Source organism: Hippocampus zosterae, chromosome 15 (genome assembly GCF_025434085.1).
Source record: "Hippocampus zosterae strain Florida chromosome 15, ASM2543408v3, whole genome shotgun sequence".
In the NCBI taxonomy this organism is placed as follows: domain Eukaryota; kingdom Metazoa; phylum Chordata; class Actinopteri; order Syngnathiformes; family Syngnathidae; genus Hippocampus; species Hippocampus zosterae.
This window is the reverse complement of record NC_067465.1, coordinates 9,011,290-9,238,293: the sequence shown is the minus strand read 5'-3', so window position 1 is coordinate 9,238,293 and position 227,004 is coordinate 9,011,290. Positions and strand designations below refer to the sequence as shown.

Below are 227,004 nucleotides of genomic sequence, written 5' to 3'. Positions count from 1 at the left end.
ACACGCGGAGGTAAATCCTCTTTAATAGGCTGGCCTCGCAGCTTGCATTTTTCTTATCAGACACTTTTATTAGCTAAGTGAGTTTTAGTTCATTGGATTTGTTCTTAGGAGAAGGATTGCGACCCGGCCTGACTTTTTTGTTCCGTTGTGTGTGAAGGACCGCTTGAAATTGCTTGTAAATCATCAGTTGAAGGGCTTGCGCATCCTCGAAAACGGGCCCACGGGCCATCAAGACCCGACCTACATTTACAAGCTAAATTATAAATATTTGTTCCATTCATTTATTCATTTATTCCCAATAGTTATCGGTTTCTTTTGCCCTTCCCGTATTTTATTTTATTTTTTTGGTCCAATCAGATTTAAGCCTCCACGTGTTGCCATGTCAACATAATCTGCCCTGGGCCTTCACAATGCTCGCCGATGTTAGGAACAGGACGGTTGAAGCAATCGCATTCAAAATGCGTCCTCACAGGGCCAGAGTGCCGGTCCCCGATGACCTCGGCATTTTCCTGTCTTCTGATTGGTTGCTCGGAGCAGCCCAAATTGGATCAGAAAACACTTTGTGTCGGCATCCGCGCACGTGATTGCAGGGATGCCCAAACACGTTTTTTTCTATTCACAGCCACATCAGAGTAACATACAAGGAAGCAGAGGGTTATCGTTTTGGAAGCATCCACCAAACGCAGGCCCGCCACCGCCTGCAATGATTCGCTTGTTCCCGTGGAAGCTCCTTCGCTTGCCTTCTAACCTGCCTCTCTTGTTTTTTGATGAATAATTTAAGGGATGAGAGTATCACCCAGCAACCCCCCACCCCCTCTCCCAATCCCGACATCCACAAGTCACCACCCCCCCCCACCTCTGCCTGCCTGCGTTCTTCGCTCTTGCTCACTCTAAACCGCAGCCAAAGGCAAAAAAAGAAGCCTGATTATTTTTTTTTCCTCCAGTGGAGCCTGCACGTCGCTTAACGCTCAAAACCGTGACATCACTCGAAGATTTCTTGGATTCCTTGAGTTTTGACCCCCTAAAAAAAAAAAGATGTTGATAAGAGCAAGGGGTTAGCAGACCCTGAAGGTCCCTTGTGGGAATTGTGAGCCCATCACGGCCCACGGAGAGCTCGTTGTTGTGTAACAGGAAGCAGGAGAAGAAGATGTCCAGTGGAAAAGACGCCAAGCTCAGCGATTTTTTTTTTTTCCTCGTGCTCAGCTAGAAACACAAGCTCACCTCCTACTCTTCATCGTCCTCCTCCTCTTATTCCTCCATTTCCTTGTCATGATCTGATTGCTAATCTTTACGTTTGCGTCCTTATCAGGCCAGCTCCTCGTGTCAACCAATCAGCTTTCTCCAGCCATTCATATTTCATCAGTCTTTTGTTTTGTTTTTTTAATTTTCCGATACTGCTCATTCTGTTTTGTCAAATGTGAGTGAGGTCTTCTCTCTCTCTTTTTTTATTTTTTTTGGTGGGTTGGGGGTCATTTGGTAGCATTTCTCTTTGCTGCACTGGTATGTGGATTTGATTTGGGTCTTTTTTTTGTGCAATCACATTTCTTCTTTCACAATCAAACTATGCTGGTTCACGTAATTTACATTTTTGAGCAAAGGGATTTTTCTTGAACGGATCACATTTGAATTTAAACCTGACAGGGCCAGCACACTTGATGTCGTCGGCATGTTTTTGGTCCTCTGTTTGGTTAGTCAGAGCAAAATGAGTTCCAGTCAATTTTGCACTGACACTCGTGTTGATTGGATCTTAGGGAAATAAATTGAATAAATACAGCAACCACAACAATTTCAAAGACTAATTTAAGATACCTTAAATATTCAAAGGCAAAAAAAAACATTTATCACCCACTTCCTTTTATTTTCTTTCCATATTCGTATTTCACCTTTTTGGAACTATCGTTTTAACTTCATTTTCTCTTCCATGTAATCAATCCAGCACCAAAATTAAACAACCCCCCCACCCCCCAACTTGACTGCGATGGGCCAATCAACATTTTGAGTTCTCAGATTTACAAAATGACAAAAAGCAGAAATTGAAGTTAATTTTGCACGCGTGACAAGGCCCTGGCGGCAATTTGCGGTTATTTGAATTTCTTTGGCCTCCGTGACCTCATCTCTCGTTTAAGACCACACTTCCATGGCGCTAATTAGCCGCACGTGGTGACAATTAAGTGGACTAAGCAGACATCCAATCAATCTATTTTCGGAACATAGTGTGTGGCCCGTAATCCTGTTAAAGCGGACGAGGGGGCAGGCTGATGATGTCACGGATGTCAGCTGATCCACGTCAGGATCAAGAGTTAGCGCGCGGCGGACGTTGGCCTCGATGAGACATCGTCCGCCACCTTGCTGTCGTTTTCTTTCTCGCCTGCTGGTTGTCCTGCCTCAGTCACACTCGCTGTCGATCGATCCCGAAAAGATTTATTGACAGTGTTTATGGATGAAACACTCCCACGTTGCAAGTCGTTTGTCTTTAACTTTACGAGCTTTAATTGTTGGGGAGCGTTAATAAGTTCTTCCACACCTAATTTTCTTTGTACGATATTACTCTGCTGATTTTTGCCGTTGAACCTTCCAACACGTTGCAGAAATTCACCACGACTAATTTCACATACCAAAAATTCCCATATTTTCCACCCATTCCGCATCTTTCACCACATTTCACCCCCCCCCTCAGCCCCCCCAAAATACCCAATCTGACACATTCAATCAAAAATAAATAAAATTGCTTATCCTTCTCATTCCCGCTTCAAAGCCTTCAGAAAGTTCAGTACATCTTGCGAATTTTAGGAATGTGAAAAATCGCTAGTAAAATTCAACAATGAAAAGTTTATTATTATTATTATTTAATCAACATCAACCTTCCACGTTTTTTGGACCGATTCAAACCATTCCACAAAGAAACGTTTCGACTTTTTCGGAACATTTTCGGTTTTTATTTTTTATTTATTTTTATTTATTTAAGTTTTTATTGCTAAAATTTTCCCATTTCCACACTAAAAATATTTCCCATAACTTTTTTTTTTAACCACAAATAATTGTCAAATTTTGTTGTACGCGTGTGTTGTGTGCACTTGTTTGAGCTGCATCAATGTGTGTGTTCTGTACAAGTGCACGTGAATGCGTGTTGCGTTTACGTACAGTATGCTGCGCACGTGTATAAATCCAGCTCCGTATTTACTTAAACCCCCCTCCCCCACCCCACCCAATTGACTGCCAATCAATTCAACAATCAATCACTCAATAATGAGCTGACGTGATTGACGAGTGATGGATGTCCAGACATTTTTCTTTTGCCCACCTGTGCTGTGTTTTCCTTCGGGCCAGGCGCGTGCTCGCGCGCGGGTTCGCCCCCCTCGGTGAACAAGGTGTACCTGCTCGTTTTGCTCCCGCGCGCGCACGCTCCCCCACCGTGTTGCCGCGTGCACGCTCCCGCCGCGTCCACGCCGCGGCTGCTGCTCGTCTCTTGTTTTCTGCTTCACTTCCAGTATCGACCTCCTTCCTTCCTCTTCTTTCCTTCCTTCCTTCTTTCCTCACTCCTTTCTCCCTTGTCCTCGTCCTACTCTCCAGCCTACGTCTCCACCCTGCTCCTCTTCCTCCGGTTCTTGTTCATTTTGTTGTTGGCGATCGGTCATCGCTGCGGCGCTTCCTTCCTTCCTTCGTGCGCGGGCTCCATGGAGGCAGGAAGCCAGGGAGACCCGAGCCATGCACGCCGGTGAGCTTGCTTTCTTTTTATTTCTCTTTTCTCCCCTGCCCCCCCCCCCTCCCCAAATGACAACAACAAAAATGTTTGTAATCATTTGGTGCGCGTGCGTTAGCGACCACGCATGCGTGCACGCGCGCTTCCAGGTCTTTTGTGTGCCGTGCGTTTTGAGGTGTTGCTTTCGTCTCGTGAATTCTACTACAAATATGACAGCGGACCCTCGCATATTCGCGGTTTGGCAATCGTCGATTCCCGTATTTTCTTTTTTTTTTTCTCCAACAACTGCTTTTTTTGTGGAAAATGCTTATTTGAAGCATGTCCCCACGAGCTCAAGATTTTTTTTTGGGGGGGGGGGCGGGGGAATTCAAGGAAAAATAAATAAATTATGTTTTATAATTGACATTGCCTGTTGTAATTTTCAATGTGATTCTAATTGTCATTATTAACATGCAGATTTTTATTATTCATAGACTGGTCACCTACAAATAGCGGGACTCCACTGTCCATTTTGTTTTACCAAATGCCTTTCACGCCCCTCCAGAGCAAATGATTACAATAGAAAAATAATAGGAACAGAGTGCTCCTAAGGCGAAATCAAAGAATTGAAGGATTTGATTGACGGCAACGCTCCTCCTCTGTGACTTGATGCCACTTTTGTCTCGTGTTATGTCTGGTGCATCCCTTCGTAACAGCCTCGCCTCCCGCCGACGCCGCCTCCTCCCCCGGCATCCCTAAATGACCCCAGGCTGAGGGCACGGGGCGGGGCGGGGGCACCCGGACCGGATCGGACCATGGCATGCGGCCCGACCCGGGCAAGCAGCACTGACCATGGGACTGCGGTCCAGGAGCGCAGCGAGTGGCTCAGAGGACCACAAGAAGGATCCCCCGGACCAGCAGGGTGGAGTGGGGGTGGACAAGGATGGCGCTCTGTTGGCGGTGGCGACGGCGGTGGTGGCGGACTACAAGCGGGGGTCGCAAGGCACGGCCATCGGGCTCCTGGCCAAGACCCCCCTGAACTACAGCCGGCCCGCCAAGAGGAATAACGCCCGCAAGAGGAGGATTCAAAACCTGATCTACGATGCGCTGGAGAGACCCCGAGGATGGGCGCTCCTCTACCACGCCTTCGTGTGAGTAATGCGATCATAACCTCACCTGTCCTAAAAATAATTCTCACACCTTTTTTTGGGAGGGGGGGGACTCTAGTTTGCTTAGTCTTTGGGTCACGTTTGAACACAACTTGCCCGTCACGCTTCCATGTCACTCTTTATTTCTTGGCCTCCTGTCATGTGATGATGATTGACAGCTACTTTGGGTGTTTGTGTCATGCTCTTTAGAGGTTTGTTTAAGATTTGCTGTGTTTGAAACTCGGTGCAACAGGCCCGGTTTTCTCTCGCAGGACCTCCACTGTCTGCGGGGTGGGGGGGCTCAGGAGCCAGGCACAAGCGCAAATTGTGAAAATGTGCTCGTCCTTGCCACTTGTTATCATTGCAATGGTAAAAAAACAAACAAACAAAAAATCTGTGAAAGAAAAAAATGCAAATAAGGTTGTGCAGTGGGTAGAAAAAAAAATGAGCGACAGATCCCACCGCCCAAAAATTTATAGTCGCGACCCTGCCAACTTCCCGCTATGATGAAAAAAAGTGTCATTTTTCTTCAAAAGGGATATAAAATATTATTAAGAGCAAAATAAAGAAATTTAGATCAACTTACGACAAATAAAAAATGAGTTAACATTGCTTTTTAGACTAACATAAAACTTGAAGTGCCTCCATTTGCCAGAACGTGTTTATTTCATGTGAGCAAATTGAGAAAAAAAAATTAGAGATTTGATGAGATGTCAAACTTGAAATAAATAAATAAACAACAATTCCTTTGGAAAGTTAGTACATGTTACTTAACTTGACCGGAAGTTGAGGTGTTTTTTTTAATTTTTTAATTTTTATTTTTTTTACTTTATTCAGCAGCAAAGTATTGCGTGCTAGTCCTCGGTGACATCGGCAATCTCAGGCTCTGTGGTGTTGCGCACCACCTTGGCCCTATCTGTTGCATTGAACAAGTGCTATCACATCACTCATCAGAGAACACCGTTTTACTCTGCATCAACTCGATACTATTTATCCAGATATGCATATATTTAAAATTATTTTTATTTTACTCTTATTTTTTTTGGCCGGTGGTTTATTTATTTTTTTTGTCTTGACGGAACATAAGGTGGTGACTGAAATGTGATTGACCGGAACGAGAGGCCATTTTTCATACTGCAGGTGGCGTTTTGCTCTTTATTTTACCGTGCTTGTGTTTTGCATGAAAGAGATTTTGTTCTGGGATGCAGTAATGAACCAACTCAGCTGTTGGACAGCTTTGGGACCGTCTAATCCACTGGTGTCAAACTCAAGGCCCGGGGGCCAGATTCGGTCCGTCATGTCATTTTATGTGGTCCGCTAAAGCAAATCGTGGGTGCTGACTTCCATGATGCTTGGTAAAATCTGTCCCGAAATGCCAAATTGTCATGTGTAATACATAATGTTGAGATTTTGTAATAATTTTGCCACGCTGTTGACACTCACTCGAACAAAAATTGAACAAACAACAAATAGTTGACTCATTTCAAATCTAGTAAGCCATCAGTTTTTTCTTTTGTGTACAAGTAATAATACAATGTGATGATTAAACGTTTATTTTTTTTTTTTTTTGTCATCACGGCCCCCCCCGAGGGAAGACGTAACTCCAAAGTGGCCCGCGACAAAAATGATTTTGACACCCCTGTGATCTAAGCCACCGAAAAGATTTTTGTCTCTGTGTGAATGGAGCTTTCGTGTCAAGTTGAACAACCCGCCGCTCTTTCGTCCCACCGTGCCGCGTCGAAAGTAATTGTCGCCCTCAAACGGGCACAATGTCAAAGGCGAGCGAGGAATGCCGCCACGGTGACACTCAATGAGTCAGCCGTCAGCACGCGTCTGGCTTCCGAGCCTTCCAATATGGCCGCCCCATATGTTTAGCTGTCGCTATCTTTTGTCAGCCAATGTCTGACATCGTCATCATCATCAGAGCGGCGCCGCAACAGCTGACAGTCACCGAGCATCAACATTACCGATTGCATCTTTACGGTTCGTACGGCGCGTCAGGAAAATTTGCTGCAAAATGCGCGTGAAAGGCGCATGCGTTGCCAATCGGCGAACATTTCAACGACCAACACGACAGACGCTTTCCGGTAGTTGCCACGATGACGCTTGTCCATTTTGTTCCGTGCCTCGATTATGATTGGTTCCTGCATCTCATTACAAACTTCTTACATGGCGCAAAAATGACATCAGACGATGACCTCACACCATCAGGATGTTTCATGGCCCGACCGGCCAAAGTGAAATTCTAATGAGTGGTTGCTTGAATTTAGTTGATTATAAATGTTCTCTGATTTTTTTTTTTGTTTAAAGAGTTACATTAGTATATTACATTAGATTAGTCAATGCGGCTGATTGACAAGTCGGATGGGCGGGTTCATTGGTATGAGCCAATGGCCCGCCTGCTGGCTGGCGTTCAATCGCTCTTGAGTGGAAAGAAATCAGCTGACGCCAGGCCTTGATCTTTCTTGCCCTCCAGAAGTTTTTCATCCTGCTTCAAACACATTTTTGTGCACTCAAAAGAGCTTTGTGGCCAAAACGGACGCCTTTCGGGATTGCCGGGGCCACTTACTTGAACCTGCGCTTGACCAACATGACCACTTTTTTTTGAGCGTGCGCCCATCACGTGTATTTAAGACTCCCTGATCAATGCGAGGGTATCAGGAAGTGCCGCGAGTGTTTAAGAGCATTCTTCGCGGTCACTCTGCGGTCGCGGTCACTTTGCATAACCTGACAGTCGTTAGCGTCGGCTAATCAAACGTACAGAAATGAAATGACCAGCTGCTATCTGGCTGTCACGTTTGACACTTCCGGATCGATGGAGGCGATTAGCTGGTTTTTACGCATTCGATTTATATCTATATTTTTTCTCATGTTCCCATCGGGACTTGTCTTCGAAGCGGTGACGTGCAGGATGCCAGCGGCGGTTGAAAGGCACTTACGTGCGAACAGGAAGTGTCTTGGGAAGGTCAGCTGCCACATTAGCGACTTGTGTGCTAATGTGGTAGGAATTAGAAAGCTGGAGAGATGATTAGCACAATAACAACGACAAATTAACTTTTGTAATACCAGCGCGCAAGAACACTTGCTATTTAACATGTGGCATCAGCGTTGACTGCTTGACACTTCTAATGAACTTTGACGATGATGAGAAATAAGCAAATAAACACCTAGCCATAAGGTTGAACTCGCTAATGTTTGCTAATTTGATGCCAAGAGATGCTAATAAGCACGCTCATTGATGTACGACACTCGAAACTGCTCGCTTCCAATCGACTGGGTCATGTCTCTCACTTTAAAGAGTCGAGTGATTCTTTTAAATTGACTAACTGGACCCTCTCGGAAACAAATGAGTCACTCGACTCTTTCAATCAACAGTCTTGTGCGCTTTAAACTGACGACTCTAAATCAACCAGCTAATAAACATGTCAATAACTATGCGAGGGGAGGGGCTTCCTGAAAGTACTAATTGAATTGTGATGTACAAGTTTATTTTGGTGCGGTGGACGGGCTGCCGCAGGAGGCCAACGGCGATGCCTTCCCTCGCCGGGCGGCCGCGACGGCGACGCGAAATGATGGATTAGGGCGAATTCGAGTCAAAAGACGGTGACTCGAGAGTCTCGTTAAAGGTGAATCATGAGTACGCTTTTAACGTGATCGAGGACCTCTGCTGCGACATCCCACGCTAACATTCCCGCGCAAACGTCCCAGCATGCGTAAATCAGCACCGCGCTAAGCTCATTAACGTGTGTGCAGAACACGATTCTTGTTTGTAATGAGGGTTACTTGCCAGAAGACGTACTTTAGGGTTATTACTACTCGGCTCAAGACATACTTTATTTGTACAGTATTGCTATTAAGAGGACATACTTAATTAGTATTACTCATCCGAGGATGCAGTGCTTTGACACCCAATTGACGTCAAACTCTTTTATGGAAAATCTCTTCAGGCATTCATTCATTTTAATATTTTGTGAACTCGGCTTACATCGTTATTGTTATTTTTTGTTGTTGTCATTTTAACATCAAATCGTTGTATGCCAAATCCTTATTTGTGAAATTATTGTACATCAAATTAAATTAGTAAGTTTAAAAAAAATATATATATATAAAACTAATACTAAAACAAATGAAAACTAAAAAAAAACATTAAAAAATCAATTATGAAGCTACAAGCCTACTTTTAAAATAAATTAAAGTGAATCTATAAAATTCCAAACCAAATCTGAGACATTTTTTTAAACAAAAAATATATTTAAAACAATAAAATGAAATTAAAAAAAACGTTTAAAAACGTCATTTTATGTCAAGTTTTTTTTAATTGTCGAATTTTATGTCAACTTGCCACACATGAAATTATTTTATTTTAAATGAGCATGATATGTTTTTGCACCGAATGATTGTGCATGACCTCATTTTACGGCAAACTCTTTTTCAAGCCAAGTCATCACGTTGCAAATAAAATTAACCCTTTCTGTCATGGGACCAACAGGTGGCACTGTAGGGCTCCCCCGGCAGCTGCACACCTATTGGTCATTTGGTAATTAGTTGTAATAAATAATAAGGACTCCTGTCCGAACACTCAGTGTCGGGTCATTGTTGTTTCTCGCTACTGTCATGTGTCTTGCTGTTTGCTCTTGTTTTCTGTCATGTTTAGTTCATTGTTATGTTTTAGATTTAGTCATGGTTTTTGTTTGATACTTTGGACTTTGTGTGTTTTGGATTTAGTTTTTCTTTGTTTTAAATACAATTCTTCAAATACACCGCGCTCCTCCCTCCTGCCTGCTTTTTGGGGTCCCCCACCACCTTGCTACGTGACACTTTCAGGGACAGCGATTATTCCAGTGGACAGTTTATCATGTTATCGTCATCCGTCAAATCTTTTTGCATCAAATTATTTTTGGAGCAACTCTTTTATCGTCAAATTCTTTTTACTCTAAATAATTTTTTGTCGCATAAAAATCTTATCTATTATTTTTTTGCGGGGGGGAATAATTATAATTATTTTACATCAAATCATTTTGATCTCAAACTGTATATCAACTCATTTTACATTAAATCGTTTTACGATAAATCGTTTCACATCCAATCTTTTTGCGCCAAATTTGACTTCCAAACTTTTGAACCTAAATAATTTTGTCAGTTCTCGGGATGTCACAAAAAAAAAAGATTAGAGCCTGAAAATATATTTTTTTTATTTCAAAAGATGCGGTTCACTTTCCAATCGAACTACCCTTGAATCGCTTCGCACCCCATATATTGAAAATACCCCCCGCCCCCGAGTGAACAGTAACAATATAAGTAGCAGTAATAGTAGTGCTGCTGTCGTAGTAGTAGAAGGATGTTTTTATGGAGTGATGAGGGATCATATACATGTACATGTAACGTGTACTTAATCACTACCATCAATGCAAGAATATTTGATACTCACATGCGTGCACACACACAGAGGGCGATCAATGGGTGAGGCTTGGGCCATGAGGGCAGAGCAGGGGTGGGGGCGGGGGGTAGCGTCGGGCTTCGGTAGGACTCTAAGGAGGATGATCTTACTGGCTTCAGAAAGGATATCTGCTCTTTGTAAAAGACCCCCCCCCCCAGGGCAGCTGACATTAACTCGCCAGCCTTTCATTCATTTTGGGGGTTTCATGAGAGATGTCTCATATTTGGTTTGGAATTTTGTAGATTCACTTTAATTTATTTTAAAAGTAGGCTTGTAGCTTCTTAATTGATTTTAATGCTTTTTTGGGGGTTTAGTTTTCATTTGTTTTAGTATTAGTTTTTGTTTTTTTCAGGAACCGATCATTTTTGTGTGCAAAATGTTTTAAAAAGTCAACTTTTTACATACAGAACAATCATTTTCCATAAAATCTTTTCATGTCGACTTTATTTTATGTATGAAAGTTTTTTATGTCGACTCTCCAATAATTTACTTTCTTTGATATATTTATTTTTGGGGGGAATTTTATTTTTATGTCAGCCTATTTTTTACGACATCCTGCAATATTAATTTCTAAACATGGATTACAATGAAAGATTCATTTTCATTAAGTGAAGCTATCAACTGAATCATAAAATTAAAAAAACCAAACAAATTCATCTCAAAGATGATTTGAAAACGATGGGCATGCCGTCATTATTGGCAGCAGTGGACATGCCTTCGGATTTCTGTGCCGATTATTGTTTTTTTTATGTATGAATAAAAACACTGCTCATAATCATATTGAAAAAAGACGTGTGAAGCGGTAGAGGAATGGGCCGCTTGCGTCTTCTCAAAGGTCCTCAGCGAGCGTGAGCGGCATCGAATTTCCTGGCTCCCCACCCCGGTGAAGTTGCCGGCCGCTGACTGTGCACTCCCGCGTGAACGATACTCATCATTTATTCATCCCCGAACCTCAGCCCCCCACCCCCTAAAAAAAAGAAGAAAAAAAAAACCCTTCCTAATGGAGCCTCGCCTCCTCTTCCTGCCCTCGCGGAACACTTCCTGCTTTCTGGACACAGGCGAATCTCTGATTGGCTGTCAGAGGAGGCGGATGGATTGCTTTCTACTTACTTAGTTGAGAGGCGACAGTCCTCGCCCCACCAAAAACTTCATGGCGTAATCAATCAAGCTCCCCTAAGAGATTCAAATCTATCAAATCATTCAATGTCAAATCCGAATGATTTGATTTCAAATTTCACATGATCTTCAAATGATTTTGTATCAAACTCATTTGATCTCAAATCATTTTACGTGAAATATTTTAGCGTCATGTTCATTTAAGGGGGTGCTTATGTTAATTGGCTCCACTGTGACATCACTGTGGGGTAAGAAGGGCACAAGGGAGCGATGTCGATCACAAAAGTTGACTTACTCGATTGTTTCACTCTAGATCCAGAAACATTTGTAGACAGCATTTTGGATATTAGAAAAATCAACTTTTTAGCATTTGGCAACGATACTTTAGTAGCTTGGTGCAGAAAGGCTGCACGCGCCAGCGATAGCCCGAATTAACGTCTCATGTACATTGAAAAGTCACTTTTCCGTTGTGAATGTTTTCTTGGATTCCCAAATATGGTCGTTGCCCAACGAGGGCTTCCTGTAATGTCTGCAACCCGGTGGGGGGCACAGCAGAGAAGAAATTTTGCTTCCTGTGAGAGGCCAAAGTCACCGTGGATGATATTTAACGCACTTGTTTAGTTTTTTAACGCCAAATCGACGTCTGGGCTGCAGGGGGGGTCTGAAGGGCGACAGAGGACACAGTTGTGGCGGTTGGGGGGGGGGGGGGGGGGCGGGCAGCATGGGGGAGGTATCAGGGAATGCTGACACTACAAGTTGGATTTATTTGCAAAGGCACCAATGTCCCCGTTTTTGACGGGACAAGCACTTTTTTTTCTGTGCCTCAGTGACTGTGATGATGTCACTTTCACTTTAACTTCCTGTTAAAACGAACAATTAAAGATAAATTGTGACGCTCCAATTGGAATCTTTCTTTGCCAAGCCCTCTCGTTTGTCATCGTTATTATTCCTAAATTGAAAGAGCTTTCACAGTCTAAGAAAAACTCACCGAATTTTACAGTCGTGTTCCTGAGGAATTTGAACTTGGAACAAAGTTCACACCCGCTGGCTATTTTTTTTTTTAATTGCCTCAGAAGGCAATTTGACTTTGCAAAATGAAATTTGGTTGGCATGTCTATTATGAGTAGAACCACCAAAAAGTCTCAACAAGCCATTCGTGAAAAAAATCCAGGAAGACGACCATTTTGGTTCAAGGCGGCCATTTTCGGCTTATTTTTGGTCTTTTTCACCGGTTCTTTTGAGTTTTGTGAAAATTCAGCCCCTGACGCCAGTTTGACTTCACGTCATGAAATTTGGCAGAAATTTGTCCATTATGAACCACGTAAAAAAAGTCTCAAGAACCCCTGCCTAAAAAGAAAAAGGAAGATGGCTACCTAAATAAAAAGCGGAGACTTGGAGCTCATTTTCATCATTTCCAGACATCCTTTGAATTTTGTAATGAAACTCATCCCCCGAAGCTTGTTTGACTTCACAACATGAGATTTCTTAGAAACGTCGATTCTGAGTACTAAGACAAGAAAAGTCATGACGGCAACGTTTCCAATTCTTTGCTACCCTTAACCTTCCATTTTCCATTTAATGTCCCCTAAAAAAGACAAACGACACCCGAATGAGTTCAGACGAGAAAAAAAAAACTGTATATATATAAATATATATTTCCAATCCGTTTGTGATGAATTGGAATGGCGTAAGGACATGAGCCGTGCAGGAGAGCTAGCCGCCTGAATGATGGATGGCGCGCTTTGTGCCATCCTGCCTTTTGAGGGGATAATTACATCTGGAGAACACGCAGCGCCGTCGTCCAACCACAACAAAATACACAACGCGCAACGTCGCGTGCGAAACGGGAGCTCGTCAGTTTTTATATCATGCCAGTTGTCGGTTGATTTACTTTATGGGTTTAGCACATCCGCCTCACGGTTTGCATGCGGAGTTTGCACTTTCGATTCATTGTGTGGAAAGTCATTTTTTTTGTCACGGGCCATATTGGAGTTTGTGCTTTCCTCGAGGGCTGTTATGACTGTGAAACCGTCAAAATGTCTCATCTAGGGCTGAGCACGACGTGGTGACTCACATTGAGGTGCAAATTGGCCATGAAAAAAAAAAGAACGTTGTGTCAGAGGGTTACGCAGATTTCTGACGGTGCTCTGATCACCCCTGTGTAGCGCCATCCCTTAATCCTGGAAGTTGAAGGAAGTTTCGTTCAACTAAAAAGGAAAAGCTTTCCGTAGGTTGACGCGCGCGTTGCACTCGCACTTGTGTTGCGTCGTTAGCGTGTGGCTTTTCCGCGTTATCTTTTCCGCCAGACGCGCTTCCCCGCTTCCTTTTCGCTGTGACGGCCACTTTGCACCTGATGCGCTCCCCGCTGGCATCTGTAGCACATCGTCGCCACAGCAACCACCGGAATCATTGCCATGGTAACCGCCCAGGACGGGCTAGCGGGTGCGTGCCGAGCGGGTGGGGAGCATCTGCTCCCCCTTTGGATCTCCTCTTATTGCGTTGAATCCTGTGCACACGCACGCATTGCGCCGTGTCACAGATTGCCTTGTCATGTGACACCAGCACATGTGACAAGCTCATACATGGAACACGCTAACATCAATTTAACATGTCAGCCATATTGTGTGTGTATGTGTGTGTGTGTGTACAGCAGGCAAGATGACACAGTGGTGTACACCAAAGAGTCTCAGTTGCCAGGCAACCACTTCTAAAAATGCCCACTAACCAAAAATGTGGAAGCAGCAGCATCTTCACCATCTTCACCCTTATCAGCATCGTCAACGTCATCATCTTCAACAGCATCATAAAAGCCATCATCATGTTCCTCAACTCGATTCATCATCATCGTCATCAGCATCACCTTCATCAGCAGCCTAACTTCATGGCTGTGACATCATCACCCTCATTTTTATCAGCTTCGTCATCGCCTTCATCTTCATCGGCCTCATCATCAACTTCATCAACGCTCCACTTCATCGTTGAAACTTCATCTTCATCATCATCGTGATCATCTTCTTTATCCTCACCAGCAGCAGTCGCGACATCGACATCATCATCATCGTCTTATAGGCCTCATCATCGTCTTTATCAAATTTACCATCTTTACGATCCTCGTCATCTTATGACCATGAACATCATCATCATCATCATCATCATCACATCTTCATCTTAATGTTCTGCAGTGTTCTCACTGATCACCATCTTCATCATCAAATAATCATTATAATGTTCATGACTGTCATCATCATCATCATCTCAACTCTCAACCCAACTCGACTGTACTTAGAGAGCACTTTGAAACAACCACCGCTGTATATCACCATCATCATCTTCATCATCATCATGTGTGGAGGGTGACATGTTTGTTCGAGTTTGTAGTTGGCGTGTATGTGACTTAAAGAAGTGCGATGTCACTCCCGGAAGTTGGTGAGCCACTCAGGTGACATCTGAGTGTTCTCTCGCTCGTTAGCTTTGTCGGGTTGGACGCGCTGACTTGCAAAGTGGCAATGAAGTCTCCTCTGATCTCAGCGAGGTCAGTCCCATTCCCGGCCGGCCGCCTTTGGCCAGCTGACTAATTAAACGCGGGCCAGCTCGTTAATGAGGCTCGGGCGGCAGCGGTTGATTGGCTGTCACGACTTGTGCCGTCCTTCACCTCGGTTTCAGCTTTTACCGCAAAGACGTTGAGGACGTGTCAAATAACGGCACGCCGGACGAGCGGTCGGCACCTCTGCCTCACGGTTCACAGGTTGCAGGTTCCAGTCTGGGTTCAACATGCTTCTTCATCTTTTCCTTCCCTCGAGAGAATTCAACAGGTGACCTGTCCGACATGTTCTTTGGCATCGGCTGACAACATGCTCACTTTTTTGTCTATTGGCGTACTGACTATGGCGACCAATCAATTGTTTGACAGTATGTGCCCCTACGTTGGCTGGGTCATTCAAAGTTTTTTTTTTTCCGTTGTCACTGAACTTGTTTGGCTTCCTGCTTAGACAGCTTAAAAGCTTCCAGAGACTGTGATGCTAGCCCACTCGGGAGGACACACACACACACACACACACACCCCATAGGCAACCTTTTGGACCTTTGCTGCAGCGGGTAAACGTCATTGTGAAAAGTGCAAAAGTGTGCATGTGATTTTTTTTCACCATGGCATTAGTTTATTTGTTCTTATGTAACGTCTATGTAATAACTAAAACTCAAATGAAAATAACATTTTTGCTCACTAAATAAATTATTTTTTTTAATTAAAATACTTTTCTAAAAACCACAAGTAACTACGGCTTCCAGTTAAAAAAAACTCGGTGAACTAACTAACCTTTGTTTTCATCTTTGTCAATGAATATCTTAGATTGAGGCTTCAGGGTTGATGTGAAATGGCTTTCTTACGGTTTTGCCTCATGTCCGTTTCGAAGACAGTCGTTTGACAATCGTAGCTTAATTTTATGACACAATACCTGGTGACCTTTTTTTTTTTAAATCGTGCACCCGACAAATGCAAACCCCCCCACCCCTAAAACTAATACTAAAACTAATCCAAAAATAAAAATTCTTAAAAATGAAGAAAGCTGCTTTGAAAATGAACTAAAACAAACATTAAAAAAAAAAAATTCCAAACGATATAAAAACGAACTCGAATGAAAAATCACAACTCGCTTCCCCTGCTGTGACAAAAACGTTCATTTGGCGAAATGGATCACAGGACTCGTCGTCGTGCAGCTGACAGAACTTGCCTGATTCATTCCCCTTTTTTTCCCCCAATGTCTGTGGAATGTAAGATTCAGAAACATAGCCCCTCTACATCCTCCCTTTCCTTTCTCTTCTTCTTCTTCTTCCTCCTCTTCGCCCTCTTCACCAAGATGGATCATCACCGTGCGTCTCCTCTTGGGAAATAAAATGTTGAGACATAAATCTTGAGTTGAGGTGCTGGCGGGGCTCAGCTCGCTCTTATTTACATCAAATGCAACATACATTATACGAAGGCTTAATTCTGTGTCTTATGCATAGCAGAAGCTTTTACTCCTCCCATGATGACCTCATCATCATCATGAGATGTACCGCAAAGTTTCCTTCTACTTTCAGGCTCTTCACCCTCACAAAAAGACAATTTATCGCACTAGTAAAAGCTTTCAAAGGTCGCATTTTTTTTCCATGGCTAGTTGACATAGTGGTTGAGTGGTTAGCGCGTCGACCTCACAGTGCAGAGCTGCGGGATTCGATTCCGGCTGTGGCTTTCCCGTGTGGAGTTCTCCCCATCTTTGTGTGGGTTTTCTCCGGGTACTCCGGTTTCCTCCCCCATTCCAAAAACCCACTTGGCAGGATAATGGACCACTCTAAATTCTCCCTAGGCGTGAGTGTGAGCGCGAATGGTTGTATGTGTGCCCTGCGATTGGCTGGCAACCGGTTCAGGGTGTCCCCCGCCTACTTCCCGAAGACGGGCTGGGATAGGCTACAGCACGCCCCGCGACCCTTATAAGGATAAAGCGGATCAGAAAATGGATGGATGGATTTGCAGCTACTATTGTATTGGAATTGAAAAGGCATTTGAGGATTAGGCCAAAGCATTTTTCTCAATTCTTCCATTCGTGTGCAGAATTTTCTTACTCGTGAGGACAAAGATCGTACGAGTTCAAAGATGTCAACCCTATGCAAAAAAAAAAAATCCAAAAATTGCTCAAACGCCCTCGCGACGAGACGGCTTCATTGTGGTGGCAGACATGTTTGTTTGTTTACTCCACACCGGCGCAGGCATCCAATGGCGGCCCGCCGTTGCACGTCACCATGGAAACGAGCTCAGACGAGGCACGACTGGTGATTCCTCAAGGGAGGCGAAAGGGGAAGCGAGCGGGTGTCGCCATGGCGACCGGGGGATCTTCCTGGGAGAGTGGTGAGAGCGGCTGTTGCCATGGAAGTGGGATGCGTGTCAGCCAATGTATTTAATCGGGGGAGGGGGGGGGAGGGATTTAAATGAGTGGGGAGGGGAATTTACACTTGGCGTGAAAAGAGAGAGGAGATAACGTGAGGAATCACCATCCAATCATCTATTTGCGTGAGTCTGTCGAAGGGCAAATGACATCCCGGTTAGGTCCCCAATCAATCACCGACATGTGTTCAGCCTCACATTCGCACGCGGCGGTAACTAAACGCACGCGGCCCGTATGCGAGTCAGCCCGATGTATCCGCTACACTGACGCGAGTCTCCTCGTTTTTTTAATAAGGCTCGTCATTTCCCACAAGAGTCGCCACTTTCTTGCCCGCACAAAATGTTCCTTCCGTAATGAACCTCTTTGTCAGGTGAGACAGAGTCGTGACGAGCATAGCAAGAGCCGCCGAGGAGGAGGATGCAACGAGAAGTAACGGGGAGCGGGCCTTGACCTCGCTCCCGAGGTCAAGGCCCGAAGGTCGAAGGTCGAAGCTCGCACACACGAGTCGGTTCCGGGCCAGTCCCGACTCGGGTGAAAGTGACTTGCTCCTCACTCGCTCTCACCGACTTGCATCCAAATTGCTCCTGACTCTCTGCCAACGCGTTCCCGACGACTCACTCCCGATGAGTCACTCGCAACTGGCTCTGTACCTCTTCCCTCTTACCTCCTCGCTCCCTATTCACACCCGCTTTGATCTTCATTCATTTCGATCATCAGGGGGGCCGCTTTAACCTCATTGCCCTTGTTCCAGATCCACTACTGACTCCCCCTCCCACAAACGACATTTTGATCCAGACTTCCACCCGACTCGCTACTCTGAGATGGTCGTCAGTCAGAGTCGAGTCACAGGGAGCAAGTCAGCGGGAGTACCGGTAAGTCGGTACCAGGTTGGGAGCGAGCTGGGACCGATTCGCTCTTGACTAGCTCCAACTGATTCATGACTCTCGCCACCCTGATTCACACTCGTGACTACTCGCTCTGATTCTGATTCGCTCCGGATTCCTTCCCAACTCGCTCCTGATTCTCTGCATGCTCACCCCTGACTTGCTCTTTACTCGCTCGACACTCGTTTACATCTGACTCACGTCTAACTCGCTCACACCAACTCTCTGCAGATTGACTCTCGATACTCTCCGTTACTCGCTCGCTTCTTACTCACTCCAAACCCATTCCCGACTTGCTCGCACCAACTCGATCGCATTAAGTGGCTGAAGACTCATTCCCAACTCACTCCTTACGGGTGGTTGCTCCATTCTCCTTCAATTCGATCTCACGAATCGCTCGTGCCAACTGGCTCCTGCACTCATTGCCACAGTCAGAGTCATCAAGCACAAATATGGAATCAGATTCTGTAGCAGCCCGGGCTACTACATAAAATCAGATCGTCATGTCTTGGTGAAGGAGCATTTGGCTCATGATTGTTCTTTTTTGTTTTGTTGCTTTTTGTTTTTGTTTTTGTTTTGGTCGCATGTCTATATTTAGTTGCGGGGTTCTTGCCGTGTTGCTTCATCTCACGGTAACCCCGGCGCGGCATCTGTTAGCACTCGGAAGCTAACCAGCGCTAACAACACCGATTATCCCGTGTGCATGTTGGCACGCTAAAAGATGGCGATGGAAGCGGGCCAGTTGACTGTCATCCATCACTTTGATAGACGATCGGCGGCAAATTTGATCGATGTGAGATGGATGACCTTCATCAACGTCACGCTTCACACCGGTCAATTCAGGTCCATTTATCTTCTCTTCCGCTTCTTTCTCATCATCTCTTTGATTCATTGTGTGACATCCTGACTTCTCCAATGTGCCGAGAGGTGTTCTTATGGCTCGTTTTCTTTCCGTTGACTCTACGCTAATTAAGCGAGCGGGAAATCGAATGTAATTAAAGTCCGGCTTTCCTGAAGATGAGGTTACACCAGAGCGTCGCTTCTCCCACAGCATCACCTGGAAATATGCTGAGTCAGCGACAAGAATAGGAACACCTCGTCCTCATCTGAAAAAAAAAACAACACTTCTCCATGACAACATGCATGAGTTGATGTAACTTGGGAGCATGGCCTTAAGTTAAAGATGAGCATTGTGGACTTTTAAGTCAGATTTTTGTCATAAAAATACGATTTGGATACATTTTCCATCTCCTACATCTACACAGAAGGCAAATGACCATGAATTATTTACAGCGAGTGTTGCTTTCGTTTTAATTCTCCTCCTGGGATCTTATTGCTCTTTCTACCAAACAAGCCTTGAAAAAGTTGCCTTTGAAAGGGCCCCTTATAGCTTATTGCTAACAAAAAATGAAAAATGCCATTGGCATGCTAGCTGTTGACATATACTTGTCGTTGTTTTGCAGCTCTTTAAGAAATGGATATTTGAACACAAATGGTAGAAAAAAAAACAACCAGACAGATAATATAATGATACTCACTGTCACATATTCTTTATCCTCTTTGAAAAAATGACGAATAATACAGTTGAATATTCCGATATTTCTATTACTACTTAGTAGTCCCAGAACAGTGATGGGCAAATTAAATGTTCGAAGGGGCCACCATTTTTCATCAGCGCCACAGGGTGGACACACAGGACCATGCACTTCCGAACCAGTGATGTCTGCCATCTACTGGCGAATGGTGATATTACATTTCAAAACGGACCCCCACATTTCATAGGGGATAGGGACCAGGCCAGCTCCAAAATCATCTCAATAAATGTCATGTAATGATATATAATAAGAATTATGGATAAAAAATGTACTATAGCGCTGATGAACGCTAATTAATCCACTCAGCGGATTACTTGCCTAACTTTAAAATCCACGTGAAACTTCCCACATCATAATCGACGTAATGATAAAAATCAAAGTTTTCTCAATTGGTCGTACCGCCGCTCCTCCCCTCTCTGGGGACCTTTGGGACAACCTGGTGAGGAAACTCATTATACTCCGCCAGGCCCGATTAACTGCCGTCTCCCTAACGTGCACTAATGGAGCCAATTAGCGCCGCTAATCACGCTCGTTTGTTTGACATCAGTCGGACCGCAAAAGCAGAAAGCGCTCCCGTTAGAATTCCGCCGCTGGCTGGGCCAATCTTCCTCTCAGCAACTTTCCACCTGTCAGCAGAAGAAGAAGAGACAGCGATCAGATGCGCCGGATAAAAATTGACGTCAGCACAGTTCTCCGCTTGAATGTGATGCATGGAAAAGTTACTGTGAGATGAGTGCTGGGTTGCGAAGGGGTGGGAAATTTCCGGTGTATCGGAAGGCCCAAACGGCCCCCTTTTTTGTTGGTTCCAGGATTGTGGTGCTACTATTTCGCAGAATGGAATCTTGGTTGAATTAGACCACCTGCGCCTCAACTTAGACCAGTTTTTTTCACTAAAAAAAGTATTTAAAAAAATCTGTATGTCGGTAAATCTGCGGGTGCCACACTGCAAGTTTGAAAATCAATGAATCATCTTGCTTATTCATAATTCATTGTCCAGCAAAATAATCGGGATTTAAATATTTTTTCCCCATCGTCACCAAGCGCTACTGTTGATTGCATTTTTATGATGTTTCCAGAAACATCTTTTTTCGTTTTACTTTAACCAATAACATTTAGCACATACTTAAAATTTTTCAAGGATTTTTTTTTTAAACACGCTTTGACATAGACGCTTTGATCTACTTTTCAAGTTTGTGAAGGTTCCCCTTTTCTCGCGCTTTCCCACACAAAGGACACGTCCCGACCTGCTGCCTTTGCAATCTGTTTATTGGATCTCGAAAGTAAGTTGCTCGTTAGGAATCCTCAGGGGGTGCGGCCCGGAAGGGGGGGTGGGCGCCAAAGCTTCCCGCGGGCTCCGCGGATCGGAGCGGATTAATGGCAGCGGCGCAAAGAACTTTCTTTCGTCTCCTTTGTGAGCCGAGCGACCTTCGGAAAACGTGAGCGACTCGCTCGCAGCTGAAGCAGCAGAAGTCAGACGACCTTCCCGTTGTATATTCAGCGAGGAGGATTACGGAGTGTGGGAGCAAGAGCACCAAATTTAACACATCTCTAACAAGAGGGAAGGAAAATCACTAATTGGGTGCAATAAGGGCACATTTTCACTCAGGGGTGTACTCACTTTTGTTGCCTATATACCGGTATATATATATACTGTATATAAATATAGATATAGATCTATCGATATAGGCGGCCCGGTAGTCCAGTGGTTAGCACGTGGGCTTCACAGTGCAGAGGTACCGGGTTCGATTCCAGCTCCGGCCTCCCTGTGTGGAGTTTGCATGTTCTCCCCGGGCCGGCGTGGGTTTTCTCCGGGTGCTCCGGTTTCCTCCCACATTCCAAAAACATGCGTGGCAGGCTGATTGAACACTCTAAATTGTCCCTAGGTGTGAGTGTGAGCGCGGATGGTTGTTCGTCTCTGTGTGCCCTGCGATTGGCTGGCAACCAGTTCAGGGTGTCCCCCGCCTACTGCCCGGAGATGGCTGGCATGGGCTCCAGCACCCCCCGCAACCCTAGTGAGGATCAAGCGGATATATAGATCGATAGCTAGATCGTACTTGAAGGCATACGGAAAATAGCATCGTTTGTCTTCCATGTGATCTTGACGTTGAGAGGCGTCAAGGACATGTTGGTCACCAACGTCAATACACGTGTAGTAGTGTCTCCTGAAAAGTTACATATTTTTAAAATTACCGGTAACATGAAATTTGGTAGACATGTCAATCGTAAGAAAAATTGAACAGTTGAAAAGTCGGCCATCTTGATTTGAAGCAGCCATTTTGAATTCAGTCACGTCATGTGGAAAGTTCAACAAAATTAAGCTCCAGTCACGAGTTTTACTAAGTGACATGAAATTTGGTGGACATTTCGATTCATAGCGGGACAAATGAAAAAGTCTCAGTAACCCCCGTGCATGAAATTGAACTTTCAGTGCCTTTTATTTTCACTTCTTTGGTCTGTACCAAAACTTGTAGCCTAAATATTTGTTAGTGTTTCAAATCTGCCATTGACAGAACATGTAACAAAATCCAGAATGTTGAATAAATGAATGAACACGTTCATTCGTTCATTAACTTATTCCAAATTCACTTAAATAGCTTGTGTTGCATTTTTCCCCTTGGAAATGTGAAGTGTGTTATATCTACTCTGCTGATTCAGCAAAAAAAGGGTTTGCCCGGCCACCTGCAGTTACATTTTCAAGTGAACGTGTGCTGCCCCCTAGTGCTCAAAATTTAGCCCTACACATCTTTGTTCAACTGGAATGTTTTTGTTGTTGTTGTTGTTGTTTTTTTAATGAAGTCACCTATGCGCGTTTGCAGATTTCTGATCGTCCTTGGCTGTTTAATTTTGGCTGTGTTGACAACCTTCAAAGAGCATGAGAAGACGTCAGCTCATTGGCTAGTGGTTCTGGTGAGCTTTCGCACACACACACACGTGCACATCCCCACGCACACAAACCTGACGGTGTGTTTTTACCGTTTCCCAGGAGACGTTTGCCATCTTCATCTTCGGCGCGGAGTTTGCGTTGCGCATTTGGGCTGCAGGATGTTGCTGTCGTTACAAAGGATGGAGAGGGAGGCTCAAATTTGCCCGCAAGCCGCTTTGCATGCTGGGTAAGGACACGCCCACCACACGCTCCTTCTTGGCACCCTAAACACTACATGGGGATTTTTATACAATGGACTCACATGATGAAATGAGTGAAAGACTGCGAAAACAGCCACACGATGTAAAGTTTGTGACATTATGGGATGGTGCAGACATCTTCGTTCTGATGGCGTCGGTGCCGGTGGTGGCGGTGCGTAACCAAGGCAACGTGCTGGCCACGTCCCTGCGCAGCTTACGCTTCCTGCAGATCCTGCGCATGTTGCGCATGGACCGGCGAGGAGGAACCTGGAAGCTGCTGGGCTCGGCCATCTACGCGCACAGCAAGGTAGGATGCCACGCCCCCTGGGGGACTGGAGCCAAATGACAGCAGGGCACGCCGGCGCTTTTTCTCACATTTCCCGCCCAATTTTATTTTTTTTTGCTCATGTTTGCTGCTGAAATGTCCTCTCGTACTTTACTGAGCTTTTTATAGTTCCCATGTACTCCTCACATATAATTACGCATGGGAGCGTGTCAACACATGCAAACGAGAGTTGTGCGTGCGCCGCGGCACGTAGGAGCTGATCACCGCCTGGTACATCGGCTTCCTGTCGCTGATCCTGGCGTCCTTCCTGGTCTACCTGGTGGAGAAGGACGACGTGTCGCTGGACGTGTCCGACCAGGACGACACCGCCGCCCCGCCCAAAGCTCAGGATTTCGACACGTACGCCGACGCGCTGTGGTGGGGGCTGGTACGTAACGCCACGCAAGGTAAAGCCGGCCCCTGCGGCGTGCAGATATCACAAGTTGCTTGGCGGTGTGCTGGCGTAGATCACGCTGACCACCATCGGCTACGGCGACAAGACGCCAAAGACGTGGGCGGGGAGACTTTTAGCCGGAACCTTTGCGCTGATCGGGGTCTCCTTCTTCGCTCTGCCTGCTGTACGTAACTGCGGCTATTGATCCATGATGTTGTCCATGTGATTTTGTTCCGTTGATGATGTCACGTTCATGATATCACTCTAGTGATGTCACAATTTTTTATTTTACGATGATGATGATGCAATGATGTCATGTTGATGATGTCACATTGATGACATCACAGTGACAATGTGATCATTACATTGAGGACACATGCGATGATGTCACAGTGATGGTGTTACATTGACGTTAATGACGTCCTGATGATGATCATTCCTGTGACATCACGTCACATTGATGACATCACATGGATGATGTCACATTGGTGATGCAGGGTATCCTGGGTTCTGGTCTGGCCCTGAAGGTCCAGGAGCAGCACAGACAGAAACACTTTGAGAAGAGACGCCATCCGGCCGCCGGGCTCATCCAGGTGAGAGGAGAGGAGACCCCGTCGGCCTGCTCTCGGCCAGCCGATCGGACAACTGCGCGTGTGCGTGTGTCTATTGCAGTCGGCGTGGCGCTATTATTCCACCAATCCAATCAGGGAAGACCTCATCGCTACGTGGAGGTTCTACGAGACCATTATCTCGCTCCCGTGCTTCAGGTGAGTTGCGTGAACGCAGGCCCGCACACACACACACATAACACAGTTGTCAACTGTGTTATTGAGTTTTTTTTTGTTTTTTTTACACGTTTGTCTTTGTCTTTATGATGTCCACGCAGGAAGGATCACCTTGATGTCATCACGAGGTAGGGACAATCCATGACAGGTTGTAAGACAACAGTCCTTTCAGACAAACAATAGACTGGTCGCCAGTCGATGGCGCTGCTTAAATGCTTAAATGCGCTGGCTTAAAAAAAAAGACAAACATAATCTTCATGGGGCTCCCACAGGAAGCAATTCACTTCGTTTTGGTTTGCCAAATGCCAGTTCATTTTTTAACATATTAATCGTTAAATTGTGAAATGAATTATACATCATAACGTGAAACTTACCACATTAAAACGTGAAACTTCAATTCATTTGTCAAAATGTGAAAGTTGTCACTTGATGATGGTAAAGCATGAAACTCATCACATTAAAACATAGAACTTAACACATCACAATGTGAAATTAATTTCCACCCCATACTAGTCCCCAGCATAATTATAGTTTTATTTTTAATTCGTTTTTTTTATTCAAGATTTTTTTTTTTAACATTCAGTTAGTTTTCATTAGTTTTTAGAGCGGGTTTGTCAGTTGTGTTTTCACAATGGCTTTGTTTTCGGGTTTTTTTTTAGTTAATTTTCCTTAGTTTTAGTTTTTTTGTGTTAGTTTTAATAAATGTATATATATGTATAAAATGCAATATCAAACAAGTAAGTATTGTGGGATAAAGTTAAATAATTACAATTCTTCAAAGGCTTCCGTTAGAACGTACAGCATTATAGAAATGAGAATATTTCAATATATTATATAATAATAATATATATAATATATTGATGATATCATGATAAAAACAAAAACGATGGACATGTACACTGTAATTATAGATATGTTTTCATTAGTTTCATAAATTAAATTGTAGTTTAATGTAATCATTTTTGTGTTTATTTTATTTTATTTTGTTAACACTTTTTTTTTCCAATTGTAGTTATTTCATGAGTTACCTCAACTATAATAACCTTGGTCCCCAGCAGTGTCGCTTGTAAGCATGACAACCGTGTGGTCCATCAGCCAGAAGATGACGCTGCTGGAGCGCGTGCGCCTTCCTAACGCGCGTCCAACCATGGCGGCGGTGGCAGTGGCGGCGAATAGGAAGATGGCGGCCAATGCCGAAGCTCTGGAGGAAAGTCCCTCCAAGGAGCCCAAGCCTGCCGGGTTCAGCAATCGCGAACGCTTCCGCACCGCCTTCCGCATGAGGTCGTCCACGCTGCGCCACAGCTCCGAAGGTACGGCGAAAAAAAACTGCCGGCGGGCTTTCGTGTCCGTATGATGGCTAATACGGTTGCTAATTCCATTCGGACCGACTACGAATGAATGCCAGCAAGTCAAAAATGAAGTCATCATCGTTGCGGTTGATAACCGCAATGAAATGTTGCGGCAGATGCAGCGGCACTTGCAGAGGCGGTGACGGAGGAGCGTGGTTTCCCACCCGACATCCTGTTGGAGGAGATGATCCCCACGCTCAAGTTAGCCATCAGGGCCGTCAGGTTTGCCCAGCCTGCCGCTTGCCCGTCGTGTGTTCTCGGCCAACAAAGGTGAGACGTGCCCGAATTTTTTTTTGGGGGCGTGCGTCAGGATCATGACCTTCCTGCTCAACAAGAAGCGCTTCAAGGAGACGCTGAGGCCTTATGATGTCAAGGACGTGATCGAGCAGTACTCGGCCGGACATCTGGACATGCTCTGCAGGATCAAGTACCTTCAGACCAGGTGAGCCATGGCTTTGAAATTTGTTAGTCTTTATTAGTTTTCTTTATTTTTTTTAAAGGTTTTGTTTCAGTTTGGTTTTTATTAGTTTTAGTATTAGCTTTTTCAAAAATGATATGAAGTGTTTGTTGTAAGAAAAGAAAAAAAGAATACAGTAAATCACAATTCTCAAATATCTGACCTTCCTTCTTCTGTATCGTCATACAGCAATATCGAAATAAAAACATTTTTGCATGATATTAATGAACAAAGACAGAAACAAAGGACAATATTCACAAATTTCAGAAGCATCAGAGCAAAACAATACGCGGAGTCTTTACGAGTTTTAGCAACCCTCTTCTTTCAGAATCGACATGATTCTGGCACCTGGAGCCCCCCTGACCCCCAAACAGAAGAAACCTGTCAAGCCGCCCTTTAATTACCCCAACAGCCAGTCGCCCAGGTGGGCCCCAACCTCAACTTTGGCATCTGAACACGAGCACAAGGTCCAAGGTGATCAACAACTGTGTTTGCGCGCGCGCGTGTGTGTGTGTGTGTGTGTGTGTAGGCACGAGTCCTTCTTGTCCAAAGCCCACTCCATGGCAGAAGCTGAGGACCAAAGCATGATGGGAAGATTTGTGCGTGTGGAGAGGCAGGTGAGCAAATGCGCCCACAAATAAAGAAATGATCAATTCCGCTGCATCTCCTTCTGTGGAGCTCAGCGCTGCCAAGCATCTTGTGTGGCAGAATGTGGTACTACACTAACATTTTCTGCCCTGTGACAAGAGTCTCCCCCCCAAAAAATTCTCTGACTTGACAGCACAGACTCATGGGCGGCATTTGGTATTTCTCATCCTGGCTCGGAAAGCTCCTCTTTGTATTTGGAGAGATTTCATGATCAATATTTTTATCGAATTTCTCCACCTGCTTCAGGTAGAGGACATGGAGAAGAAGTTGGACTTCCTGGTGGACATGCACATTCAGCACAGCGAGCACCTGCAGGTGGACTCAGCGGGCGCCGCCCATATGACCCTGGAGCCCTGCCACCCCCCAGCAGACGGAGACACCCGTCGACTCTTTCTGAACTACGGCGAGGGTTTCCGGCAAACATCATACCGGCCGCCCACCGTCGAGGCAGGACCGGCCGGCGGAGGAAGCGGCCGCTCTCAGGGCCAACCGCGCCCGCCGTCCTCCGTGCCCACGTACACGGCGCGCCCCACCGTGCTGCCAATCAGCTCCCTGCAGGACATGTCCGGGGGCTGCGGCAGGACCACGGGGGGACACGCTGGGGGTCACGAGGGCGACTCGCCGCTGTCGCTGCTGTCGGTGAACCACGAGGAGCTGGAGCGTTCGCCCAGCGGCTTCAGCTTCTCCGGCGGCGAGCGCGACGGCGAGGAGGAGGCGGCGGCGGCGGCGGCTGGGGACGGCGGCTCTGCGGCCGACGACCAGACAGGGGCCAAGGAGGAAGGCAGCCGGACCCGGCACAGACCCAGACCTGTCTATTTGGCGGAAGGCGAGACAGACACAGACACGGACCCCTTCACACCCAGTGGGGGGCCGCTGCCCCTCTCCTCCACGGGGGAGGGGCTGGGTGAGGCCGTGTGGAGTACGCCTCCCTGAGTTGCCCAACCTTGGTCCATCCCCGACTCGAAACCTTTAATCCAACCCTGCGAGGATGTCCGCCACCACGAAACCGGTGATGTCGTCAGTAGGGTTGCAAAAAGGTGGAACATTTTGTGAACATTTGGAAAAGTCCCATGGGAAGTTCTGGGAATTGCTCAAAAGTTCCCTATTAAGATTGAACCTTTAGTTTTGTAAATCCCTGGTTTGTTCATTCCCATGAAGAAGTCTCCCTCAAATCCCCCCCCACCCCTCAAAAGATTTTGCAACTCTAGTACTCAGTGATGTCATCAGTGATGTCAAGGCAGTGCGGGTGGGACTGTAGAGAAGGAAGCTTTACGCCGCTGCATGTGACGCATGCTCACTAGTGTAGACGCCGGCCTGCAGCAGGGCGGGAAGTGCTGGATGACGCTCACAACTGCTATGCCATTCGAAAAAAAAAAATCTTTCATACACATCACACATATGTACACTACATGTACAGTATAGGCAATGCATTTGGAAAGTATCCACAGCACTCCATCCATTTTGGATTCAATTATTTTCTCTGAACATTTTAAATGTCTGTAAAATTAAGCAATGCAAAAAAAATTGAGACTTTTAAATTGACCACATGCAAAAATTCTGATAGCTGATTCATTTCAGAAATACATCATGAATAAAATCACTTGGTCCCTGATATGCGCACAGCAAAGATTTTAATTACAGGCAGAACATTTGACATTTTTACAAGACCTTTGTTTAACTTTGTTATAAAGATCGGAATTTCTAATTCAAAAAAAGAAAAAAAAGCATTAACTAATGAAAGAGCTTGAGTGAATGTCTGCGGTATGGAAGCAAGATCATGAGTGGCTTTCCCAGCAAAACATGATTTCTGCATGGAATCTCATTTCTTCACTGCCATTCGTTTCTTGGAGTTGACCACTTTAAAATAAAAAGCAGAGATTAGTTTTGCAAAAGTTGGCTTTTTTTTTCTTGACCTTCTGACTAAAGTTACGAGTGCTTACAAGTGCTGTGTGGTGACGGTGAACTCAAGTCGATTCAAAAACTAATCGCAAACGAAAGACACTTACACTACATTTAAAACAGCCAAACATCCCGCTAGCTTAATGCTAATGCTATCAAATATGGTAAGGTATTTACACCCTTTAAGAAACCGACCCAATGCAAACAAGATACATCATGTAAAAGTACTCACTGTCATATTTTCTTTATCCTCCGCATAGAACTACTAATGTTAGTGCTGTACCGATGAGCTCAATGAAGAGTTGAAACGTTATTATGAATACCACTTGCATTCGTTTTTGAATAAGGCTGTGACAAAGTGTGAAAAAAGGGAAACGCTGTGAAAACTTACAGGATGCACACAACACGTATGTACACGGCACGCATGTACATAACACATATGTACACGACGTACATGTATGTACATTTTAAGTTTGCATGCATGCATGCTAGAACGCCATCTAGTGGCCACACTCAACCAAATGATTCACGTTATGAGCGTGTTTTGTTGTCTTTGTCATGCCGTCAAGTGAGCGGGTGCTACATTGTCACATGACTTTGTGATTGACAGCCTCTAAGTGTCAATCAGCGTGATGTCCAATGTGCCAAAACAGTTTTTTTGGATTTTGATTCTTTTTTTTCTTTTCCGATTTATTTATTTATTTATTACAACTTTTGATTGGTCCTGACTGGGCGTCACTATAACGACAAGCCATCATCTTACTCTTTCCAGAAGCCACAAACAAACTTTGGAAAATCAGTGAAATAAATTCAATATTTTGTGGAGATTTTCTAGTATCAAAAGTATTTTCTTAGACTTTCAAGCCTTTCTAGTCTGTCGCCTTGTTGTCATGTGATCTGCTGGGCGCGTCCTCATTGGCTCCGACCTTTGACGCGCTCTCGTTTTCCAAGGCAACCGGCGACAAGCTCTGAGCGCTAACGACATTGACAGGAAGTCAGAGGCAGTAGCCTTTGTTATCATCATCATCATCAAAATAATGGTCAATTAATTCATATACTGCAAGTAATAAAAAGTTACCACGCCTTTTATTCATGGAGCAAAAATCCATGGATCCTAATGTATTCATCATGCAGCTTTGCAGCGCACACTCATTTATGAGGATTATTACTGACATTTACTTACGACTCCTGATTGACAAGTATTACCGTAGAAGAACTGCGACATTGTGTTTGTGGCTCCATGGGGCCAAACCACTCGACGACTTTCAACTAAACATCACAATATATATATCACGTCAATAATCGTCATTTTCACGGCTGTCACATGACAACACACATCACAGGCTTCAGCTCGCCGGCCACTTGATTAGGAACACTATCGGCAAGACAGGAGAGGGTCAGAATATTAGGAACAGATAAAACACTCTCTTGTTGTTCTGATATGAGGTGACATCAGATTGTGTACCTAATGAAGTGCCTGGCGAGTATTGATCGAGTTTGGAATGACATCTCAATCATACTGTCTAATGACGGAGCATTGACAGCTAGCAGCATGACTCGCCTGTATTCTTATGCAATCACATGTACTCTTTTTATACTTAAGCGTAGATTTAAGAGTTGAACATGAAAGACGTTATTTTCAGCATTCATTGTTGATTGTGCCACAGGGATTGTTTGAGGCACGACATGTTTTACAACATCGTGTATGAAAATGCATCGGACGACGTGTAATGGCGCGTTCGAGGAGACGTTTGATGACACGTTCAATGACATGTTTGAGGATGAGTTTGATGATGTGACACGTTGGACAACATTTAAAGAAATGCTCAACGGCATGTTGAATGACATGTCATGTTTGAGGACTAGTTTAATGTGATGACGTGTTTGACAACATGTTTAACAACATGCTTGTGAACATGTTTGATGACGCCGATTACATTTTTATTGACGTGCTTAATGTCATCTTTGATGACAGACGATATTTACAAGGGACAAACAGCGCGTATTGTATTATCAAACATGTACGTGAAGATGAGCAGTGGTTCTAAATATGAGCCCTGTGGAGCCATCTGCATTGTCAACTACTTTGTATGTTTGTTTTTCATACATCATCATCATCAGCTGATCAGTTACCATGAGCTGCCATGTCACATGATCAACTAAATGAGACGATGAACAAACTTTAAAACCGTTAGAATTAATATGGAGAAAAAAAAGCTGCCGAAACAACATTTTTACTTTATGACACTCTGGAATGATTGTCTTCTTCATCTGCTAATGGAGCCGCCACATTTTAGTTGTATTTTCGTGAGATCTTAAAATCAACTTTAATTTTTATTTTATTTTTTTAACCAGTCTTGATATTTTGAGTACGCGGAAACAGTGAACACATGAATGTTTGTTGACACTCCACCGAAGGGATATGATCATTTTGTCGTATTCATCAGTGAAGTGTATTTTGTCACCATACAGTGTTCTCTCGACGTTTCTTCTGTTTCACAAAGAGGATGAAATTGGTCATCCTCATTTGAATATTGATGAGGTGCTTTTGCGTATTCACACGTGCGCTAAGTGATTGTCACTCCCAGAAGGTCCTGTACCGGCCCGCTCAATGATTGGTTCCCTGCCGATTGACACTTCCTGTTCTTGTCGTTTGGACGTGCAGAAACAAGTTTAGCTGGTCAACAGCAGTCCAAATCGCCCAATTCACACACACAAAAAAAGCCATAAAATACTGAAAATGTGTATGTGTATGCGTGGCATGTGTTGATCCGTCATGATGGTGTTTTGTTGGTTCTGATCCAACCGTGAGCTGAATCTTTTTGGACCTTTTGATTGCTACCAATAATTTGTGCCTTGGCCTTTACACATTCATTGTTTTCTTCTTTTCGAGTTTTTTTTAAAATGTGCGTTAGTCTTCGGCCGCAGCTGCCAAGTCGCATCACAACGTAGTCGTGTGACGAGGAACAAAAAATGTTAAACCACTTTAACGACAACATATAACCTGCTGTGTGTATCTTTATATCTACTCTGACAGCCAGTAAACAATGCTAAGCTAAGCTAACAACCATGATATACTATTTAAGCTTCTAGTGTGCATGTGAACATGCACGACGATAAGATATGAGGAAACTTTGTGCCAAACGAAACAATGACATTTCCTAGCTAGCGTGAGTGCTGACGTGTTGCAGCTAGTCACGCTACATGCTAGTACGCACTTTGAATGCCAGAAGGACGTCTGTGAGCGACTTGGCGGCGGGCGGCTCATTTTCTTTCCACGTTAAGACAAAAAGTGACCTTCACGTGTCCTCGCAAACATGTTCATCAGATGCAAATATGCAAATTGTCGTCGTTACTGTTACGATCATGTGTTTTTTATGAACCCTTCTCTTTTCAAGTGCACCACTTATTAACAATAAAAATCTCTCAAGTGACAACAAGGTTGCGTCCTGTTCTTGTTGGGTCACACGCACGCACAGGGGACACCACTCCCCCTGCCCTAAAAGGTCCAGTTAGCTCGTGGTTGTCGACTCAGGTGACAGTGACTCAGCGAGGCAATGCGGAACTGGTCCCCTTCGATGTGAGCCCACTTTGGATTACTTCTACAGAACGTGAGTCTAGTTTGTTGTTTTTTTTTGGTTCTGGTTCTAAGGGACTAAGAGAGTCTACATTGGTTCTGTATTGTGAGCTCAACCAAATTCTACTTTAGTTCTGCTTTTGGCCAGTCCAATTTGGTATTGGTTGGACAATATGTGAGTTCTACTTTTGTTTCTGTTCTGTTGGTCTGCTTCTTTGTAAATGGACTTTGGTTCTGATTTCATGCAAGTCAATTCTATGTGCCTCTTACTGGTATTGTTGTTTTGTGTCTTTGAGTGCTGCTCTCGTTTAACGCTGGGGTGATGTTCCAGAAACTCCCACATTAGATGACATTCTTGAAAGTGGCGACCAAATATATATATAAATATTTAATATGTGTGTATATAGTATATATATTTCACACAAAGTGACGCTGCTCGTCTACAACAGCGCAACTAATCATCTTGTTATTATTATATTTAATAAATGATTTGTTCATTTATGCATGTATTTACCGGTACTGTGAAAAAAATGTGCAGTTTCTGGCAGTGAAAAAGTGGACCTGCGTGTGTTGAGGAGACATTTGTGACGCAGTAACACAAATGTCTCCTCAACACACGCACAAATGATTTGACAGGTCTGGCTGCGACAGTAGCGATGATACTCAAAAATATATATAGACTGTATACTCAAATGTGTTTTCGAAGGAATGACCTACTTGTGTTTTTGTGTTTACAGACTTTACAGTTCTTCTTTTAGATGTCATGAAAAACTCAAGTTCTTTGCATGAAGTCTTCAAGTCCTCATCCATACTGTCAGGTGTGTGTGTGTGTGTGTGTTACCAACAACGACCGCGTTGTTGGCATGCTAATATGTGTGTCGGTATATTTGTGTCAGTATATTTGTGTAAGAGGAACAAGAAAGACATTGGGAACAGGAACAAGAACCACAAAAGAAACAAGAACAGGAACAGTATAAAGAATGGGGGCAAGGACAAGAATATGAATATGAAGAACAACAAGAGCAACTACATGAACCTCAGGAACAAGTTCATGGACAAAAACATGAACAAGAAGAAAAACAACAGGAACAAGATGGGAAAATGAACAAGAACAGGAAGACAAAAAGGAAAAAGAACAATACCGTGAACTGGTAACTGAACAGGAACAGGGACAAGAACAATATCAAAACAGGGAACAAAAAGAAAAACAAGAGTTGGATCAAGAACAATGTCCAAGAACGGAACAGGAACAAGGACGAAGAGAGAGAGAGAGAGAGAGAGGCAGATAGACACACTGGTAACCATGGTAACAGACAGCACTATGGCTGGGCAGCTTCAAGATGAAAAAAACATTGGCATCATTTTTTAACTTGTCTGTATGAACTAATGTAATTTTGACAACTAATTCCGTTTTTATTAGCGACAAAACGTAAAAAAGGATCGCTCCAAATATTGTTTTTATCTATGTATTTGCATTTTATTTCTCATCAGTTCATAAATTGGCCAACAGATGGCAGTAACGTCACGTGAGACAGACAGCTGGACACCACTTCTCCCTAGCAACACTCAAGTGGCTTCACGTGCGATTTGTCACTCGCTCATTGTTGTGCACCACACACGCACGCGCACACTTTTGTAAAGCAAATGACTTTCGAATGTAATTAAATGGACGCTTGAGTGCGCTTAGTAATAATGAATATTTCAACTGAATTCAGGCCTACTCACTTTTACCCCGAAAACAATTTGTATTAATCGAGTATTGGTTTTGAGTCAATGGGCGGCCCGGTAGTCCAGTGGTTAGCACGTCGACTTCACACTGCAGAGTTACCGGTTTCGATTCCAGCTCTGGCCTCCCTGTGTGGAGTTTGCATGTTCTGTGTGGGTTTTCTCCGGGTGCTCCGGTTTCCTCCCACATTCCAAAAACATAAATGGCAGGCTGATTGGACGCTCTAAATTGTCCCTAGGTGTGAGTGTGAGCGCGGATGGTTGTTCGTCTCTGTGTGCCCTGCGATTGGCTGGCAACCGATTCAGGGTGTGCCCCGCCTACTGCCCGGAGACAGCTGGGATAGGCTCCAGCACCCCCCCGTGACCCTAGTGAGGATCAAGCGGTTAGGAAGATGAATGAATGATTTTGAGTCATTGTTGAACAGAGAATTGTCCAAATGGTCAGATTTGAGCTTCTCGAAAGCAATTATTTTCGGGATTCCGTAATTGTCCATGAAAGCAGACAAGAAGTGATTCTCTTTTGTGTTGGATCGAGATAAGGTTTCTGCAAAGGATTGCACTGACTTTACAAAACAACAACCATTTAACTGAATCTGTTTCAAAGAGCTCAATTCCTCTCGTGTAAAATTTAGCAAACTTCAATCAGCAAGATTTTAATTAAAAAAAAATTATTTGCTCATAAACACTAATAAGGCAGATATTTTTAAACACACTTAAATGCAAAATTACAATAATTTCTGATTGTTCGATTAATGGATCAATAGAATACTCGCCGCTAAAAATGTCTGCTGGTGACAACCCTCATTTTTTTTCTACCGACGTCCAATGTTTGATTGGTGGTCAATAATAATTTTTGTGGCGATTGAAGATGGATGGATGATGGTTGTCCGAGGATGAGGTCCGTGGACGTGGTGGCGGTTGCCGTGCCGATCGTCGGCATTGACAGGCTTCAGGCGTGCCTTCTGGAACCAGTGTTGTGTCCAAGGACCAGCAAGGACCAGGCGTTTTTAGCCGAAATAATGATCATGTATAGTAAGGTGTTTTTAGCCAAAAAAAAACCGACCATGTATAGTAAGGCATTTGAGCCCCCAAAAAACAACCATGTATAGTAAGACGTTTTTAGCCGAAAAAAATGACCATGTATATTAAGGCGTTTTTTGGCCGAAAAAAAGGACCATGAAAAGTAAGGCATTTGGGGCCGAAAAAAACCACCATGTATAGTAAGGCATTTTGGGCCGAAAAAACGACCATAAGGCGTTTTTAGCCGAAAAAAACCCCGACCATGTATAGTAAGGCATTTTGGCCGAAAAAAATGAGCATGTATAGTAAGGCGCTTTGGGCTGAAAAAAAGGACCATGTATAGTAAGGCGTTTTGGGCCGAAAAAAAAGGACCATGTATAGTAAGGCATTTTGGGCTGAAAAAAACGACCATGTATAGTAAGGCATTTTTGGCCGAAAAAAACGGTCATGTATTGTAAGGAGTTTTTGGTCAGAAAAAAACGACCATGTATAGTAAGGCGTTTTGGGCCGAAAAAAAACCACCATGTATATAGTAAGGTGTTTTGCGCTCAAGTCTAACACACTATTCATTGCGCCACAGAGCCTGATGACAAGCTACTAGAGATTTTACCATGCCACAACGTAAAATACCAAGATTGCAGTTGAAAAAGGTTACATGCAAGAAGTACAAATCATGGTGAAATCGACTCTGGTGGGACTCCAACCCACAACCTTTGAATTGCCTCTTTCTCAGCAACCTAGAAGTCCAACGCGCTATCCATTGCGCCACAGAGCCAGATGATATCCTACTAGAAATTTTGCCATGCCACAACTTAAAATACCAAGATTGCAGTTGAAAAAGGTTACATGCAAAAAGTACAAATCATGGTGAAATCGACTCTGGTGGGACTCGAACCCACAACCTTTGAATTGCCTCTTTCTCAGCAACCTAGAAGTCCAACGCGCTATCCATTGCGCCACAGAGCCAGATGATATCCTACTAGAAATTTTGCCATGCCACAACTTAAAATACCAAGATTGCAGTTGAAAAAGGTTACATGCAAAAAGTACAAATCATGGTGAAATCGATTCTGGTGGGACTCGAACCCACAACCTTTGAATTGCCTCTTTCTCAGCAACCTAGAAGTCCAACGCGCTATCCATTGCGCCACAGAGCCTGATGAAATGCTACTAAAATGTTACCATGCCACAACTTAAAATACCAAGATTGCAGTTGGAAAAAGGTTACATGCAAGAAGTACAAATCATCGTGAAATCGACTCTGGTGGGACTCGAACCCACACGACCATGTATAGTAAGGCGTTTTTTGGCCGAAAAAAGGACCATGAAAAGTAAGGCGTTTTGGGTCGAAAAAAATGACCAGTATAGTAAGGTGTTTTTCGCAGAAAAAAAAAACGACCATGTATATAGTAAGGCGTTTTGGGCCGTAAAAAAAAGACCATGTATTGTAAGGCGTTTTGGGCTGAAAAAAACGACCATGTATAGTAAGGCATTTTTGGCGGAAAAAACGGTCATGTATTGTAAGGCGTTTTTGGTCAGAAAAAAACGACCATGTATAGTAAGGCGTTTTGCGCCGAAAAAAACGACTATGTATAGTAAGGCGTCTTTGGCCGAAAAAAAACGACCATGTATAGTAAGGCGTTTTTGGCCGAAAAAAACCGACCATGTAAGGCGTTTTTGGCCGAAAAAAACGACCATGAAAAGTAAGGCATTTTGGGCCGAAAAAAACGACCATGTATCGAAAGGCGTTTTTTGGCCGAAAAAAAGGACCATGAAAAGTAAGTCGTTTTGGGTCGAAAAAAATGACCAGTATAGTAAGGTGTTTTTCGCAGAAAAAAAAACGACCATGTATATAGTGAGGCGTTTTGGGCCGTAAAAAAAAGACCATGTATTGTAAGGCGTTTTGGGCTGAAAAAAACGACTATGTATAGTAAGGAATTTTGGGCCGAAAAAAACCACTATGTATATAGTAAGGCGTTTTGCGCTCAAGTCTAACACACTATTCATTGCGCCACAGAGCCTGATGACATGCTACTAGAGATTTTACCATGCCACAACGTAAAATACCAAGATTGCAGTTGGAAAAAGGTTACATGCAAAAAGTACAAATCATCGTGAAATCGACTCTGGTGGGACTCGAACCCACACGACCATGTATAGTAAGGCGTTTTTGGCCGAAAAAAAGGACCTTGTATAGTAAGGCGTTTTTTGGCTGAAAAAAAGGACCATGAAAAGTAAGGCATTTGGGGCCGAAAAAAACGACCATGTATAGTATGGCGTTTTTGGCCGAAAAAAACGACCATGTATAGTAAGGCGTTTTTGGTCGAAAAAAAAAACGACAATAAAAAGTAAGGCGTTTTGGGACGAAAAAAAGGACCATGTATAGTAAGGCGTTTTGGGACGAAAAAACCCCACCATGTATAGTAAGGCGTTTTGGGTCGAAAAAAAGGACCATGTATAGTAAGGCGTTTTTTGGCCGAAAAAAAGGACCATGAAAAGTAAGGCATTTGGGGCCGAAAAAAACGACCATGTATAGTAAGGCGTTTTGGGACGAAAAAAAGGACCATGTATAGTAAGGCGTTTTTGGTAAAAAAAACGACAATAAAAAGTAAGGCGTTTTGGGACGAAAAAAGGGACCATGTATAGTAAGGCGTTTTGGGACGAAAAAACCCCACCATGTATAGTAAGGCGTTTTTGGTCGAAAAAAAAACGACAATAAAAAGTAAGGCGTTTTTTGGCCGAAAAAAAGGACCATGAAAAGTAAGGCGTTTGGGGCCGAAAAAAACGACCATGTATTGTAAGGCGTTTTGGGACGAAAAAAACAACCATGTATAGTAAGGCGTTTTGAGCCGTAAAAAAACGACCATGTATTGTAAGGCGTTTTGGGCCGAAAAATAAACGACCATGTATAGTAAGGCGTTTTGGGCCGAAAAAAATGAACATGTATAGTAAGGCATTTTGGGCCGAAAAAAACAACCATAAGGCGTTTTTGGCCGAAAAAAACCCCGACCATGTATAGTAAGGCATTTTGGCCGAAAAAAATGAGCATGTATAGTAAGGCGCTTTGGGTTGAAAAAAACGACCATGTATAGTAAGGCGTTTTGGGCCGAAAAAACCCACCATGTATAGTAAGGCATTTTGGGCCGAAAAAAACGACCATAAGGCGTTTTTGGCCGAAAAAAACCCCGACCATGTATTGTAAGGCATTTTGGCCGAAAAAAATGAGCATGTATAGTAAGGCGCTTTGGGTTGAAAAAAACGACCATGTATAGTAAGGCGTTTTGGGCCGAAAAAAAACACCATGTATAGTAAGGCATTTTGGGCCGAAAAAAACGACCATAAGGCGTTTTTGGCCGAAAAAAACCCCGACCATGTATAGTAAGGCATTTTGGCCGAAAAAAATGAGCATGTATAGTAAGGCGCTTTGGGTTGAAAAAAACGACCATGTATAGTAAGGCGTTTTGGGCCGAAAAAAAACACCATGTTTAGTAAGGCATTTTGGGCCGAAAAAAACGACCATGTATAGTAAGGCGTTTTTGGCCGAAAAAAACCCAGACCATGTATAGTAAGGCATTTTGGCCGAAAAAAATGAGCATGTATAGTAAGGCGCTTTGGGTTGAAAAAAAACGACCATGTATAGTAAGGCGTTTTGGGCCGAAAAAAAACACCATGTATAGTAAGGCATTTGGGCCGAAAAAAACGACCATAAGGCGTTTTTGGCCGAAAAAAACCCCGACCATGTATAGTAAGGCATTTTGGCCGAAAAAAATTAGCATGTACAGTAAGGCGCTTTGGGTTGAAAAAAACGACCATGTATAGTAAGGCGTTTTGGGCCGAAAAAAACCCACCATGTATAGTAAGGCATTTTGGGCCGAAAAAAACGACCATAAGGCGTTTTTAGCCGAAAAAAACCCCGACCATGTATAGTAAGGCATTTTGGCCGAAAAAATGAGCATGTATAGTAAGGCGCTTTGGGCTGAAAAAAAGGACCATGTATAGTAAGGCGTTTTGGGCCGAAAAAAAAAGGACCATGTATAGTAAGGCATTTTGGGCTGAAAAAAACGACCATGTATAGTAAGGCATTTTTGGCCGAAAAAAACGTTCATGTATTGTAAGGCATTTTTGGTCAGAAAAAAACGACCATGTATAGTAAGGCGTTTTGGGCCGAAAAAAAAACACCATGTTTAGTAAGGCATTTTGGGCCGAAAAAAACGACCATGTATAGTAAGGCGTTTTTGGCCGAAAAAAACCCAGACCATGTATAGTAAGGCATTTTGGCCGAAAAAAATGAGCATGTATAGTAAGGCGCTTTGGGTTGAAAAAAACGACCATGTATAGTAAGGCGTTTTGGGCCGAAAAAAACCACCATGTATTGTAAGGCATTTTGGGCCGAAAAAAACGACTATGTATAGTAAGGCATTTTGGGCTGAAAAAACCCACCATGTATATAGTAAGGTGTTTTGCGCTCAAGTCTAACACACTATTCATTGCGCCACAGAGCCTGATGACATGCTACTAGAGATTTTACCATGCCACAACGTAAAATACCAAGATTGCAGTTGAAAAAGGTTACATGCAAGAAGTACAAATCATGGTGAAATCGACTCTGGTGGGACTCGAACCCACAACCTTTGAATTGCCTCTTTCTCAGCAACCTAGAAGTCCAACGCGCTATCCATTGCGCCACAGAGCCAGATGATATCCTACTAGAAATTTTACCATGCCACAACTTAAAATACCAAGATTGCAGTTGAAAAAGGTTACATGCAAAAAGTACAAATTATGGTGAAATCGACTCTGGTGGGACTCGAACCCACAACCTTTGAATTGCCACTTTCTCAGCAACCTAGAAGTCCAACGCGCTATCCATTGCACCACAGAGCCTGATGAAATGCTACTAAAATGTTACCATGCCACAACTTAAAATACCAAGATTGCAGTTGGAAAAAGGTTACATGCAAGAAGTACAAATCATGGTGAAATTGACTCTGGAGGGACTCGAACCCACAACCTTTGAATTGCCTCTTTCTTAGCAACCTAGAAGTCCAACGCACTATCCATTGCGCCACAGAGCCAGATGATATCCTACTAGAAATTTTACCATGCCAGAACTTAAAATACCAAGATTGCAGTTGAAAAAGGTTACATACAAAAAGTACAAATCATGGTGAAATCAACTCTGGTGGGACTCGAACCCACAAACTTTGAATTGCCTCTTTCTCAGCAACCTAGAAGTCCAACGCGCTATCCATTGCGCCACAGAGTCTGATGAAGTGCTACTAAAATGTTACCATTCCACAACTTAAAATACCAAGATTGCAGTTGGAAAAAGGTTACATGCAAGAAGTACAAATCATCGTGAAATCGACTCTGGTGGGACTCGAACCCACACGACCATGTATAGTAAGGTGTTTTTTGGCCGAAAAAAAGGACCATGAAAGGTAAGGCGTTTTGGGCCGAAAAAAACGACCATGTATAGTAAGGCATTTTGATTCGAAAAAAACGACCATGTATTGTAAGGCGTTTTTGGCCGAAAAAAAACGACCATGTAAGGCGTTTTTGGCCGAAAAAAACGACCATGAAAAGTAAGGCATTTTGGGCCGAAAAAAAACACCATGTATAGTAAGGCATTTTGGGCCGAAAAAAATGACCATAAGGCGTTTTTGGCCGAAAAAAACCCCGACCATGTATAGTAAGGCATTTTGGCCGAAAAAAATTAGCATGTACAGTAAGGCGCTTTGGGTTGAAAAAAACGACCATGTATAGTAAGGCGTTTTGGGCCGAAAAAAACCCACCATGTATAGTAAGGCATTTTGGGCCGAAAAAAACGACCATAAGGCGTTTTTAGCCGAAAAAAACCCCGACCATGTATAGTAAGGCATTTTGGCCGAAAAAATGAGCATGTATAGTAAGGCGCTTTGGGCTGAAAAAAAGGACCATGTATAGTAAGGCGTTTTGGGCCGAAAAAAAAAGGACCATGTATAGTAAGGCATTTTGGGCTGAAAAAAACGACCATGTATAGTAAGGCATTTTTGGCCGAAAAAAACGTTCATGTATTGTAAGGCATTTTTGGTCAGAAAAAAACGACCATGTATAGTAAGGCGTTTTGGGCCGAAAAAAAAACACCATGTTTAGTAAGGCATTTTGGGCCGAAAAAAACGACCATGTATAGTAAGGCGTTTTTGGCCGAAAAAAACCCAGACCATGTATAGTAAGGCATTTTGGCCGAAAAAAATGAGCATGTATAGTAAGGCGCTTTGGGTTGAAAAAAACGACCATGTATAGTAAGGCGTTTTGGGCCGAAAAAAAACACCATGTATTGTAAGGCATTTTGGGCCGAAAAAAACGACTATGTATAGTAAGGCATTTTGGGCTGAAAAAACCCACCATGTATATAGTAAGGTGTTTTGCGCTCAAGTCTAACACACTATTCATTGCGCCACAGAGCCTGATGACATGCTACTAGAGATTTTACCATGCCACAACGTAAAATACCAAGATTGCAGTTGAAAAAGGTTACATGCAAGAAGTACAAATCATGGTGAAATCGACTCTGGTGGGACTCGAACCCACAATCTTTGAATTGCCTCTTTCTCAGCAACCTAGAAGTCCAACGCGCTATCCATTGCGCCACAGAGCCAGATGATATCCTACTAGAAATTTTACCATGCCACAACTTAAAATACCAAGATTGCAGTTGAAAAAGGTTACATGCAAAAAGTACAAATTATGGTGAAATCGACTCTGGTGGGACTCGAACCCACAACCTTTGAATTGCCACTTTCTCAGCAACCTAGAAGTCCAACGCGCTATCCATTGCACCACAGAGCCTGATGAAATGCTACTAAAATGTTACCATGCCACAACTTAAAATACCAAGATTGCAGTTGGAAAAAGGTTACATGCAAGAAGTACAAATCATGGTGAAATTGACTCTGGAGGGACTCGAACCCACAACCTTTGAATTGCCTCTTTCTCAGCAACCTAGAAGTCCAACGCGCTATCCATTGCGCCACAGAGCCAGATGATATCCTACTAGAAATTTTACCATGCCAGAACTTAAAATACCAAGATTGCAGTTGAAAAAGGTTACATACAAAAAGTACAAATCATGGTGAAATCGACTCTGGTGGGACTCGAACCCACAACCTTTGAATTGCCTCTTTCTCAGCAACCTAGAAGTCCAACGCACTATCCATTGCGCCACAGAGTCTGATGAAGTGCTACTAAAATGTTACCATTCCACAACTTAAAATACCAAGATTGCAGTTGGAAAAAGGTTACATGCAAGAAGTACAAATCATCGTGAAATCGACTCTGGTGGGACTCGAACCCACACGACCATGTATAGTAAGGCGTTTTTTGGCCGAAAAAAAGGACCATGAAAGGTAAGGCGTTTTGGGCCGAAAAAAACGACCATGTATAGTAAGGCATTTTGGGTCGAAAAAAACGACCATGTATTGTAAGGCGTTTTTGGCCAAAAAAAAACGACCATGTAAGGCGTTTTTGGCCGAAAAAAACGACCATGAAAAGTAAGGCATTTTGGGCCGAAAAAAACGACCATGAAAAGTAAGGCATTTTGGGCCGAAAAAAACGACCATGTATAGAAAGGCGTTTTTTGGCCGAAAAAAGGACCATGAAAAGTAAGGCGTTTTGGGTCGAAAAAAATGACCAGTATAGTAAGGTGTTTTTCGCAGAAAAAAAAAAACGACCATGTATTGTAAAGCGTTTTGGGCTGAAAAAAAACGACCATGTATAGTAAGGCATTTTTGGCCGAAAAAAACGGTCATGTATTGTAAAGCGTTTTGGGCTGAAAAAACCGACCATGTATAGTAAGGCATTTTGGGCCGAAAAAAACCACCATGTATATAGTAAGGCGTTTTGCGCTCAAGTCTAACACACTATTCATTGCGCCACAGAGCCTGATGACATGCTACTAGAGATTTTACCATGCCACAACTTAAAATACCAAGATTGCAGTTGAAAAAGTTCTTTTAATCTGAAATTTCCGACTCTTTTTCTGACTCCCCATTTCGGACTTGTCCTTTCTAACTTTTTCTTCATACCCGAAAAGACATCCTGCGTATTAAAATATGACAGGGAAGTTGCAGGTTGTGTCATTGGAGGTGTTAAAAGACACTTTTAGTTGACGGCGACAATAAAAGGCATGATGGAGGAGGTGTGTTTCCATGGGAACAGCCGGCGGCACGCCGCAGCATCCGGTAAAAATAGAACAAAACTCGTTCTTGCTCTTACAGTCATGACGCCGAGCGGATGTCTTTTCAAACATGTCTGTCATCTCTACACGCCTATCCGTTTCCTTCTGAAAATGACGATTCACGAAGGCGATCGTGTTTGTGTTCAGGTTGCGCGAGGACAGCACCGTGTGGTACCGCAAACACACCAACTAATTGTGTAGACGAGTCCAAAGAATCTCCTTCTCTGCTAGTAAGTTACAAACGGGCGATACGTGTATGCGGTATCAACTTTATTCTTATCCAATCACGTTTTCCAAAAACCTTGCGATGACGTCACGCTGCTGCGTGTGTGTGTGCGTGTTCATGTAGCAGTGAAGCAGACGTGTTTGATGAAGATGTGCGTACGGCCGTGAACGGAGACGATGCAACTCTTCATCATCATCATCGTCGTCATATGACTGATGATATCAATTTTTTAAAACAACTCTTCAGTTCTCCTTGTTCTTAAATAAGCATTTAAAAAAAAGCTCCGTTTCATCATGTGCTTTTTGGAACACACACACACATGCGCAATTCAGGATTACTCAGTTTTTTCCTCCAACATCCTACTTTTTGCAGTTTGGCATGATACGTGAGAGGATTTCATGATTTCCTCTCACACTCCAGTGAAACCATTTTTTTTTTTTTTTGCTCACACACTAGTGACATTCTTTAGCATTCACACGCTGCTTAAACAATCCCATGCATGTGAAACTCAGTCACACTTACTACTTAACATTCTGGAACAGGAAGAAGAGGAAGCGAACAACCGGGAGCAGACGACCCCCGTATTGTGGGTCGTCTGCTCACACCACACAAACTCAAAAAAATGGCTGTTTTTGATGACCGGTGTGCAAAAATGCCAACACTCAATGAGACTAAAGAAGACCTGGAGACTCGGGAGGACTTGATGGCGATTGGTGAAGAATTGGGGACTCACAAAGACCTGGCAGAGACTCTTGAGGACGTAAATCACCCTGGGAACCAGCGCCCGATGATAATGACTGAAAAGTATGATGCCACGAGGAGGAACAGGAAGGAGGAGGAGGACGAAGAGGAAGAAGCAAAGTGAAAGCCAACAAGTGACTTTTGTTCCGTTCTGAGTGAAATTGCCACTTGAATAAAACCAATGACTCGATTGTTGCTCCACTGAAGACGCCAAAGAAGATGCGCTTTGTCAAGCCAGAGTGTCATGTGAACTTTATTACCGGAACTTTGTGATGATTGAACAACAACAAAGCACAGAGTAAATTCCTTAAAGCGCAGACGCTCTATAGTCACATACACAAAAAATATATATATATATAATAATAATTTGTGTCTATGATTGTTCTACTTGATCAGAAAAAAAAATGTGACCAAAACGAGAACGTTTGAGTCAATAAGGCGGCTGTCGAACATCGCCGATGAATTGTGGTTAAAATCATCTGACATTTGGTATTCTTGAATCGGGGAAGTGCGGTCAGGTGCATGGCTGGTCAGGCGCCGACAGTCAGATTTACAATAAAAAAAATTTTGTTTTTTTAATCTTGCGCACATGCAGTACTTGTGAAACTCAGCGATTTAGAGAGAAGGTATCGCCCATCGCTATCGTCTTACTCATTCAATAGGCTAATCATTAGATCACTTTGTGGTGCGCATAAAAAAAAAAAAAAGTGATTCTAATAAGCCAGCGTGCGTACCACCACGTTTGAAAAAAGTTGGTTATTTTCAGACCTGATGTGTGAAGCAGATTTTTAAGTTTGGTCTCCAGCGCATGTTTGCATTTTTTCAGGGGGCCGTTGCATCAATAGGAAAGCGGCCGCCTCCATCGTTTCGACAGCTCGCTCATCAGTTTAATTAATCCGGTGTGGTGTGCCCATTTAGAACATTTGATGTTGATTACATGTGCGTGAGGGTGGGCTGCTTTGTCTGTTTTGTTACATTAAATGGATTCGTCAATAAGTTGTTGGCAGAAAACGAACACAATGACATCTTTCTTGAGCGGCACTATACGCTCCTCGCACACCGACGCAAACTCTGAAACCAGGCCTGACAGGGGGACTTTATTTGACACAGTGTGTGAAATACCTTTAACCCGTTGCTCCCAAGTTGCCTGCTGTTGAGCAGGAAATAAGCAAATCCAGCAATTTTTGATTCCAAAATAAAATCAATATGAAGCACAGAACGGAGAACCTACCATGAAAAAGATTTTATTGGTACATTCGTAGCGCAATCCGTCTCCTGACTGCACGTCCCTGACTTGAGCGGTTCAACTGATTCACAAAGCCGCCGCGTGGCGAAGTATCGGCTAGAAATCTGTGCACATAACATTTGCTGCTAGCAGACTAAGCTCAGCACATTTATCGGCAAATACAAACATAGTTATACATTCACTAAGTTACTTTTTAAGTCCACGCTGAAGCGACATTACGATGTTAGCGTACGTTCGGTACGACAACAGACTTCCTGTCTTCTGCAATCATATCGAGTGGGAACGGTGCAGGCCGTGATAGAAAAATAGATGATCTAGTGCTAAAATGACACATTCGCAAACTAAGACAATTGCTTAGAAAAATCAACTCCTATGTCGGTGCATTTTCGACTGCGCTTGATAAAATAAATTTGTGTGCATCATGCGTGCGGAGCGCCCTCGTCACCTTAAAAGCGACATTAACATTCATATAGAGGCCAGCTTTTATTCTGAAATCCTCGAGCTGAACCAGGAGTTAAACCAGGAGTGCCCAAGTCCGGTCCTCGAAAGCCCTTAGCTAGCCTATTTTTGATGTCTCGTTCTTCTATTTACTAAAACATGGTGAATAGAGACTCTCAAAGACGAGACTTGGGCACCCCGGGGTGAAACGATCAACGTCCCACTCGCGCGTTGCGCAGCGACAAAAATGAAAGTCAATCAATGTTTGTGAGATCACAACAACGGCAGAGACGGTTTCTTACGACGACAGCTTCACTGAAACTTCCGCAAACACGTTCTTCAAACCTGTTCTTTAAAGACCCTTGAAAGAGTTCAACAAAGCTTAGAAAACCTGTTCGGACTTGTTAGAACTTCTTTTAAAGTCTGAGGAAGAGCGTTAAGGTTGACTAAAGTTCACAAAACAAATGTTATCGTTGTGTAAAGTTCTTTTCGTTTCTTGAACGTTAATCCAAAACCGTGAAACGTCTTCCTTTTTAAAAAAAAATTCTGAAAACCGATATTAAAAGTTGTTCAAACTTTTCCATAGTTCTTATAGCAAACTTCTGTGATTTTGTTGCATCCTTCGGGTTCTGAAATTTCTTTCAAGTTCATTAAATCCCAAACTTTTTGAGTGCTCTTTCAAGGTTCTTAACACTTGTTCAAAAATAATCAGCGCTTCCGAAACTTCTTCCAAGTTTCTTTCAAGTTCCTCCAGACATTTTTTTTCCCTCTGCTTGTGCCACGTGTGAATCAAAGGCGCAAAACAGCAAAGTGTTTTGCTTTCTTTTGGTAGCTGCCACTGAACACTTTCATACCGAGTGCCAAGCTAGTGATCAGCACACATGATAAATGCCCCAACTTTGGAACTCGACGCTTTTAAGCCGAACGCAGAGTTGCGAGCGGGCATATCAAGTCGAAGCGCAGCCCGAGATGGTGACAGGATGTGATTGCTGATGATTATTTCGATATGTTGTGATATTAGTGACAAATGAACATTTTGGCTCACAAAATCAACAATGAGGTGTTTTTTTTTTAAAATCAAGTTTTACTGCCGCCTAGTGACTCGCCTAGTGGCAAAAGCCTTTTTCGTGCATTTCCAAGATCATGACGAGGATTTGGCGAGTGTACGCATGATGTGTGTGGACACGCACTCAGTAGACGCACAGGTCGGGGAACTTCATCTCGTAGATTGGTACCGACTGGTGCTGGGCGTGACCCGAAGACACCGACACCACGCCAGATGGACTCGGTGGTGGTCTTGGGGGGCGGAGGGGGAATGGGCATTTCATGGGATTAGCTCATTGCGATGCTAGCGTGGAGTGTTTATGTCATTTGGTACTCACCTGATGGTGAGTTCGAAGATGTGCGCCAGACGCTCATGTAGCATGTTGGCCTAGACGGACACACACACACACACACACACATACGCAGATTAGGTGAGCGAAGACATGAGTATTGAATCGATAGTCAACAGTTTCTGCTCAATGCGAGTACCTTGGACTCGCAGTGCGCCGCAATCTCCTCAAAAGGACCTTTCTGGAATTTCTCCATCACCTGACGGCGACGCTCACGCTCTTGATCCTCCAGGACGCTCGTGTCTGACCGGCACCCAATGGCAATGAGCTGTTTTCAGTCTGTATACATTTGTTTTTTTTTTTTTTACGTATTCATTTTTGGAATCTGTTCGTGTCTTACCAATGGCTTTCTTCAGGGTCTCAAAGGTGATTTCCTCGGCAAGCTGCGACTGAACACACACACAAAGTTTTATTCCACAATAATCACGTTAACGGAATGTGGACAGCACAGTGGACTAAAGTCTACTTTATTTAGGGAGCAGACACACATGACTGTGAGTACAGTCCAAAGTACAGAACTTACATGTCGGGTCAATTGTATCTCAAGGCACCACTAACACGATCATAAAATAGCCAAAAGTAGAAATTAATGTGACAGGCTAACATAATCTCTATACATCCTGACTATCACCCCCTGGTGGTAAAAAGTGGTCAGAGGGCAAAGCTAGCTGTTAGCATGCTAATTTGTGGCATTGGAGCATCTCTGGCATACCGACCTTGTCCGGCAGGCTGCTGGCCAGGATGTCCACCTGCAACGAGATGGTGTCCACGAAGCTCTTCCTCCTTGTCAGCCGCTCTTCATCTGCAAGACGGCACATGGTTAACGGCTCAGCGGGACCACAAGCGCTAATGGCTCGCATCTTGACACTGTGATTTTTCCCCCCCAATGCGGCGTGGCTGGAGCCCAGCAGTTGGCCCAAAACACAGTGCTCATTTGGACACGTTACGTAAAAACAGATACACGATGGGCATTTTTTGACCTAAGCCATGTGCAGCCCAGCCGCAATTATTCAGCCGATACGGTACAACTTTGCAGCGAGAGAGAGCTGGCAATTGACTCCACCAATAACCAGGGTCCATTCATCGATTAAAGGTGACTTTTGCGGGAAAAAGGAAAAAAACCCAAAACTGAAAACCCATTGCCCAGCCCTCGGTTGCATGCTAAACATCAAGAGGTTACGTTTTCACAAAAGCCATTTGTGAAAAACAAACACAATATTCTGAGAAGTCCACGAGCACTTCCTGGTGTCGCTACTTTTTGTGATAACGCTAGCACAAATGTTCATCAGCTAAAGGACATCCTCCAATTACAACATGAAAGAAACAGGAAGTCAAATACTCACCATGAGTCCATGTGAGCCGCGGCCGGGCACAAGCCATTGCGGCATTAGCGTTGTAAACAGGAAGTGACTCAACAACACTCCAAAGCACAGGTTCTCAAACTGGGGCCCCTGGGCGTCCATGAGCCGCATAAATTGTGCAAGAAATTATGTCGTGTAGGTCAAAAAGGGCTCAGCTAAATACTGTCCTTGTCGGCTGGAAACCTTGTATATCAATTTGCGTGTTTTAATTCTCCATGCAACAATGAGGATTGTAAGATGCTTTCAGCAAAGGCGCAAAAGTCTTTTAAAGGCAACTCACTGTCTTGCTACTGGAATAAAAACAACAATTCCAATTGTGCAAATATTTACTCATTTGTATGTTGGTAAAATGTTGACAAGTGTTTTTGTAGAAGACAGAGGCGTTGCAGTTCATAAATCAGTCAACGTAAGTGACTGATGTAAAATTAGGATTGTTAGGTGGTTCTTGACAGACTATCTCCTTGGAACCCAAAAGTTTGAGAACCCATGGTCTAAGGGTGAGGTGGGTGGTCTGTTGCTAAGGTTACTACAGTTGCTATCGTTACCTCTCGACTTCTGTTTGCACTTGTGCAGAATTTTTCCCACTGTGTAAAGCACTGACAGAAGAGGGGAAACATCCAAGTCACATGACACTTCTCAATCAGAAGCTTCCAGGAATTCGGGATCTCAACCACGAGTTTGAGCAGACATTCAGAAGTAAAATAACTAAACGGGTTTGTCATTAGAGCTTTGATTGGGCGAACTGGAGTGGAAAATGTGAGCAATTGGTCAACGGGAGAACTAAATTGCACTGCGAATGGAAGCAAAAGAGCGGAAGAAGGAAAAGGGTGATGGGGGGGGGAAAAGTGAAACTGAAAAAAAGGGTGCAAGTGATGGAAAAGAACACTAGCGTCTGTTTTAAGGCACAGCATCAGTCTCAGTCTATCAAGCAGACCCGTCATCGAAGTCACACGACGGCATTTGCAGATTTTGGAGCTCGGTGTAGACGCAAGGCAACCCGCATTATGAGGCGCCCGGGCCATTATGGAAAAAAAAAATTACGAATTTTATGCGAGTCTTACGGTGGTGAAAATATGGGAGGAACAGAGAAGAGGGAAGAAAAAAAATGGAAGCAGAAAAAGGTGAAAAGAGACAAGGTTTACCTGTGACCTGCGGCACGTACGGAACGTTGAGTCTGTCGGCGTTGTATCCGGCTCCCGTCAGACTGTCGGCCATGTCGGCGCTCTGGAAGAAGAGCGCCGCGTCGTCCCTGTCCAGACTGTCGGGAAGCCTGCACATGCCACATGAAGAAAGATTGACGTTATCACAACGGAGAGACAAGTTGAAGGAGGTGATGATGACGATGGAAGAAGTTTGAAAGACCAAGAAAAGTTTGACATACGAGCACTTGTCGCGGAAGACGTGCTCGGGGAGAAGGTAGGGAGCGTCCAGGTTGCGCAGCTCGATCACCTGAAAGTCGACAATGCAGAGTTGGGAACCGTTTACGACCGAGATAAATCCCTTTGTGGCGGACCAAGGAGTCGGGAATGATGAATTGAGCGGAAGAAATGCCTTCCTCAAATGCTACATGCACTCAAATGCTACATGCAAAAGGTGTTGAAACACTACTCAGGTGGAGGCTTAGGCATTGGTGGAGTTGGCTTAGACCAGGTGTCACCAACATTTTTGAGGGTGAGAGCAACTTCATGTGTACCGATTGTGTGAAGGGCTACCAAATTGATACACGTCTGAAATAACATATTTGTCCAAAATACCTTCAATAATATGAGGATGTGTTATTTTTAATACTTGATGATTTAAATTGTCAGACTTTGATCGTGTTTCGAAATGTCTCACAGTACTGCCAATGTTTGCATTTTTAAATCATAATTTCTACTAGCAAATCACAATGTCCAGGCACTGGCGGGCTACTCAAGTGGTCTTCACGGGCTACCTGGTGCCCGCGGGCACCATGTTGGTGACCACTGGCTTAGACAGAGGTTGATATGGGGTGAGGTGGTGTAGGTAGAGATACGTGTAGGGGTAAGCAGTGTTTGTAGTGTCGGTCAAGTTGGTGTTGGCATAGGTCGGCGTAGGGATGGGTATTGATCAATCAAGTCCAACTGTAGGCAGAGGTGTTGGTTGTGCTCAGTGCAGGCATAGGTGTCGTAGGCATGATGACCTTGCTGACGTGCTGGCAGAAGGTGGTGTTGGCGATCATCTGACTGAGGAAGTTGAGGTACGCCGCCACCAAGGCCAACACGCCGCAACGCAGCCACATGGACAAATTCTCCTCTGTCGACAGAGCCATGTCCTACACAGACACACACATGCACACACGTAAAAACACTTGAAACCTTAACCTTGAGATGAAAGCGGAATGCCTAGCTCGAAACCTCAATGTGAAACTCTAACCATGACTTCGATTCCTAATTGTGGCTTGCAATGCTGGATTGAAACTTGAATTTGAAGCCCGACCTGGAGCTTCCCTGGTAGTGTCAAACACTAATGCTGGTTTGAGAGCCACATTTCAAACCACAAACTGTGTTGAAAGCTTGATACCCCAATTCTAATTTGAATTGCAGCTTTTGCGTAAAACCCCAATTTGGAACCATAACCAAAGATCAAAATCTTAAACCCCCATCACTCACTTGAAATTGTCATTTGAAACAATTTTAATTTGAGACCATATTTTAAAACACTAACTCTAGTTTGACGCCCTAATTTGGAACCAAAACCCTCGTTTAAAACATTCATCATTGCTTGAGACCCCAACACTGTCTTGGAATCTGAACTCTTGCTTAAAAGCCTAATTTGAAACCCTATCATGAACCTGAAACCCCACGACGAAACCTTAACCCTAGTTTGAAAACCTTGTTGCAAACCCCAAACTCTTAAGTGGCGCAGACCTGCAGAGCGACAGAGAGGCGCACAAGCTCGACGACAACGTCCTCATTGGCCAGCTCGATGGTGAGGACGGCGAGTGTGGTGAAGAGCAGCTCGAAGTTCTTGTGCACATTGTCATCCTCCTTGCAGCCCAGGTAAATGTGGCGGTACAGCTGCTGGCCGTGCTGCCACACACAACCCCGCCAAAACTGAGCCACACGACTGGTTTCTGTACAACCGCATCCAAATACCGCACGTGCAGCCTAACTGCAATGTTGGTGGCGGGCGTTAATGAGTGATTTTTTTTTTTTCTGTGGCGATGGAGAGAACAGGCCATAATGACCAACCTTCTTCATGAAAGCCACATCCTGCTTGGAAATCTTCTCCCGCTTGATCTTCAGAGCTGCCACGTTGGGGATAATCCTTCGGCACACACAAAGTCGACATTAGCATTTGCATCCAGAAATTAGTAATTAGCACTGGACATTATTTAGTATTGAGCAACCAGCATTGTTTACTATCTAGCATTAAGTACGTTGCGATATTTAGCAGTACTTGTATTAGGCAATTTACATGTCGCATTATTTAGCAGCAAATATTCAGCATTATTTGGCATTGTGATAGCAGTAACCAGTACATAGCATTAGTTAGTGCTGAATATTTAACATTATTCAACAGCTTTGGCTTCGTGTTAATTAGCATTATCGTTGAGCAATTAGCACCTGATTCCTCGGAGTTTGGCACGGTTGTCGTGTCTGTCGATGATGTTGTGCAGGATCTCAAGCACCAGCTGACGCAGCTCGCTGTCCTCCATCAACGAGATGGAGAAGAGTGGGTCCAAGAAGGGGGATGGCAGAGCGCCCGACATCGACTTGGACTTGAAACCTGACGTCACCTGGAAGCACCAACCGGGAAGTGACGACACTCAAATCAAGACATGGAAGAGAACCTTAATTTTAGACTAGTGCCTTCTCTGGGAACTAGAAATTACTCTTGGGAACAAAACATTTCTTCTGACTAGACCCAAGTCTTGGGACTACAGCCCCTTCCCCTTGACCAGAAAATTCTCACTGGATGTTACGTTGAGTTCACTATGGATGAAGAGCTTAGTTTAGGACAAGAATGTTCTCTCAAAACTAGAGCATTTGGGGATTAGACTAGTCTCTTGGGATTGGTGCTGACACACTCTGGTCAGAAACCTTCTATCAGGACTAGCCCTTCACTTGGGAGAAGAAAGGAATGTTGGGATAAGGTGTAAGTTCAAAGAGTAAGTCCATGTTGTGAGGACTGACCATGATGAGGGAGCTGAGCAGCATGGTCTGGATCCGCTTGGTCCCCTGATGCCTGAAACCGTCAGCCCCGCAGGTCCCGGAAGTTGAGAGGCAAACCGAACACAACAACATCGTTAGCAGCTGTTGTCTCAAAAGACAAGCATCAGCGTTTTTGATGGGGGTGGGGCTATTGTGGGAAAGGGATGGTTGGGGGTGGGGGGGGGGTCTAATCTTGTCGCAGAAGGAGGAGGATTTGTTTGCTCGATAAGCTTCCTTCCTTTTGGCCAGGATGCCGATACAGCAAGATGTCCGTGAAGACAAGCCAGAACACCAATAACAGAGCGTGCACGTGACGATGGAGCACATGCAAGTGTGTGAATACTTGTCATGTATTAGTTATTATTATTTATTTTTTAAGTATGGGGATTGTATTTATTTCGAATTTTGAGGGAAAAAAAATTAATAGTTTCCATTTTGGTTGTTAGGTGACGTACAGTATGCATTGTAGAAAAGTAGGGGGAGCAGCTGGGCTGGCGGAGCGTTGGCTTGCTTGCAACTCACCCGATCTTGACAGTGTCCAGCGTGTGGCACGGCGTCCCGTAGACGGGCACCTTGCCCATGATGAACATCATAACCTCGGCCCTCTGGTAGTCGGGTAGGTTTCCGCCGAAGAATCCTGCCAAGGAGCAAGAAAGGTGTGTCAGCTTAGAGCGTGGGGAGACGGGAAGACGGCCAAATGCGTACCAATGGTCTGAATGATGGCATTCTGCACGATGCGCTCATCACTCTCCTTGCCGCGGCCCGACGAGGCGCTGCTGGCCGAGTTCCTGCGGGAGCTCTCGCCCAGCTCTAGGTCCACGCTCATGCGCAAATGCTTGAGCAGCGTGTTAAACACTTCCAGCACCGTGGGACCTAAAAACCGCCACAAAGTGGCAAATGAGATGCATGATAAGATGACACGGGCGGCAATGTCCGACTCACGGTCATCACGCTGACAAAGAAGCTCAGGCTATGACGGCACGCCTCCGAGCTACGCTAGTACACGCTAGCATATGCTACATCAGGGCCGGGCAAAATGTTTGTGCTTTGGGGCCATATTTCAGTTTAAAAATGGACAATGTAGGAAAGCCAAAGCAAAAAGAAAAAAAAACTCTAATTATGCATGAAGTTTGTTAAAATAAAATACATTGTGCGCATTTATTATCAATGATTCAACTTAATTTCTCAAGTTAAAAAACCCCAAACAAATTCAGAGGGAAATGTGTTTATTTTACTACCATTGTTTTGCTTTCCATTAATCCATGAAGCAATAGATGGATGAAAATAAAAGAAGTGATTATCTATTTATGAAGACATTTGGGGGAAAAAAATAGTCTAAGCGTAGGCGAAGATGCAAATTTGCCCAGCCCTGCTCGACAACACGCTGCTCTACATCCTGATGATGACGTTTGATGGCGTTACCGAGCCACAAGTTGGGAGGTGTGGCGTACTCCCTATCCGGCAGGTCGCCTGCTTTGCCCTCTTGGATGCTTCCTGGCCAGCAGACATTTTGTTTGTTTTCCCAACACGCAGGCGGTGGAACACACACACAAACACACACGAAACCAGGAGTGTGTTGGTCAGCATGAACCGGGTTGCACGCTGAATAGCGACTTGACCAATTTGTAGGCACTGTTGGAAAGTTGTGTGATGTGGCGGGGGTTATCTCCTATTTAGTGCCCTCACTGTATCCCACGATGCGACTGGAAAAGTAGCAATACTCGAAAAATACTTTTGGCCAATTGAAACCAATTTCAACTACATTGGACCACAAGGAATAGTAATCAGGCTGGCTCGCAAATCGCAAAAGTCAACGTATAATTGACGCCCATTACAAAGAGAATGAAAAACATGCTGCTTCAAGCCCAATCAACCCAAATCACTGCAAAGAAATTTTCAGTGGACTCTCTCGTATTTATCAGGATCCACTCGATAAAATTGTCTAGATTAGTGATTAAGGGCAGACGGCCGCGTTTTCCCGTGAAACATTATGAAACAAATGGTGCGGCAAGACTCACCCACAGAGCCTTTGGCGGCGATGGCTACCGTCTCCAGCAGCACTTGTACGATGCCGGCGCGCACCCTGGGGGTGCTCTTGTTATGGGTGTCCAAGTGGCCCAGGACCTGCTGGATGACGTGGTGAGAGTGCTGTGCCTGCGGCACCGCCAGGAGAAGAATGCATTCATTTTTGTGGAAGTGATTTCTGTTAAACGTTCATAGTTGCTAATAATGCGTTTTCTCATTGTTAGTTTGTATTTCCTCACAGTGTACTGGTAATTGCTGTGCATTTGCGGTACCCCAAGTTGGTGTTTGATTTCATGAGGACCCCGTTAATTTCTTTGTCTGACAAATTGTTGAGCTCTTTGTGAGCTTGTCACACCTTGACGTAGAGCGGTGCCATATAATGGTAGATATCTCTTTCTCCTTTCTTCTTTCTACATACATTCTTGCTGCTGGAGGCTGTAAATTTCCCCAGTGTGGGACAAATGAAGGATATCTTATCTTATCTTATATCGTACATACCATCTGTCATGCAATATAATCCTTTTTCGTTTAAATTGTTTGATTTACTTAGCCTGATAAATACTTGTTTGGACTGCTGAATATTCTTATTTGTTTTAGAGGCCAGTAACTGAAATGCATTGATGATGACAACATTTTCTGTATATTTTCATCATCCATCTATCCATCCATCCATCGGGGACAGCGATTGTTTTTTCATGGACATATTCACTTTTATATATTTGCCTACTAATTATGTATATGTATGTGAAGATATCTGGTGGTGGTTTTTGTTGCAGTTTCACACAAACCAGTCAGTAAGTGTGCTCTACGGACAGGTAGTGAGATGTCCCTGTGGAGGTGGTGGGGGGCCCAAAAAAGTCCGGGAATTGTGGCTTCCAGATGGTCCATCTGCCTCAGAGGGCAAGCCGGGAGACATATTTTAAAGCGTGGAGGGAAAAACATATCTCGAAGGGCCCTGTCACTTGGGGAATTTTTATGGAGCCACTCGACGCCCCTATATTCTGGCAACTACCAATCAGAGAAAAGCTGTTTTTTGATTATTTATGAGAAAGCCGACTGACTTGTCTTCCATGCCAGGCATTTAAAAACGATTTAAGTACCGGTAGCTTGAAGAATGTCTGTAAACATTTGCGTACCAAATTATATTGAAAACCTGAAATGTTGAAAATCAAATGAAATAGTGGCATGGGATATTCAATCTTTTAGTCATTTATTTGTGTGGCCTATATAAAATATGCAATTCATAAACAAAGGGAGAAAATATGAAAATATCACAGTCATTCATTTAATAGAATTTAAAAAATCCTTATTGGGAAATCAAATTTTGTCCATAGTGGCACATCTCTACTTTGATATTCGCTAACGATGTCATAAACAAATCCAGAGAGCAGCAAATATTTTCATGAGTCTATTTGCAAAACCACTGACACCTTTTATAAATTGAAGTGTTTGTCTCTAATGTGTCTCTAAACTGATTAAGCCTCAAGTAATTAACTCAACAATCAAATTGTCATCATAAAAGGAAGGCATGAGGCCGTGATATCATTTCTGCAAGAAGATTCTCCTGAGGGGTTTTTTTTTTATTTGTGCATTGCGCAGTTTGTGCCTTTGCACGCTTTCTTGTCTTCATATGAATTAGAATGTAGTAACAGCAAAATCTAATTTGTAATGAATAAATAATTCATAATGTATTTGGGGGGTAATACTGCTTTAAAGTCCACTATTGCAAGTGTGATTTCATTAGTGTGTGTGTGTGTGTGTGTGTATGTATGGGTTTGTTGACGGCAGGAGGCGTCAAAGCGGGGGTCTCGCACAGGGTGCCACTAAAACCACCTCCGATGAAATACGTTGTTGGGTATGTAAGTCAATAGGTACACTAAGAAAGCAAGCGGGGAGGCAGGTAAAACAGGTCAACAGATTAGATTGTTGACGAGATTAGCAAAATACAGTAGAGATAAAATAGAAAGGTACATTGTATTGGTTGGTAGGTAGGTGAGATATGGAGGCAAGTCGTTTAGATGTGTAGGTAAGCAGTATAGGTAGGTAGCTAGTTAGACTAGATATATAGGAACGTAGACCATACAGGTTGATTAGATGGGTAGGCAGGTAGGTCGAGGTAGTACACTGGTAGTTTAGACGGGTAGGAAGGAAGGTAGGGCAAAATGGAAATGCAAATTGCATTTTGGTGACAAAATTGGATGACTTTTGTTCAGGTGCGCATCGCATCATATGGGTGAGCTCAATGAAGACGCTGACCTGGATGGAGTACATGATGATCCTGAAGCAGGAAACGGCAAACTCGTTGGGTTCCCACAGGTGATGGTTGTCCAGGTGACTACAGATGCAAAAACGGAATGTCGTCAAGTCACGCGTGCTCACAGGAAGGCGATGCAAGGTCACTCTGCAACATATGGCGGCCGACAGACTGGCCCACCAACCCCCGTCCCCGGATGGCGACCGAATACACCCCGGAGGCTGGCGCATCTGCGAGCCACAGCTGCCACTCGACTTTCGATGAGGAAGGCGGCAACTGGCGGGACTCCTTTTACTCTCCGAGGTCTGCTGGTGTTATGTGGGCCTTTGGGGGTGAATTTACCTGTCAATCACATGGTCGTGCCGTACCCTGATTGTCATGATGAGCTAGGAATGCTAAATGAGGTTTACCTTTCCCCGGCCAAGCCTTGCCTTTGCCCTACCACTAACTGTAATTGTCTGTAGGTGCCACTAGGTGGCAGCAAAGCACTACTTATGTGAACATCAAGCTCCTCAAATCACCTCAACATAGTGCCTGGATAACGAGATACTCCAAGATGGCGCCAAACAGATGAGTGAGCTTTTCAGGTTGTAATAGAGAACAGGCTGAAAAAAACCCGCCCCAAAACAGCTGGGTTAGGCTCCAGCATGCCCCTCGCACCAAAACGTTAGTGAAGAGGTGGCATATTTGAAGCTTGTGCATGTATATTGAGAGAGTGAAAGCAAGATTGAGAGAGTGAAAGCAAGATGCCAAATCGGTGTCCCTGTGTGCATGTGTGTGAGTGACACGTTCATTTGAGACAATTCCAAAACTGCCAGTCTTCCTCTACTCTCTGACCTCACTCTCAGTCCATACACACTTTATCCAATCAAAGGCCTCCACTGAACAGACGCCACACCGACCACGCTGACCTCAACCTAGATTTTATTTTTGTGCGGGAGAAGGGGTCGGAGGTCTTCGAAGCAAATATCTTCGCTGCTCCTCAGCCGAAACTTCAGCCCCCAAGGGAGGTTAACTTAGCACCTCGAGATTCAGTAGATAAATCTATCTTGAGTAGACCCACAAAAAGATCTCAAGACTTGCCTGAAAAGACTTAGGAGGTCTGATGTTTTGGTTAGAACCTGCCACTTTAGGCTAATTTGAGCCATTTCTAGAGGACTTATTTTTTCCAGAGCATTGCGGCTAGTAGGATGAAATTTTGCACCCCAGTACTCTAAAGAAAAGTATCCTTTGTTTTTTGGGGAAAATTCAGCCCCTAAAGTAAAGCTTGTTTGACCAATTGGGTATGTGGGCATGTCTATTATGAGCAGCAACACAGAAATGTAAAAAAAAACATCCCTGAAACACTCTGACATTTTAGTTTGAAGTGGCCATTTTAAGATAATTTTAGGGGCCCCTCAAAGATGAATTTGCCTTAAACAGATATTGGAAAATTCAGCCCTGGAAGGCGGATCAACTTTGCAAAGTGACATTTGATCAGCATGAAATATCATGAGTGCCGGTAGATACACAAAAAAGTTTCAAGAAGACGAGAGGACATTTTTGGCTTGTTATGTCCACTTCTTGAAGTACTTTAAAGATTAACTTGTCCAAGAGAGATTTTGAGAATTCAGCCTCGTTGAGCAGTCTGACTTCCCAGCATGAAATTTGGGAGACACATCTCAGGAAGTCAGGCATTAAAAAAAATAATAATAATAATTAAAAACGCAGTCGTGACAGCCTGCCAACACTGGGTAAAAAACATGAACATGAAAAATAATCCACATGGACATCTTGACGGTCTGATGTTGTCAAGTATTACTTATAGCGCGTACAAAAGGCAGAGCATCCATTTTAAGAGAAAGACGAAGATCCTCAGTCAAGCTGCAGTCCAACGTGACGTCAATGTGAAGCCCCCCAAATCCTCCTCCTCATCCTCCTCCTTCCCCCCACGATGAACCCCGGTGCGACTATTTATAGCAACGATCCTCCCCCTGCGGGAGGAGATGACGCCCGGCCAGTGACACCACAAGAAAGAAATGAAAGAAAAGAGAGAAGCTGTGCAATCATTAAAAGATTTGGAGCCGCCAACAACCCCAAGGCCTCATTAGGTTGACCACTGGAGGAAACAAGACCCTCCCCAAAGACCAAACCACCACGTCAACTCGAGGGAGACTACAGAGTCGACCTTGAGATCTGCATGCGATTAACGTGTGATCATTAATAACGAGGCGAGGCGTTCACTTGATTGACTGAAAATGAATGAACAGGAAACTAATCACTCATTTGTTCTCACTTAACATGACACATAATACGACGCAAACTAATGGCTACAAAGGAAGTTACATATGCGTCTAGTTTATATGCACAGTTTATGTGTGTGTAGTTCAAGTGCGTGTGCCATTGATGCACCTGTATTTCATGTGTGTGTAGTTTGTGTCTGCCGTGCATGCGTGTGAGTAAACTGTGCATGTAATTTACCTCTGTGTGATTTGTGTATGTACTGTAGCTTGCTTGTGTACTGCTTACACATGTAGGTATGTCTCAAATGTGACCGCCACGAGTGTTACTTCTAATGACGGCAAAGCATGATGGGAATGCTGCTCTTCAACTGTGATCTCATTTTCAATCAACAACAACTGGCAAAATGGCCGCCACCAGAGATGGCCAAAAACAGGTGGATTTTACTGCTAAATAATATGCCACAAACGCAATATTAAAGAGAATGCCGTGTTTAGAATACTAGCAGTAGTAGTAGCTGCCTACATATTACTAAACTATTTTAGATTGGTGCAAGAAAAAGGGAAAAATTATACAACTTCATTAGAAGGTTGTGAGCTAAAGTGAGTCGGTCAGAGCCATGAAACTCAGCGGCTGGAAATGAAACCTAATCCGGACGTGGTGTGATGTTTAAGTGTGCGTAGTCGTTACTCACACGAGCACGGGTCTGACGGCATTGTTCATGTTTCCGTAGGCAGCGCGTCCCAACAGTTCTCTGAAGCAGCTCTCAGCCAGCGTGGACGGATTCTCTTCGCCGTCTTGACTGGACACGCACGGGGTGCTTGGATGCCCCGCCCCCACCCTGACACACACAACAAAAACATCAAACTTTAGTTGGACTGCAACTCACGACTATTTTATAAATTGATTATTCAAGGGTGTCCAAAATTTCATGGATAACATGTACCAATGTTATTGGTAATCAGGATAGGTGTACTTTGAGTTTAGCGTCAAGTCGTGAAAAGTATTTCACAAGGCTGTCCATGAAGCAAAAAGTGCGCATGATGTCATGAGGCTACAAGCATCTGCTCGGATAGTGCACCATTAAAGATGGCAGACAGTGGTGGTGCCGGGCCAATCCGAGCCGGATAATTGGACACCGTCGACATGTGGAGCGCTCTGGTAGGAACAGAACTCCGAGCGCAGAGAAATAATCACCCCTACCCTGGCAAAAGCTGCCAAAGGAGGAAGACAGAAAGAAAGGAAAATGTCTGTCCAGGTCTAAAAATAGATTTCTGTTGACATGGAATCTACTTCAGCAAGATGGCAACAACAAATTCACTAAAAACCATGCATCTAGACCTTAAATCAGCTTTCCCCATTTGAAATGACCGGAAAAGCCATTAATGTGGTCCAGACTTAACCATCAAAAACACAAAAATGGGTTTTCCAATGAGTGACAATAGCAGCACTCCACAAAATTGGACTTTATGAAAACATAAAGCAAAGGCATCATTTAATACAATTAAAATAAATTAAACAGTTGTTCAAGGCAGAGCATAAACAATGTACCATGGTGAGCACCGTTAGATCAGTGTTCATGCTTCTATCTAAAATTTGAGCTTGTAAGTCAAAGCAAAAAAATAAATAAAAGAAAAAAAGAAGAAAAAAAACATCCGACAAACGTCTTGCACCTTGAAAAACCCGTAAGTTGTGTCGCTCGTATCTGGAAACGCCGGTCTATTGTGTCTACACGAGAAACGTTGTGTTACCTGTCCATGTCGTCGGCGTCCTGCATGTTGAAGAGCATGGACGGGATGAGTTTGTCCATGTGCTGCGGCTCCCAGATGATGGCCTGCAGCTCGTCGTTGACCGTCTTTCGGACCACCCCTTGCAGACCCTTGATGCCAGCCACGCGGATCCTGATGCCATCATACAAAAAAAAACAAAACAATTGGGCGCAACATTATCTAGCACATGAAAAACATTATTTCATACACTCAGCTCTACAAACCTACATTTTTGCATTTGGGTCATCACAGATGATGCATATTTTGTCCATAAAAAAAGACATTGATACATCTGTCAACAAATTGATATTTACAGTCAATGTCTACACATTTACATGTTATCATCAACGCATGTATCAAACCGTCTTTTATTGGAGAGAAGCACACCGCAAAAATGTATACAGTACATATCTATATTTGATTTTAATATTTAAAGTCTGTATGTATACATCTCTCTCTCTTTCTGTATCCAACTATAATAGAGATTAAAATCTATAATCTAAATGTACATTAACTGTATTATCTATGCAGTATATCCCGAAACGACCAATGATTTCAGGAAGACCACTGAAGGCATCAGCCGATTTATGTACACAGCGGTGAAGCTAAGGTAACACAAGTGGTTGCTAAGCGAGCGGTCTCCTGCGAGCCAAGGTACCAACCTGGTCCTTGTGTCCGGGTCTTCGTGGGTGGAGTGGCACATGGCGCTGAACTGCGACACAAAAAAGTCGTAGCGGCGGTGGTAGGATGGAGTGTCCTCTTCGATGTTGGCAAACTTCACAAACTGGGTGCAGGGGGGGGAAATAAAAAATCATCATCAACAACTTAAAAATACCGCTAACATGACCAAAAGCACTACTCTTATCAACATAATGGGAATTAGCAATTATGAGAGGTCTCTAGTGGTTGGTAGTGGCTTTCAATATTTTAAGCTCTTGTCAGCGGTTATTAGCAGTCATTAGCAGTTTCTAGTGGTGGTTAGCTGTCAATGGTGGTCATGAAGTGTAGTTAGCACTCATTAGCTGTTAGTGAGCCCTCGTTGTCGTTAGCGGACTGTAGAGGTTGTTAGCTGTTATAAGTCATTAGTGGTGGTTAGCGACCATTAGCTGTTGCTGGCGGGCTCTCAAGGTTATTAGCATTTTTTTTTTCATGAACCGTCATTCCTGATTGTTTCCTTCAGCTGACATGAGCTATTGTTAGTATAAATATGAACACATATTTTTCTATATATAAGTTAGAAATCACTCATCGGGGCCCGAAGAGGAGCCGCGGGGAAGGCAATATTTAAATGGCTACTTTGGCTTTGTGCCTAATGAGCAGCTTTCAAGCCGCCGTCTTTTTCTTTTTCTTGCGCCGTGACGCATCACCAAGCCCACACACACTAGGGGCACACAAACACACGCGGACACACCGGCTACACAACAGATGTGGCAGCTTTGTGAGGAAAATGTCATTAACCCGAGAGTGAACCCCGAGGCGCCACCCTGCCTCCAAGCTGCCCACTCCTCCATCAGCCTTCAAATACCACCGACAAAAAAATTAAATAAAGACCGCTCGCCAAAGAAAAGACCACTCATAAATAAAATAAAAATCACACTGGTAAATAATGCAGCACAGCCTCTTGTTGAGATGAACTGCCCATAATGGAGCAGCCCCCAAAAAATAAATTAAAAATTGGAATGAGATTTTGGGCAGACGTCTGCCTCGCAGTCACAAGATTCGGGGTTGAATCTCTGTTGGAACATCTGTGTGTATTTGTGCGGCAACTTCCCGACCTGAAATTGACTGGCGACTAGTCCACTGATTTCTCCATGTGGCCTGGTAATTACTTGTGTGCAATTTACCGTCTGTCTGTTGTGCCTTAACTTGACTCACGACCAGTCCATTAGGGCTCCATCTAGCTTACAGGGGACCAACCTATTATTTGTCTGTATGCTCTCTGAAATTTAATGGCAACCTGTCCATTGTTTGTCTGTGTGTTTTCACAGTGACTGATGGCCATTCAATACTTTGTCATTATGTGGTCTGACACTGACTGGCAACCAGCGTGCACTTGAGTCACGACCAGTTGATTGTTTCTTAAATGTGGCTAACTCGTGAATAAAATATCTGTCAATCTGTCTATTTTCCCTCTTTCGCACTGACCTTGAACGGTGTATGAAGGTCTGACATTTGCTGGCGGCTCTTGCAGTCTCATAATAATCCCAATAATTAGGCGCGTGATATGACAAAAGCCATTTTCAGAGCCAGCGTTGCGTTCAATTAGCTGTTTAAGCGTTAACGTGCACCTGCGGGCTGACTGGTCGCCTCCGTTATATTGTAAAAAGGCCCCAAAAGAAGAAACTAAAAAGCTATTTTGCATTTGAGTGCTGATATTAACTCGGGGTGAGTAAGATATAAATTGTCGTCACAATCATCGTCATCGTTGCTTTCACAATGTGCAATTTTACATTATCGGGTTTTAATACTGTTGCAAAAGAAAACACAAACAGGTCCACTGATTGGGTGCAAAGTTAGGGGAGTGACAAATGTCCTCATTCGGTGTACGCAGATGGCAAAGGGCTAGGAAATAATAAGCTTTCCTTCTGACAATCAGTAAGCAGGCTGCAATCACGTGACACGGTGGCCCCATCCGAGACACAACATGAGGTTGTTTCAAATCGAGGATGCATAAATAAAATCGGCAAATTATCATTATCGAGTTTGTTTTTGCAGTACCACCCTCGCTAATATAAACACGTGAACACAAATTCCCTGTTGAGATACAGTGTGTAGAATTCAGTGCCATTTCGCGGTAGACGTTTGTGCATTATGAAGGACGCTTACTACGGTGTCACAGAGAAACCATACTTCTTACATACGTTTGTTATTTTGACTTCAAAATGGCGCCGCGAGAGTGGCTGCCTTTCCAGCAGCTCCTATATTTTGTTGTTGTACTTCTTACTTTCATAACTTTGCTGCTGTGAATTGGGAATTTCTCCATTGTGAGACTAATAAAGGTTTTCTTATCTTATCTTATCTTCAGTAGCCTACCAATAATTTCTTCAAGCAGATGTTTATCAGCTAATTTCGTATCGACGTTTGGATATCGTTACATTCCTAGCTCGTAAGTTGGGTCACTCATTGATCAAGGTTTCCTTTCTAACATACAGTATAAACAGAGCAGCCTCACCGAGTTGGTCCCCAGAACTTGCAGGTCCGGTTCCTTGGACTCCAGTAGCTTTGCCACCATGTGCAGGAAGCTTTCCACAAAGGGTTTGATGCTCTGCGAGTGGCAGGCCATCAGCAGCTGGTCCAGAGCCTCCATGGCAATCACCACGTTGCTGAGCACACACGCACGCACATTGGTTTTAGCTCGCTAACCTTCTCGAGGGAGGAGAAAATGCAGTGCAGAGGCTAGCAAGCTAATCAGATAACACAAAACACCTAAAAAAAAATGTACCAATGTCACGAATGGCAACAATATGACACGAACATAATGCTAACACGGTGCAACATGGTGCTAACAAGACTAACATGGCCGCTAACATACCAAAAGCAAGGCAGTTCCATTATGCTAACGTGAGACTAACACAATGCCAACGGGCAGGAAAGGTTTTTATTTCCCCATTCTTGTGGTGTACGCCAACTGCTTCTTAATTGGCTGCATTCCCGTGTTTCGGAGTCTTCGGCCATTGGTGCGAAATATTGAACATGTTTTTACTATTTTAAATCGTCTGTTCGGCAGTAGCCACAATGCTAATGCCTGAGAAGGTTAGCTGCCTTTTGCTCAGGTGTACTGTGATTGAACATTCTTCTTTCACCGTGACCCTTTGGCAGGTCAATCGGGAGCCGAGGCAAACGCACAGCATTGCCGACGCAACTCACCCGTAGCGATGACGCACCACATCGCGGCTGAGGCGCTCGGCCAGGTACGCTCCGATGCGGTCCAGCTTCTCTGGAGCCGACACGGCATAAAACGTCAGCTTCTCCATGTCCGACTTGCTCAGACCATCCTGAGCACGCCACAAGAACACATATAAGGATGCTAGCAATGCTACATGTATAGTAGGGGGAATATCAAGTTGCAAGTACAACTTATGATTGAATGAAATAATGTGGAACCAGAGGAGAGATCATTTTGACTCTGGTTAGACAACTATTAACACATATTAAGACCCGTGAGCTTCCTTGAAAGGAAAAGTCCTCCCATTTTGTAATTCACTTGTCATTTATTTGGACTTTGGACAGACTTCTGAAGGTCTCAAGCTAGCTACAGTGTTAGCTTCATGGCAATGTGTGTGTGTGTGTGTGTATAAATATGACATTTTAAAAATAATTGTAACCTCACCTTGGGGTCCTCAGGGAAGATGTTGTCCACCAGACGTTTGTAGCGAGGCCTCAGCGGCCCGCAGCAGCCGCAAACTCCTGCAACCCAACAAAGACAGCGCGTCAGCGCTCATGCTGCCTAGCTTCCGAAGTCCATTTGACTGATTTCTATCACACTTTGTTCTCAATTGCATCTTGTATGCAACTTGTGAGACACTTTGCATCAAAGATCCCAAAATGGAGACGTTCGCAGCTCGTCGGGAAGAATTGAACATTAATTCGGCTTGTTGATGTTCATCAAGGGTGCCAGTGAAAGACTCGAGGCTGACTGATATTTTTGTCGGCCTGTTTCCAAAACAACTCTTATTTCCTGGAAGTTGATGACACCTGAAGCCCCCCTTATGTCGCTACCTCCTTAGTGGCTTAGACAGAGGACACAAGGACACACACACACACACACACACACAGGTTTTTGTTCCCACAATCCATACTGTGCTCACTTTAGAGGACCTTAGTCTGAGGTTGTTTGTTTTATTTCCCCCCCCTCACCACCTTATGTTTTGTCGTTTTTATTTGTGAAAAGGATGCGCTGTAAAAGGCGACCCGGCAGACACTCTCTCCCTATCTCACTGTTAGTCCCTAATCGGATTCCATCCATCCATCCATTCATCATCTACCGCTTATCCGGGGCCGGGTCGCGGGGGCAACAGCTTTAGCAGGGAAGCCCAGACTTCCCTCTCCCTAGCTACTTCTTCCAGCTCTCCCCGGGGGATCCCGAGTCGTTCCCAGGCAAGCTGGGTGACATAGTCTCTCCAGCGTGTCCTGGGTCTTCCTCGGGGTCTCCTCCCGGTGGGACATGACCGGAACACCTCACCGGGGAGGCGCTCAGGAGGCATCCGAATCAGATGCCCAAGCCACCTCATCTGGCTCCTCTCGATGTGGAGGAGAAGCGGCTCGACTCCGGATTCCGATTCCAGTAAAGATGCGCGACCGCAGCCGACTTCATGCAAGAGGTCGCGTATACTCTGGAATGGTCGCCAGTCAACGTCAGGGCATATAGACAATTGTTGTTCATTGTTATTCTAATGGCCAGTCCACCGTTTGCCTAAGCCCTGACACACTCCACCCTCATCCAAATTTAGCAGCGATAGACGCCAGCTCACCTCAACAAGACACACGCTGGAGAAAAACGATGGCTGTATTGTGTCATATTATTTGTGCTCATGCCGACAGCATGAACGCTCTCTTGTGGGGCGATCTGCGGCTGTGACTTCTGCATGAACCCCTCATCCATCATGGTGTAGTGAAGTTACCACCTACACGTCGCACGTAGGTCAACAGGGGATCGGAGGATTTCATTACCGAGAAGCCTTTGGACTCGCTCGCCCGGCGGGTCGTCACCCGGGCGCCGACTAGAAGAGGCTAATTGGCTGCCTTTGGTCGTCACAACAACAGTGCCGGCATTTAAACAATGATTAGGATGCTCCTTGTTACTTATGGCACGGCTGATTTGCATGTCACCTGCTATTTTCATTTACCTCTGCTGGCACGAATCCTCATTATTGCAATTATTATTCTCATACGCGGTATTGACCCCGCCGGCGAGGTTAGCCGCCTTTTGATGAGGAGGAGAATGACGATGAAAAGACGTGCTGCTTAAAGTTGATGTGACATGCGGTGAACTCACTGCGTGTCATCTTCCCGTAGTGCCGCTTGATTTTGTTTGCGACTGCTGAAACATCATCTAAAAATCAATCACTCAATAAATAACACCTTACGTGTATAACAACCAGTAAAGACAAAGAAGCAGCAGAGGTGTGGGCAGAAGTCGACACTTTTGTTGACCAATAGAACATCATTTCATTTGACCTACGAGATCTCAGCAGCACTTGGTCATGTGTGAAGGTCCGGTCGGCCTCACCACGAGAAACCCGTCCGTACGCCCGACACGCACCTCCACGCAACCGGGCACAGAAGGACGACATAGCGGCGAGCGATCACAGGCGACGTCGGCTATGCGAGTGACGGAGGAGCGGTCGCAACAGCCGCACGCCATCGTGATGACATCACCCGCGTGGGTCAACTTTCAGGCTTTTGAAAAGGCAACGTCGCAGGCTGCAAGGCGAGCCGCAGCGCCAAGGTTCAGGTTGCATACGCACAAGTAAGACGAGACGAGGTATGCACGGTTTATGTGCTACAGACATACATATAAATATATATACTTGGAAAAATTTTTTCGTAAAAATCCTTCCTTAAGGAATATCTTGAACATGATATAAATGCCAGAAAATTTCAAATGTTAAATATTTGGTTTGATCTTTACACTGCAAAAAACTGTCATGGAGGGTCAATTTCCAAGTATGTCTTTCAAATATGTGTCACCCACCATGTAAGTATGTTGCGTGTCAAACTGACATATTGAAAAAAAATGTAAATAAAAGAAAAATATTTCTTTACATGCAAAAAAAAAACTGGCTTCATTTTTATGAACTTTTTTTCTCGAAATAACTTGGATTCTTTATGAAAGTAAGCTAAATGAAAATGTCAAACTGCAACAAAGAAACAATGTGGGTTAAATGGCTGATTGAAACAGTAAATCATTCCATTTTTAAAATAAATAATCAAGGCCTTTATTTTGGATTTCCAAAACTGAAGAAATTACTTTCAGGCAAGTAAGGTCTTCGGAACAGACGCCAGTACTGTGTGACGCTGCATGCTTGTGCAAACACAAAAACAAACAAATCATATCTTCTCTTATTTTTGTGTGTGTGTGTGTGTGTGTGTGTGTGTGTGTTTTTTTTAACTGGATGTCATGTACAAAATGTGCCGCATGTGTATCATGATCTCGACAGTTTGCATCGACTTTGATGGGCGACTCCTGAGGTGCTTCCCTGCCGTGGGAAATCATTTCAAAATCGATAAGACTCCACTTCTGACATATGGAAATTATCTTTCAACAGCACACACACACACACACACACACACAAAATAAATCAGCATGTGTGAGATTAGAGAAGCTTCACTGTGAATCCCTTCACCTTTGACGAGGAAGACAACGCAGACGCAATGTTTCGTACACGAATTGGATGATGCACGTGCACGTGACCGCCACAGTGTGAGGCGGGATGTCTCATCTGGAGATGATAATGTGTCAAGATGATGTCGTTTGCTCGAGGAGGAAGGCTCCCGTGGTAATTCAGATCAAGAGAGCTGAGGGTGGCCGTGTTTCATTCAAAGATTGAAAAAAGTGGAACGCGAGACGTTGGCTGCTCCTGGAGGAATGAGGAGGAGGAGGAGGAAGAAAAAGGAAGATACCTGCAGACACCGCAGTGGGAGCTCACAAGATGTCCCAATGATGACGAGGAGGTAGCAGACAGGTGAGCAAGGATGAAATTAAAGGTAGGAAGGGGGGTAAGGAAGGAAAGAGGAGGAACAAAGAAAAGGATGCAATGAAAGGATGGAGGAAGCAAAGGAAGCAAAACAGCAGGAAAAGAAAAAAGGAAATTAGGTCATGAAAGGAGGCAAGTATGTAACAATGAAAGTGACGCCTGCAAGGAATGACAGGAGGAAGGGAGGGAAGGAAAGGAAATGAGGATGAAGGAAAGGAAGCACGATAGGACATAAAGGAAACGAGTTCATGAACAGGCAAGGAAAGGATGAGCGAAGAGTATGCACGGAAGGAAAGAGAAGATAAAAAGTAAAAGGGCTCAAAAGGATGAAAGAAATTGGACGGACTCAATGCGGAGGATGCAATGTGAGAAAGAAGGGATGCAATGATGGGGTCCCATAGGACACGGGACAAGGATGAACGGAGGAAACGAGGGACGTGTGAAAAGTGACGGAAGGCGGAATGGCCGGACAGAACAAAGGAGAGGAGTCGATGAAGGGAGACACCAATGAAAGCCGAGTGCGCAAGGAGGAAAAGTAGGGAAAGGATGGAAAGGCAAAACAAAGGAAAGGAGTTGAGAAAAGGATGGAAGAAAAGAGCAAAGGAAAGAAATGAATGAAAGGAAAGCTTGGCGGAAAAGACAAGACGGGCACGAGGAAAGCAACTGAGGGCGGCGTGCACAGAAAAGATGCGCGTGGACAAGACAGACGCAAGCCATTATTCTTCTTGTCGTCCATCTTGCGTCCGCCTCCTGTATTAGACTGTCAGCCTGCTTACTCAAAAGTGCGCGGCTAATCATCGGCTGCATGGTGTGTGTGTGTGTGTGTGTGTGTGTGTGTGTGTGTGTGTGTGTGTGTGTGTGTGTGTGTGTGTGTGTGTGTGTACACGTTCACTTCCTCAAAAGACCGAGTATGGACATTCGACTACAAGCTCGTGTGTGTGTGTGTGGCACAACAGCAGCGGGCGGGACTTAATGAGGCATGAAAGACAAGCTCAATGTCCTCCGACGCTTCAAGCTTTCTGCCAATCAAACATCTGCTGTCCTGCAGAAGCAGCATGAGTGGCCAACACGTGTGCGTCTGTGGCTGCACATACACTTGTGCACTCGAGCGCACACACTAATTAACTCACGCTAAACCAGTGCGCCACGCGGACACCAAAACACACCAATCCACATGCACGCCAACAATGCACGCACGCACACACACCAAGGCTTAAACTAACTAATGCATGCAGTATATGCAGACATAAACACACACGAAAGAGCAACAAACACACAAAAGATGCGCGCACGCACGCACACACACAAACACACACACACACGCACACTCACCAAGCAAAGCAAACGCGCACGCACGGCAAATGCTGTGACCTCATCAGTCTGCGCCCTCACTTCCTCCGGTTGGAGCACCCGTCTCCCACCTGGATGCGGATTTGATTGGACGTTGAGTGAGAGCTGTTCGAAGGCTTGCGATGAAACAGCAGATGAATGGCTGTCAGCCACCATGCTGGGAAGCTTCCACACTGAGACACACACACGAGCTTCTAGTTGAATGTCCATACTCGGTCTTTTGAGGAAGTGAAGGTGCGCACACACACATACACACACAGCTGGTAGCGAAGCAGCTTCCTACCTGACTCGTTGTTCTCAGAGTCCATCTTGCAGATGATGAAGGACCGCAGGGCCTGTCAAGCGGACATTGATCTCTCCCTCTCTCTCTCGGCCTCTGCCTCTCTCTTACACACTCTGTCACTCTCTCTTTCTCTCTCCATCGAGCACTCACTTTCTCTCTGACCTTGCAGTGTTTTCTCTCAGCATATTGCAGGTGAAGCCGCAGTGCTACACAAGGCAAAAGCGCACTACTGGCTCATCAACAACACACGGCACACACTCATATACTCACACACCCATGCATGCACAAAAACAAGTCAACACACACACACACACACACACACACACACACACACACACACACACGGACGCACTGAGCACATGTTGTTTTAATCATTCTAATGGAGTGCAATTATGCCGACTGAGCGAGCTCAGCGCGCTCGCACGTTCTGGAGCCATTATTGCAGCAAAACCATTTCCAAATATGGGTAAAGAAACGTTATCCCTAACCGTAGTCGCCAATGTGGAACATGAATAGACAAATGTGGACTAAAGTCACAAATATGTAACGTTTGCAAATGCTTACATTGATTTGTATGCGTAAACACATGATGAAATATGTCTATAAATCAGTAAGTGTGTGTGAACGGTAAACAACGATCCCCTTCATTGGCTGCGTTCACACATGTGACTTTTGCTACAGTCGAGCTGTAAACGACTCACCAATGCGTGCGGCGTTTTGCGAATGCCTATCTGGCGAATTCGTATGGCTCCGAAGCTTGACATTCAGACCATATTTTTATTGCAAAATTCCACCATCATTTAGATGTTTAAAAAACAAATTCCCACATCGCCTTAACCCAGCAATTTTCAACAAGGTTTCATTCCAGTCCAACGCCAAAGTATTAGCCATACTCGCAACCCCCCCCCCCAAAAAAAAACATCTTTCAATTTCAAATCCCACATTTTTCTACATTAAATTTCCAACAAGAAGCCATATTCTCCATCATTCCCTACTGGTTCTTGACTGATTCAAAAATTCCTATTAAAATTCTGACGTCCCAAAAATTCCCCCATTCCGTAATTTCAGTCATTTTTTTAAATCGTGCCACATAAATACAACTGTTAGATGATTCCCACCTCCTTTAAAACTTCTTGACCAATTCAAAGCATTCCAAAAACCAAATATTTTCCCCATATTTCCAAAATTGGCCTCAAAATATAATTTCACAGCATTTCAATTCATTAGCTTTACCATTTTAATGCAAACACTGCATCAACAAGTTACAAAATTATAAATATCCATTTTGTTTGCTTAAAAACATATCTGCAATGGGGTTTTTTTTCTTTGCTGGATTGGATAAGATGGCATTAGAATTCATTCCAATAGGGAAACACGACCACCCGCATCTCAAGGCAATTTCCCAGCAGGCCTCACTCGTTCCTTGCGTGAAGCCATTTCCATTGGCGGCTGCGGGTATGTGATTTAATTGAGGTGCTTAACACATTGAGGATAAGCAGCGCCTCGAGACGGCAGGCGACACGTGTTGCGCTTATTAATAGCAGCCATCAACTACTTCTAGTCTCGGAGGCTCAAAGAAACAGGCGCGTGGAGGCCGCCCGCTTCAGGCGCATGGAGGCCGCCCGCTTCAATCATTGTAATAAGGCTCAACAACTCCTAATATGCGACATGAACTAAAGCAGGGGGGTCGCCAACAACCGGCTGTAATTTGGCTAACCCGTTAGCCAGTCTGCATGTGTGTGACGGGGTCAGTTTTCCCCCGAGCAGGTTGTTTATAAACACGAACGTGACAAGCGGCCACCATTTTAGTTGACTTTGTCTCAAAAACGTGAAAATCCTGCAGAGCAAATACATTTAGGGAAAAAACAATTGATGACACAAATAATTCACTGCCTTTCTCACCAATAATCTTCCATTTGAGCTTTTTACATGAAGGCAATTCTTAAAGTCAAGTGACGGCGGGTTTTTATTTTTTTCTTGACTCGTCAACTTTGGAATTTAAGATAAGATAGCCTTTATTTGTCCCACAATGGGGAAATTTACAGTCTACAGCAGCAAGATTGTGGGTAGAAAGAAGAAAGAAGAATTTCAGCTCATACGTGCTTATTGTTGGACATTTTGAACTGAAACTTGCCAGCCAATCAGAGAAGGGCTCCCCAAGTAACATATGGTATGAAAGGTTTGAGGAGATCTGTTGAGAAATAATCTTTTTTTTTTACTCTAATTTGAAGTATTTTTCAACCACATTTTCTATATGTGATATCCCAAAAACAAACAAGGCTACAGGAAGCCAACGTGTGAAACTCGTCACCTTACAGATCATAGTAAAAAAAGTTTCACTTCCTCAAAGCAAAAATGAGGCATCACTATTTTAGAATGAGGCGACCCAGTGGGCCAGTGGTTAGTGCGTCGACCTCACAGTGAAGAGTTTTTGGCTTCGATCCCAGCCCTGGGATCTGTGTGGACTTTGCATGTTCTCCCCGTGCTGCGGGGGTTTCCCCCGGGTACTCCGGTTTCCTCCCACATTCCAAAAACATGCATGGCAGGTTAATGGAACTCTAAAATGTCTCTCGGTGTATGTGAGCATGGATGGTTGTTCGTCTCCATGTCCCCTGCGATTGGCTGTCAACCGGTTCAGGGTGTCCCCCCCACCTACTGAAGACAGCTGGGATAGGCTCCAGCACGCCCCGCAGGCGCAATTTGAGAACCAGTGCACTACTCCGTATCAGTGTCGCTCCACAATGATGAATACATTTTCCAGAAAACAATCCCTCTAAAGAATATTTGTTTGAGAATTAAACAGTGGCTGAAGAACACTGTGACCCTTGCCAAGTTTCTGCTCACACCGCTGCTGTGCATCTTTCCCAGACACTTATCCGTCTTCCCGGATGGGCAAACACAGCCTCTAAATCATTCCCGACAGCTTTGTCGCTCGCAGGTCACACAGGTGTGCTCCCGGGGTGTGTTCACCGCCAGACACTCAAACGGCTGTCGGAGTTTAACAAGGTGTCAATCAACCGCCGTCACACCGTCAATCCTTGACCGTGTGACCGGCACGGGCAGCGAAGTCCAAAGTCCGCTTGCATGGCCTGGCTTGTCAATCAACTCCACTGAACTAAGGTTTGTGTTGCACTTACAAGTTGTTGGAGTGGACAACAAACTGTGTCAACACTTGTGTAGATTTTTTAGTGAATTTTCTTTTTACTGTATACAAACAAGTTTGAATTTTGAGCTCTGTGCCTTCAATGTAGAATCATTTGTGCCACAAAATGCGTAATTAACAGCAAGAAAAATAGGTGAAATTCCTTAACTAGAGATGTGACAAAGAATGATTTGAATCAGAAAAAAACCTGTTTGGATTTAAAAAATGTGACTGCATCGGCTCGACGCCTTTAAAAGATACGCATCTTATCGTCCTTAGTGGAAGGTTATATGTTTGAAGGAAATACCGCATTTACAGTGGCATAATACCTCATTTACAGTGGAAATACCACATTTACAGTGACACAGAGCTTAAAGAAAGCACGCTTCACCTCTTATTCGAAAAACTGACAGAATCAAAGAGTGAGAACAAGTGCAAGCAAATATTTTTGAAAGTGTGTCTCAATAAGATGAAGTGTTTTTAATGAACATAAATATGTTTAAAGCATCATATAGACAACGCTCACCAAATTATTTTTAATATGGTCTCTATTTATATTTTTACTGGAACTCACTATGCTTTAGAACATGTCTTTTAATAAGCTTGGATCCGTTTAAAGCGTGTTGTACAGGCTAACCCATTTGGAAAAAAATGTTCACATAGTCTGTAGATTGCGGATCTTTTCTAATCACGGCTGTGTCCGCGATAAACGAGGGTCGTTTGTCGTTCCAAACAGCCTACCCAGCCGCCGGGTACCAAAACGCACCACTAAAATTTGATCTTGGAAATATAAACATTGGCGTTCACGCCTCGCGTATTTGTGCCTCACCTATATTCAATATATATTCAATTTATAAATCTTTTTTGGTCTTACCTGTTGGCATGCTGGCGACGTCCAGGTGCCGCAGTGGCTAGTTAGTTAGCCTCCATGTTCCCTCCTGCCACCTGGCATCGGAATGGCTATAGCGACCACTTCCGCGTCCTGACGGCACCCGAACGACTGTCGCAGTCAGCACAGCGTGCAAAAGTCGGCGTCGTCAGCGACACGAGCCGATCCGGCTCGGCGAACGAGTAGCCTCCCGAGCGGCCGGTGGACGACTAGCCGCTCGAGCTAACGTCTGAGCACCACCGCTCAATTCCGACTCGTTGGGGTATGGACAAAAAGACCTTCACCGGGCGAGGACGCCTGTGGACGGTCACAAGACAGACGCACGCCCCCACGTCGGACTCGCTTCAGACTTCCTTCTCGTGGGAGCACAACACGGAAGTGTTTCAACTACAAGCGGAATTACACCCCCACCCCCGCAAAAAAAAAAGAAAAACAAAAAGGAAGGAAAAGACATGAAAACAACTCCGCGCTCTTGGCGTGCACGTCCCCCGGGTGACACTCAAACAACCGAGGGTCCGTAAATGCACTCTGATGGAACGCTGACACGCGCAGGTGTGGAGGGCGCGCGTGCACGAGAAATAACGGTAAGGTGACGTCAACGCACTACCCCATGCATGGCCGCGTATGCTCTTGGCTATTCGTTTGTTTTATCACAGTATCGGTTTATTTATTGATAGCTCAGTTGACTTTGATCCTTTTACAACCAATAAAATCAAGAAGAAGATTGATCTTTTTAGGGAAGATGACAAATAAAAGGTTTTGGCATATCAGAGCCACTGTTTATTTTGGATGATCCAAGAAAAACACAATTTTGCCCCCTCAACCCTAAACGTTCAGTTTTTGTCATAAACGTGCTCAATTTTACATTATGACGAGATCAATTTCACATTTCAATATGATGAACTTCACACTTTTACTTTAAGATTAAGATATCCTTTATTTGTCCCACAATGGGGAAATTTACAGTCTACAGCAGCAAGATTGTGGGTATAAGTTTCCCTTTCAACTTCATAAGTTATCACGCTAAACCCTGATAGGTTTGACAGCCGCAAGAGAAGTAACTGACTTTAGTATGATTTTTTCCCCTTGTATCCTTTAATACTGAATCAGGACAGTGAAGTAGAATGCACAAAAATGGGCTGTCTCAGATCTGCTGAAGACCGATCGGGAAAAATGGAAGAGGTGTGCAACCAGTCCTTGCAGATACTCGGTGTCGATTTGTCTCAAAGAAAGGGTGTGAGTAGCTTTATCCTCAAATATTTCTATCAGGAATATACATGCGTTGCCCCACAACAGCGTAGAGGCTTATTAGCAAGCATGCTACCACTAAAAATAAGAGCAGGCCAGCTAGTTGAGTGTAAAAGTCAGTTGTGCTTTTTAAGCTCTTAAAGGCCTTTTGGATTTAGGGCCGATTATAGGATCAGACGTGTCTCTTCAAGGCAAATGACTGACATCTGCAAGTAGGGCTGACTACTGTCAATACACATTTCACTTTTCAAAACAAGGTGGTAGTAGCAGCAGCATGTTATCACATGGCTCTAGTCCCATTAAAAAAATGTTGCAAATCGAAGACCTGTCTGAAGCAAAAAGAAAAGAAATGGGGAAAAAAGTGATTGCAAAGTGAATGAAGTGTCCAATTACACTGAGGTGGAACAAACACTGGGCCTGCACGCTATAAGCTTTTGGAACGGAAAAAAAAAGTCGTCCGAAAAAGGACGAGTCTGATCATTTTTTCAAATATTATCAGTTATAAAAACATTTTTGTTAATGAAATAATAGAAAAATGAAAATGCTTCGAGAAAAACGAAAGCTAACTGAAAGTACATCCAGTGTGTAGACCCCACTCAGCCAAAGCCAGCCTGGCTTGGCCCCAGCTCCCCATCAGCTATGCTATTGCGAATGGTCGTCCCAACTAACATTATCACACTGAAATCTTGTTGCTATTTATGTCACAAAGCAGCCGTTCGCTTGTCATGGTTGCCATGGTAACAGCTCCTGAACGGCACAGCATGGATGGTTTATTTTTCTTTCTTTTCATCGAGTCGCTGTTGCCATCGAGCGGAAAGTCGCCGGTCGTTGGAAGATGACCGACATGACAAAAATAGGCGCAAATTTCAGTCCGGGTGAAGCCATGGTGACCGATCCGAGTCTCTCGCCGTTCACCACCGAGCAGGACAATGCGCCCGAGTCAATGCCGCCTGTCCGTGAAAGTGCCAATCAAAAGAAAATCTTTTAGCTGTGACGTCATGTCGCACTTTAGCCAAAAACAGCGTATCCCTCGTTTTGCTATCTTTCAGTCACATTTACCACTATTGATGTTTTGACATTTGAAAAATGACATTGCGCCACTCAGGGCACACAGTAGCTTGGTTTTCAAATGACCTCAGCGAGAGTACTCACTGAGTGTGTCACACGTTTCTTATTTGGGTCCCTTCTTATTTGCAATTGCCAGTGGACAACCACATACTCTCTACATAAACATATATAATGGCCAACAATTTTTTTTGTAAGTGAGAATACAATAGCATGGTTCAATAAAATAGAATGGGTGTGCTGAAGCCTATCCCAGCTGTCTTCAGGCAGTATAAGGTCGACAAATATGATATCTGCTTTCAATTCGCATTGGTGGTACTCTTATCACACATGTGGAATGCTTGTTGACACCTCAAAACCACCTAAATTCAGGCGGTGTCAGAATTCCCGGTTAGCGCAGCAAGACAGGCGCTAACATGCTAACAAAGTGTTAGCCTTCACGCTTCACATTCTATTTGTGTTTCAGTTCAAGTTTCAGTTCATTAGCACTTTGCCGCCGCCGCCAGAGAATTCGCATGAAATTCGATGCGTTTGGAACGCACATGTGCAATATTCAGATGTGTTACTACTGTGCGGTATTTCATGTAGTGGTCAATGCTACAACTCAGACCACCATTCTATTGTTTACCTTCTTGCGTTACTATTCATGACTTTACTATTACTTATCTTTTGTTGTAAGTAGTCAGAAGGTACATGCCTTCTTCCTCTCAAAAACCCACCCCAAAAATCCCCACATGCTGTTAAATGAGTCAGTAATGAATGAATGATTGTGAACAGAGCCCAATGACATCGCCGGTGCAAAGTTGAGCCGGTGGCCCAAACAAAGTGTCGGTGTCAGGCACGCGCACGGGAAGGCCGCGGGTTTCGATGGCTTCCACTGGCTTCCGTTTGCTCTTCTCGTGACATCCTCGCCATCACTGGGGTCCGCCAGCGCAACAAACATGATGATGAAGTGACATCTCATATCACGTCAGCTGAGGAAACGCTAAGGCGAGAGCGGGATCGCGGGGAGGAGAACCAGGACGTTGTGGAGGTTGAGGTTGGTCTGGGAAGTGAGTTAAAACATACTTTTCCACCGGGGGGAAAAAAATAACTTCTCGAGTCATCCGTTCTTCTTGCTTGTCAGCCTATCAGAAGCCAGGATTGGGTCTACCTCCGTGAAAGTTTGAATATTCATGAGCTTGTTATTTAAGAAGCTCTTGTGATCAGATTGGCGATGGGTTAAACATAATCACTTTTTTTTTTATCTCATGATCCGCACGCTTCCGAAAAGTGGACAGATGATACGTAAGCTTCTTATGTCGTCGCAGTTTACAAGCGCCAGCAACAGATTTGACTTTTTTTTTCCTTCTTCATTTAAAATGAATATCATCTCTTTCGGACTCATGGCCAACATTTGAAAATCTGCCTGACTTTTTGGTGGGGTTCACTTTTTTTTACTTTGCCCCAAAAATAAGTTTACCGGTAATTGAATTTCATTTAATCTATTATGCGCATAATTACTCATCGGAAATTCAATATAACCAGGTTCGAATATTAGTATTATATTGTTTAAGTAGCATTGAACATTGTTGCTCGATCATGCCACTTCAAAAATGAGAAAAAATACGTTTTTTTTAAAAATCCTTATTTACGGCATTGAATGATATTATTTGGGTAAAGTGGTTGCATTCTTCACTCAACATGTGAACATATAAGTCATTTGTGATTTCTATACGCAGCACAAATTCATTTGTTACACCTTAAATTTCCCCAGTGTGGGACAAATAAAGGATATCTTATCTTGAAGCAATTGAATGTCTGACTTGGCCACCTGAGGGCAATAGAAAACGGACGGACGGATGAGTGAATATACTGCATGAGGATGTTGCAGCGGAATGGCTCCACTCCTTGCAGAGGATAAAGAATATATCGCACCCTTTGGCCAACCTGTCGAAACATGCTCCACTTCACTTTTTTTCACAAATTGATGCTTCCCCACGTGGGTTTGTTATTCTTGTCAAACGATGACGCGACAGAAAGTGTTGAAAAGAGCTTGCGCTCGTTGAACATTTTGATTTTGGAGGGAACTGCTTTTCTTCTTGTCGTCATTGTGAAGAGAGAGATGCTAACCTTTAGTGAGCTTTCCGCATCTGTTCAACTCGTCAATCAAGCAATAAAGCATTTTGGGCTTCTTGTTGTATCAATACAAGTATTTGTCAACACAGCTCGCGCATGCTCATTTTTCTCATCTTCATCCTCATCCGCTGCATCTTCCTCATTATCATCATTTTCTACTTCTTCATCTTTATTCTCTTCCTTCTCTTCATTCTACTTCTCTTCATCATCCTCCTCATCCTACTCTTCTTCCTCATTTTTATATTCCTCATCCTCCTAATCCTTCTTGTCTTCACCCTCATCTTAATCTTCCCCCTTGCCCTCCTCTTCTTTATCTTCCTTCTCCTCTTCATGCCCCTTCCTAGTCGTCCTCTTTATCTTCCGCCTCGCCCTCTTAATCCTCCCGATCCTCTTCTTTTTCTTGTGGTCCCGTTGTGCGTGACGTCATGCTGCAGCACATGACGACACGTGTCCCGCACGTGGACGTCCATGCGGTTGCCGTGACGTCAATGGCTCGTAAGTGCAGTGGACTGCACAAATGTTTCAGCATAAAATGTGCTGGGCGGCACGGTGGTCGACTGGTTTGCACGTTGGATTCACAGTCCAGAGGTACAGGGTTCGATTCCGGCCCCGGTCTTCCTGTGTGGAGTTTGAATGTTCTCCCCGTGCCTGTGTGGTTTTTTTCCGGGTACTCCGGTTTCTTCCCACATTTTAAAAACATGCATGGCAGGTTAATAGAACACACTAAATTGCCCCTCGGTATGATTGTGAGCACGGTTGGTTGTTCGTCTATGTGTGCCCTGCGATTGGCTGGCCATCAGTTCAGGGTGTCCCCCGCCTACTGCCTGAAGACAGCTGGGTTAGGCCCCAGCAACCCCTGCGACCCTTGTGAAGAAAAGCGGATGAAAAAATAGATTAATGGATGAAATATCTTTTGCTCAGATTTGCCACTTTTTCATCAGGGAGACTGAGGGAAATTATTTTATTTTATTTTTATTTTTTTTGTCAAGAGGGAACAGCAAAATGGAGTGCTTGCAAAGTCTACCTGGCGGTTCCAAGGTTTGGCTTGGAATATGGGCTCCACCTTCACATGTGTTCAGCGGGGATTTGACCTCCCATGTCAGAATGTTAGCTGGCAGAGCTACGACCAGTCAATCGTTTGTTTACATACTGTATGCCCTGGCATGAATCGACAACCAATCCTTTGCCCTGACATTTCTTTTCAATCATGATCAGCCAAGTTGAATTTCCGCTCAGTTTTAAATTGCTGTGCGTGCGTGTGCGTGTGAGTCCTACCCTCCTCCATCCATTTGCTTCCTCACGGCCTTCCTCATCGTCATCCTCACTTTGGCTAATTGTTCTAAAAGCATCCCAAAAGCTTGCTCGCCTCAATTGTTTCCTGGCCTGAAATTATTTTTGTTCGGATTACTCTTCTGATAAGTGCATAATTCATCAGCCATCTATCAACGTTGTCGTCAAGGCCAGCACTGGGAAAAGGGACACACAACATTTTTCAACTCCTTACAATGTGTGTGCATGTGCGTGTGTGTGTGCTTTCTTTGTTTGTTTTCAATTCTTTCTCATATTTTATTTGGATGATTTGTGATTCATAAATTTATGATGAATAAACCAGTTTAAACCTGTTTTTAGAATGAGGAAGCTGGTCTACCCCGAGAAAACCTTTTTTCTTCAGGTACTTTGACTAACACGCGAGCTCAGCGGTGTCAAAATCAGGTCCTGGAGGGCCGCTGCCCTGCATGTCTTCCAAGTCTCCCTGTTGCAACACATGATCAGATCACCAGCAAGCTCTGCGCAAGCCTGACATTGAAACTGTTCATTTGAATCAGGTGTGTTGCAATAGGGAGACTTGGAAAACATGCAAACAAAACGATTTGCCTTTGTGGACTATAAATGAAACAGCAAATTCCACCTCCATCATCTCAGGGGCCACCATTTTGCCACTTGCTATCGACTGAAAATGACATTACAGTGCCCAAGGGCTCAGCTTGCAAACATCATTTGACCAAACCCAGACAACAGGTGAGCCTTGACGTAAAACGAGGAAGTCCTTCCCAGCAGTGGGTGTTGTACTTCTTAGTTTGACTCATCGGGTTCGTCACATTACGGTTTTGCAAAATCTTCATCATTCTCTCATTTATCCTGCTTTTATTTGGGGGTTTTATTTTGATTTGATTTCTCTAGGTCTTGTTTTTAAACCCTAATGTATTTGTTTCTTGTGTGTGAACGCTGCTAGAAAAAAAGCTCGCCTCCCTCACCGGCCTTAATCTATGCTATGCTAATGTTAGCATGTAGCATGTGTGGGGGTTTTTTGTTTTGTTTTTTTACATACTGTATAAAGATGCGATGAGCTTTTATATCTTTGCAAAGGAAACAAAACAACAAAACAAAACAAAACAAAGTAAACCGGCAGCGAGACAAGCATCAGTGCTGTTAGCTAACCGACTGCCGCTGCCACAATGAGATGCGGGCATCCTCACGGCATCGCTAACGTATCCAGTGACATTTGAACGCGGCCCGAGGACGTGGACCGCTCCCTCTTTCCTCGCCAATGTCGTCATTGTCATCGTCTTATTTCCCTCGCAACTGTGGTGATATGTGATGTCACGTGCTGTGCTCAGGATCTGTCATTGTTGGTGCGGAGTCGAGGCGATGCTAACGGATCACTGACGGACTGGTGTAGCACTCACATTTGTTGAATGGCTGCTGCCAAGTCGAATGACATTCACATCTACACGATGAAATCGCAGTCCACGTGGTAGCGTTACCTTTACTTTGGAGTCAGCCAGTCCTCCATTAAGCGCCTTCAGCTGGTCCAGAATGCCGCTGCTCGCCTCTTGACTGGTACTCGTAAGAGGGAGCACATAACTCCTACTCTGGCATCCCTTCACTGGCTCCCCATTCATTTTAGAGTTATTTTCAAGATCCTCCTCTTTGTTTTCAAATCTCTGAACAATCTCACGCCACCTTACCTCTCTGAGCTCATCCGCCCCTACACACCTGCCCGGCGCCTCAGGTCTGTGGACCAGTCTTTGTTAGAAGTACCAAGAACTAAACTGAGGCTCAGAGGGGATCGAGCCTTTTCTGTTGCTGGTCCCTCTCTCTGGAATGACCTCCCAATGAAGACTCGGCAAGCCTCCTCGCTGCCCATCTTCAAAACCCTCCTCAAAACTCACTTGTATTCTTTGGCATTCGACTCAGCATGACTTTGATTTGTTCTTGGTGTTCTACCGCCTTTATTACCGATTTGTCTTACTGTTTATTGTGCATGTTAAATTGCTCCATGTACAGCGCTTTGTTTGCAGCGATGGCTGTTTGAAAGTGCTCTATAAATACTGTTGACTTGACTTGACTTGACTTGACTTGCATACAGTGGCAGCATTACAAAAAAACGTTACCGTCTGTGCTACATGGTTTAGCTGTTCTACACAAGAATGGGTGTTGGTCAGTGTGTAACATGCCGTAGCCGCATTACAGAGCGTCACAATGTGTCTTATTGTTCCAATCGTGTGTTGCACAACAAGCTGACAGCGCGTTCTGCACACTTGAGTCATTTGGCTCCGTGTGCGTGACTATGCGCGAGGAGAAAGACGAGCGCTCACCCATCGGTGGTCTTCCTTGCGTTTGTGTGCCACGGAGCCTGAGCTAGCACAAAAGCCCCCGATTGAGTCATCGCTTCCACCGCCGTGTCACTTTGGGTCACGTTAGACAGCTTTGCGAGCCGCCGCAAACGCGGACTACGCCGCGACGCGCGACCAAATGCAACATGGGGAATCCGGCTGCACCGCATCGGGAACAGCCTCAAACACTAAATGCAAAGAAACTAGGTCTCAATCATTGCCAAAATTTAATGCCGACGTTTCTTATCATGCTGCAAAGACTACAATAATCACCACAATATTTCGGATTTAATGGACCTTAAGCCAGGCGGCCTGGTGGTTGACTGGTTAGCGCATTGGCCTCACAGTGCAGAGGTGCAGGGTTCGATTCCGTCTCCGGCCTCCCTGTGTGGAGTTTGCATGTTCTCCCCGTGCCTGCATATTCTCCCGGATACTCCGGCTTCCTCCCACATTCCAAAAACATGCTTGGCAGATTAATGGAACCCTCCAAATTGTCCCTAGGTGTGATTGGAAGTGTGAACGCTTGTTCGTGTGTACCCTGCGATTGGTTGGCAACCGGTTCAGGGTGTCCCCCGCCTACTGCCTGAAAACAGCTGGGGTAGGCGACCCTCGTGAGGATAAGCGGATCAGAAAATGGATGGATGGATGGAAGCATGGACCTTAAGCCTTTTCCTCTTCCCAGGCGCTCACTACAGAAGCTTTATGTGGCTTAATGGTGGAATCTCGCTGAACTTTTAATTAACTCAATCTTCATTCCCAAAACACAAAATAAAGACCGCATCCCTGAGAGATACCTCATAAGAGAACATTTAAAATTGCATTTTTACCAATGAAATGAGCATGACGTGCTTCTTCTCCTAGACCAAGTGATACAAGCGTACACACTCTGGTATTTCACTGAAGAGACGGATAATTATACGAAACATCGCAGAGAAATCAATGTATTCAAGTTTGGCGGGCTTAGCGAATGGCGACGTAAGATGGCCGCCAGTGGCTTCAATTCTTCCGGGTAAGCGGTATTTTTAGTCCATCCATCCATTTTCCGAACCGCTTGGTCCTCACTAGGGTCACGGGGGGTGCTGGAGCCTATCCCAGCCGTCTTCGGGTGGGGGACACCCTGAATCAGTTGCCAGCCAATCGCAGGGCACACAGAGACGAACAACCATCCACGCTCACACTCACACCTAGGGACAATTTAGAGCGTCCAATTAGCCTGCCATGCATGTTTTTTGGAATGTGGGAGGAAACCGGAGCACCCGGAGAAAACCCACGCAGGCCCGGGGAGAACATGCAAACTCCACACAGGGCCGGAGCTGGAATCGAACCCGGTACCTCTGCACTGTGAAGCCGACGTGCTAACCACTGGACTACCCATTCGTATATATGTCCGTGGCCTCAGCCTGCAAGGTACTAGCGACGGGTAATAATTTTTGCTGATCGACATATGGCGATTGCATACTTTTCATAGATTGGAGCACCACTCCATATTTCTCCCCCAAACTGTTCTAAACTTTCAAAATAAAGCCTTTTATCAGCAATGAGACAATATTTCTTTAGAATGCTAGCTTATGGAAATGTCTGAGTCCAGTTGGCATGGCCACTTCAACGTCGGTACGATCGGCTCCACAGAAATTGACTTTGCGCTGCCGTCAGCTGCTGCGACACTTTTGCTTTCTCCGCCCACCAGCGACGTTCATGATGCCGACATTTTGGCGACAGACGCTGTGCTGTCGCGCTCTTTTCGCTGCCAAGGAAATCTGCCCGCGCTGTAAAACTGACGAGAAAACAAAAGACAACCCAACGTTGTACCTTCAAACACCATCGGAGCAACGTATCATTTTAGTGACGGAAAGTCTTCCATCTTAATGCAAACTCGTACTGTGGAACATAACAGATCCGAATTGGCATCAATGTTGCACTCCCCTCCAAACAACGCATATAAACAGAGCGTACAATGACAGGCACATATTCACTCTGCTCTGTGGGAATGATTACTGCAGCTTAGTAGGGGACCTTCCTTGCCTCTTCCTTTTGCTCTTAAATATTGATTATAAAAATCTCTAACCCCACCCAATTTTTTTTTCGTCTTTTTTTTTTTTTTTGTGCTTGCCCGGTTCCCGCCCCTCACAAAGAGCGGTGGTCCACTATTTTGCTGTATGTTCATCTGCGGGGGTCGGCAACAAGCGGCTCCAGAGTCACATGCGGCTCTATGTCGCCATCTGGTGGCTGCCTGCCATAGAGAATCTGGAGGGCAGTGAAAAGCATTTTCAGCTACGAAAGTCGAGAAGGTTGCAAAAGTGCGTGCCATGCATCCGCGTTAGATCTCGACGAAAGTAGGTAGGCATGGGAAACCCCACAGGCCCTATGGGGTTTCCCATGATGCCTTGGCATGAAGCTAACGCAGGCTCTTCCCATTGTTGCAACCTGACGGCTGTGTAGCTGAAAATGCCCTCCAGCCCAAACTTGAACGTGTGGATTAGTGTGGGAGTGTGAGAATGTGTGCGTTTGAGTGCCAAACGGTCGTCAGGCATTCGCCTGTACTTTCCTTGTCGCAAGGGGATTTTGAGTGTGTTGAAAATTTCCGACAAGAAAAAAAAATCATTGAAACTGTTAGCAAAGAACTTCGGGGTAGTATACGTGTGCGCGTGTATGTATGCACCGCGTGTGCGTGCGTGGTGTTATTGACGGTGCGGTAGGTGCGCATCAGGACATCTGGAACAAACAAAGCGGCGGTAAATCAGCGAGAGGGCTTGCGCGTGCTTTCCGCTCAGCCGCGGCGCTTTGGCAAATTTTTCCGGTATCTCGTTGACCTTGAGAGCGGGAAGCTGCTGCCGATGGAGAGCAAGCGCACGCGGCCGCCAATGCAAGTCACCCACAACAAAACCTTGATAACCTCGGAGCACTTGATGTCTTTATGATTGCGATTCATATTTTGAACGGCGGGCAGCCAGCTCGCATCATGTGAGCGACCGTCAAGCAAGAGACGAAGGCTGTAAAGTGCAGGCGTGTGCAGAAGGAGGGAACAAAGGAAGGAAACGGGAATGGGGGGAAAGGTGGGGATGAAGGAAGGAGGAAATGAAGAGAGGAAGAAAAAGGAAGGAAGGAAGGAAGGAAGAAGGGACATTAGCCATTGGAGGGGCTGACAGAAGGAAAGAAGTCGGAAGGATGGAAAAGAAGGATGAGGAATGTCAGGAGGAAGCAATTAACGAATGAAGGATGGGGGAAGGAAGCGAGTAAAGATGATAAAGGAAGGAAAGGGGACGAAGGAATAAAAGGGTGGATCGAAAGAAGGATCAAGGAAGGGAATATCGGCGGCAAGGAATGAAAGAAGGACAGATGCACGAAAGAAGGAAAGGAATGATGGAGGCGAGAATGGAGAAAAGGAAGCGAGGGAGGAAGGAAGGAAGGAAGGAAGGAAGGAAGGAAGGAAGGAAGGAAGGAAGGAAGGAAGGAAGGAAGGAAGGAAAAAAGATGGAAGGAAGGGAGGAACATTTTGAACACGACAGCGAGTCGGGGCTCTAGTGCAGCACTTGGTGACGTTTGAGGAGGTGACGCGTCAGGCTTGTGGCTTACCTGACGCACATTGTCTGATCTGATGGCCTACTTGGAACCGATCAGAGCGGCGCTTTTTAGGGTGGGGGGGGGTGCGGTGGGGGAGGAAGCATTTGTCGACGTCTCCTCGGCAGCGGCGGCACAAAGCGGCGCAGACCAAAGGAAGGCGAATAAAAATAGACGGAATAGCAATGAGGCAACTTTGCTCCCCTATGCCTTCCGGGCATGCGTGAGTCAAAGTGGGTGGGGGTGGGGGTGGGAGGGGGAGGCTCCTCAAGGTTTACAAGAGAATCATCGCTGTTCATCGAATCGCTGACGGGCCTTGGCTCCATTTTGCTCTGTTTCTTCGATAAGGAGAAAAAAAGTGGGACAGGAATGTGTTCTGATGACGACGGAGACCCCAAAATGTCGACTAAATACACAAAGAGCCGTTTGGAACGCCACAAAAACATTAAATTTTCTATTTACCTGGATGTATTAAAAATGAATCTCAGGCGTTGCATCGCTAAAATCATTGAACATGTGCCAAAAGATTTTGAAATAAAAAAAACAAGATTTTCCATCCATCCATCCATTTTCCGAACCGCTTGATCCTCACTAGGGTCGCAGGGGGTGCTGGAGCCTATCCCAGCTGTCTTCGGGCAGTAGGCGGGGGACACCCTGAATCGTTTGCCAGCCAATCGCAGGGCACACAGAGACGAACAACCATCCACGCTCACACCTAGGGACAAATTAGAGTGTTCAATCAGCCTGCCACGCATGTTTTTGGAATGTGGGAGGAAACCGGAACACCCGGAGAAAACCCACACAGGCCCGGGGAGAACATGCAAACTCCACACAGGGAAGCTGCAGCTGGAATCGAACCCGGTACCTCTGCACTGTGAAGCCGACGCGCTAACCACTGCACTACCGGGCCGCCTAAAAATAAGATATAATAAGATAAGATATAAATAAGATTAAGATATCCCACATAAAGGATATCTTAATCTTAATTTTTTTTTCAAAATGTTTTAGCGATGCAACGCCTGAGATCTATACGTTAGGCGTATATTTAATAGATGCAGGTAAATAGAAAATTTAGGAGTTTAGATGTCAAATCTAGGATGAACTTTCAAACCAGTAGTCAACATCCATGTGAGTCTAAATGATAACCAAACTTAAATTTAGCACCCTTTTGAGTCACCCAAAACAACTTCACGTTTTTGCTCAAAAGAAGACCACAATCTTCACCTTTGAAACGACCATCCCATCCATCCATTTTCTGATCCGTTTCTCCTCGCAACGGTCACGCGGTGTGCTGGAGCCTATCCCGGGTGTCTTTGGGCAGTGTAGGGAGGACACCCTGAACTGGTTGCCAGCCAATCGCAGCGTAGAAATTACATTTTAGAAAGAAAAAAATATATATTTATTTTCTGGGAATATTCAGCGATGATGATTTGGAATCACTTTCAGAACGCCTAACGCTTTTATATATTGATATATATATATATATATATATATATATATATATATATATATATATATATATATATATATATATATTTTATTTTATATATTTTATTTGTATTTATTTTTTATTTTATTTTTTAAATTGTATATATTTATATGTGTATCCCTCTGTAATGCAACTACAAGTTGGCGCACTGGTCCTCAAGGTCAAAAAGCAAGTCATGACATGAAGGTCCGTCAAAGCACGTGTTTTTTTTTTGTGGGGGGGGGGGGGGGGGGGGTCATTGTGAATAACTGCTATTTGAAATGTCAATCATACCAGAACGAGGTGTGTTTTGAATCCTCCTTTGGCGGAGGCAAAAAGAAAGGCATCGCGCTGGATTCTTCTCCGCCCCCCCACCCCACCCCCCTCCCCGCCCCGCGCCAGCAAGCAGGTGTTGCGTCCGCCGCGTGGACCGAGGAATAGGAGGAGGAGGAAGGCTTTGCGCGCACTCGCCGTAGTGTGTCAGTCGGTGGCGTGCGTGGAGCCGACCAGACGCCAATAAATCCAGAGGACGAACGTGAACGAACGAACGGGTTGTTTTTGTCAGAGGCTCCAGCTGTGCGTTTTTTGGTTTTTTTTTTTAGGGCACCGCGCGGATGCATCCGCGCGCGGAGCTAATCCGTGCGCCTAATCCACGTATCTCGCCATCGCGTGGATTTCCGAGCCGTCTCCTCGCGTGACGACGACGACGAGGAGGATGGTGGTGCGAATGAGGATGAGGATGTTGACGACGATCTCCCCCCGCGACGCCGCAGCCGCCTCGCGCCGCGCCCGCCACCACCAGCAGCAGCAGCAGCAGCGAAGCCCCGCGCCTCCGCTTCCACGCGCACACCAGGACGTGTTCCCCGCCGAGGCGCTCAGGTAACTGGCATGGAGCTGTCCGAGGTTCGCTGTTCGAGCGCCAGCGAGGAGCTGTACACCATCAACCGGACGCCGAGCAGCAGCAGCGGCGGCGGCAAGCGGCTGCTGTGGCAGAACGCGGTCCGCCACATCACCGAGCAGCGCTTCATCCACGAGCAGGGCGGGGGGGGCGAGCCCGAGCGGCCGGACGCGCGCAAGCAGTCGGCCGGCCACGCGTCGTCGGTGGGCGGCTCTGGCGGCGAGCGGCAGCACAACAACGGGGGCACTAAGGTGTTCCCCGAGCGGGCCAGCAGCGACCTGGGCTTCCTGCAGATCGACTGCGCGCCCACCAACTCGGACTTCTTCCTCAACTGGGGCTACACGTACCGCGGCGTGATCTTCCCCACGCTGCGCAACGCCTTCAAGTCGCGCGACCTGGAGCGCCTGTACCAGCGCTACTTCCTGGGCCAGCGGCGCAAGTCGCTGGTGGTCATGAACATCCTGGACGTGGTGACCAAGCTGACGCTGCTGGCGCTGCACCTGGCCTTGGCCTCGGCGCCGGTGGACCCGGTCAAGGGCGCGCTCTTGGGCTTCTTCGCCGGCGTGGAGGTGGTGGTCTGCGCCCTGGTGGCCGTGCGCAAGGACGCCACCTCGCACGGCTACCTGCAGTACAGCGGCGCCGTCACGTGGGTGGCCATGGCCACGCAGATCCTGGCCGCCGGCTTGGGCTACGGCCTGCTGGGCGACGGCGTGGGCTACGTGCTCTTCGCGCTCTTCGCCACCTACGGGATGCTGCCGCTGCCCCTGGCCTGGGCCATCCTGGCCGGGCTCTTCGCGTCCGCCCTGCACCTGGTCGTCAGGCTGCTGCTGTCCCGCGATGCGCCACTTTCCGACAACCAGGTCTGTGCCGCTGATCCGGCGCCGTTTATTTTATTTTATTTTTTTGTTGCGCGTGTCCGGTATCGCGGCATTCCATCGACTGCCTTGTTCGTTCCAAGCTTTCCTTTCATTTCTTCACTCCTCTCTTCTTGTCTTCTTTGCCTCATTTCCCTCGCCACGGGGTTCCTCCAGTCCTACTTTCATTTGTCCGTTCCTTCACTCGTTCACTCCCAAAGACGTCTTTAAACATCTTTTCAGACTTGGTACTGAATGAGTTAATTATTTGTTCTGCCTTCACTCCACTCCCTTCATTTGTTGACTCCTCCCACTTTCTGTACGTCTCATCACTTCTTCACTCTTTCATTTCATGACTTCATATTTTCACACCTTCAGTCTTCTTTCCTTCCATCGTTTTATTTGCTCTCTTCCTACTTTGATTCACCCTTTCATCATCAATTCACGTCTTCTCTTTGTTCTCGCCTCTCATTTCTGTTCTCCATCCGTTCATCACGTCACTTTGTTCCTTCCATCATGATCTTTTTAACTCATTCAGTACCAGCCAATTCTGGACCAAGTCCTGAAAAGACGTTTAAATACGTCTTTGGGAGTGAATGAGTTAAAAGCTTTTTCTTCACGACTTCATTTTTTTTCATTCCTACGTCCTTTCATTGTCCATTCATGTCTTCATTCTTTGCTCCATTCTTTTCTTCCTTCTTCACTCGTTCATTCTTCATCCACGGTTTTCCTCCATTCATTAATTGGTCGTGCCATTCTTTCCTTTTATTTATTCGCTCCGTCCTGCTTTCCAACTCCACATAGCGCCTCCTCCTGGCCACTCTTCTGTTTGACTCATCGTCGCAAGTGTGCGCAGAAGATGAGTCGGTTTGAACTTGGAAGAACGACTGAACTTTTTGCAGGCCGTCGGCTCTTTAGGAAAACACGTCAGCAAATTGCGACCGTTCGTATGAGCGCAGTTAGCCTCTTGAATTAGCATTAGCATATGGGATGAGTGCTCAGCACGTCTGTCTCACATGTTTCAGTTGCGGGGTCAGGTCTGGGCTCAACCAGTCCCTTGTTTGTCTACAATTGCCCTGCTATTTATTGGCTGGCGACCAGTCCAGTGTCTGTCTCCACAGTAGAGGTGCAGTGCAGGGCACTTTTTTGGGGGGGGCTAAAAGGTGGACACTGACGCCAGTGGATTACCTGATTGGATGCTCGCAGATGTGTCACGTGCTGATTTTGAAAATTCAGCCCCCTCCCCGTGGGCAATTTGACTCAGCAATAAAGAAATTTGGTAGAACAGTCTTTTCGGAGTAGACCCACAAAAAAGTCTCAGTAAGCCTTTGCCAAAAAGACACAGGAAGTCAGTTCTTTCGGTTCGAAGCGGCCTTTTTTTTCTCATTTGAGTCAATTCCAGGGATCCTTCCATTTTTTTGTTGTTGTTTAATTCAAACCCCGAAGCCAGTTTGACTTGAAATTTGGTCTTTAACAAGCCATGCCCGAAAAGATACAGCAAGTTCAAGTCAGACGCTTTAGCCTATTTTTGGCCATTTCCAAGAGTCCCTCAAAGATAAATTTGTTGGAGAGATTTTGTGAAGTTTCCACTTCACATCCGGTCTGAGTTGCTCAACATTCTTTGGAGTGTTCTTGAGATGCCCTTTGACCACTTGCACCTGGCATGGGTGCAGTCAAATGGCGAGCGTGTGCATTTAGCTACCCGATTTAGTTGAAGGATCCCAAGTGGGCCTTGTTCCTCTCATCCCGTCAGGCCAGGAATATCCTGCATTGATCCGAAGCTGTCATCTCGGAGCTTCCCGGGGGAGGCGGGCTGGGGGGGGGAGCATTGCGCCGCCTCTATCCACACGGCCTTTGTCTGCGGCCTGTAGTATCGAACGCCGTCTTTCCCTCAGAGCCGCCGCACGCTGATGTTCTTTGGTAAAAATAAAAAGCCAGACCTGCCCCCAACCTGCATCAGCAGCACAAAAGCCAACACGCTGATGAGATTCTGCTTTTGAAATCGTTTTTTTTTTTTTTTTTACGCACGCGTATCTTTTTGTTGATTGGTTTGTTTGTTTCTGATTCGATTCCTTTCAACTTTGTCATTACATGTCATAAGGACAAGATAACAAAATGCAGATTGGACCTAACCACAAGTGCATGAGTGTTCATTGAATAGCAGATAAATGGACCCCCGTTTTTATGGGAGTGGGGGTTGTGGGGGAAACATTCGAAAGTTATTTGTGAAAGCTAAAAATCTGCATAATTATATTTATACACTTCACATGCACTTCTGCCACATTTAAAATGGTTGAAACCCAATCAATCTTGTTAAAATACACTTTTTTTTCCAAGTAGTCTTTCGCAAAATGTTTTCACTCTTGCTGTCAAAAAAAAAATGGAAGACTATCACGTCACCAAACTTGGAGAAACTGAAAAAATAAGAGGCCGAGCGTGCTTCATGCTGTTTACAGGTTTACTCAACGTTGAAGTCGACGGTAGAACTGACAGAAAACAAATTGAATGAAACATTTTACAGTGGTGCCTTGACTTATGAGATTTTTGAAATACGGGGCGTCACTTATCAGTTTTTGTTTTGTTTTTCGGGCCCCGCTGCTAGATGGCCGCAGCAGACGGCTCAACATCTGCACAAAGATTATTGAAAAAATGTGCAATCAAACTGTATACAGAATGAAAGCTAACATATGATGACAAATTCACATAATGCCTGTCTAAATTCGTCACGGTTTATGTGGCCCGCGGAGGCAACATGAGGAGGAGACTTTTAAGGCGTCGAATGACCCAGCCCGTGAATTGTCTTTTTAAAATTTGTAAGAGACCGAAAATGCGACCTTTGAAGAACGTCAGCCTGTGAGTTTGGACACAACCCGCAACGACCCTCAGGCATTTAGTGTCTCCCGCCAATCACGTTGCACGTTTTCTCAATGAGCTCGGTGCTGCCGCGTGGCTTGTTGTGGCCAAACGTTGCACGAAACTCAAGTTGTGCAATTCTGCTTTTTGCTAGGAGTTGAAAACGCTATTAAGAGCGCTGGCTTAAAAATCTGGGATGTAGCGTGGGTGTTTATTGTGTCAACACGAGCGTGTCTTTTTGTGGGGGGGTATTGGTGTGTGTGAACGATGGCTTGTGTGAAGCCGGAGCCATTATGAAGTCAATAGCAGTGTATATCGCTCTCACACGCACGCACATTTTCCACACAAATCCCGAGCTCCGCGCCCGTCGATTAGCCGCCGCAGCTTCCTTTTTTCAAGGTCAAACTCGGCTTACCTGAAGCGGTGGCTGCAGCACCGAGATAAAAGCGGAAAATGATAGGAAAGGGAGCGGGGTGCAAGTGGGGTTTACATCAGGCGAGCGTCGCAAAGAAGCTGGCCCGTTTGGGGGCGGGTGTGTGTGTGTGGTGGGGGGGGGGCGTGGGACGCGAATGCATAAAAAAAGCCGCCGTGGATTTGCTGGCAAGATGACTTTGTGGGGCGCACAATGAGCCCCGAGCCCCTGGTGACCCTCTTGCTTTCCTGCTCGCATTGATGCCTCATGAAAAATGCACAGTGATCCCCCCCTTCCTCCTCCCACCACCATCCTGTCCCCATTTCACAAATCCACCTACCGTCATAAGTCCAATTTGAACACACACACAAAAAAATATGCAAGCAGAAAATGTAAATGATAATGCAGTAGGTACGTGGCCGTCTATTTAACTCTTTCGTTTAAAATTTGATGAGTGGAATCCAATTCTTAACTGCCACTGACAAATATTTTTATCAAGTAGGTTTTTCAGTGGGTAGGGCGGTGGTACTCGAATGTCTTGTCTTTGAAGATAGGGACGGGAATTGTTTTTTAATTCATCCGATTCATCAATTCATCGACAAAATAATTCACAAATTTGATCGATTCCTGAAAGAACTGATTTTGTCTTGGTTAAAATCTGACTGAAACATAATTGCTTCATCTGCGCAAAGTGAAGCGCGATTATAGTGAAGGCAGGCCGTATCTCTCAGTAGTGTCAAACTCGAGGCCCGGGGGCCAGATCTGGCCCCGCCACATCATTTTATGTGGCCCGCAAAAGCGAATCAAACATGTCAACTTCCATGATGCTTTTTCAAATAATAGATAAGATAATAAATAAGAGTGCTCTTGGAAGCTCTTCTTGACTTCTTTATATGGTTTCAGTCGGTTAGAGTCCTCCAAGGGAAACGGTGACTAAAATGTGGCCTACGCCAAAAATGAGTTTGACACCCCTGCTCTAGGGCAAACAATATAATTTGGATTATTGTTGTGAAATTTCATGTTTGGGAGAAAAAAAATAATTTTCAAAGCTTTGTTGATACCGGAATTCACCCTTTCATGCACCCCTGTTACCTGACAACTAATCAGTCACTGTAGTAACCGCTGTCAGTGAAAGCGTTAAAGCTGGCCAGCTGGTGTTTTTCAAATATCAAAGGGTTAAAAAAATGTTCATTGGAAATTGTATTTTGGTGAAAAAAATTGGCAATTTGATTTGGGGACCATATCAGCCTTCAGTCTGCTCGTCTATTTATAGAAGCTTGCACAATAGTGCTCATTTTCCTGTCACGTAGCGTGACACCGTGTTGATATTTGACCTCGACTTGTCATTCAGACGTCTCCAGTTGCTCGGCACGAACGATCGGTCGTGAAAAATCCACCACGGTCTCGCCTCGCCTTCGATACGAGTGTGGCAACGCGTCCGCTCGCAGACGCGCACTCAGCCACGCACTCAGCCGCGCTAAATGTTTCATGAAGCTTTTAGTGTCCGTGCCGTGACCTCGCTGGTGCGTCCAAAAATGTCTGCAAAAAAAAAAAGCTTTTAGCGAGTCACCACAATCAGGACACGCTGAGAAATAATCCATCTGTCCCTCAGTCTTCCGTTATTACGTTGATGAATTCACCCTAATGCTCATTAATTGATTCAAAATATTTCCTCAGGTTGTCTCCTGTTTTGTGTCAAAGCTGACAAGGTGCCAAAAACAAACAAGCAAACAGCGGGGTTATGTCCATATAATTAAAAGCCGTTTTTCAGCCTTTTGTTTTTTCTCAAAATCTTTTTTTTTCCCCATTTGTGAGATGTTGTCAATTCAGCCCCTGAAGCCAATTTGTCTTAGCAACCTGACATTTGGTAGGTTTGTCTCTCATTGAGAGAGTGACCAAAAAGTCTCAGGAAGGCATGCCTGAAAGGACACAAAAGTCTGCCGTTTTCCTTGGAAGCCGCCATTTTCGGGTCATTTTTCAGACCGATTTGTCCTGGTGAGAGTTCCAAAATTCAGACCCTGAAGCGAGTTTGATGTAGCAATATGAAATTTAGTGGGCATTGCACAAAAAAAGTCACTTCTGAAAACACGCAAGTCTGCCAAGTTGGTTTTAACTCGTTCACTCCCAAAGACGTTTTTAAACGTCTTTTCAAACTTGGTCTAGATTTGGTTGGTACTGAGTTTTAAGTATCCATTTCAGGGACATTTTTACCTCCAGATTTGATATTCCACGGTAAAAGTCTTGTTTGTATGATTTCTGTGGAAGTTGTGGTTGTTTGGAGTCAGAAAAAAAACATCAGATTCTACATCAGAGAACACAAACTCGAATAAATTGGGGAAAAAAATCCCGATGACCCGCAACAATTTTTATTGAGGTTTTTTTTTTGGGTTGTTTTTTTTTTTTGGCTGGCGTCTGGCTCAACCATGGTACCTTCAACTCCCTGCCGCCATTTTAATTAGGCAGCATTGTGGCTCGGGGCCGGTCGGCACGGTCGCAGGTGGAGACCTATCGATTGTCTGGCCACCTGCAGCTCTGTCTCGGCAGACAATTTTGGCAAGAAGGTTCCAAGGTTGAAAGTGATGAGGAGGAAGCATCTGTCTTCGTGATGTGACCTGAGTCGTGTCCTGGAAAATGTTGACACGACGCTGTGCTCATCAACTCAGCTTTGTTTGGAAAGACAACACCCCAAAATGGATTTGACTCAGCCAAAAGAAATTTAGCGGGCGTGCTTATCATGAAGCGTGAAAAGTCTCAAGAAGCCATTCCTGAAAAGGCTCATCGAGTCAGCCATCTTGGTTCAAAATTTCAATGCTCATTTTCCAGGAGTCCTTTCACGACAAACTTGTTCTCACAGAGAGCTTTTAAAAATGGAGTCCTTAAAGCCAGTTTGATTTACCAACTTGAAATCTGGAACCTCCCAAAAAAAATCTTGAGGAGGCCACACCTGAATGTTTTGCAGCCATTTACGTCATTTCCAGGGGTACTTTAAGCGGGGTTGTCGGCGTCTGCTGAAAGTAATTTGTAATCTAAGTTTCTTTTAACCCTTTCAGCGACAGCAGTTACTACAATGGTCAGTTTATCATGTGATCAGGTTACAGAGTGCATTAAAAGGGTTCAATTCAAGGTAACTGTCCACACCGGGGCAGAGCACGGCAACAAAGTTCACCCAACTCCTTTTCTATGCAATAAATGTGTTTCGCTCCTCAACGTGCAAGTGTCAGCCAATGCAAACGAGAAGACGAATCATTCTGGCATGGCACATGTCGTACATGTGCCATGCCATCAGTGTACATCGGCGCACACGCCAACATACGATGGGGGCTTTGAGAGTTCCGGGGTGCATCTGATTTGTGTTGATTCTCCACATTGAGCATGATTTCAGTTGGGATTATCTCCCAGAGGTAATCTATTCATAGCGCCCGTCCGGGTCAGTGTTTAATGAGATTACGGGTGGGATTACGCTTATCTCTTTGAAATGTGGAAAAACAGCAGGTCGCCGCGCGTGGAAGGCGAGCATCTGTGCTCTGTTGGACCACAAGGAAATAGAAGAGGGGCCGTCAGGGACAAACGCTGAATTTCAGCATTTTGTAGGAAAGCATTTCAGTTTATACGGTATGTGAGAGCATTTTAGCAGTGCGCATTCATCCGTGTGTGTGTGTTTTCACTTTTGCGCGGATTTGAATTGCGGCGGCTAAGAGGCTTTTCAGTCGGAAGGGCCTTCTGGGTTTTCACACTAAAGCGCACCTCTTCAAAGTCTTTCACCTTGCGAGGGTGTGTGAGCTGTAATCCTGAATTATGGATCAGTGCCTCTCCCCCGTTTGAATGTTCACACTTCCTGATCTGATCCTGAATCAGCGACCGTCCTCTCTTAAGAACCGTACAGTATAATCTTGCATTGTCTCCATTTTAAACACACGAAGCACCGTCTGAGCCGTAAAATACTTTTTTTTCCTGAAAAATGATGATTTATTCTCATAACATTCCCTTTTGCTTCTTGATCATTGGGCACTTTTTAAGTGAATTAAATATCACTGCGGTGTTTACTGTCATCGAGATTCATCACATCGCCCAATTTGTCCGATTCAACTTCTGAGTAACTGTAATTGCAAACCTTGCATCGAATTGAGATCAGCACAGCTTTTGTGTTGAAGATAAAGAGCAGGTTTGTTTGTTTGTTTATTGAACATAAAACATATGCAGTAATAATTTGACCGAAAATAAGGTAGATAAAAAAGTAAAAAGAAAGAAATCAGTCTTCATTCAACACAGTTATTATGCTCAAGGGAGTAGGATGAAGTAAAAAACTTATCTAGTCCTACCCCGTTATGTGTTTATATCTACTAAATCATTTTTATATCAATCAGAAAAGAAAAAAGTAAGAAGAAGTCTCCATTAAGGCTCATACTTTACCCTTAACCGTGATATTTTTACAACTTTTGGTTTGTATCGAGATTATATACATCCACACCCTGGCATATCTTGTGTCAATTTTCTTTGTATTCATAATGGATATTTCAATACCTTTCTCTATAGGTGGCAATACACGGCTTTTAACATCAAATGTGAGGGAGAGAAATGGCAACCCGTTGGAGGTTTAGGCGCCTGACACTTAAGCGAAGCATGTACATGTACGCTATTAGCGGAGTATGCATTGCAGTGGGTGGTGGAAAGTGTCTGCCACAATTGTGATTAATTTCTGAATTAGCACAAAATTCCAAGTCAACGTTCTGCTTGATATGTTCCTATTCACAAAAAGCTGCGGTTCTCTGCTTTTTGGTTCTGCTCTTGATTACTAAAGAACGGAAAAGACAACAAACTTTTATTTCCTGGTGAAAGTAGAGAGTCTTATCGAAATGATGGGAAGTTTGATGTTTATATTGTCACAGAACACAATGTTCCGTAGGTCTTGAAAGATCAGTAAAACAGCTTGAAAATAGATTGTATGCGGTGAGATAAATCTATTGAGGATTACCGGTGTCCTTGAGAAAATGTCTTCTCAGTAAGAGTGACCAAAAAGCCGCTAAAAGGCGCTGAATTGAGTCCATTAAGTGCTGCGGCGCACTCGACACGTCTGCCGATTTTCTATTCCCGCTTGTGACTGGCGCTGCACCGTCCCCGCGGACGTTAGTCGTCTGTGACTACATTTCAGGTGATCCTCGCAGCTAGCCGCGGGCTAACATGTTTACAACAGTCCTGGTGGAATAGGTCAAGCGGGGCGGAGGGGGCAAAGGGGTGGTGGTGGGGCCGGGGGGGTGAAATGAACCATTAGAAGCAGACAGCATCACACAAGCAAAAAACAAAAACAAAAAGCTTGCAAATCTATGTGGGCAAAACTATTGGGATAGAAGTATTTGACATACAGGAAACAAAAGGAAAAGTATCGGGACTCAAAACAGGAAGTGGAAAAAATGGGGGCTAAAAGTGTTGTCAATTCTCACAAAGTCGTAAACTCGCAAAGACGTTGGGAACGTTGTGTCTTATGTTCCAATCACAAAGTGTCCATCTGTCAGGCAGCATATTGGGCGACCAGTCAACTTCTCCTCATTCCCGAAGGCGTCTCTGTCGCAGCTTGTCTGCGTGGGCGTCGCCTGCTGCTGCTGCTCGTGACGACCGAATCGCCGCGTTTACGCTTTGTGCCATGTTGACAGGTTGCTGTCAACTAAGTGGTGCCAAAGCAGCAGGTGGCGCTAGAAACCTCAAACTGGCAGACATAAGACAATCACAGAGCGACAAAAGAATGGATGGATGTCGACCAGTCCTTGACTTGCAAAACTGAACCATGCCACCATCCATCGTTTGGGAGATTTATTTTTATTTTGTTGTGTTTTTAGATGATCTAGATGATTTGAGGTGTCAGCGACGTATTGAGAGGAACTATAGATGTATCTCAAGGCACCAGTGGGCGGAGTTATCTTGCTATTTCTAGTTTTGCCGAATACCAAAGTGAAATGAAACTTTCTTATGTGATACTGAATTTTTTTTAATGATTATCACGGGTTGGGGGGGCGCACCAAATGACAGCTTTGACATCTGCACTTCTGAGTTTTCAAGTAAGCCAACATGTTTTAATGTTTTTCAGATGTTACAGGAAAAAACACACAACCCCCCCCCCCACAAAAAAATACTGTCCAACTTCAACCGCAGATCTGTGAGGCGGTCGTTCTGCGCCGGAGTTCACAATGCAATGTTTTTTTTTTTTTTCCATCTGAATGATTGGACAAAAAAAATAATCCTCCCTCATCACTCGTGTGTGTGTGGCGGCCGTTTCCACGTGTTTCCTCACATCTTAGCCCGTCGGAAGGCATATCTGGGCCGGCGTGCCAAGCGTCCGGTCACGCCCCGTCTTTGCAGCGTTGCCACTGCAAAGACGGGTGCTGCCAGCGGGAGGTGTCACTCTGCCAGCTGCTCTTGGCACGTCAACACACCGAGGCAAACATGAAAATGTCTGCTGTCAAAAGAGAATAACCAAATACGGTTGGGATGGGATGGATAATTAATTATCGCAAATTGTGATAAATTCTTCTTTTCATCTTATATTTTGGAACTTATCAAACAAAGGTTAAATTAAATCCCGTAAATATCGTAAAAGATCACTTGACGTTTGTAATTTGACTTGCTTGAAAGTGTAAATCGTGTTCATCTTAAATCAAAGCCTCGCCGGCGGCCATCTTTCCGATGTGCGATGTTGAATGCGGTTTGGTTTAGCGCCTAAGCCGGACAAAGGTCAACAACGCACATCAGCCGGTCCAAGCAGGCCGTGTTTGCCCAGCTAAGCCGCTCAAAGCCTCACATGTAAAAACTTGTCAAAAGAAGAAGAAGAGGAAGAGATGCCAGATTGCATCACATCGCCTTTACTGTGATGGGAATAGCTCTCCCTCGCCATTAAGTCGTGCATTACATGACATAACATTCTCTGGTGCTGTTGGGATAATAATAATAATCATGGATGTGCGGGAACCAAAATTCAACCGGGAATAATCGCGGCCGTCACCTGCCGAAAAATAGCCGTGCCAATTGAGAAGACTATACTTCAGCAAATGCAAAAATGGGTGCGACCAAAACTGGTCGCACCAAATGCTACCAATTTAAAAGTTAGTGTAGAGCCCTGCACTATGTGAAAAAAAAATCTCTGTAGTTTGATCCATCCTGGACACTCTGTGTTGAAAATTATTCACTCCTCTGTAGTCAACTATAAAAAACTCCCTATGCGTGTGTGTGTGTGTGTGTGTGTGTGTATGTATGTGTATATATATATATATATATATATATATATATATATATATATATATAGTTCTTGTGTATTTGCATTCTTTTCCCTCCCGAAGCGGCAGCGATTTATCTCCTGCGCTCAGCAACGAGTGACTCCCCCCCCCCCATCCGCCCCCCCACCCCCCGCGGCTCCAAAACAAACGCTTAGCATCTTTTGCATGGCCTCACGTGAGCTTGAGTCATGATCTGCGGGCTTTAGCTTTCAAAGTGTCCCACTTTGAAGACGATTGTGGATGACACGAGGATTGTTGCTTGGCTGCGTGTCAGTGGCACTAATGTCTGTCGGTTCGTGTTGTTGCCATAGTGATGTGGTCCGGGTCAGCCCGGATGATCCTGATCTTGTTTGATGAAAATATACAGGAGGAAGGAAAACATAGTGAGTTGGTTAGTGAACAGACCCTCTGATGTGAATGCTGGAAAGTCCGTGGAAATAACTCACGACATAATGATGATGATCCCAAAATATGTTTGTATCATCTGAGACTCATTTTGCAACAGTCCCATAACAAATAAATGGGTTAGGAAGGATTTAATTTAGTTCAAGAGTGGAACTTAAAAAAAGTCAAAATAAAATTACTTTTTTCCTACAGGTGGGTGGGATATGTTCCAGACACACCATGAAATCATGTCAAAATAACTATTATTATGATTAAATGACACATTTTAATTATTCGTTAGCACCCGGTCTTACTGTAAAACTGATACGGTACATAATAGATGCAAACATTCTATATTTAAAAACCAAAATGTTCAACCAAACCTGTCAATTTGGCTAACATAACATAACATAACTTAATGCTTAATGCTAACATTCATTCATTCATTCATCTTCCTAACCGCTTGATCCTCACTAGGGTCGCGGGGGGTGCTGGAGCCTATCCCAGCTGTCTCCGGGCAGTAGGCGGGGGACACCCTGAATCGGTTGCCAGCCAATCGCAGGGCACACAGAGACGAACAACCATCCACGCTCACACTCACACCTAGGGACAATTTAGAGTGTTCAATCAGCCTGCCATGCATATTTTTGGAATGTGGGAGGAAACCAGAGCACCCGGAGAAAACCCACGCAGGCCCGGGGAGAACATGCAAACTCCAAACAGGGAGGCCGGAGCTGGAATCGAACCCGGTACCTCTGCACTGTGAAGCCGACGTGCTAACCACTGGACTACTGGGCCGCCTTAATGCTAACATGTAATACAAAACTCTCAAGACAAGCTAACCGAATTAGCATCCATGCAACACAGTAATATATTGAAAAACCAAAATTTTCAAACCAACAAGATCATTTCATCTAACCAGCATTGGCTAGCTTAATGCTAATATGAAAGAAAAACGGCCGAAAATTATAGCCATGAAATAAAACAATAACCTTGAATAGCGCAATAAATGAAGATTCACTGTAAATAAAATTGTCTTCAAGCGTAAAATGTATGTGTCTGTGTGCGTGTGTGTGTGTGCACGCGTGTGTGACAGACGTGCACTCGGCGTGTCCATTGTTAACTTGTTTTCCATGCAACATGTTCCCACTCGTAATGAGCCCTTGTTAAAAACATCCACCTGGGTGGTGTTTGCCATCTTCCAAAACAAAACGTTGCAGCTTGTGTGCTTTTTTTAATTTGCGTCTCTCTATCCTTGGGGACCTGGACCTTTGAGGGCCACAGCCAAGAAATTGAATCACTGCTGGCGTCCTGGGAGAGATTGGCAATAACACAGAGTGGCACGCCGTAATGGGCGTGCGCACGTTATGTATGCTCGCGTGCGTTCGGTGTGTGAATGTGTGTGTGTGTGTGCGTGTGTGTGTGTGCGCTCGCATGATGAAGCGTCAGGGCCATCCTCTCAGACTCCCACGCGACATGCGAGCGGGAAAGAAATACTCGATTTCGCCCACCGCCAACCGCTCACCGACCGCTCGCCACCTGTTCCGACGTCATGTTAAGAATGGCGGAGGTAGAATTTATCCTTGGGGGGGGGCGGGGTATGTGGTGGCTAAGGCTATCTCGGGGGTTCCGCAAAACCAACTTTTTAAAAATAAATAAATAAATAAATAAATAAACAAATTCCCCCCAAAAATCTCCAGAAAACGCTGATACATTCATTATATGTAAATTATATGTATGTAGAGTAAACATGGGGGGCAGGGGGGAGGGGGGATCCCAGAAAATACCAAAAAGTAAATTATTTCGGCAAACGTATGCTATTTGAGGCAAAAGGATGGGGGGGAAAAAAACCCATACATCAAAAAATGAAATTAGCCTCTTCAGAAAACATGTCGCCAATCAAGAAACTTCATTTTGGCCATGTAAATGATGAAGAAATTGTGACATTACAAGTGAGAAAAATATGATCTTGGAATATTTTATTTTTACAATGATGTCCTTTTCAGTGGTAGTAACTACAGGTAATACTCATATCAGTAAACTCCATAAAGTTTCAAAATGAAACTCAGTGCCGGATGCATTTACCGTTATTGTTCAAATACGAAGAAAATGGACCATCAAATAAATGTATTTGAAAGATTTTTATGCACAATACTACCACACAACAAACATGTAAGGTGCAGGCAGTCTTCCAAAATCAACCATTAAAAAAAAACCAAATACGTTATTATTATAATGAAATATTTTGCATTTTACACGAAAGATGAATGTGCAGATGCATCATTCTGAACCCCCGGGTGATGAAAATGCAATCAGAGTTTTCCACGTGACTCCAAAACTTTTAATAATCGTGTATATGACACGAATCACTGCCTGGCTTTCTGAGCTATTTATAGATTACAGCTTATGAGTCACTGAGTGACTTTTCAACAGTCAGGATGTATATAACATGAGTCATTGTGTGACTGTCTGAATGGATGTTAAAGTGCTTGTGTATCTTGGAGGAAGAAAAAAACTCCAAACAGGTGAAGCCTTTCACTGCGAAGTACGTCTCGGAAAAATTCCACTGTTGTGCCGTCCGTGTCCCAATTTTGGAATGTGGTTATCTTATAAAGTACGCTATTTCACGATCTAGTCATCGTAAGGATTTCAATCGGCTGCTTGCATCGGTGTAAAAATTGTGCCAAACATGTCATTGCTGTGGCGACCCCCTGAAAGGAAAAGCGCATTTCTTCTCTGCACTATCAACTTGTCACCACTAGAGGGTGCTAATTACTGTGAAAAAGTCAGGAGTCGTATAACTGCAGCACGTTGTGAGTTTCGTGTCGACTGGGTTGCTTACCGTGGCGCCGGCGAAGTATCGAAGCAAAAATTGAGTTTTAACCTATTTTTGTGGTCGAGTTAGATTTCCGATGCAAAAACTTTCTTCTCCACTTTATGACTTGACCTTGACTTTTTACCATAATGACACTCATCACATGGTTAAACGAGGATTTTTTTTTTTTTTTAAAGCAAGTCAGTCAGGTGGCAGGTGGTGTGTATTTAACAGCCAGACGCCTCTTGTGGGTGTCCTGGATGACCTTTGACATAAAAATCTAAATACCTGCCCACACTTGTCCTCCATGCTAATTACCCTTGGGAGTGTGTGTTTGTGTTTGTTACAGTGGCTGTTTGCACTGTGTTAAATCATCTCTGCCCTCCGACAATGAAGAGATGAAGGTTCTGTGATATTTGACCTCCTGGCCATCGCAAACAACGAGTTGTACAAACAACCCGAAGGCTTTAAATGGTCTTCGGCAAAAGTAAACAAACATTCGGCGGAAAAGACAAACTCAGGTCTGGTGTCGGGTCAAGCGTTTTGTCTTGGAGACATGATGACGCAGCCCAAATTAGCAGCGGCGCTGTGATGTTTTGACGCTTCTCGTCAAGAACCACGTCAAGATTGACCCTTTAACGCACCAATAATGATAACCTGATAAACCGTCCGCTGTAAGGATGAACCAAATCAATTGTGTTTATGTGTTGCAGGTGGCGGCCCAGACGGTTCTGTTCATGTGCATGAACACAGCCGGTATCTTCATCAGCTACCTGTCGGACCGCGCCCAGCGTCAAGCCTTCTTGGAAACGCGACGCTGCATCGAAGCCAGACTTCGTCTGGAGACAGAGAACCAGAGACAGGTCAGATCCCCGCCGCATCTCCTCCTCAGAGCGTCAGCTTCAATTTCCGGCGGAGATGCCTGACGCCTCAGGTGGCCAACTTTGTGAGGCGTCCTGCCGAAATGATTTTCACGAAGCAAATTAGTTCCTCGGTGGCATGGCTTGCTATATATGGATAAGGCGTGGTGCGCAGAAGTCTGTCTGATGTGATGCGACATGCCGAAAAGTTTGACCTGGATAGTGTTTGATGGATTTGTGTTGACAGCGCACAATGTTTGCGGCTCTGCTAGTAATGAGCCTGCCGACGGGAGGCAAACATGGACGTTGCATCGATCTGTTGTCACACAGACACACAAATGCTCTCTCTCTCTCTGTCTCTCTCTCTCACACACACACACACAACCACACATACACTCACATTGAGTGAGTGGCATTTGTTTACGCAGTGGAGTGGACTGTGGGTGAGGCGTAGAAAGCTTTTCTAGCATCTTGTTTCCTGGAAGCCTCGGGGCGTGTGAAGCTCAGCCATGGCTGAAATGGAAAGATGTGGGCTCTGTTAAGAGCCAATCACTGTGTCTCGCATTTGGGCCGTGTGGAAAGAGGAGATGAAAGTCAGTCTGTCAGTCTGCAAAGTTTGTCTTTCATTGGCTTTATTAATATCCCCAAAAATCAATTGGAAATCCAAATGCATCGTTCTTTTAAATTGTAAACATAAGAGCTCGGATCTAAGTTTCATTGAAAGAATTCATGGTCCAGACTTAAGAATTCTGATCTACACTCAGTTTTGTTTTAAATCGTTCAGATCTCGTTTCATTATGTTTATAAACTGGACCCAACGGGTCTGATCGAACCCTACTGTGGATGTCAACTAAATTTAAAATGACAGATTTAGATATAGCGAGGCAATAAGATGGACCAGATTCAGATCAAATTTGCCTGTAAATTTCACCGAAAAGTGGGCGGCCCGGTAGTCCAGTGGTTAGCACGTCGGCTTCACAGTGCAGAGGTACCGGGTTCGATTCCAGCTCCGGCCTCCCTGTGTGGAGTTTGCATGTTCTCCCCGGGCCTGCGTGGGTTTTCTCCGGGTGCTCCGGTTTCCTCCCACATTCCAAAAATATGCATGGCAGGCTGATTGAACACTAAATTGTCCTTAGGTGTGAGTGTGAGCGCGGATGGTTGTTCGTCTCTGTGTGCCCTGCGATTGGCTGGCAACCGATTCAGGGTGTCCCCCGCCTACTGCCCGGAGACAGCTGGGATAGGCTCCAGCACCCCCCGCGACCCTAGTGAGGGTCAAGCGGTTAGGAAGATGAATGAATGAATGAATTTCACCAAAAAGGTCAGATCCGCCTTGAGCATAAACTGGACTGAATTGCACAAATCCAGATGCCCTGGACTGAAACATCAGTTCCAGTCAAATCCAGATCCACTGAGGTTTTAAACTGTCCCTTCAAAATTTTGATCCAGGTCCAGGATCATCTTAAACTGAACCTTAAGAGTTCAAATCCAGGTCAGGTCCAGTATGGCCATAAACTGTACTTTGGTGAACTTTTGCAGCTGTTCATTTTTGAGAGAAAAATTCCCGTTATTTGGACCCGTCCCAACTTATCAATATGCAGCAAATATTTTGTGTCTGAGAAGTTGTCCCCTTGAATGAAAAGCTGCAATGTTTCCGTCGCGTTCCCAGGAGCGTCTGGTTCTGTCCGTGCTACCTCGCTTCGTGGTTCTGGAAATGATTAACGACATGACCAACGTGGAGGACGAGCACCTCCAACATCAGTTCCATCGGATCTACATCCACCGCTATGAGAATGTCAGGTCAGACTCAGTGAGTGCTAAAAGGGCCTATCTCGCTGGCGGAGACATCTGATCTAAGCAGGAAGATGACTCGCAGAGTCCAAGTCGCCGGGAAGTTGCCGCAGAGATGTTGCCGAGCTGTCATGGCGGTGTCGCGGTGATCTCGCGGTAATCACGATCACGTGGGCTTGTGGGTGAAACATCCAGCCATCTACAGCTCTTACCATTATTTCGTAAACAGCAGTCAAAACATTTTTTTTTTGCCTTTGCCATACCTCAAATATCTAAACAATGCTTTCCAAATCAAAAAAACAACATAAACACAAAAAGGTCACTTTGATTGTAAAATAACAGTTTATTGCATAATAAACACTGCATTGATGCATAAACGTGTATGTGTGTGTGTGTGTGCACGTGTTCGTCCAGGATGACGATGGTATTCATCTTTTTTTATTTGAAAAAGCTCCTCTGTAGGGTTAACTGCCGGTATTCCTCCACGTTCTCAACGCCGCACTGCTTCCGCACGTCACCTCACGATATAGGATTACCTTGGGATTGCCGTATCACACCCGTCGCCCCCTCACACTGCTTGCGGCCAAGATCTGATCGAAGCCACTCCTGTCATCGGGTGGTGATTCATCATCCTGAAATCATTCCCACATCCTGACTGACTGAGAAAGTGCGCAAAGTAGTTGAGTTTAGTCATTTTTTTTTTCATTTTAAAAAAAACCCACCCAAGCCATATTTATACATTTTAGCACTACATGATTGGGTTGTGGAAATAATTTGTCTCAGCGATGTCTCAGAGACCTGCTGAAGAACTGAGAAGTCACGGTGGTCTTGCCCAACAAGTGTTTGGTCGACGTCACAAAGAAGTAGCAGAGATGTCTGAAATTTAACATCTCCACACTCGCAAGTCTTTGAAATGCAACGGAGAACTCGTGGAGTCATCTATTTGCGAACAGAACCGATATCCCGCAGACCTGGTGAACACTTGGAAAAAGTCTCCAAAAAGTCTCAGGAAAAAAATGTAAAGGTTAAAATCCATTGCGACTCCCCGATTATTCTCCAGGAGATGTCGCGGAAAGTAAAGTCGCCATCAGGTCTCCAATTAATTTCCAGACCAGTGAGATAGGCCCTTAAACGAGCGTCACGAGAAAATTGCCGCTTGTATCGTCCTTTAGACTTGCTGTGAAAAGTTCAGATTGTCCTCCCAGTTGAACCCCCAAAATGACGTTTCCGTGTTTTATCCAGCATTCTTTTCGCAGACGTCAAAGGCTTCACAAATCTTTCCACGACACTGTCGGCTCAGGAGCTCGTGCGGATGTTGAACGAGCTTTTCGCACGATTCGACCGCCTGGCACATGTGAGCACGGCGTCCGATTGTGTGCGTGTGTGTGCACGCCTGTGTGTGTGTGTGTGTGTATGCAGCGTTACCTGCAGGGAAGGCTAAAGCGGTCCCGCTGTGCTTTACAGGAGCATCACTGCCTGCGCATCAAGATCCTGGGAGATTGTTATTACTGTGTGTCGGGCCTTCCCGAGCCACGGCAGGACCACGCCCACTGCTGCGTGGAGATGGGACTGAGTATGATCAAAACCATCAGGTGACCGCTCAAACTCTGATGCCAAGCGCTCCAAGGGAAGCCAATTCCAGAAGTGTTTGGAAATCATAGACCTACATTTCGCACATAGAAATGCATGCTTGTTGTCCATATAAGGACTTGACGAAACAAAGGCACAGAGTCAAATTAATTGGCTGGCGACCAGTCCGGGGTGTTTGTCAATACCAAAATGTTCCGCTCAGGTTTTCTTGCAAAAGAAGACAATGAATATCAAGGAGAGTGAACTTTGGTTTTGCATTGTGTGTTGTTAGATATGTGCGCTCGCGCACCAAACACGATATCGACATGCGCATCGGGATCCACTCGGGCTCGGTGCTGTGCGGCGTGCTGGGCCTCAGGAAGTGGCAGTTTGACGTCTGGTCGTGGGATGTCGACATCGCCAACAAGCTCGAGTCTGGAGGCATACCGGGGTGAGGACGCACCAAGCCCTCGCTACACATCCATCGGTTTCTTCACATACTCATGATGCCTCACTTCCTCAATGTATCTCCAGCACTTGAAATAAGCAGTTTCGCATGACAGTTTGGAAGTCAAAATTCGCAGGAACAAAACACTGTTTTTTTTTTTTATTTCAACCGCAAAGTCCCAAAAAGCTTCTCTGTGCGGGAATACTCGTCATTCATTATGGAGGATAAAGAATCTATCCTGTCAGGATTGTTATGTTGTCTGTGTCTATGTGTCGCTACACCATTTGTGCTTACACACATTGCTTAAAGAGGAACCACAGCGCCACTTAAATACTAATTATGAGCCCGTATGCTTATGGGCTTTATCTCATTCTTGAGATAAAGCATGACGCTAGCGGAGGCTATGTGGTTCTTTCATTACATGTGTCTCTTTCATCTGCTTTCTGTTTGGTTTGATAGTAAATTGTAGCTGGGAGTGGCAATAAACTGCATGAAGCCTCTCAGTTGGGTTTTTTTTAGAATAATTACTCATTGCCAAACAGCTGCTTGCCATCTAGTGAGCTGAGTTGAATTTGCTGCCACCACGCAGCGCTCATGTATCAAAGTTGTGCTCTTGTCAAAGCAAAAAAAAAAACCCGAAACAAAATCAGCCGATCGACTGCTCGTATGTTAAAAAGCTCGTAGATCGGGTGACTCGTATGTCAAGGTGACATCTGTCCATCCTGACTGCGTGTCCGTCTCCCCTCCCCGCCATCACCCCGCAGGCGCATCCACATCTCCAAAGCGGCCCTGGACTGTCTGAACGGCGACTACGAAGTGGAGGCTGGCCACGGCAAGGACCGCAATGACTTCCTGCGCCGACACAACATCGAGACCTACCTCATAAAGCAGCCTGATGACAGCTTGCTGTCCCTCCCAGAGGACATCATGAAGGAAGCGGCCAGCGCCGCCGACCGCCGCGCCAGCGCCGCCACGTTCAACGAGGCGTCCTGGAGCCCCGAGCTGCCCTTTGACAACATTGTGGGCAAACAGAATGTGAGTACAGCCGTAGGCCCGCACGCCGCCTCCAGGGGGCGCCGGAGCTCGCCACCGGGGATTGTTGGCATGCTTTCTTTTAGTCTCACCTGTGCTGGAAGGATGCTGTTGCTGTGGTAACAAGTGTGAGTACGATTGTGCTCGTGCATGTGTTTTTGCCACCATGACGAGGTAAGCTTCTTGTCATCACGGCGACGCCTGATGTGCGCTGTGTGCACCTGTCATTCTTGTCCGTCATTTTTTTTTTGAAACAACATACTGCACGTACATACACATACTACAAACACATGGCGTTTACTTTTAAACGTAGAATAGTTTAAATAATATAAATAAATAGTGGAACATAGCTTAACCTAGCATACGTACTATACGAAACATTTGCATTGACGTCTGTGTTCAAGAAGTTCCCAATGTCAGTCTTGTGTCACACGATGATGCAGAGCTTCGATGTCGTCTTGGCTGGCGTGAGCAACATTTTTGGCTCCCAATGAAGCAGAACCATATTTCGTTGAAATCGGGGAGCATTGAACCCTGTGACCTGTGGCTAACCTGCCAGCCAATGAGCCAGTGCGGCTCCTTCACAGGCGCGGGGGTGCCATTTGATGTCCTGCATTTGGATTTCTTGAAAAAGTCTACGCACAATAGCGGCCAGCGGCTGCGCGTGCATATGAAAGGATCCTCGCAGGAGTTCTGAGGCGTCTTTCATGTAGACGCTTTGGCGCTGCTCCCTCCACAACCTCTCTCTATCTCCCTACTCTAGCTTGTCTTCCTGCGCTACCCACTCTCTCACCTCTCTGTACTCTCCCTATCCTCTCTTACTCTACTTACTCGATTACTCTCCCTACTCTACTACTTTCTCCCTCTCTCTCTCTCAACTCCGCTCCTCTCCCGACCCAAGGCACGAATTAAGCGGTTTCGCATCAGATTTTGCGAGGCAAAATTAGCATGTTGCCCATCAGCAAAATACATTAAATAAAACTGAGAATCAACCGCCAAAACAATCACCAAAAGAAAGTAGATGAAGAAGAACCGCTGAGAAAAGAAACTTTGCTGGGGTCATGTTACCTACCATGGTGAGTCAGAGGTTGAGGGAAGCTCTGTGTTGCCTACGTCGCAGCAGCTAGCTTGGCATCGCTCTGCCGCAGCAGTTAGCTAGGAACGAGCTTCGGCTGGCTACTAATGCGTCTGAACACATCGCGGAGTCACTCCTAAGTCAGTAATCATCGCCTGTTGCGAATAAGCTACATTTCTGAGATGTAACATAATCTCAAAGGAATGATGAGAAAAGACAAAGAAGGCATGCTAAACGCTAAGGTGACTTAAGACTGAGATGGCTAGCGCGTTTGACACGGCAATTATGTGCTTGGGTGATACGAGTCCACTTTTCACAGACGTCTGGCTGGAACCACATTAAAGCGGAGAACATCCGACTTCTTCCTCTCTATCCTAAGTGCAAACATGCTGTACATTAAACACACACAGCTAAGACGAGATAGCAGCTACATTGTATAAAAAGTACAAAAAAAATGTACTGATTTGGAAAAAAATCAAAGAAAGAAAGAAAGAAAAACAATTGTTATTTGTTATATTGTCATCGTATAATTGTCGAATAAAATTTTGCCCCGGATGCTAGCTACCTAGCGTTCCTCATAAAACACTTGCCCCACAAAATGTGAAAGATGCTCCTTGATTTGCAAAATTGCTTCCCAAAGAAAACCAAGCTACCGGTATTTTGAGCCTTGTTATGCTACTCTCTCTCTATCTCTTTCTCTCTCACACACACACACACACACAAAAGATTTGTGTGTGTTCCCGGCCTAAGATGACTTCACGCATGAACAGATTTGACAGGGAGCGCCCACAATTTGGGGCTGCTCCAGCCAGCAAGAGGGCACGTAAATGACAAACTAAATTGGACAGGAGAATCTAAACGACCAGAAAAGCACGTAGCTTTTCTGACTTAAGCGCAGAGCAGGAGAGGGTGTCGCCGCGTGTCCTCAACTCGGCGTCCTCCTCATGCGCAAATTAAGATGACAGTTCATTAAAGGCACAGTTGGACCGTCTGGCCCTGCGTATTACGTCTGCGTCTGAGCATCTCTGTCGTTGCCTCTTATACGCTCAACCGCGTGCCTGCCGGCAACCGCTCACGCTGTCTCATTTGTATTGCTGTGCTTTGGCCTCAAAAGTGGCATCAAGACCCTTTTCCTGCCAAAAGGCGGCTCGGTTTCATTCCCAACTTGAATTTGAACCTTTCTTCCTTTTACTGCTGTAGATCTGCTGCAACCTTGCTGTACATATTACTATGCTGTACATACTGCTGTGCAAATACTGTAGTGAGGGTTCTGACACTCACATCTCAAATCACCTTTCCCTGTCGAAATTAATGGAAACGCCATTATACAAATTAGGATTTTTTTTCCCCAATGGCTTAATCTCAGAGCGGAGAGAATGGTTGCATTGTTCACAATTTTATGGCCTCATTTTACCCGGTGATATTTTTTAATCATCTAAATTTAACAGGGTTAAGTCAAGTCAAGTCCAATTTATTTGGATCGCCCTTAATCACAAATGAGTCTCGAGGGGCTTCGCAGGCCCACAGCGGACAAATAATAACGGCATCCCGTTGGTAGCGGGTTGTTAATGACAATCATCTCTGTGCTGGATCAAACTTGCACATTTATTTTCACGTGACCGAGATTTCCGTTTGACCAAAAAAAAAAAAAAAAATCCAAATCTTCTCTTCACATCAGCATGATTGGATTAAGAAGACGTGTTGTTGTTAACATTCTAAGAACAAGACCAAAGACAACAAGTGCAGTTGTCTGGCTGAGATGAAAACAACGCCACCTTTGTGTGATTGATACAAGGTGAGAGACAAACGTGCATGCACACACACGCATCGTCGGTCATGCGTGACCAGTTGAAGGTCTCGGTGAAGGTTAGCTTAATGACGCCGCGCTCAATGCTAATGCGGAGGAAAGAAAGAGTAAATGAGCTGAGACTTCCACCTTGAATGTCAACACATTGATGGCAACTGAAAACAAAACAAACCGCAGCACAACACCGCAACCAAAAAGAATCTCACCTTCATGTGTCTGAGTTGCCAAATAAATCGTCTTCACCTCCAGTGGCTGCGGCATTTCCCAATAGCTCATCGCAGGATTTCCCAAACCATGACGAGAGGCAATAGCCTCCTGCTAGCTTGCGAGCTCCTGTCGAACTCCTCATACAATAAGGTCCAACGATCACTAAATAAGAGCGAGCAGTTTTGGTAATGATCAGTTCCTACATTTAACACGCAAGACTGAAGTAGTAAGGGGGCCTTTACTACACCCAATTCCAGGACGTCCATGGCCATTGTTGAAAGCTCACTGACTGTTTTCCTACAGTTACGCAATCAGGTCAGAATGACCCATCTCTACTGTGGGTTTACTTTTCTTTATTCCACTCCATACCCCCCCCCCCCCCCCCCATTAGAGGGTCATTGACCCCAAACCAAACAAATTGATGCAGTATGACATGTTTTTCATTGCTGTGTGTTTCTATGAAGTGTTATATTTATGGAGTGCCATTTTTTTCCTCATTAAAATAATAACGTATCCATCCATCCATCCATCCATTTTCTGATCCACTTACAAGGGTTAGGGTTATGTCTTCAGGCAGTAGGTGGGGGACACCCTGAACTGGTTGTCAGCCAATCGCAGGGCCCACATAGACGAACAACCGTCCACACTAGAGTTTTTTTGGAACAGATTAATGGCACTTCCATTCATTTAAGCAGGGAAAGATGATTTGAGTTGTGGGTGCTACCACAGAATAAATTAAACTTGCATCTCAAGGCAGCACTGTTGTTTCTTTTGATTGCTTTGGCTATTTTCCTGGTCATTATTTTCATTGCTGTTTTTCTTTGCGCCGTGTTTGTCCACTTCCACTTGTGCGTCTGTCAGTGTGTGCGTGTGTGTAATTGTGCGTGCCTGCGTGAGCAATAACACGACGTCAGCAGGCTGCGAGCAGAAAGGTTGCATTTTGCTCGTCCTCCTTCTCTGGTTTGTCTCTTGTTCTTCTTTTTTTCGTGTGTAAGAGGTAAGAAGGAGGGCTGTAGCAGCATCCGTTTCATTATATGTGCATGTGCTTTCCCCCCTAGACTCTGGCCGCCCTAACGAGAAATTCGATAAATCTTCTTCCAAACCATCTCGCACAAGCTTTGCATGTCCACTCCGGTCCTGAGGAAATTAACAAGCGAATAGAGAGCGCCATCGACTTACGGAGTGGCGATAAGTTGAGGAGAGAGCATATCAAACCGTTCTCGCTGATGTTTAAAGACTCCGGCCTGGAACACAAGGTAGCTGGGCCTTAGAGATGCTGCTTCTTCTTATTTGTTTTTATTTTTTTCTCTTCATTTTTTTTTCTTTCTTTTATTTTTTTCCTTCCTCCTTACGAAAGAAGCCAAACAAATCCATCATGAGTAAACTAAAGGCCAAAGGTCAGGCCCCACCTTTTAGTGCCACACATACATTGAAAATCACAGATGCTACAGTCCATATGGATACATTTAAAAACTGCAGCTCATATACATGTTTTGTATACATATTCTGGGAAATCAATGTTTACGCATTTACTGAAACAGTCAAATGTGGATTGGTCTGTTAAATAATCACTTCTAAAAATATTCAACAGCCCCAGTGTGGGGAGGGTCCTAAAGCTCTAATATATAATGTACGTGTATGCAAAATGATCAAGCTCTCCGATTATGCTGTTCTTTTAATTTATTTATTTGTTTAGAAAATGGAACACTTGTTTTTTTCTCTAAACTCCTGTCAACTCCCGAAGTCCAATGACAAATATTGGCATTAGGGCATTTGCAGAAAATGAAAACTAGTCTTAAATTACAGCAGGATGACAAATGTGACAGCTCATTGATTGACTATTAATTGCAAAGTACTGTGATATTAAACAGGATTTGCATTTTATATATATATATATAATATATATATATATATATATATATATTTGTTTTGTAGTTTCATATTTGTTATATTTCGTTTATGTGAAGTTTTATTGTTTATTTTGTATTTTTAAAACAGCTACACAACCCTACACAAGCACGAATACAATTCATCATCATCATCATCATTTACATCCCAACCTGCAAGAAGACAGCGCCACCTTCAGTTTACTCATGAGCAAAAAAAAAAAAAAAGGTCTGACGAAAGTGCATTCATTCCAAAATAGACATTTTCCTGATTTCCCTTAGGTACAGTGCATGCATTTGCTTCAATAAATGAACGTAAACATCATGTGGCATAAGCATCACTGGCTTCCTTTTGTTGGCAAGTCAAGAAACGTTAGGAAATGAGATTACATCATCACTGGATTCAACAGTAAAATTTACGTTGAGTATACGATGACATTGAACTTCTTTTCAATTTGTTTTCTGAATGCAATGCACGTCTGCACCTCATGTCCCGCCCCCTCCTTTACATTGACTTTGCATTTGTGTGTGTGTGTGTGTGTGTGTGTGTGTGTGTGTGTGTGTGTGTGTGTGCGTGTGTGTGTGTGTGTGTGTGGTGTGCAGTGATATGCTGTTGGCCTTCTCGTTGTTCCGTTTTAGTTTTGATTCCTTTTGCCAAAGGTGTGAGCAAATGTCAAGCGACTCCTTGCTAATTTTCCAGCAGCCTGGCAGAAAGGCGGCATGAGTCAGGGCGGCCGGCGGGATCTCGCGCACTTTGACCCTTTACGCTCCAAAAAAAAATACTCTCTCACTCATTCCAAGACAAGGTAAAAAACAAACAAAAAATAAAAAGACTAAATACATACACAACATGTAAAGTTGCATATGTGATTTTTGAATAATTTTTCATGTTTATGTTTCTTTAATTAGTCCAGTAAAAATGTTTCTAGCTCAATGACACTAACATTTTTAATCAGCATTATAAGATTATATTCTGTCAATGTCACAAAAAAACACAATTAAAACCTTTAAAAAAAGGGCATCCCATATTTTAAAACATTCAATTTCAACATGGGTCAATTTAACGCACAACACCATTTAACTAGTTTACTCACTATATAAAGCCTAGGCAACTAGTTTATTCACGATATCAAAACTAGCTGCTCATTCATGCATGGCACAAAGTTTGTTTTATTGACTAACGAACTAACTAACCCAGCAGTTTAAACCTATATCAAACATAGCTCCTAGGTTACTCACTATTTCAAAACTTACTTACTAGTTAATTCACTAAGACATACCTATCTAGATAGTTTACTCATGATATAAAACCTAGCTACTAACTTACTCGCATATCAAGCAGAGCTTCGACTATTCACTAATTCCAACTTATTTCTTACATCCTTGTTTATCAATGACTAAAAATTCCTTGCTCAGGTTTAATTTAGGAGTGAGCCTATTCATGTGCATTAGCGGACAACAGCTAGTGGTTATCAGCTAGTGGCTGACAGTCAGCAGTTAGCAGCTAGCCTGACAACCCCGCCAGCCGCTCCCGTCTCTCTCTCTCTCTCTCTCTCTCTCTCTCTCTCTCTCTCTCTCTCTCTCTCTCTCTCTCTGTCTGTCTTAATTCTTATGCTGCTTAGTGTGGTATGCTAATGTGCCAACCTAGCGTGTTTGAGCTGTTGTTGTAGCGGGCGAGGTGGTGTTTCCCGTTTCACCCTCACCGTCTGCACTCTCTCCCTTTTCCCTTTCTTGCTCCAGTACTCGCAAATGAGGGACGAAGTTTTCAAGTCCAACCTGGTTTGCGCCTTCATCGTGCTCCTCTTCATCACCACCATACAAAGTCTGCTGCCCTCTACTAGGTGAAGCACTACATCCACATTGACAAAAAAGAAATACGCAGGTCGTTGTCGTTGACACAATGCTGTCACTCGTTGAATGAATTCATTGTAGAGGCCAACATTGTCTGAGCTCTGCAAACTTAATCAACTAGTTTACAGATCGCAAAATTAGCTACTAGTTTACCCACAAAATGAAACCTGGCCAACTACATTACTTGTTTAGTTAACATATAAAGCCGACTGCAGCTGCTTCTTCCTGCTAGGCTGATAGTTTGTTCACTATAACAACATAACTACTTCTTGAATTTCTATATCAAGTGTAACTTATAGTTTACTTAGTCAATCAAACTTATTCGCTATATCAACCCGCGTCCTCTCGTTTAGAACACTCAAACCTAGAAAGTTAGTTTACTCACAATAGAAAACCATTTGTTGCTTTACTTGCTATACTGTGTATACGAGCAAGTATTCACAATAGCAAACCTAGCTGCTAGTTTACTCACTGTATGCTACCTAGCTGACCGGATCGAACCGGGTCAGATAGTTCACTGACTATATCAAAATGGTTGACTGACGACATGAAACTCACTCACTATATAAATGCTCAAATAATAGATGCTAGTTTACTTACTAACTGCAAGTTGACTCACTATGTGAAACCTAGTTAGCTACTGTAATTCCCAGACTACAGTATACCAAAACTAGCAGCTTGTCTGCTAAATAAAACCTAGTCAGTTAATTTACTCAGTATATTAAACCTACAGTAATTTACTCTATCGAACCTAGCTAGCACTTATTCTACTTCTATCAAACCAAGTCAAATAGTTTACTCATAACTGTCTGGATCACTTAGTTTACTCACTAACTCAAATCTTGCAACCGCTTTCCTCACTAAATCAAACCGAGTCCGTCACTTTACTCTCTCAAAAAACTTTCCAGCTAGTTGAATGGCCATATGTGACGTGGCCACCACTTGACTGACTATTTGGCTTCGATGTGTCGCGCAGGATGGTGCCGATGGTGGCGCAGTTGTCGGTCCTGATCCTGCTGCACTCCTGTCTGGTCCTGGCGACCACGGCCGAGGACTACAAGTGTATGCCGCTGGTCTTGCGCCAAGCCTGCTGCTGGATCAACGAGACGTACACTGCGCGTAACGTGGTCATCTTCCTCTCCATCCTCATCAACTTCCTCGCGGCCATGATCAACATGGTGAGTGGCCACGCGTGCCGCCTGCCTGGTGGCGCCCTTCCGCTCAAAGCTGATGTTTATCCGCCCGCCGTGCGGCAGCTGTGGTGCGACTTGCACGAGTCAGCCGCCTCCAGGAACGACACCCTCCGCCGCTCCGACGCCGTCGCTGACATCTGCTTCTACCCAGAGGTACGCACGCACGCCCTCACACTATGCCGCAATAATGGCATCCTCCCTCGATTCCATCATTTTGTCACTACAATGAGAACAATGAGATCCTCATGCCATTGTTTAAGTATGCCAAAATGCCATCATGCCATGACTCAGTCATGTCACGATTCCATCACTTTGTTTCACACTCTTTGTGTGTCTGCGGGCAGTACTTTGTGTTCACCGGCGTGCTGGCCATGGTGACGTGCGCCGTCTTCCTGCGTCTCAACTCGCTTCTCAAGTTGGCCGTGCTGCTGCTGATGGTGGCCGTCTACTCGCTGCTCACCGAAGCCTTCTATGCGGCGCTCTTCGTGCGTTACGACATCGCCCACAGAAACGCAGAGTGAGCGCACACGCAGTCAGCCAATCGGCACGCGGACCGGGGCTGGGCCATTTGGCTTTACAAAGTGAGGGGAGGGGGGGGATCCACACAAATTCCATTTCAGATTTATTTTCTTTTAGTTAAAAAAAATGTCATGTCTGATTTTAAATGTCAGGTTTTTTTTCTGCTCCGATTTTTCTTTCATAATAATCCGCAATCTGTTTTTTTTTATCACTAATGTCTTATCTACAATTTTTTATATTTTGGGGGGTTTAAAAGTTTTGATTTCTGATTTTTATCTCACAAACAACCGTAATCCGATTTTTATTTGTTTTTGTTCACACTCAAATCCCATTTGTAATTTTAATATTTTCTCCACAAATTAATTTTCTGACTTTAGTTTTGTTCTTCCACAAAAAAAGGTTTTACTGGACAAACTAAAGTTTGATTTCCAGTTTTAATGATTATTTTCTAAAAAATGACCCGTGTCAGATTGTAATTGATTTTTTTGTTTGGTTTTGTTTTCTCACTTTTTTCACAAAAATGCTATTTCCAATTTTTTTTCTTCACAAAAATCTGATTTCCAGTTTTGCTTTTTTCAATCTGATTACTGATTTTGATTGAAAAGGTTCCACAAAAATTGAATTCCTTGTTTGAATGGATTGTTTTTCTCTTTTTAGTTCAGAAAAAGGAAATGACAATGACATTATGCAAAACAATTTTTTTGTTTCTTCGTTTTTTCCGCATGTTTCTTGCAGTGCAGATCAAACTTTCAAGCAGGGAAGTGCCCACCCCCCTCAAAAGAAAAAAAAATGTTTCTGATGTGGATAGCCTGCTCAGTATCAAGCGCTCGGCTCCCTATTTCCCTTTCTTGTTGTGGCCGGTTTGATTTTGCAGGCTGTTGCCCGCGCGTTAGCTGACCTTTACCTTGACAACCGGTCAATGCTGCTCCAGTTTCCATGGCAACGCTCTGCCTGACCCGCTCCTGAGAAGTTTCACCACATTTTGTTCGAAAACGACTGCGATGTTGACGATGATGATGATGACGATGATGATGATGATGATTGTGATGCTTTATAATGATTGTGATGCTTTTAGAAACTTCCTGGGCACCAAGGAGACTTCGCTGCTCCTCATGGCCATGTTCCTTCTTGCTGTCTTCTACCACGGACAGCAGGTTAGCAGTTTTTTATTGATACAGTTGGTATACAGTTATAAAAAAAGTGAAAGCACGTACAATATTTACTAACTTGCACTCATCCCAAAAAAAATAAAAATCGTCATATAATATGCCACAATTAATCTAATTTCACCGATGTGCTCCGATGATGTAGCTACTTTTGCACCCCACGGACCAGACCATTCATGGTCTGCACACCGAAAACAATAAAACGGTTTGTTGAATTGATTCACTTTTATTTTGTCGAGTGATCGCAGGAAATAAAATCATCTGGATCCAGATACTATTTTCTAAGTAGACCCCTGCATAGGCACGTATTTGTGCCTTTAATTTTGTGCGATGGCTTTATGAAATAAATTTGAGTCAATTCAACACAGCTTTTTTTTTCAGTCTATGTGACATTGATTGGCGACGTGTGCATTGTTTATTTAGAGTTGCCCTGACATTGACTGGTGACCATTCTATTGTTTTGTCAAACCTTTCATCAATTAAAAGGAGCGAAAATGATGAGGCAGGTAATTTATCGCAGGATTCATCAGCGTAGCGCTCTCGAGCGTGTGGCAGTGTTTTCGTCCTCGTGATGAATTTGTTCCATTTAATTTGCAATTCAGTAAGTTGCTCCCCTGGCATTTGTTTGACACAAGAGACCAATCGCAGGATCTCCTCAAAGGCTTCGGTGCCACTTTGATTGATCTCGCGCTTTCTTCGCCATGAAACTGTTTGGCTCTACAATTAGCAACTGGTGGTGATGATGTCGGCTGCCGTGTTGTTTGCGGGAGCCATGCGCATCAACCAGGATGCACTTCCACCCCCCCCACCCCCCCCCCCCCCCCCACTTCACCCCCTACCTAAAAAAATGGCAAAAAGCATCCATTTCAGATAGCGTGTTGAATGGCGTGGCCTATGTTTACATTGCAGCTGGAGTATACGGCGCGATTGGACTTCCTGTGGCGCGTGCAGGCCAAAGAGGAAATCAACGAGATGAAGGAGCTGCGAGAACACAATGAGAACATGCTGAGGAACATCCTGCCCAGCCACGTGGCCCGACATTTCCTGGAGAAGGATCGTGACAACGAGGTCGGCCACCGCTCAATCACAAACTGGTCAACTGCCCCACCCCCTACCTAAATTCACATTCCCCTCCAATTTACACGCTTGTTCACCCATTCACACTGCCAATCAGTCCATTCCTTGGCCAAAATGTAGTCGGGCATTGACTGGTGAAAAGTGCTTCTCATTTTATGCTCTGTGCCTGGCTAGCGACCAGTCCGACGTGTGTCTATATGCATCCTGACATTAACTAGTGACCTGTCAATCTTGTAGTAATCAGTCATAATTTTTACCGATGAACAAACTGTGAGGAAAGACGAAAAGAAAGAGCTTGTGTCCATTGCGCAAAGATAGTCCAAAGTGCAAACTGCGGTTTGTAGCTTTTCGGGTGGTGTCATCAGCTGAGTTCTAGCGAAGGCGTCAGTCAGTCAATATGGCGACTTGTGACTGGCCAATGGCAAGTAACGCAAAAGTGCCAATCTGCCATTGGCCTCTTTCATGATGTCGCCTTTCGTTAGTCACACGTTCTTCTTGGGAGCGCAAAGGTCTGAGCGCATTCATAATAGGTCTCGCCTTCACTTTCAAAACAAAGACGTGAACTCTCCAGAAAGACGCCCCTGCCAAACAAACGCACGTGTGTCAAGTTCACCCACGCAGATCATTTTTACATGCTAGCTCATGACAACGGTAGAGGACTGAGGACGGAGCCCTGGTGGACTCCACACCATCCAGCCTAGTCAAAGGTCAAATGACTACGGATTTTTTTTCTTCCTGCATGTGTCTGTGTTGTTACCCCCTGATGCGTCACCTTTCACAAAAGCTTGGGTGTATCCCAGCTGACTCTGGACAAGAGCGGGGTAGGCCCCGGACTGGTCACCTGCCAATGTCATGACCTAGATTCCAACAACAGAGTAGTTGTCTGCCAATATCATGCGTCTTGTGACTACGTTTGGATCCGTCCACGGAGGCTGGCAAGTGTTGAGCTTGGCAACACTGCCCCCTGCTAACCGGAGTCCGGAGGCGCACCTTGACGAGGTTGTAACGGTCCGCATTTGTCTGCTGGTGTTGCTTGCACGTGCGCAGGAGCTGTACTCGCAGTCATACGAATCGGTGGGCGTGATGTTCGCGTCCATTCCGGGATTCGCCGACTTCTACTCGCAGACGGAGATGAACAACCAGGGAGTTGAGTGTCTGCGACTGCTCAACGAGATCATCGCTGACTTTGATGAGGTCACCCCTGCGCCACTTTGTCTTCGCTTGTGTGTGTGTGTGTGTGTGTGTGTTGATCTTTGGTGTGTTGACATTGTTTTGTGTGTGTGTGTGTGTGTGTGTGTGTGTGTGTGTGTGTGTGTGTGTGTGTGTGTGTGTGTGTGTGTGTGTGTGTGTATACGCGCGCAGTTACTGGGAGAGGAACGCTTCCAGGACATCGAGAAGATCAAAACCATCGGCAGCACATACATGGCCGTGTCGGGCTTGTCTCCCGAGAAGCAGGTAAGCGCCACGTCATGCGGGCGAGCGGGCGGGTGCCGATGACGTCATCCCCGGTGAATGTAATTGGCTGACCCGCGTTGCGCTTTTGCGTCGACAGCAGTGCGAAGACAAATGGGGTCACTTGTGCGCGCTCGCCGACTTCGCCATCGCTCTCAACGAAAGCATCCGAGAAATCAACAAGCACTCCTTCAACAACTTTGAACTGCGAATAGGTACACGCTGCGCCCCGCGCGCCACGCCGCGTGGTCATCTCACTGCATGCGTCTGATGCGTCTCGCTTTCCAACACATTGGGGCTTGGTTTATTTGACTACTTGCTCGCTATCCTCCGGGTCTCTGCCGTCTTTCAGCCCATGGCACACGACACGTTTCTCTCTGCCTCTCTGCCATATTTCACTGGATGAGTCCAGTTTGTTTCTCTTCCGAATGCATTGCTCACCATTTCTCACGACTTGCCACACTGCACGTTTTGCTACATTTCTCACAGCGTCTCACAACTCCTCTCGTGGTTCTAAATGCGTTTCGCGACACGTTTCTGACACGTGTCTCACTACGTTTGCCACCACATGTCTCTGACCATCCCAGTAAATGGTTCATTGCGTGTCACACCACACATTGCCTCACCATACCCCCCCCCCTCGATGTTCCTTTGGTCACATTTCTCGGCATGGAGTTTACTACATGACACGCAACTGTAAAATCATGTGAATAACATGCAATTTTTTTTAAAGACTCCTAATCCAATGTGGGTTATTACATAGGGGGCTAAATAAGAAACATTTTTCCACATAGTTTAGATCAGTGGTTCTTAACCTGGGGTTCGATCGAACCCCAGGGGTTCGGTGAATCAGTCTCAGAGGTTCGACGGAGCCTCCGCCATGGAGGTTAAAAACAGACGCGCTTTTGTATGGTTTGCTAGTTAGTCTGTCGCCTCCTCCTACTCCAACTACAGCAACAAGTGATGCATTAGAGCTCGGCAACACTTAAAGTAGGGACCATCACACGGATTATATTTTTTTCCCACTATTGTATCATATCTGCTTCTGCATATTCGCGGAATTTGATGTTTAACCCTTTCAGCGGCCGCGGTTACTATCGTGGACAGTTAACCACGTTATCAGGTTACAGTGTCTGCGTGTCTGTTCTCCCTCCCACTTGACTTTTCTTCCTCCGCCTCGCGCACGGCGGCCAGGCATGGCCCAGGGCTCGGTGGTGGCGGGCGTAATCGGCGCCAAGAAGCCGCAGTACGACATCTGGGGCAAGACGGTGAACCTGGCGAGCCGCATGGACAGCACGGGCGTGAGCGGCAAGATCCAAGTTCCCGAGGAGACCTCGGCCGTCCTCAGGGAACGCGGCTTCGCCCTGGAATACCGCGGCGAAATCTACGTCAAAGGCATCAGCGAGCAGGAAGGCAAAATCCGCACGCACTTCCTGTCGGGTCGCGTCCTGCCCAACCCGCTCATCATGCAGCCGCGCAAGATGACCGGTCAGTACTCGCTGGCAGCCGTGGTCCTGGGACTGGTCCAGTCGCTCAACCGGCAAAAGCAGAAGCAGATCCTCAACGACAACAACAACTCGGCCATCATGAAGGCGCATCACCATCACCACTACAACCGCAGGACGCTGCTGGCCAACGACGGCGGCGCCGCTCACCACGCCGACACCCCCGACAAGACCGACGCGTCCTGAGACAGGGGCGGGGACCCTGCGCAAAAACTTGTCAATGGAGGATAAGATGGGCAATGTTCTGAACTGGAAACTTTCCCTGGGAATTGAGAGAAAGCGTAGCATATTCGGGCAGCGCGGTGGACAAGTCGGGTACAATATCTGCCTCACGGTTTGTGGTCACATTTGGATCCGGCCTCCGGCCTGCCTATGTGTAGTTAGCATGTTTGCCATTAAGACAAAAAAAAAAAAAAAAACATAACGAGTGAAATCTTTTTCACATTGTTTTGGGTATAACAAGAAAGCTGGAGGTTCCAATTCAGGCTGCCGCCTATTTTTTTGCATATGGCCAGAAAGGTGAAGGTTCGAAGATGACCTTTGGCCCTTCTACGTGTATTTAGCATGTTTGCCGAAGTAGCCGTGTCCTTGTAGATTCCAAAGTCACGTTAGCATGTTAACGTTATTGAAGACTCGACAGTAAATTGTGCTTAGGAGCGAATGGGGCCGTGATTGTTGACTTAGTTTATGGTTTATTCCCATCAATTCCCATGGAAAGTTTACAAGTTTGAAAATTCCCGTAATTATGCAACCCGAGGGGGAACCCAGAACTGGACCCAATGGACCCACCGGACCCTCACGAATGTTGTCAGTACAACGCGAGGGACGGGACCTGCTTGCTGTGTGTCCAACTGTCGTTTTTTTTTTTTTTTTTTCCGGAGCGTCCCGACAGCGCTCCTGTGGTTTGTCACTTCCTCTTTTTATGTGACCGTTAACCTCTGCAGACTTTGCCTCTTCTTCCCTCGCCGCCGTTCAACTTTCTTTTTTCTATTTCTTTTATATGCGAGCGCTCAATTAAAATGTTTAATTTTTTTATAACTGTACATTCTGTTGTCTTCTGTACAGAACGCTGTTGGGTTTCTTACCTTGATGGAAAGAAAGGAAGGAAGGAGTGTGGAGGGAAAGGATAGAGGAAGGAAAAAAGGAAAGAAAACAGGACAGGGCAAAGGTTTGGTGGTCAAAGATGACGAGAGAAGGTTAATTATGAAATTTTACCCGTTCGCGTAAATATTCTCACGTTGTGAACACGTGACTGAAATCCAGTAATGTAACTCGAGTCCGTCACTTCAGGCTTTCGGTATCCTGACGTTTCCATTGCGACATGAGTCTGTGCGGTGTGTGCGAACAACCACTAGAGGGCAGCATTCGACCGTAACTAACTTCCTGGTGATGCTACAGAAGACGACGTGTCTAAGAATCAAACTGTGATCCGCAAATAAATTAATTAATTGTGGCTTCATCACGCCGATGGCATGTGACACTCAAGAATGAAACCCCAGACTTTACACCATTGAGTGGATAGACGTCCATTTTTTTGCCAGACCACCACAACTGAGAAGAAGAAGACAAAAAGCGAAAATAAAAAAACACAGGAGCGACATGGCAATTTTGAAATTTTGCTCTGGATTTTTCGCAGTAATTATGGAAGTCGACACCCATGAACAACCTCAAATCATGTGGCCAGTAGCAGCTGACCTCCAGGGCTGCCACTTTAACACCAGTGACGTCCACAAACAGTTTACACAATGCATGGTCACAGGTTCACCGCGCACAAATGGACAAACGCTGGACTGGTCCCCGGCCACAATCGCTAGGAGAGATTTTTCGCGGAGTTTCAGGAACCAACCAGGTCCCATTCTCTACAAATCGCAATTGAGCGACTCGGGTTGGTTCCCAACACAGCTCTTACATTAAAGGGAAGACAGTTGCCATGACGACCGTTATCAAGGCGCCTTGTGAGCGTGTCGGTGCGTGTTTAATGTGACATACGACGGCTTCTGTTTGCGCGTGGGATGAAGCGTTCCATCGAGTGTTTGTAAGACGGTGTCATGGACGTCTTTGATGAAGGGGCGGTCGCCATGGCAACCGCTACTTTTCCCACTGCCTTGCGTATGTGAGAAGCAACCGGCAGGTAGCGCCACTCGGTCGTTTCGGCCTCTGCCTGTGTAGTTAGCCACCTAAAGCTAAAAGCAAGGATTTCATTTAAACCAGGGGTGTCAAACTCAGGTCCTGGAGGGCCGCTGTCCTGCATGTTTTCCAAGTCTCCCTGTTGCAACACACCTGATTCAAATGATCAGATCATCAGCAAGCTCTGCGCAAGCCTGACATTGAACCTGTTCATTTGAATCAGGTGTGTTGCAACAAGGAGACTTGGAAAACATGCAGGGCAGCAGCCCCCCAGGACCTGAGTTTGACACCTATGATGTAAACAATACAAATATGACAGTGTGGTGAATGGTAAGTGAACAATTGTTTTTTGGGTTTTTTTAAATATTATCAGGAGTTTTAATTTCTTGAATTTCTTCTCTGTATAACAGTAAACTGTATTTTCTTATCTACAAGCAGTGGTCAACTGATTTTAATAAAACTTATTTGCTTGCTGTTTTGCTGTTCAAAGTTACAAATTAGACATTTTCCATTTTAACGTGGTTTACCCAGATATCTGTGAGAAGTATGATCGATCTCCTAAGCACTACATTCCAGCGTTAAACAGTCTAACCATGTCACTCTTAGGTTAGCTTAGCAACTAGCATGGCTTCTCCATCTTTCCTCATCCTGCCTTCGAAAGAGTGACACTTGTCAGAACACAGTTGAGCAAATTCACCGCCACGGAGGTGATGATTACAGACTTAGGAGCGACTCCACAAGATGTTTCGCCACAGCAGTAGCCAGACGAAGCTTGTTGCTACAACCTAGCGACAAGCTTGCTGGTGCAACATGAGTACTTCCGAGTTAATAAACGTCTATTCCAGCAAAGCTTTTTTGGGTGCAGCTTGGCAATTGAGTCTCACTTTTGCAATTCACTGCGTTTTGATGAGGCGCAAAATACTAATTTGAGTCTAGGCTTCTATTCCTTAAAGGAAGGTTTAGTCTTTTTTTTCCCCTCATATTTATTAATACAGGGTTAAGATTGACCTAATCCATCCATCCCTTCTCTGTACTGCTTCTCGTCACTCCTTCCATATGCTCCAAATGCATCATCTGTACCTTGTGAGCAATTATTTTTCAAATATTGAGAAGTTGTGCGCGAAAAGAAGGGAATGCGGCTCAATTCAGAGAGTCGAAAAAAGAATAGGCGTTCCCCATCCCAGATAATGTACTGTATAGAGTTACACAGACTTTCCCCGCAGCTGTGTCATCATTTGTGTAAAAAAAAAACGGTTTGTATAAAAACAATTTGTATTGAATGTGACATTCTCTTGTCGTGCGTGAGTGCACGCACCAAAAGGTTTCAATTATATTTTATTGCTATTGGCCGGTACAGGTCCGTCTAACTGAAGCTTTAAATACTGAATGCATTTTCCAAGCAATTGGTCCAAGCGCTTCTGTGCTTCACAAAAGCTTCATTTGCCCATTGCTACCAAAATGTGAAGAAAAAGAAACGTATTGAATGAAACTGGTTACGATACCACCCACCTGTGCTTCCAACCAATCACAGTGCAGGAAGAGTATCGGCTGATTTCTATTTGCTGACCGAATCCACGTCTCACTTTCACCACCGCGCCCGCGGTGTGTGTGCGTGTGTGTGTGCGTGTGTGTGTGTGTGTGCGTGCGTGATGACTTCCCCCGAGAGACGAGCGTCCTACATTTCCAGGTCCGCCGTCAAACGTTGTCTTGCTGCCATTGCCGCGCCAGTCGCTTGCAGACTGTTGCTTGGCAACAAGCCCCGGAGCCCCACCGGCCACAGCAGATCGCTTGTGAACTGGTTGACGGGGACAAATGCGGCCCGTGGAAATCGTCAAAGAAGGATCCTGACGTGTGCCTTCATTGAAGCCAAGCCAAGAGGAAAGAAGGAAGACCACATGGAAGGATGGATGGAGGAAAGGCACAAGCTTGAAAATTAAGCAACATGGAAGGAAACACAGGGGGAAAGATGGAGAGAAGGAAGGAAGGAAAGAACTGAGGAAGGATGGACAGAAGGAAGGAAAACAAAGAAGGACCAAAACAAATAAACAGGAAGGAGAAGGGATGAACAAAGAAAAGGCTGGAGCGACAGATGGGACAGAAGTAAGAAAGGCAGGTCAGAAGGGGAACGGAAAGAAGTAAAGATGAAAAGTCAGGACGTGCTGGTGAAGGGAGACATTACATAATGTCCAAGGCATGTGCATGTGCACACATATGGCATCCCATATTTTCCCTGCCACCCCCGACATGAAAGCCCCCCCACCATTCCCTCTTATTTTCCTTCCATCCATTCATCCTTCCTTCTTTCCCATCTTAGCCTGTTGCTAGGCGAGAGTGGGCACTGGCGTCACCTTAGCAACCAATGGTCATGATGCATGAAGCTGGCGGCCCATGGTGTGGCTTGGCTTGGGTGCGTACATAATGCTATCACAGCAAGCAGAACTAACGATGCTAGCAACACTAACATTGCTAGCAGTGCTAACAATGCTTTCAGCACTAAAAATCCTCGTGGCGCCATCAGTGCTAACAATGCTATCAGCACTGACAATGCTAGTAGTACGAATGATGTTATCAGTGTTAACCACTATAGCAGTTCTAAAAATGCTAGCACTGCTAACAACGTCAGCAACACTAAGAGTGCTAGCTATGCTAACAGTGCTAACTTTGTTTACTAGGTTAGCAGAGCTAACGATGATATAAGCGCAATAACGCTAGCAGTGCTAACAATTGTATCAGCGCTATTAATGCTAACAATTCTAGCGATGCTAACAGTGCTAGCAACACTGACAATACTACAGTCAGTGCTAATGACGCTCGTGGCATTCATCGTATCAACGCTAACGATGCCAGCAGCACTAACAGAAACAGGGTGAATGACAAGGTGTCGCATAATTGAACACACTGGCGGCATCCTCTGTGAATCGATTCGCTCCATTGTCACGGAAACCACAAACTACAAAGTCAATTTGTTTTTTTTAATTTTTATTTTTATTACGACTGTTGCACCATTTCAACAAGTAAACATACAACTTTGAAACTTGAATTTATTTGTTTTGTGTGTGTTTTTTTTGGGGGAGACCTGGAGCGAGCGCCACTGGCTGGGATGGAGACACACGGTTACCATGGAAACGCATGCCAGCTTTTCCTCACCGGATCCAACAGACGGGACCGGCAGCACATGCAAAGGAAGGCCAGAACACGTGATTACACGTATGTCACAACCGCACATACATGTCGACATGCGGTCAAAAGTTAGAGGACACTTTTTCATTCAGGAGCAGGACAAGGTGCCCTCAAGCGTTCCAATGCACACGCATGCACATCCATGTACACGACCTGCACATGCGTGTGCACGAGGGGCTCGTATGAGGTGAATGTGTGACGGATGAAGAGTTGCATCAGGACGGTTGCCATAGAAGCAAGCTTTTTTTTCTCCTCTTTTTAATTTGGCATCCAAAACCTCAAAGAATTCCAGTTCTGATGTCTGCACTCTTCTTTGTTGACCAGAACCAAAACCGAACTAAGATTAGTCCCATGTAGACCAGTATTAAACAAGAACCAAACAACAGTAGTACTAGACCAAGACCAATATTAAACCAGACTTCTTCCAAACTAGTCCCGGACTAGAGCCTGACCAGAACTCGATCCAGACTAGTACCAGATCAGTCAGAATTTAGAGCCACAAAATCCACACCAGGACCAGTCAAGAACAAGGCTAAAATCAGATCACCACGACAGTTAAACTTGTCCAGAACCAGGTGAGAACCAGACAAGGACCAGACTGGAATTAGACTTAAATCTTACCAGGACCAGACTTGCGCCAGATAAGAACTAATTTAGAACAAGACCAGAACTAGATTAGGACCTGACCTGACAAATTAGAACCCGTGTAGAATCAGACTATTCCAAGACCAGTACCATTCAAGTACAAGACTAGAACTGGACTGGACTAAGAGATCATAACTAATTTAGAATCATATTATTTGCAAACAGTCCAGGACTAATCTAGAGTCGAATGATGGTAAACCCGAATGACTAAATTAAAACCATATTTGTACCAAACCAGGACCAATTCAGAAGCAGACTACTTCCAAACTAGTCAAAGATCAGCACCACACAAGAACCTGACCAGAACTAGATTAGAATTAGACTAGACGCAGACCAGAACTAGACTAGACCCAGACCTGTGCCAAATCAGTCCCAATTTCGAACCCATCTGGTCCTAAATCAGAACCGGACACAAACTAGACCTGAAGCAGGCTAGAATCAGATTATAATCGGATCAGCATAAAGTATTTCAAACCAGGTTCCAAACGAGCATAGAAATGTTACAAATGTTTTTTTGTTTGTTTGTTTTTTAGTATAAAATCTACTCTTGACTATTTAGGAAAATTTTGACTATTTTGGATCTGTTTTAAGAAAGTTGTGTGTGAGGGGGCGTGGCCTAGACGATCATGTGACGGCGTGAGATGACTGTCGGGCAGCTGGTGAAGTTCATCAGAACAATACTAATAATTATAATTTGCATCGGGTGGTTCGGGTGTCGCTCCAGCGGGTTTGTCGGTGGTCGTTCTTGATTCTCGTTGTTATTGTCCAAAGTGGGCGTGGCTTTCCAGTGGGCGTCCACCAATCAATCTTGAGCGGTGACGCTTAGATCTTTGCATTGATCCTTATTTGGTGCCTCGGTGGGGTCTTTGGGCAGAGCTTCGGGGGCTGCCGTCGAGTTGGGGGTCTCCTTGGGTGTCTCCTTGGGGGCCTCGCCGGCTTTGGGGTCCGCCTCAGCTTTGGGGGCCTCAGTGTTTTTGGCATCGGCCTCATTTTTGACAGCGGGGTCGGCAGCCTCCTTGGGGGCAATGGCGGCCGCAGTTTCCTGGGCCTTGGCAGGCTCGCCATCTGTTTTGGGCTCGGCATTGGCCTCTTTCTCCGACTCCTTGGCGGCGGCGGGTGCAGCCTCTGTGGAGGCCGCCGCATCGTTGGCGGCGGGGGTGGTCTCATCTTTGATGTCCGTGGCTGTCTGGTTGTCGTCAGGAACGGACCCCTCGCTCGCCTTGGCGTCCGGCTCTTTGGTCTTTTCATCGTTGACGTTGTAGCCCTTCTTCTTCTTGCTCAGTTTGCCTCCCATGGCGGACGGACCTTGGGCGTCTGCGTCACAAAAAAGACGACGAAACAATGTGATTGGACGCCGGTTGTTGGGAGGGAGGCAAACGTGTGATGTGGATGGAACAGTCAACCATGGGACAGCCAGATAGCAGTCATGTCATGTGACATCGAGAGAACATGTAACAAACGTTGCACTTGCGTAACATGGAGTAGACATGTCCTGTGTAATTTTGCCATGAAACAAACATGATGTAACACATTTGATAATCATGTGACATAAATGCAACGTGTGATCATGTGACAAACTTGCCACACAAACATTCGCCGGCAAGCACCGTACTGATTAGCCCGTTGAGCTCGCTGTGCCGCCGTCGCATGCCCACACACAATGGGCGCCAGTGTGTGTGTGTGTGTGTGTGTGTGTGTGTGTGTGTGTGTGTGTGTGTGTGTGTGTGTGTGTGTGTGTGTGTGTGTGTGTGTGTGTGTGTGTGTGTGTGTGTGTGTGTGTGTGTGTGTGTGTGTGTGTGTGTGTGTGTGTGTGTCGTAGTTAACAACACAATGTGTGAGTGGCAGTCAGGGACATTATTCAGAATAGCCTGCTCTTTACTGAAATATTGTCACATCACACCATTAAAAAAAGTATTCACTCTCACTCACTACTAATCACTCAGTGATGCGCGAAATGTTACTACAGTATTTGGCTCGCCTGCATTGTGCTCGTTAGTCTGGGCACTGGGTGGCGCTGCTCTGTAAAGGAAGGAATGAAGAGAAAGACAAAGAAATCTATGGGACTTGTCTAATTCCTGCTGCAGTCTTATTTCGTCTGATTACACTGTTTTGTCAGAAGGTATTTCGAAACTGTCAAATTCCTGCTTCAGTCTTTTGTTGTAATGTCCTGTCTATTGTTTGTTGCAGTGTTCAAGTTTGATATTTCGTAAAACCGGAGCATCTCCTGCTGCAATGTTTTTCTGTAATCTTTGGGAACTGTGGAACTCCTGCACTGGTCTTTTGTGTAACATTTGGGATCTGTCTAATTCCTATCGGCATCTTTTCTGTATCGGACAAATCTAATTACTGCTGCAGTGTTTAGTTTTGACGTTTCGTATCGGTCTAATTCCTGCTGCAGTGTTCCGTTGTTCTTTTGTAAAGGATTTGTCTAATTCCATCCTCCATGTTATTTCCAAGCTTCTTAAAATCCCGTCCGATTGAATGCTCATTTGGTCGACTTGATGTGTTCCCAAGTGTGAATGTCGTAACGCCTACGTTGCAATAGCGCCACGTTCCCCGTCGGCCATTTTGCGACAGATCGCATGACAAAAGCGTGTGCCGCATCAAAGGACACGCAAGACGGCGCCTGGCGGAGCTTTTGTCAATTTTTAGTCCTGGAATGTTGCTGACAAACGTCGTTATCGTCAGCGCCACACCAGCCCTCTCGCCATGGTAACGCATTCTTGATGCTTCAAGTGGTGTCAAGAAGTCTTTGTGGATATTCAAAGGAACCTCTCCTCATCTTTTCTCCACGGAATTCGAATGAGAATGCACACACATTCCCGCCTGGCGACACGCAGCTTACATTGGCTGCTGCTCACCTGACCATTTATTCAATCGGTACGGTCGTTGGTTGTTGTCGCATAGATTGTTCATTCTGTTGCAGACAAAGGAAGACGATTGTCTGTATTCACATTAGCCATCTCTCAGTTGGCGTTCATTCTTACATCCTTATGATCTGACTTCTGCTGCAATTGAAAGTGCGCACAAAGCAAGAAAGCACGGAAGGTTGTCCTTATCTGTTAGCTTAATTTTAAACGACGCTTGTATCAGGTGGTGATTTTGCGAAGACCTGGCTGGGAAAATGTCCCAAGATGCATTCTATGCTGTTATCAAAATGGCTGATACGACACAGGCAGGCTAGGGCACTCGTGTAACGTAACCATCACTTTGATTTCACAAAAAATTCACGAAGTGATCTCATTTCGTGTAATTTAAGATGACCGCCGTGAGTCTGATGTCGAATGGGGGGAAAAGATGGGAAAACCATTTGTCATCAAATGTCTTGATTCGTTTCATCTCGACCTCAGTTGGTTCTAAAACTGCCACATAGATGCTAATTGTTAGCATGTCAATGGCCTTTTCCATTGTGCGTTACCATTCGGCTAACATATCCCTGATAATTTGACATCTACCCCCTTCCCCGAACAAGGGATATAATTTCCGACCAGACACCACTCAACTTGCTTCACCGTAGTTCCATGACACCCAAGTAGTGAAACGTGACCATTGCGCAGGAATATTCTGGCATGCTGTGTGTGTCTTTTTATGAAATGCTAAATAAATAAAGTCATCCAATGGAACAACGGAAGCAAACGGAGAACACACATGAAAACAATCCGGCATGACGTCACTGGCCGTCCAGCTCTTTAGCATGGTTAGCATTGTTAGCATTGGTCACTGAGGACTTTGTGTTGTCAGCTGTGTTTGCGTGTGACAATTCTATCAGTCCTCTTTTGTTCTTTGCTCCAAGCGCCTACACGGAGAACAATAGCACACGGGAACAACAAACACGCCAAGAACACCAGAACACCTGTCAAAGGTGCCGATCGGTTCGTATCATTAAATAGTGGGGGTGGAGGGATAACTCCAAGTCCAACTTCTGTGATGTTGAAAGGTATTGATCTACTTCCCTTAGTTGTGACATACGCCATCACTGTAATTCTCATGAATTTCATTTCAATCACCCCCATGTTTTGATGTGGCATATAAGGAAACGTGCTGACCCTGCTCCTGAGTTCTTTTGCAACATACGGAATCAATCTCCAAAATTCCTTTTTGGTCTACATCCTGCTCCAGTGTAATAAATATGACAGACGAGCCACGTGTAGTGGACCATTTTTTTCCTGCCGTCTCGTTTACGAACAATCCATCAGATGGATCGATAACGTGATTGGCTTCTTCGTGCCTTCGCCATCCTCTGCGCCATTTGTCAGCCTTCCCCCGGTGCCAGATGTCAGCGATCAATATACCGGTGGTGATTGGAAGAAGACTTATGGTACGGAATGCAGAATATAAATGAGTCACTAAACTCGCATGGTAGAGAAGGTCCAAAATGATTATTGAATGGCTCCCGAAAATCAGGTCAAATCTCAAGCAACCAATAAACCGGCAAAATAATTGTACTTGATTGGTCGCATCTTGGTCACATTTTTGTCCCGCCAGCCAAGTCAGTTGCATCCAGCTCGGGTGAGCAGACAACGGGTCATGGTGGCAATGGCGGTGGTGCTGAACTTCAAATAACCCCAAAAAGAAGAAGAAGAGGAGGGGGTGACACACTTCTCGCAGCAGAGCGATGACCGACTAACAACCTCACAAGTTTTCATATTCTTCATCTTGGATGAAATAATCCAGTCAATGATTTTCCACGGTGCTTCATCTGCTCGCTTGTCAGTTGGAGTCTGTTACACCTGACTGGACTGGTCGCCGTTCACGGTCAGGGAACATACTGACAAACAACAAACTGGTCGCCAGTCAATGTCGGCTCCCAAGTTTGTGTGTGAAAGACCAAGGTGGCAAAATGCTGCATTTGATGCAGCCTTGTTGCATGAATGTGCCTTTTAGTCTGTGATTTATTTGGCATAGAAAGATGCTAACTGCTAACAAGATGACGAGCGCGAGTGTTGAGTGTCGTCGCCAGAACATTCCGGCAGTTAATGATTGACGGGCGCGGCCAGCGTGCACAATGTCAACAGGATGAGAGCGCAGCGAGCAAATGTTGTTATCGGTTAACTTGAGCGTGATGTTGACTTTCATATCTGGCGTTGCCGCGGGAAAATTTTTGCATTCTGCCAATCGCATCAAACCAAGGAACTCATTGCCCCCATGTCTTTACAAAATATCACATTCCAAAAATGACAGCGATATCATTTCATCTGCATGATTTACAGTATGCTTGCTCAGGGCCAACAATGGGGCCCTCGAAAGCAGTCACACCAGGGCAAAGCCACTGTCCACATACTCATGGCTGACAACGAGGCACTTTAAAGTTGCCACAGCAGCTTGACGACCCTCTCGACTAGATGGCACTCGCATTGTATTTTTTTTTTTTTTTAATTGACCTCATTCTTTCACTCACTGTGATGTGAATGCACTTACAGCCCACAATGAGGCACTCTAAAGCAACCAAGCCTGCGGACCACCCCATTGCGCTCTGGAATCTTATATTGTAGTAGGGGGACAGCTCACACCAGATACCAAAATGCGTCATCAGGTGACGTTTTGGCCACATCCCTCCAAATGTCAGGAAAAATACATCTCCACAATTCATGCGCTTCTCAAATGTCATGTTGTTAGTGTAAGCAGTGCACATGAGGAGAGGAGGCATTTTGCACTACAGAAGCTGCGGGGTGGGAAAAAGGATTAAAAAAACATTCTGGCAAATAAACTGGCCCAGTCCTACATGGACCCTCAGGGGAAAAAAATCCCATTGTTCCCTTTTGTTTTTATCGTTCACAATCATTTCACTTTCACGTGAGTGAGTGAGAGGTCGCAGCCTGTCATTAGTGATTTCCAACAAAGACAAGGCAACAGATGGCACTCGCAGCGAGAGGGGGCGCTGTTGCTCTGGTGCCAGACCTCCTGCAAGGTGGGACAAAGGCCCGGTGGTGCTTACAGTTCTCGAGATAAACTGAAGATCATGTTTTGAGAGGGGGTGGGGGGTTGTTATCGTGGACCTAAATAGTCCTTCAAATATCTGCTGAACATCCCTTTGTAGGGACGAGGCAGTCAGGGATGACTCCAAACGCGGCACCAACCAAAACAAGAAGACTGAAAAACAGCTTCTACTATCCACATGCCATCAAACCCCTGAACAAATGACATCACAATCTGTCAAGTCCCTCTGTGGAATATTTTTGTCATCCCGCTCACTTGAATGTTGTGCTATGGGTTTTATGGTCATATGTTCCATGACAAACCGTAACGGTCAGAAATGTGGAAATATCCTCTCAAATTCAATATTTTCTTGCTATTTTCTCACTCAGATTGTCTGATGTGGAAGAAGCTTTAGAACCTGGAATGACTTTCATTTGTGCTTCAAGGATGTCTTTGCTTCTTCGTGTGTTGGAGATCATTTGAATTGGAAGGCGTTTCCAAATTTTGGACTGCTACTGCACATCACGGCGCTAATGTTTCCGCTTGGTGGCAGAGCATAGTATAAATAATCGCTCGGGTAAATTCAAATAATCTCTTTGACTTCCTCAACTGTTTATCAGCATGCTGCGCGTTGCGTGTTTGGTTTATCATTGGCAAGTGTTAAACCAGCAGCTGATGACATGCCATGCATTAAATCTCCTTCCTGTCCAATCGACTTCCTGTTTCAAGATTGTCACTGCCCACTTCTCTATTGCAGTCAAACTCGACAATGGCAAATATTCAAGTTGGAATACTGGACCGAAATTGCGCTTCTGCGCATGCTTCTACTTCACAACCCATAAACATGCAGTGCCCACAACTTCTTGTTGACAATTGCTCTAGGGCCACAACTGAATAATTACTCTTCCTGTAGCTCACATTGAGCAGTGACAGTGCCGTGAAGTTGCTAACCAGATCTAGATACATCATTCAAGTTACAGGGGGGGAAAAAAACAAAGTGACTTCATGTCTGGAGATGCCCTGGCATGTGGGCAAGGAGAGTCACAGTTGTTGGCGAATTCGTTGATGGGAAGAAACACGGAGGCAAAATGAAGACGCACGTATGAAGCTGCTTTAGGCCACAGCTCACATCCAAACACTTGCACGCAGACCAACCAGCCAATGTGGCGTCACTCGCCGGGCCACGCCCCTTAAAGGCACAAATCAAACACACATGCTACAGTATGTACAGACTTTAAAGGTGATAAAACGAGTTTGTTTAAAATGCCTGCCTGATGTCAAAGTACTGGGTACTCGTAAACATTGCGGATACCACCCACTGATACGCCTTGCCAGTAGGTATCGCTTCATACTCAAACAAATATTTGTATTGGTATCAGTTTGATGAAAAAAAGTGGTATCAATCATGGAGGAAATGGATTTCAAATCCAAATTCGTGAGGAATTGATGCACCCCCAAGACAAACTGCAATGTGTAAAAATGTCCCAAATCGGCACTTCTTTTGTCGAAATGAAGCTCCTCAAAATGCCCTGAATTGCACAAACTGGAGCCAAATTAAACATTTAAAACTTTGATCATATTTTTTTTGTCATTTTGTTTTGCTATTCATTTTCTTTCAATTTTAGTGTTTTTCATCTTTTTTTAATTCGTTTTATTAATATCTATAGTTGTTTTCTTTAATAGAAAACCATATAACGTTTGAAATTTGCCTCAATAGAAGATAAAAATGAAGGACAATTTCACTCCAATTAAACTTACATAAACATAAAATGTACGTAATTTCAGTTATTGTTTTAAAAAATGGCATTTTACGTTTATTTGCTTTGACATGAAATAACCTTGTCATGTCAAAGATTCAACTCCTATAATAAGGTACTGGTGTATTTTCGTTTCGTGGTGCTGCCACACGCGCGTGCACGCGCGCAAGCTCTCATCTGCATCGCGCCGCCAGATGCTTAATTAAGATGGACGCCGCGGAAAACTATCTGTTGATCACATGACCAGCTTGCGCCCACACGCACGCCCACACGCACGCGCGTACACACAAACACGCGGACGTATGCGCGCGCACCGCCACGCGAGCACACGCGCGTAGATTGGCACACGGTAACGCAGCGGGGATGAATGAACAAGGGCGGATCACGTGACCACAGTGCTGCCGTTTCCATGGTGATTTTCAAAGGGGATGGGGGAGGTATGGCTGCCCGAGAACATGGCTGCCAACGCAACCTGCTGCTTGAACGTCAGCAGGAAAACTGCTAAAAAAAAAAAGAAGAAAAAAAAACGTCCGTATATATCACCCTGGCGGCAAAACCAATATTCCACCAGATGGTCCCGAATGAATCTTTTTATTGCTTTCGACAATTTTAGCGAGAAGCAATAATGGGTAGAAGAAAAAAATCAGCGAAGATGCAAATGCTGAACAACAAACACTTGGGGGGGGCGGTCAGCATACAGTGACAATAAATGATTTATATTCTTCGATTCATTCAACATTCAAATGGCATGAACAAATATTGTAATGCTCATTTTCATCATTTGATCCATCGCGGTAAAGATATTCATTCATCGGATTGCTATGACTGTTTGAATTGCGGCTAGTTGTTAACGTCATGTATAGAAGAAATTATCGGGTGATCTTTTTTAAACTCGCTATGCCCCGATGTCTTGAGCCTGAGATGTGATAGGTTTTGACGATTTGCAAGATGTTTCCTGAAGATACTGTGACATTTTTGGGATGAGCAGAATTTTCCCACCATTGCTTAAAACGCTTTTTTTCCATGAAAGCAAGCGCAAAACCTGAGCTCCTTTTTTAGGGGTGGGGGAGGGTTCCTTTGCACATGTCACACATGCAGTCGTTCGTGTTAATGCTGCTGGAGAGACCCGCATGATGATGTTGTTGCAGTGCACCACAGGGACCTGTGAGCTCAAGTGCCAGGATGTGGAGGCCATTTCGCATTTGCTATAAAATTTAAAAAAAAACACGATGATCTTTGCGAGCAACGTGCGACTTTGTCAAAGTGTCGCAACAGGTGCATATCTTGACCGTTATGGTCGATGTAGAAAACCACGAGGGTCAAGGCTTTCTCGACTACTTGCAAGCGTTGTTGATGCATCTCAGAGTCTGCAGGGCAATGTGTGGAAGTCACATGGTTGCATATGAAGCATGCCTGTCTTCAGCGTTAGCCACCAAATGGGTATCAGTTCGTCGGTGTCAACTGTTTATGGGGTTTTTCTGTAGTTTTTTTTTTTTTTATCCCAGTACAACTTTGACCAAATCTTGTTGTTCGGAACACATTTGCATTGGACTCGATTCGGAATTTAGCTCTTTACGGCCACATTTGAAGTCGACAATAACTATTTTCAAGCAAAAGCTACAGTTTCATTTTCATAGTGTCTTTCAAAATTAAACATTTTGAAAACATCTGTTTTCTCTTTGGAAAACGTTGGTCAACATCATTGCCAATTTTTTGATACTTTCTAGACCAAAGCGGGAAAATTATTTATAATCGGTGTGTTTCTGCATTTCATATACTGCCAGTGTGAAATAATGTCTTAATTTATATATATATATATTAAATAAATAAAAAAAATTTTAACTATTTTTTAAAATTCGATTAATCGGAAAACAATTAACAGATTAATGAAATAATTATCTGTTGTCGCCTTAATCCAATGCGATTTAATGTTTGCTGTACATTGTGAGGAATTCTGGCGCCATCTCGTGATGCGGGGTCTCAAATTTCTGCTCCCTTTTTCAAGCCCCCCACGCAAAAAGAAGAAAAAAATCGACAACCAAGCGACTCTTACCTCAAGGCACCATTGTCCAAACCTGCAAAATTATTGACCAACTATAATGATTTTTAAATTCATAGTAGACTGGCGTGAGGCTAAGGAAACGTTGATTGACTGACCAATCAGAATTTTGCACATAACAAACCCCTGCACAGTCCTCCCCCCCCCCCCCCCCAAACACACACACATCTTCACAAAAGGATCTCGGGTGTGCGTGTGTATGGGAGGGGTGGGGGGTTGGAGTAACACATGCCCCCCAGCCTCTTCCCCGCCAGGCAAGGTGGCATCTCTCCCATCCACACCCTGCGCACACTGCGCATGCGCGTCGCTGCAAACAAAGGACCGCTATACAGACACACATGAAGTTGGCGCGTGTGCGTCCGTGTTGCTCCCACCGCCTGAACGACGTCGAACACGGCAAAAATGGATGCCGATTCCATTATTCATAATTACATTTTTTTTCTCGTATAATTGGGCCAACAGCTGCGCTCACAATCATTCACTCATTCCCCGCCCCCCGATCACTAAAAAGGCATTTTGAGCGGCACTATTTAGGTCGACTCTGTATATATTGACATTTCTATATTATATGATTACAGCATATTCCTCCCACAAGCGCGAGCGAGCGCGTGTCCGCCCAGCCCCTTCACCAGCACGCGGCACACGCCCCTTTTTTCACGCTCGTGCACGTTCCCTTGTCGCCGGGAAAGATGCAAAAATAAAAATGAGAATAAATTCCACCAATAAAATCAATTGGGCGCGCAAAGTGTTTGATGTATTAAAATGTCCTATTTCGCCCCCTCCCAACGGGATATCCCTGACGTCCGCGCCGCCGTGCGTCTCGGCCCCGCATCTTTTGTCCGCCGGTCACGCGGCGCGTGTGACTCACAAAAGACAAAATGCACAAAAGATGATTTCCACAATGACGATGATGATAACGAGCGTCATTTTGAGGGAGAATGAAAAAAGCGGCTGTTACCTTGCAGGCGGAACTTGTGTGCGGGGGGCTGCTGGCTGCTCTTCAGTCTGCTGCGTGCGTGCTTGTGCGTGACGCGCTCGGCTCGGCTCTGTTGCGCGCGTGCGAGGCTGCGCACACGCACGCGCCCCTTGCGTGCGGTCGCGCGCCGCAGGTCCTCAGACGCGCCCGGGTCGCGTCCATGTGCATCTGTTGAATTGGATCCGAGAACGAGCGAAAACAAAACGACATAACAATTATTTATCATGACTTGTAATCGTTTAGGAATATCCTACAGAACCAAGCGCATGGCTGCCACGCATAAAAAAAGTTCTGAACAAAATTGTAACATGGTATGGTTCGCATTTTTAAACCAGAATCAGAAGGAGCGGAATCGTTTTAATCTGATGAATTGCATATGAAACAATCAGTTTCATCGTTTTTAAATCAATGACGACTCCTTTTGATTGATTTTTGCATATTCTAAGTCAAAGCTACTTGCTACCTAACGATCTGCTCTTCTATAAAATGACTGGTTATGAAATAATAACGTAAAAATGCCACGTTTTTAAAAGTTTTAAGAATAAAGACGCTTAAAACTCATTCAGTACCAGCCAATTGTAGACCCAAGTCTGAAAAGACGTTTAATAACGTCTTTGGGAGTGAATGAGTTAAATTTGTTTTGCCAAATGCGGAAGTCGAGCTCGTCATGTTAAAAGGTGAAATTTATTACGTAACGCGTGAAACGGTTTCACGTGAATTTTATCCCACCTAAATGTGAAACTTATTGCTTCTAACGACTCTGATGTTAAAACGCAGCAAATTATCACAGAAAAAACATGAAATGGACCACATTAAAACATGAGTCTTTTGACGTTATAATGTTATCCTAAACGTTTTTATTTTATTGTGGTGACAACAACCTTCCGTACTAAACACTTGTTTTTATAACACGAACTTTATTGCGTTAACACGTGAAATTGATCAAGTAACAAGTTCATGATACTAAACTTTTTCGGTCTGCCGTGGCAGCAACACGCTTCCGTGATAAACAATTGTTACTTTTCTTATCAATAATAATAAAAACCTCTAACCGTCAAATTAGGTTAAGTGTTGCCTTCCAGGACATCCCAAAATTATTTGATATATTTCTTTCCCATTATCTCCTTATGTATGTATTTCAATGTCCAGATAAAATGCTGCAAAATGACTCCTTAAATACGAAGTGCTTGCTTACAGTTGTGAGGTCTGTTTGACGTTTCCTTCATAAATTATAACCGGCGTACTGTCAACGCCTTTTAGTTGCACTAGCGCGCCCCCTGTTGTTCGCTACGCTCATACACGGAAATCAGAAAGAAATCATGTAGTGTGTTAGTTTGTACGCCAGACGGCAGCATTGACAATTTTTTTTTCCCGCGTCCAGTTCAAGTTTTAATATGTTTTTAGAACACATTTGCTAATGTGTATATTTGTCCAACAATGCTATGTTTTAATTTAGTTTTTATTCGTTTTTGTTTTTCACATTTAATTCATGCAGTATTTTTAAGTGCAACGTTTTTTAAAGGTCACATTAAATGTTGGGTATTACAGTTCGATGCAATTCTTAAACCACTGTTCAAACTTCTTCTTTTTGTTAAACTCATGTTTATTTTATTTCGCTTATGAAAATGTTTCATCCATTTTAATTGTTTTGTTTGTTTTTGTGGATTTAAATAATCTCTGTCCCGAGTTGGAATAGCAAAAATCAAGAAAGTCAAGTCTGGACTTGGGTAAAGCAGGTCATAAATCAGATCATAGCTTCTCTCTCATATTTTTCCACATGAGCTACTTTGCACTCAATTCAGTTCCTCTGTCTCGTGGCAGTTAGCGAAACATCAACGCCTCCAAATGCCATTGTCCTTCCGCTACAAGGAAACCGATGTGACTTGATGGTGGCCAGATGCTGTGAAATTTATTGCCACCATGTAGTGATGGAGCCTAGAAGCGCACTAGTATCTGCAGTCAAAAAAATTAAACGGATCAAGGGGCGGCTCGCATTTCTAAAAACTCCCAAGTCGAGGCTCTTGTCGGTCAAGGCACCAATGTAGCCTAAACACTATCGCTCAACTTGTATTTTTTAGCTGTACTAAAGTGTTCACCAACATATTATTTTTCAATAGCTGCGAACCGGTCTCCTATTGTTGAAGTCTTAATCAAGTCGAGTCTCATGAATACCAAGTCAATTTTTGGCAGAGCAAACCTCAAATCTTAAAATGGAGTCCGACTTGAGTGCCCCACCTCTACTCAACATTCCACCAGGTGGGAATCAAGTGGACGACACGCGCACAAGCACACTTCACTTGACTTTGCACCGTTATCATCTTCCATCGTTAGAAGTCCAAACAGGAAATATTTGTCTTCTACTTCCTGTTTTGCCTTCACGGGAAGTTTGGCGACACTGATGACCGATCAAACAATAACAACGTGAGGAGAAAAAGAGAGAGGAAGAGAAAAAAAATGTTTCAGAGATGGTGAAGACGGACGAGTGGCTTTCAGTGGATGAATGGGGTCCTATTCAACAATTAATTATTTCCATTTTAAAATCACTGTTAAAAAAGAGTTAAAATCTTGACACTGTCATTAAGAAAACCTTTATTAGTCTCGCAATGGAGAAATTCCAGATTCACAGCAGCAAAGTTATGAAAGGAAGAAGTAGAACAACAAAAAAATAGGAGCTGCTGGAAAGGCAGCCACTCTCGCGGCGCCATTATGAAGTCAAAATAACAAAAATAACACAAGACAACACATAGGACAGAGACAGTCGTGCAATCTTCACCACTTTTCTGCATACACTTTGTTGTCTGAAGCAGTTATAGATGAAAGAGGAGAGGATCAAAGTGTCCTTTCACCAGTGGATCAGAGACATCATGCTGAAAATGTTAGGTTGAACTCTCTTGAATCTTTGAATGTTATGTGCTGTTACCCAAATTATTGCCACTCACACTAAAACATGAGTTTATCTTTTTTTTCAAACTGCACTGAACACCACCAAGATTCACTACTGAATCCTGTCAGAGAACAATTTGTCTTCTATCTATTAAACAGTAGATGTTTTCTTCTTAGATTCCTCAAAAATGCATCTTATTTTCCCAATCCTGAATACAATAACATAAATTGTCAAAAGGCCAACACACAAGTGGCGACAAGCACTGCTAGCACAAAGCTAACATTATCTGGCTGGCGCAACTTTCTGAGCGAGCAAGCAAACTCAACTCATAATATGTTATTATGTTTTTAAATAATAAACGAAACGTTTAGTTTCGCTTGCAGATGTGACTTCGCTTGTTTTGAACACCGTAAGGAAAATCTCTAAAACCACAGTAAATGGACTCGTCGCAATTGCACAGAGTCACGTGATATTAGTGAGCAGAAGTACAGTTACACGTTTTCCCTCTTAAATATTGTTTTGGGGGCTCCACATTTTTATCAACATATTTCTTGTTTTACATCATTTTGACTCACGCAATGGTTTGGGATATCATGTATTAATTAAAAAAAAAGATTCGAAAGAAATATTGACTTTCGTGCGAAGACGTCACCTGACTTCATATCTCGCGATAGCATCTGTTTAAAACGTGGAATGGGCGCCGGCGCCACATGTTGACCGCAGGAGGCGTCCGAGGGGCGCGTGGCTGTGGCAGAAGAGGGTGAGGAGGAGGGGGAGGTGAGGACGGGGGCGGGACTTCATGCTCATTGTCCGAGGAGAGTGAGAAGACCAAACTTTGAGAAGTTCGGAGCAGCCTCGCGGCGACTTGTGTGCTGCTGCCTGGCCTGCCGGCGGGGACGAGCGCGTTTACCCTGGCCGTACGAAGTAGCGGGCGCGTGGCGGGCGGGAACGCGCACAGGACCTAAGGACGGTAAAGTTTGGAAGGAGTAGAAGAAGAAGAAGGATCAACGGAAAGCGTTCCAAACGTTTGCAGACGGATTGTATTTGCACGTGCGGTGGAGCGACGTGGAATGAGTGGAGCCGCGCGTGAGCGGCACTGAGCGCGCGACCTGGCCCCTGGGATAAAGATAAACAGCGGGAGACAGACATGGAGAACTTCTTCCAAGAGGTAACCAACCAAAAGCAGCGCCAGATGTCTTGGCTTCTTGTCATTTTTTTCATCCGCCACTCTTTGCAGTCCGCAGCACCCTGGACTGGTCGCCAGTCAACGTCAGGGCATAAAGTGACCAACAATGCATTGGGACAAGGAAAAACTAGCTTTCTATAGAAATGTCCAAAAAAAACTGACGTTTATACAAGATAACGTTCACATTTTAACGTAAAATGTTCGAAATCCGCAAATTAAAGCAATGGAATCTCGATTCAGAAGTTTAGTATTTACGAAGGTGATTATGGGAAAACAAAGTATTTTTATTTAGACTGAAACTACGATCAATAAAACGATTATTTGTCGATTTTAAAAAACGTGTATATGTTCAACCACTGAGAGTCTAGACCACCATCATAGCCTCGTGTTTTTTCATGCCTCCTTGTTGAACAATTTATTTTACAACACTCCTCTTTTTGGGATGTAAAAAATGAAAAGTCCTAAACTGTTACGAATTTGCCGCATTTTGTTCCGTAAATCCCTCAGTGCGACCTTGTTAGGGCTGCAAGATGCGATGAGAAAAAAAAATAATGGCTTATGTTGCCCAAACAAGTTGAAAAGGAGCAAAAATACCTGGTAGATAATTGTGATGTGTTTGACAATACGGCGTTGCTGGGGAAACTACATGGCTGACGAGTCCAAAATTAGCTAAATGCTAATGACTTGACCTGATCCCTGCTGGTTTGAAGAGATTCATATCAGCTACGACACACAAAGGCAGCCACACAAAGTGAAAATTGGCAGATTATGATGCCCATTAACAACAAGTATGTGCTAATGACAACTTTACCCATCATTAAAAAAAACAGTCACACTGCACTTTGTTGCTATGCTGTCAGTCTCATAATACTTTTTGGAATATGCCAATTGGCATTTGAAGGTGTAGGACTCATCAAGTCGATTTTAATATTCCGTTCGCATGTCAATGGGGGTTTGCACTGATTTTAGCATTAGTGCTGGCAATGTTTTTAAAATGAAGCGTGTCTTGTATTTAATTCAACAAATTCAAAGTTTGTAATTGTTTTTGTTGTGCGTTAAGTTGGTTGGTAAAGTCCAACTGGGGTGTCATTGAACAGTTTCAAGCACGCTCACGGACGGCAGACGAACATACAGCCCAACGATGATGATGATGTGGAGTTTTTGTGAATGACGAAGGATGTTGGTAAGAGAGGCATAGGAAGTGTCAAGTGGTGAGAGCGGCCTGGATCGAATCACTGGCCTTTCCTCTCCTCCTCCTCGACCGTCAATTTGGCTTGAGTTATTAATAGAAGTGCAAGTTCACAAGACTTTCTTCTACTTTGAAGTCTACTTTACTCCGCTTGTGTTGCTCTTTTGTCCGCATCGGCACTCAACTTTTTCTCTTGAGCTTCAGCACGACAAGCGCATCTGCTGAACGTAAAATGATGATATCATTGGCCGGCTGATGGATCCTGCGACAAAATTTGTCGACATCTGGAAGACGAGAGACTAACATACCTTTTTACGCTATTGTTTTATCCTAGTATTTTTAGAATCATGTGTTCTACGGGTGACACCATTCTTGAATAGAGTAATTGGCTCAAAGTTGGTTTTGCATTATTCAACGCAATAACTTTGCACGCGAGCGGTAGATTTGTTCGTACAGACACAAAGAGAACAAAACAAAACTCGCAGGCAAATATTCTCTCCGCTCGCAAGCAACTTACAATTCCGATGCATTGGCTCCACTAGAGCTGAGTGCTGCCTGTGACGTTGTCGCACAGTTTCATGCTTATTTACAGCAACAAATTGTATCATTTTAAAATGTTTGGATAATTGAAAAAAAAACCCCACTGAAAACGGGCCTTTGTAGCGTATGAGCAGACCTTCAATTGACGTAATAAATACAATCAAAATGTAGTGCAACAATTCGGAGAGATTTTTTTTTCTTGTCTCAATTATTTCCATTTTTTCAAAATATTCAAATAAAGGTATCCAGACATGATACTTGCGCTATTGTAAATGTGATATCCGTCCTCGACCAGAAAAAAAAAACTGTTTGTATCGCTGTTGGAAAGTTTAACAGTTTTCAAATGATGTTGTATCGTCAGACCGCCAAACCAGGAACGGGGCCATGCCTAATTACCACTTCCCTGTAAAATGACCACCCCCTCCCTACCCTACAAAAAGTGTTTCATCTGTGATGAAACGGGGGAGAGAGGTGTACTGTGACATAGTGGGGCTTCATTGTAGATGTAAGGATTTACTGCAGAAGTGGGCTAAAGATTAAGGTTAAGCTCCAGAAGACGACTTGAGAGAATACGTGCTATCCTAATAAGTGGACCAGTCCAAGTTCTCTTGTCTTGTCTTGCGTAAATATGAGCCTTGATCTTCTTGTTAAATATTTATTTTGTACGGCAAGACTGCAGGCGTGACGATTTTGACAAAGCGACCCGACCGGTTTTTGTGCTGAGGTGTAACGGTTCCTTTCCATCTGAACAAAACTTGAAAACTTTTCTCGTTTCTTGCCCGGTGGCTTTTTAATATCTCATGTGACCGCGACGAAGTGCCGAGCAAACTTTAGTCTCATTTCCCTCGCTGGCGTCAGAAGAACGAGAGAGACGGGGAGAGGGAGAGGGGGGGAAAAAATGTTGGAGAAAAATAGTTGAGTGCCGTCTCAAATATCAGCCGCCTGCTTCGCTAATCGGCGTGGAAACAAAGAAACCAGGGAGCGAAAGAAAGCAGACTGAACAGAGGGAACTGCAGTTTTCATAGGCACTTTGACTAGCGTTGTTTCATGCAAAACCCAACTAAAGATTTTAGAACTCGTTTTCGGCTTTGGAACTAGTTTTGTACTATTTTCAGAACTGGACTAAATAAATAAGCTAGGCGGGGAGAAGAGCAAGGCTTAGGCAGGAAATGGGGACTTTCAAAAGAGTGGAATGTTCATGTTTAGAAAAGCATTTTCTAAATACTAGAATAGGACTCGGATTTGTTGACGCTGACATACCTTGAACGACTGGGAATAGTTACCGGGCTGGACCTCAGATTTACGAGTAGCATCCGAAGTGGATTTTAGAGGTTCAGGACTCATAAGGTTGCTTGAGACTCATTACAGAACTGGACTAAATGGTTAAAACTAGCTTCAATACTGAAGTAAAGGTTCATGGCTTGCGTGAGAACTGAATTAAAGAATGACAACTAGATTGGAGTAAAGGTTTATGGCCCACTGTAGAAGTGGATTAATGAGCAAGAATTAGCTTCAGGATTGGAGTACATTTTAAGACCTGCTTTAGAACTGGTCTAAAATGTGAAGCTTTAGTACCGCAGTAAAGGTTTATGGCTCATTTTAGAATTGGACTAATTAATTAAGAACTACTTCAGAACTGAACTAAAAGGTTTTGGATTCATTTCAGAATGGAACTCAAGGATTTATGACTTGATCTGAGAATGGAACTGGAGGTTTATCATTCGCTTCAAAAGTCCACAGAAGGTTCATGACTTGTTTCAGAGCTGGACCAAATGTTAACTGAAGTAAACATGTAGTACTTGCTTCAGAACAGAACTAGAGCATGAAGGTTTTTTTGTCAGAGCAGGACTAAAGCTTTCTGACTTTTAGAGATGGATTTGTTTTAGGACTGAACCGAGGTTTTATGACTCACTTCAGAATTGAACTCAAGTTTTATGACTTGCCTCAGAACTGAACGAATGATGTAGGACATGTTTGAGAGCTGAATGAAAGGTTTTTGACTTGTTTCAGAACTGAACTCAGGGTTTAGGACTTGTTTTCGAATTGAACTTTTCATATTCGCTTCTGAAATGAAATCAAGTTTCACAGCTTGTTTCAGAGTTGAATTTAAGATTTGTGAACGTTTCAGAACCATACTGAAGGTTTCGGATTTGTTTCAGAGCTCCCTCAGCGTTAGGACCTGTTTCAGTCTTGAACTTAAAGTTGAGTACTACTAGAAGTATTGAGCTAAACGTTTATAACAGAACTGGCTGTATTTGAACTAAAGACTCGGGACTCACTCATGTTTCTTCTGAACAAGTCTAAATTGAGACCAGATGGTATCTTAAATTACTTAGTCAGCCTCTGTCAAATCCGAGGAGGGAAGCGGAAGTGTGACAGTTTGTCTCTCATTGTCCTCAAACATCTCCTCACGCCAACTCTTTTCATCTTTAATGTCAAGACAATGTACTCGGGAGCTCCCGGCATTACGAACTGCGCTGTACCCAAATGCAGAAATGCATATACTGTAGAATACACCATAAACATTTGACAGAATTATTTGTTCTTCTCAAGTGAAAAAGCAGCTGCACTCACAGCACACTTGAAACCACTTGGAAGATATGCACGTGTGTGTGTGACCGTGCGTGTGCATGTCCGTGGGTGCATGTGTGTGCACTGACTCATTCACGGCCGGTTGGACGTTTCCAGTTTGTGTTTATATTTGAACATTTCAAACTGTGAGGAGGGGGAGGGGCGTGTTCAGCGTCACCTGAGGACCAATCAGATGGCAGGCTGGCCTCAGGTGTGTTTGCGTCCATGTGTGTGTGTGTGTGTGTGTGCGTGTGGGCGTGCGAGTTTGGGCGTGCATACACTTCATAGCTTACCGATCTTCCCCCCAAAAAAACATTTCGGTTGTATTTGTTGGCATGGCCGCTTAAACAGGGAGTGGATGAGAGTTCAGAATTGGAGCAAAGATCAGGAACAAGATATAAAACTTGGTGTCAAAGATTCTGTATTACCATCCAAAGTACATTTCAGTCTTGAGATGAGCTTTGGAATTGCTTTAAAGACTTGCTTTGTTACTTGAGAGGAGTTTTTGAACTGGACTTGGGTCTGCATTTTAGATGATTTTCTGAATTAGGCTTCAAATTAGGCTTCTGGACTGGGCTTAAGACAAACCTTGGACTTAAACCTTGTGACAAGTTTCTGAAGAAACAAAATAAAAGCAACAATGTTTTAACAATATAGACTAGAGGGGACTCTAATTCCTAGTGGAGTTATGGCGTAAAGTTGATTTCATCCTCACAGCTGACAGTGTGGGTGATTTTACAGTCCGATTCCATCAACGCAGCTCAGAATAATATGAGACAGCTGTGTGCTACATGAGAAATAATTCACACTTTTCATCCCATCATCCAACTAAACATCAAAAAATAACAAATAGCCTATTCATGTTATAATTCCTACATGTGCCTTAATCTACTTTAAATATTTGATTATACACACAACAAGCTAATGAATTGACGCTAGCCATGGCGTTAGCTCAACCAAAATAACTTGAATAACCTGAAATTAGCCCATTTGTGCTAAGAGTTACGTGAAAAACTTGAAGCTTACACTGATATTTATCACATGCCAATTGTCGAGTAACATCGACTTACCTGCGAAAAATAACCTCAACGTGGTGAGCCTTCAGATTCGTACTATTCTTTCCACCTAGCTTGTGGCCACTTTTACCGTTACCGCTGTCTACAATCCATTGTGTTGTTCTTTCTGCTGGGTTGTACAGAAAGTATGTCCATATATCTTTTATTTGTTTTCCGACCACCAAGCCCCTTTGTTGACACTGCCGCCATGGTCCAATAATAATGTCCGTGTGTGTGATTATACACATGCACAATAGGAAGAGACTTCTAACAACGCTAGACCAGAACGATCTGAGCTGAGGCCAATTTGGAATGTTTTCAGCTCCCCACTTGTTGTTCCAGTGCACCAATCAGGTGAGGTTTACAACATCCTGCCTGCTCCCACCTTTGCTGGTAATTTATTTATTTTTTTAAAGTTCATTTTTGGTTGTGATTGGCGGCTTCCGGCAAAGCAGTCAATCTGGCCGCCGGCTGGGGTCTCCTCCGAGGCACTTTTGCAGCTGCGGCCGCTGAGAAAACATCGATGGGTCACCCTTGCGGCTGTTTGACAATTTTATTTTCATTTCCTGCTCCGTCTGCAGGTGGGAATCTGTTCCCAAAACACACGTTGAATTTGTGATGCGTGACATTGAAATTGGGCTGAAGGTCGTGTAATGAGATCATTGTCAAATGTTCGGACCTCCGCCAAGGAGGGGACAAGCTCAAGCGAAAAACCAGACGACCCGTTCGCAAAACGATTTGTTGTTATACAACATGCACAGAACTCAACTAACAATTTGGTGTCACCGTGTGTATGTGTGTGTGTGTGTGTGTGTGTGTGTGCGTGTGTTTGCAGACGTTGAGGGGGCATTCTGAGAGACCTATCAGATTGGACGCTAGCCCAATAGCCACTTCCTGCAAGACGAGACAAAACAGCAACTGAGCCCAAAGCAAAACAAACAATTTTCCATTAGCGCTAATTAGCTGCCTGTGAGTGTGTGTGTGTGTGTGTGTGTGTGTGTGTGTTGCTTTGCAAGTGTACACAAAGTTGCTGACTAATGAGCTGCCTAAAATGCGATTGATTGCCCCCCCGCCCCATTTCCCAACTTCGGGAGCCAAAAAGGAAGGAGGCTTCTTTCTCTGCCTTGTTCTATTTTCATAACTTACAATTCCACGAAGAGCAACTTCCTATCAAATCAAATATTCATGTCGGGTCTTTAACCGCGGTAACATTACTCCATTAACGTTCTGATTCAACATGGAGGCCAGGAGCAAGCAGTCTAAGTTGAATAAACGAAGATTACACTACAAACACTTTTGTCACCTTAAACAAAGGTTCAAATTGAACACATTACACATTACACGTTTTAATTTCTTCATCATCGGACGTTAGCTTAACAAGTTTGCTTCTGTTTTAACTTCCAAATACTTGCAAGCATCCATGTTTACAACAGTTGATTTAATGAACTAGGGATGTTCCTATCCAATTTTTTTTTCACCCAAGTCTTGATTCAAGAGTCACGCAAGGACTTCACCTGACACCGGCTCAAGAAATCTTGACTTGGGAAATTTTGGTGAAATTGTGTGAAGTTGGTGAATGTTGAAAAATCGTTCCATAGCTATGATGAATGGGTTGGATATGGGGAGTTTTTTGAACCAAGCACACAACAACAAATGAAGTGCCCCTTTCACACTGCCCAAGAATACCTCATTTTATCGAGTAACGTCAAGCAAATACCCAAATTACAACTCTTATGTACCGAATATGTGATGCAGGTTATTAATTTCGTATTTTAACTCCACCACGGAGGCTATGTTTTATCACAGGGCGATTGGCTTTTGCGTTGTACTGTAGTTTGTTCCCAGCATGCCAATTGTGTTCAACATGACTGTTACGTGTGTCTTTCCTGTGGAGAGCAATTCGGATTTAGAGCTAATTTCCTCTTTCCCAAAAAGTCCAATGTGTGCAGCTGGTCTGCACATGGCAGAACCGGCCCGACTGCCAGGCCTCAACTCACACACTACCCCACACACACGCACGCGGTTATGCACTTTTATCATCAGAATTGAAAGCGAGGCATAGAAAGTAGGTCAGTTGTTCGTTTAAAAGCTTGTTAGCGAAGCAAAGTTGGTCAAGTCGGCTTAGGTCGCAGTCAGGTTGTCACTGTTGTTTGCATTCATGGTTTCTATTTCATTTGGAGTTACAACACAGAAGCTGATGCTAAACTAAGCCAAGCATATACCGTAAAAGGCATATGCATGGACCGTGTCATGTTAAAAAAAATAATAACATCATCTTTAGTCACATATTAGTGTTCTTGTAGCGATAGCAAGTAGCTACGTATGCTGAGCTGAGAGTGTAAAAGGAACGTGTGTATTAGGATCTGGTTAAATGTCTCTTCATATGCAGCTCATGTTTGTTGACACCCAGCCGTGTTTGTAAACAATGACAAGTAGCTGTTGATGCTAAGCTAACAATGTTAAATGACGCATCACCTTACTTCAGTAATTATTTCTCAAATTATGTTTTTTTTATGAAAGGATGCCAAGTAGCCACATATGTTAATATGAGCTGAGAGCGTTTTAAAAAAACATGCGTTTACAAGCTTGTCGAGTTAAATGTTTCTTCACACACGGCTAATGTAATGTTTGTTCTCACAACGCCAAGTAGCAGCAGATGCTAAGCTAGCCGTTTGAAAGAATGAATGCCTGTTTTGTTACGGGAACGTTTTGTTGTTGCGTGAATTAAAGTCATCTTGGCTTACACAATCGTATTTACGAAGAGGTGACAAGTCGCATCTGAAGTTTAGCAAAGCTAGCAGCAAAAAAGGACCACGCATGGAGGATTGGGTCTCATTTAATGTGACTTCGCACTTAGCTAATGTCATCTTTGCTCATACAACAAAAGTGGTGGCTGATGCTAAGCTAAGCTAACATTGTCGACAGGGGTGTGAATGAAGTGCTCAGTGGAAGAAAACAACTCTGGTTGAGCTCAAATGAAAAAGTGAAAATTCCTGAAAGGCTAATGATCCTCTTTGAGAGGCACCTCCCACACACCCCACACCCCTAATACCCAACCCCGCAACCCTGTTCTCCCTCCAAAACATTCCAGTGAGTGATTGGCCGACAAAACGTTTTTGTTGGATATTATGATTGTTTGCATGTTGGAATAAAAGGACAACAAGAAGTGGCCCATCAAGGTTAAAGTGCATTTTTTGGGATACGGGTTGTGGTTTGAGAGATTCGTGTTACAATCAGGATAAAACGAGGTTAGGGTTTAGGTTTTTAGGTTTGAGGTCACGTATGACATTGATCCCACTGAATAACTGTTAGGAAGTGTTTCATTTTCATGATGGCAGGCACCATGTCGGGGGTTCCACTCAGGTATCCAACATGGCTACCGTGGGGATAAAAATAAGATGCTCGGGAAGTGGCCCAGCAGGGCGGAAAAGTGAATTTAACATGAAAGTTTCTTTTGATGGCGTTCGCTTTTCTTATCTGCTCAGGATTTGTCTGTTTGCCTTCCAACTTTCCAATTTCCCGCCTTTGTTGTTTCACGCGGGTCGTCCTGAAACAGAACAAGCAGCCAAAGAAAACGCAGGCCAATAGGCAATGGCTTTCTTCTTTGTCGATGTGCATGTATCACTGTAACTACAAAAGACAAGTAAACGTACTGATGTGCTAGGACGTTAAAAAAAAGGGCAGAGTTGGAATCAGTGAAAAATTAATTCATAGAAAAAAGTTTACTTGCATCTCCGATTTAAAATACTTTGTGCAGATTTTTAGAATGGCGTATTGGACAGATGAACGGAGGATGAAAGTCACCATCCCTAATCATATGACCTCCTGATGAAGGCTGTGTTTGTTTGGGTAGTGCAGCGCCTCAGCAAGGCAAAACTCGTGAGCTAGTGTGCAACCGGCTGTCATCACACGTTTGTCAGAAAATGTCATCTGTTATTGTTTGACAATGACCGGGCCAACGTTTGCTCAGCTGCAGTTCTGATGTTTAAAATGGGGGACCCTCAAACGTGTCAGTTAGTCAGATAATAATAATAATCTGAATTGTAATAATATGGTCATATTTGCATAGCAAACCATCTGGAGTCTCGGGTTGTGTTGGAGTTCCTCCGCATCGTTGATCCAGTGCCCTCCATCGTCCTTTCCCAACCAGGGTTCTCTTAATTTTGCCACCCGCCACAAAAAAAAAGAGATCAGTGACGAAGGAACTCTCCGACTCCGGTGGATGTTTCTATTTGTCAGCCGAAATGCTGCTACCGCCAAACACGTTCACCCGCGGATAGATGTGGAAGAGGGTCTCGCCCAGCTTGTCGACAAAATACAAGCATCAACGTAACTGGACTGACAAACAGATGATGGCCATGTCACATCCATTTGGACCCTGCATCAGCACAGCTTTCAAGTTGAAGATAAAGATGTGGGGTATAAACTTGGCTTACCATATCAGTTAGGAGAGGGAGAGTTTACGCACCTGACAATGCAACACACTTTGGATATGTCTTCTACCAGAGCATGCATGGTGGCAGTTCGTGTAAAGTGTCGCGAGCGGCATGTTCAAAAAAGCCACTGATGTTCATTCTAAACTATTCCTAATACTCTCGCTATGTCTGCAATCATTTCCTCATTCCCTACTCTCCAATCACAACAAAGGGATTTTCACTTGATATTTTAAGGACCTAGCGAGGTCCACTAAGTCCTGATCCACTGTGTTCAGGTCATGTGGTTGCCATGGCAACATCCTGCACCTGGCCTTTGTGTCCCTGGTTGGTTGGGCGCGAGTGTTTCGTCAGGTCTAATGAAGGTTGTGGAGCTACTTCCTTTTTTGGGGCAGGCAGCTGCTGGCTAGCTTGCGCTCAAACACATGCACACAATACACAAAACACGCTCGAACCCACATGTACAGACACATACACAAACACACAGGTCAGAGGGGCAAGAGCTTGGGAAAGTGTCGCCCTTCAGGTTGCCTGCGAGGCTCCTGCTAAAAAATTTTCTCTTGCCTCGGCAACAGTGCGGTGATCACCTGATCAGCAACCTGAACTTTGAACTCTGCTTTGTTAATAATTGACTTGCCCAGCAACTGTTTAGATTGTGAACACCTGACCTTGATTCATTCTAAAAGAGGTGCTCAAATTAATCCGGGTAAGAAGACCTCTTTGTATATCGGTCTAACGTTTTGGTCTGTCCGCCTGTCAACCCTTCCGTCTGTCCTTCTGTTGGTTGGACTGTCTTTATTTAACTCATTCAGTACCAGCCAATTCTGGACCAAGTCTGAAAAGACGTTTAAAAACGTCTTTGGGAGTGAATGAGTTAAAAGGGAAGTCAAGTCAAAAATGTTCTTTCCAATAATATTCTCTGCTGCCCGACTAGAACAAGCTGATATTCTGGTGAATCTTGCTTCTGTGAAATATGAGTGAAGCTAAAAAATTCCACCTGTTTTGATCCACCTCGGGGCGGCCATATTGGCACTTGCTGTTGACTTAAAATGACATCACAGTGGTGGGCGGACGCAGGTAAGAACCAATCACGGCTCAGTTGTCTTCTGAGTTTCGTCTTGTGACATTTGCATGCCAAGCCCTGATTGGTCATTATCTGAGCCCAGAGCAATTGCGATGTCATTTTCAGTAGACTGCAAGTGACAAAATGGCAGTTTTGATCCCTGAGATGAATCAAAACCGGTGCATATTTCTGCATAATTCATGTTCCACAAATGTAACAGTCGTGTTTTGATAAAGGCGCATAGGACAAACTTTGTATGAATGGAGAGATAATAAAGTAAGTTGACTTACTCTTTAATAAAACAACTAGGTCTGGATTCATGTTTGAAATGTGACTTTTTTTTGTGTGGGCATTTTTCAGTGTTTTTTTTTTTTTTTTTTGCTGGCGCCCCCTGCAGGGGGTTGGGTGGGCGCGACGGCCCACCAAGCAGCTGGGCACGTCTCCCTCCCGTCTTCCTGCCCACAAGTGCACTTTTGTTGGCTTGCGCCGTCGCCGCCAACAGGAAGCGCTTTGTCGTCCACTTGTCGTTTGTTGTCTGCCGCTGTGTGAAAAACTTGCAACTTGATTTCCGGCCATGCCGGCGACCACTCTGCTCGCCTGCAGCAATGCAACAACGCCACCAAACAGCCCGTTTCTTTTGGGGGGGGGGGGGGGTTGTTTTTGTTTTTGTTGTGAACAACAGTTCTCTCTGTCTTGGATTGCGTATGGCAAAATATCATAACACGTGCGGTCTCAATTCCCAGACTCGCCCAATTGCTCGGATTGATGATTAACATTTTATGAGCATGTTTAATCACCCAGTCACGCTCGTGTGTGAGTGTGTGCACTGAAACTGTGGGCGGTCTGTGTGTGCATGTATGCGTGTGCACTTCCCATCCCAGCTGTGTGTGTGCAAGCAGCAGCCCCTTTTCAAAATAAGAGTAATAAGAGCAGGTGGAGTTGAGAAAGTTCAGCAAGCAATCAGACGACTAGAGTTCACAGCAGGCTTGAATGACACTCGAAAGGAAAGCAAAGGATTGTGGGGGATCCTGATTTGAACTTGCTGTTTAGACTGAAAACAACCCCCCCCAACACACACACACACACATACACAGTACACAAAAAGTTGTGCCCGCACAGGTTCTCTGCCTTGATCATCTTCTTGTTATGGTTTGAGTTCTCTGACCTTGTTTGTAGTTCAACGGAATGGTGTCCGTGTGCGCGCGCACACACACACACACACACACACACACACACACACACACTCAAAATTAGCAATTAATCCACACTTAATGCGCAAACATACATTCCCCTTTTCTCACTTTCTCACGCGAATTGAGGCACAGTTTATGCACACACACTTTCTCGCCTTCTGCCTCTCACACTCACACACACGCACACTCTAACACAAACTGCAATTAAAGCAAACTTCATGCACATGCACACACGCCAGAGTATCATTACAGCTCTCTTTCTCTCTCGCTCTCTCTAACTTAAACATACACACAAACACAGCATGAATTAAACACAGACACGCACGCACGCACACACACACACACACACCGTCTCAAACACGTCACACAGTAAATCAAGCCATAACCCTTCGCAGTCTGTGAGCAACACCCTGATAGGAGCTGAGCCATGTCTCCATCTCCACCTCAACCCGGATGATGATGATGATGATAATGATGATGAAGACATCCTTCCAAAATGTTCTACTCGATGAACATCTCACAAGCTGCTGCTTCTGCTTCTTCTTTTTGTTTCTTCTTGTATGCTTCAAATGAATGATGACAAGGGCACCGCCAACTCTTTATGGTCACTTTATATTTAGATTGAACAGTCAGCGTGCAATTGGCTGAGCCAGAACAAACTTTGTGTGTGCGTGTGTGTGTGTGTGTGGCTTTGGTTATTCCAACAGTGTGGCAAGTTCAACCGATTTTCCACTCCAAGAAAAGAAAACTGCTGACTCACTCGGAAACGTGACGACGTCGTAGCTCGGGCGTTAACGAGCTTTGAGGCGCTGAGCAACTTGCTTTAGCATGCTAATGCTAATGACACACATGCTCGCCACGAAACCTCAAAGTGGAGCCGACGAGGAGTTTGGAAGAAAATTCTTAACTCCTGTTTGTGTGTGTGTGTGTGTGCGTGTCTGTGTATGTGGGCTGCTGGGAAAAGACTCGAAGTTGGTGGCCTGGTTTTGTTTGGGCTTTACAAGACAGGCTTGAACTTTTTCCCGGATTTGTAAAAAACATATTTTGTCTATTTTGCCTATAGATAAATGAAATGAGAGGTGGCCCGGTGGTCCAGTGGTTAGCGCGTTGACCTCACAGTGCTGAGGTCGTGGGTTCAATTCCGGCTCCGGCCTCCCTGTGTGGAGTTTGCATGGTCTCCCCGGGCCTGCGTGGGTTTTCTCCGGGTACTCCGGTTTCCTCCCACATTCCAAAAACATGCGTGGCAGGCTGTTTGAACACTCTAAATTGTCCCTAGGTGTGAGTGTGAGCGCGGATGGTTGTTCGTCTCTGTGTGCCCTGCGATTGGCTGGCAACCAGTTCAGGGTGTCCCCCGCCTACTGCCCGAAGACAGCTGGGATAGGCTCCAGCACCCCCGCGACCCTAGTGAGATAAAAGCGGTTCGGAAAATGAATGAATGAATGAATGAATAAATGAAATGACGGTGATATTCTTCAAAAGGGGTTTTTACACACAATGTAGATTTAAATACAATACATGCTTGCTTTAGCTGCACGGTGGACGACTGGTTAGCACTTCCGCCACACAGTGCAGAGGTGCAGGGTTTGATTCCAGGCCCTAGCCTTCCTGTGTGGAGTTTGCATGTACTCCCCGTGCTTGCGTGGGGTATCGCTTCACACAAAGAATGGCGTGTTCAACAATAAAGTCTTTAATGTGCCTGTCAGTCATCTAAAGCAAAACTGTTCAATAAATCAATCAAATGGATGAATGTCCATGAAATGTGTGGGAGGGGGTGGGAATACTGCATGTTGGTTGTCGGTGGGTGTCGGGGTGGGTTTGCAGGCGTGAGTGGGAGCAGATTAAGAGGCAAGAAAGCACAATAAGAAAGTGTGTCGCTGCTGGAGGGGACGGGGGGGGACCCAAGGGGGGCACACGCCACAGACAAAGAAGAAGGACGTGTGGAAAGTGTGCCAACGGGAAGGCGGAGACCCCCCCCCTTCCCCCACTTGTGATGCAGCGTTTCCCAGGAATGCACGCCGCATCCCATGCGCCCACAAGCTCGTTGTCCAATCATGCGAACGGCTCAGTGGCCTCGTTTGCTAGTTCCACAAACAACACCCTTGGGTGTTCCCACGAGTGGGCGCCATGTCTGCTTTTCCTCGCGAGCTTACATATATAGTTTTGTATGGTTTTAAAAATTTTCTGTTGTTAATATTTTGTGCATTATTCATCTAATATTTTGTCTTAATGTTGTTTTTTAATGTTAATGTTTGTGTAAATGTTATTTTCTGTATCTTTCCCCAATATTTGTGTATTTTTGTTTAATTTTATAGAAAATTTCTGTATATTTTGTCCAATATACAAATCAGGATGTATTGTATTGCATTGTCATTTTTCTGTAGCCTAAATCGATGGGAATTTGTCACATTGTCAGGGTGAACCCTTAAAAGAATGCGAATGGAAGTAGACGAGAAGTAAGGCCAATGTTTAGGACCAAAACAACATAAAATTGTTTATTAGAATACACATTCAAGTATTGGTTGCGTTTGCTAAAAAATACAAAAAGGAATAATTGCCTATTCAATCGCAATATTGAGAACAAAAAAATGTTTCAGATGTGACACGTTTTGGGGAATGTGTGAGGTTGCTATTTTCAGTTCTCACGTGACAAAATGGTTTATTTGTTGTCGTGCAGGGCGAGCGCGTTTGGCTGCGCGAAGATGACCAGAATCTTCCTGCCTCTGTTTCCTCCTGCTCGGGCGGCGTGGTGGTCTTCACCAGCGACTATGGACAGGTCAGCAACACTCCGAATGAATGCTCTGAAAAGTCCAAACTCGGAAAACAATTCATTGCTGGCTTTTGGCCTTATCACGCCATTCAGAAAAAGGCAAAGTCATGGCAAAGTGAGAATGCTCACGCTACCAATTTTTTGAACCAGGCTAATGAGGATTTTTTTTGGGGGGGGGGGGGGTGTTTAGGTATTAGTCTGTTTTTATTTTATTTTGGCATTTGTTTTTTAACTTTAATTCATTTCATTTTTAGAGTGGGTTTGTGACTGATGTAAAACAAACCCTAAAAGCTCAATTATGATGATTGATAAGATTTAATGGCCATTTTCATTATTATTGGTTAGTTTTACCAATGTACGATGAAGCTTCAATTTCTGGCCATTGCCAGGGTGCAAACGGGACAGGTCACCTGTCAATCATGGCCAACAGTGGATTTGTCACTAGTCAGTTGAACTTAGAAACAAATGACAGAATGGTCTCCAACCAGTGTCAGGGCATGTAGAGACAAACAACAGACTGGTCATCAGTCAACGGCAGGACACATAATGAAACAATGGATTGGTCGCCAACTTGTTGTCCAATGAAGCTCTAATGCTTGCATATTTTTCACGAGTGCTGCTTATTTCAATTCATTGTGGTTTGTCAGAACCCATTAGAAAATTAGCATAACAACGAAACAATTCAGTGACAATGTTGATTGGCTTACTTTTAAACCAACTTGAGTTTTTTCTCTCTTTAAGATGACTTCAAATAAAAAGTCAGTCACTAAAAAAGTGCTGGTCTTTGTTTGTGTTAGCCAAAAGTGCTGACTTTGCTGCGGTCAAGCTAATGACGTGGAAGTTAACGTTGGCCCTAAGACAATATAGCCAAGGGGCCCCCTGAACTAAGCCTAGCGACAGATGCTAATGGAAGTAAATCCGCGTGAAACAAAAAGAAGCTGGACAACAAGCGGCTTTGGTCGGGGATTACGCCGTAACTCGCATCAACTGGCGTGAACACCGCGGTTGTTTTTTCCTCAAAGGGGAAAGTCGAGTCACGTTTACATGAGGGCAATTAAAGGAAAGGCAGCGGAAGCTCATGCTAAGACATAGGCTCTCTATTGTTCCAGAAAAAAAATCAGAAAGCAAAATACTTCTCATTTTTTTACAAGCTGTCCACAACCCGCTTTTAGTCCCCAAGCACTTGTTGAGAGTCTGAGGTAGATAATAGGAACACGTGTGATTTCAGAGTGTCCCTGGTGGAAACAGCTGACTTAACTAACTGTTGACAGAGAGATAAATGCAAGAGAAGGCTGCAATCTCAGACTGTCCCTGAAAGCAACCCCTGACATTGATAAACCGACAGATGATGGAGAAGCCTGGTGGTCCTCGAAGGCAACACCAAATGTTGATGAAAAGACAGAGACAGTAAATCGATGTGGCGATGACAGGGAAAACTGTGATTTCAGACTGTCCCTGAAGGCAAGTTTTATACCCAAACTGACAGACTTATAAATAGATGATATGAAAAAAAAAGGATTTTAAATATGTCCCTGAAGGAATCCTTGGATAGATAGACAGATAATGAGAAAGACGGATTTCAGTCTGTCCTTGAAGGCAACACTGGATATTGCAGATATATGGATAAGGCAGGCTGAAGATATGAAAGATTTCAGGCTGTCCCTGAAGGCAACACCAGTCATGGCTAACTCGATGACCCCAACAAAGGTTGAATTATTTTACATTTTTTTCTCTCCTACAAGAACCGAAAAGTTTCCCGCTCCAGTGGCACTCAAATGGGAATGTGAGCAATGTGTTCGTGCGTGTGTGTGCGTGCGTGCGTCTGTGTGCGACTGAGTGATGGCCTCCCAGGACAGTGGGGTCTTTCTTCATGAGGACAGTCACCTCAAACTGTTTAGTCACAGTGGGTCATCCAACTGTGTGTGCGTGTGCGTGTATGTGTGTGTGCGTGTGTGTAAGAGAGATGATCGAGGAGTCTTGTATCGGCTAAAATAGTGCTTTGCCGCCATCTTGTGACATCTAGCCAACAAGCTACGTCAAAGTGCCTTGAGGAGTTGGATCTTGGCTAAATTAGTTCTTTGGTGCCACCTTAATGTCAGGGAACTATGTCAAAGTGAGTTGAGGAGTTGGAATAAATTGGGGGGTTTGGTTTGATCAGTGATTTGCCACCATCTGGTGGCATCTTGGTCTCAACAAACTCATCTGTTGAAGCGAGTGACAAAATCAGTGATTTTCTGGCACTTTAATCTCAAGGAACTATGTTTGAGTGAGTTGAGGAGTCTCTTTCATTCATTTATTTGTTTCATTTTTTTAGTTTGTTTATTCTCCTCAACTTGAAGCACATTCAATTACCTATCAATAGTTTGCTGAAGTTGTCTTCCTTGCAAATGAGCGGCTTGGGCCTAAACATTGACCCCTGGGGGACACCATCTCTGTGTGAAAGAGGCTCCTGTTATTCCTCTTGTTGTGCGATGAGATGATGAGGATCCTTTTCAAATAGTTTTGACAGTGAGCTCGTGATGTTTTCGTGTTTTGACTACCATGGGTGTGAAAGGTCTCTTTCATTCCGTCTATCGTGAATAAAAGACATCAACAAAGTTGGGTTCCAGCAGCGGATAGAAGGTCTTATGAAGGTTGTTAGTTGTTCTCCAAGCAGGTGTTAAAGATGTGTCAAGACACAAGTAACATATAAAATGCATGTTCAACAAAGAAATATAGTGAATTTGCGCTCTGAAGCGAAAGAAAAGAAAAAGTCAGCGTGCCAGCTGCTGTTTTTTTTTTTTTTCAGAGCAGTTTGTAGGCGGGTTATCTGTCCTCCGTATGTCAAGAAACGTGATACTTTGTTTTGTCCACACGATTTACACATCATTCTGTCGTCTCCCAAACACACTTTTGCCCAATTTTTCTGGTCAGGCTGACCTTAAAATAAAATCTGAGATGTATTACTGCATTTATTTTTGTTAGTGTTCATTTATTTTAATTTTAAACAAAAGTCTGAGTTTTGATTTGATTTGAGTTTTTCTTTGCCGATAGGAGAATTGAAACAAATGCCTTTATTGTTACTGCACACATGTATAATGAGATTGAAAGCAGGTTCTTCTTCAGGTCAGACATGGTAGATTTATCCAAAATAAAATAAAATAAAAACTAAAAATAATAATAAAAAAAATATTTACACAAAAAAATTGTAATAAAGAAGATGAAGATGATGACAGAATCGTAGTTGAACTAAGTAGCAAATGACAGTGATATCTTTTTTGAATTTGCTGATTTTTTTGCAAATAATGTGAAAATCTGAGCTTCTTTTTGTCCTGATAAAACAAACCAAATCACAAAACAACACTGATCCTATCTTCTATTTCTAATTCTTCACCGGGTGATCTCCTGGGGTGAAACACCCATATTCATTTGTTTACTTATTAAACACGAAATCCTGAAGAAGAAAAAAAGCCTGACTGCGGCATTCCATGTGAAACATTTGACCTCAGTGGCTGACGACCTTTCACCTCTTCACGGTGCGAATTTCACACTTTTCCAAGTGAACACCCGAAGGAAGCTTTAGGCTGCTTGATGTCAAAAACTTGAAGACTTTCTCGTGTTTCAGGTGTACACGTATAAGCAGAACGCACTGACCCATGACAAGGTCCGGGCCATGCGCGGCGGTGGCAGCGCCGCGTCGGGCATTGAGGACATGGCGGCACTGGAGGATCTGCACGATGGCGCCATCATGCACAACCTGTTCCTGCGATACCGCCAAAGATGCATCTACGTGAGTTTGCATGCCAAAACGCTTGCGACATTCGTGTCGGATGCCTTTCCATATCGTCACGTTTCTCCAGGAAATATTGAATTATTGATGATGCTCTAGATGCAATCCCAGAGTGTGGCACGTTGGCTCCCTCTAGTGTTACATGAAAAAATGACTTCAGTTCAGTTGTATTGAACTTTTAGTAGCCAGTGGGGCAATTTTTTGGGGAGTTGTTTTTAAACATTTTTAGGTGCTATTTTCATTTGTCTTTGATGTGCAATGCATTTGATCAGAATCTATAGTCGTTTTAATTTTCCTAGTGTTAATATTCAAACTGTATAATGTTTCAGTGGCTTACAATCATATGATCAATCACATGATTTCAATCAATATCGGTCATGATGGTGGTGTGGGCGACAATTTAAGCATTAAAAAAAATTTGCAGCTGTATTCTGTGACAAATGTTTGAGAACCGTTTGGACAAGCCTCCACCCAACCCCCATTTTCATGGTAGTGAAAGGCAGACTCCTCATTGTTGTTATTAAGAACACTTGGGAACTTGGACAAATTGTGGAGGGGGGAAAAAAGGAAAAAGCCCAAAATGTCAATAATCCAATGAGCCAATAATCCATTAGTCACCAGGACCAAAACGGCTACTGTGTTACTTGCAGTGTGTTCATTAAATGAGTGTTCCTTAATACACGCAAACACGTCCACGATTCATGTGTGCGTGAGTGTGTGTGTGTGTGTGCGTGTGTGTGTGTTGTCTGGAATGACTGGAATCCATACATGAGGCTCCCCAGTCGGGAGCACAGCTGGCTACAATCACAGAACGCGCGCACACACACACACACACATTGGCACACAAATGTCAACACACTCGTCTGATCCCCCCCTCCCCCCATACTAATCTGTTTGTGGTTCACTCAGGCTCTTTTTTTTTCTAGCCAGCATCCTTCCAGAACATTCCTTGTCTTTTGGTTGACATCTTTGAAAAGCAAGTTGTGGATGTGCGAGTGGAAAACATGTTGGCAGCATCCGTCTGTCTTCTGTGCCGCTTCTTTTCTTTTTCGTACTCGAAAAACACTGTAGCTCAGTCTCATGAGAGCTTGAAATCCAAGTGGAGCTAATGTGGAATACAGTCAAGACCATGCACAGGCGGGGGACGCACACCCCAAAGATGTGTTACAAACAAGTGTTTCAGTTAATAATTTCAACCCAGAATATTCCCCGCCTGACGCTTAAACACATCATTTTGAATTACCGCTAATTGCCCTTCAGTATATGTGGCTCATAGATGTTAAACATGTTCCAGACCCCAGCAGCAAGAGACAGGTTTTTTTACCCCCCCCCCCAGCAAGTTCCCCCCCGCCAATTCTTGAATAAGCAGGGAAAAAGTGGCAATAAATATTTTCCCCGTTGTATAAGGGTTGACTCCCCCCAAAAATTGGAAACTCACTTAAGTAGGGTAAAGGTTGTCAAATCCAAGGTGTTTTTTAAAACATTTATATATTTATATATTTTGGCATTTCCTGCCCCCATCTGGTGGTTCAGAGGTCATAGCCATCTTGACAGCAAATTTGTGTGTCAAAGTTCAAACATGGCCGCTGCCTCCACATTAAGAAAACACTTTGATGTACTGCCTAGCATTCACATCTCTCGTCACACTGAACCCATTTCATTGGCATGCCTGATTGGCTGTTGCTGAACATGTGACACTCAGCAGATCTTTTCAATGTGGCAATTCACAACATCATCATTATTTAATGCTTATGCTAGTTAACGTTTTGGGTTTTAAGTAGTTGCGTTAACATTATCGTTGATTCTGGTACAATTTCCTGTTAATATTCTTTGGCATGCTAAGAGCTTGATAGCACTTGGTCGGTTTCACTCATTTGTTCTGTTTGCGTTCATTCTGTTTTGTTAGTACCGGTTTTGTTAGCATGTTCTATTTGAACTTTTTTTTAAGCGTTGTTCCTGTTAGCCTCTTAGCGCTCACTCTGTTTGGGTTAGCTCTATCATTTAACATTCCCTCTTTTGTTAGTATTTGCTCTGTTAGCGGGCACACATTTGTTCATTATGTTACCATTCACTCTGGTCTGTTTGTATTGATATGTTTGCTTCGTTAGCATTCACTTGTTAGCGTTCCCTTTTTTGCCGTGTCGGCCTTCTCACTGTTAGCAAATGTTGGCCTGTGTGTAGCAATCTCCTTTTTTCCTCACATAAAAACAGTAAATAAATAAATAACTTAAGCAGTTGTTTCTCCCACAAAGTTTTTTATATGTACATGAGGAGATATTTTGCCTCCGAGCTTACACAGTGTCCCATTAAGAAGTGGAGGAAAAAATATATAAATATAATATTTGTCAGAATAACAAAGACAGCGGGCGGCGGCAGCCAAATCCAATAATAGTGCCGGTAACACGCTAACTGAACAAGCGCCTCCAGTTGGTGGCGTCCCACCTACATTTCCTGCCGTCACTCAGGCGACTGCCGCTCTGTTCTTTCTCCGAATTCTTTCACATCTGCTCCTCGTTTTCCTCGCATTATCCCACGCTCGTCTCGTGTTTGGCAAATATCGGCTCCACTAAGCCAACTGACTGACTGAAGGTTTCAGTGGAACCCAAATTGAGCTCTGAAGAATTGTAATCTGACTAAATTCTTCCTAGCACATTGCCAACAACATTGTTTGTAGCATTTTAAAGAGGCTATCATACATTATCTTTATTAACATGTTAGCAGTTGTGGCTAATAATAATAATACATTTTATTTATAAGCGCCTTTCAAGACACCCAAGGACACTTTACAATAACAAAAAACGCAAAACTAATGGTATATTTTAATAAGCATGTGCGGAATGCCGCCGCTTGACGTCATCATACGAGATGGGATATTTTTAATCACATTAACCAATAGGGGGGCCTCGTGATGGCGGTCACAGCCAATTAGCTCACAGCCAGGGCATTGCCGTGGAAACTGTTACCAGGCGTATGGGAGGAGGGCTGGCAGGTCATCTAATTGAGTCCAAATGGTTGCAATTGTTTAACTTAAGTGGAGATGTTGCTTTGAGACATTTTTTTTCTTTTTACAGTATATTCTTCACTGCAGCAAACAAAACATTCTGGAACGGTCTATGTTGAGGGTTAGTCGTTAATAGAGGGTGTTGCCACCTCTGGTGTATTTACTTATTTATTTTTTTCATGTTGGATTTTGTTCTCATAATATTTCAACATAATTCTTTCTTAATGCTGATTGCGACTTTACGTATTGGCGAAAAAATTTGTCTTGGATGCTGGAAGGATGACAAATTCTTTTGAAAAAAAATACATATTCATTGTTGCTAACATTGGCATATGTCATGTGTCTCCCTTAGACATACATTGGGTCAATCCTGGCGGCAGTGAACCCCTACCAGCCGCTGGCCGGCTTGTATGAGCGCAGCGCGGTGGAATTGTACAGTCGCCACCATCTGGGCCAGATGCCGCCGCACATCTTTGCCGTAGCCAACGAGTGTTACCGCGCACTATGGAGGAGGCCGCGCAACCAGTGCGTGCTCATCAGGTGGGAACCACGCACGTGTACGCAGAAGCGGCTTCTTCACACTTGGACATCCCTATTTCATGATGAGGAGGTGAAGCAATGTCAGCCTCAGAAGACTTCAGTTGAATATAACTTTTAAGTTGGACGAAAATAGTTCCATGATGTCATCTTGTTGCATCTTGGTATCTAGAATTAGGTTGAAGTGAATTGACTTTCCTTCGTGGCTGAAGTTTTACTTTTTGAACAAAACGGGCAACTCTATCCAATGTCCAAACTCGTCTCAGTCATTTAAAAAACATCCAGACTTTCAAAACGTGAGGCACAATAATTTGCACTGTTTGACAAAATTAGCAGGGCAAAATTACACTCGTGCTTGCACCTGAAAAAAACGTTTTTCTTAACGAAGCAAGTTGGCGACAGAATGATTGGAAAATCCCACAGGGCTGTGATGTGTTTTAAGTGTGTTGCTTTTGTTGTTGAAATGTCAGCGAGCAGCCTGGCTGAGACCTGCGTTGCGTTACCGCAGCTACCACGCTGCAACTTAATGAGCTGGCTTTTGCTTCATGTCACACTCGGCAAACATGGCGTCACGACGTGTGCACACTGGCCTTTTCCTTTCGCAACTTCTCCAAGGAAAGCAAATGTTCTGTTGCTGAAGTTTAGTTTAATTTACGTTACTATTCTTTGGTTGACTTGAATTTTGTTTCATTGACTTCAGTTAAGTTGAGTTTTAAAGTTGAATTGAGTTTAGCTGAGTGTCGTTCATTTAAGTTTCATATCTTTTAGTTTTCTTGAGTTGAGGTTACGTTATATTATTATTGTTATTATTTATTTACTTTATTTTTTACTTTCATTTAATTTCATTTATTCAGTTTGAGTTTTTAATTTGAGTAGGATTTTTCATTTTATTTACGTTGTTTGAGTATAGTTTTACTTTAATAGAATTCATAGTATTCAGCTATTATCTTGTTTAAACATGTTTTTATTGATGATATATTCCTTTCAATATAGTCACTAGTTATGACGTAGGCGGCATGGTAGTTTAGACTTGTTCTTCTTTAGTTTTATATGGCTTGTTTTGTTTTTTTTACCTGAGTTTACCTTACTGAGACTAAAGGTTAGCCGGACTCATTTTATTGAAATTTAGTTTTCCAATGGAAATGGACTTTTTCCATTGTTTGTCGCCATCTAGTGGACTAAACAATACTGCCGCGTTGATTACCAATGGAGGCAAACACAGACAGAAACTTTTATTCATCCTGAGAGGGAAAATTAAATCGTCACAACAGTAATTTTGACTCCTGTAATGTCTATGAATATTATTTCTCCAGATACTGCAAATTTTGTGGGAGTAATTGATGTTTTTTTCTTGTTCTTCTTCCTTAGTGGCGAGAGCGGCGCCGGCAAGACTGAAAGCACTAAACTGATTCTGAAGTTCTTGTCGGCCATGAGCCAACATTCACTTGAAGTGTCGTCTAAGGAGAGGACCTCGCACGTTGAGGAGGCACTACTGGAGAGCGGGTCGGTATTATGATTGTTTTCATAATTATGCATACCATTGATGAATCGTGTATTTGGGTGTAAATGTGACTTTTGTGTTGCTGCCAGCCCCATCATGGAGGCGTTTGGTAACGCACAGACGGTCTACAACAACAACTCGAGCCGTTTCGGGAAGTTCGTTCAGCTGCATTTCAACCAAAAAGGAAACATCCAAGGAGGACGCATCGTCGACTGTATCCTCATTTTACGCAACGCAAGACAGGAAGTGCTCGCTCATAAAATGCTAATTATCGCTAATGCTAGTGACACGTTTATCTAATATAGTGTGGACGTTGCTGTTTGTCTGACGTCTATCTTAATTTGTAAGACATGATCAAGAAAATCACATTTGGTTGTATGACATGAAGGCACGGCACGGTGGTCGATTGGTAAACATGTCCAACTCACAGTGCAGAGGTCCGGGTTTCGATTCTTGCCCCGGACTTCCTGTGTGGAGTTTGCATGTTATCCCCGGGCCTCTAAATTGTCCCTCGGTGTGAGTGTGAATGGTTTTATTTGGCAACTTGTTTAGCACAGACTGACTAGCAGCTAATGTTTTTCAGTATTGTTTGTATTTAGATGCAGATTGTAAAACATCCAGCATGACTTTTTATGAACCTTGACTGAAACTACTTTTGACGTCAGACCTCTTGGAGAAGGTGACGATTCTTTGCTCTGTTATTCAAACCGCTTATCTATTTTTTCATGACTGTAAAAAAGTCCAATTGTCAAGCTAATCACGTGTAGAAATGTGAATTTATTTTACAACCGCTTTGATACACTTTTTCTCCAGGAATACGTCCAAAATTAAGCTTGGATGACTTTTGTCAGTGTCTGAACAAATCATTTGAGGAATTTCATTTCATTTAAAATATAATTTATTGAGCAAGAATAAGTAAACAACCATTTGTCCAAAACAGACATTAATAACCAGCAAACAAAAAAAATGTTTAACATAAATGTCAAACTAACCAGAGGAATTTAGCACAGTGATGGTTAAACTTGGAGCACAATGTATGAGTGTGACGTTCTTCTTGTTTTCTGTTCTGCAGAACCGAGTAGTCCGACAGAACGCGGGCGAGAGGAATTATCACATCTTCTATGCTCTACTAGCAGGCGCCGACCAAGAGCAGACAGGTCAATAAACTCACATTTTAACATCCCGTTAACCAAATTGCATCGATCCCCAAGTCAACGATGCTCCCTCTAGTGGTACCCCAAAGAATCTCTGAATTCAACCCTCCAAGCGAATCATGTCAAGTCCCCTTTGTCTTGCAGAGTGTTTGGGTCTGAGCCCATCTTGCACGTACCACTACCTGACCCGCTCCGGCGGCACCCCCGACAACGCAATCAATGACAAAGGCACTTTTCAAGAGGTTCTGGTGAGCGCTTCTATTCTGTAGCCACAGCACAATCCAGATGTTCGTTGGGCTTTACAGCTGCTGCATTCTTCACGTTATTTGTTTTTTGTGCTGGTGTCATATTTTTGAAGAAATGTCATTTCTGTCTGCAGTCAGTGAACACGTAAAAGAATCTGCATATACACACGCCTCAAAAGTCACCTCAATAACTATAGTGGAATAGAAAATGTGCAAATAAATTGATGATTTGTTTTTTTTTAAAAACTCAAGCAATAATTTCCATCAATAATGGGGGACAGATTTTCTTTTTTTTTAACTGCAGACATGTGGTGGTTCACCATTCACAACTGTCAACGAATCAATGAGGGTCAATCATGTTGTCCAAGTTTGGATTTAAATTATTGTGTCATAGGTTACATCCTAACATTTCTTAGATAGTCTATTTATATCATATTTCATGTTGTATATGCCTGGAATGCAACACGTTGACGTGACATGCAAGGTGATTGCGCTTGCGTGTTGTCCAGTATGCCATGCGGACGATGCAGTTCACAGAGGAGAACATTGGCGAGATCCTGCGACTCCTGGCAGGGATCCTGCACGCCGGCAACATCGAGTTCATGACGGCCGGAGGGGCGCAGATCACGTCCAAGTCCGGTGGGTTTTCCGACGCTCCTCCTCCTCCTCCTCCTCTCGCTCAAAGGCTATTGATACGATTATTGGCCGTTTATGTTTGATTGACAGCTCTGAGTCGGACGGCAGAGCTTCTGGGCCTGAACCCGGATCAACTGGCCGAGGTTCTCACGCACAGGTCCATGATCCTGAGGGGGGAGGAGATCTCCACTCCCCTCACTGTTGAGCAGGTCAGGGCAACTAGATGAACGTCCGTGTTTCATTCATACATACACGTCACAAGAAGTCAAATAGATCTACTGTACGTTTATTATGCTGGTAAAATCAAATCTCCGAAATAGTTTGGGTTTAACACCATATTTTGACCAAATGACGAAGTTGGCAAAACTGACTTTTTTTTGTCAACTACTTGCAAATAAAAACAAACAAATAAAGAAATTAATCGTGGACTGTATGTCTAAGTAAAGCCTTTTTTTCCCCCTCCCTCTCTCTCTTTCCTGCAGGCGGTGGACTCGAGAGACTCCATGGCCATGGCACTTTATTCCCAGTGTTTCAACTGGATCATCCGCAAGCTCAACGATCGCATCAGAGGGAAAGATGACTTCAAGTCCATCAGCATCCTCGATATCTTTGGATTCGAAAACTTTGAGGTATTCGTCCATGCATGAATCGATGTTTGGGGAAATAAACTAGCTACATTCTTTGGGTCATTTTGGTACGGTCCTTTTGTTTCCTGTTTTGCTTCTGAATGCCGTTGGCTGTTTTGTGTTGTTGTTGTTTTTTTTTTTTTTTTTTTTGTCAAATGAATATTACTGACGTGTCATTGTGTTCATGTTGTGAACGCATGTTTCAGGTCAACCATTTTGAGCAGTTCAACATCAACTATGCGAACGAAAAGCTTCAGGAATATTTCAACAAGCATATTTTCTCCCTGGAGCAATTGGAGTACAACAAGTAAGTACCTAATTTGGTGTGCGTGTGTTTTTTGGAGGGTGGGGGGGGGGGGTAGCAAGTATGTTTATTACAATGAACGAAAATGAACAAAATAAACTCAAATTGGGAAAAACATTTTCTTAATAAAATAACCCAAATCTTTTAACAAAATGAAAATTAATTGAAATTACATCTGTTTAATAATTCCAAATAAATGTTGTTTCTACCCTTGTGATCAATATTGTACATGAGCTTTTGGAATTTATTTTAAATGTACTTGTTTCAGTTTCGCTGTACGCCCGTAGGTACAGAAGACTGAGTGGGAATTGCGTGAGAATGGTACTTTAATTTATTCCACAATATTGAATGGCCTTTTTTTCATGTGGAACCTAACATTTACTCCAAATATTAAAACAAAACAAAAAACTAAAACTAATAAAATAAAATGGAGCACTTCCAAAAGTATAGAAGTATAAAAACTGACAAACTTGCTCTTAAAACTAATTCAAACTCACCGAATTAAAAATTAAATAAATCAATCAAAACTAAAAACCTTCTAACACGAATGAAGAATCCCAAACTATTATAAACCTATCGTAGCAGAAGATTAACAAATTGCGAAGATCGTACTGACCGTTGACCTCCTGCAGGGAAGGTTTGGTGTGGGCTAACATCAACTGGATGGACAACGGCGAGTGTTTGGACTTGATCGAGAAGGTGAGTGCTTTTTGTTTTGGAGACGACGCCACGCAACATGTCGCGGGAGGAGAGGAGGATGCAGATTTTTCCTGGGTTTCCACAGAAACTGGGCCTCCTGGCCCTGATGAACGAGGAGAGTCACTTCCCCAAAGCTACGGACGACACACTGCTGGAGAAACTGCACAGTCAGCACTCGGTAAAAATACCCAAAAAATAATCTCAAATATGTATTTTCCCTTGAAAATTACATGAATTTAAATGCCCCCCCCCCCCCCCCCCCAAGATGTTTTCTCACAAATCTAAACCATTATGTAACATTTTTGTTAAAAAAGGTTGTTCTTTTTTCTTGAAAATTGCTATTTTGTTTTTCGGGAAATATAATCTCATACATGCCAAATGTCACCAAAAGGATAGTCTTTTGCCATGTGACGCATAAGGTTTCAGAAATGTCACATTATAAAAATAAAAAACAACATAAATTCAACTTAATAAATATTCAAGATTTATTAAGTTGATATACAATATTCAATAGATTCAAAAGCAACCAACACATATATACAGAACCTATAAGACGCCATAAAGATGCTGTATGCCATAAAATACAGCATATTATTTCAAATACAGCATAAACTTCATATAAGAAATGGCATTTATAAACGACAGCATATACGTATGTCATGAAAAAAATTAAACACTGACAGTATATGCTTCCTAGTTGTGACGTATGTATGAAAAGCGTTTGTTTTGTGTTCCAGAAAAATCCGTTTTACGTGAAGCCCCGCGTTGCCGTTCACTACTTTGGAGTTCGACATTACGCAGGAGAGGTAACGCCTATCTCAGCATCAGGGATTCAAATCATATTCAATTAATATTGCTAATCAGCGGTCATCACGATGTGACGTGCAGGTGGTGTACGATGTGAGGGGAACGCTGGAGAAGAACCGAGACACTTTCCGAGACGACGTCCTCAACATGCTTCGCGACAGCAGGTGCCCCACACAAACAGCTGCAGCATCATCGTTATTCATTCATTTACTTGTGTCCTCCTTTACTTCACATTACACTTGGAATTCCAGAGCAATAACAACACACTGTTTTTCTCAAAACAGAAAAAAACCTCAAAAATATATTCACTTTTAACAACTGCCATCCCAAAATGCGTTTTTCTCAAAAATCTAAAGACATAAACATTTTTTTTTCAACTTGGTGTCCATCAGGTTGGATTTTGTGTACGACCTTTTTGAACACGTGTTGAGTCGCAACAAGCAGGACACGCTGAAGAGCAGCTGCAAGCACCGAAGACCCACCGTCAGCTCGCACTTTAAGGTCTGGCCCACACATTCACGCTTTGCACTACACAGTCACGTCCATGACCCCACCCATTCCATCTCATGTTCGGGTTTTACCACATTTAACCCTTTCAGGGACAGCGGTTACTACAGTGAGCATCTTATCAGGTTACAGGGTGAAGGAAACGTTTAATTGAAGTGAGGTAAAAATTAAAAAAAAAACAGTTGGACTCACTTTTTAAAAAGAGTTTTAAAAACAGCCAATGCACTTGAATATGTACGTGTTACACATCTAGACACACACACACACACACACACACACACACACACACACACACACACACTGTGTGCCGCTGCCACTAGTCTTGTGTTGTTTTTCAGGACTCTTTGCACTCTCTGATGGCAACACTCAGCACCTCCAACCCGTTCTTCATACGATGTATCAAGCCAAACACACACAAGGTGAGTGGGACACACAGTGTACTCACCTAATTTGAAGCTTTATAATGATGAGATTGCACGTTGACCTGTGTCCTACTTGGTAAGATGACCAACTTTATGTTCAGTCTTGGCCATGCCAATTGTTGTCGTGTATTATACGAGTTTATCTGTCAGCCTTTTATTTTGAAGTTGAGTTGTTGAAAGAAGAGTTTTAACTATTTTTTTTGTCAATCATCGGTTGCGCAATATATTAATGCAGAGGTGTCCAAGCTACAGCTCGGGGGTCAAACAGCTGGGATAGGCTCCAGCACGCCCGTGATCCTTGTGCGGATAAGCGGATTAGAAAATGGATGGATGGATGGATGGATGGATGGAGGTCAGTCATAGAGTAGGGGGTCGTGCGTGGTCATCTTTTTTCGAGTGCACCCTCCTCCCATCAAAGATTAACTTTGAAGTGGCACTTAATCGGAGGGAGACTTAAATAGATGGGCGATAATTAGGTGTTGTCATGTTGTGACGCGCGGCCCCATGTCATCAGTTTAGGTTTATGAACTGATGTCACGGGGGTCTTACAATGGGAGTGTGATCATGTCAGTCCTTGTGTGTTAGCATTAGCGTTAGCATTTTCCACCAACAAAAAAAACAAAACACAAAGTTGGTGGTAGCGCACATTGTGTGTGGGTGCGCTACCGTGTTAGCACTCGAATGCTAGCCCCCTTCATCGTAAACTGGCATAGACAAAAAAACAGAAATTGTGGATTTCAGCACCATATTTTTGAAGCAAGTCATATCATTCAGTCATGATAAAAGGCATGGAAAATTAATGTCAATTTTGGGGGGGAGAAATCTTCAGATAGGTAAAAAAAGACAAATCTATCGATGGATGGATAAATAGATTAATGGATAGATTGACTCTTTAAAAATAGAAACTTTCAGTCTGTCCCTGAAGGCAACACTGGACTTAATAGGCTAGATGCATCGTTTGTTTAAAATGTCTTCTTTCAGGTGACAGAGTCCCTTCAAATCAAATGAATGGTTTTGCATTGAGCTCACGCTAGTCACGCCCCCCCCCCCCCAGGACACTTTGAATGCACGCACACACAGGCACACGCACACACATCAAGCCCTACAAGTGGCAGGCGCAAATGAGCCTCAGCAGGAGACGGGTCACCACGGCAACCACGGCCCTCCCATCTCAACACAGAGGGAGTGTTTCAAAGCCTTTGTTAGGTCAATGTGTGTGTGTGTGTGCGCGCCTCTTACGAGGCAGAGTTGTGCGTCTTCGTCGCGTACTTTGCCGTCTTTTGTCGCCACCGCCGCGGGATTTGGAGTCAAGATGCAATGGTGAGCCGAGGTGCTGTGCGTGTGTCTTTTATATGTCTACGGTGTGTGCGTGTGCGTGCGCACGTGCAGCGGAATGAAGCCGTTACATGAACTATTGCCACTAGCAGATTTTTTTGAGTTGATAGCAACACGGAGCATCATGAACGATGTTAAATGGTCTTCTACTGCATGTATTGCGTGTTACAAAGTTGACTGGGATTTTCATCTATACGTGGTATCAGTTGTTTGACTAGCGTGTAACTTTAGGTGAATTCTATTGAATAAAACAGTATTTACGATGGTCCAAATACTTTCGAAATTGAATGCAGAGCACGTTGGCGATTGTTATTAATTATCAAAAAGAGTTGTCAATTAATTTTGAGAATTGATTATGCTCTCAACATGTTTTAACAATTTTGACAACTGTGCACAGTTGTGAGCTAAACAAGGTCTTCAAATGATTCATCTATTTTCAAAACGGTTGTCAGTTAATTTGATAGTTGCTTAGTGAATGATTCATTGTTGAATCTCCATCGTCGTTCATGAAGTTACATTTAATTCCACAAATATTTTTTGCATCATATCATAAATGTGTTCTCTGTCGTCCATCATGTGAGCTTGTTTTTTTTAATTTCCCCAAAGTCTCCAGGGAGTAGATGGCCACGCACCCATTTGTCCTCTTCAGTGGGCCCCTGAACCCTGAGACAGTTTATCCATTGAGTAGTTGACTGACTTCAACAATCCCAAATCGTCATTGATGTCCTTCTCGCACCCTCCATGCCCACCAGATAGAGATGTTTATTCATTGCTGGACATTTGCTGCATACTTTATTCACATTTTGGTGCCATTTACAACTGCCTGAAATCCTTCAAAAGCTCCCTCAAAATGAACAATTGAAGAAAAATGTCATCTTGGTCAGTTTTAAATCAAGGAACAATCAACTTTCTGTGCGTCTGAGCTATGGGTGGACAAATAACGGTAACCGGGTTTGATATCGGCCCAATATGTACAAATTTTATCGTATTGGGTACTCACAGAATTCATTATTATTATTATTATTACCGGTGGGTTTTTTTATTATTTTTATTATTATTTCATTTTCAATTGATAACAAAAAGAATGAAGGATACCAGAGTTTTGGGGAGGGTGGGGACTGATTTTATGACAATGGGGCTCTTTGTGAGCAAACAGTGTTAAAAGCGCTTTTCCAAGTGTTTCGGATCAAACCGGAGAAGACGTGAGGATGTGCGTTTTCCGGACAGCGCCCGTCTTTGTGCGCTTGCCGTATGCAAATGAATGTTATGCTAATGAGCCCACGCTTCTTAAAGGGCTGACATTGAAGCAAATTTTGTGATAAAGAGGAAAAGGGGGGCTGCATTACAGTGGGAATCAAAGCAGCCTCTCATTTGGAGACCCCCCTGCCGCCCTCCCACGCCCACTGAGGCTGACAGGAGATCCCAGCAAAGTGGCGCCCTCTCTTCTCCACACCATAATGGCGCCGTTGACGGAATGTGACGTGACGCACGTTTTAACGTCCGCCTCCTGACACAATGCCAAAACTGCCGTTATAAATGTTCTCAGTTCGACGTTGTAAAATGAAACGGAGGTGATGAAAATACCTGTTGAGCAGAAATGTTGCTAATTTTGCACCACTTCAGAATCCTCTCATCTGCCTGATGTTCCTTGTTTGGCTTTTGTTTGCTAATCTTATGTGAAGTAGTTAGTCAATGAGGGTGAGGCATTTTCTCGATATTCTGACTGCCATGTGCATGGCAAATGATTGGATTGACACGACGCCCGACGTGGGAGGCCCTCCATCTCTAATACGTTGTTCTTCTTCGGACGTGGGGGCGGGGGTTCTTGAGAGGTTACCCTTGAGTGCTTTGTGGATGCTTTTGGCTTAAACTTTGTGAGAACACTTTAGGGAGGTTCCGACTCCGATTCAAGACTTTCCAAAAGTGTCTCAAGAAGCACGACAGGTCCCCTGTATCACATATAACCTGTTTGACCGTGCAGATGCCTGACCGCTTTGACCCGGCGGTGGTTCTCAACCAGCTGAGGTATTCCGGCATGTTGGAGACGGTGAAGATCCGACGTGCTGGCTTTCCTGTCCGCCGACCTTTCCAGGAGTTCTGCTGCCGGTGGGTGGTCTTGGGTTCCTGCGCGTCCCGTCGGTACCGCTCGGACTAGCGACTTACTTTTGTCTGGTCCTTCTGTAGATACAAAGTTCTGATGCGAAATGAATTGACATCGAATGACGCCAGGGAGCGCTGCGTGGAGCTGCTGCAACGCTATGACGACAGTGCCACTGATTGGCAAATGGGGAAGACCAAGGTAAGCCGCATCGGATTTTTTATGTGCAGTGAACTACAATTGCTATAACAAATGATTATTTGGATCATTCTGTCGATTGTGTTTTTAATTGGTTAATCGTATTGGAAAAAAAAGCTCATTGAACCATATTTTCATCACAGTGATTGAAGTATAAACGCTGTGATGTGAAAGATTGTTTTTGTACTTAGGTGTTCCTCAGGGAAGGCCTAGAGCATCGTCTGGAGAAGCAGCGGGAGGTGGAGCTGCTCCGAGCCGCCATGATTATCCGGGCGCACATGGCCGGCTATGTGGCTAGGTAGGCCAGCCCGCCTCAACACCAGACCAAACCACAGGCTTTCAAACACTGTCCTCTGCCAATGCTGCACGTGCGCAATCCACTTCCAGCGGGGCTGTGCAAAATTCACAGTTTCGGACATAACATTTGTTCCTACACATAAACTATAGGATATACAGTACTTTCAGTTAGTTTTAAAACCAATGTTGTTTTTATTTTACTTCGTGAATAACAATGGTTTTATTTCCAATCATAGTTTTTGTTTGTTGGTTTTTGTGAAATAAAAATAAGCTTGCTTTGCCCCGAATCACAATCTAGAGCAGTGCAGTACTCTTTGGGCGCTCGTGTGTGTGTGTACAGGAAGCAGTACCGACGGCTGGTGCGCTGCGCACTGGTCATCCAGAAGAACTACCGTGCCTTCTACTGGCGCAGGAAGTTCCTGCTGCTGCGCCGGGCGGCGCTCACGCTGCAGACGCACCTGCGAGGTCACATGGCCAGGCGCCTGGTGGGCCGCATGCTGGATGAGAGCAGGGCGAAGAGGAGGAGACAGGAGGAAGAGGAGAGGTTGGTTGCGGTTGGCGGCTTCGGCACCTCGAAACACCACCACAGTGGATTTCAAATGAAACCAACACTCCCCTAATAATAATAATAATAATAATAATTGTTATGTGTGTGTATCCCTGGCATATAGGGCTGTCTGATATGGCCTCTAAATATAATCTCAGATTTTTTTTCCTTTGATTTTGCAATTAAATTATAATTTGCATTATTCCTCCTGTATGTTTTTTCCAATGAGTATTTTCCAGGCAATAATTTGCATATTTTTCCACAAAACCATGCTAATGATTGTTTATGATTATTTCTAGATGAGCGGTGTGAGACTTTTTACTTTGGTCATAGCGCCATTCTGTCGGCAACCATGTTGTTAGTGTCAGCAATGAAGTCACTATAATTTTTTTTTTTTAATTAAAAACTGTAAACTGTACAATAAATAAGATCTAAAAATCAATTTTCAAAAAGAGTCCTGACAGATCAGCTGATGTTTGTGTTTGGTTGTCACAGGGAGAGACGGCGGCTGGAGGAGGAACAACTTGCTCAAGAGGTACCAAAATGCACAAATGTGTCCTGTTTTAACACCTCAACTCAAAATTATCAAATTAGTTAAGTCACCTAGCTCATCAACATAAGATAAAAATCCTTTGCAAAATCAAAAAAGAGCAAAGTAACATTTTGTGCTTTTTATTACACCGTCAATTGCCACAATGGAGCACAAATAACCAGGGTTGTTAGAAAAGTGGGCGGCCCGGTAGTCCAGTGGTTAGCACGTCGGCTTCACAGTGCAGAGGTACCGGGTTCGATTCCAGCTCCGGCCTCCCTGTGTGGAGTTTGCATGTTCTCCCCGGGCCTGCGTGGGTTTTCTCCGGGTGCTCCGGTTTCCTCCCACATTCCAAAAATATGCATGGCTGGCTGATTGAACACTCTAAATTGTCCCTAGGTGTGAGTGTGAGTGCGAATGGTTGTTCGTTTCTGTGTGCCCTGCGATTGGCTGGCAACCGATTCAGGATGTCCCCCGCCTACTGCCCGGAGACAGCTGGGATAGGCTCCAGCACCCCCCGCGACCCTGGTGAGGACCAAGCGGTTAGGAAGATGAATGAATGAATGTTAGAAAAGTGGAATTGGTGTCAAGAATTGCAAACAACCGAAGGGCTAACATCTTTGTATGTCAGGGGCTATTTTAACCTGGGTTCGAAGGGAAAGTCTTCAAATCACATGGACACACACGACCCATCTTTTTTTTTTGTGAGTCATAACACGAGTTTGAAATGGTTTGGCATCATGTTTGAATATGAGCTCTTGTAAACATTTCTGCAGAGACCTCAATTCTCTTTTGAATTTCCTGCCAATCTTCTAAGTCCTTAGCCGAGGTACAACCCGAATCCAAAACAAAACCTCTCGCCAAAGTAACCATCCTGAGTCAGCCCTATCCCAGTATTTTCATTATATTCATCCTGGAGCGCAAATGTTATTCTATGACACACTGTCGACATCCCAAGTTTTCTGCTGGATTTTGTCCTAACAGAATCTTGTGATCTTCAGGCATCAAGGAGGCGCGAGGAGCTGTGTCGAGCTGAAGAACTGGCCGCTCTCCTTCTGGTTCAGCCTCAGCTGGCCCAACACCACCAGTCATCAGAAACCTTGACGTCAGCAGAGACCTTGGACGAGTCTTCAGACACCCTGAAGGTGTTCTCTGAGGCCTTAGATGAGTCTTCTGAGACACTGAAGGTGTCTTCGGACCCCATGGGGGTAGAGGAGGAAGATGACGAAGCCATCCGTCCTCAGGAGGCGTCTCAGGTGGAGGAGATCCTGCGTCTGGAGCGGGAGATCCAATGCCTGCAGATGAAGAAGGAGCGTCAGGAGCTTTCCCTGACTGAGGCATCGCTGCTCCGCCTCCAGCTGCTGCGCGACCAGGAGCTGAAGAGACTGGAGGACGAGGCCTGCAAGGCGGCACAGCACTTCCTGCAGTCGCTCAACTTCGACGAGATTGACGAGTGCGTTAGAAACATCGAGAGCTCACTGGGCGTGGATGCCGACGATGAGAAGGAGAACGGGCGGCAGTCGGGTGGCAGCCAGGAAGAGGATGTGGACGAAGGTTTCGGGGCGGACGACGAGGCCTTCAAGGACTCGCCCAACCCCAGCGAACACGGACACTCGGACGGCCAGCGCACCAGCGGCATCCGAACAAGTGACGACTCCTCTGAGGAGGACCCGTACGCCAACGACGCTGTCATCCCTCCCTTGCCACCCACCACCATACTCCTGCAGTTGCCACCGCCACTCACCATCGGCCCGTTGGAGCCCTTGTGCGAGCTCATCCCACCGGATGAGGATTCAGACTACGATCGGGATGACTATGATGAGGGTGCCATCGCGTCTAGCGGCAGCCTGGCCTTCTCCTACCCTCGCAGCGAGCAGTGGTCTCCCGACTGCCGCGGTTCCTCGGGAACCTACAACAGCTCCGGGGCGTACCGCTTCGGCTCAGAGGGGCCGCAGTCCTCGGTGCGTCCTCGTCACAGATTCGCTACTTCAGTGGCTTGCGCCAACTACCGCCTTTCAAAATGCATAGCCGTCCATGTGCCACCGTCATAACCAATATTAAAATATACTACATATACAGTACAGTACAGTAAATATATTACATCTTCATTTATATAGCGCTTTCACAACCGCTGTAGCAAGGCTCTTTACAAAATATGTCAATCTTAAAATGGAAACCAGCAAACACAATGAAAACGGCAGGTCCCCCCAAATTGAACCCTGCGGAACACCATACGTTTTTTTTAAGAAAAACTTCTAATTATACAACATGTTATGAGGAAGACAATTTGAATGCTTCAAAAAAATACCCAAATTAAAATTTAAAACCAAACATTTCTGAAAGATTAAAAACTAAAATATTTCCAAAAAGCTGAAGTGAACGTAATGATTGTTTGGTGTCCCACGAGTGGGAGCCCACATCCCCGTTGCGGTTCTTGTTGGACACTGCTCTACTTGACTGTGCTCAGCCTAAGAATCTTTCTGATTCTGTTTGTGTTTTTCCCCTTGTGTCAGTTTGAGGACAGCGAGGATGACTTTGACAGATTGGATACGGACGACGAGCTCTCGTACCGCCGAGACTCGGTCTACAGCTGTGTCACACTGCCCTACTTCCACAGCTTCCTGCACATCAAAGGTACGTCCATGCCCCATAACGTACACACATGGGTCTCTCTCTTCATGAGCGGCGCAGTCAGCAGCGTAAATCTGCACCGTGGCGTGTTGGACCAGGTTGTGGTAGTTTCGCTGTTGTGCGTAAAAAAATAAATAAATAAAATAAAAAGCCTGTTTGGACACGGCTGACTTCATTTGTCACCAATCAAAGTGGTTCCTCTCATTCCCTTGAAATGCAGCCCAGTCACACCTCGCATGGTGACATGTCTGTCAATGCGCTTTGCCGGTTTGGCAATAAACAGGCGGGTTAGCGGGTTCCCTCATTAAATGCAGAATGATCTGCTGCAACCTAAATATGTCAGCGAACCTCATGTACAGCCCACCAAATTTTCAAAGGACACCCCCTCCTTACACTGGAACACCCACGTTGGCACGGAGGGGTCAGGCAAATTGCCAAACAAGAACAACTAGCCTCACACCAGCGGCAAAATCAGAATACGCCAGCATTTGTGCATACGCCGTCTACCAAAATAGAGCCCATAACGTCTTGATTGAGACCTGAGTGCCTCTGTCCCCCCCTGCAGGCGGCCTGATGAACACGTGGAAGCGGCGCTGGTGCGTGCTGAAGGACGAGACCTTCCTGTGGTTCCGCGCCAAGCAGGAAGCGCTGAAGCAAGGCTGGCTGCACAAGAAAGGCGGGGGATCCTCAACGCTGTCGCGCCGAAACTGGAAGCGACGCTGGTTCGTCCTCCGGCAGAGCAAACTCATGTATTTTGAAAACGACGGCGAGGACAAACTCAAAGGGGTGCTGGACATGCACGCCGCCAAGTTAGTAAAGCCTCTTCAGTTTTCACCCACACCCTCCCTGCTAAAAAAAGGGGGAAAAAGGCAGCATAGACCAGCATGGTCCTGTTGTGTTTTCGCGTTGGCTCTTGATGTTGTGACTAGCGAGAAGGGCATAAGAGCAGCATCAGCAAATGTAAAACAGAACGGCCAAGATTTTAACTTTGAAGCAGAAACACCAACATGCTCTTTTTGTTCTGCTGGTAAGTTCTGACACCAGCAAGACTCCAGGCGGTCACCAGCCATCACCAACTCTTGGCTGGATCCCAGCAATGTGTTGGCTCGCTGGTCAGCTGTGGCTCACTTCCAAGAGCCAGTTGACCAGGCAGTATAGATTTGGCTGTTCCAGTCTTGGTGGTTTTGTTCCATTTTGCTGCTGGTCGTGTGCAAGAGCAAAATGAAAACACAGCAAAAACATGCTTTTTTTTAGAAAAATCGCTGGCTGACCTATCCCGACACTAACTGACTGACCTCATTGTTTCTACACTGGTCAAATGGTTGTTTGGCCAAACCCAGCTAAGTTGGTCACTGGGCTTGAACCCAAATTGAGAAGTCAAGTTGTTTTTGTTGCAGCGAGGTGATCGACAACGCCAACAAGGAAAACGGCATCAACATCGTCATGCCGGAGAGAACGTACCACCTGGTGGCGGAGACTGCTGAAGACGCCAGGTAAGGAGGCCTTTGGGTCACGTTAATCAGGACGCTTGACGATCATGACCATGACGCAAACGATGTTGATGATGCCGCCACGATGACTGATGTAACGGTGATGACGACCGCAACAACCTTGGTAATAACAAAAACGGTGACCTTGATGAGAACTGCGACAACAATGATGACGACATCAATGATGACAATGCGGCAACGATGACAATGACGGTAATTGTTGATGATGACGGCAACGATCGGGAGTGCGGTGGCCATCGGAAATGTGAGGAGAATTTCGTGATTTTCCCAAAACACTGGTCTATTTCCGAGCCACTCAAACTCCCCCCGTCCCCACTTGTTCACAATTACGTTTTGGCACAACACGCCACTGTTGGCAAGTATTCCCAGCCTGAATTTTGGTCCAAGTACATCCCTGACAACAACGACAAGAACAACTATGACGATCACAATGTCAATGACGCCGATAACCATGTTTTTACACTGTCCCCGGTACCAGCCAATGGTTCAGCGTGCTGAGTCAGGTCCACGGTTCCACTGAGCAGGAAATCGGTGAGATGCACGACGAGCAGGCCAACCCGCAGAACGCCGTGGTGAGTCGACCGCGGTTGGGAAAAAACGCAATCGTCTCCGGCCGTCTTGCCCAACCTTTCTTCGGCCGACAGCGTGATCATCTTCAAATACTCTGGTCCTTCAGGGTACCCTGGACGTGGGCACGATCGACTCAGCGTGCGCGTCGGACAATCCGGAGAGGTAGGACCTTTGGAAACTGGCACTGTTTCCAAAGTCAGGCACTCAAACCCCCCCCCCCCCCCCCCTTGCTCACGCAGGCCCAACTCCTTCGTCATCATCACGGCCAACCGAGTGCTGCACTGCAACGCCGACACACCCGAGGAGATGCACCACTGGATCACGCTGCTGCAGCGCTCCAAGGGTGATGCCCGAGTAGACGGACAGGAGTTCATCATACGAGGTATCCCATCAAAAAAAGCTACTATTTGCAAGGGGGGTTAAAAAAAATCTGGGATTTTTTTATATATTCTCGAGAAACAAGTCATTTTTGAGAAATCTGATGTAAATTTGCAGAAAAATGCCTTGCAAAAAAAAAAAAGAAAACAAATGTATGTCCCAGAAAATGATTCAAAACACATTCACATTTTTTGCTAAAATAATTAATTTAATAGAATTTCTAATTGAACATGCCTTGACAAAAAAAAGTATAGTTTTCAAATTTGGGTGCCTAAGTTGTCAATTTCCAATGTTACAATGTGGGACAATATCATTGCGGTCTGTGGGACCGAGAGGTAAAAGATAGCTTTTTACAGCGATGGAACTGTCAATCAAGATCTCAGTTAGCATTACACAACCACCAGTCACCAGATTGCTCAGTGATGTTCTGTGTTATGCGTCAGGTTGGCTCCACAAGGAGCTCACGAGCAGCGGCGTCGGCGTGAGCGGCAAAGCTTCTCTGAAGCTGAAGAAGCGCTGGTTCCTCCTGACGCATAATTCTCTGGACTACTACAAGAGCTCAGAGCGCAACGCCCTCAAGTTGGGCACGCTGGTGCTCAACAATTTGTGCTCGGTGGCGCCGCCCGACGACAGAGTCTTCAAAGACACTGGTGGGCCCCTGACTCCGCCTGCGCGGGCGTCACCTCGTTGACGACCTTCTAACATTTGTGTCGTTCAGGCTACTGGAACGTGATCGTCTATGGTCGCAAGCACTCGTATCACCTCTACTTCAAACTCCTCAACGAGGCCACCCGCTGGGCCGCGGCTGTCCAGAACGTCATTGATGCCAAGGCGCCCATCGACACGCCCACGCAGCAGCTAATACTTCAAATCAAGGTAGCCGCCAGTGTGTCATGTTTGGCTACGGACATGTTATTCAGCTGTTTTCATGCACTCAGAAGGTACACAGTCTCACAAAAGGGTGGGCAATGTAGGCTGTGAACACCTCAGGTTCCCTCCCTGTGGAAGAACTGGATAAAGTGGGTGGGGAGAGGGAAGTCCCCGCTGTTCAAGCTGCTGCCATTGCCACTGCACCCTGGATAAGCACAAGAAAATACCGTATTGGCCCGAATATGAGACGGTCTTTTTTTGCATTGAAATAAGACTGAAAAAGTGGCGGTCGTCTGATATTCGGGGTCTCGGCATTATACCCATTCACGACGCTAGATGGCGCCAGATACCATTGAAGCGAATGCTGAACTTTACACCCCAGGCCAAAGCGAACCCGTCACAAAGAATAAAAATAAAAATAGCGGTAGCACGAAGAAGAAAAATAAAAAATAGCAGAAAGAAAAGTGAAGAAAATAATAGGAGAGATAACAGAAAATGGAGAAACATAGCGACAATGTGGAGAAAAATGGGTCGAAGATCGGCCTGATTAACTGAGGAGAAGTTACGTCATTTACATTTCAAAAAGCAGAAGCCATTCATTTACGAATGTGATTGCACTTTATTTACATATTTAAATGTTCAGATATTAAGATTTGAATGAGGCAGAATAACATGCTTTTTCTCTCAAATATATTGTTAGAATCATTTGTTTCAGATGTACTGTAATTATTTTCCGTCTAAAAATTAATTTGGTGTTCAAAAAGTCTTTTTTCAAACTGGAGTCTTGAAAAAGAGGGGGTCGTCTTATAATCAGGGCCGTCTTATATTCGGGCCGATACGGTAGCTGAAGTGTGCGCACGATTGCGTGTGTGCAGGAGAACAGCCTGAACACGGAGGTGGTGGAACAGATCTACAAGAGGAACCCCATCCTGCGATACAGCCAACACCCGCTGCACTCACCACTTCTGCCGCTGCCCTACGGAGACATCCACCTCGCTGCTGGTGCGTCCGTCCGTCTGTCTGTGGCGATCGAAGGGCTACCCGGAACACCGGCATCATCACCTACATGCGCGCACCTTGTGCTTTCTCTCCTTCAGGCCCGAGGACGTGCGGCAGCCTGCAGGAGGAGGCGCTGGCGGCATTCGCGCGCCTGCGGCAACTGGAAAACATAGCTGACCCGGCGCCGGGCATCGGGGCGCTCCTGCAAGCGTGCCGGGAGCCGCGTGCCCTTCGCGACGAGCTCTACTGCCAGCTGGTCAAGCAGACGGTGTTCCCGCCCGGGCCCCATGCCCCCGCCAACCTTACCCGCTGGAAGGCGCTGGCATGTGCCGCCTGCGCCTTCCTGCCCGGCAGGAGCGTCCTCGCCTACGTCCGCTTGCACCTCAAAAGGTACTGCAACAATCCACCACTCCGCCCCCATTCTTATCCAGTTTTTCCTCCAAAGTGTTTTTTTTTCACTTTTCTTTGTGCTTTTTTTCCCCATTCTGTAACATCCATTTGTTTTCTAATCCGCTTATCCACACGAGGGTCACAGGCGTGCTGGAGACTATCCCAGCTGTGTTTGGGCAGTAGCCCGTGTACACCCTGAATTGGTTGCCAGCCAATCGCCGGGCACACATAAACAACCATCTACAATCACAATCACACCTCGGGACAAGCTTAGAGTGTTCCATTAGTCTGACATGCGTCTGTCATTTTTTTAGTCAGTGTTCACATTCACCAGTGTTCCCCAGTCCTGGGGCCCCGACACGAAATGACTAAACAGCAAACCTCCCCCTCCCCCTGCAGGACCCGCGAGGCATTCCCGAACACGGAGATTGAGCGCTACGCCACCTTTGCGCTGGATGCGCTGAAGAAGACGCGCGGGCGTGAGAACGTCCCGTCGCTGGAGGAGATCCGGGCCGTGGTGGCGCGGCGGGACATGAGCACCACTGTGCATTGTCACGGCGGAGGCTGCTGCAAGATCATCATCAATTCGCATACCACTGCCGGCGAGGTGAGTCGCACCTTACAGTCGTTGCTCGATACATTGCTCTTCACGTCTTGCAGCACCCCTTTTCCAGAAAAAAAAAGTCAAGAGTTCCAAGGGAATTTTTTTATAATGCTAATTAATTGAATTTATTTATTTCAAGGGGAACAAATATTTTTCCGTTTTTCAGTGTGGATTTGACGTGTGTGTGTCTGTGTGCATGTGAGGTGGTGGAAAAGCTGCTGCGCGGTCTGGCCATGGAGGACTGCAGGAACATGTTTGCACTCTTCGAGCACAACGACATTGTGGAGAAAGCCATCGAGAATCGCACAGTGGTCGCCGATGTGCTTGCCAAGTTTGAAAAGTCAGCGCCACCTGCTGGAACGGCACGTTAATTGTTCTTTGTTGTCGTTGAGCCGTCGTACAAATGTGCACTTTTTCTGGGTATGCGTGTGCGTGTGTGTGTGTGTGTGTGCGTGCGTGCCTTGTAGATTGTCCTCCAGTCCAGATGAGGGCACCACTGGCTGGAAGTTGTACTTCAAACTTTACTGCTTCCTGGACGTGGACAACGTTCCCCAAGACAGTGTGGAGTTTGCCTTCATGTTTGAACAGGTAAGGACTAAATCACACCAGTGGTGCAGTGTACAGAGAATTTTAACCCAAAAATCACCCGTGACCATAATTCCTAAGTACCGGTATTTTGTTGCGTAAAAGAATGCAGGGGAAGTTGGGAGCATTTGAGAGCATAATGAATGCAGTGTCGAGTACACATGCACAGACGGACACGTGCACATGCACAATTCTTACAATTACGAAGCTAAAAATGAGACCACAAAGGATGTTTGGTGATGGGTTTACCAAAACACTGATGCAAAAAGTGTTTCTGCAACACTGACAGATGCATTTGTGTCTTTAGGCTCACGAAGCAGTGATCCGTGGTCAGTATCCAGCTCCCGAGGAGACTCTCCAGTTCCTTTCAGCGTTGCGGCTTCAGTACCTTCTGGGAGACCAAAGCCCCCAGGCCCAAGTGCCGGACACATCGCAGGTGTTCCCCATGGCTCGCCTTCGAGCCCGCGTGCAAAACTCGGCACGGAGCTTCGCGTCGGGCAGCGAACTCTCGGGGACATCGGAGCGAAAGCGTTCCAGCTTCCTGGAGGGAACGCTGAGGCGAAGCCTGCGCGGCGGCTCGCTCGGCCGGCGCCGTTCGGACGCCGAGAACGGGCTGGAAGCCTGGATGAGAGAGGAGGTGGAGGCCGTCCGGACCGGCCTTCTGGACAAGTGGAGCAAGCTACGCGGCGTCACGCGGGAGCAGGCTATGCGCAAGTACATGGCGCTGGTCCGCGACTGGCCCGGCTACGGATCCACACTCTTCAACGTGGAGGTGAGCATTCCCAATCCGAACCCATCGTTACCTTCTGAATGGAGTCAAGTGGATCTTTCTTTTCTAATACGAGTCCACTTTTAGCTGCTTACCATAACCTCGACACACGGTTGACCCCTGCTATCGCTAGGTGAAAATCTACCAAATGTTTTTTTATTTTTTTCCAGAATCACTGAATCCTTTCCGCACCCATTAGACATATATATGTATTAAAAGATACTTCTGGATTGCTCAAAAATGTTCTTCCTAACCAAAAAAATGTGGTAAATTATTGTTAACTTAATGTTTAATAATTCAACCATACCAGATTATAACCAAAGATTGCTATCTTGATGCTCACGCATAATGCCAAACGCCATAGATGGGCAAACAAAAATGAGCACTAGTGTTCTGCTAACTTTCCCTTAACTGCTACATGTCAGTGCTTCTTCCACTGGGCATGTTGTGGTACTGCACTGAATGCGTGCAACCATAATTTCAGACTTTTCTGAAAAAACGAAAGACGGAAAAACCCGATTGGTTTGAAAATGCGCGTTGTAAAGCGGGTTGACCGCGCTCCAATGTTATTTTGTCCTCCAGTGTGGTGACGGCACGTTCCCATCGGAGCTTTGGCTGGGCGTGAGCCGCGAAGCCGTCTCGGTGTACAAGCGAGGCGAGCCGTGGCCTCTGGAAGTTTTCCCCTACGAGCGCATCCTGTCCTTTGGGGCACCGCTCGCCAACACCTACAAGATCGCCGTGGACGGACGAGAACTCGTCTTTGAGACGCAAATGGTAAGGAGGGAAAAAAAATCCACCTTTCGCTACGCGCCACGCCCGCCGATTAATGCGTCTGTTTCTTATCAGCGCCAAAACTCCACATCAGTAGTGCCAGGCTCCATGGTAGAAGTAATGAGTAGACAGGTGTCAGTGTGGCATCTTGGTGACTGACTTCTGCCTTTGCCCGTTCCTCTTGTCCAGGTGATGGCCATCGCCAAACTGATGAAGGCGTACGTCAGCATGATGGTGAAGAAGCGCTACAGCAACTGTCAATCGCTCAGCAGCCATTGTGGCGCCTGGTGAGCCCTGAAAACTGGTCCCGGACTCATCCGATCCTTTTGGATCACATTGCCAGCACCACAAGATTCCTGGTGCTCAGCTTTGCAGGCTGGTCCAAACACGACTTTGAGCTCCGTCAACCAAAAAGCGGCACAGGATGAGATTTTGAAAATTAGCCTCTGCACCAGAAGGAGGCAGCACTCAGTTTTTCAACTTCAACATCTGTTCCAAGAAAATATTATTTTCCGTATTTTTGGAACTTTATGCTTAGCTTTACAAGCGGGTTTTCTTAGTGTAAGCGACTTTGAAAAGAATGTAAACAAAAAGATGTAAATAAGCAGTTCTTGTCTTAAACATTTCGGGTTTGCTGTTGAATGTTCTGATTGTTTGGCCGAGCAAGGGAAGGCCTCACAAGTGCCTAAACAAAAACAAAAAAAAAAAAAAACAACCACTGTGGTTCACATGTGGTCCTTTTTAAACTGAGTTACATTCCATTTGAATGGAGTTGCTAGGGCAACATCATCAAAGCACTTGCCGCTCCACCATGACATGCTAATTCTAGCAGGCGCTAGCTAGCAGATGTTGTCATTTTAAAGCAGATTTCTCAAAACTTTTAGTTCTGTTTTTTTTTTAACAAAGAACCCCTCCAAAACCAAATGGGCATCACAATTGCCATGGTAACAAAAATAAAACATGCAAATAAACAGATTATCGGGAATTTTTTAAAAAATCTGTGAGGAAGGAAATACACAAACGCCCAACAGCAAAAATCTTGAGAGATCCACTGTACTCTACTAAATACCAAAGCAAATCGCCTATTTTCTTGGTGAAAAAAAATAATTTTTAAATAAAGTGAAAAACGTGTAAAAACAGAAAAATGAATTTTAAAAGTCAGAATGCTTTCAACAGCACAGATGTCACTTATTGGTGGCTCAAATTGTAATCAGATATGTCTGCAAATAGCCTCACTTGAAATATTTGGTCCCACTGAAACAACTTCAAAAGTTCAATGAAAGATTGCATTAAACAAAAGATGGTATTGATGGCAAATTATTCATTGGGCCCCAAAGTTGGGTCTCGTGCGCTCCCTAGTTGGGTCTCGTGGACACCAGTTTGAGAAATCCGGCTGTCCAAAAATATGTCAACCAAATTTTTGTTGAAATCTACATTCCTTTTTTGACTTGAAGAGCATGTCGCCGTGGTTGCACACTGTCAACCGTGAGCAAGCGCAAAATGAGCTTTTCTAAAAGTCGAGCTATTTGGAAAGGTTCCGCCAATACGTCAGCGGGCGGCAGGTCCATCCAAAGACACACACACACACACTCACACACACATACGAGTGCCTTCTTTGCTGTACATGTTTTTGATGTCATGGTGCAATGTTTCTCTAAATCGTCTCGAATGACTGTTGTACATTTTCTTGCTTTTTTTTCTTTTTATGCTCTCGTTTTGACAATAAACTTTCTTCTCAAAATGTGTGTCCGTCAAGTACTACAAACACTAGGAAATAAATCAAACCTATAATCTACACTTAAACATCTATCTCAGTCAGTGAGTTTTTCCTTATGCATTCCAAAAGTATGGCTTTGTGACCAGTCCAGTTTAAGAGCCTCATGGTTTTTTGAAGAAACTTCAACTTAGAGTGACTACATAGGTGCTTATATTGTAAAGAGAATTATTACTTTCAAATGCAAGTAGCTTGTAATGTAAAATATGCTGTATTACATTTTAGAAGTCCACGTACCCCCTGCAATATACTCACGTACCCCTGGTTGGCAAGCATAAAACCGACTTCATCCATACTCCATACCAGTAGGTGGCGGCACTGCGGTTAAATGTTATTGGCCAACCGTATTAATTTACGCGAAGGAGACGCTGCTGAAGTAAAACCGGATGATGCTGTTCGCCTCTGATTTTCTTTCTTCTCTCTTTTTTTGTTGATTTAATGGTTCCACCGGGCCACGTCGAGTTTAGTATTGTAATGCGATCACTTTCGACCGCTTACGTGCTCATGTCGTGAGGATAAATATAAAACTCGAGTAACATTAGCCAACCGGCTTGATGGTTTGCTCTCGGTTGCCTGACAGCGGCCAGTAAACAAAACAGGTTAGCCTAGCCGTATGCTCACATCACTCGTCGCCTCAATAGGTGACTGGAAAAAAAACAAGATAAATCCAGAAAAGCGCTGGATAGGGGGCCGAGATGGCGGAGAACGGTCGCCGCGGCTGGGAGGATGAGGAACGCGGACCGGGAGCTCTTCATCATGGCTTCGTTCTCATGGAGGCGCTCTTGGAGAAGCTGAAAATATTAAACTGTGACCAGGAGCTGCTGGAAAAACACAACATGAAGCCCCTATCCAGGCATGTCACACCACAACAACATTCTGTTTTCTATTATTAATTATTTATTTATTCTTTTTTTGTGTGTCGAAATGCAAAAGAAATAAAACTGTGGTTCAAGCACCCCCACCCCATAAAAAATAAAAATAAATCACTGTAATGAGCAACATTGGATTACAGGAGCATCGCAGACGTAAATATTCATCCCAAAAGAAGCGCATATTCTATTCCCGACTTTGTAATATTACAAGTAATACGACGTCATTTTACAAGAATAACGTTCTCCTTCGTGAGCATAAGGTGTTTCCACTTTTTCAAATCTAAATTTTGACATTTCTTTGCACCATTGGAGTATAATACGGCACAGTAGAAAACAATATTTTGAAGTCGAAGTCTTTCATGATGAATTAAATTAATTTAATTTAGTAACTAGCAAGGAGTTTATAAAATAAGTAGCCTTCATGGCTTCAATTGGCTGGAAGTGGTCACTATAGAGCAAAAAAAGTTCCCCCTAACCCTGTATATGTGCTATGTGGTGTTGCAGACATTACTTTGTGTCCAGCCCTTACCTGGCAGCCAATCCGGGCGAGCAGTTTTACGTATTCACCATCATGGCCGCCTGGCTCATCAACAGCATGGGCAGAAGCTTCACCAGACCTCAGGAGGACGACGAGCCCACCGCAACCAGCGCCAACATCCTGGCTGAGCTCAGGGCCCTCGTAAACATTTTCTGCTTTTATATTATTATCTTTTTGTGAGTGAACGCAAAGATATGACGCCTTCCTCAACATGTCTGTTTAAGGGTGTGAAGGTGGACTTCCCGCCATCCAAGCTGAAGTCTGGTTCAGGCGAGCACGTATGCTTCGTATTGAACGCGCTAGCAGAACACGTACTCAAGAGGCGAGGATTCTCCTTTAAAAGGTACTCCATCACCTTTTTCTTTGCGTTTTACATTTATTCCCTGGACATTGTGCTATTCCTCCTGTTGTGTGGATCATGGCCATCTGGGGGCAGTGCAATCCAGACATACATTTATGCATAAAGACAAGGCAAGATATATTTGTTTCTATAGCACATTTCAGACGCAGAGCAGGCAAACTAATATGCTTCACACAACTAAAAGCACAACTTCGTAGATAGAGGTCACCAGCGTAATGTTTTAAAATAGTGAGGGAAAAAAACAGATGCCCACAGTTCAAAAGGTTGACCTGATTGAGCAAAGCTAATGTGATATTTGAATCCAGCAAAAAAATATATATATATCTTGGACAATCCTGAAAAAGTCCGATTTCTCTTTCTCTCATTTATATGAACTTTGTTTGACCTAAAACTAAAGCTAAAGCAACATTTATCCTTTCATTCATCTTGCGAGCCGCTTGATCCTCACTAGGGTCGCGGGGGGCGCTGGAGCCTATCCCAGCTGTCTTCGGGCAGTAGGCGGGGGACACCCTGAATCGGTTGCCAGCCAATCGCAGGCTAAAGCAACATTTAATTCAAATTCTAATGCACCTAATTAAAGATGCAATAATGAATCAATTAATTGACAACAAATCAATTTATCAAATCAAATGATTATTATATGACACTGTCATGGGAGAGCCACACTATATTGGTGGGGTGGCCCTCACCGCAATAAGTAGGAAGTTCAGAGACAAAAGGAAACATTCTGACTGCCTTCATTTCAGACCAAACTACCCAACCGAAACCACAGAAGAAGAATCAGTGATGGACGACCATGCAGAACTCATGCTCAACGAGACGGATCACATCGTTGTACGGTCGTCTCCTCTTCATCCTTTTCCTCGACAAACCTTCTTCCTGATTCCTTTTGGTGTTGATACGTAAGGTTTGTGTCTCTTCAGGAGGAGGACGATGAAGATGAAGACAACCTGGTGGACTTGGAGGCGCTCACCCTGCAGAGCACGCTTCGAGTGAGCCATCAGCAACAGGAAGTCGTTTGGCATGGTGGCGGAGAAGTTTTGAACCGGGCTACCTGCGTTGTTCCCTCAGGAAGCGGCGGCGGTGGCGGCGTCCAAACCTGATGAGATCATGCGCTCCACGCTGGACGTGGCCAAGTGGAACCTGGAAGTAGAAAGGGTCCTACCGCTCCTCAAAGTCACCATCAGGACCGACAACAAGGTACAGCACCTCGTCATTCAAGACATACGGAACTATTGAGCACATTCTCAAAAGTCTTTACGCCTTCACTTCCTTCCATTTTTCAACCCTGATTTCAAGCCGTTCCAACTTCAAATTGTTTTACTCAGTCAGAACATCTTTGGAGCAGTTTATCCCCAAATTACTGCGCGTAGTACGTGTTCCGCATTTTCTGTGACTGTTTTACCAAATGTACCTCTGTCGTTTTTCCATCTCTGTTTTTTTTTGCAGTGAGTTCTCACAGATATTCAGCGCAATGTCTGCTCTTCAGCATCCACCTACAATTTTTGCACAAATGAATCACGTTCGTAATTCCAGCCTTTGTTTTTGCCGTCGTTTGTGCAGGACTGGAGGGTTCACGTGGACCAGATGCATCAGCACCAGGAGGCCATCAAGTCCTCGCTCCATGAGGCGAAGGTGCCTTGACTGACCTGCACAAGGGCAGGACACACCTTAGAATATTCTCCACTTGTCAGAATTTCATCAGATTTTTGTGCCAAATTGATGATGTCACACATCTGGTCCCGTCCCATGCCAAAACAATGGGCACAATTCCGGCCACGCCTCTTTGTCCGTGTTTTGGGTTGCTTTCTGCATCACCCGCACCCATATTCGGGAAATAGATATATTTTTTTCGATCCAAGATAGTTACTCTTTGGACCTTTGCCACAGCTTAGTTAGATTTTTATTCATGTATTACAACTTTTTTCTTTCTATTTATTTTTATAACTTTTTTTGTGTACCGGTACTTGTTATGACGGAGGATAAATCAAGGATCCGTTAAATCTGACTATTTTGGGGGGAGAGATGGCCTATTCTCTTCCTCGGCGTATTCATCAATTTCGGATGACGAGGATATTCGCAATCCAAATACAGGCTGGAGACGATGAACAGTTTCCTCAAAGCTTTTATTCCGAGAATATTCCGGGCACCAATGAGTTACAGACAAATGACTGCAGTGGTCACAAGTGCGAAGGTACAAGGGATTCACCACAAATTTAGATCATCAGAAGGGCGGTACCGAAATTTATGGTACGGCATCGGAACATTCGTTTCTCCTAAACCGTTTGTTAGCTTGTATCAGCTGGCGCATTCCGATGGTCTGTGCGTCTCCACAAGGTCTCCAGTAAGCAAAACAATATTAACTGATGATTGCTTCAAGGACACAAAGTTTCGCTGCGGGCATGGGAAAATTATACAGCGTAACTAAATATGGGCAGAAGACACACTTCACCATACTCAAGAAATGAAATCTGGAAAATGGATGCACGTTGACCTTTGTGATTTTAGCCAGTAGGAACAGCAGCGGCAGCACTTTTGATTTCTTGCATTGGTGTTCTAAGGGCTACATTGGCAAGCTAGAGGAGGACATCAGCAGGACATTGGAAAAAGTGTCCAGTCGAGAGAAGTACATGAACAAGCAACTGGAAGGCATCATCAGCGAACATCGCGCCGCTCAGGCCAAGCTCAGCGAGGTCAGACTCCGCCCTTGCCTCCCATCCTCCTAATTTCTCGACCTCGTTTTTTATCATCTTCCTTTTTTTGTCGTCTGCCAGGTCAGGGAGCTCTACCAACGCGCCAGCGGGGGCGTGGCCCAAAGGACGCGACTTCTGGCTGAGGTCAGTGAACGCGTCATGCTTCTGCACACTGTGTTAAATGTCACCTCGGGTGACCGACGTGGACTGAACACATGCACAGACTAGTCAAGGACGACATGACTAAATAACAATTAATGGCATGTGGGCTGGGAGGGGGGCGGGAGGGTTCCACTCTGCTCTGCCGAAACCAGAGGACACAGTCCTGTCAAGGCGACTGATGTGTCGGCCCAGAGCCAGACCCTACGCCTTCTCCCGGATACCAGGGGCGCCCCGAGGCGTTCCGAGACGATCCTTAGTCGAGCCGCAGATCAGGGGACACACCAAAAGTTTCTAAGAGCTTGAAGCCGAGATCGTTCAAAGTCCAAATACAAACTAAGTCCAGAGGCCGAGGTGCAGGTTGGTCACAAACAAGTTTATTCAATCAAACCCGGAGAGGTACAGATGTGCACATCGGAAAACTCCCGGGAATACACACAGTTTTTATAGCGATATGAGGGGCAACCCCTCTCATTTCATTGGTTAGTTTTTACGATCGTTTGTCAACTTAATGGTGTCATACTGCGTTGTGTAATTCTGATTGGCTGTGGCTTTCTTCGTTAGCTAGAAACTTTTAATGGTATCTATAATTACTTCACAACCTGGTTAATGGATTATAATGGTATCACAGTTGTTCTGTTTATAAAAAATATAATAGGGGTCCCTACTGGGCCTTTGTGTGATTGCTTGTGGATTTAACCATATCCGTATGCGTGGCTAACTAGCGATGATTTTTGCTTAGCAGACAACGGGCATTTTTTTGCTAATCTTAATAATGACCATTTCAGGGCAATTACCTTGCTTTGCTATAATAACCACATTCCATTGTAGAGCAGTTACCTTTTGTACCTATGGCAACCATACTCATCTCCCGCTCGCTACGTTGGAATGTACAAGGTTTATATTCTTTACCTCAAACATACACCACTTAACAGTTACCACAATACACACGCACTTCAGTACTCTCTTTGCTGCGCAGGTCAAGCTGTTGATGAAATGATATAGAAAAGCATTGAGTGTATTTGTCCGAATGAAACCTATTAGAGGAGTGAAGTGTAATTTGGAATTCCCTCTCTATTCCTGTAGATGGCCTTAGAATGTCCACCTGGCGTCAGTGACACGATTCTATTCTATATTTGCGGGTCAGGGAGAATTCAGTTTCAGCAATGTGTGCAATCCTATAATAAGGTATTGTGGCTGTTGCCGTCCATCACTGTTAAGGAATTATTCCGCTAGAAGTAGTAGTAGAACATTGTTGATGAATTTCATCTTGCTATGAGAACCATTGACACTAGTCTCTGTCCTGAACATCTGCTTGTACTTAAAACAAAGAATGTAGTGTGAAGTCTGGATCCTATTTCACTTGGTTGATTAGCAGCCCCCCGAGGGTTTTCCTGCCTCCACCACCTCGGGTGAATCTTTGAAGGCTGCCGGGTGCCCTCAGGGAGAGGTATTTCCTGCTTCCTGTTTTACATCACCTTTGGTGCCCTCGACCCCCACCACCTTTGGGGCCCCCCTCCACAGGACATGTTTACCGTAAAACGAGAAGCTGTTATCTCAAGTGTCTGTGTTCCTGCCATCGCACCAAATGGGGGGGGGTAGTGGTGATCTGGTCTCACCTCCCCGCTGTTGGCCTCCTCCGGCCACACCGGGTCAGATGACATGTTACTTTCTTTGTTTCGGAGATTTGCATGAGAGGCGTACCTCCCCGCCTCTCATTATCATATTGTCTCTATATAATCTCATGAATGTGCTTCTTCGGGGCTTCCTGATGAAATCTGAGACTCACAGGAGCCAGAATCGATTCCACTCTGACATTGGTAGAATAAAATCTTTTCCCAATCAGCCGGGGTCCCTGAAGTGCTCATTCGTCGGGAAACAGCCACCGATCACCGAGTGTTTTTGAAGACCAGCGAAGCAGCAAAAACCATATACCACAGGAAATCAAAAGTTGGTAGCTAACATGCTTCGTTATTATACAATTAGCTTCTTGGGTCCATATACGTTTGACGTATTAATTTCTCTGTTTGATAACCATATGCCCGTTTTTCTCGATCTACTATGATTAACTAACGTGGTTTTACACAATATTAATATAAAACAGACACCACACGACCAAGGTGGCTTATTAACTCATTAACTCCCAAAGACGTATTTAAACATCTTTTCAGACTTGGTCCAGAATTGGCTGGTACTAAATGTTGTTGTGGTTGTCACTTTTCAGCTGAGTGAAGAGTTGGAGAAGGTGAAACAAGAGATGGAGGAGCGAGGCAGCAGCATGTCAGATGGAGGTGAGAAAAGTTTCCTTCAACGTTTGCTCCCTTGCCCCCTTTTTTTTTTTTTTTGGTCATCATCTGACGCGGTCACGCGCGTGTGTCCAGCGGCGGTGGTGAAGATCAAGCAGAGCGCCAGCAAGCTGAAGCAGGAGATTGTGCGCATGGACGTGCGTGCCGGCGTGGTGGCGCACATGCTGCTGCACGCCAAACTCAAGCACAAGTCCGACATTAGCTTCCACATGCACGCCTCTCCCGCCGTCTGAGCTCCGCCCACTGTATCGTCTTTCACATTTTCTCAGTTCTGCTGATAGTTGACATGAAGTGTTTTCCGACGTGAAAAATAATCTTGGACCACAGTTGACGTCGGGTGAAAGGCGGTGCAGCATGTCCACCTCAACTGTCACCCACAGGCTAGAAAGACAGAAATTTGTGGGAGGGAAAACTGCCCCGCAGCACATTAGCGCAGAAATCACATTTGACCATGTCATTCGTAAATTAAGGGTTGGAAAGAAAATGTCGAAATGTATCATTCTGTATACTGTATGTCGTCAAGATGGTAATGCACATAGCTTAATCTTTCATCAATTCACTCAGCTATACTCAGCAGCCCCTCCCTAAGCCTTACTGATGCGCCACAGGGGGGGGGGCACGTGAGGAAGACACGACTGGCTGTTGTTTTACATTTAGACTCCCTAGAGACATTGGATCTTTCGTGATTTCTAGGCTGATTTCAAGGTCGCCTTGTATGTGATCATTTCTCAATGGTGTGACGGTGACAAGATTTTCAAAAAAGAAGCGGTTGCGGCTGTTCGGTGGCAGGGACAGGTAATCATCAACTTGCTATTACCTAAAAAGACAGGGAGCTATTTTTATAATTCAGACTCCTAAGAGGGACACTCGAGTCTCCACCTTGTGCCCCCCACCCCCCACAGAAACCAAATATGTGTCACACCCTAATTCCTGTCCACTGCATTCATAGGTATTCATCAACGAGTGGGTACTTAGCCAATGACAAAGACGCAGCTGTCCTGGACCATCTCAAACCGCATTTGAGATGGTGCAGGACAGCTGCGTCTTTGTTAGTGGCTAAGTACATCAGGTAATGGCCCGAATTTGCAAGTACAGAGATGTTAATGTCGTCAGTTTGGACGAATGGCCCAAAAAGGGACACCACTGGCATGACTTTGGGAGCACCAAAACCTGTGGTTTTGCTAGTGCTAGGTTACATGAAGGTGAGGCCTCTAAGGTGGGGTGGGGTCATCGGCAAACCGGCCACACCTTAAAATATCACGCCAAAATACATGATCGTTGCTCATTCTAATACACCTACACCAAAATACGTATGCCTGATAAACGCTTTAAGCACATCAACTCAGCATATCATCAGAAATGCAGAAGGGTCGCCTCTGGCGGTTTCCTCATATCTGATCGCCGACTGCAGATAAGTTGAGACCAAATGGAGATGAGCAGGTTTCGGTTGTCCTGCTTCTCACCTCTCATCACTCGCATAGCAGACTCAAATGTTTGATAATACTTTCACGGCAACAACAAATGTAAAATAAAACGTAAGAAATCAGACTGAAATCATGTTCCCAATTGTATTCCTTCAAACTCCAAGTGTTCCCCCGCCCCCATCTTTTATGGTTACTTGTAGGCAGGCATCACTTACAGTCATATAATGTTATCAAATCTCCAATTTCGGCCGAAAATAACGAATACAGACCACCGTTAATGCTGTGTTAATTGCAGTGTTAATTGCATTCATCTTTTCAGCTCGTTGACACGCTGTGGAAATAATCTTTTATAAACTGTTATGTCAACCTTTGACCAGTAGAGAGTGCTAAAAGACAATACCGCATCTACAGCCGCGGCGAACATTTGAGAACAGCCTTTTTTTTTCAGTTTCAAATTGTAAATGTTTGGCATTCCACGGTTTATTTTGTGTCACTTGATGAACTTTAAGTGGCGCCAGACATAGGGGTCTCATTTTTTTCCACCGCTGAATATTTGCCAAAGAGGCCTAATTTAATCATTTGCAAGACGTGTGCTGTGCGGTTGTCATGTGAATTGCCCGATAGGGATCTCATTTTCTTCCACAGCTGAATATTCGCCACAGAAGCCGAATTTAATCATTTGCAAGACGTGTGCTGTGCGGTTGTCATGTGAATTGCCCGAGAAAGACATCTTTTTTGGGGGGGGGGGGGGAGTCGTGGCCACGCCCCATGACGTCTTCACAACTCTTGTGGCCAATCGTATCCAGCTGCGGACTCGGATGAAAAATGGCTGTGGTAAGTTTAGGAAGGCAGCAAATGGGGATTTTTTTTCGCTCACGCACCGGAGGAAACAGTCCAAGCGTCCGCGTTTGTGGACTTTTCCTGCCTCAACTTTTCCCTCTTTGAAGGACATAAAGAGAAAAAAAAGTAGACGAGGAGCCTTTCTCAAGTAAGTTCGTGCGCCCCGGTGTGTCCACGTACGAGTTAGTGAATATCCTGCCCATTCGTCCTGGGAAGTTGGTTCACAACAATTGAGCTCCAAAATCGAGCGCGGTCTTGCTTGTCGTCGAGCTCATAAAACAGCGTGAGATGGAGAGAGTCGTTCAAAGGCGTGTAAGAGGCAAGGGTGTCGATGCGTGGTTTCTACCGTGGAGAAAGTCATGTAGACCCCGCCGCCTTCTTTAAGTTCTAGATTTGAGCGGACTCAGTAGATGCTATGTGGCTTTGGGGAGTTCTTGTTGCATTATGTCCCATCCCGCGGAGACTCCCCGCTGTTCATCCCAGTGGTGGCTCTTGTTTGATGAGCAGGTCTCCAGTGGTGTAGTGGGGATTTTTTTTAAAGTGGGTGTACGCGATTCTGGGATGTTCTATAATATAGAACTCGTCATCTCCAGAGAAATGGGGTTGGGGGGGGGGGGAACCCTGCCCCCTCCTTCTAAAAAGAATCTACAAAAACAAAATTGTAATGACATTTTTAATGACAAAACAAAGTGGCACTCTATAATATTATACTTGATCAAAACATTCAGTAATTGTATTTTTTAAATCTATTTTAGTTCTGTATACAGAACATCAATCATAGTGAAGTGTAATTTGGAATTCCCTCTCTATTCCTGTAGGTGGCCTTAGAATGTCCACCTGGCGTCAGTGACACGATTCTGTTCTATATTTGCTGGTCAGGGAGAATTCAGTTTCAGCAATGTGTGCAATCCTATAATAAGGTAAAGTGGCTGTTGCCGTCCTGAAGTGCTTGTGGTATATGGTTTTTGCTGCTTCGCTGGTCTTCAAAAAACACTCGGTGATCGGTGGCTGTTTCCCGACGAATGAGCACTTCAGGGACCACGGCTGATTGGGAAAAGATTTTATTCTACCAATGTCAGAGTGAAGTCTTTCCAAAAAGTTGAGTGGCCCAAGGCATGGATGTAAAAAAGCCCCCCAAACCCTGTCAGGCCCGTATCTTTTATACCTGGCAAGGAGCTGATGTCATGGCTTTGTGCACCAGCTGCGGTTTTCAATCTACTAGTTTACTTCAGTCCTTAAAAGGAGATCTTGACCAGCGCTGTTGGTGATGGACGACAACAGCCACTTAACTTATTATAGGATTGCACACATTGCTGAAACTGAATTCTCCCTGACCAGCAAATATAGAACAGAATCGTGTTACTGACGCCAGGTGGACATTCTAAGGCCACCTACAGGAATAGAGAGGGAATTCCAAATTACACTTCATGCTCATTCGTCGGGAAACAGCCACCGATCACCGAGTGTTTTTTGAAGACCAGCGAAGCAGCAAAAACCATATACCACATTTTTGGCGTCACGAACAGGGTTCGTGTTCTCCAGGGGACCGTCCCGTCCGCTCTCTCCGCGAGCATCCAGCGGCCAGCCGACGACCTGTTTTGAGGTGAGTTGCTTGCACTCAAAGTCGCCGCAGCATGCTCGCTCTTGGAAAGGGGGGGAGGGAGCGTTGTCCCCCGCACGGAGGACAGTTAAACGGATCTGATGGGGCCACGGCGGGCTCCAGGGAAAGTTGTCTCTCCTAGTCAAAAGCCGTCATAATGCGACTTTTGAAGGGGGAGTGGCCCCAAATAGAGACAGCGAAAGAAAAGTAAAATAAAAACAGGAAAAATAAATAAAAAGGGAACAGTAACAAAACGTTTTGGGAATTGTATGCATGACATGTCTGGTGAGAATGATAAACGAGAAGAAATAAACGCTCCAGGGAGGGCGAATGTGAAACAGGACAGGTTGTCGAGAACAACGCTGGTCGGCTGTCACGAGAAGAAAATGGTAGGAAGTCCCATAAAACGTGGACGTGGAAATTAGTCGTTTCAGTGGTCCCGCGGAGGATCGAAATTTTAGCTGTGTGATTGTGGCGGAAACACGGGTACGATTGAACTATGCTGCGACAAGATACGGGTGAATCCACACGGGCCAGGGGCTATAGCCGAGATGTCCGGTGGGAGCCTAGTCTCTGCCAAAGTCCAGCGCAAAAGGGAGGTTGCGTCGACCGCGTTTGGCTAATAGGAACGAGCGCAACTTTGGCATCCGTACCGTGAAGTGTGAGAGTGGATGAAGGAAATATCCCCGGCCAGGTCACGGACCTGTGGGCCGAAGAGAATGATGCGCGCGAAGCCACGTCGTTTGGGCACTGATCGAATTAGAGGTTGAAATGTAATTTGGAATTCCCTCTCTCAGCCCCCGAGGGTTTTCCTGTCTCCACCACCTAGTGTGAATCTTTGAAGGCTGCCGGGTGCCCGCAGGGAGAGGTATTTCCTGCTTCTTCTTTCCCATAACCTTTGGTGCCCTCGGCCCCACCACTTCTGGGCCCCCCTCCACGGGACATGTGTTCCTGCCATCGCACCAAATAGGGGGGTAGTGGTGGGGTAGTGGTGGTCTGGTCTCACCTCCCCGCTGTTGGCCTCCTCCGGCCACACCGGGTCAGATGACATGTTACTTTCTTTGTTTCGGAGATTTGCATGAGAGGCGTACCTCCCCGCCTCCCATTATCATATTGTCTCTATATAATCTCATGTATGTGCTTCTTCGGGGCTTCCTGATGAAATCTGAGACTCACAGGAGCCAGAATCGATTCCACTCTGACATTGGTAGAATAAAATCTTTTCCCAATCAGCCGTGGTCCCTGAAGTGCTCATTCGTCGGGAAACAGCCACCGTTCACCGAGTGTTTTTTGAAGACCAGCGAAGCAGCAAACACCATATACCACAAGGTGTATGTGAGTTATAAGGCTTGTCAATTTAAATGCTGGTGTAAGAAGCCCCCAGGTAAAACGAAAGGACTGGCGGTTTTTGAATATTGATTAAGCTGATACGATCTGCTTGCGGTTCGATTCCTCTATGGGGATGTGTCATAATAGCATACACATCTGTCAAAGTTTGATAAATTTGAGCCTGTACAGACCGCGTTTGGGAAATAGGTGCTGGACGGCATTGTGTGTGTAGAGAAAATCCCTCTGTGTGAAAAAGGGAAAACGTGGCAAGGAGGCCTCTGGAATACAAGGATTGATATACCTTGGGAAAAAAGTATTTTGTGTGCACACTTAAGTTAAATTCTGCAGAAAATAAAGGGGAAAATATAAAGCGCTATTAGAAACGAAACGAAAGTTAAGTAAGACGTGCGTATTTGTCAGTGCATATCTGCACTGTTAAACACCAAACTGCATAGCCGCAGTTGGCAAACAGCAAAACGTGGAATGGACTCGAATCCTGCTCTGTCTTCTTTGTTTGTGAGTGTCTGCGCGTGCAGAGACGTGTGGGATCCCTGTGTGCGTGTGTGTGTGTGTGTGTGTGTGAGTGTACCCACGGGTGTGTGTAGGTGAGCGTGCGTGTGTGCGCGTGTGCGCGATCGTGAGTAAGTGTGTGTGTGCTCTTGAGTGCGAGTGAGTGAGCGTGCTTGTAGAAGAAACGAATGGAATGGATAGGATAGTGTGCTTCTCGGTGCTCTGGGGCGCGTGCCCGCCTGCGGTGCCCGCTCGGGGAGGGGAATCTGGCTTCGGGGGCGGGACAGGGAGTGGCCAACCTGTACCTGCCCACCGTGTTTCAAGGCTAGGCACTCCCCGTGTGGGTGACGTGGGGGCGGGGCGTGGGGCCAGAGTTGGGCCCATTTTGGGGCCTACCTTGCTGGTAGCGAGAAAATGTGACAGGATGATGGGGGACGGCATGCTGAAGGAGCAAAAGAATGCATGACCAACTGTGGAGGTCCTGAGGTAACTGAAACCCAGGAGAATTAATGTGCCACAGCTGTCTAACAAGAAGCACGGGAATGCTACCTAACGACACTAATATAGATGTGCATGTATGCATCTCAAGAAAGAATGTGGCCCCTCATAAATAATACGAGGGTCAGCTGGCACCCCCTAGACCCTCTGGGAGCAATGAGAAATTGGAGTTGCAGAAAAGCCCGACTTGTTAATTTAAATTAAAGACGGAATGATAAAATTAAAAACCATATCCCACAGCTGAAACCAAAATAAAAATTGAATGTGGCGTCGGAAGAAGTGGGTGGACGGCATACCCCTGCGTACCACGCCCACTACACCCCTGCAAGTCTCTCCTCATTAGGTTCACTGAAACCTCCCTTTTGTCAGAACTGACCACATGATGAGGCCTTATGGCCTGTTTATCCACTGGATCGTAATTGTTTGTGACAATCAGCGCCCTGCCGTTTGCCTATCATCAAATCAAGTTACAAAGAAGGATCTGCTGTTATATCAGTGGGAGCATTGTCACTAGTGTCGTCATCATCTAAGATAATGATGTGTCGGCCCGGAGCCAGACCCCACGCCTTCTCCCGGGGACCAGGGGCGCGCCGAGGCGTTCCGTGTCTTCCCGGGCGTCAGCTGAAGGATCCGGTGGGCCGACACAAAAGAAGCGAAAACGAACGGTTTCTTAGTCGGGCCGCAGATCAGGGGACACACCAGAAGTTTCTAAGAGCTTAAAGCCAAGATCCTTTGAAGTCCAAAAACAAACTATGTCCAGAGGCCGAGGTGCAGGTTGGTCACAAACGAGTTTATTCAATCAAACCGGAGAGGTACAGATGTGCACATCGGAAAACTCCCGGGAATACACAGTTTTTATAGCAATATGAGGGGCAACCCCTCTCATTTCATTGGTTAGTTTCTAAGATCGTTTGTTAACTTACTGGTGTCATACTGCGTTGTGTAATTCTGATTGGCTGTGACTTTCTTTGTTAGCTAGATTTTAATGGTATCTATAATTACTCCACAACTTAGTTTGTGGATTATAATATAATAGTATCACAGTTGTTCTGTTTATAAAAATATAATAGGGGCCCCTACTGGGCCTTCGTATGATTGCTTGTGGCTTTCACCATATCTGTTTTCGTGGCTACCTAGTAATGATCTTTCCTGAGCAGACAACGGCCGTTTTTTTTTGTTACTAATCTTAACAATGACCGTTTCGGGGAGTTTAACTTGCTTTGTCAAGTTCCGTTTGTCTTATGCAGCTGGAGGCTGTAAATTTCCCCAGTGTGGGACAAATAACGGATATCTTATCCTATCTAAGGGCCGCCACCTTGCTTTGCTATGTTCTGCTTATCTTAACAACGACCATCTAAGGGTGACCCCCTAATGTAGCTATGGCCACCATACTCATTTCCTGCTCGCTACATTGGAATGTGCAAGGTTTGTATTCTTTTCCTTTAAACCTACACCGTTTATCATAGAACAGATACCCCCATGCACACGTACTTCAGTACTCTTTGCTGCGTCGGTGTTTTGTCCGAATTAAACCTATTAGAAGAGATCAAAAAGTTTGTAGCTAACACGCTTCGTTAATATACAATTAGCTCCTGGGTTCCACATGTTTGACATATCAATTTCTCTGTTTGACGACCATATGCCCGTTTTTTTTTCTCAGCTATGAGTTATTAACGTGGTTTAACACAGTATTAATATAAAACAGACACTACAATAGCCCGAGAGGGGCCAGTTGCTCTATTCCAGGAACATTGAATAACAATCACTGCCTTGCCAGTTGCCCTCATATTGAATTGTTTTGCAGAGATGGCCCTTTTATTTCCAGAAGTTATTATTACAAAGTCAAATGTGGATGTTCAATATTAGGCACAAATTGCTGTCAGCTTGATCTCACCCAACGCCTATCAGAAAATAGGCACAAAAGATAGAAGAGACTTGTTTTTTTCCTCACGAGGAGAACGGAGCAAACAGTTTCCAGTTCAACCACGTTTTGAAACAGTCTGTCCCCTTGCACTCTGTTTTGATCTCCTTTGAGAGGTCCCTAGCTGTTTTGAAACACTTCTGATACTCAATTTGAATATCAAGTTTTATAAAGGATCGTCGGAGATAGGCACTCAGAAATAACGACAAGACACTTCTGGCTACCAACAATAGGCACTTTATTGGTCCCACACAGAAATGATAACACAGTTCAAACAAGTTGTATGAAGCTAAAGAACTCTTACCGTGTGCCAGTAGGGTGGAGAGCCAACACCCTCAGCAGAGTGAGCTTCAATACGAGCTGGGCGTTCGTACGGTAACCCACAGCGGACTCTGCTGAAGTAGCATCGCTCCCCTCCTTTTACCCTCCAAAACAGTGGTCCTCAACTAGAAATGCTGTCGGTCCACTTTTTTTTTTAATAAGACCAAGGTCCGGTCCCATGCACGGTGGTCATGGGGAGCAGGGCTATACGCCCATTTAGTATGGTCAAGCCAAGCTTATACAAATCAACACTCCTCACAACCAACCAATAATGGGGTGCATGAAAATAACAATTATTCACTTTGCCAGTACACAGCAAATAATGAGAGGTATTGTGTTGAGGCAGAGGAACTCTTTTATTTTGTTAAGTTGTGCCTGCTTAATAATAGAAATAGCCCTTTTAGGGAAATAAGACATTTTTTACTTTAACTTTGTTAAACAGGAGTTGTCTTATTTTCCCTTAATTTAACAAAAGCAAAACAAAATATTCATTTTACCAAAATAAATACTAAAAATGAAAACAAAAATATTATTTTCATTTGTACAATTCCCCTTTTCACATCCCCTCTGAAATCATTGAAAAATATATCAGAAGAGGAGTTAAGAACCATTTTAAATACTGACACAAGGGAGCACAGGAATGTGCAGTGCTGTTCTTCCACTAAAGGTGAATGCAATGTCTGAGGCATGCAAATATTATTTGAGGACGCCATTGGGATGTTCATTTAACATTTTGCGGTGTTCTGCTGTTAAACAGCTGCAAAGATCCACGGGTCGACGGGAGCAAAACTGCACACAATCGAAACGTCCCGCGATTTGTCTTGTCTAATTGTCTGTGTGTGGCTCTCCTGTGCTGTAGCTGTGAGCACACAGTGGCGTCGCGCATGCGTCTGTTTCCTGACACAATCATCCATTTTGAATGCGTAACGCTGATGTATGGGCACACCTTAAGTTCAGAGGAGCCAATCAGCGCATCGTTATCGCCGACATGCCCCCGTCTCCAGTTCGTCAAACATTATACACACAGAGTCGCGCTGCTGCGTCTTCTGCAATACATCTGTTCGTGCACGCAAATAATACAACGGATAATTTTAACAAGCGATCGCGGTAATGCGCAAATTATAGTCCAAAAATAGAAAATGTATAACGTAAAAATCACTTTATAATTTATTATTTTATACAATTTGCCGAGGGTCCGGACAGAGGAGGCCCGGACAGAGGAGGTCGGCGGTCCGGTCGTGGATCGCGGTCCGCCAGTTGAGGAAGAGGGCTCTAAAGTGTGTGCATCGGGAGGGGTGAGTGGCCATTCTCATCCCTCCCCTCCCTACGCCACACTGTTTGTTGTGTAACCAAGTGGCACGGACTTGTAATCATTTACTTGCAATTATTCCAAAGCAGGTTCAAGAGTTTATCTCACTTGTAATCATTTAAAAGCATTCCAAAGGGTTTATCTCACTTGCAATCATTCATTCATTCATCTTCCGAGCCGCTTGATCCTCACTAGGGTCGCTGGGGGTGCTGGAGCCTATCCCAGCTGTCTTGGGGCAGTAGGCGGGGGACACCCTGAATCGGTTGCCAGCCAATCGCAGGGCACACAGAAACGAACAACCATTCGCACTCGCACTCACACCTAGGGACAATTTAGCGTGTTAAGTGGCACGGACTTGTAATCATTTACTTGCAATTATTCCAAAGCAGGTTCAAGAGTTTATCTCACTTGTAATCATTTAAAAGTATTCCAAAAGGTTTATCTCACTTGCAATCATTCCAAAGCAGGTTCAAGAGTTTACCTCTGAGAAGATATACATTGGTTAAAGAAAACATCACAAAATATCTTAATATACCACTAGCTAAGATCACAATTGTGCTAAAGGAAAAAAATGAAGGGCTTATAAAACTAACATTTGGCTATGTGCTTTCGCGATGAGCAGTTTTGAGGTTTCTTCTTCAGTATCAGTTCATCCTTGCGCTTCCTGCAGTTGGTTGTAAGATAAAGACATTGTGGTGTCTGTTTTATGGAAAAAATATATAACTTAATATATCGCAACGTAACGCGCGGACGACAAGCATGTGGTTGTCAGGCAAAACAATGAACAAGGCAAACGGTGAGCAAATCAGGAGCAAAATGCATACAGATGATGCCTCTTAGCTGCTCTGCCATGTTCATCATTAGATTAGCGAAGTGGATGCATGTAATGACGATTGTCTATCATTACATGCAACGGGGGGTTGTGAACACACAACAAAGGAACAAACTACACAAACAGCTCCGAGACAGTCCAGTCTCCCACCCCCCGGTTCTCGTTGAGATGGTATAACCCAAGAGGTCCTTGCTACTGTTACCAGCCTTGTCTTGCGTCGTTATTAAACAAACACATGACGGAAGTCCGACAGAGCACGAAGGCGACGCATTCTCGCCGTACGTAATCAACTGTTCTCGAGCATTTGCTCTGGAGCTAATTTTTAAACCACCTCCCTGAGGTGGATCAAATTTGATCTGGTGTAAGCTGTTTTCCGGGGCTACGCCGGAGCAAATTTGCACATGTGAACGCTCTACTGGCGCGGTGCCGGTGTAGCACCGGAGCAAATCTTGCCGTGTGAACACCTCTAAAGTACAAACTTAGTCCAGAGTCCGAGTGGCAGGCTGGTCACAGATGAGTTTTATTCAATCAAAACCCGGAGAGGTACAGATGTGCACATCAGAGCTCTCAGGGTTTTGATTGAATAAACTGTCTGTCTTCGGGCCGACACATCACATGACATGAAGTTGCTTGTAGATAGCATTAAAATCTAGCTAACGAAGAAAGCCACAGCCAATCAGAATTACATAACGCATTATGATACTATTAGAATTGATAAATGATCGTAGAGACTAGCCAATGAAATGAGAGGGGTTGGCCCCTCATAACGCTATAAAACCTGTGTTTGACCTCGTGAGATTTCAGAGTTTTCCGATGTGCACATCTGTACCTCTCCGGGTTTTGATTGAATAAAACTCGTTTGTGACCAGCCTGCACCTCGGCCTCTGGACTAAGTTTGTACTTGGTTGTTGATCGATTCCGGCCTCAAGCTCAAAGAAACATTGGGTTGTGTACCCTGGTCTGCGGGTCAACGAAGGACCGTTGTAGTGTCGGCCCTCCTGATCCCTTGGCCGACACACGGGAGGAGGCGGAACGCCTCGGCGCGCCCCTAGTCTCCGGGAGGAGGCGTGGGTCTGGCTCTGGGCCGACACATCACATGTTAACTGTTATTTAACCACAATATAGTAACTACGACATCGTAACTGTACTAATTTATGTTAAGGAATTATTATTAAGTAGTAGTAGAACATTGTTGAGGAATTTCACCTTGTTATGAGAACCATTGATACGAGTCTCTGTCCTGAACATCTGCCGAAGTACTTAAAACAAAGAATGTAGTGTGAAGTTTAGATCCTATTTTCCCTTGAGTGATTAACAGCCCCCCAAGTGTCTTCTTCTGGTCTCCCATCTATGCTGAGCCCCCTCAGGGTTGTCAAGAAAGGAACTCCAATCTCATCATTTGTGCAGAGTAGATGTGTGGTCTGTACTTTGTCAAAATGCCAAGATTGAACCGCATTGACCCTCGTTAGCATAGTATGCCTTTTTTATATACGTGCGACTGTAGTTGCTCGGGGCTTCCTGATGAAATCTGAGACTCACAGGAGCCCGAATCGATTCGTGTTGCGTTGTGATAAACTGAAGAAAAGACGACGTGGTGTTGGGTCTTCTTCCACCTTATAGAGATAAAAGAACCTGTTTCCAAGGAGGGCCAAAAGCAAATTGACAGCTCCCCCTCCTCTACAATTTACTACAGTATGTCTTAAACTACTTGCTGACACCCAAACAAGCAACACATTAACCTTGGCATATGTTTTGACGCGCCAACACACGTGCACTTTTATCCAGGGTCACTTTGATTGAAAAACAGGAACTCAGTTTGATTAGGCATTGGAAAATAGGAACACCGGGATCCTGCTGGTCTGTAAATCTTTTTTTTTTTTAATTATTATGTGCACACATATTGTCAAAATAGGAACATTTTGGATTTTTTGTATCCGCTCATCCACGCAGCCATTAATCAGATAACGCAGAGCCCTAAAGCTCACAATTCTTTCAACACTATGGAATAATGATCGTATTAAATCGTGGCATCTGATTGCTTACTTTGCAGCATTTTTTAAAAAAAGCTGCAAAACACCATGGAAGAATTCATTGCTGTGTCATGTGGAAAGGCTGGAACTCTGAGAGAACTTTTTTTTTTCCTTATCTCTGTGTTGCTGCTCGCTCACAGGCCCCACGGCTGTGCTCACTGGCCACTTTGTTTTGATTTTGGGGAGGGGGAAGGGGCGAAGCAGACGCTCCCCCGTGAGCCGAGGAAGGAGAAGACTCCGCAATGTCTTTGTGACCCCCTTGACTCCTCCGCAATGATGCTTGGTGCGGTTGTCGTCACCCCTGTTGCAAAGGACTTTAGTCCGTTCGTCCATCCGAATGGAATATACGTCCAACACTTGGAAATATGTTCTTCTTTCGCCATATCCAGCAGCCTCACAAGCACAAAATCCAGTTTGATTCCTTCTGGTCATAAAGTTTGGGATGTGTGAGGAGACAAAGACAACTAGTTTCGCCTGACCTTCAGCCTTTCCTCCCCAGGTGGGACCAGCAAATAAAAACGTCCCAGATAACAGCTCCTTGCATGACGAGAAAAACATGTTCACTGGAGGGGGGGGGGGGCACTGAATGGCCTTGATTCGAAAAGCAGGAATGTAAATCACAGTAAGCAGTTCTTCTACAGCTGGCGACCCCCATTTTCCACTTTTGGCCAATTCGTGAGCCGCTTTTACAAAAACGATTGAAAGATAAATAAGCAGAAATTGTTCAAAAGCACAAGAGGGATTTAGGTCATACTCACCAAGCGTTTTTCAAAATGATTCGGTTACTGTCCGGTGACGGTCGTTGCAAATGAACAGAGTGAACTTAATCTATGGCGCATTTGGAAAATAAACTCTTGACGCCTGTGTGACATTATGTGCACCAACGACATTCATTCTTTAGACTCCCAAATGATTACCTGATTACATTTCTCTCTTTCCTCCACTATAAAGGCAAGAAAATTATAGTTGACATGACCTTTTTTTTAAATAGTTACTAAAATGGTCAAAGTATTCACTCAATATAAGACAATGTAGTTGGCAACGACTGCATGCTACGTCAGACTCCCTGGCACCAGCAACATACAGTACATATTCGAGATAACAATTCCTTTTTGATGTAAATTCGCTTGAAGAGTCCCCTCACAGATAGGTGTAATGGGAAAGCAACAAAAGAAGTTGTAAATCACAATCAGGGACGACGACCTCACTACAGTTCCCACTTGTAGCTAGGATGAAGCCCCGTGAATGTATGGAGTCTTTTGGGCCAATTGCTTTGCCAAACGGCTGATCAGTCGAGGCCTCATTTAGTAGTGGTGACATCTGCTGGTCATTTGATGTAATGACAGGCAGATGTTATGTGGTTAACAGGCAACAAATCAGCACATCTGTGCACAAAATAATGGAAGTTTTGTCCATTAAATATTGCCCGTATACATGTTCAGTTACTTGATGTGCTTGTGTAACTGGGACACACATTGGATAGAGGGAATGGTGTACTTTATTGATTTTTGTTAAGGAATAAAATCATTTTGACTGTGTTGGGGCTCAGTCGATTCCTTTTTTGGGATATGATTTCACCTGCCTTTGAGAAAACCCTCTCGCAGTGTTGGGACATATCTGTTCGAAATGCTCCCAAACTGATGAAGTCCTTCACTTTTTGGGTGGCTCCGCCTCCATTCTCAAGCAGTCGAAATGGCGCAGCAATGAACCAAGACTCACGTCAGATGGTCATGCGGGGGACTCTTCCTGGGTTTTCCGCACCTATTTATGGAGCGCGAATCACGATGTGAGTCAGTCACGTGATCGCTGGAAACGGGGCCTCGTTTGCCTTCGGTTACGTGATACAAGGAAAAAACGAGACAGGCCTCGATACGGGCTCCATTTAACCACGCCCCCTTTGTGCGGGGCATGACACTCCAGTTCCATTTGTAACATCACTACCTGCAACTTGGACTCTTGACTAATTTTGTATTTAGTTTTTGATCAACTCCGGCCTCAACCTCGGAGGTCCCCCCGTCTGCGGCTCAACAAAGGAACTTTAGTTGTCGGCCCTCCTGCCCTTTGCCGACCCCCGGGAGAAGGAGAAACGCCACCGCGCGCCCTTGTCTCCGGGAGGAGGCATGGGTCCGACACTTCATCATCTTAATGTTCTGGATGCAACACAGCTGTAAGAAGGAAACTGCAATCTAGCCACAAGACGCACGCAGAGTTGTCTGGTCTATGTTTACAAAAGGTGTTAACAGTATTTTCCGTTGCTGGTATAATAAATAGTGTAGTGATGTTTTCATTAATCAATATATATCGTTGTATTAATGATTATTGTGTTTCAAGTTTGTTTATTGCATAAATGCTTGAATAACACGTTTTTACTGAAACTCTTGAGACACATCCTGTTATTGCCGAAAACTCATGATTAAAAGCAGAAGTACATCTGCTGATAGTATGTGGAAAAAGTACAAAACGGGATGTTCTCATAAGATATGCCACTTGGTTACACAACAAAAGTAATGTGGCTGGGGGGAAGTGAGAATGGCCACTCACCCCCTCCCTAGTACACATTATAGAATAAAAGGAGGAGGACAGAGATCATTCGGTAGAGTCTGCTGCGGGTAGCGTACGGACGCCCAGCGAGTATCAAAGCTCACTCTGCTGAGGATGTTGGCTCTCCATCCTAATGGCATACAGTAAGATTATATCATCTTTAGCTTCATACAACTTGTTTGAACTGTGTTATCATTTCTGTGTGGGACCAATAAAGTGCCTATTGTTGGTAGCCAGAAGTGTCTTGTCGTTATTTCTGAGTGCCTATCTCCGACGATCCTTTATAAAACTTGATATTCATTCAAATTGATTATCAGAAGTGTTTCAAACCAAATGTTCTAACCCAAACGTGGTGCGGACGTTGTATTTGCTTGGTGGTGTTTTTTTTTCATGTGCAAAGTGCTTACGTGCTGCTGTGTGAAGTCTGCCTAGAAAAGTGGACCAGGCTAATTGTTCTTGTGAACCTACGTGATCTTGCTGATTGTCTGCTAAGGTATTTAAGTTTCTGCTGTGTGTAGCCTGCCCTGGAGTGGCAGTGCTCGGCCTAGGCCCCACGAGGGGGCGGCCGGTGAGTCGTGTTCCCGCTGTTTGAGGCTGGTCCTGGAGTGGCAGCGCTCAGCGAAGGCCCAAGGAAGGGCGATATTTAAGTTAAGTTCCCGCTATTTGTGTCTTGCGGTGCTTAGCATAGGCTCCGGCCCGCTCTGGGAGAGCGGTGCGCGGCGTCTGCCCGTTGATGACGGTGCTCGCGCAAGTTAGGTGTTTGCTGTTTTCAAGTCATTGTGTATGTGTGTGCGCTGTCGACCTTTTCTCACCCCGGAGTGGTGATCGTTTGTGCTTGTGTTCCCACCCTGGAGTGGTGGATGCGGTGTTTGCGGAGTCGCGTTAGGAACCTTGTGTGTGTTCTGTGGGCCACCTGGCAGCGTAGCCCATGGTTGAATAGATGTGTGTTATGCTTCAAGCAATTAAGTATTGCTTGAATAGGGGGGAGTGTGTAGAGCAGGGGTGCCCAAACTTTTTGGATCGAAGATCTACTTTTTGACCAACTAATCTCCCGGGATCTACCGTTACCGGCGCCACACACACGCGCGCACGCCATGATGAGAAACAGCCTGAAACGGAGGCATGCGACGCACTTTTGCAACCCGTTAACTATCGTAGCTCACACGTACCGTTTTAAAGTGCTTCCCTGGACCCTCCTAGATTCCTATTCTTTGCTCGTGCCCTCGGTGAATTGTACACGAAGCAAACTCTGAATGAGAACCATGACGATAATAGATAGAGCGCAACAGCTCTGATCACTAGCTGCAATTACAAACTGCTGAGCGCTAACAACTTCCGGTGACGTAATCGCGCGCCACCGTAAATTTAAGATTTACCTGCTTTATCTTATTTTTTTGAATATATTTTTTTGGGTGAAAATGAGACTGATAGGATGATTAGGGTGCAGCCTAAATTAACATAAAAATATATGACTAACATGTACAAAGACACACAAATGGTTGTTTGTTTTTTTTCTCCTCGACAATCCTCGGATCTACTTGGGACCTGTCTTAGATCTACCGGTAGATCAGGATCTACCTAATGGGCACCCCTGGTGTAGAGTAAACTACCTTTTTCGAGGATCACCTGTGAAAGTGACTACAGGTGTAGAAAAAGACGTGTGTAGAGCGAGCTACCTTTTTTCAAGAGTCATCTGTAAAAGTGACCTCAGATGTAGAAAAACGAATGTGCGTAGCGTAAAACAATTTTTTCCAAGAATCATCTGTGAAAGTGACTACAGATGTAGAAAAACGAAAGATAGTGTGAATATGAATGCGGAGAAGAGCGCCTTGCTGAATCTGTAAAAGTGACTACAGATGCGGGGAGGAGAGCGTGTGTAGAAAAAGGAGCGTCTTACTGAGTCTGTGACAGTGACTACAGCTGCAGTGAGGTGTGTAGGAAAGGAGCGTCTTGCTGAATCTGTGAAAGTGACTTACAGAAGCAGGGAGAGCTAGCTGAAGAAAGAGTGTATGTAGGAATAAAGTGTCTTGTTGAAGCTTTGTCCGTTATTGAAAATGGGCAACTGAAGCCTGAATCGTCCGACGGGGTGTGAGTGAAATAAATAAATAAATATTGCCAGTGATATAAATAAGTAAATGAATAAAAACACTGCTCAAATAATAATTGTGTTATTGTAGAATTAAAAGATTGCGATAAATAAAATGGATAAAGCGAGCAACGGCGAGGAAGAATCAAAAGAAGGTTTACAGCCCAAGCTCCCATTCAACCTAATTCGACAAACGAGAGCCCGATAACACAAGGAAGAAGAACCCACTTCTGGCTAGAGCGCACTTACAAAGACAAAAAACGGTAGTGAGCATTGGCAGAGCGAGCAGCTAATTAACCTAAGGCTGTGGGAGATAACTCAATTTTGCAACTTAGACGAGATCAAACAAAGCCTCCCTAGCGTAGACTGGGATAAATTATTACGCGAAATCTGGACTGCTTGAAATCTTGCGTCTTTGTTGGGATGTCTTTGTCATCATTTCCAGGATCAAGCATTCGTTTCGCTGAGCCCCTTTCTGCGCGATAATTTGCCTCCCAACGACGAAAAACAAAGTACAAACAGCCCGCGACTCTGCATCCGCGTGGTCCCCAGAGAGGTTCACTGGGAAGTCGGCGAGCTCGGGAAATTGCTTAAAGAATCGAATAACGACAAAGAAGAACAGCTAAGGTTAAAATTTTGCCCTCACACACAACTGAAACCAGCCATGACAGTTGGAAAGATACTCGTAACCGTATTAATAGGCGCGGCAAACGAACCGGTAATCCCCGGCCAGTTGGGCGGAATTAAACAAACGAATATGGGCGCTGGTGCATCAGGAGGGGTGGGCGCGTCCACACCGCTTTCAATTGTGGTCAGACGGCAACCCAATCACGAACAATTGATCCGACAGTGCATGACGAAATGGTATCGGCGGACCTCTGGCCACTTACGATGGCCGAAGGAGGGGACTTTCATGGCAGCCTGTTGTGATGAGATAGAAGCAAACATCAAACACTACAAATCATCAATCACTTGATTGAATCACTTGATTGAATCATCAATCACTTGATGGTATCCGTACTTCCTTAGTGGAGACGCACAGACCTTTGGAAAGCACCAATTGATACAAGCTGGTTAGTTGAGGAGAAACAGAGTTCCGATGCCACGTCCTAAGTTTCGGCACCGCCCCTCTGGCGATATAAATGTGTTGTGAATCTCTTTCACCTTCGCACTCGCAATCCGCAGCCATTGTCTGTAAACCGACCTTCGAAGGTACTGTTCATCGGCTCCAGCCTGTATTTGGATAACCAACATCCTCATCGTCCGATAATTAACGAACATGCGGAGGAAGAGTCGGGCCGACTCTCTCCCCCAAAAACATCAAAATAAAAGCCCATATTGTACTTTTTGATTGTGACCTCAAAGGCCATGAGAGAGGCCCTGTGATACTTTGAGTGGGCAGGAGGCGGCCCGCCTTTGCGAGCCTGGCATGATCTTGATGTGCTATACGTCTTTCAGAAGTCGCGAGGGAAAAAGGACCACAGCAAAAGTGTGTCGGAGATTGTTTGTTTGTCCAATATTTATCAATGAGGGTGTTCCAACCGACATAAATTTGGTATGTTGGAACAATTTATATGAGGAATAATGATGTCGCAAGACTATGTCGGTTAAGACATGCCAGTGGAATAAAGAATCAAAGCTTTTAATTATCTTTGTACTGTACTTTGTACGGCTGATTTTGTTGACGCAATTGGATAAAGGCCAAACAAGGTTTCCCCAAATCTGATTGGAGCTCAAATGAAGAAGCTCACAGACACCGCTGATATGTTAATGATTTCAGTTCTAAATTTGAGTTGTAGCCGCTCTATTCATACCTTGATGGGGTCCACAATCGGGTGTCGTGTCGTGTGCCGAGTGCAATTCGTGAAACGGATCGTCCTGTATCAGTCATCTAGTGGCAAAGCAGCTCCTGTTAGGGGCACTCTTTTCTCTGGAATGAGGCCATCTTTGGGGGGGGGGTGATCGTTGTTCCAGGCAGACAATTTGGACGTCTCAAACTGCCTCCCCCATTTCGAGATTGCCTTTGTAGTTTGACGTAGATGGCTTCTTTTACAAACCTCTGTCAAACCATTACTCCGGTGTGCTGCTATTGTGCCAGGCGTTAGAACCTTTGATTGGCACTCGAAACTGTCCTGAAGGCACATCCACCTCAGCGATGAAAAAAACCTTTGAGGAAGAAGTGGGAAAAGAATAAAATGATGAAGGGTTGGCAGTTTCTGGACCTTTTGGTGGGTTCTCAATCGTGTCATCAGAGGTGCAAAATGATTGATCTGAAGAAGATGAAATCATGGAATCTTTCTGTTTGGACCTCTTTCAGGGATTTTCTCTTCATTCGGCTCAGCTGAGGACACGATGCAGACTTGTGTAAATATGGGCGCCACCTCATGGGAGGCCTCAGCACACACAATGTGGAACCATCCCAGCGCAAAGAACCTGTACCAATACCAGAAAAATGGTGGTGCCGATCGGCCGACGGAAGTTCCTGGTCAAGACGGCAGATACTACAAGAATGTGTCGCGTGTCCCTCAGACTACCTTCTCCGCTGTTCCACAAGAACTATTTAATGACAAAATAGGCCAGAAATCGTCGATGTGGACCACAGGAGGCGTTGCCCAGAGAGAAACTGTACCCTTCAGGAACCCAACCTCTCCATCGTGGAACCCATCAGGAGTGGTCTATGGCCATGATGTTGTACCTGAGCACCAAATGCATTGGAGTAGATTTTACCAGAATCCGCCACCACCATATCCACAGAACCGAATAACAATCAGTGGGCAGAGTTTTCCTGGCGTCAACAAAAATCAGACACCTTGGCAACAGCCAAACACCAGGCCCATATTCCAGAAAGCTTTGCCGTTTCACCCCAGAAAGTTCGATCAAGAGGAAACACGATGGCCGATTCTAAAACGTCTCAGTCAAACAATAGACGCGGAAACACAGATGCCAGATAGGGTGCCACGGACTACACAAGTTAGGATGCCAGTGACATCAACAAGGAAGCACGCACAATACTCTCTGTATTCATCACTTCACACAGTACAGGGTCCTCGATCACCTCGGACCGTCTGCACCGCAAGTCCGGAAGCGTTGCATGTTGCTGGAGATTCGTTACAACGAAGCGCGCCTGACAACGGAAGCCACTCCCATCACCTGACACCAATGGCAAATATTACGCAGCCACAAAATCCTGACCCACTTGAACTCCTCACAACTGCCACCTCGTCACAGAGTTGCTCAGCTCTGCAAACGGTTGCCAACGTGCCACCTGTGTCAAATGGAAGGCCAGGGCTTTTTGACCGGCTTCTGGCAACTGCACGTGATTTCTTTGGCCAGACGGACACGTGTGCAGATAATATAGTGGGTGGGGCAGCAAGCCCTGTTCGGAACCAACAGGACCACAATTTTACACAACCTTTCCAGCCAGAAGAAGTTGAGAGCCGAGAAGATAATCAAAGTAAGACGCCAATCGGTGTTCAACTGCAGTGTGTCCCAACAAGGAATTGGACTCGAGAAGAATTAGCGGTACTTGTCAGGGACACCCATCAAGCCCAGGCAAAGTCTCACGAGTCCTCAGTCCGGTTTGATTCTAAAGAAATACTCAACACGTTCTGGAAAGATCCAAGATTATTTTTAGACAACCTCAGGACAGGCTGGTACAATAAGGTCATGGCAGAGTCGAGTGATTTCTGCAATGAGCACTTGACTCTGAAGACTCCGGTGCTGTCAGAAGCCAAGTGCGACTTGAAACTCAGCGGCCTTCAGGTGTTGCAAGATGGCGAAGTCTACTCTGTACCGGCATACTCCTCCTTCTGGCGGAATATCAACCAACAGCTTGATGACATTGATAAGGAATTTGGCGTGGCGGGTGACTTTCTTCATCACTCCCGTTTTCCAGCGCCGCTTTCGCCCTCTTCACCCGGGACAGCTGAGGGTCTTTCACCAGAGGCCAAACCCGCCTCCCCGGAAGAAGAGCCACGAGAACAGGAAAAAGGAGATCAAAAACTGCAACGGGCTCAAGAGCCCAAGATGGACTCTGCTGCATCTGTGTCTCCCAGTGCAGATCCAGACGACGTCTACTCATTCGTCATTGAAGTTCTGCCCCAAGAGCAAGCCAAAGCCATCTACGAGAGTTTGAATCACGCAGATGAAGCTCCTACCAAGGGGGACCTGAAAGGCTCCACAAAGCCTGAAACAAGTGTAGACAAAGGTGACTCTGAACGAGGAAAGGATCAGTCTATCATCGAGTTGGAGTCTTTCTGTGAACAGTCGAAAGATGACCTTTCTGGTTTCAGTTATTCCCCAAAAAAAGAGATGGTGCAGAATGATTTGGATGATATGGCATGGGGAATCACCTGGGAAGATCTTGACTTCCTCCTTGGTGTGGATGCTGGCGACAAGCCTGTGGATTCCTATCATTCCCAGGATGCTTCTCCACCAATAGAACAAAAAAAGGATCAAGAGATGGAAAATTATGCCACACAGGATTTCCAAGCGTCGGAAAAGGTTATCCAACAAGATGACCAACAGATGGGAAATGTCTGCCAACAAGATGGCGGCGAGTTGGTAAAGATCTCCCAACAAAATGACCAAGAGATGGCAAATGTCTGCCAACAAGATGGCGGCGAGCTGGTAAAGATTGTCCAACAAAATGACCACGAGATGGCAAATGTCTGCCAACAAGATGACAGAGAATTGGCAAAGATTATCCAACAAAATGACCACGAGATGGCAAATGTCTGCCAACAAGATGCCGACAAGTTGGTAAAGATTGTCCAACAAAATGACCACGAGATGGCAAATGTCTGCCAACAAGATGCCGACAAGTTGGTAAAGATTGTCCAACAAAATGACCACGAGATGGCAAATGTCTGCCAACAAGATGCCGACAAGTTGGTAAAGATTGTCCAACAAAATGACCACGAGATGGCAAATGTCTGCCAACAAGATGGCGGCGAGCTGGTAAAGATTATCCAACAAAATGACCACAAGACGGCAAATGTCTGCAAACAAGATGGCGACGAGTTGGTAAAGATCGTCCAACAAAATTACCACGAGACGGCAAATGTCTGCAAACAAGATGGCGGTGAGTTGGTAAAGATCGTCCAACAAAATGACAATGAGATGGCAAATGTCTGCCAACAAGATGACAGAGAACTGGCAAAGGTCTCCCAACAAGAACATGAGCAAGAGACAATAAAGGTTCCCCAAAAAGATGACAACCAAGAGATGGCAAACGTTTCACAACAAAACTTTGTCCAAGAAATGACAAATGTCTGCCGGCCAGTCTTAGTTTCACCATCCAAGGTTTCTTCTGAAATGTGGCCAGTCCAGGGTCACCGTGGCCATGTGAAAATGATCCCCACCAAACTATACCAAGGCGAGAGGACGCTCTGCATTGCGGACAAATGTTTAGCCTCCGCAAAGACAAAGCGCAAAAGAACCAAGCAGTCCAGCATGAACATTCCCTGCCGGAAGAAGCTGATAACGAAACTTCAACGTAAAGATGTCAGCAAACACGGCAAAGAAACTCTGCCGGAAAACCACGAGATGCCTGTGGAGCTGGTCCTCTTTGGCTCAGCCAGACGCAAATCTAATTACACTCCGGCCCATCACGCGCCAGAGGTTCTGAGCTTGTCTCCCAAAGGAAGGACTTCGATCAAACAGCGGATCTACGAAGAATGGTGTCTACCTCCCACCAAAATTGACGGCAAAAGCAAATACAAATCTCAGAGGAAGTCTTACACGGACCTGTCCAGAAAACAGCCCCCTTTGCCCATCTTGACATTCGGCAAAGACAAATGCAGAATGTCTCTGACGCTGAACAAAAGAAGGTCCAGGCTGGAAAGACCCAAGGATGCCGAGGCACTCAAACAAGCTGATGATGTGATGCTGAGGACCGCCACCAAGTGTCATATCGGTATGTAGACGGAAAAATGTTGAGTCACCACCAAAACCAGTCACTACTCAGTTTTGCGGTATGCTGTATTCATGATGCCATATGAGTACCGTATTTTCACGACTATAAGGCGCCATTAAAAGTCTTAAATTTTCTCCAAAATGGACAGGACGCCTTATGGTGCGGAGCGTCCTTTATATGCGCTGAGTTCCAAAATCTGACTGACAGCCGACACGCTGTTTATATAGAGAAAAGGCGGAAGTGACTGTGAAAGAAGTCGGCCAATCAGGGAAGGGTGGGCGTGTATATATACATATATGGAAGGGAGAGGGAGAGAGAGAGGGAGAGAGAGGACAGACAAGCTAGTCCGCCAATGGTGAAGGGTGGGCGTGTAAGTGGACGCCTCAAGCCAGTACCAACACTTGTATAGCGTGTGGCAATGTGCATTGTTGCAAAACAACTCCGGTTTTGGTTTCTAAGAACCCCTGAAAATAAATTCGACAAAAAGACACGCCTACGAAGCTCAGTTCAAACTTAAAGCCACCGGTTATGCTTTTGGCATGCGTGCCCATCTCACAGCAGCGGTGAAAAAACAAGCCAAGCAAATGAACTCTGAGCTTGCCGTTATTCCCGGAGGCTTGACTAAAGAACTCCAACCGCTGGACATTGGCATCAACCGGGCGTTCAAAGTAAAGTTGCAAACGGCATGGGAACAATGGATGATCGGTGGCAAACACAACTTTACAAAGAGTGAGAGGCAGCGCTTGGCGAGTTACGCCACAATACGCAACAACGAGAGGGAACGCGGCGTTTTTGATGGATTACGGTACTTGCACAATTGTTCAATTCTTTCTACACACACACGCGCTGCCACCATGTTTCGCTCTGTTTTCATGTTTCGCTCACTTTCAAATGTGGGAAAGCTTCACACGAGAGAAATGTTGACTTTGCTGTTGCAACTCCTTCTTTCCGCTCGGCAATGCGTAGCAACTCACACTAGCATGTGATGCATTCAATGACAACTGAGATGTGCAGTCCTCTGCTTCTGATACAGAGGATGAGGACTTTGATGGATTTCTGGGTGATGATTGATCGAAAAACGTGAGAACATTGTACGATGGCTAAATAAAATACACCCGAACTCAGTTCTGCTTTCGTTGCCTTTTTAAAAACGTGTTTTTATCTTATCTGTATGTCTTGGCATGCTACCGTATGCTTCAAGCTAACGTGTTAGAGTGCGCGCATGCATGCCGTATGTTTAAGCTGGCGTATGTTTTACCACTGTAAAACTGCGGCTATTCGTACGATGCGTCCTGTGTATGTGTAAAATACAGAAATGTCACGCATTAATGAGACTGCGGCCATTAGTACGATGCGTCGAATAGTCGTGAAAATACGGTACAATAAAAGTGTTAAGCAACATATTTTGATCCATTTATTTTAGTGAATAAACCTGGAGTACACAGCTGCTGACTTGATGCATAGTTTTCAAACGTTTGCCCTTTAAATATACTTTTAAGTATAATAATTTTTGATTATGAATAGCAGTCAAAATATTTTAAAAAATGGGTTCCCATGATTTACGGATCTTGTTGTGGAGGGGATCTGTCCCATTTCCTTATGGCCCTCCTTGGACACGTGTTCTTTTATTTCTCTATAAGATGGAAGGAAGAAAGACCCAACACCATCGTCTTTTCTGCAGTTTATCACAACACAATACAAATCGATTCGGGCGTCTGAGAGTTTATTTTGTCAGGAAGCAAAGGAAAAAAAATGCGGTCTGACGATGATTAATGAGGGGCGGGCAGTCCTTCCCCTTATGTAAAAATCTGAAGCAAAGAAAGGTCAATGCAGTTCGATCTTGGCATGATGACAAAGTACAGATGTCCCCTGCTGTGCATAAATCCCGAGAGAAAGCGTTCCTTTCCCCGGGAAACTTGACAGCCTTCAGGGAATTTCCTGAGGTGTGGGACGCAAAAGAAGACACTTGGGGGCTGTTAGTCAGTCAAGCGGGAATAGGTTATAAACTTAACACCACATCCTTTGTTTTAAGCGTTGAAACAGATGTTCAGGAAAGAGACTGGTACCAATAGAACTCATATTAAGGCTAAAACTCCTCAACAAACCCCAAATTAGTTACCGTGGTTTCCTATTGGGTAATCCAAGGGAATGCAGAAATAGTTTCTGTTCATTTCTGAAATCCTCAGGCCTGGAACTTCAACCCTTGTTCTGTTCAAACATACTTGTTGACTCTGACTGCATCAGTGAACCTCCGTCCCTTTGATGTGTGTTTTAAGATCGTTGCCCTGACCTTGTCAAGGGTGGCTGCCCTACTTGTGTTTCTAGGATTGTAGTCTGGATCCTATTCTCTTACCTATAGTAATATGAGTGAAATAACACAGAATATATACTGTATGAGTATCGGACTGTATATGTGCAGTTGTGTAGACGTGTATAGAATATATGATTGGAACATTACACTTGAGAATATGGTTAGATATGATTTCCTTCTCAGCTAATATGGCTCATATAGATGCAAACAGCAAGTGTTGCCTTCATTATAAGGCTAATAGAAGGTGTTAAGGAATTATTCCGCTAGAAGTAGTAGTAGAACATTGTTGAATTTCATCTTGGTATGAGAACTATTGACACTAGTCTCTCTCCTGAAAATCTGCTGAAGTAGTTAAAACAAAGAATGTACTGTGAAGTTTAGAGCCCATTTCCCTTTGGTTAATTAACAGCCCCCCGAGGGTTTTCTTGCCTCCACCACCTCATAAAAGTCCCTGAAGGCTCTCAAGTGCCCTCAAAGAGGAACCCTAATCTCAAGATCTGTGACCAGCAGCAGTAGTCTATACTTTGTCATCATATCAAGATCGAACTTTGCTTGATCTTCCTTATCTCTGCTTTTTACTTGGTTATGGTGTTGTTCCTTCCTGTTGGTTGTTTTTGTTCAGACACTGAAAGAAACAATGTACAATGCGGTTGAAGGTATTTCCCGCTCATTGTTATTACAATCAACTTTAGTGCCCTCGACCCCCACCACTTCTGGGGCCCCCCTCCACGGGACATGTTTTAGAGGAGCTGTTATCTCAGGTATCTGTGTTCCTGCCATCGCACCAAATGGGGGGTAGTGGTGGTCTGGTCTCACCTCACCGCTCCTGGCTTCCTCCGGCCACACCGGGTCAGATGACATGTTACTTTCTTTGTTTCGGGATTTGCATGAGAGGCGTACCTCCCCGCCTCTCATTATCATATTGTCTCTATATAATCTCATGAATGTGTTTCTTCGGAGCTTCCTGATGAAATCTGAGACTCACAGGAGCCCGAATCGATTCGTGTTGCGATAAACTGAAGAAAAGACTACGTGGTGTTGGGTCTTCTTCCACCTTATAGAGAGATAAAAGAATCTGTAACCAAGGAAGGGCCAAGAGCAAATTGACAGCTCCCATTCCTCAACAAAGGCTTTTCATTTTTTGCAGCTCTAGACATATTTAGTTGGGTTTTTTTTGGTTTGTTTTTTGGTCCAATATGGTTTGCGCGCATGACCCCCCCCCCCCCCCAAAAAAGACAAATGACATACAACCTTTAAAATTGAGGTATTCCGTGGAGAACGACAGAAATCTGAGTATATTTTTGCAGGCTGAAATTGCAAAGTTTGGGACAATTTGAAGCTGAACAAGATCTAAAAATGATGAGCCAATTATCCAAGTTGATGTAGAGTCATTTGAGAATCACTTTGGATGCATTAACCTTCCTTATCCTCATTAGGCAAACGTCATCGGGTGAGCGAAAGAACACCCTGGGACCACCAACTTCGCTTGGTTGCCAAGGGGACATTTGCCGGAACAACAGCAGCCACCTGGGGGACGGGTAACCATTTGCTTTTAATATTTTACATTTTTCACCTGCCGTCATACTCGCTATTTATCTGGCACCGGCGATTTGTTTGAAATTATCCGCAGGCTCAAATTGATGCAATCCAGGCAGCAGTTGGGACCCCCCACCCCTGTGAAGACAACAAAACATGACAAGTGCTGATCGTCGTCCTGTTGATGTTTACTGTGACAACTCCATTGTAAAGAATATTTTCGGATGTTAGAAGTTGGGTTTTTTTCCCCACCTTGTGACAATGCCACGTATGTATGTACAGATGTACAGTTTTTAAAATTTGTTTCACATCAATCTTGACATTTGTATTTGTGAACTGCACTGGAGCTTGTGTTTTTCCTCCCATTGTTCTGTGACGATTCGTCCGCTGTCATGAGCTGGCCAACATGTCAGAGTCAAAGAGATGCTAATGGGTACACCCTGAACTGGTCGCCAGCCGATCACAAACAGACAAATTGGAGAAGCCTCCCAGGAGACCACCCACGCCGGCACTGGGAAGAACATGCAAACTGCACGCAAGAAGACCGGAGCGGGGAGATAGATTTCACGCAATATCGCCATTTGTGGAAGTGTTGAAAATGGGCTTGTGCCTGTCCACATGCTGACTGCCCTTATCTGACCTTGAAGCCTTGTGTGTGTGTGTGTGTGTGTGTGTGTGTGTGTGTTGGCCTGAGTTATGCCTGCAGCCTGTGTGGGAGGGTGCTTCCTGTTGTAGCCACAACTTGGCTTCTTTGGTTGCTTCAATTTCACTACAGAAAAGGACATCACAGAAAATCTTTCTACAACATTCAAAAGAGTTTTTAAAAAATAAAGAATTTTCACAAGCAATTTTCTATTTTAGGCTCTAGTCTGTCTTGTATTTTTTTTTCTTTTGGACTCACACTTGTGTTCAAATTTCTGAATTTGTCTACTTACTGTTGAAGGAATAATTCTTTTTATGCTTTTGCTTATGTTAACCACGCTTTATTGCTCTTTATTCAGTGTGTAAGAATATAACAGACATGTTCTCTCAGTTCTTCGTCTCAGGGAGTAACGCACATAACGGCAGTTCTTTATCTCAGTGAAAAAACACCAAGGGAGCGACGCACATAACGGCAGTTCTTCATCTCAGGGAGCGATGCACATAACGGCAGTTCTTTATCTCAGTGAAAAACACCAAGGGAGTGACATAACGGCCGTCTGTGCGGGCCACTGCTGCACGGGCAGTTGCGGGAAAACACCAAGAAGACCGGACTCCAGAATACGTGGAAACACCAAGAAGACCGGACTCCAGAATGCGTGGACCAATCAGCGTTAGTCTAGGCTCATGAATAAACAATGATCTGTTGTAATATATTCTGTCTGTCCTCCTGAGGGTGAAGAGTCTGTCCAGTGGCGGTGCAGCTTGTCTAGACTGTTTGTTAGGGAACCTCAGGAACTTACGTCTGTATTAGATGACCTGTTAGGGAAATAAATCTGCATGACTCCAAGCTACTGAATCCTGGTCATCACTCTACTGGTATGTGTTATTAGATGGTAGTGTAGCATCGTTGGTATTTGCTTCCTCCTCCAGGTCTTGAACACGCTAGAGAAAATGGTCCTGTGGAAAAAAAGGTAAAAAGACATAGATTAGAATGAGATAACTAATATAACGTTTTACGTTTTAAAAGGACCAGTTTCTACACTGTTCATATACTACACATGAGTGAGTCGGGGATGTTCAGCAGCGGCTCCCTTAAGTGCGCAATTTCTCACTTGGAGGGAAAAATATCAAAGCACAACATCACTTTTTATCGGTCAAATGTACTGTAAGAGGAGGATCTGTAAAAAGTGCCTGTTCTGTTTTTTCACGTCCCAGCTCATGTTTGAGCTGTTTTGACTATTTCCTTATCATTCAACCAGGTTTAACATGAAAAACAAAAACTATGAGATTAAAACTATTTTCCAAGAGTGACCCGGTGTAGGTACCAGATGTACTGGCTAAGAGGGCTGTAAAGACATTATTTCACCAATGTTCAACGATACAATAAGTCATACACAATAAATCACACACTTGCGCAATATAGCATTGAAATCATCTTAAAATATGATTTCTGATATGACCTGCGCTTTTGTGCAAGTAAAGCGAAGGTGAAATGCGAGGTGATGCTGCCGTCGTACACTTCGTAGCCACACCGAAGGGGGGCGGACGAGAGCACGCAGTTCCGCATTGCTGCTGTTATTCTACGCACGCAGGCAACTCGCTAGCTAGCAAAGTTGTTCGATTTTGTCCCATTTTATGGTCGGGAGCGAAAATGAATGCGAAACCGTACAAAGACTCCAAACAATTATATTTGAGTACCCCTGATAAAGGAAGATTTTCTTTACCGTTCATAGTTTTGATTAAGATGCAGAACAAGAAGAAAATATAAACAGTCTTCATCTACGAGTGAAGGTAAGACAAGAAAAGCTTTTTAAAATTTGAGGGGAAATGACGTCATTGTGAAACGATACAAAATGTAGAGTTTTAAAGTCGATATGTTTGGGTTATTCTCTTGTTGAGCATTCTTTTTGTAAGCTATTTGGCCATTACGATTTAATTGGGGGTTTTTTTTGCACAACAGTAATTTAACGAGTAGAGTAATTGCAATTGCTCATACAGTACTCTCACTCCAGCGCCTCGAGCAGTGCAATTTGATTGACAAAATGGCGAACTTTTAAAATCTATCAAGTCTTGTGTTAACAAATGTGTTTGGAAAAAGCGATCCCCCCAGCCTCCCCCCATAAAAAAAGGCTCATATTCACATCTGTAAAGAAAAATATGCATTTATATTTACCTTGTGGGACTTGCTATTTGTAAATGTTGTGCTTTAAAATGTGTTTCTAATAAAATTAAATGTTTGTACTCCATCTATATTAAACCATGTTTGATTCCAGGAACAAAAATAGGAAATACCAAAGAAGACCAATTGAGTAAATCATGTCATTGACTTTTTTTTCTTAGTGTGATAAACGTTTAAAAAAAAAGCGCCTAAGATTGAAACTACCGTTGATAACTGTTGTGGAGGCGATCTGTCCCATTTCCTTATGGCCCTCCTTGAACACAGGTTCTTTTATCTCTCTATAAGGTGGAGAAGACCCAACACCACGTCGTCTTTTCTTCAGTTTATCACAACGCAAAACGAATCGATTCGGGCTCCTGTGAGTCTCAGATTTCATCAGGAAGCCCCGAGCAACTACAGTCACACGTATATATAGGCATAGTATGATAATTATGTTAATTAGGGGCGGGCAGTCCTTCCCCTTATGTGAAAATCAGAAACAAAGAAAGTCAAGCAAAGTTCGATCTTGGCATTTTGACAAAGTGCAGACCATATCTGCTGGTTCACAGACCTTGAGACTAGGTTTACTCCTCGAAGGCACTTGGCAGCCTTCAGGGACTTTTACGAAGTGGGAGGCGGAAAGAAGAAAGCCAGGGGGCTGTTAATCACTCAAGGGGAATTAGGACCTCAACTTCACACCTTTTAAGTAGCGGATGTTCAGGACAGAGACCGGTACCAATAGTTCTTATAGCAAGGTGAAATTCCTCAACAGAGTTCTACTACTACTTCTAGCGGAATAATTCCTTAACAATAACGCTGATTTTAAAAATGAACTAGTCAACTTGAGTATGTCAAGTAATCTGAATCAAGTTACAGGTTTGTTTTTCTGCAAGGACTACTCAATCAACGTAAAAGTAATTTAACCAAGTTTATTTCCCTAACAGAGGATTCTAATACCTACAGCAGAACTCTTGATCATCATCTATGTCTATTTTTGATTTAGTGGAGAGTTTGCAGAATGACTCTGAACTATCTGACTCCAAGCTCTCTTATACGTTGTGAGTTATGTGTGCACAGGGCATCCACTTTTTTTTTTCACCCGAAAATGTAAAATAAAGACCGAAACAAGACCGGTTGCGTTCAATCTGACCTTTCATGTGGTGCCCGC

The 227,004-nt window shown here is 44.6% G+C and overlaps 6 protein-coding genes, 1 long non-coding RNA gene and 11 other non-coding genes across 27 annotated transcripts; 5 read left to right on the top strand and 13 right to left on the bottom strand.

Moving 5' to 3' along the window:
• Nucleotides 1-3,023: 3,023 nt before the first annotated feature.
• Nucleotides 3,024-28,577, top strand: kcnq3 (potassium voltage-gated channel, KQT-like subfamily, member 3). Of its 2 annotated transcripts, none has more exons than XM_052087524.1 (16): nt 3,024-3,715; nt 4,396-4,830; nt 22,597-22,687; nt 22,764-22,890; nt 23,038-23,210; nt 23,443-23,616; nt 23,696-23,806; nt 24,150-24,215; nt 24,295-24,389; nt 24,509-24,535; nt 25,503-25,717; nt 25,873-25,978; nt 26,067-26,198; nt 26,542-26,637; nt 26,743-26,830; nt 27,108-28,577. In XM_052087524.1, exons 2-16 carry the CDS (start codon nt 4,532-4,534, stop codon nt 27,792-27,794), a joined length of 2,487 nt encoding a protein of 828 aa, XP_051943484.1. In that variant the 5' UTR covers nt 3,024-3,715; nt 4,396-4,531; the 3' UTR covers nt 27,795-28,577. The 2 variants fall into 2 exon arrangements, with proteins under 2 accessions (XP_051943484.1, XP_051943483.1); XM_052087523.1 differs by having other exon boundaries at nt 24,120-24,215.
• Nucleotides 28,578-35,765: 7,188 nt separating this feature from the next.
• trnar-ucu (transfer RNA arginine (anticodon UCU)) lies at nt 35,766-35,857 on the bottom strand. Its single transcript is given in 2 exon segments — nt 35,766-35,801; nt 35,821-35,857. It is a non-coding gene; the product is annotated as a tRNA-Arg (tRNA).
• Nucleotides 35,858-35,956: 99 nt separating this feature from the next.
• Nucleotides 35,957-36,048, bottom strand: trnar-ucu (transfer RNA arginine (anticodon UCU)). The gene is given in 2 exon segments: nt 35,957-35,992; nt 36,012-36,048. It is a non-coding gene; the product is annotated as a tRNA-Arg (tRNA).
• A 99-nt stretch (nt 36,049-36,147) lies between these two features.
• trnar-ucu (transfer RNA arginine (anticodon UCU)) lies at nt 36,148-36,239 on the bottom strand. Its single transcript is given in 2 exon segments — nt 36,148-36,183; nt 36,203-36,239. It is a non-coding gene; the product is annotated as a tRNA-Arg (tRNA).
• A 3,444-nt stretch (nt 36,240-39,683) lies between these two features.
• Nucleotides 39,684-39,775, bottom strand: trnar-ucu (transfer RNA arginine (anticodon UCU)). Its single transcript is given in 2 exon segments — nt 39,684-39,719; nt 39,739-39,775. It is a non-coding gene; the product is annotated as a tRNA-Arg (tRNA).
• A 99-nt stretch (nt 39,776-39,874) lies between these two features.
• Nucleotides 39,875-39,966, bottom strand: trnar-ucu (transfer RNA arginine (anticodon UCU)). Its single transcript is given in 2 exon segments — nt 39,875-39,910; nt 39,930-39,966. It is a non-coding gene; the product is annotated as a tRNA-Arg (tRNA).
• A 99-nt stretch (nt 39,967-40,065) lies between these two features.
• On the bottom strand, nt 40,066-40,157 carry trnar-ucu (transfer RNA arginine (anticodon UCU)). Its single transcript is given in 2 exon segments — nt 40,066-40,101; nt 40,121-40,157. It is a non-coding gene; the product is annotated as a tRNA-Arg (tRNA).
• A 99-nt stretch (nt 40,158-40,256) lies between these two features.
• trnar-ucu (transfer RNA arginine (anticodon UCU)) lies at nt 40,257-40,348 on the bottom strand. The gene is given in 2 exon segments: nt 40,257-40,292; nt 40,312-40,348. It is a non-coding gene; the product is annotated as a tRNA-Arg (tRNA).
• Nucleotides 40,349-41,630: 1,282 nt separating this feature from the next.
• Nucleotides 41,631-41,722, bottom strand: trnar-ucu (transfer RNA arginine (anticodon UCU)). The gene is given in 2 exon segments: nt 41,631-41,666; nt 41,686-41,722. It is a non-coding gene; the product is annotated as a tRNA-Arg (tRNA).
• A 99-nt stretch (nt 41,723-41,821) lies between these two features.
• Nucleotides 41,822-41,913, bottom strand: trnar-ucu (transfer RNA arginine (anticodon UCU)). Its single transcript is given in 2 exon segments — nt 41,822-41,857; nt 41,877-41,913. It is a non-coding gene; the product is annotated as a tRNA-Arg (tRNA).
• A 99-nt stretch (nt 41,914-42,012) lies between these two features.
• On the bottom strand, nt 42,013-42,104 carry trnar-ucu (transfer RNA arginine (anticodon UCU)). The gene is given in 2 exon segments: nt 42,013-42,048; nt 42,068-42,104. It is a non-coding gene; the product is annotated as a tRNA-Arg (tRNA).
• Nucleotides 42,105-42,203: 99 nt separating this feature from the next.
• Nucleotides 42,204-42,295, bottom strand: trnar-ucu (transfer RNA arginine (anticodon UCU)). Its single transcript is given in 2 exon segments — nt 42,204-42,239; nt 42,259-42,295. It is a non-coding gene; the product is annotated as a tRNA-Arg (tRNA).
• A 4,719-nt stretch (nt 42,296-47,014) lies between these two features.
• On the bottom strand, nt 47,015-74,996 carry efr3a (EFR3 homolog A (S. cerevisiae)). Of its 2 annotated transcripts, none has more exons than XM_052087526.1 (23): nt 74,496-74,996; nt 65,480-65,556; nt 65,017-65,144; nt 64,322-64,472; nt 61,812-61,933; nt 61,132-61,281; nt 60,075-60,221; nt 57,163-57,241; nt 54,900-55,035; nt 53,587-53,754; nt 53,404-53,518; nt 52,864-52,915; nt 52,294-52,466; nt 51,919-51,994; nt 51,595-51,756; nt 50,868-50,999; nt 50,088-50,155; nt 49,849-49,976; nt 48,062-48,147; nt 47,686-47,734; nt 47,485-47,588; nt 47,334-47,383; nt 47,015-47,247 (listed from the first exon to the last, which is right to left on the bottom strand). In XM_052087526.1, exons 1-23 carry the CDS (start codon nt 74,503-74,505, stop codon nt 47,142-47,144), a joined length of 2,469 nt encoding a protein of 822 aa, XP_051943486.1. In that variant the 5' UTR covers nt 74,506-74,996; the 3' UTR covers nt 47,015-47,141. The 2 variants fall into 2 exon arrangements, with proteins under 2 accessions (XP_051943486.1, XP_051943485.1); XM_052087525.1 differs by lacking the exon at nt 74,496-74,996 and adding an exon at nt 70,480-70,618.
• On the top strand, nt 74,947-123,540 carry adcy8 (adenylate cyclase 8 (brain)). Of its 4 annotated transcripts, XM_052087517.1 has the most exons (19): nt 74,947-75,094; nt 88,187-89,342; nt 103,776-103,925; nt 105,589-105,719; nt 106,953-107,064; nt 107,175-107,302; nt 107,572-107,730; nt 108,492-108,762; nt 112,907-113,104; nt 115,475-115,575; nt 116,562-116,763; nt 116,842-116,931; nt 117,123-117,295; nt 118,373-118,451; nt 119,373-119,531; nt 120,588-120,734; nt 120,903-120,995; nt 121,093-121,207; nt 122,187-123,540. In XM_052087517.1, the coding sequence occupies exons 2-19, from the start codon at nt 88,473-88,475 to the stop codon at nt 122,681-122,683; spliced, it is 3,675 nt and encodes a 1,224-aa protein (XP_051943477.1). In that variant the 5' UTR covers nt 74,947-75,094; nt 88,187-88,472; the 3' UTR covers nt 122,684-123,540. The 4 variants fall into 4 exon arrangements, with proteins under 4 accessions (XP_051943477.1, XP_051943478.1, XP_051943476.1 ...); XM_052087518.1 differs by lacking the exon at nt 74,947-75,094 and having other exon boundaries at nt 87,969-89,342; nt 121,096-121,207; XM_052087516.1 differs by lacking the exon at nt 74,947-75,094 and having other exon boundaries at nt 87,971-89,342.
• Nucleotides 123,541-127,586: 4,046 nt separating this feature from the next.
• basp1 (brain abundant, membrane attached signal protein 1) lies at nt 127,587-139,294 on the bottom strand. Its single transcript, XM_052087546.1, has 2 exons — nt 139,140-139,294; nt 127,587-129,763 (listed from the first exon to the last, which is right to left on the bottom strand). Exon 2 carries the CDS (start codon nt 129,741-129,743, stop codon nt 129,252-129,254), a length of 492 nt encoding a protein of 163 aa, XP_051943506.1. The 5' UTR covers nt 129,744-129,763; nt 139,140-139,294; the 3' UTR covers nt 127,587-129,251.
• A 3,557-nt stretch (nt 139,295-142,851) lies between these two features.
• On the top strand, nt 142,852-189,069 carry myo10 (myosin X). Its single transcript, XM_052087509.1, has 41 exons — nt 142,852-143,209; nt 157,946-158,044; nt 161,643-161,807; nt 165,161-165,348; nt 166,714-166,848; nt 166,936-167,060; nt 167,512-167,525; nt 167,919-168,003; nt 168,145-168,248; nt 168,755-168,884; nt 168,972-169,090; nt 169,364-169,510; nt 169,714-169,814; nt 170,444-170,510; nt 170,596-170,688; nt 171,248-171,316; nt 171,399-171,481; nt 171,710-171,818; nt 172,163-172,243; nt 175,563-175,687; nt 175,766-175,880; nt 176,069-176,175; nt 176,515-176,718; nt 177,217-177,256; nt 178,252-179,211; nt 179,764-179,884; nt 180,447-180,690; nt 181,279-181,374; nt 181,871-181,964; nt 182,069-182,124; nt 182,202-182,344; nt 182,784-182,990; nt 183,059-183,216; nt 184,086-184,212; nt 184,308-184,599; nt 184,999-185,206; nt 185,407-185,543; nt 185,671-185,791; nt 186,096-186,560; nt 187,140-187,331; nt 187,518-189,069. Exons 1-41 carry the CDS (start codon nt 143,189-143,191, stop codon nt 187,617-187,619), a joined length of 6,249 nt encoding a protein of 2,082 aa, XP_051943469.1. The 5' UTR covers nt 142,852-143,188; the 3' UTR covers nt 187,620-189,069.
• Nucleotides 189,070-189,431: 362 nt separating this feature from the next.
• Nucleotides 189,432-223,897, top strand: ift57 (intraflagellar transport 57 homolog (Chlamydomonas)). 5 transcript variants are annotated; one of them, XM_052087511.1, is made up of 13 exons: nt 189,432-189,955; nt 190,479-190,653; nt 190,737-190,855; nt 191,620-191,707; nt 191,797-191,865; nt 191,945-192,073; nt 192,437-192,508; nt 193,435-193,566; nt 193,648-193,710; nt 195,950-196,016; nt 215,590-219,189; nt 222,937-223,038; nt 223,131-223,897. In XM_052087511.1, the coding sequence occupies exons 1-13, from the start codon at nt 189,798-189,800 to the stop codon at nt 223,139-223,141; spliced, it is 4,785 nt and encodes a 1,594-aa protein (XP_051943471.1). In that variant the 5' UTR covers nt 189,432-189,797; the 3' UTR covers nt 223,142-223,897. The 5 variants fall into 5 exon arrangements, with proteins under 5 accessions (XP_051943471.1, XP_051943475.1, XP_051943474.1 ...); XM_052087515.1 differs by lacking the exon at nt 215,590-219,189 and having other exon boundaries at nt 189,439-189,955; XM_052087514.1 differs by lacking the exons at nt 215,590-219,189; nt 222,937-223,038; nt 223,131-223,897 and adding an exon at nt 196,107-197,590 and having other exon boundaries at nt 189,439-189,955.
• Nucleotides 221,107-222,719, top strand: LOC127616128 (uncharacterized). The gene is made up of 2 exons (XR_007967040.1): nt 221,107-221,744; nt 222,630-222,719. It is a non-coding gene; the product is annotated as an uncharacterized LOC127616128 (long non-coding RNA).
• Nucleotides 223,898-227,004: the final 3,107 nt, after the last annotated feature.

What these genes read in the sequence shown, in the direction of transcription:
- ift57 (XM_052087511.1), top strand. Translation starts at nt 189,798, where the DNA reads ATGGCGGAGAACGGTCGCCGCGGCTGGGAGGATGAGGAACGCGGACCG. An exon ending in CCCTGCAGAGCACGCTTCGA is followed by an intron (nt 191,866 to 191,944) that starts GTGAGCCATCAG and finishes TTGTTCCCTCAG; the next exon opens with GAAGCGGCGGCGGTGGCGGC. An exon ending in CCTCGCTCCATGAGGCGAAG is followed by an intron (nt 192,509 to 193,434) that starts GTGCCTTGACTG and finishes TGGTGTTCTAAG; the next exon opens with GGCTACATTGGCAAGCTAGA.
- adcy8 (XM_052087517.1), top strand. Translation starts at nt 88,473, where the DNA reads ATGGAGCTGTCCGAGGTTCGCTGTTCGAGCGCCAGCGAGGAGCTGTAC. An exon ending in AGAAGGATCGTGACAACGAG is followed by an intron (nt 119,532 to 120,587) that starts GTCGGCCACCGC and finishes GCACGTGCGCAG; the next exon opens with GAGCTGTACTCGCAGTCATA. An exon ending in GCTTGTCTCCCGAGAAGCAG is followed by an intron (nt 120,996 to 121,092) that starts GTAAGCGCCACG and finishes TTGCGTCGACAG; the next exon opens with CAGTGCGAAGACAAATGGGG.
- myo10 (XM_052087509.1), top strand. Translation starts at nt 143,189, where the DNA reads ATGGAGAACTTCTTCCAAGAG. An exon ending in AGACATCCACCTCGCTGCTG is followed by an intron (nt 184,213 to 184,307) that starts GTGCGTCCGTCC and finishes TCTCTCCTTCAG; the next exon opens with GCCCGAGGACGTGCGGCAGC. An exon ending in GTGCTTGCCAAGTTTGAAAA is followed by an intron (nt 185,544 to 185,670) that starts GTCAGCGCCACC and finishes CGTGCCTTGTAG; the next exon opens with ATTGTCCTCCAGTCCAGATG.
- kcnq3 (XM_052087523.1), top strand. Translation starts at nt 4,532, where the DNA reads ATGGGACTGCGGTCCAGGAGCGCAGCGAGTGGCTCAGAGGACCACAAG. An exon ending in TTAGCCATCAGGGCCGTCAG is followed by an intron (nt 25,979 to 26,066) that starts GTTTGCCCAGCC and finishes GGCGTGCGTCAG; the next exon opens with GATCATGACCTTCCTGCTCA. An exon ending in CCCAACAGCCAGTCGCCCAG is followed by an intron (nt 26,638 to 26,742) that starts GTGGGCCCCAAC and finishes GTGTGTGTGTAG; the next exon opens with GCACGAGTCCTTCTTGTCCA.
- basp1 (XM_052087546.1), bottom strand. Translation starts at nt 129,743, where the DNA reads ATGGGAGGCAAACTGAGCAAGAAGAAGAAGGGCTACAACGTCAACGAT.
- efr3a (XM_052087525.1), bottom strand. Translation starts at nt 70,504, where the DNA reads ATGGACTCTGAGAACAACGAGTCAG. An exon ending in CCAGCAGCCTGCCGGACAAG is followed by an intron (nt 47,735 to 48,061) that starts GTCGGTATGCCA and finishes GTGTGTGTTCAG; the next exon opens with TCGCAGCTTGCCGAGGAAAT. An exon ending in CGGCGCACTGCGAGTCCAAG is followed by an intron (nt 47,384 to 47,484) that starts GTACTCGCATTG and finishes GTGTCCGTCTAG; the next exon opens with GCCAACATGCTACATGAGCG.